This window comes from Micrasema longulum, unplaced genomic scaffold (assembly GCF_059751315.1).
Source record: "Micrasema longulum isolate JH-2025_06_02 unplaced genomic scaffold, ASM5975131v1 h1tg000058l, whole genome shotgun sequence".
Lineage (NCBI taxonomy): Eukaryota > Metazoa > Arthropoda > Insecta > Trichoptera > Brachycentridae > Micrasema > Micrasema longulum.
Window position 1 is genome coordinate 256551 of NW_028277265.1, and position 288358 is coordinate 544908.

General features: G+C 31.4%; 4 protein-coding genes and 2 long non-coding RNA genes across 8 annotated transcripts; 4 read left to right on the plus strand and 2 right to left on the minus strand.

Moving 5' to 3' along the window:
* The first annotated feature begins 39753 nt into the window (after positions 1–39753).
* On the plus strand, positions 39754–40928 carry Ubc7 (ubiquitin conjugating enzyme 7). Its single transcript, XM_088230025.1, has 2 exons — positions 39754–39847; positions 40112–40928. Exon 2 carries the CDS (start codon positions 40118–40120, stop codon positions 40622–40624), a length of 507 nt encoding a protein of 168 aa, XP_088086151.1. The 5' UTR covers positions 39754–39847; positions 40112–40117; the 3' UTR covers positions 40625–40928.
* Positions 40929–45151: 4223 nt separating this feature from the next.
* LOC148285121 (uncharacterized) lies at positions 45152–221277 on the minus strand. Of its 2 annotated transcripts, XM_088230013.1 has the most exons (8): positions 220899–221277; positions 146860–146921; positions 113441–113541; positions 73273–73314; positions 59688–59888; positions 58415–58678; positions 47497–58330; positions 45152–47283 (listed from the first exon to the last, which is right to left on the minus strand). In XM_088230013.1, exons 3-8 carry the CDS (start codon positions 113517–113519, stop codon positions 47181–47183), a joined length of 11523 nt encoding a protein of 3840 aa, XP_088086139.1. In that variant the 5' UTR covers positions 113520–113541; positions 146860–146921; positions 220899–221277; the 3' UTR covers positions 45152–47180. The 2 variants fall into 2 exon arrangements, with proteins under 2 accessions (XP_088086139.1, XP_088086130.1); XM_088230004.1 differs by lacking the exon at positions 146860–146921.
* LOC148285122 (uncharacterized) lies at positions 176834–180646 on the plus strand. Its single transcript, XR_015822883.1, has 2 exons — positions 176834–178395; positions 179526–180646. It is a non-coding gene; the product is annotated as an uncharacterized LOC148285122 (long non-coding RNA).
* LOC148285123 (uncharacterized) lies at positions 187755–191891 on the plus strand. The gene is made up of 2 exons (XR_015822884.1): positions 187755–189563; positions 190466–191891. It is a non-coding gene; the product is annotated as an uncharacterized LOC148285123 (long non-coding RNA).
* On the plus strand, positions 197068–201394 carry LOC148285124 (uncharacterized). 2 transcript variants are annotated; one of them, XM_088229970.1, is made up of 2 exons: positions 197068–197776; positions 198134–201394. In XM_088229970.1, the coding sequence occupies exons 1-2, from the start codon at positions 197594–197596 to the stop codon at positions 199622–199624; spliced, it is 1674 nt and encodes a 557-aa protein (XP_088086096.1). In that variant the 5' UTR covers positions 197068–197593; the 3' UTR covers positions 199625–201394. The 2 variants fall into 2 exon arrangements, with proteins under 2 accessions (XP_088086096.1, XP_088086106.1); XM_088229980.1 differs by having other exon boundaries at positions 197068–197755.
* LOC148285125 (uncharacterized) lies at positions 201493–204876 on the minus strand. The gene is made up of 2 exons (XM_088229993.1): positions 204405–204876; positions 201493–203674 (listed from the first exon to the last, which is right to left on the minus strand). Exons 1-2 carry the CDS (start codon positions 204533–204535, stop codon positions 202507–202509), a joined length of 1299 nt encoding a protein of 432 aa, XP_088086119.1. The 5' UTR covers positions 204536–204876; the 3' UTR covers positions 201493–202506.
* Positions 221278–288358: the final 67081 nt, after the last annotated feature.

A 288358-nucleotide genomic window follows, 5' to 3' on the forward strand; every position in this document is an offset into this window, starting at 1 on the left:
CTACCATCTTAGGAACGCTCAGACGCTAAAGTCTTTGTGGGCATTTTCTCCAATTTATGTTAAAGCTTAATTTTAAGATGTATTTTTGTAATTATATTTCTATGTCAATAATATATGTATGCAAAAATAAACAATTTTTTTTTTTTTTTAAGTACGGTATACAAATATGATAAATGATTTTTAAAAACAGTAAAGGTACTGACACAGAAAATATTATTAATATTAAGAAAATATTATTCTCATTTATTTTATTGATTAATTTAACATCTTATATACATATGCAGATAATATGCTCAATCGCGGGCACAGAGATTTTCAACTAGTGTGGTCAGTAAAAAAATATTACTTTTTTGAAAAATAACAATATTTTGAGTTTCTCCAAATTTTTGTAGACAAGGACTGGATTCAACTCCCTGGGGAGCTGTTTATATTAACATTTTTATTTTATACATATTTAGTTTATATTAACATATAGAATGGTGAATGTTACATAATGTGTAAAGTGGCCACTTAAACCAGCCATTGACAGGTCATAAGCCCTGTAGATGCCTAGACTTCTAAATTACCGTCCCTTAAATGTTCTTCATCTCTGTTGTAATATGTTAATATAATATATTCGTAAGTAATAAATCTTTCCAAACAGTTTCCTTCACTTGTCACATTAGTCTTTTGTCCATAATGGATAGCCAAGAAAACCTGCTGTTTCTTAAAATGGTTAAACACATATTTCCGTCACTATCACAAGTTTCACAGAACTCAATTTTATTATTTTATTAACAAAATAAACGTGGGCTATATTCTCGATTGTATGAAAGAAACCGATTTGAGGCTTTTGAGATTATTTATTTGAAATTCTATCTTTAACCGTATTTTATGAAATAATAATTGAAAAAAACGCTAGATGTCAGTAACATATTCATTTTTTCTTTCTTAAACAATGCACCAAAGTTTATGAAAAGCACTGCCGACAAAATTATCCATCCACGCGTTATTACAACGGAAAAAAAACCCACACGTACACGTTTTGTTCATGTAAACAACAGCTGCAATATGAACAAAATAGGCATTTGTAGTTTGTGCCTTAACCGATCCTGGCCAATGGTGGCGCGTCAATCGGTACGACACAGTACTTAACTGAATTATATCTGGCGCATTTTTCAAATATTACAAATGGTTAATCGCATATTTAATGTTATTTTTTGTTATTCTTTTAATGAAATTCTAGTAGGGTAGGCACTGTTTATGTGCCTACACGGAACGCACGCTACTCTGCAAATTACAAGCATATGCATCATGGCAGGCATATTGCCTTTAAGCAATTTCTTTCTATCTACACAATCCGTTTAATTTAAGACAATCAGTGGTATATGAACATATCGTAGGCATATTACAATATTTTCATTATGAAACAATACATTGATGTACTTTTTTTTAAGCAATAAAAAATGACTAATTATCAACACTATAATGTGTGGAGAGGCGGGGGTAAAGAGGGAAGGAAAGAGGGAGGAAAAAGAAATACTCAAATATTCAGGAAATGAAATTTCATACGTGATTTGAATGTAAATAAATAAGGGGCGTCTCTGACATTAATGGTTGGATTATTCCATAATCTTGCTACTACTGTGAAAGATGGGGCAGAAAAATAGTTTTGGTTTTAGGGTGCGGAAAACGGGACTACGAGACCTTGATTTTGGTGATATATAATCACAAAGTGCAGTTGTGTATTTCGCACAATATTGGGAATGCATCTGTGAGAAGGGGTCCGGATTCCGGGAGGTGAAGAACTTCTTGGCGGGCAGTTTATACTTCTTTTACCTGGTAGTTCAACAATGTTTGAGTATGTCCAAATGCTTGCAGACTGGCTGGATTTATAAAAATTGGAAAATTGTTTGCAGGCGTTACCTAATAGGTGATTTGGTTCAGCCGGATAAATCTCACCCTCTTGATAAAGGTTTCAGCTCTTTTACTTTACAAAAGTCAACAGATGAAAGAGTTGAGGAAATGTGGATGTTTAAACATGGGCAGAATGGTGAATGTTACACAATGTGTAAAGTGGCCACTTAAAACAGCCAATGACAGGTCGTAAGCCCTGTAAATGCCTAGACTTCTGTATTACCTTCTCAAAAATATTTTTCCTCTCTGTTGAAATAAATTTAAATATGAATAACTCCCTAGGGAGGAAATCCAGCCAGTCTGCAAGCATTTGGACATACTCAAACATTCTTGAAACATGTTAGCTTTAACATGATGGCATTTGACAGTTCGTAAGACGGTATAATCAATTAACTTTCCGAATATACTACCGACGTTTTACAAAGCCGACTCTGACGAGATCTCGACAACTCTGTGAGTGACAGAAAAACTAAGTTCAAATACCTTCTTCTCTGGCACCGTCTATCCTCTTTATATTTTGTTAAGTGAATTGTGCTGCTCATATTTTACGGAACGAGCGGTTATGGAATGTGAATTTGTAAGAATATTTGTGTATTTAAAAAAGGATTCTAATTTATTTCAAGCATTCTCTCTGTTCTAGTCCATCCTTAAGCAGTGATTCAGTATAAAAATCACCGTATCTATCTTTCCGCACCCTCGTGGAAAGGACAACATATCAGTGCACCAAATGTGATGTATCTCGTGTGTTCGTGGAGTATAGATGCTCAATACGTTTCTTTTTTGGATGATTGTATGTATGTTGCATTAGTTCCGATGTACCGGCTACAATTTCAGTAGCGATCTTCAGGAAAATCTGTGTGTTTTATATTAAAAAAATGTCTTCATGTACTATTAATTTGTACCGTGTCGCAATCATATATTCTTTGTATTGTGTAGTGCCGGGAACTACGTTGAGTTTAATTTCAGCCCGTCGCATCGTCTTTTTTTATGTTATTTGGGTGTTTGTGTATTTTAATGGCCTCTTTTATTAATCATACACTGTAATTTCTAGGTTTATGCGAAATCTTTGAAAAAAAAAAGTCCTGTGTCTATAAAGTGTACCGCTATTTTTGATTTTTCAGGGTGTCCTAGTTTACACTTTTATTACGATTTTATACTAAATCAAAAGCAAAGATTAACAAAATAAAAAAAAACAAAAAAATAACACTATACTATGAAGAAAGAAGAAGGGATAGGAAAAAAAGAAGAAGGATAAAGGAACAATGTAAATATTTAGATACTGACATTTCAATCTTGACATAAATGTTAATAAAGAAGGGCGTCTCTAATATTAGTGAATATATTATTTCACAATCTAGTAGCTACTACGGTGAAAAATATGGCAAGAAAATTAGAGCAATAAGGGGGTATTAAAGGGGTTCTCTCGTTACAAGAACGAAGAGATAGTCCGTCTTGTGATAGAGGTTGGAAGAGCTCTCTTAGATAAACAGGCGAAGTGGTATAATTTGAAATATTATAAAGAAGTAATAGAATGTGAATGTTTCTTTTATGCCTGATACTGAGCCAGAGTAGTTGCGTGCGATATTCGGTTATGTGGTCGAATTTGCAAAGATGAAAGATATAACGTATACAAACATTATGTAATCGATCCAACTTATCAAGTAATTCAGAGTTAGCAACTTGGTACATTCGCAAAGTCAAGGAGTAGAAGTAGTATGCCCAGGACATTAGTCCAAACATTAGTTTGCTTAACATTTATTGGCAAGAAATTCTGTAATCTTTTCAGTGAGTGCAAACTGCTATAAAGTTTACCACTAACTTCGGTAACCTGATCGTGCCACCCTAAATGCTTATGAATGATAATACCTTAGTTTTTGACGGAAGTCATGAATGAAATCTCTGTATCATCTATTTTGAAAAGAGGAAGTGTGGAAAAATTCTCTTATGAATACATTTTTTTACTACCAACAAGTACAACTTGGGTTTTTGTTGGATTTATGAGAAGTACATTTTTTTTTGTCCATGAAAAGATGCAAGATGCTTGAGTGCAAGTGACATTATGAAATGAGTCTACAAATGCAAATCATCGACATATAAATGGTACAAACTGGGAAGGTTTTTTTGTTATAAGATGGATAAAAAAGGCAAATAAAAGTGGAGAAAGTACCCCTCCTTGTGGCACACCGGCGGTAAGATAAATCCACCCTGAAAAGACATATGTTATTTAACGCATTGTCGACGGCCACGTTAATACTAATTAGGTTTGTAACAGCAGGTTTTTTAAAAGTTATTAGAACTTACGTACCTCAGGGCTTCAATGAGACGGTATACTTAACTACTGTACTATCTGTATCTTACCTTGGTATGTTCTACCTACTTGCCATATCGACATCATATGATCAAAACAAACCAATGAATGACCACAAAGTTAATCCGTGTTCCTTACTTCATTAATATTTAAAATAGTTCTAATTTATATTTCAAATAGGCTTCTGTGATAGAATGTGCCCACTTCAAAGCAATTATAAACTCCAATAAATTCAAATTCAAGCAAAAAAAGCTCGCTTGAACCTGATTTTTATATGACTTTTAACCATTTCTAAAACGATCGTCTGAAAAAATATAATAACTTTATTTATTTTTTACAGTGGTAACTTTATAATGCCTAGATACTCTTATATGTTAATAGAACTTAATCAAGCGACATTATTTTTTGCATCTAGACGTTCGTTTAACTTAACTGACAGTTATGTCGCAATTTAATTTGACTTCAAAATTTATTTATTTCTCTCTCATATTTTGAATAGGCTTTTAAGAGAAAAGTTGCTAACTTTGAAACGATTAAAAATTAAATAAATCGTAATTAAAGGAAAAATTGCTCGGTGGAACAACATTTTTGACACTTTTAATGCGTAGATAAACGTATCGAGGGGTTCTAGACCCGTCGGTATAAACCAACGTTCTTACATCAAAACTTGATGGTGGGGTGATCGGTAATATATCTTTGTAGTCTGTCGGGAGAGTTTTATCTTTAACTATGACGTCATTGGAGCTGTGTCATTTTAGAGCGTAGATATGTGTACCGTGACGTACGCTTCCTCTTGTTTCGTATCGATGTACCTACCCAAAACTTAAAAGGGGATGTCGGTAGTATATCTTTGTAATCGCTAGAGAACTTATCTTCAACTATACAGTCAAGGTAAACGTATGAAATCTTTATCTTCCCATCATAATCAAGGCCCAGATTTAGTTGAATTTATTTTATCTACATAAGATTCTGATATGCTTTGAAAGCTCTCATTCTACTTGTCAGATTATTTCCTGCTCTAAATAACCTCATTAGAAGCCTCATTAGCCGAGCTTTCACAAAAATTGTACAGTTCTGGGAACGATTTACGTTAAAAATGTTTTTACAGGAAATTAACGTTGAGGAACGCTATAAGGAAATAAATAAAAATAATATGCTAAATACATACGATATTTGAAATGAAAAAAATGGCTTTAAAATTGAATAACATATGAACGATCACTATAATAAAATATTTATTTAGACATTTTTATCCTACGAAATACCACAAAGAAGTGTGGATCTTCAAACGAAAAATGGTGAATCAAATTCTACGATTTTCACGGCCTTTCTGACAATGTTGTTTTTGTCGCAACAATCTACTATCTACTTTGCTACTGAACCCTAATACAATGAATGCAATTACCCACCTTGTACTGGGTTCTGGCACCTTTATTGTGTAGAACTTCTGTTGCGGTAACCATAATCATATCGGATCTTGCGGTCAGGAAGGAGGTGCACTTGACGATTACACGACGTAGTGGATTTAATGAATAATTGATCGCAAAAATAACTTATTCGCAATCGCGGTGAGAATATTAAAGCACATGCACACACGATCAGTTCAGTTATTATTATGGAATTGGGAAAATATCGGTACCTACGGTAGGCATTGTAACATCTTAAGCAGAGCCCAGTAGGTAGAAAATAAATTTGAACGCATCGTCTTAGTACTGGTGCTATGTATATATGTGTGTACACATACAGTAAATGTGGCGAAACCACAGTTCTTAAAAATGTTTTCCCCTTCTGTTAGAAAGTGAAGTCTAGCTTGTCTACAAACATTTGGACACACTATAAACATTTCTGACCAAAACAGGTATGAGAAGTATACAAATTGAAAAAGTGTTTTCACACGTTTTCTCGTACTTGATATAATTCATTAAGATAAACCTCACCAACGTCAATAAAGGTTTCTGCTCTTTTACTTCTCAAAAGTAAACAGATGGAAGAGTTGCGGAAATGTGGATGTTTAAACATAGGCAAACTGGTGAATGTACAGAGTGTATAGTGGCCATTTTAACCAGCCAATAACATGTCAGTAAATACCTTGATTACTATTTTTCCTTCTCAAAAGTGTTTCCCTCTCTGTTGTAAATAAATTAAGATGAAAATATTGTATTAATTTCAAAGGAAATTGATAAAGGGAAAAATATATTTTGCTGTCTGTATCAAAATTTCATCATCAGAGAATTTATTTAAATTAAAACTTAACCAATGTTTGCAAATGAATGTTGTTGAAGAGTCTTATAAAAATGAGAAAATATTTTCATTTCAAAAGATGAGATTTCGTATTATAAACTTCTAAATTGGAAGCGAAATTCGTTTTTACCCTCGTAAATCTTATAAATTTTAGGGAGCATTGACTTGATGAGAAAAACTTCTTTTATTTATGAAAAAGTAAATTAACTTGTATTATATTTTTCTACATTCTTTCGTTCCGATTGAGTTTAAGTCGTTTTTAATTAAAATTCTAAAGATTTGTTAAGGCTGATAAAAAGTATGGAAATCAAACGCTTTTTCCATTTTTGAAACTCCGTTCTTCCAAAATTGCGCTAGTAAAGAAATTAAATTAATTTAAATTAGATAAAAACAATCATTTTCTAATCATAAGACCATATTTTACTTTTATACTTTGTCTTAATATAAGTCCCAATTTATACATTTCAAGAGCCGTGATCCGCCTCCAATCCGAAAAGTAATTATATTATACTTGTGTAAAACTTTCAAACATATTTTTTATTAGAAATACGTTAAAAAGCTTTTGTTTTTAACTATAAATACTTCCAATTTTGTCAATTAAAATAATTATAAAACTCAAATGTAAACATGTATCTTTTTTAGGTCATTCCGTGTAAGTTAGATTCATTCGGATGTTTTGGCTACCATTGCAGGAGCCATCTTCAGGGTAAACTGTGTGAGGAAGTGTAGTGTGACAACTTGATCTCGCCAGCACAACAAAAAAGATAGTGTGTTTAACTAGAGTGTGGTCCCATCGCGCGAATATTGGAAACTTACAGAGAGCTCTTATGAGGGGGCAGAGACTACATCTTCTTGTACAGGAGCATATAGGACTGAATCGACGGTAGCATTTCCAGTCCTTGCGGAAGAACCCAGCCGATTTAGAAGTGATGAAGTCTATTGCGGTGAAAAAACTAAAAAAAGCTGAAGAAGTAGGTTATTTTAGCATAACCTTCCAGCTGCGTAAAAATAACCGACTGGCTTGCCGCTGTCAAGATGAAGACGCTTGAAATATAACAAATTAGATGGGACTCAGCGCCTGCAGAGAGGTGGAATTAAGAGAGTGCTATGAGAATTAGAACGAAGAGGTGAACTCTTATCACCATGAAGTGATAAGAGTTTAAATTTTTCACGCAGGTGTATAGGAGCGTTAGGACTATGAAGTACATTAAACAGAAGTGAGAGGGAGTGATAGTCTTTCCGCTGTCTAATTTTGAGCTATTTCAGTTGTCTACGATAATCAAAAATGTGGTCATATTTACCAAGACCAAAAATGTACCTTATGCATGTATTCTGAAGTCGTTCAAGTTTATTGATGTTTAAATGTTCCCTTTTATATAAAAAAAATGAATGGTCCGATTTGCATTTTAGCAGAATGGGTCGTGATAAGGAAAAACATACGTTTCGAAGCGTCGTTTGATGATTTTATAAACGAAAAGTAATATTGAAAAATCCAGTCACCCCTCAAATACACTAAGTAAAATTGTATATTGTAAATTTATGAAAAGCACTCATAATATGTATGTTTATATTTTTCTTTTTAGACTATTGCTTCCGCCTTCATAATATTCTATACAAGAGGTACGGATATTTTCATTCCAATCTCATTTTATATTCCCTTTATTTCCTTTTATCTGCCTTCTCCCACCCTTCTCTCACCATGCCGAACCGGCCCCCGCCGACTGGTTAACCACCCGACCGATATGAGAGATGGCGAGGAGAGAGGGGAGGGGATGAATTTCATATGTTGTAAAATGGCGTACCGCTAATGGGTGAAAGTAAAATTGTAGCAGTTAAAATTCTTGCCGTTGTCTATCCTGGACATCAATCCACTATAGTAATTCAGTTCTGTAAAACATACAAATAAAAAAAAAATAGATTTCGCAAGTTTTCTCCGTGCTTTAATTCTCCATTTTAAACCAACAGAACAGACCAATACAGAATAAAAAAATGCCGTATTATGTTGAAGTTAACTACAAAGATTGATTAATGTTACACAGTGTGTTTAGTGATCACATAATCCAGACGATGACAGATCAAAAACTCTGTGAATGTCTATAGTTCCACATTCTCAACAGCTTCATTTTTGTTTTAAAAAATGTTATATTTACCTCGTTAACATTAGTTGTTTATATATGTGTAAAGTATCAAATTCCATATCCACAGCGACAGGTGTAAAATTATTGGGCCTTATGCATCATCATATATCAGGATTTAAAATGTCGGTGACAGTGAGTCACATCTTGCTAGGGAGTGTACACGCTTAGTTGCATTCCACCGGCAACATTACGGACTAGTCCAACTCGTTGGCGTCCACGTCGTAAACCCTGGGCATTAGGATCATACTCACAAAAACGGTGATCACAGCAGATAATGAGAAGATGAACGGCGAGTTTCTGGCGTTTTCAAACCAGAACCCACCAGCTAAAGGTAGCCCTGACAGAAAAATCCATCAGCGAAGGGCAACGGGAAACCACTCTGGTATATTTTCCCAGGAATCACTACAGCAAATACATCAGTAAGCAGTCGTCTTGGCTGCGGAATATAAAAGTAGCACGGACTAGAAACGCATTCGCCGCAGTGATCGCCAACGTTAAGGGGACCCAACAAAGCACCGAAAGAAGATGCATCATCAGAAGTATCTATAAGTAGCACGAAAATATAAAACCAGCGGGCTGATAGGAGACATGCTATTAGAAGCTGACACCAAGATTAAGTTTCCTTTTTCGTAAAAGGAGAGAATTTAATCATGTGCGCACTCTTTGAATTCTTTACTTTACACATGTTTGAAGTCAATTAGGATTTGCATCTCCAACTTGAAGCTCTCAATACAAGAAATAGACGCTAACCGAATTGAATCCATGCAATCAAATGTATATCATACTGCAATTTTAGACGATCGACTCTGAAAACTGGTCCAGATGAATCTACAAGCTTACCGAAACTCCAAGCTCTCCAAACTCGCAGGAATATGGCTGACGCCATTTTTATGTATAAAATTTATAATAGCATTATAGATTGCCCTAAGATTATTAATAATTACTCACAGTAACGCAGACCAGAAACCAATCTCTATTTAAAATTTCTGAATGTTCCACTAAATCTCTTCAAAATTAATTTGTAAATAGAACCTGCAATGTATGCAATCATCAATTCAATTGTATTGATATTAATACCGTATCTTTAACTTCTTTTAAAAATTAAATTTACAAAAAAAATAAAGTTATGATGTTGCGCCTTGGATCCGCAGCCTATATTATGCAAGTTATGTGCAGTTCTGTTTGTAGGCACATAATAAGTGTACACTGTATGGTCAACTATAGTTGTAATATATATTATTATGTGCAACTGTGTGACCAATACTCAAAAGAAGATTATTTTTTTAATAATATGTATTACATTTACATTTTTAGTAACATTATAATTTGTGCATGATTAGTTACTTTATGTTATGTATAATGTTTATGTGAAAACATTTACAGTAACAATATTATGTGTTAGCCTCTAATTGGACTTTGTGATGTGTTTATTATATAATTGTGTCTTATAAATTCTTAAATGTCTGTTGGCTTACCAATCAAATAAAACGTGCACTAAATCAAATAAAAAAATCGTGGGAGTGTAATTAGCGTCTTGATAAAGAGACGAATACGTCTCTAAACACAAAACCGGTAGACAGAAAAGTCGTTCAATAATTACATTCAAATATTTGTATATAATATTAAAATCATTAAATTATTATTCGTAAACATTAATGGTATGCGCAGTTTGAATATTGAAAGTCCCTGGGAAACCAATTCAAATGCATTGAAATAGGAATATTATAATTTTTCTCTTTTCGTTTTATATTCTAGTTATTCAAACATACGCCGTTTTAGATGAATCCATGCATACTTTTAGTTATTATTGTCGTGACGTCACCGCATTATATACATTTTGTTTTACAACATTTCCATAACATCATCAATCATTATCAAACCATTATCCGCGCCTGATAGTGAAAATGCAACGTAACCCAATGATATTATAGTATGTTGGGTATTAAGATACAGTTTTTTTCTTCAAATGAAGAGAACAGAACAAAAAAATTGCAAAAAATTAAAGTATTCTTCTTCATTAGTTTACTTATTTATTTATTTATTTATTAACGGACATTGTCCATGTATACAATTTATAAGGTTTAAATATTACAATAAAAGAATAGTTTAAAACATAAAAAAAAGAAAGAAGCATTGACAAACATAAGGGACATCGAGACAAGATCTGGACTATTTATTTAGTGCTCGTTTAAATCGTAGTAAACTTAAACCAAAAAAGTCCAGATCTTGTCTTGAGTTAACAATACGACAAAGGCGGGTCATTGGAGAATTTAGGCCATAGTTTGTTCTATGCTGATCGATGAACAGTACTTCATTGTTTCTCAATCTACGAGTCGGAATATTGAATTTTACTTGTCCCAGTAATGATGGAACATCGATTATACCATTTAGTATGCCGAACATATATATGGAGTCAATATTAGTTCTACGTTTTTGTAGACTAGAAATATTTAACATTGACTCTATTTCAGCATAAGAATAATTATCTCTCTCTAGTCCGAGCATCCACGCTATTTTTCGAAGCAAGCGATGTTGGACTAATTCAATGTGATTTATGCTATTGACATAGAATGGAGACCAGACCACTGAGGCATATTCTAGAAGAGGGCGAACAGTTGAGCAATAAAGAGTTTTGATTGTACGGACATTAGTAAAATCAGAGGATATTCTGTTAATGAAGCAAATTTGCAAAAATTTCATTGGACCTTCACCGCAAATATCGCAAGCAGCTTTTTCCTTTGATTGAACGCGAACGAAAAGAGGAGTCTACAATTCTAACTTCATTTTCTTACTTTAAAAAAAAATAATTTCTTTTAACTGTTTTTATCTGTTCATTATTTTAATTTATTTTACATCAATTATTTTATACGTTTACAGTATTATATCTGTACTCTTTTTATTTGATTATTAATTAAAACTAATGTCTGAGCACCCGATGACAAACTATTATTGAATAGTTTATCGGGACAAAATATATTTTAAAACTTTGTTTTCTTTATAATGTATTAATATTGTAATAATGTGTATATTTTATTAAATAAAAACTATGAAAAGTATTATTTTTATTTTTAGTGGTGGGGGTCAGTGCTATGCAAGCTCCTGACGTCACTGCAACCTGTGAAGATCTATTGTGACGGGCAATTGGTAAAATAAACCAAAGTAGGGAACAAAATGCCGAACACTTTTCTAGTGGAACGGAAGGCCGGTTGACAACTGTCAACAGGCCGGCTTCTTCTGAAGAGTTTTAAGTGGTTTCCTCTCCACATGAGCAAATACTTAGAAGTACCTGATAAGCTCACATTAGAATATCCTTCCTGATTTTTTTTTTTTTTTTCATTTTATTTTTGCACCACAACAGGCCAGAAGACCTAATTACAGTGGTGAATTACATCACAGAGCTTCCAGACTTCAAAAAAATCACATTCAATTTTTTGTGTTCTCACCGGGAATTGAACCCGGAACCTTCCGTCTGTGAGTCAAGCGTCTTGACCACTACACCACGGAGGCCGCCAACAGTTAAGCTAAAATAGTGTAATATGATAGCAGAAAAATCCTCTTTTTGAAATATAAACCTTGTATATTATAAGCAAGATAAAAAATAATGTAACTCCTTTATAAAAAAAAAAAAAAAAAAAAGGTTTTCAATCTTACTCTTTAAGTAAAGCTTGTAAAATATTGCAGTGAAAGCAATCCTACATTCCGGACAACTGTTTTAAAGACCAAGTGTCAAAAATCGAGTTACTTTTTATTTTTATTTCAATTCCACAAACCGCAATTTAACTGAATTGAGACATTTTAATAAAGGGCCTCTCGGATACTTTCATTCATCCTCATAATAAAATTGTAATAAGGAAGTTCAGTGCAACGAGAAATTGGATATAAAAATGTTCTTCATTGCACCGCAAAAGTTTCTTGAAAATGTATGAAAAAAAAATGTACATATTTTATAAACGAACTTCTTTGAACGACGTCACTAAATCATATGAATCAATCAGTGATTGTAGAGATGTGAAAAATTTACGGCTAACGATAAGTCAACAGAACAATCGGCAGAACTGACCGAGAAGAAGCAGAAGAGAACTTGAGACGTCACACGTGGAGCAATTTCAGAAAAACATTTTTTTTTAATCATAGCGCTGATAACACAAAAAAGTGTTTTGGCTTTTTTCAATAGTCTATTGACAAATAAATGCAAAACGCCGTGAAAAGGTTGCTCTGTATGACCGAGGGGTGGCGACGGCTGCGGTTCGCCCTATTGGACTTGGTTCTCCCAGTCTGCTAACGAGCTAATGAACTTACACCTATCACCGTCAATATTGGGAAAATTAGATTGTCGGCGACAGACAAATTTACTACATAGACTGAGGTGCACTGATGGTGATGGTGCCTTATGGGCATTGAAAGCAGTGATTTTTTTATAAACAAGGATTTATATATTTGATAATATTCTTCTTTTTCAACAGTAATACAGCCCACATCGAGCCTTGGCCTCCATTTACTTTCTCGTCAATTTTCAGTTTCAATTTATTTTATTGAAAAAATAACTTGTACAATTGTACAGGGAGCGGCAAGAGGATATGACGGTTTTAAAGTAAAAATAACACAAACATGAAAAGTGATACAGAATGTTTTATAACTTATTACAGAAGGGTGTATATTTCAATTGATGAAAATAACATCATAACGCCGATTTCATCCATTTAAGATCAGAAGATAACCTTCTTTAAATTATGTATTTTTTAACCTAGCATTCTTCCAGTCTTGCACCGAAGCTGTAGAACGCCCTCTCCATCCCATTGGAGACAGGTTGTCGATTTCTTGACATATGGTTTATTTTAGTTCGTCCAGTGGGTTTTTTTTTTTGTAAACTCTCGCTTAAAGGAATAAGGAAGAATCACAGTTGCTCAGGTCTAGGGAGCGAACTGGCCATGCAATGTCCCCAAAACGCAAGACAACTCAGCGTCACCTCATTGGCTGTATGGGCAGTTGCCCCCTCCTGCTGAAACCACATCCTCCTGCGCACTAAACGATTTCTCTGAAGTTCAGGGATCAAGAAGTTTTTCATAATTGTGTTACGAATTGGGACTCTTTCCTCTTGGACCCACGTTACAACGTCTACAGAACTGCCGCTGCGAAGCAACGCAGGAATCGCCCCGTTTAAAAAACGCCTCGACAACAAACGCACGGTGCTTAGCCATCCACTGTTACATGGCTACTAAAAATCTCCATGCGTGGGCTCTGAAACGCGCCAATCTCCACCACCCCCTACCACTTACTCGCTTAATAGCACGACGGCGAAAACAGTCAGACCATTGTGGCGCTCTCTGTACATTACAAACTTAAATTGAAGGCGTACATATTATAAAAACTAAACATTAAAAATACTCTTTTCAAAGAAGTAGAAGAATCCTGCTCTGGAAAACCTCATCGGATATATATGACAGATCAACATTCAGAGCAATGTTGTTCGGAAAAGCAGTAGCCTTTCCAATGGGCATATTCATTGGCAGGCTGGTCATGTTTATTTTAATATGAAACAATATATGCTAATGCAGGAACATACTAACCAATGCTTATCATAATCTCAGGACTATCGACTATATCGCGCAATAATCGAGTGGTGCATTCTTTCGACGTGATCTCTCCTGAATCTTCTTGCTCCACTCCATCGTATTGCAAGCCGATCTAATTTCTTGATTCCGAATTCTATCCCTCGGGGTTTTCTCTGCTATTGCACTTAAGACTTTCATCTCTGACGTTCTGAGCAAGATTTTTGGTCTCACCGTATCTGCCCTCGTCTCTAATGCCATCATGATTGGTCTGACACACGTTCAGTATATACAGACCTTGCTTTTAATCCGCATGAGTTTATTGTGCAATACGATATTTCTACAGTATCCAGGTGTTGCCGGGGCTTTCTTAGTTTATTCCAATTTTTACCGGGTGTAAGAAAGCATTTTTTGTATTTCTCGTAGCTCTGAGCTACCTCACTGTAATATTCTGTATTGAAATATCCAGTTTAAAGATTCAATTGAATAAACGACCGACATAGTAACTCCGTGAGAGAGTATTGGTGGCTTATTCTGCCACAATTTCGTTTCGTTAGTTCGTTCATTGGTCACACGTTCATTCTCTTTCTTTATTTAATGCAATCAAAATCGTATTTCGCTTTTTTTCCCTCTCATGCGATACGAATGAATTCACAGAATAAGGCCATTGGAGAGATGTGTTTAACTCACGTCGGAACGACGGGGCGTGTTTAACTAGCTTCGGGGTTACCATTGTCGGAATTGTGGTTGCTGTTAAATGCGTATTTATTACATGGCTAATAAATGATGAATTGAATTATGTCGCGAGTGTAACGGCGATGAGGAGTTAAACTGACTGCACTTGAACTTCATGCTAGGATTGAGTTACTGCGTTGAGTTAAGTCTTCAGGCTGACTGGGCTGACTGGTGTTGACTGGGCGTTACCGCGCCCTGTGGTCTCTTTATCAGCCACGTTCCTTTGTTCATGTCTCTATGGCATGAATGTATTGTAGGACATCGCTCTTTTGTAATACAGAGTATAGTGTATTGTATTCGATCTAAAACAATAACTTTCTTTATTGGTCGTCGCACTATTTCAGGTGAAATCATTTAACACACGTGTGTGTGTGTCATCGATCATGAACTATAAACTCCACAACCCTAAACCACTATTTTAATTACTTGGCTTATAAAATATTAATATTTGATGATGGTGTTAGTGAATAATTTATGTTACAATTTGTCAAAGTATTTTAATGTCATGCTGAATTAAAAAAAATAAATAGGCTGTATTAAAAAGTATTTTTTCATACAAGGAAACCTTGTTTTTAGTACACATTTTTTTCACAGTACTTGCGTTGAACGTATCCCCGTGGAAAAAGAGGTTCCAGTGTACTTTGTAGCACATATTTATTAAGGGAAACACTTCACATAACCATTTATTATTTTACATAAAAAAGCTTGTAATTAAAAATAATTTACGGAGTAACAAGAATTAGTTTAGCTCGGAGAAATAATTATATGCTTCAGCTATCGCACTTTTATTTAAAGCACCCTTCGGCTTAATTAAAACAATTGATGAATATTCTAAGAAAAGGCGCTTATCCTAATTGGAGCAATTAAAAGGATTTAAGCGCTAAATTACAGAGGGAATTGGGTATCATCCACTCCTACACTCAACCCTATGCTTTCTAACCCTTGTAACATCACGGTATCCAAATTATCACACAAATTCTTTATATCGTGTCTGAAATAAATAAACAAACATGTGAAAATAAAAACCATTTTTTATTAGACGTAATAAAAAAAAAAATAGGTACATAATTTTATGTTCAATTTTTGAGTATGTCCAAACATTTATAGACAAGTTTGATTTTACTCCCATGACCTAGGGAGGTAAGTTTGATTTTTTAAAATACTTATTTTATTTTTATCTTAAATTAAGGCACACAAAAACGTATTCTTTTGCGTGCTCTATTAATTGAAAACCTCGTTTTATAAACCTCAAATGTCACAAATCAACAATTTTTAAGGAGAATCTTTAAACTAATTTCTTCGGTTTGACTAATTTTTAAGTCTTTTCATAAAATAAAATCACAGACATACTTTAAGTGCGCTGGGTGTATATTTGAATATTTAATTATTGTGACATTTTCTGATTTTAGACAATATTTGAACCTGTGTGATTTTTAGTGCAAATATAAATAAATAAATAAATGTATAGTGTAGCAGAGTAGAAGTAAAATGGATTGTCTCATGCGCCCAAACCAATATTGAATCAACTGCTCCACAAATGTATAGTTTGTTTGTGTTTTTGTTCTTTTATTGAGCATTTTTTAATATAAATTATATAGGTATAAATACGTAGTGTATAAAACTGTCCAAACATTTTGTTAACTATATCTGTATGTTAAATCTTCTTTGTGTATTCTCTCATGTAAAAATATTTTTAAAAAAATGTATATTGTTAAGTGTCCTCGGCACGAGTTACTCCATTATTTTTAATTTTAATGATTGTTTATTATGTGGAAAAAAATTAATAAAGGAAAAAAAACGAAAAAAAAATTTGAGTAATGGTTGAAATAAAAATTGCGTTTCTGAAAAAAAATTGTATAGTAGTTGAACTCTCCATATTTAGATTTTTTTATATAAAATAATATCCAGAACACCTTTGAACTGTCAAACAATGAATTATAGAGGCACTACATAGTGGTAGAGAGGTTAATTATAGGACATTTTAAAACTGTTTTCACAAAACCACCATATTTTTAACAGTGAATTTCAGGTACCTATATATTTTTTTTATCAAATATTTTGAAAGAAAGCCACACACGTCTATCCTAGCATACATTTTTAGCTTCTTCCATATTCATATATCTTGTCATACCAGACTAAAGATTTTGGTGTATCTGATCATGCCACGTCTTTCATGGTCGTCCTCGTGTGACGTTACCGTTCATTCTCGCCATATATATCTGTTTTACCATTCTTTCACCATTTATTACATGACCAAACCATCTCATAGACCCGTTCTAAATTATACCTTTCGCTTAATTTCACAATTCGCAACCCTGTCGTATATTGATTTCCCACATATTCGTCTAAGCGATCACATTTTTACCGCGTTCAATCTGCCTCTTTACTATGCCAGTTCACCTACAAACATAAGTGTTGGGAATAAAACTTTGTTGGGCACTGTCAATTTAGCTTCGATAAACTTTTGCTTTATTGCTTACAATGCTGCTCAAATATTATTTATAAACTTTTTTACACAACAATTTTTGATTATATCCAAATGCTTGCAGACTGGCTCGATTTCCTATTTCAAAAGAAAGGGAAAACATTTTTGAGAAGGGAAGGAAGGAAATCCAGTCAGTCTGCAAGCATTTGGACATAATCAAACATTGTTGAATTACTACCTGGTAAAAGAAGAAGTATAAAAATTGGAAAATTGTTTTCAGGCGTTGCCTAGTAGGTGATTTGGTTCAGCCGGATGAATCTCACCCACGTGATAAAGGTTTCAGCTCTTTTACTTCACAAAAGTCAACAGATGGAACAGTTGAGGAAATGTGGATTTTCAAACATGGGCAGAATGGTGAATGTTACACAGTGTGTAAAGTGGCCACTTAAACCAGCCAATGACAGGTCATAAGCCCTGTAAATGCCTAGACTTCCATATTCCCCTCTCAAAAATGTTTTCCATCTCTGTTGAAATAAATTTAAATGTTTTACACATTTTTATATATATTTTTTTCTTTATAAATGTTTTTTTTAAAAATCACAATATTTTTTTACTGCGTTATATAAAATCGAATTATGTGACTCGGTTTTCTCACTGAATTATTTCATTTGAATTGAGTTTACATTTTAATTTCTCTACACTGACTTCCCTAACTCATTTACAATAAATATTTATTCAATAATACATGAATGTTTATGTTATTTAATTCTAATTATTCTCGCCGTAATTAAACGCAAGCAGAGATATTAAGGCAAACACACACTGTTGAAAGTTTGACGACTTACATTATTTTCTTATTTTAAAATGAAACAGGGTTGGCAGAAAATACATTAAGGCGTATGTATAGCCTGTGAGCTCGCCAATACATGACAGATGACATTAACATAACCATAGAAAAACATGGCAGTTGAGCTCTCAGAAGTAAAGCAACGTGAATGCAGCAATGCTTGAACTACATGTCAATAATATTCTAATAATAAATAATATTATTTGGCCATACGGAACTTTAAAGCACACCTTGGTTTAATTACTAATAGTATTTTATCGGTTAGGTAGGTGTATTTAAAATAAATGCTGCGTACCTGAAAAAAGCACAAATAATTATGTTTTTGTAAATGATGTCAGTAGCGACACTCAGAGAGTGGCTTTGTGACGTTTTGTCATTTTTTATAAGAAATTCATGGCGTAGCCGAAATACTGTTATAAAAACGAGGATGTTTTTGTTGATTGACGTTAGCAGGCGCTACCCAGGGGCGACTTTGTGACGTGAGAAATTATTTAAAAAAAGAGATTCATGGCGTAGCCGAAATATTGTAATTAAAACGAGGATGTTTTTGTTGATTGACGTTAGCAGGCGCTACCCAGGGGCGACTTCATGACGTGATGAAATTATTAATTTAAATATTTTTTTTCATTTTACATAGCGTAGCCGAGATAAGAAATTGCGTGGTGTTTCGAAATTTAACCGTGTAGGTAGCCGCCTAGTTACAATATTATTTTTGTATTTGTATAACTCCTGTTTTATAATGTTTATGTATTTATCGCTATAAGAATTAAACTAAAGATAGTTTTTACTTTTAATCGCTATCCGTTTTTTAAATTATGTTTGTAACACTCAGTAATATTTATTTTTCAATTATTCAATGTTATTTTTGCATTTTAATTAATATTGTTAATATAAAGCGTATTTTTATTTATTCGAATTTACTAGACTGTTTTTATTACAAAAAATAAAAATGCATATTTCTCTATGTATTTTTCTGTTATAAACTAATCTATTAAAATAATACACATCAAATTTCCATTGTCTGTTGATTTTATTTGCAATCTTCTTTTTTTTCGATGGTTAAAACTCTAGGAAATTCAAAGACAATAAAATTATTACTGTCATATATTGGCGAGCTCACACGCTATACATAGCCCTACATTAATTTTTAATTTATGATATTTTCCCCATATCAACATTTTCACAAAAACCACTCAGATTTAGAGTTAAAATAACGGAGAAGTTTTTTTTTGTGCGTGCATGAGAAGATTTATGAATGTAGAGGAAGCGAGATATTTTTGCAAAGATAGAGTGATATGGCGTTCTGTTATTTCTGCCTACCCTTACGGGAAAACGGCGTGTTGGTTTGTTTGTTTGCTTTCTAGGATTTTGGAGTATAAAAAACAGTAAAAGATTTTTACACTAAGCAGGTTCGTTTATATTTACAAGTTTATTTATATGTCCATGAGGCTTGAAAACTTAAAAGCATTATATTTTTAAACTTTAGTTTTTTGGCATTCATCTATTATATACTGAACCCTTTACATATAACTAAGTGCCGGAATAAATAGCTTGCTCACTGCATAACGCACACCGCATATGATGACTAGTCTCATTGGCGGTGTCCACATACAAGAAAAATTGATAGTTGCCAAGCGAGAAAAGCTGCCCTTAGGAGCTTATTAAGAGCTCTTAAGAGCAAAACCAAATACCGCCTGTATAACGCCTGCATAACACTTATTCTCCTTTACGGGTGCGAATCATGGCACCTCACTAAGGCCCAAAACTGCAAAATTCAGAGTTTCGAGAATAGATGTCTCAGAAGAATCTTGGGTGTGCGGTGATTTATTTATTTATTTATATACGGCATTTCTGCCATTTACATATATGTGGTATAAAGAGTGCTTAGAAATAAAAATATTAAAAAATATAAAAAAATCGAGTGTGAAATATTAATATACTGTACTGTACACATTATTAATTACCTGAAATACATACATATTTTAAAGAAATTATACAATAACAAATTAACTTAATCAATCAAATTATAACTATTCCAACCCAATCTTCTGAAGATGATTTGCTCTTTTTGATAAAAATATGTTGGTCACTTTATTTTTTAAGTTAGGCAGAGATAAACTAAATATATCAAAATGTGATGCAAATTCATTCCCGGTATTCTGTAATCTAACAATAGGTGAGTTATATGGATTTGACTTTGTAAGGAATTAATTATTAAGATAACGGGCGCAGCCAACTCCGGTGACAACTGTCATCAAACGGAGGCGGAATCAAAGGAGAAAGCATGTTCTGCGGATGCCTCCTTAAAGCCTTAACCACACTTGCCTACCTTGCAAAGCATCAGGTTCCCGACGTCCTGAACGTCCACTGCCGACTTTTCGTCGGCAGTTCATGTCAGAACCACGAGACGCAAACCTGACTTAAGAGGATGCATGGGAGCTGGCAGCTGACAGAGATACCTGGAAGATCTTCGTGGACATCATATACTCCAACTAAGGAGCGGACATCGAATGATGATGATGAAAGAGCTCTGTGTAATCTGGTAGCTTATGCATCTTTGTGCTGAAAGAAGGAAATTAAGACGCACATAAACTTACTTCATTGGATTGAGGAAAAGAGGGATTTGAATTCTCCACTGATTAGGATTGATTAATTGGACATGATCAATTCGTGAAATAATTGCAAAGCTTTGGAATTATTTTTGGAAACCACGAGATCTGCAAATTTAACAGGACCTATAAAGGGCAACGGAAAGTAGACAAAACCTTATGGGGAGTTATGAAGATAAAATTAAATTGATTAGACCAACTGGTTTAAAAATAATTATGTATTCAAATTGTAGGTTAAATATTTCAGACAAATGAATCTCACCCACAAGAATAATGGTTTTAGCTCTGGTCTACTTATGTATCGTCAAAGCTCAAATAAGTTGTTTTTATTGTTTTGCAATATTAGTTATAGGAAGAAGAAATATATTTGAATCATTTCGGACAAGTCATAAAAAAAGAATGTTTAAAAATAATGCTGTGGTTAAACGGAATTCAAACCTAAAAACTTCGATTTGGGGTTCATGAATCTACTGCGGAACCAGAACCTAACTCTTATTTTGTAATTTATTATGTAAATTGCGTTTTCACATTGACATGTGTTGTTAAAAAATATTGATTTGAACACACAACTTGCGAAATTGTAAAACTACATTTTTTTTCGGCAACCCTATTAAATATACAATATACCCATTACAACTAACTAGCGTGCGGACGATTTTAGCCCTTATTGCTTAGAGGTTAAGGGACATAATAATGAAACTAGGTGAAGTGTTTTGGAGTATTTTGGCGTAACAAGGTTTAATTAATTAAGCAATCGCAGTGTTGTGTTTGACTTGAAGATTACAACCCTGGGGAACTGAGGAAGGGGTTGAAGGAGTAAGCTAAATGGTGGGGGACTCTGTATAATCATATGAAATATAAATAAATATTTTTGGTGTTAAAATATAAAATTAAGTGTTAACATAAATTATGTCCGTTTTTTTTTTTCAAATGAAGAGGAAACACAATTTCTTTTTTTTAATTAGCCAATTACGTATTCGACTTCATTATTTTACAACAAATAGTCAATAATTAAAAGTATCTTCAACGTTCACTGCGCAATTATTGCGAGCAGCTTTGGCAGGTTTATTTCCTCGATTGAACGCAAACAGAATGGGGTGTCGAAAATGCTCATTTTTGTCTACTTAACATACATTTCGAAAGCTTGTGATCAAATAAAATAATGTTTGTAACGTAAAAACAAATACAATACCTTATAAAGCAAAACAAATAATCTTTTGAATGACGTGTAACCTTAACCATTTGGTTTTACTTTGGGTGATCATTTTTAAATTTGGAAAAAAACGACGCAATGTTAACACCTAATACAACATAAATATATGGCGGTTTTGAAAAGGAGATAATGATGTGTAGGCATATACAGGTAATATGCTGCTTTTAAACATCGCATTATATTCCAAACTGAAAGTTTAAATATACCAATTTATTTTTCTCATTTTTTCAGTATCCTGTTGATTTCAATGTCCAGAAAACAAATTTGTGCGTAAAAAAATAGACCCCTGGACGAGTGTTTTCGACTCGATAGCTACTCTTGTTTGCCCACCATATTTGAGGTCCTGGGATGGATGCCTGGTACAGTGAATGTAAAATATGGGTTTTAACGGAGGTTCTACAGGCACTGCTATATTGCATTATTTATTAATTTACGTATTATGATTTTATTGGGTAAACAAACAGTATGTACTGAAATGTTAACAATTTCTTTGTAAATTCGTGTAGGACACTCATTCGACCAAAAAATTTTTGTACCCTTAAGGCAACAATTTAAATTATGTTAAATAACAAATAAAAAATAAAAAAAGTAAATGTGTAAAGGAATAAAATAAATAAATATCGGTTTTTCTTCATATTATCCCTGCTACATTCCATATAACAAAACTGATAAAAAATGTTGTAATAAAAACAAATTTAGATTTAAATATCTCCCTAGGGAGGAAATCCAGCCTGTCTTCAAACATTTGGACATACCTAAAACATTATTGATAAAATAATATGTTCAATACGTAATGACACAACAAATACCAGAGTTTTCCTAGACCCTAGGGCTGGCTGTTTTCTGCAAAATGCACATTTTAGGTTGTGTGGTCAGCCAGACTTTAAAAATCAGTAAAACTAATCAAACACATAATTAAATCCATTTTCGTATTATAAAAAAACGAATATACGCATTATTTATCATTTATCAAAGTAAAAAATATCGTGAAGATATGATTATTCACTCATTTCACAAAAGTTCCATTATCTCAGTTCCTCTTTTAACTACGTTCATATAATGTCATAAAAACTGTAATTGTACGTAAATAAAAATACATAAAAATGTCAACGAAATGCACCACCGGATGCAAAAGGGGGTTGATGATGATAAAACGTGCGTTTACTTGAAGGCGTTAATGTTGTATAATAGAAATTGAGATGGAAGGAAAGAAATGTGTGTATAGATTTAGTTCCTTGGGCGTATTCAAATTACATATAAAACAACGTATAATTTCACTTAAAACAAAATTACGTAAACATGTTTTATCTTTGTCAACACCATTTCAGAATCCTGAAAAAATGTAATGTGTTATTTCAGAGTATTTTCATGCGAAAATGAAATTCAATTTTTCACTGGTTCGTGTAAGCAATTCTAAAAGCATATCAGTGCCACGCATTGATGTAATGTGTTATTTATTTTCTATCAAAAATACTTTTATATGTATCTTTTCAAGTGAAAAGTATTATTTGAAGATTCTAACGATTTTTCGTATTCACGTAAATTGTAATGCTTTTAATTTTCCTGAAATTGCGTATTATTTGAATAAATATTTATTAATAATGTTTGAAGCTTTCAGACCTGAATTCATTTCTGTAAATTTGAAAAATACTGTATTTTCAGTGCGAGCTGAAGTAATTCATATTAGTATTTTTCGGGGTTTTTTTCAATTTTTCTTTTATGCTCAGGAAACTGATAACCATTTTGAATTATTTCAATATAATTAATAATTTATTGCGTACAAACTGTCAGTTGGGTCGCAGTGAGTCACATCTTGCTGAAGGGTGTGCTTCTACAAAATGCTGCGAACGCCCAGTTGCATTCCACCGGCAACACTATTGACTAGATTAACTCGTTAGCGTCCACGTCGCGAACCACACTTATGACGGTGTGATCACAACGAACAACGAGAGGATGAAGGGCGATTTTCTGGCGCTTCTAAACCCGAACCAACCAGCTAAGGGAAGGTAACCCCGACAGAAAAATCCACCAGAGAAGGCAACGGGAAACCACTCTGGTAATCTTTTCCCAGGAATCACTATGGCGAGTACATCCAATAAGCAGTTGACCTGGCTGCAAAATATAAAAGTAGCGCAGGACCGAGACGTTTTCACTGTAGTGGTCGCCAACGTCGCCGTCGGGGGACCTGACAAAACACCGCAATAAGAAGAAGAATAATATATTAAATTGAGTAAAATAATTATTCATAATCATCATTATATGTCTGCTCCCGAGTTTTATTTTTTATTTTATTTTATCTTATTTAGAAAACATACAGTCATACAAAATAAGTACTAAAAACAACAATTTTTTAACATAAAAAGACCAATTAAGTTTTCATAAATTGAAAAGATATAAACATTAAATGTGACAAAAAATAAAAAATAAATAAGAATTTTAAGTGAAAAAAGGATAATTGTTGACATTTGCGTTTTCCATGGAGGTAATAAATTAAAATAAATAAAAATGAGTTAGAGCATATGGTATCTACAAAGAACTTCAAGGCAACTCTATCGGCTGCCAGCTCCTGCGCGTCCTCCCAAGTCAGGTTCCCGTCCTATAGCTCTGACATAAACTGCCGACAAACAATCAGAAGCAGACGTCCAGGACGTAGAGAACCTGATACATTGTAAAGTAAGCAAGCGTGGTCAAGACTCAGGAGGCATCTGCAGTATATAAATATGGCCCAGCCAGCCGTATCACCTCCGCTTGATGACAGTTGTCCCCGAAGTTTGCTGCTTTTTACTCCTTTATTCCTTACAAAGTCTATTCTCAAAACTCAGTATTTTGTTGTTTTGGGCCCTAGCGATGTCATGATTCGCAACCGTAGAGGATAATAGGTGTTATGGAAGCGTTTTATAGGCGGCATTCGGTTTTTAGTGAGTAATTATCCGTCTCCAGATAGCCTTCACTTCACTCAGCCTTACTGTTGAATGTGGTGCCTGCTATTCCTAGCCGCAGCCCCAGCTCTTTTTGTATGCTACCATTTTCCGTAAGTTATTTTCCTAAGTATTTGAAACTCTCGAACTTTTTGACGACTTGGTTTGGCAGAACTAGGGAGTATTAGGCATAAATGTATTAAATATTACACAGTACTTGGGTATTGGCCATATTTTTATTTTTATTCTTTAATAGAAGTAAAAAAAAAAAATTTTTAAATTGTAGATACATGTTCCTTATTTTCCTATATCAATGCATTATTAAATAACTTATATTATATGTTTGATGTTTTATATGTTTTAATTGATGTATCTCATTATATTGATATTTCTATATATTTATATTTATTTATCAATATTCACGGCAAGTAGTACCTTTTACTTGACAAAAAATACATATTGTGTAGAAATAAACACTTCAAATAATATATATTTAGTAGATAAACGAGAAAAAAGTATAAAATGTTTATATGTACATATTATAACACAATGGTTTCATTCAATGAACACTAACATATTGTGTTAAAAATAAATCATTAAAAGGAATATAACAATTAAAAAGTACGAAAAATTATTTTTTTGATTAAATATTTGGTTAGTTTAAAAAGGACAGGTAGGTATATATTTAATCATAGGTACACTTAACAAAAAAAGAAAAAAAATACAAATTGTAAAGATTAAGAGAAAAAATGTTTTTTTAAAGTTGAAATGAAGAGTCCAAAAAACATAATATATATTCACAAAAATATCCAAAAACTATCAAAAAGTAAAGAGAAAGCAAATAGGTACAGCTTAACAAATGTAAGTTGCCGTTCACCATCTTTGAAATAATTAAAAAGAGTAGATTAATATAAACTATACTTTATGTTAAATATATCACCAACGTCAGAATAGTTATTGCCTGGTACATGAAGTCGATTCAGAATAGCATTATTCGAGTATACGGTTCGCGAATTGTTGCAACTAAACGGAGGTACTTGACAAGTCATTCTTCCAGGTACCTTGAAGTTAATGAGCGCTAATAGATTTAGGCAGTTCCATGTAAAATTGACAATCTTAAGTAATAATATAATATAAGAATCTCTACAACAAGGAACTTTTAATAGGACATGAACATTTATAATTGTACAATAATGGAATTGTATTTTAATAATTTTATTTAAAAAAACGAAAATACTACAAAACCGTTTACACGTGGGTAACACAATATCTTATAGTTCCAGGACTCGACAATTGTCCACGCATAAACAGCAATTAATTGGACTAAACATTGTCCCGAGACATTGCCACGGAGATGGACGGTCAGGCGATCTCCGCGGAACAACGATTATCCCGCCACCACGCGTGGCCGCATTGTCCTCGTGTGAACGCGTACGGACAGGACATTAGAACAATAGTGATTTGCTCGACGTGAACGTGTTGCTCCCGCACATTTTTTCCGCCAAAAATGGCGGCAGAAATTATTTTTTTAAATATTTAGCTCGCCCTTTAACAATTCCAATACATCATAATATAATATTAATTATATTTTTCGTGAACTCGCTTGTAATATAATAAACGCTGTCGTTTATTCATTTTTGCAGGGCTCACAGGTGAACTACGATAAAATGTTTGTATTGTCTCTGAGTTATGTTTTTATTTATTTACATACATTAGTCCATTGCACATTATTTGAGACATAAGTCCCAACTCCATGGGACTAAAATTCCTGTGCTGAGATGGGGCGAGCAATCAGTTGACACAGACACGTGAGTATATAACCACATATATAGGATCAGAAACACAAAAAAATATTTTAAATAATATATATATGGCTCATCAATATGGTTAACAGTAAACTCAAATATTCAAAAAATCATTAAAGAGTTTCCCGCTCAAATCCCTCCCACTAAGGAAAATCCAGTCCTTAACTCCTTTCTTGAAAATAGTTTATGTCCTTAAGAGCTTAATACGCTCTTCCGAAACATCGAATACCCTCGGTGCAATAAATGAGAGATGTTTCTGAGCAAAAGTCGTACGGGTTTTTAGTATGACGTAGTTCGTGCTCTGGGAAAACCTCGTACGGACATGTTCGACCAGAAGTGTGTAAGTGCTTCTTTTAGGTAGTGTTGTCTCATATCCAGCACCTTCAAGTATTGGAACAACTGCTCTGACGGGTATGTTGGAGGGCGCCGGAATATCATTCTCAATAATAATTTCTGTGAAATTATGAAAGGCTTTGAAATAGATGCGGCATACCGGCTATTTTATAGGTTGCAATTTTTATCATATCTTTTGTAATATTTTATTTATAAATTTATAGCAAAAAAATAATACGCATATTTAATAACAGGAAATCTATATAAAATCAATTAATGTAAAATGAAAACGGAGTGTTCTCTGTTTATGATAGTCTCCATCTAACATGGCACAGCCTGTTTTTAGATGGAGAGTTTTTATATTTAGAGCATAAGTAGTCCTGTTCTAATAAAACAATAACATAAAAAAGAAAAACTAAATCTTTTTAATTATAAATGCCCAGCTAATCAAATGTAAGAAATTTAAAATCGTTATTTTACAAATATAAAGTATATATGTGTGCCAAGAATACATGTTACTTAAACATAAATAATATAGTATAATATAGAATAAAAAAATATAAAGCAATGAAATACAAAAAAATATAAATAATATGTGTAACAATTATATAAAGCTCTACGTTTTTTGATTTACATATATATATTTTCCAAAAAAATCTCTCGCTACACTATTTATATGTGGAGTTATTTTTATTTTAAAATTTGTTTAACATTTTGAGTCTTTTATATCTGGCAATAAATCATTAAATATTTTTGGAGCAATTACATTGTATTGCTTTTTACTTAGATGTAGATATAAATGATGCTTTAAATTCTAACCAGCCTTAGCCAAGAGGTCTTGGGTATTATTAATAATAACAATCTATTTTGCCTATTTTCTTATTTCCTCATTATGCTTTATTTACTCTCCATTCCCACACCAACCGTACATATTCAATATTCAACGTTCATTCATATTACCTTACGTAACAGTATGCGGCTGTCACAAATAAATAAATTGGATAAAAAGAGATCTCGTTATGAAAATAAAATAAATCTACGTCCTCTGAAAAATTTCTGACGTTATACGAATAATAAAAGGGAAGAAATTATTTTTAAATTCATCACCGACTAAATAAACATTGCCTCTGTGGACGACCAAATATATGAAAAATTTAACAAAAAATATATAAATCCTTCATTTACAGCAATCCTTTCGGTTTTACTCTATTTTTCTCGTATCCTGACGAAATCAAGAACACTTTTGTAAAACGGTGTGAAAAAAAGTCAGAATCCTGGACGAGTGTTTTCGACTTTACGATTACTTTCAGGAAAAAAATCTTAAAAAAGTCCATGCCTCGGCAAGATGTGATTTTTAACATCAATATTTAAAAAAATCCCGTTTCTCAAAAAGCCGTCAAATTTGCTAACATAATTGTAAATTAGTCGAATAAATAAATACATGAGTAAGGTGGTCAAATCTCATATCTAAAAATTTAACACCGCCCCTTCATCAAGAGACCGCAACCCTTTTAGAACATTTATTTAGATTCTGTTCAGTAAATTGAATACCGTTTTATTGTGTTTCAATGTTTCATTTAATATTATAAAACTTTCCAATCCTCATAGCTACAAACTACTTGAATAAAATTACGTTTGGAACAAATCGAATTATCTCTCTCTCTTCTTCCATCGCCGCCCCTTAGAAACATTCCGCCCCTCATCTACTCTACCACCTCCCTTACTTTAGAATATTCTTCCTCTTTCAACCACCGACAAACTAACAAACTTCGTAATAATGAAATAGAAAACAATTGTTGTACATGCATAAATGTTTCTGAACTTAATTGGATTCAAACAATAGCAGTTTTTTACAATAATCAATAGATTTACATATCTAAAACTGTTACACTATTCTATTTATATATAGGAAATCTAGGCATTTACAGTGCTCATGACCTGCATATGGATGGTTTATGTGGGCACTTTATACACTGTAGATTTTACTGTGGTTTTTATTGTATTTTGTTTTATGCTGTTTATTGACAGTTCTTGATAGGATTTATTTATAATGAATAAGTTCAGGGTTTTTTTATATTTTTCATACATTATTAAACTAAGCCAATTTTTTTTTTTTTTTTAATTTTAGTTGCCGCTTTTGTTATTCGTGCACTGCAATTTCTAGGTTTATGCAAAATCTCTGGTTCGAAGGCGAAAAGATGTCCTGTGTTTATAAAGTGTTCTGTTATTGCAGATTTTTCAGGGTGCCCAAGTTTGCACGCTCTTTTATATTCGTCAATGAGAAAGTTCTGTGGTTTAAAAAAAATTATCTGTATTAGACTATTAAATTGATCAGTTTAAAAAAATATATTTATGAAAAGTATTATCAGCGCTATGATTTTATAAACAAATCAAAATGGAATTTTTATTCTTGAAAATAGACGCACTATAACTGAATTATGCAAAATAGCATATTAATAAATAAATATAAATAAACATAAATATATAAATTGTTAAATAATAAAGTAGACTCTTTTAACCTACTCTCCAAAATTAACCTTAATGTCCCCTTTCACATGACAAGAAATAAGTATTTATTCCATCTGCCAGTCTGTAGCACTAACTATGCACAACACTCTTTCCTCTATCGTTCTTGCTCAAACTATAATACCTTTTTTTCATCTATTAATATATTTGATATGCCCCTTAATTTATTGAAAAATAAATTAAGACTCATTCTTTCTAACTGCGATACGCTTCCACTTGCTATTTAATGATGCTCACGCTTACACACACCTAAACACTTACTCCTACGCAAATACACACAAACACACCTCTACAATTACTCTCATACAAATAAACACAAACCCTTTTGTTGTACCACAATTAAATATGTATGATTTTTATTTAGAAACTTCGCTAGTCTGTCTTTAAACCGTATCTATGTTATGGTATTATATCGTTGTCGACTGTTTGTTTCTGTAAAATAAATAAATAATAATAATAATAATGTTTTGTATTTCTGAAATTACTCCGCGTGATACGTCTTAAGTTTACTTCCGCTTCTTCTCTGTCAATTTTGCCGATTGGTCCGTTGATTTACTGTGAACCGGAAATCTTTCACAACTCTCGAAGTAACGTCGTTCAAGTAGTTCGTTTAGATTAAAATATTTTTTATGCATTTTCAAGAAACTTTCCTATACAATTTAAAGTTCTATTTTTTACCGCGTTTAAGAAAACATTTTTTGGATCAAATTTCCCGTTTATGGAAGAGTCAAAGTAATATAGATGTTCAAAAATGGGCAGAATGGTAAATGTCACACAGTGTGTAAAGTTGCCACTTAAACCAGCCAATGACAGGTCAGAAGCCCTGTGCCATGCCTTGACTTCTATATTCCTTTCTGTAAAATGTTCATCATGTCTGAAATATGTTAACAACACTTTATTTTTGGTTGATATAATAGAATTTGTGACATGGTTCAAAATACTTTATTTTCATTATTTTTTTCATGCATTTCCAAGAAACTTTACCGTACAATTAAATGGTTTAATTTTTGCGGCGTGTAGGAAAACATTTTTTTATCCAATTTCCATAGTGCTAAACTTCTACATTGGAAAGGAAAAACTCAAATCCCAAGTGTCTATGAGCTCTGTAGCTGCAAGACGTGTAGAGATGTTTACTGTAAATAAAACACTGTAGATTGAAGGTTACGCGAAGGCACCTTGCCTTGCTCAGTCTGTCATTTCAGATGCCAGTCCAAGGACAATTAAATATTCCCCTAAGTCTGGTAGGCGAACGCACTAACCAACTCACAAGGCAAACTGATCTCTACCCGTTTTTTTTTCAAGATTTTTATTTCAGAATAGCTATTGGGTCAAAAACTGTCGTCCAGGATTCCGGTTTAATTTCATAAGCAGAACTGTATTCTTCATCCGCCTGGACACGTGTACAATAATAATATTATAATGATAATATTTTTCCAAATGATTATTAAAAGGTACACAAATATTTTATTTTCTTCCAGTGAGCGTCAGCAACCTCGCTAAAAAAGCAATCTATTTTGAAAGGTCTATTAAATTAGACATCTTGAAAGCGATTTTAAAGAGAACCTTTTTATGAGTTCCAAAATACTCTACAGCATTCTGATTCTCGTCAATATAAAAATAAACACGATTTCCAAGCAAAGAAAATACGTCGAAACGGCATACAATTGCCGCACTAGAGTAAAAAGAGATAGTTAAGTACTGGCTCGTAAAAAATAATCCTGTCAAATGATCATCGCCTGTCAATAAAAACTGTTACTGAACTGTAGATTTGGAGATTGCATTCGTTGGTTTTGGTACCCACGGGGGTGGTAAATCACCCAATTTTTTTTATATTATCATTTCAATTTATTCTTACTTACAGATAGAAATTTTCTTTTTCTCCCTATCTCCTTCCCCATCCTACCCCTTTCCTCTTAGAGCTTTTATTCCCGGTTTTACCAAAGACCCTTTTAGTAGATTTTGTTTTATCCGCTTTATATTCAAATCAAATGTTTATTCAATATTTTTATAATTCCGCATAATAAAACTTTTTTGTTTTAATTATTTGGTAAGCCTAATGGAAAAGGGGATTTAAGACAATTATAATTCTTGTTAATAACCAGGATTAAAGCAATCGAGGGTAATAGTAAATTAGGTAAATATTTTTTAACAAACAATTATAATTTGAAAAAGCTGTTTGAGTTACAATGTATTTATATAGTTAGTTTGGTCATAGTGTGCCTTTCAATATTGGTTGCGAATTATATGGGTATGCAGTATGCATGGGTCAAGTATTGTCACAACTTCTACATTTTTTTTACCCGTAACTACTGTTCACCTCTCACCAGTATCCTTTGATCACCCGCCACATTAAGACCTCGTGTTGTACATCGTTTATTTTGTTGAACGTGTGTGCCACATTATAAAACTTTGTTTCCACTCACCATCAGCGTTGAGTTCCAGATCAGGGCCTGCCCTCGTGTTAGTGCAACTCGCAAGTGACGAGTCGAATCCGACATTTCCATCAAAAACGAAGATAAGGCTAGTGGCGTCCCTTCCTAATCCATCTTATTTGTTGGGGGTGTGACCGATTGACACTGTATACCGCATATCGAGGATACTCACTTATTTTCATCAAATATAATTACAGTCCACTTTGCTCAATAATATAGTAGAAACTCTAGTGCTTCGCCCCCACTATTTTGCGCCCTGCATCCGTGTGGAATTCGTTTTCCCACCAAATGTTGATTGAAATTTTTTTCCAGGTATAATTTTTCAATTAGTCAGGTAAGTCATTGTAGCGTTTAAGTCTAGGGTAAGTGACCCAAATACCTGCCCCCACTATTTATCTGACATAAAAGCCTCCTAGGTAGAAAAATTAAGCTGGAAACTTAATTAATGTCAGAAGGAATTATTCTTCTTTGGTTTTCAGAGATCAAATCGCTTCATAGCATGTACCAGTTTAAGAAAACTAACAAAATTTGATAAAACTCGAGAGAAAATTTTCCAAAGTAGGTTCCTAATATCGCCTACCCCTGTTCCAATAATTACCTACCAGCCAATTATAAGGAGCGCTTGTTAAAAACGAGTTGTGCTAACTCGTAAAGTGTATATATATAGTAAATATTCGATTTTGTGTGAATCTAAATTTGTTTAATTTATATTTTAAGAATTATTTCTGATTATCTTTTTTGATTATTTATACATTTGTCCATGCTTTTAAATGTGGTAATGTCGTCTGTTATTATATCAGTATTTTTGGTTCCTATTATCGTCATCGTCTTGCGTGTTTGCCACTTCAATTTTGTGCACAATTTTTATCCTAATGAATAATTTAACATATTTTAAAAATTGGATAGATTTTTCTCCAGAGATTGAAAACTTTATTAATAAGAAAATATGATCGGCACAAATATGATTACAGGGCTTTGTTTGGTCTAAGCGGCCATTTAACACACTGTGTCGTATTTACCACTCCGTCCAAGCTTAAACATAAAAAATCTTTGATTCTTTCGTCTGTTAATTAAAAATCGTTTTGGAGCTTAAACTATGTCAACCAATGTCAAGTCATAAGCTCAGTAAATGCGTTGACTTTAATATTACCTTTGCAAAACTATTCTTCATCTCTGTATAACTAGGATTATTTATATTTTTAAGTAGTGTAAATAATATGAGTAGACTATAATATTAATTAGATTTAGGTATTTCATGGTGCATAGGGCATTGCATTGGTATTCTAATTTGAAGTTGCACTTTGAAGATGATGTATACTTCATTAGTGAGAAGCCAGTTAGAGTATAACTCTACAATATGAACTCCTTGCTACAATTGTCACCAACTTTCTCTGGAAAGAGTCTAAAAGAAATTTTAAAGATACCTACATTAATTTTAAACCTAGAATTAGTCATGAATTTTTAGATTACGATTTAAAAAAAAAAAATTAAATTTGTTAAAACTTAAAGATAGAAGAACAATTATGGACTTGAAACACACATGAAAATTGTAAATTCAATATGCGATTGCCCAGAACTGCTACCTCTCATCAACTTCAGGGTGCCTGGAAGAATTCCTAGACAGGTACTACCGTTTTATAGCAACAATTCACGGACAGTGTATACTTGTCAAAAAATGTTTTCATCATCATCATCATCATCATCATCATCATCATCATCATCATCATCATCATCATCATCATCATCATCATCATCATCATCATCATCATCATCATCATCATCATCATCATCATCATCATCATCATCATCATCATCATCATCATCATCATCATCATCATCATCATCATCATCATCATCATCATCATCATCATCATCATCATCATCATCATCATCATCATCATCATCATCATCATCATCATCATCATCATCATCATCATCATCATCATCATCATCATCATCATCATCATCATCATCATCATCATCATCATCATCATCATCATCATCATCATCATCATCATCATCATCATCATCATCATCATCATCATCATCATCATCATCATCATCATCATCAAAAAAATGAAATGAAAAAATTATTATGATGATGATGATGACGATGATGATGTTGATAAAGATGATGATATTGATAATGATGATAGTGACGACGATGAAGAAGATGATGGTGATTGTGATTATGATGACGATGATGATGATAATGATGAAAATGATGATAATGATGAGGTGGATGATGATGATGGTGGTGAGGGTTATGACGATGATGATGATGAGGATGATGATGGTGATGAGGATGATCATAGTGTTTAAATACGATATATTTTTATGATCAACATGAATTATTACGTAGAAGCCAGAAGGTGCTGCTTGTTTTCGAATTTCTTATTACTCCAACACTCAGCGAGGTACATACCAATTTGAATTTAAAACTTTTTCGAATTATTCATAAGAGCGTTTACTTTTCGATAGAGAAAAGGATGTTTCTAGTCGTCCCGCTCTAACGTATGGCATTATCTTTTTCTAGCCTTTTATTGAGTACGGTGCACATCGGGACGTGTTAAATTATGGGCAGATTAAAAAATAAGAAACATTTCAACATTTTCCCCGTCGCGTATTAGCCGAGACACTTGCCTCAGACACGGATGGTTCCGGGTTCGATATCAGATGAGATCACTATAATTCAATGTAACTTTTCACATGCCTGGATGTTATGTGCTGTAATTCACTCCTATAATGAGGGAGTTTGGTTTTTTTTACATTTTTTAATGGACTATCAAACTAAGCAAAACAACATGTTTTTTTATGTTTTGTATTTTTTTTTTATTACTCCGCCCGTGACGTCACTAGTTGTGATCTATGGGTTGTCCTGACTGAGTTGGCTTCCCGTAAACCGAAAATCTATCCAACAACAGTGTTGATTGTTGTTTAATTAGTATGAAATCGTGACGCAGTTCAAACTAGTTAATTTTAATTACTAAATTTGAGTTTGTCGAAATGTTTGTAGACAAATAACTGGATTTCACCTCCTCGGGAGTCATTTTGATTAACAAATTACAACAGGGATGGAGAATACCTCAAATAAGGGAATATGGAAGTCAAGGCATTTACAGAGCTTATGACCTGTCATTGGCTTGTTTAAGTGGCCACTTTACAAACTGTGTAACGTTCACCATTTTGTCCATGTTTGAACATCCATACTTCTTTATTTTTTCTATCTGTTGATTTTAGTGAAGTTAAAGAGCTGAAATCTTTATTGTGGTGAAGAGATTAATTTGATCGAATTATTTCGCGTACTAGGCAACGCCTGAAAACAATTTTCGAATTTATAAACAGCTTTTTGGACCAGTTGGTTTTATTACAAAAAATATTGGTATTAATATTGTAATAATATGTGTAGTTTATTGAATAAAGACCCAATAAAAAAATTACTTCATTTTTGTGATAAAATATTTCTCTGGGTCCCAATTACAATGGAAAAAAGATTAACATAGTTACGTTTAATCATCGATAAAGTAAAATAGGCTTTTTTAGCGAATATGTAAATACATGTAGAAAAATTTGAAGTATGTTTGCCGGAAACATGTAATGTGGTTTAAACAAAAAATCATAAAAATAAACACATTTTCTTACAGAAAATTGAATTATCTCTGCTAACTTTCCGTTTAAATTGGGGCGCTGGATTGTGTGTAGTCTGCCTAACTAGGGGAAACTTATTTTAGGCAAAAAAAAAAATGCAATGAAAAATAATAATAAAACGTAACTACCTTCTAGATCAGCTACATCTCCGGCCAGAGAAAAGAATATTATACCTCTGTGCAACCGACGCACTAAATTCGGTGAACGCGCATTTGCGATCGCAGGCCGCAGAAGTGTAAAACTGTGAGAGTGAATTGATAATAATAATAATAATAATAAATAAAAGAGTTGAATCCAGTCCTTGTCTACAAAAATTTGGACAAACTCAAATAATGTTTGGATAATTTACAAAACGTCATTTTTGTGAACCTCAAAGGCGCTGTACAGTAAATAAATAGCCCAGCACGTCTTGCAGCTACAGAGCGCATGGACGGTTGGTATTCTAGTTCCTTGTCTCCAATTATGATATATAACAATTCTGATATACATGAGCTAGATAACAGCACGCCTTGCAGCTATAGAGCGCATGGACAATAAGAAATCTAGCCCCTATTTACATTTTTTTTTAAAAATATTTTTGACAATGAAGTTTAGAGTTTAGGTGATATTTAAAAAAACGAAATAAAAAGCAAATTTATAAAATTAGAAGTTAGATAGCAACAAGTCTTGCAGCTACTGAGCACATGGACGGTTGAAATTCTAGACCCCATTTACTAAATTTCGGAAAAACTTAAAACCAGGTGGTTTCCTTAGTCATTTGAATGAATCGGTGGCAAGTGATAACAATGTAAATTGTTTTCATTAAGTTATAGTTGAAATTGAAATAATATTATAGAAAAAAGGAGATTATTCGCTAAATTTGAAAGAGTACCAAGAAAAATGACAATAGGGAAAATCAGGGTTTTTTTACATTTTTAAAGTAATAAAGGTCTATGAAATGTGCCGTAAATTTTTATTTTTTTTCTAAATAGTAGCATAAATAATATTTTCAATTTGGAATTTGAAATTCCCGCTAAAACGGTCATTCTACTGGCCACGCCCCTAATACGTCACGATTCATGTTTATTTGTTCCTGCCGTTCAAAATTGTTTAGAATCACGAATATTAATGTCACAACCGTCAAGGCGAAACATGTTGCGTTTTTCTAGCTATTTTTATAAAGTCCTTTTTTTTAAATTATGTATGAATTTATATCCATATTGATTTTGAAAATACAATTAACTATTCTAAATCAATTTCATATATTTTTATCGGTAATCGTAGTACGTGATATTTACCTATTCTTGAATATTTTGTTTATCGTTATTTTATTGCAATTATTTGACTTTGCTACGGTGTTTTATTTTTTTGTTCAGTTTCTCGTACAAATATTTATTTATATATACTGTTGTAATTGGCTTAGGAAATTTATACAATAAGTAAATAAAAAAAGGGCCGCTGTTACATATTTATTATATTACAAAAATGGCGCTTGAATAGTTATCCATAATCATAATAATAGTGAATTTATTATTTTAGTTTAATTATTTTCCACACAATTATAATTAAAACTAAAACCACTTTTTTTTGTCACTTATTTTTAACTAAGTTTAAACATTGTGTAATGCAGGCTTTATGTCTTCCTGTCTCGTTCCCTTTCAACGTCGCGCCCTCTCCACCCACGGCCACCCGTTTCATTTCATTTTCATCCCATTTTAGTTTGCTTTTATCTTTTAAAGTAGACTTTTATCATTTCCTCTTTTTATTTATCTTTCTTGTCATTTATTTGGGGTTCTATCTGTCGACTCTTGGCAATTTCTCTATCCCCACCCCACTCCGTCAGCCACAATCACATCAAACGAAATAATCTGATTTCAAATCATATTTCCTTAACGATGTTAGAATATAACTTTCAACTTCGGATAAAAGAACATCGCAAAATAATGTCTGTCTAAACAAATGTAATTACGTATGTCACATTTTCCTTCCTAACATAAAAACACTTTCATTCCGGCTTTTTTGTTACGAATATTTGGTTATGGACATGCTTATGGAACTTGAGTTAGCAGATAAGTGCTAAGATTTTCACAGTCACTGTTATCAATATGTTTCTTTTATGGGTGATACCGTGTGTGTTGGATTTGTTCCGACGTTTCGGTTTTACTCAGTTTACCCTGAAGATGGCTCCTGCAATGGTAGCCGAAACGTCGGAACAAATCCAACACACACGGTATCACCCAAAAAATAAACATATTGACATGGTAGTTTTGCGAAACAATAAGTTTGTTGTATCGATATATTTTTTAACTGCCATATTTTATTGTTCCTTGAAGCGTAAGACTGATCACCCTTCGAATGTTTATGTAACAGATGATAATGAATCAGCCAATGATAGTGTTGTGATATATTTCCGGTTTTCGGGAATCCAACTCAGCAATCTTGTGCAAATTTGTGACGTCACAGGCGCAGTAATTTCAAAATCACAAAACTCTAAAAAAAAATAGCACTGATTTTACAATATATAAAAATAAAAACAGTGTTTTTCGGCTTAATTTGATAGTTTACTATCAAATAAAAAATATTTATAAAATAACACTGAAATTCCTCTTTTCTTTAAGGCAATAAATTTGTCCTTATCTTTACATATATAATTCCTCTGTACGTGTGATGTCACCGTACTCCTCCTAAACGGCTTAATCGATTTACGTTCGGTTTTCAGAGAAATATAGATCTTTGCGCTGTGCGTGTTCGTAGATATTAAAATCTTTAATCGAATATGTAAAAAAGAAGTTAGGAGCATAAATGTTTTATTCATCGATCTACCAGGGTCGCAATTTGAGGAGAATGCATTTGAAAAAAAATGGAAAGATGTTTTTTTGTGTATTAAAAAAGATTGTTTTTGAATGTTTACAAACATCATTTGTTTTTTGTAGATCTCAATCAGATTCTTTCCTTAAATTACTTATAATTTCTACCCATTTATTTCTTTTTTTGGTTTTTTGGTAACACTAAAATAATATTAATTTCAATACATTTTTAAAAATCGTATTCCGTTTGAAAAAAGAATGCTATAATTTAAAAAATATATATTTTATGTTTTGGAATTCAACCATAAACAAGTACCTACTTAAATATAATATTTGAATATTAACTAATTTTAGTTTTGGAATTTAATCACAAGCAAGTACCTAGGTACCTGCTTATCAATAAAAAGTATTTTCCCAAGGCAAGCCAACGTTCGGGCAGGACAACGTCTGTCGGGTCAGCTAGTATTATGTATATAAAGTGTATAAATAAATTAAACTTTTGTGTAGGGCGGAATTTTTTTTCGTGTTTATCATAAGTGTTTTCACATTGCAATATTTTACTGCTCCTGTAGCTCAATCACAAATAACTATCGACGCGCTTAAAAACATGCTAAGCATTTGAGCGATCACAATGAACAATAATGAACCAGCTTAAGTTATCGCAGTCATAAGTCAACGCGTGTGTAATCTTTAAGTCTACGCTCGGGTCGGTTTGTTTTTTGTTTTGCTCGTAAATAAATACAGTTCACGGGTGAAAAATCAGCGATTACTATAAAAAATAATACATTTGCAAAATAGTATGGAGTATCTCATCCAAAAAGGTGAAAATTAAATTACAATTACTATGGTGACTGCATTTGGCTTATCAACCGCCGGCTAAATGCAATGAATAGCATGATAAATAAAAAATGAAAATAGCAGTTTTCTATATTTACACAGGAAATTCAAATATGTGATTGCGCAGCAGGATTATACGTGGCGAAACGTAAATATTTTGACATTTAATATTGTCCAAAGTAGTTCGTTTTAATTCTCTTTTTTTTTTTATTTTGTACATTTTCAAGAAACTTTGCAGCGTATGCTCTAATGCCCTTATTTTTACCATGAGTAATATTTTTTTTTGTATTTTATTTCCCGTAGGCGTGGGGCAAAATTTCTTCATTTTATCTTTGACGATCTGAAATTATTTAGATTGTTTTTGAACAAATGAAAAACTTGTACAAGTGTGGACATCTTGCGAATAATAAAATAACTACAAAACGTTAAACTGTTGCTAAACGTAGGTTCCTGTAGTATAGTTTCTAAAAAACAACAGCAGGTGGCAGTGCAACACATTTCAGAATTGACAGATCCAGTTTTGTCAAACGTTGACGTCGAATTGTTTTTGTCTGTTTTTCAATCTAAACAATATTTTTTAGTTCAACTGATAAAACCCCAGGTAAATATTATTTTTCTGCATTAGTTTTACTACAGGAATGTGTTAAATTAATGTTTTACATTACATTCATTTATAATTATACAAAAAATATTTTTATATATTTTTCCTTTTATTTGAAGTTGTAATGTCATTCGTATTGCGAATATAACATGCTATTGATAAAAATTAACATCATATCAATAATATTTTTTGTTTCTATCGTCATTTGGTGCACGGTTTAAATATTTTGTTTTCAAGTTTGACAAATCTTTTTTAATCTTGCAGAAAAAAATGGCGGGATCAGCTTTACGCCGTCTGATGGCAGAATACAAACAACTTACTCTCAATCCTCCGGAAGGAATTCTCGCAGGTCCGACAAACGAAGAAAATTTCTTCGAATGGGAAGCATTGATAACAGGACCAGAAGATACATGTTTTGAAGGAGGTGTTTTTCCCGCTAAACTAGTTCTTCCTCCAGACTATCCGCTGAGTCCTCCTAAGATGCAGTTTTTGTGCGAGATGTTCCACCCGAATATCTACTCGGACGGAAGAGTTTGTATATCCATTTTGCACGCTCCCGGTGATGATCCCATGGGTTACGAAAGCAGTGAGGAAAGATGGTCGCCTGTACAAAGTATAGAAAAGATTCTTCTCTCCGTGGTGAGCATGCTCGCTGAACCTAATGACGAAAGCAGCGCCAATGTGGATGCCGCCAAGATGTGGAGGGAAGATCGCGACCAGTTTAACAGAAGAGCGCAGATGACCGTGAGGAAGACTCTCGGCTTGCCGTTGGATTAAAAGACCCCGTAATTTATTAAAAATATTCTTTACATTCAAATTCATTCATCATTCAAATCTGAACAATGTGTTTCTTAAAACAATGAAATATAAAATATATTCATTGACTTTAATGGCTGTATAATAAAGTTATATTTATTGGAAATTATTACTCTGAATCGTCCATATTTGTTTCATTATTATTATTAAATTCATTTGCAGTTCACTCACGATGTCACGATACATTATATTTTTTTTATAAATATGTTTTCATTTTATTTTCTGAGATTACCAAAATAAACATAACTGTGAGATTTTTACTTTTTATTAGTCTTGTTTTTAACTCGTCTTTTATAAATTTAGGTCAAAAAATGCTGACAACTAACATTTCAAAAATGGTTTACATTTTAAATATTTTGCAGAATATAAAATTCTTCATATTTTATCAATTCCAATTAATGATGTTAAGGCTCCATTTGAGGTCCTCAATTAATAATATTTGGTTTTGATTGTTATCTTAAATTGCTAAAAAGTAGACAATCAATATTCATATCTTATGCAAGCAGACCCTATTGATTATTTGATCTTTTGATTCTATTCTTTTATTGTGGTTGTGCAAATACATTCAAAACATTCCTTGCAGTACTATAAATTTCTTCAAGTACACTCGTCTATCCATGATTACGAACTTTTTAACATTAATTTATCTTAAAAGTATAAACTGTACTCCTGTCTTTAGTTTTCGATAACAGAGAGCTCCTTCCGACAGATTGAGTTTTTCTACTGATATTTCTGGGTGGAATTGCATTTCAATTATAGTAATATAAATACATATTTGGTATTCTATTTAACCGACATCGTCAGACTTGTCCATCCTTCAGACAGCTTTTCTCATTCGGCAACGAGCAACTTTTTCTTGTATGTGGGTACCGCAAGGGAGATTTATGTCCTTCAGATAAGGGATGTGGTGGGCAAACTGTCAGTAGTTTCATATTTTTCCATCGTTTACTTTATCAATAATGTTTTTGTAACCTCATTGTATATAAATTTCGTATATATTCACAGTATTTAAGATACTGGTGACATTTTTCTGGTTTGTTTTGCCATTTGCATTTTGAAATGTTCAAATTCTTTGAACAATATTTTTTATTCATTTTTATTTACATTCCATTACACATTCACTAACCTTTTATGCTGGGCCCATGTTAAGCCATAATAATAAACAATAAAAAAATAATGTAACATAAAATTAATAACAGGATACAATATTAAAATTAAAATAACAATCCCAATAAAAGAAATAATATTTAATATTTATAAAAATATATATATATATATATATTAGGTGAACAACTTTGCTTCCGCCATTTTCCTGTAGATGGTTTTAGCGTTAAGTAGTGGTTGAAATACATTTTCCATACACATAATGCAATAAACTTGGGCATCTGTCAACATAATCTCATATCGCAGCATATCTAGATCATTTTTGTTAGATGATCAGTCTTACGGTTCAGGTACCAGTCCAGGGACTATGAAATATTCTAGTGTGATAATACCCTTTTAAATAAATACTTCATATCAACCATGTCAGGAATCAAACCCGAGACCTCTTGCATGGCAGGTAAACGCTCTGACCACACCACGAGGCCGACATATGACACTCTTGCCCCAAATTAGGATCAAAGCCATTTTGGCTCCTTTTTCATTTGAATGATTGAAAGTACAGATTTCATGAGCGTTTACTCTAGTTATTTGTATTTTAAAAAATATCTATATTATTATATTAGGAGATATACTGCTATGATATTTATACCCAGGGTAACAGGACCCCAGCTGATGTCTCTGATTTGCAGTCATATCTCAACCATCTGGAGGATTACTGCGACTCCAACTGCTTGAACCTTAATCCTTCTAAGTGTTCAGTTATTACATTTAGTCACAAACTAAAATATTTACCTACTAACTATGTGCTTAAGGGTCAAAACCTCCAACCCTCATTAAGTGTAAAGGATTTAGGTGTCTACCATGATGGTAAATTACTTTTTGACACCCATGTTCACAGCATCATAAAAAAGACATCGCGTGCGCTTGGATTTGTTATGCGTAGCTCTACATTTTTCACTGTGGCAAAGACACTGAAATTCTTTTACTTTTACATTAGTACGAAGCAACTTGGATTATGCACAAATATGGAATCCTATGTACAATGTGCAATTGAAAATATTCTAAAGACATTCATCACTTACATGTATTTCCGGTTGAAACTTGAGTTGAAATCCGATCTATATATATACATATATAAAAAAAACATCTCCTCTGCAAAAACGTAGTGAAATTGCTGATATAATTTATTTATTGAAAATTGCCTCTGGTTCAATTGATTGTCGTGAACTACTATGCAAACTCCTTATTAATGTTACTTCCAAATTTACAAACCTTCTTCATATTACTCTTGTTTCATCTAATTATAGGCAAAATTCATATTTATGGGGAACTTTTAATAATTTTAATGGAATAATAAAATCATTTAACATAGATTTATTTGCCAATAATCATAATGACGTACGGCATTTGCTTTTGAAATAATTTGTGTTGTTTTTTTCTTTTCTTTTGGATTAACATTAGATTACTGTTAATTTTGTCTTCGAGAATATTATTTAACTTATTGTGATGCTACTTGTGAAAACCTGTCATTGGTTTATTTGTAATTTGTTTTGTTTTATGCATAGGAGAAATATAGCTGTTAGCTATCCAAAAAAATAATAAAAAAACAGGGCAAGAGGAACAGCTGTACAGATTTTTTGATTATAATGAATAACACTATGTCATTGTGTATTTTTGGTTTAAAAAAAAGTAGATTTACATAAAATAATAGTCAACAAACTTTCATTATCCAATTTTTTTTTTAAATTTACTAAAATTGTGGTCACGTAGAGCGTGTAATTTGAATCGACATAAAAGTATGACACTCTTACCCTAACTGACCCTATATATTTTTTTTTATTTATAAACATTTCACAACAAGTTTATTAAATAATGTGAATACTTCGGAGACATCTGGATAAGACAGTTTACCAAAGGCTGCCCATCCTAGACTTTGCCTTATTTCAATACCCACCTCTAGATTCTCTCTCCCGAGCTTTATTTCATGTCCCTGTTATACATGACTTAACTTTTTCTATTGCTTGTCCATTTATTTATTTATTTTATAAATTTATTGCATAATATAAGTATACATATTTAATAAGAACTAGTGAATTGAAAATTAAAACAGAGCGTTCTCTGTTTAGGATAGTCTCTATATAACATGGCTCAGCCTGTTCTAAGATCGAGATTTTTTATCTTTTAAAGTATATTTCTATACTATTATAACAATAAATTAAACCAAGATGTTACATGATTGGATTGCATTACTCATTACTTTAGTTTTTGAAACATTTATTTTCTTGCTTTTTTTCAGGGATGCTGTATTAACTTCATTTATCATGTTTTCAAACTTCTTCTCATATTTGGCAAATAGGACGTCTGCAAACCTGAGATTACTAATGACTTTGCCATTAATGTGAAAACCCTTGTCGTTCCAGTCAAGAGTTTTGAAGACATTTTCCACAGCTAGTGTAAATAGTTTGGGAGATGTTGTGTCATACTGTCTTACTCACGCGAAACTTTTTGGATGGTTCATAGAGCTGTTCGACGAAGGTGGCATTATTGTATGCGTTTTTTAGAAATTGTGAGTATCTGTGGTCTACTCTACAATTATCTAGACCTTTCATCACCGCCCATAGCTGCAGAGTCAAAAATCTTTTCATAATCAATAAAAGCTAGTGATAATGACATTATTATAATCACTGTATTTCCCTATGATATATCATATCAGTAATACAATATATAACCTTAAAACCCTTATTTTCAGCTTGGCATACTGGATAACATATATATTATTGTAATCTTTCTTTTTTACAATATGGGATAGTAGATCTTCTTTGTCTAGAAAGACAAGAAAATCCTACAGAACTAGTAACTCAGTGTAAATTGTTTAAATTACTCACCACTAGTTTAGTTTAAAGATAGAAGAGGAAAAAAAAAGATTATACAGAGAACCAAAATTGCTGATGTGATGAACCGTGGGACAAAACTAAATTAGCAATATGCCCATTTCTGCCGAACATAATGGCTAGACTAGAGGGACTCCGAATGGGCGCCACGAATATTGAAGTAGAAGCCCTGGCAAATAAAACGATTGTCTGAAGGCCACCAAAGAGATAGACCAACTACATTGTCCAGATAGTTGGTGGTGCCTAGATGCGGAGAAGTCAAGATAGAGACGAGTAGAAGGAGTTGGAGAAAGGGAGGAATAGTTTAAATTACTCAGCATAAGCTCATTTTTGGTTGATAACCCTGTGGACCGCCTCAGTGACCTTGGTGAATTATTTAGAGTTCATAAATGATTGCCTAGTTCAAGTGGATATTTTTATTTCTTATTCTTATTTCTTTTGAAAATTATTTTTACAGTCCACCTATCTGCAGGAAAATAAGTAAAAACACGGGTTTATTGTTTTCCATAAAAAGATGTTTATTTATCAGATGTATAAAAAAAGGACACTTCATGTGGATATCCTATCATGTATTTATTTTTACTAAGATATATTATATTTATATGTAATAACTCGTTTGCATGGCTTTTTTCTTTTCACTGGCTAACTCCTGACTGGCATTATAAAAAATTGACACTTATTATAGTACCTTTATTTTATTCTGTATCAAAAAAAATATTATTAACATAGTATTTGTAAAATAAGGAAATCAAGTGAATTTACTTATCTTTTTGTTTAAATAATAGAAATATCATTATTGATTTAAATACAAAAGGGACCAGTGTATGTTTATTTGTTAAATATAATATAAATACTACAAGTTCTAAATTATTTTACTTAAAGTAAAAACTAGATTCTTAAAACTAACTACATATTTAAATATTCTTCTCAGTAGGGGTCACACATCCTTGAATAGGGTTACTGATTTTAAATACTCAATGACTTAAAAATCTGACAAATCATCCAAATATTCAAGAAGCAGAAATCTAACAGAGGAGCACATTTAAAATTATACATTTCAAAACAAAAATGTTTTTAAATCTTTAGTGAAATACATTAGAAAAGTATATTTGAAATCATAATTATTAATTAGTAAAAAGATTTCTGCGAATCAAACAACTTGGACAATAATAGATGTGTGACAGAATAAACACTTAAAATGTATGTTTTTAAATTGGCAAATTCACATACCTAACAAGGTGTTTGGATGAAAAAAACTTACAGTGTAGAATTATAAATTTTGTTAATAGGTAATGTAATAACATAAACATTTTTTAATATTAAAATTTATTTGACTCTCAGTCAAAGAGAATATTTGCTCGATCAGCATTTCAAGATGTACAGAGTTACCTCCTGCAGTGCTATCAAGTACAGTTGTCTCAATTGGAAAAGATTGAATAGTATTGTAGTAAAGAAATAATAATGGTCCCTTGCAAATATGCAATGGTGCTAATACTTAAGTTTAGCATAGCAACTGAAGTACAACTGTGATATTACTCATCAACTCAGAGTCTGGCAGTTCATCACTTTCTAAAAACTAATGTCAAACTTAATTTGATTAATATCAAACTCGTGGACACAGTTTCTACTCGAATGCAACATACATAATAGGACATTCACAAGCTTCTCTTCCGCCATGTCACATGGTATCCCTTCAATATACTTCTTCGTGATACTCTAATTGAGAAGCAAACTTCTTAGATCAGTCAAACTTCTTTCGGGCAGTCACTCGTAACTAGATTATAATTTATTAATATTTATCGATAAAAACAATTTATAAAAAGGACTAAAGAGCACAAGTGGTCTCGTCGAAATAGACAAGAACTATCGGCGATATACACGAAGCGTTAGCTAAGGAAAGTCTCCCTTCTAACATATCAATTCGATATAAAAACAAAGTCTCCTCGCTTCCCTCCTCATTAAATTACAATACATAAAACAATTTTTTCAATGTTTGGCACCCATGTTTCAAAAATTATATAAATAAACAGTACCTGTTGCATATTACAGCAAAGAGATAATAATTATGTCTTCTTGTCAATGGATTATTCGTAAATAACTTAGAGAAAAGTCAATAAAATCTCAATATATCCCATTGCTTGAAAGTACAAATTCACATATCATCTGAAAAACAATTTGATTTTTCTTCCTATATACATATGGATACAAAATGCAGGTAAGTATAACTTATTGAATAAAAAAACATATAAAAGAATTACATTCGCAGATCCATTTAGTGTTAAAGAGTTATTTAATTCGTTTCAGATCCGTTTTACAGTTTTGCTCTTATTGAAAGTAAAATGTTCAGCTTTTTTTCTTTGATCTTCTGACAACACTTTAACAAATCACCATAACTCTTTAATTTTGTTACCCTCTTCGCTTGTGCACTTTATCATTAAACATTGTCATTTCTTTTGTCTTTTCAACACACAAAATCACAGTGACAAGATTCACAGTGGCTGACTGGCCTTATCTGGGTCAGCTCACCTTCTTCTTGATGTTGCTGCGACTGCGATCATCTGTCTCAGCATTGGTTCGGGTGTACAAACTTTAGGGTCACATTTCATTTGACCATCTCGACCACATCTAGAATTAAGAAATTTGAACATTATTACTTAAGAAGAATACTGACTCCAAAACCTGACAAATAAACCAGTTGAAATCATTGGCTATTTACTTGGGTAGGTTAAACATACAATACAAAGTAAATTGATCGAGAGAGTATCTTTTGAATTATGGATTTTCAGATCCAAAAATCTGAATAATTTAAGAAAGAAATCAATATTATGAATAACTTACATGCAATGCAAGCACGGTCCTGATGTTTGTTTGATTACTTCTCCGACCTGGTATACATGTCCCTTTATTTGACAACCTCTTCTTTGCGCTTGTCCCTTGTAAGCATGAGACAAGAAGTGAGGTGGTAATGTTGTTGTTGTAGTAGTTGTTGTTGTTGTAACATTCATAACAGTTCCCATTGATACAGGGCATTCATATCTTGGGCAACAGAATCCTTGGATGGGTTCCTCGTGACAGTGTTGGATGGGAGGTGGACAACTCTGTTGCAGGCATATAATATCACTTCTGAAACAGAAACAGAAGTCACATGGATCGTCTCTTGGTATTTGTTGAGCGGAAACATAAACCTTTCCGCCATATCTACACGTTCCAGGTCCGAATGATTGATCGTCTTCTTCATAATCGTGATCACTAGATCCAGGGGAACCGTATGATCCAGGGAAGCCAGGCATTTGTGGAACTTGGTGATCTTCATCTTCCTCTGGATTTGGAAGAGAAGAAATTTCAGCTTGTCCGAGATCTGGTTCGATTTCCGTATCGGGATATTTACTAGGTGATACTGAGTGTTGTTCTGGGTATGGAGTCTCGGTTGTAATCTCGGTAATAGGTGTTTTTGATGTGATGTAATCATGAACTGTTATTGTTGAGGTTTGAGGGTATTCTGAAGATTTGTTAGATGCTGTAAAGATATCTGATTGCGTTGTTATTTCTGGTGACTGTTCAGATGGTTCATTTTCATCATGACTAGTTTCAGGGTATTTTTCCGAAAGTTGTGGTTCACCATCTTCTGGGATAATTGGCTGTTCTGTGACTTCTGTACTAACTTCGTCAGAAGGTCTTGGAGAGTGAGTTTCTTTTTCCAGATTATGGGGTGACAATGTTTGGCTTGGTTTTTCAGTGAGTTGTACTGAATCTATATTTTTATCATCTTCATGTTCAATATCTGTGACAATAGGTGTAGTTATTTCAGTTTTAGGCAACTCCCCGTCAATCTCTCCAATTGTAGATAATATACCTTCAGTAGGCTGGTGTACTTTAACAATGTCAATATTTTCAGTTGTGTATGTATTAGGATCAGTAAATCTTTCAGGACTTGTAGTAGTATGTGTGGCTAATTCTTCAATGTCTTCAGTTGGTCTACTTATTTCAGGTTTTATTGTTGATTGCAAAATATCTGTTTTTTCGGTTGGTTTTTTGGTGTCATCTTTTTCTGAACTGGATAAATCAATACTACTCTTTGTCTGTTCATCAGGCCTCTCATATTCGTCACTTGTTGGTTCAATTGTTGTGTAAGAGATTTTATTTTCAGGTTCAATGGTTGGCTTTTTACTTTCATATTTATCTGTAGTGCCTATTATCACATCTACATCTGATCCTTCGGATGGTTTAATACCTTTATTGTCATCGGGATTTACAGTTATCTCAATGATTTCATCTGGTTTTTTATCATCACTTTCAGGACTTGCTGTTGTATGAGAGATTTCTGATTGTTCCGTGGGGCTCTCAGTTCTAGTATGTGTCTTTATGTCATCATCTTCTGGCAATCTTGTAAATTCAGTAACATCTTGTTCAGCATGTTCAGTTGGTATTCCACTTCCAAGGTATGTTGTAGTGCGTTTATTTTCTGGCTGTTCAGTTGATGATTTTACTTCGGGTTCTGGAGTTCTTGTAGTTGCAATAATATCATCCACTGTTTGATCATTTTCATCGATACCAGCATAACCAGTTGAATGTACTACCTCTTTTTCAGTTGGTCTTTGGACGTCAGCCATAGTTGTATAAGAAATATCTTCTGGCTGTTCAGTTGGTTTATCATATGATGTTTGAGTTTGACTAAAATCTATCTCTGGTTTTTCTGACGATTTCTCATTATCAGCATGAATAGTTGTTTGTCCCGCATGTTGCTCAATTTCTTGTTCAGTTGGTCTTTCATCGGCAATATGAGTAGTTGTAATCGCAAAATCTTTTTCTGGTTGTTTTGTTGGTTTTTCAGTATCAATTGAAATGGAAGTAGGTATATTTTTCTCAGGTTGTCCAGTTGGTTTTACAGTATCTTCGTGAATAGGTGAAGAAACTTCTTTTTCAGTCTGACTTGTTGAACTTTCATCAAATATGGTTGTAGGTAAAATACCTTTTTCAGGTTGTTCAGTTGGTCTTTCAATTTCAACATTAACAGTTGTATGAGTAATGTCTTTCTCGGGTTGTCTTGTTGACTTTTCAATATCATCATCAACTGTTGAATATACATCTTTTTCATCTTGTTCAGTTGGGTTTTCTACATCAGGTTTGATTGTTGTTTGTGAAATATCATCTTGAGGTTCTCCAGCCTGTTTCTGATCTTCATCTAATTGTTGACTGACGGATGTTGCGAATTTCTCTGTCTGAGTTTTTTCATGGAGAGAAGCACGGTTTGTTGTGGGTGAAATCTCATGGTCAAAATGTTCGGTTGTTATCTCAATTTCAGCAAGTGTTGTATGAAGAATATCCTTTTCGGGTTCAATGGCGTTAATTTCTGTGTGATCATCTGGTATTTTTTGTTCATCAAAGTGATCGCTAACGGCAGGTTCTGTTTGCTCTGTTGCTATTTTAAGTTCATCGTCAGTTTCTTCTGGGCTCTTTTCTGTTTCATTTTTGATTGTTGTGCTCATATTATTATTATTATCTTGATCATGTTCAGTTGGTTTTATTTCTTTTTCAGTGTCAAACCCTAAGGTGGTGTAAGTAATTTCTTTATGTGGCTGATCCGTTGGTTTAAGATCATCATGGTTTTCGTCACTTATACTATCAATGGGCTTGTTAGTGACATCACTTGGTTCTTTATCTTCACTTGTTTCAGAAGTTACAGTTGTAGAATATATTTCAGACTTATCGGTTGCTTTCTTAGTATCATATTGATCATTGGCCAATGTCGTAGATATTACGCTATCTTCGGGTTCTTGCGACGATGCATTAAATTCATTCGATGGATTTTTTGTAGTAAGAATAACATTATCTTCTTTGGGTATTGTTGATTTACTTTCATCTATACTGTTATACGCAATAGTTGTATGCACAACGTCTTCGAGAACGTTAGTAGTGTTTTTAATTTCCGAACTTGTTGTCGAAACGTCTTCTATTTTAGGTTCTTCAGATTTAGTTGTTTGGTGTAACTTATCATCTATTGGTGTTTCAACAAAATCGTTTCCAGGAATGACAGTTGTTTCAGTTGAATCTTTTTCCAACGGTTTGTATATGTCTTTAGTATCTAGATTTTCTGAAGAATCTTCTTCCCCAGATCCAAGATCTATCGATTGTTCAATGTCCTGTCCTTTATTTAATTCTATAGGAGTATATGTTGAATATTTAATTTTGTCTTCATTATCTGATGAAATAATATTTGTTGTAGAATCTTTTCCTGTGTCTTCTGTAGTTGTAGATTTATCACTTTCAATTTGCTGAGTCACAGATTCATGTTTTTCACTACTTAACGTTGTTGACGGGGTTCCTGTATTTTCATCTACTTTACTGGTGTCGGTCGAGTACTTAATGTCAGTTAAATCAGGTGAACCTGTTACAACTTCTTGATCGTCAATACCAGAGTCTACATATGCAGTGGTATGTGATAAGCCATCGTTTTTGGTTGACTCAGTAGATTTAATATGCAATTCAGTTGTAGCATCAGTACTACCAGGATCGGTCGTTAAAATTTGTTCACTGTCTTTTTCTGTTTTTTTGGTAACAGTTGGTGCATTATCTTCATGAGATAAATCGGTAGTGTTTGCAGTTTCAGAATCAAGCTGAGAGCTGTAATCTTTTTCGATAGTATTTATAATGGTAGTTGTTTTTAAGTCATCGTCAGATGGCGTGAACCGATCGTTTTTCGCAGGTAAATTACCATCGGAATCTAAAGTTGATTTAGAGTCAGATTCTTGCGTTGTATATTTAGATTCAGTTGGTTGATAAGTGGTAATTTCGGCTATATAATTCTTTTCTGTGTCATAAATTGGAGTCGAAGCAAATATTTTTTCACCCTTATCAATTTCATTAAATGAATCTAAATTACTGTCACCTTCTGTCGTGGTTGTATATAAAATGGTCTGGTCTGGTCGATGTGTATCTTCTAAGATATTTTTAGTGACTTTTTCATTGTGATCTGTTGAAGAAATCACAACATGAGTTGTTGATTCAACTTCAAATGATGGCAGAGTACTCTCATTGCCAATACCTTCTTCAGATTGAGGAACTGTAACTCTAGGAATAGTTGTTGGATTTTCTGTCTCATCTTTATCTGGTTCATTAATCTCACTTTGGTCAATTGGTTTAGATGTATCAGCGCTTTCAGGTGTTGAAGTTGATTTTTGACCATCGTATTTATTTTCGTATTTTTCTGTAAACGATTCCGGTTGCTCATCTGTTGTTATACTTTCCGTAGAATAAATATCTATCATTTGTGTAGTAATTTTGGTTACCTTATCAGATTCATATTCTGGAGATGTTTTTTTATCGTCTGATTTCAGAGGAAGTTCTGTATTAAACTCGGTGATTACTATTTCAGGTATACTTGTAATATCATTTACTTGAGTAATGTGCTCGGGTGATGTAAAGCTAGGTATAGCATGTGTACCAATTTCATATTTTTTGGTAGTGCTTTGTTGTTCTTTATCTGTGCTGTGCTGTAAATCTTGTTCAGATTCTGTGGGTGTTGTTTGCTCTGAATCTTCTGAATCTTTATCGATGACGTGTGATTGTGGTGCAAGTGTTTCTTTTGGTTCAAATGTATGTTCTGTACTCTGCAAAACACCAAAACTTTCCGTTGCAGTATCATCTGTGACAGTGATTTTGTCTGTTGAAGGCTTACCATCTGTGCTCAAATCACTGTGTGTTATCTTTCCAATATTTGTTTCAGTACTAGAATCGTCACTTTCCAGTATGGGAATTGTAGTTGAAAATTCGTCTCGTTCTTTGTATATGTCTGTGGAAGGTTTAATAGAACAATCATCACCAATGCATTTACTGGCATTGATTTCATGCTCTGGTAATAAAGATGGTGATTTAATTTCTGATGGCATTTCAGTTTGTACAAATAATGGTTTTTCTGAACCATCTAATTCTGGAAGGGTTGATGTTTGACTAGAGTGATCTTTGAAATCCGAACATCCTTGTCCTTGACAGTTTTCTGATACCGTTTCTGGAATAGAAGTTGTGTGAGAAATGTCTGCACATTCTTTTCCTACACAATCTTTTTGTGGTGAAATTAATTCAGGAACAGATGTCGTATGACTAGAATCCTTAACCTCAGAACAATCTTTTTCTCCACAATCATCAGAAATTGTTTCAGGAATGGTAGTTGTAAAGTCAGATTTCTCATTGAAATCACATCCATTCTCACCACAATCCTCATTTATAGTTTCTGGAAGAGAAGTTGTCTTAACAAGCTTCTCTTCATCTGTACATCCATGCTCTCCACATTCTTTAGCTGGAATAGAAAGATCATTGGGTTTCTTTGCATCAGAACATCCTTGTTCTCCACAGTCTTCTGAAATAATTTCTGGAACGACTGTACTTTGAACAGGTTCCTTTGTATCAGAGCATCCTTGTTGTCCACAGTCTTCTAAAATAATTTCTGGGACAACAGTAGTTTGAATAGGTTTCTTAGTACCAGAACATCCTTGTTCTCCACAATCTTCTAATATAATTTCTGGGACGGCAGTTGTTTGAGCAGGGTTCTTAGTATCAGAACATCCTTGTTCTCCACAGCCTTCCAAAATAATTTCTGGGACGATGGTAGTTTGAACAGGCTGTTTAATGTCAGGACATCCTTGTTCCCCGCAATCTTCTAATATTATTTCTGGGACGGCGGTTGTTTGATCAGATTTCTTAGTATCAGAACATCCTCGTTCTCCGCAGTCTTCTAAAATAACTTCTGGGACGACAGTGGTTTGAACTGGTTTTTTAGTATCAGAACATCCTTGTTCTCCACAGTCTTCTAAAATAATTTCTGGGACGACGGTAGTTTGAACTGGCTTCTTAATATCAGGACATCCTTGTTCCCCACATTCTTCTACTATAACTTCTGGGACGGCAGTTGTTTGATCAGATTTCTTAGTATCAGAACAGCCTTGTTCTTTACAGTCTTCTAAAATAATTTCTGGGTCGACAGTAGTTTGAACAGGTTTCTTAGTATCAGAACATCCTTGTTCTCCACAGTCTTCTAAAATAATTTCTGGGACGACAGTAGTTTGAACTGGTTTCTTAGTATCAGAACAACCCTGTGCTCCACAATCATTGTTGGTTGGGCTTTTATCTTCGTTACTAGAATCAACTATCTCATCTTTAGTTTTACAGAGTCCATCTGTACCCGAGCAATCTGTTTTAACGGCGGTTGAGGGGTGTTCCGTAGGTATCAAATATTGATCGGTAGCCTTTGAATCATCTGCAGAAATTTCTGTTGTAAACTTGGGGTATAATTCTGATTTCTGTGTAGTTGAAGAAGGTTTCGTTGATTGATCTCCACATCCATTAACACCACAAATAGGTTTATCATTATCGTCAGTTATAATGTTTTGGTTATCATCCTCACATCCATGTTCACCACAGTCAGGAGATTTGCTTGCTGGTGATGTTTGCAAGCAGTTTTGGCCTGTTATACAATCTTCAGTAGCTTGAGCCTCTGTTGTAGTTACATCAATAGGATGTCTAGTATATTCAGCTTCAACTTGACATTCGGTTTTTCCACAGCCTCCGAGAACTGGATATTCTGGCTTCTTAGGAGAAATATCATCAACAGAATCAGTAGGAAGTACTGACACTCCAATTTTGTTTACGTCATCTGATGAAATAGTTGTAAATTCTATGTTAGGTGAAATTGTTGAAAGCTCAACTATTGGAGTCTTGGTTTGTAACGTTGAGTCTGGGAATTTATCGGAAATATTTGGTTCCGTAGCATCTGAAACATTATCAAATTCAGTTGACGTGGTTGGTGATTTATTTTTGTTGTTGTCTAAGGGTACTTCGTTTTCATTTATTTTTTGTCCATCGTATACTGAATTGGGGATATCTGTCACTGCCTCTGGAACAATGGTTGTTGCTTGCTGAATATCAATTTCATCAGACTTAATTCCATCTTCGGGAAGATTTGGCAGCTGGGTCTCAGAACCCTCTTTAACACCAACCTTTGTAACTTCTTCAACTGTTGGATTTTGTTCAGTTATTATTTCTTCGCTTGCTACAGTTGTTATGCCCTGTCTTTCAGTTACAACAGGAACACTAGATAAGTCTTCCAGCTCCGTTACAGTTTCTTTTTCTGTAGCTATTTCATGTTGGTCAACTTCTGGTTTTATGGTTAAGTCTATTTTTGTTTCTTCGGGTCCTTCTAATGTAGTTTTTTCATGTTCTTCACTTGGCAGCTCCGATTTGGATTCATCGTCATCTTTTACAACATCTTTAGTAGGCTGAAGTGTAGTGAATTCACTCGACACATTATCGACTTCTGTTTTTTGGTCAATGTATTCATGATCGTATGGAAATTTGGTGGTATGCGATAACAAATCAGAGGCAATATTGTCTTCTTGTTTTTGGTGTAAATTGCACCCAGAAGTTCCACAGTCAGGTTTGTAAATAGATGGAACTATGGGTTCTTCAATTACAGGAGTTTTTGTAAGGTTTATATTATCATCTTTAACTGGTTTGACGGTTTCTTCATTTGGAATGTGCTCCGTAATGGCACCATCTTCTTTTATTGCTGCTTCTGTTACTATTATTGGATCCTTCTGTGATAATGTTGACATTTCGGACATTTGGTTGTCAGATTCTATTGTAACTGATTCATGTTCGCAAGTATACATTGGACAACACGTGTCCTTTCCGTGATAAACTGGTTGACAGTTGACCATATTTAAAGGCGGTGGTGAACAAACTACATGATCACATTTCAAAATACTGTTTGTGCATCTACAAGATGTTTGACATCTGTTTGTTGTTGGTACGAGAGCTTTGTTTTTATATGAGATTCCATCTAAAAGGCAGTCTCCTTCGCCAGGAACTCTAGATGGTTCCTCTTCTGTTAAAGGATGTTTATCGTGGTCTTCACTGATTTCATTATCTTCTTCATTGATTTCTGTTACCGAGGAATCTGTGGACATTGTTGCATATTTTTCAACAAAATCTGGTAAAGTGGTAGCAATGTGTTCCAGGTGCTCTGTTGTTTCAGAATTCTTTTCTGATGATTGACCAATAGTAGTAATATCGAGAGATTGAGGTTTTTTGCTACTATCAGTTATAGTTGGTTTTGAACTATCTTCTTTATACTCAGTAATTGATGGAGGTGTTGTAGATATAGTACTTTCAGTAAGATCATCACCTAATTTAGTTTTTCCATCTTGAGTGAACTTAGTATCAGAATGAGGTGATGTCAAATACTCATCAATTACTAGGGTTGTTGAATCGTGTATAATTTCAGTTACTTCTGGTACATCTGATCCAATTTCATGTTTAACAGAAGATTGTGTTGTGGTATTAATTTCAGTATTTTCCGTTTGTTTTTCTGGATTAAAACTGGTGAGTCCTTGATCATCATCTGTCGAAAGTATTGGTGTTTTGGTATTTTCGTGAACTGTTTCTTCGTACGAACTGGGAGTATTTATTTCATGATCATCAACTTCGTATAATTTTGTTTCTGAATCTGGTCCTGGAACATCTGTTACAATTTCATCTAGATTTTGTGGTGAGTATGGTGTTTTATCATCAATAATTTCATCTTGTGGTTCCTGTTTTAAACCACTTACTGTTGTAGGTTCATACATTATCTCATCTATGAGAGTTAAATTTTCTTGTTCAGTTGTTGCCCCGATATCTTCTTCCGCTGGTAAAGATGTTGTTAACTTAAGGTCTATAGATAATTCAGGTTCTTTTTCATTCTCAGTGAGAATTGGTTTTCGAGTTGCATCTGGTTTTTTCGTTAGCAAATCACCATTGGTGTCAATATTAATACTTTGAGCAGTACTTGTAACTGGATTCATGGTCGTTATATTTTTTTCTATGTTCAATTGATCTTCGTCACTTTCTTTGTTATCAGAGCCCTTGAGTAAATGTGTAGTTGTTTCAAAATCATCAAAACTTGCAGTCTCAGAAGTGGGTTTATCTGTTTTGAATTTAGAAACAGAATGTTGTGTGGTGAACATTGAATCAGTCGGTGTATTTGACTTTTTATCTTCATCATTCACTTGCGAAGAATCTGTAGTGTGGTAGTAATCTGGAACAGAATCTGAGGAATCATTTTTATTGGTAATATTTTCTTCGTCAATTATGGTCGTTGGTTTGTCTGTATGTTTTTCTAAAAGTTCTTCTTGATCAAAATCTTTTTTCGAATCTTCAACACCTTGAACGTTTTTCAGATACTCTGTTGTGATTTCATGATCGTAGTTAGGTGTAGATTTTTCAAAATCTCCATCACCACTACTTTCGGGCAAAGGTTTATCGGTGGAATGTTCGTCATACTCTTTTTTCGGTTTTGTTACCGATAAAGAAGGTGCATTAGTTTTATTAATGTTACTATTGTCCTCGTCAGTGTATCTTGTATTCAAACTGTCTGATAAAGTAGATTCACCTTTAGTTGTTGACGTTTCAAATACTTCGTCTAATTCATCTTTATTTATTTCAACCGTAATACTAGTTTGGTCTGGTGCATTTGTAAAGATATTCTGATCAGGAGATAATGTAGTATCAACATTAGAATCTTTTGTTGTTTGATAAATAGAAGGCAGTGGATAAGTCATTGTTGCATCTTTGGTTACACTTTCATCAGTGTGATCATCTGCTTTGTCTGCTGATACCGGGTAAAGGTGGGTTGGAGGTTCAAGTTTTTCTAATTCTTGCTTTTCGTGTTCTTGATTAGGATACTTTTCTTCTTCTTGATCATTTTTTACTGTGATTTTATCTTCAACATTTGTCGTAGGGGATTGAGAAGTAAAATGATCATCAGATGGTTTGGCTACTTCGGTTACGGAATCAAGACCAACGCTATCGAATGTTTTAGTTGTTGGTGTCTCTGTAAATACATTGTCGATTTGTGGTTTTTCAGTAGATTCACTTTTAACAATATTTGCTTCTGTTTGTTCATGTTCTAAATCAATATTTTTGTACGGTGTCGTAGATTCTAATTCACTGTCTCCAATGTGTTTTTTAGTAGTAGCCGTTGAACTACTGTCGTCTTTTGGTGTACTGGTGTTTTCAATTTCACTGGAAATATCATCCTGGGTTATATTCTCTTTAGGTATATTGTGTTCAGTGACATTTTCAGAATGTTCTTCATCGTCTCCTTTATTATCTCTTATATTCGTAAATTCATAATCTGCGACGGTTGTTTGTGGAATACTCTCGCCTGTCGTATGAGATACTTTTTCTTCGGTTGTTTGCTCGTGTTCACCTGATTTCAGGGTTGTTACATTATCTTTATGCGTAGGAGCTTCTGTATGCTGATCATCCTTTGCAGTATGGGTAGAACTATCTTTTTCACTTTCTGCAAGTGCAGTTGTAGAATCTTCATCGCCGTCACACACGTAGGTATCTGGACAGCATTGGCCTTCCCTCGGTGCATGCGCGGTGCAATTCTTTCCCTCGTTTTCCATTGGAGTTCCGCAGTCTTGAACAGCGCAAACAATATCTCCCTTCATACAATAACAGTGCTCGCATGCTTTATCTGTTGCGATCAATGCTCCGTCAGCATAAATTTCATCGTTATGCGTGCATTCCATCGTATATCCCGGAGTGAGTGTGGTAGTAAGAATAAATCCTGGAGTAGGTCGGACAGTTGTGGTCATATCATCGATCATCAAAGGTCCTTCATCTTCTGGGTGGTCTGAAAAAATAAAATTTATAAATTACGAACTTTCTCGAAATAATAATAAAATTAAGTCAGTTTTAATATATGTACACAGCTTACCGCACGAGTATCTTACAGGACAGCACAAGCCCCTGAGATAGACCGGAGTACATCCTTCGACGTGTAGCGTACATTCTTGCATGACGCAAGCTGTCATATTCCTGATGCAGTAGCAGAGTTCGCAAGGCTTGTTGGCGCTGGAAGGAACTTGAGCACCGTCTGAATAGAACTTGCCGTCTATCGAGCATCCGTAGTTGTCATGATGGCCAACTTCGGTCGAATCGACTGTGGACACGGTCGTGGAGTCCACGAGACCAACGTGAACTAGAAAATAAAATTATAACTATTCAAGTTATTTGTTATTTGACCATTTTTGATGGAATTACTTTGTAATTACATAATAACCTATATTTTAATACAAGTTATAAATTAAAAATACTTGGCACACTTCCATCTATTCATTTGACCAATGAGCGCTTTCACCCTCTAATGGGATCTTTAGGCTGGTAAATATTATGCAAAGGTTAATCATTAAATAAAACAAAATGGAAGAGATACAATAATACTTAAATGAAACATAATGGGAGAACGTTATTGGATGTACGCTTTGGCGGTGGACAGTAAGGAAGGATTCTATTCTATAAGAATATTTATTGTTTTATTGCAATCTACAGGCTCAAACCAAGGGGTCCGATAAAGGTGCGTTTTAAATTCTATCTGCTGATTTATTCAAATTTTATTGCTATTATTATTAATTTCACTAATTTATAAAATTTATATCGAACTTTGGACTTTTTTGTTCCGACTTGTAAAATTTTAATGTCTGATAATTTGATGGATTCTGTTTCACTGAAGTATTATTGTATCTCTTCTGACTGTTTTCTTTAAACGTTTAATCTATACTTAAGATAAATGTTAGTTTGGTAAAAATGATCTTTTCACTGTACCAGTCTGAAGATGCCTATTAGAGGGTGAAAGCTCTAATTGGTCAAATAAATAAGTGGAAGTATTTTTAATTTATGAATTGTATTAAAATATAAATTACTATGTAATTTATTTTGTTGAAATTTAACAACAGAAGCCTCATAAAAAATTAGCATCGAAATATGTTTTAACCATTAAACGGTTTTAACCTATATAATGCCTCACGCACGATAGGTTCCGGATTTGATTTTCGAAGAGACTACAATAATTTAATGTAATTTTTCTCAAGCCTGGATGTTTTTTGCTGTAATTCATTACTGCGATTGGGTCTCTTAGCCAGTTGTGAGGGCAAACTAATAAAAGTATGCAGAATAACCATTGATCTTGTAACCCTTAGAAGTCCACTTACCATCTGGACAGGTGATGATGGGACAGCATTGGTCTCCTCTCTTCTCCACGGTGCAGTCCTGGCCAATAGGTTTGGTGAATGGGCATACCCTGAGATAGCACATGAGCATCCTGTTGTGGCAGGTGCAGTTCAGGCAGGGTTCGTTCGTCATTATTCTGTCTCCTTCTCCGTAGTGCTGAAAGTTGTAGTAACATCCTGCTTCTGAAAACAAATTAGAAAAATGAATAAACAATATTGTTAATCGACTCGGCATTCTCTTCGTAACACTTGATTAAAAATTATTATGAAAATTAAACTTTGTTATAAGTGTTACACGATTTTATCATTTTACAAGAGCACTACTACAGTTTCGGGAGAGCACTCCTCCCATCGACGGCTGATATAAAACTAACATAGTACAAACGTAATATTGTTCACAGTGTCATTGTAGAATATATACAAAAACAAACAAACAAATAAATCAATGAATCAGTGATTCTACTATTCTAAAGTATTAGCATATATACGGTGTGTTTAGAAAATAATAGGAGTTTTTTCATTTCGCGGGTTTGGAGAGTCCGATTGTCATTTTTTTGTTATGTTGGTAAACATGCCCCCGAAATATGTTAAAATGTTCAGCTGTATTCATTGTTTACTTTGTCTGTGGCAGCCGCTAAAGTTAGACGTGTTCGGCGATTTCCGTCTTGGCGATCCAAAATGCCTCCACTGGGACAATTGAGCCTTAGTTTCGTCGTCATATCCGTAAACCCGTGTTTCATCACCTGTTATAACACGTTTCAGTAATTTTGCATCATCGTTGACTTTATTTAGTGACATCTGAGCAACTTCCATTTGCCGCTGTTTTTGTTCAAAATTCAACATTTTTTTAACATATTATGCTGCCACGCGTTTCATAGTCAAAATATTCGAATTTTTTTTATGACATGAGCTAATTGGTATGCCAACATCATCAGCGACTTCTCTGATTGTCATTTGGCGATCGCTCAAAACCATTTCATTTTCCATGTTTTTATCGGTTGTTGATGTGCTGAGGCGTCCGGGCCGTTCGTCATCTTCAACGTCTTCACGGCCATCTTAGAAACGCTTATACCACTCGTAATCTCTTTTACTCACCATAGACATTTGTTAACATTTCACACACTTTATTTGACAAGAATTCTTTGATCCATTTATTTTAAGAAATGAAAATCGCCGTGTTCATAAAAACACGTCTAACCTTAGCGACTACAACAGACAAAGTAAACAGTGAATACAGCTGGAAATTTTAAAATACTTCAGGGGCATGTATACCAACATAATAAAAACATGACAATAAGACTCTCCGAACCTACGAAATTAAAAAAATCCCTTTATTTTCTGAACACACTTCGTATGTGGATAGTTGTCTAAAGTACAGATACGGAAAAATGATCAATGAAGGAAAGAATGTGGAATTTTGTTCTTAAAATCTAGCCCATAAATGCTCTCTCTTTCAACTTTTTTCGCATTTTCTAGCTTAGTTATCTATAACTATGTTGATTAGAAATAAACACGAAATTGTACAATTTGGATAAATAATAAGATCGCAAATAGTTATTTCTATAAAAACAAACGAAGGTACAATTATTAAGGTGGATTGAGGAAGGAAAATTATCCATTCAAGTTTGTTGATAAATAATTGTAAGTTAGGATATAAAAAAATATAGATAAAGATCTCGACATAAAAGACGGATATACCTCTCAAGTCAGCCGAGTGCATCGGCACAGACTAACCACACTCATAAGTTGTACTATTGTTACAATCTGACAAGTTCAAGGATGTCGGATGATGTTCCAGTGTTGTGCTGTAACTTATCATCGGAAACTGATCTGATTTATTGCCGCTTTACGAGTACATCAATTATTTTAAACAGTATTTATTTTGTAACTAAACAATGAAGTCGGTATTTCCGATCGCACCCCTGTTTTTTAATCCCAGCTAATATAATACCTTACAGGTGATGAACTATGACACACGAGTCGCAAATCATTATTAATGACTAGAGAATTTAGTATTCCGCGTCTGTTAATTAACGTTTTTTACCCCTTGTCACCTCATGGTATGGTGTAAATTTTACTTTTTACTCAAACATTTGTTTCACTTTTTGAAAAGAATTGCATTAAATAACATAGCAACGTGGAACCGAGATGGATCGTATATACATTTTCAAAAAACTTAATGCTATAATTGATGTCTCATCTCTGTTGCGATTAATTTATTTTTATGTTCCAAAGTACACGTTTACACCACTAGAATTCGAAATTAGCTAAAATCTTCAGAGAGCATCTTTTGTTTTTATGCCTCAACGTCCAGAATGTGTAGACTAGTCAATTCGTTCCACAACTTAATTTTTTTGGGATAGATCTTTCCGTTTTTCGTAGATCTCTTCGCCATTGACACAGTGTGAGATGAAGACAGATTGGCATGGCTTATCTCAAAATTTTGTATGTTGATCATGTTCTTGATATATTTATTGTATAACATTATTTTATTGCCCATGTTTGTCTTTGCTACAAAGTTTTATGTTATTTTTGTTCAGTTTCTTGTACACATGTTTCTTCATATAAGTGCATTAATATTTTACATGCATTTTTTCAAATTAAACGGCTTTCGTCCCCCATTTTACCATACGTCCCCGTTTTAAGCCTTTTCCATTTACTACGTATATATTGCTTTATAATGATTATTGTTTTCTTTAATGTACATATTATTTATAATCCTCCTCGAAGTCAGCACATTTAACTATCATGCAACAGATCCTGAGTTCAATTCCCGGCATATTTGAAATGAAATATTTATTCAAAAAGGAGTTTTTAACTAGATTATTTGAAGGCCATGTTACTTTTATGAAACAAAAAAATGATCAAGATTCAATGGGGTTGGTGTACCAATGCCGTGCCCTATACACCATTAGATGCGGAAACGGAACAATGAATGAATTTATATATTATGTTACTCAGATTGCTCAATTTTTTCAAACCTCTCATTGCTCTAAGTCTTTCTAGATTTAAACAATCACAAAATTAAACTTGATGATCTTGTCTCGATATCGTATTTTCCTTGTCGTGGTTTTATTTTAGTTTACGTAATCTTTTTGTTTATGTATGAACATAGAAAAAAAAATGGTAACCGAATGAGTCCCTTTATATAAATAAATTAGTTCTGAGCCCATGCAATATATTTTGTCAAACTGTAAATAAAAATATAGAACTGCCGATTTTCAAAACAACTAACTTTTTGTTTTGAAAAGTTTTTGTTTATCTACTGTATTGTTTAATTTATTTCAGAGAATTTCAAAAATAAATTATTAATTATCATTGAGAGTGATAATGTCCGGTTTATACGTACGAAATTCAGATTAGTTTATTTTAAAAACCTTAAATCAGCTGTCAAAATATAATCGATTCGTAATTATTAGATCGCGCCATGTCCACTTCCACAAAAATAATAACTTTCCGGTTTCAATTAAAAAAAACTGTTAACAGTAACAGACTCGATGAAGCAACGTTGCTCTTAAACAGAGGTGTGATAATGTTGCAGAGAGCTTGTGAAACTATTAAGATCGAATTTTAGATATGCGAATGAAATATACATAAACTATTAGATACTTTACTTACGGGGTAGCATCCATCTTAAGAAAAATGTGTTTAAAATTTATAACTGTTAATTACTATTAAAAATGTTCTGTGTTATTATTTGGCCATTTATACAACCTCGATTTTTTAACTATACCTAAGCTAGTTTTGAAATTTATGTAGATTCTGACACTCCGGAGAGTAAATCCCAGTACCAGCCTTCAACGATTTCTGTATATACAACATATTAACGTATTAAAACAGAGTTAGAGAACATTAAACAAATATTTAAAACAGTTTAGGCATTTACAGAGCTTAAAGCCTACCATTGGCGGGTTTAAATGATGACTTTAAGCACTGTGTAACATTCACAATTCTGCATATGTTTTTCTACAATTCTTCGATCTGTTGATTTTTGTGAATTTAATGAGCTGAAACATTTATTTAATGCGAGAGATTTATCTAAAATAATTATTTAACTCAGATAAATTTGAAAGTTTTCCACAGTGTGTAAAGTGGCCACTTTAACCAACCAATGACAGGTCATAAGAACAGTACGTACTAGACGTCCATTTTTCTTTTGAAATGTGATCCAACTCTGTTGTAACATTATAATCTTAATAACTCTCTAGCTAATCATAAATCCATAAATCACAACTTATGACACCAAAACAATTATACGCTAAAACAATACTCACTTATAGATTCAAAAACTACTCTTACTCAAATGAAAGACATAACCCCCACAATACATCACATACAAATAATATAATCACTAGATCCTCAACACATAAACAACTTAAACAAATACCACTTTCGGACAAAGGGATTTTCAGTATTATTTTATTAAAATCTATAACATACTTCCACTATCTATTAAAGCAATTAGTAATGAGAAAATGTTTAAAAGGGCTATAAAAAAATGGATAGTGGAACTAGGTAGAAGTAAAATGGATTGTCTCATTCGCCCATACCAATGCTGAATCAACTGCTCCACAACTGTATGGCTTATGTTAGGTTTTTGTTGTTTTCATTGTGTGTTTTGTAATATAAATAATAAAGATGTACATAAATACCTTGTTTTTAAAACTGTCTGAATATTTGTTATTATGTTTGTTTTTTAATTTAGTCTTCTTTGTTTATTCTCAAATTTAATTTAAAAAAACTAAATTGTTAAGTGTCCTCGGTACGGGAAACCCCAGTGAGGTCACATTATTTTTATTATTAATTATAGTAAAGCGAAAAATATGAATAAATAAATAAATAAAATAGGGAACTCCAAGGGTGAAATTCAGTCTTTGTCTACATAATGATATATTTGAACACTTTTTCAGACATTGCTATGTAAGCTCCTGACGTCACTGCGACCTGTTAAGATCTATTGTGACGGGTCTCCGTGAATTACTACTACTAATGGCTACTGTGTGGAAGGCGAGAGTTCTTATTTTGCTAAATCTCCCCCTCCAAGCCCAGATCCATAAAGTATCGGGCTATTAAGTAGTGGGCGAGCACATTAACATCCTCATTTTTCAAAACAAAAAAAACAATCTATTTTTTTTAATTCTATGGGCATATGATAATAAAGTCATTGGTCCCTAACCTAGCTAAGTTATTCAAAAATATGTGAACGTATTTGCCAAAAAAATATTAAAATTAGTAATAATTATCAATATTTTGAGTATGTTCGCGCAGGAACTGGTAGAGAAGCATTCGCAAAGGTTTGCCTTCGACCTGATAAAGCTCAATCGAAATCATGTAAGGGTTATCACTAGAGCCCGCCCAAGGCACTGCAGATTGAACAAACACTTTGCTAGAACCTTTTCGAAACTTCTAGATGTAGGTTCTGCAGTGCATACGAGGAAACATCTATACAAATTCTATGTGAGTGTGATACTTTGCATCGTAAAAGGAGCCTCATCCTCGGGGGACCACTGGTTAAACCCGAGGATGTTAAAAAGCTCGCTCCCCGCCTAATAGCCCGATACTTTACGGATCTGGGCTTGGAGGGGGAGATTTATTTAGATTTTTTATTTTAATAAATGATACATGCTTTTTTCTATTACATTCTGCTTTTTTAATTTTTTAATGCTATAACCATAGAATTAAGAACAGTCCAGAAACCCCAAACGCGCATCAAACAGAAGGCGACAAAACTACTTTTAAAAGAGTAGTTTTACGTTTTTACCCATTAGTTTCTTTGCAGACTTCGCTCAGTTCACAACTCCCGATTCGAATTCAACTATACCGTGTTGTGTCGTTTTAAAGTATTGAAATACTGCCGGGATCTTAAAAAAACAGGATAGAATCACATTTCATGTGTAAGTAGCAAATAATTAATAATAATTTGAGATGTTTCCTATCGTAAAAGAAGCCGCATCCTCGGGGGACCACTGGTTAAACCTAAGGATGTTAAAGCGCTCGTCCCCTACCTAATTGCCCGATACTTTACGAATCTGAGCTTGGAGGGGGAGATTTAGCAAAATGTAAACTCTCGCCTTCCGCGCAGTAGCGAGGATCTTTATAGACCAGGGTTTGGAGGGCGAGAACTATTCACGGGGACCCGTAACAATAGATCTTCACAGGCCGCAGTGATGTCGGGAGCTTGCATATGACGGACCCCCACTTCTAAGAATAAGATTATCATTTGATTCTTGGATTAGTTACAAATGTGTCGTTTCTTTAAAACCTGGGAAATAAAGCCCTTTATAAAACCATTACAAGATCAAATATGAAAGAAAGTCAATGTTGCATTTTTCTCACTTCCGTCGTTGTTCTACGATCACGACGAATAGATTCATTTAGGCGATTTGCTCGTAAATAGACGTGTTAAAATGACGTATTAAAATGTTAGATACGTGAATGAAATACATTATGTACATAATCTATTATATAGTTAACGTTCGGGGTGGCATCCGTCTTAAGAAAAAGGTGTTTAAAAATTATAACGGTTAATTATTATTCAAACATGAAAGATTAATTTACAGAGCTCCATGTATCCAAACTATCAAGAGCGCTTTAAAAATAGATTTGCATATGATACAAAAAAGTAAGCTGAATAAAGATACAGATTTGATTTATGCATGCATAATAAAACAAATGACTGGTTTGTATAATTCCTATTGAAAAAATGTAGACACCAACCAAAAGAAACAGTTATTCAATTTTACGAGAGCATCTTTTTATCTATGTCCAAGTGAATGCAGAATACAGTACCTGTAATTTCAAAAAAATTCACCCAAGTGTATAAGCAGGTACTTATTTTTTTTTATTATAAAAAATTTTTTCGTTCTAATTATTTTTTATTTATATTTATTTAATAAATTAAATGTGTTTTTAGTTCTATTACATTCTACTTTTATAATTTTTAATGCTATAACTAACTTTGCAAAAAAAAACTATCTGTTGTGCTTGGAGAGTGACTTACACTGCCATATTTATTTAGTAATTTAAAGTTACATAATTTCGAATATAAATGAGAAAAAAATTAAATTACATATACTAAATAAAATAAAAACACAGAAAATAATAATAAAATAATACTTATTAAAATAGAATTAGGTACTAAAATATTTCAATTATAGGGCCATTTTCAACGAGTTGTAAATGAGTTACAATTAGAAAATAGGAGTCAAGTTGGGTTAGAGTGGGGTTTAAACCTCGAACCACTGATCCGTGAGTCTGCAACCCGATTGAGATCTTCATCATCATAAAAAATCCAGCGTATCTGGATTATTTGTTTTTTTTTTTGCACCACAACAGGCCAGAAGGCCCGATTACAGTGATGAATTACAACACAGAACACCCAGGCTTGAGAAAAATCACATTTAATTTTGTGTGATCTCTCCGGGAATCGAACCCGGAACCTTCTGTGTGTGAGTCAAGCATCTTGACCACTTCACCGCGGAGGCCGCCAATATGCTCCAAGTAGGGATGGACATGGAATGATGATGATGATGAATATGTATCTTTGTATAAATAAAAAATATCGACGCAACTGCATTTTACAAGTTATTCAAAAAGTTACCGTTTGGCAATTATTTGATAGCTTCTTAAAATATTATCCTGTAAACCTTGCAAAATAAAATTTCGATAATATACGTACGGACGTCGATCTGACAATATTGGTATTTTAAAGGGCTTTACTCAATATGCCAAATGTGTTTACGGTCCGTATGATAGTTCATTACTAATGAATTGTTTTTTTATTGGTCATTCGTCGTGGCGCTTTAATTACATTACGGAAGCGACGTAAACAAGCTCCTCGTAGACGTAAATAATAATAAATAATACAAATAGTTCTACTAACAACAATAATATGGTGAGCGAATCGTCTTCACTCGGTGACGTAATGGCCGAAGTCGTGACGCAGGAAGGTCGCAGCGACTCATCAAGACTGACAAAAAACGCGGCAAGGTCTTAGTCAATAATTATATCATCGAATAATACACAAGCAATATTCAAATGTGTACGTATTCATGAGTGTATTGGAAGTAGACAGTATTCTGGGACGTCAACACAAAATAACGCAAATCCTTAACCCGCCCGTTCCTGTGACGTAACAGGCGTTGCAAATTGCACTTAATAAATTAATATCTCTGCAACTATAATAAATATAACCTCGAAATTATTTGTAATCTTCAACATATCAGAAAAAAAACATATCACATATTTAGGTATACTAAGTAATTTTTAATTTAATATTTTGTCTATCAGGATCTCCGAAAAAGACTACATATCTTGTACCCCGAAACAAATATATAAGACATTAATTTGAGAGAAAGTTGTAATCTAATTAGATCACTAAGCAAGACACAAATAACTCGATGAAGATGAAAAGAGACGGTGATTATTAGGCGATAATTTCCTTACCTCAGGTTACCTAAAGTTAACCTGATCAGTTTACCACACAGTGACCCAAGAGAGTTTTTTCTCGCAGTATGTTAAAGGGTAATTCTCCAACCAAAATCTTATTTCTAAAATTTATCCATACCTGATTCTACATACACCAAGCCCTGTGTGGTTCGTTGTGAAAGACAAGATGATCAGTTTTGCTGTGTACTTGCCAGTCGGAGGACTACAGAATATCACAGTGCACAAAAAATGAGAGGATTGTTGTAAGAAAAACACCCTACCAAGAATAGAACCTTAAGAATAAATAAATGAATTGAATTGAATTGAAGAATGGTAGGAAAACGCGTCAACCACTTTACAACAAATCGAAGAATAATGTTGGACCAGTTGTTTTTATGCAAATTAATACATAATAAAATTGATTCCCCTAATCTACTCGAAAGACTTCATTCAAGACAAGACAAAATCTTCTGTTTTATACAAACAACGCGTCAAAAAACTATTTGAAACAATCTACAATACCTAGAATATGCGACCAACATAACAATAGATTCGCCGAGGCTATTTTTTTTCATGACAATATTTATAAATTTAAGTGAAAATTCATAGAAATATTGAGAGAAGCAGATATTTAATTAATTTTATTAATATATAAATATTTTTTATTTATTTATTTTTTATTTTTTTATATATATTTGGACCCCTGTATTTAGTAGCCTTACGTGTCATGTACAAGGCTAAGGTACTCGGAAAAAAAAGTTTTTGTTTGTCTTGGAAATGGGATGTTCGATCACTGATTTTGGTTTATTACCTTTATGAGTCCAATCACCATTGTTGCAAAGTTCAAGAACAATGGCGCATGATAACTACTTTTTACTACAGTGTGGATATCTGTTAAGGATATTCCATCTTTCCTGCATTCTGCTTCAAGATTATGGCGTTGCAAACTGAAAAATGGGCACTGAAATAACAGATGTTCTATACTCTGTGAAGAAATATCATCGCATGGACAATAGTCATCATTCCTTAATTTAAACCTATATAGATAACTTCTCATAGCTCCGTGTCCGGTAAAAATTTGGGTCGTTTCGAAAGTACTTTGGTGATGATGACGGAAGTTTGCTGCATCAGCCATTTTTTATTTATTATAATTTATATTTGTTATATTTAACATAATTTAAATTATTGTCTTAAGTGTAAACAATTTTTTTGGTGTGTGCATGAGTTTCCTACACTAATATACAAAGAAATTGTCAATATTTCTGTACATACTGTTTGTTTACCCGATAGAATAAATGAATTAATTGACAACGAATCGGACTCATCTCCACTCGGATTTGCTTATTCAGGAATTTTACCTGAGAGCAGCCATAGAGCCGAAAACATTCGTCCAGGATTCTGGTTCTATTTCACACATCCAACTGTATTCTTCATTCGCCCGTTCACAAAAAATAAATACTTTATATTCTTATAAAATTTTATTACTATGAACTACTTATAGTGAAAAAAATGGCAAATTTCATAAAAAATAGATTTTTACTCATGTCATGTATTCATACAAATATACTTATCTAACGGTTTTTAAGATAACTGTATCCCATATTTGAATATTATTTTGAGGTTAGAAGACATTTTAATGACTTTTCTTCTTGCAATTTTTTTTTTTTTACAACTAATTAGTTAATAATTCATGGCATTTTCACCATACACTGCGGAAATTTTGCGAGCATATTTCAAATAGAACTGGGAGTGCGGCTAGGAATAGTAGGCGCGACATTTAATAGTATGAAGGCTGTCTGAAGATCGGATATTTTCTCAGTGAAAACCAAATGCCACCTATATAACGCCTGCGTAACACCTATTCTCCTCTATAGATGCGAATCGTGGCACCTCACGAGGGCCAAAAACATCAAAATACTGAGATTTGAGAACAGGTGTCTCAGAAGACAAGGAATGAAGAAATATGAAGCAACAAACTCCGGTGACAACTGTCATCAAGCTGAGTCTTGATCACGCTGGCTTACTTCACAAGGCATCAGGTTCTCGACGTCCTGGACGTCCACTGCTGACTGTTCGTCGGTAGTTCACAGAACTACGGGGTGCGAACATGACTTAGGAGGATGCACAGAAGCTGGCAGCCGACAGAAATGCCTGGAGGATCTTCGTTGACACCATGTGCTCTAACTAGGGAACGGACATGGAATGATGATGATGATTCGGCAGCTTTATTTCCTCGATTGAAAGCGTACTGAACGTGGTGTCGAAAATGCTCATCTGCATAACGTTCCATTCTGAAGACTTGTAATAAAATAAAATAATATGTGTTACATAATTGCAAATACAATTTATCGTAAAGCAGAAAATCTTGTGTTATTTTTAGTGTTCGTTTTTAAACGTGGAAAAAATGGACACAACGCATATTAACACCCGATAAAAAAAGTTGGGACATAACGAGTTAAAAAAGGTAAGCAATGGTCAGCTTATAAAAATTAAAAAAAACCTTCTGATGAATACGATTGTTTAAATTTGGTTTTTGTTCAGTTTAATATCCTCAATTTGTTTGATATGTTGTGTTTAATAAACACCGCGATTAAATAATATAAAGGTATGCTTATCGATAAATCAGGTAATTATTGTAATCTCGGTGATTATCTCATGGTAAAATACGTGAGAACATATCTGTTTAAAATATTAAATGATGTAAATTAGACAGCGAATTGATAGACAAGATTTTTTCGCCAAATATGTAGATACAATACTAAATTGTACATCTTATCCATATATTTTTCAACAAATATTGAGAACTGTGTTTATTTTATTAAACTTAAAAAAAAAAAAAAATTTTACGTTGACGGGCTCTTTGACAAATGGCAATTTTCTCCACCCCTACTAGTAAAATAAAGGGTGTAATTAAAATATTTACGAGTTTTGAGAGTAAGTACTTGAGAATTTAGGCATAAGGTGGTTTTATTTTGTATCCAACATAGAAGTCTGAGAACGGACGCAGCAGCCTCCCATAACGAGCATCTTGAGGATGCGGCGGTGGACCTGGCTTGGACACGTGCTACGTATGCCTCAGAAAAATTTAAACCCACGTTTTTATTTATTTATTTTACTTCAATGGCGGGCATATTGCCTTAAGGCAATTTCTTCTTACCCACCCAAACCATTCAGCTTGAGAAAATTACAAGTACATGGACATATTCTAGAAAATTATACAGAATCTCAGAATTTTTAAATGTAAATGAAAAAGACGTCACTAACATTAGTGGGGAGATTATTCTACAATCGAGCAGCTACTACTGCGAAAGAGGAGGCGAGAAAACTGGAGCGGTAAAAGCGTATTAAAAGGGTTATCTCGTTACTCGAACGAAAAGATAGACCATGTTGTGATAGAGGATGGAAGAATTCTCTTAGATAAATAGGCGAAGTAGGATTATTCAAAATATTGCGAAGAAATGAATAAATGTGAATGTTTCTTTTATGTCTGATACTGAGCCAGTGTAGTTGCGTGCGGTATATGTAGTTGCTTGGGGTATTTGTAGTTGCATGTGATATTATCAAATAAAAACAAACAAGCAATAATTTTAAAAAGTCATTAAAGTAATTTTATAGTTGTTACATTTGATAACTTTTGCTTTATTTTTATTAAAATTATAATTTCTGCATATTTTTTAAGAGATAAATCTTTGTGTTTTTATGATTGACTCAAATTTTTCATTTGGGCCATTCGCTGTACGTCGCAAACAACCGTGTAAGAAAATGGGGAATAAGTTGTAGTAAGCGCGATTCGATTTTCGGACCTCCTGATCCGGAGTTCACGACACTACCACTGAACCACGAGCTATGTAATGTCTTCTCTCATCGGTCAAGAATTGTTATTTACGCAACAAATCGAGCTATAAAAATTTAAATGATAAGATGAAAACACAAATAGGCTGCCTGAATTATTAACCGTAATTGAACTTAGTTATGCAGAAAGCAGCCAAAAATTATATGTTGGTGTTATCGGGCGCCGTAAGGTTAATTTTACGTTCTGCTAATAACAGCCAAAGCCGTTTTCATACAAAAAAACTTTAATAAATTAAATTGTTCTGAAATTAGTGTTGATCACAAAGGCGGTATTTCTAAATTTGCAGAAAACACCCTCAGCGATAGGAAAATCTTACGGTAGAGATGCCGATAGGAAGGGTAATGCCTCAAAAAATCCAGTTCTCTTAAATAAATTGACGTGGATAAACACATCAGTATTTTTATTTTATAAATTCGTTTGTTTAAAAATACCCCTAAAAATTTTGTTTTAAGACAGAATGTCACCTCATACATTCAAAGTTTGAATAAAGTATCATTCAATTTTTGATCGGTCTGTTTTCTGCAAAATGCATATTTTAGCAATATTTTGAGTTTGTCCAAATTTTTGTAGACAAGGACTGGATTCAACTCCCCGGGGAGCTGTTCATATTAACATATTACAACGGAGATGAAGAACATTTAAGAGAAGGTAATTTAGAAGTCTAGGCATCTACAGGGCTTATGACCTGTCAATGGCTGGTTTAAGTGGCCACTTTACACACTGTGTAACATTCACCATTCTGCCCATATTTAAACATCCATATTCTTTCATCTGTTGATGTTTGTGAAGTTAAAGAGTTCTTCATATCTGTTGTAATATGTTAAAATGCATATTTTAGGTTGTATAGTCCAGCTAGACTATAAAAAATCACCAAAGTTCCTTTAACACATAATTAAATTATTTTGAAAGTTATCATAACAAATTAATTAAGTGATTCTTTACAATGAAGTACTCTTATGTATATATATGTTCAATTCATAATGACCCAACATACATCAGAGTTTAACTAGGGCTGGCTGTTTTCTGCAAAATGCACATCCCAGGTGTGGTCAGCCAGACTTCAAAAATCATAAAATTGGTGAAATACATGGTTAAATTATTTTTTATATGATAAAAAACGAATGAACGCATTGTTTACCATTTGTCAAAGTAAACATATTCCAACTGTAGTGTTGATTTGATTATTCACTCTTTTCACAAAAGTGCTATTATCTCAGTTTCAAATTTCTATAGCTGACTACTTTCTGCACTACAGCGATTAAATTAAATTTTGAGTAAGGTACTTACCCTCATCATACGTTTCCAATTCGGTTGAGTCACTCAAAGGAGCTAAAACAATAAAAAATAAACAAAATTAGTATGGATAATTAAATTGAAAACAAACAAATGTATGGAAATTTGTATTATATTGATTTATTTTGTATCTACTTTATTTAGTTCTATGATAAACATAATCAAATATAATATTTACAATACAATATTTAAATAAATACTCATTCTAACATAATTTATTACTATTGTACACTTACGAGTACTATCCCAATTTAAAATATTTTAAGCTGTTTCTTTCTCATCTTTTACATGTACACTTATATTAATTTATGTATATTCACTATTTATAATATAAACAACCAAATATTTTATTGAATTAAATAATAAATATTTACACTTATTTATGCTTATTGTCACTGATATTATAACACCGCGTGTCTAAAAAAAACAATTTTACTTGTATTATTTTCACATATTACAACATACATAGAAGAATATGGAAGTCGAGGCATCCACAGGGTTTATGACCTGTCATTGGCTGGTTTAAGTGGCCACTTTACACACTGTGCAACATTCACGATTCTGCCTATATATGAACATCTAAATTCTTTCGACGTTTTTGAAGTTGAAGATCTGAATTCTTTATTGAATTGCTGGAATTATTTCACCTACATACTTGGCAACGCGTAAAAATATTTTTCATTTTTTATAATAATTCTTGGACCAGGTGGATTCATCAACAATGCAACAATAAAGGTTTCAGCTCTTTAACTTCAAAAGCGTCGACAGATGGAAGAGTCGAGGTAATATAGATGTTCAAGTATAGGTAGAATGGTGAATGTTACACAGTGTGTTAAATGGCCACTTAAACCAGCCAATGACATGTCATAAGGCCTGTGGATGCCTGGACTTTTATTTTCCCTTCTATAAAATGTTCTTCATGTAATATGTGAATATTAACAGCTCCCTAGGGGGTTGAATCCAGTTTTTCTTGACAAAAATTTGGAAAAACTCAAAACATTGTTCATTATTATATTATTTGTTATTTCAGAATTTACTTTGTAGAAAAACGTTTTGAATTTATTTCAAATGAAACACTTTGTAATTTTTACCACATCAGAGTTTTGGGTTTTCTGAATTACCCATCATCACTGAAGATTAATGTTATCATATATTAAACTCTTATGTGGTAAAAATTAAAAAGTGTTTTATTTTAAATGAATTGTTTATTATAATTTTATCTTTGTTAAATTTTTTTTTTTCATAATTTACCTTTTTTTAAAGCTCTGCAACTACCTGTAAAATAGTTCAATTCGAAGGATTTTTTCCTTCTAAGAAGCTGTCTAAATTATTGGGATAAGCGGTGTTGTAAATCTATGCCGCCCAGTGATCATATGGTCAGCGTGTTTGACTACCACGTAAGAGGTTTTAGGTTCGATTTCTGGCACGGTTGACTTGAAATATTAATTAAAAAATGTGTCTTCACACTAAAATATTTCTGGACGGGCACCTTAAGCGTAAGACTTGTCATCACCTTTATGTTACAAAAAATATGACGATTCACTGCAGTTGGTGTAAAAATGCAATGCCGCATGCACTATTAAGTGAGTGAAAATGTAAAAAACCTATGCGACGATAGCGTGGATTTAAAAAAAAAAGAAATACGAATAAAGCTAAAAAAAATAATTGTTTTTTAATATTAAGAAAAAATTGAAGTGTAGTAACTTTTGTGTTAGTCACCTTAGTTTTAAAAAAAAAAGTAACTGTGTTTTTTTAATACACATATAATAAACGAAGAAACTAAGAATTGGAACAATACGCATAATTGTATGATAGATGTTTATTCTGTATTTCATTGTTGAACTTTAATGTCATAATACAGGTAATTTAAACATAGCAGGGGTTGTCTTATTATAGTTTATATTATGTTATTATGACGATGGTTCTTTACTTTTGTAACTGTATCAAAAACAAGGCCTAAGTGTGGGAAATATAAAAGTAATAACGCAAAATACACACATGGACAATCACACCACACTGCGTCTTTAGAAAAACAACAAATGAGTGGAATCATCCCGTTAAAAGTACTACAAAATTGATGGCGCAGTAAACATTTTGTTTGCGATATTAATGTTCACATGGCGTAGAAATCACATGATAGTTTTTTCTGTCGATGCGGTTATATTTTTATGTACCACGTTTGTGTTCTAGGTTATTATATCTTTATCGTGTTATGAAAAATAACAAGTAACGTGTAGTTAGAAGCTTTTTAGTTAAGATGAATTTTCCGGTCACTTGAGAAAACTTCCAAAGGAATCAAAATTATATTTTGGAAAACCAAGGTACCATTCTGTATACAGGCGGATGGAGATAACTTTTCTGATTTTAAAATAAAACCAAAATCCTGGATGAGTGTTTTCGAATCGATGGCTGATCTTCGGTAAAAGTCCTGAATAAGAAAATCGAGTGGAGATAGGTCCGCCTCGTTGTGTAGAGGTTGGCGTGTTTGCCCACCATTGTTGAGGTCCTGGATTCGATCCAAAGTGAAATATTTATTTTGAATGTAGTTCACTGCAATATTTAACTGCTCCTGTAGCTCAATCACAAATAACTATCGACGTGTTTAAAAACATGCTAAGCATTTGAGCGATCACAATGAACAATAACGAACATGCTTAAGTTATCGTGGTCATAAGTCAACGCGAGTGTAATCTCTAAGTCATCGCTCATGTCGGTTTGTTTTTTGTTTTCCTCGAAAATAAATAAAGTTCATTGGCGAAAAATTGGCGTTTACTATAAAAAAAATTCAATATATTGTATGTTCAAAATAGTAAGGAGTACCTAATCCAAAAAAGAGGAAATTAAATTACAATTACTATGGCGACTGCTTTTCTTGACATTTGGCTTGCTAACCGCCGGCTAAATGCAATGAATAGCATAATAAATAATAAATAAAAATAGGACTTTTGGAATGTTTTCCATATTTACACCGGTGAAATTCAAATATGTGATTACGCAGCAGGATTATACGTCGCGAAACTTAAATATTTTGACATTTAATATTAGGTGTTCACGGATGTTCCATTGTGATCGCGAATACTATAAATAACCATGGTGAAAAATTGTTATCACGTCGCTTATAAGTACGTCGATAGTTATTTGTGATTGAGCTACTGAGCTCCGATTACCAAGGGAAGTTAACATATATGTTCAATTCTATCCGCAATGTAAAATTAAGTTTTCTGTATGAAAAGCAGAAAACGCCTACATTTTTTTCTTCTAAACATGTTCAATTATAGGTTACCAACGAAGACACGTTAAATTTTAAATGTTCATACAAGTATACTCATTTTCGTACATAAATATCAGTTTTTCATTATGGACAGTCGAAGATAACTCTGTTAACTTCCAATTGTACTCGGGACTCCGAACTGGGACCTGAAGCGTGAGACTAATCACTTCATGTAACGTATGATCTAAATACGCTACGTTTGGTGCGCCTATACAGTGAACTATGCACCACTGGGTGCAAAAGGGGGCATGATGAAGATTACATTTTTAATCTACATATTAGTGATGGTTTACGATCTCTGAATCGTAACAAAATGTGTGACAAACATGAACTTCTATCGCTCACGCCATGCGCCAGTAGCCGATTAGGTGTTCTCAATTGTTAGGAGTTTTTCACATTGGAATCTCCAATAATTCCTACTTACTTTTCCCCGTTCATGCCACACGGGTTTTCTAGGGCATTATGCCTGAGACAATCAGACGATATAATAAGATATACAGGTTGACCGTTCTTGATTCTCATGATCGTGAACTATTATATAACGAATGCATTGGGTTCTGAGAACATTTCAGCTAACGTCTCACTTATTATTCAAATAACATTTTTATTCCAAACCCTCTTGAGAGAAATCAACAATGCAGATTTAGAAATATGTAGAACATCTTTTAAAAAAGAATATAGTTTTTTTAAAAATATTTATTTACTTAACTTTTTGTACAAAAATTTAATTGTATATTGACGGGCTTATTGCTAAATAGCAATTTCTTCCAACCAACCGATAAAATAAAAGTTTAATTTTTATAATTCAAGTTACAAAACATATTTCATAGAAAATAAAAATATAAGAGCCAAAGATATATAAAAATTGAAATAACATTATCAGAGCTTATGACATGTCATTGGCGGGTTAAGTGGCCATTCACCATTCTGCCGATGGTTGATTATCCATATTGCTTCAATTCTACCACCGTCTGATTTATTGTAAAGTTAATGAGTGATGGGAGTGTTCCTTTTGGGATTTGGTAGAATAATTTGCTTTTACAAACATTATTATTCTAAAAATATATAATCGCCTTACATCTTAGATCTCAAATTCGTCAAATAACTTGACGCTGGCGCTGGGGTGTACCTGAAGGGCTTTTCAAAAAATATTTTAATTATTGATTTTTGAGCAGATTCGAGAGGTTTAGTGTTGCCTACTAAATTCAATTAAAGTTAAGGCTTATTTTACCAAAAAAGTACACATTTTTCCCATAATGTTTCCATGAAAAAACTTTAACTAAAACGACACATTTTTATGGAAAAAAATATTGAATTAAGTTTGAATATGTTTTTTTCGGTTCAAATGTCAGAATAAGTGTGAATCTTTTAAATCGACATGCAAAAATAATATTTATTAGAGAAAGTTAAAAGAGGTTATGCGGGTACCTAATGATCTTATAAATCTTGGGAGTAAAAGTGGCACAACTCAAAATAACTCATTTTGACAGGATAGCAGTTACGCACACCCCCGCGCTATTGTTAATTAACATTTATTCGCAAAAACGACATCACAACTTAAAATTCACTCATTTGCGCCGTCTTGTATTTTTTTTCAGAAATAACAATGGCATAACGATCATTGTGTCACTATTATTACTTGTTGATTGAAAAAATAATATCGTAAAAGATTGTCATTAATGCTTTTAAGGCTACATAAATATTATGAAGAACAGTGCTGTTAATTTGTTCAATTAGAAAACATATTCTGTTACATAGAAATGTACCAAATTACCATTTAAAAATGCAGAAGTACTCTAAAATGACAATTTTGGACTTGTGCCATTATGATTGCTCAGGTGCGAATTGATTAAACTCCAGTACGAGTATCTATTATGTCGTTTTTTGCTAACGTTAACTAAAAAAAGTAATTTTATTAATATTTGTTCTTGTTTATAATTTATTCAAACTACCGTAATTATTTTTAATTTCATTTTATTGATTGACTTATAAACATTACATTTATACCTATATAATGTCAAGAAGCATAATAACGTATTTCTTTATAAAAAATCATTACACATACAGTTTAAATTTTAATCCTTAAAATTTAATAAGAGCTCAAATTAATCTGAATATACATAATTATTTTTTAAGTGCTTAAAAAAATTGCTTCAAAATTTACGAAAATAGTTTTTTACAATAAATATAATATTTAACGAATTACTATAACTTTGCGATAGTATCAAAAGATGTCGCCCAACTCTAGATTCACTAAAGTCACCTATTCCAGTATAATCCTCATATTCATGACAATTGTGTTTTATCGCCATCTTAACCCTTACCAGCAACCAATGGTGCATACGGCACTACATTGGAACTTAAATATATCGTAACATGATACATGATGGTAAAATAATCATTTTTAGCAGCGTCAAATCATATTTAAAACAAATATTTTACGTCGATCCTGCAAGAAATCAAAGCCAAATATGATAAGCGAATATGACAACCACTACACTACACACTTTTTTGGATAACAATATGTATTTATATAAGTATGTTTACTAACGACCTATATATAAAAGCGGAACCAAAATTATGATATATTTTTAATTAATTTTCTTTAAATGATTTTATTTTCTTTGAATCATTTAAAAAAGTTGACTTCAATACCAGGGCTTCGATTAAAATGGGAAGTTATCATTTATCCTCAATTTTATCTACAAAGTAAAATTACGTTTTCTGTATGAAAAGAAGAATATGAATACATTTTTTTCTTTTGAACGTGTTCAATTATAGGTGACCGATGAAGATACTTTAAATGTTTGTGTAAATACACTCATTTTCGTACACAAATATCGTTTTTTTCTTTATAGACAGTCGAAGATAACTCTGTTAACTTCCCATTGTAATCGGGGCCCAGAATTGGCACCTTCTTTCGGGTCTTTATATGAGAATCAATGCACAAAAATTTGATATTTTTTTTTAGAGGCGTATCTCTACCGGTCCTATAGTAATTAAATTTTAGTTATATAAAACTTTATCTTTTGTTTATTTACTGAAATTTAACATTCAAAATGTTTTTTTTATCGAATGCGTGCTCTATTAATTTTGATTAGTTTTAATAGTATGATTTTGGTAGGCTAAATCGTATTATTTTCTTACTTTATATATATATATATATATATATAGTTGAAAAGTTTATATTTGAAGCATTTGTTTATTTTATTATTAAAAAAAAATGATTTGAAAATATTGTTTTTTTTTTTCGTAAATCACTTGCTACATATTATAAAGACATTAGGAAGCATTGCTGAAATAATACAATTGTTATTAATGTATTGAGTTTTTCTACTGACATTTCTTGGTGGAACTGCATTTTAATTATAATAATAAAAATACTTTATAGTTTTATTCCAATTTTATTTTTATATATTTTTTTAAATATTTTTTTTTACCAGTGACCGGGTTTCGTCGTGACCAACATCACCGACTAGTCTGACGATGTCGGTTACGACGAAACAAAAAAAAAATATAAATAAAAGTGGAATAAAACTATAAAGTATTTTTATTATTAAAAACAATTGTTATTACCAAATTGGTTTTTATATTTCAAAAAATATTTCCAAGAAAAGGCAATAAACTAGAAGTAAAACCAATATTTTATTATTATTTTGACATAGTAGAATGACGCATCGGTCACCATTTTTTTTAAAGATTTAAGAATCAGTAATGATGTGTTTTAAAAAACATATTTATGTTCGTGAATTTCAAATCGTGTGAAAATTTCTATAATAAATAAAACGTATCCTGTTTTTTTTTCACAAATGTCCGGTTTTTATGAATATAATTATTTATGCTTGCGTGGGCGATATGGCCGAAACGATTTTATGACATGTCTTCTTATTTCGTTATTTTTCAATTTAAAAAAAATAAAATACAGACACTAATACTTCAAATAAATACACTCCGTTATTGAATTATATATATAAAAACATATTTAAACATATAAATATATTGTATATTACTTACAAAATGAATGCATTAAAATTTAAAATTTATATTTCAAGCGTTAGCTTTGTGGTTATTCATTATATAATTAAAACGAATATAAAGCACTTGTTTTTAGCCACATATTATTTATTTATTGCCAACCGGTTTCTTGGCATTTTATTATACATAAATAATTATTACAATAATACATATTTTTCGTGTCTTGCATTTTTCATGTGCAATATATTGATGTTCAAATCTGTAATTTGTGTCATTTTTAATGTGGGTTTTTTTTTATTCGTCATTAATTTTTTTAACGTAAAAGGCAATTATTGCCGTTGATGCAAACATAAATAGATAATTGAAAATTGAAACCAAAACACTTATAAAAATCGTGTTAATATAAATAATCTGTTCCTATTAAACTTATAAAATTACTTTGATCGACAATAGGCTTTGTGATACAAGTAAATACAGTTTTTGCTACCATTCGTGTTTGCAATATGGTCATTTAGTTGAATTACAATATATCTGACATATAATTTGCCAAACACGCACTGAAAGTAGTAGTGTTAAATTCTAAAAGAAAGAAGAACGTAGTAATAAAAACAAAACAAACGACACAAAACCCCAATATATATATGTAAATGCCAAGACTTTAATATTCCATTCTCAAAAATGTTTTCTCTCCCTGTGGCAACACATTTAGATCTTAATAACTCTCTTAGGTGGAAATCCAGCCTTTGCAAACATTTGGACTTACTAAAACATTTAAAATAAAATTACGTTGTTTGCAATGCATTAACTTATAAAAGCATTACTACGATTAAAAAATCATATGTATTCATATTTATTAGCCCATTTTCTCCTAGAACGCGGTGTAATATATTCATGAATTACATATTCGATACACAAAGATCAAACTAACTGTAATGCATGTTATGTTTATCCAATCAATGACTAATTTCGAACATTGCACGAATTCCTCTGTGTTATAACACGTCAATTATACACATTACTATTCCAGCCCACCAAGGCATACAAAGTGGACACATAGATAGGTTATAGATAGGTTCGGTGGAAATGTTACAAGGATCATGGTTTGAGAAGGATTTGCCTAGTAATTGACTGTTTCGTACCAAGTGTTTGGAATTGCGAAATTTTGGCGTTGATGGCACAAAATGTGTTGAAAATTTTTGTTGCTCACTGATAGACAACATGGATTGAATTCATAATGTATTATGGTGCTTGATACAACGAGTGTAATTAAGGTTAAAAATTCATATGAAGAATGTGTTTTTTGCAAGTATACAGACGTATTAAATAAGAATTTATTCAAATGTTTTTCTTGTTGTTTCCAGCTGTGTTTTTTTCATTTTTTAACATAGTTATGAGTCTTAAATAAATTGTAATATACGTAGGTATAGGGTCATTATGTTGTTAATTTTTAAAAATATGTACATTGTATTTTATTTGGACTCTTATTTGAATTATTCGGCTGATATAAATAATCATATTTTAAATATAGATACTGGGTTAAAGGTTCTACACGTTTTATCCATTTATTTATTTTATTCACAATATATTTATGTAACTTACATAGCACCATGTATATTATTCAGAACAAATATTATGCGTTGAAAATAAAACATAAAAATAAGGCAACTTAGAAATCTTAGAGATTAAAAAATGGATAAAAAATTTAAGTAATCAAATAAACAATACTTTCTACAGTCCAATCCAGTCTAATTTTAAACGTGCATATGATCGGATTTTAACTCCTTTGTCCATACCCTTAAAAACATAAAATACTACTACTGACTTGACTTTTTACCTTCATTATGTATTAGATTTATTATTTAGTATGCCCAGTTATAATTATAAATTAGTATAATGCTCATTACTAAATTATACCTTGTTAAATAAACTTTTGTAGCTTCAAAACCTTTTGGTAATTAAATAAATATTAAGTGCTTAAAAACAATGTTTTTATTTTTATTATATATTGAATAACTTCGATGTTAGTGCTTCAAATGCAATTTTTAGATATAAATCGCTTCATAATCCATTAGAAATTAACTCAATTCTAAAATTATACAATGAGGCACCATTGTACTTCTTTGTAGAGGGATTACGCTCTATTTGCAGTTATTTTGTCTGAGATTAAAAATGGTTTCCATGATTTATAAAAAGGTAACAAAACTTTGCTTTTGAACAATAGAATCCGATACGTTTTTTTCCTGTATTAGTGAAATTCTCAGGCGAATAATTTGATGACTGAAATAACAAAAATATAAAAAAATAATTCTGCATCTATAAGTGATATTCAACACTTCTCTTGGTATATTATAATAGCTGTGCCCAGTCATTATGTCGGTGCGATTAACAACCTTTCATTCTACACTCTATGCGTTTCTCATCACGTCTCCGATATTTTTTGGCGCATTACGAGTCTACTGGCTCGCGTCAGGAATGGATAATTACTCTATCGGGAACATGGGAACCGGGAATGTAGAGAATAGAAGATATTTGAATAGTTTAGATCGCTGGATAGCGTATCAATTGGCTCGATCAACCTAACTGCGAGTGGCAGGTGGCCGTCAAATAAATCTGATCATCGCGACCTGCCGAATGTGTGTAGGCTGCAATAACCTCTAATTGTTAGTTAAACACTTAGAAAAAACTCTCACAAATGATAATTACACATAACGGTAGATTAGTTCCGACACGGTAGAATGTGGTGAAATTGATTTGGGAGTTAGTATAGTACGATAGGACAGCGAAAATTCGTGATTTGCACTAGAATTTGCGTTCAACGCTTTAGAGAGCAAATGGGCGGTGAAAAAATGTCAATCAAGATTTGATTTGATCTGTTGTAGGTGATATTATTGCTATGATTTTTTTTAAATTTTGTGTAAATTGATGTTGTTTTTCATAGTAAAAAATGTTTTTTAAAAAATCAGAGGAATAGCGAGCTTTTCCGTTTATTACGCGCTCTTTCTGTCCTTTTAATTAAAATCGCTTCTTGAAAAAATATAAAAATAAAATAAAATTAAAAAAGCAAAATAGTTTAAATAGCGTGGCTGACAGAGAGTCTCCAAAGGAAATGGAGAATGATCGAATTCGACAAATATGACGCTTAAAATACCCATATTGTATGTTTACAATCGGAAACATACAATAAGCGTATTCTCTTGAACCGGGTTGTGGTCCCGTGGCTAGTGTCGCGGACTCACGGATCAGAGGTCCAATGTTCGCACCCCGCTCTACCACAACTTGGTTCCCATTTTCTAATGGTGATTTGTTTACAACTCGTTGAAAATGGCCCCAAAATTGAAATATTTGGGTTAATCATAAGAACGCAAAATACATATATTTTTCTATAAAAAAAAATCCCCGTGTGAAGAAGAAGAAGATGCACGAATCAAGAGGAAAGAAGAATAGAGATATGGCGTTCTGTCCTTTTTTGCCTAATGCTCGGAAAAGAGGCGTGATTATCTGTTATATTTGATTGAAGAAAATATTTTTGGTTGAATTATTGAACTTGCCGTATTTTTTCGCAACGTATTTTTTATATTCATATCGAAAAAATACAATAACTTATGTATGCAAGTATAATACTACTATTAGAAAATGAATTCGTGAAATTTTCAGTTACAGAATTATATATCAACTTGTAATAATGAATTTAGTTCATATCTGATGATTGTAAACATGATGAGTCATTCGCAACACCCAAATGTAGAGGCGTAACGTCGTATTAACAATTGCTGATTATACCTGTGTTCTTGTCGCGTGATAATTGAGACTTTAAATCGGCGAGTCATTAAATTTGACGACTCAATAATCACACCTCAAGTATCAATATAATCGGATTGTTACATATTGAACTGGGTTCCGTCTGAATAATCTAAGCACAGAGACACAAATTTGCATTTTATACTGTAGAGATAGATAATACTATAATGGCTGAGATTTTATTATTATAATTTGATATCTTTTATATACCGAATAGCTATTAAATTTTTACATTTGTTGAATAGATTATTAATTCGTAAACTTTCTTTGCTTTGCGAAGCTTACGTTTAAAAATATTAGCTTACTTATGAGAGACCCGTTAATTTTGACATCACCTTTGTTAAAAATTACAGCTATTTCCTTCTTCATCTAGAAAGTATTATAAAAAAATTCAGTCATCGGTGTGCTTAAGATGTCCTATAAATCTTGGTCATCAAAACGTAATCCAGCCAGAAAATTTTCCCATGCAGATGCTATCATCAAAATATTGTTAATTCCTACACAGTTGTACATATACGCGAAATATTATTTTTACCGTTAAACTGAATACGCTGATCCGTGCGACAATACGTTTATTTAATTTGGGCAAATTCACGGTCGATTCTATTAGAAACTGAAACCAGTTTCTTCGGTCACTGCTCCAATAGCCTTTGGTGACGTAATTTGCACCATGTCTGGAGGAAATACGAGTATATAATATGTATATCCTTCTGCCGCGCGGGCTATAATTATCGCTAGAAAACACTTGTCAAATTAGCAAACCGGTCCTTACTTTTTCTCAACGACTGTTTGATTAGACATAGTGATTAAATTATTATCTGCTTAGGTGAATCTAATCAACGGTGAATTACTAAAACTGTAGACGGGGATTAAATATTGCCGCACTTTGAAGTTAAATCGATTAAATCTGCTTTTGCTCCACAGCTTTGTATTTATTTTCCCGAGTCCAATCATTACAACGTGAATAGATTTCGAGATGTACCTCAGTTCAAGGTAAATGTTTTTGCATATACGTGATATGAGCAGAAATTATTATTAGTTAAACGAAGCATGGATAAATGATATATATGAAAAATGATGATTATTGTTAAGTTTATGAGAATCTCGTCGAATCAACGAGCCATCATTTTGTTAAAAATTTGACTCTGATTTATAATACGAGTAAAAAAAAATATTACCACCCTCGTTTTTGTCTTATTTTAGCATATTTTGGAGGCCATTTAATCGTATTTTTGAATGTGAAGAATGCAGAAAACGATGTAAAAAGAATCATTAGTAAGACAATGTGCAGAGCAAGAAACGTATTCTCATATGTTAATTCTGAACTAAAGTATGATTGCAAGATTACTGCGTAACATTCTCGGAGTCTGCAACGGAAGACCGTTTCTCGAATATTATGTAAAGCTTGAATCTTGGCTTTCAGATAACTCCCCCATGGCTTAATATACCAGTTTGTAGATAGATAACGGATTGCAAGAGCTAATATTGGCTCAAACAAGATCCATTGACCAGAAGCTGTTAATAAAAATGAGCACGTCATTAATTCCTCCCGGTTTGAAGAAACGTACCTTTGGTGCAGAGCGAAAAATTTTGCACAATGTATGCGAACAAGATCACCTGGTTAAACCAGTTCAGGAAAAAATCTTGCGCAAGAGTAAGGTCATAATGATCACCTCAACAGGATGTACTCGCATGCACTTCTAGTCATTATATTCTTGTTCTGTACAAATTATAAGTATCATATTTAAATTTCCAAGAAGCATAGTTAGCTTACGCAGATGAATCCGTTGCAGTGCAACGTAATAGATTTGTATTTAACGTCGGTACTCTCGAGGGATCTTTTTTATGGGCAGTAAGGAATATTTATGACATGATTCAGTTTAACGACAAAGAAATCCACATGAACAACCCATGCTCCTTGATCCCAGCCATAACGCGTCGCTTTATCTGAAGAACAAATCGCCCATCACTGCAAGAAACATATTGCAAAAGCTTCGACGTTTTTCTTTATATCCGTCGTTACAGAATCGCAAACTTACAACAGCTCTGGAGTTAAAAATTCGACATGTGAAGATAGATAAGTGCAGACACGTTATTTAATTCTGAGATAGTATCAAACTCCGTTAGGATAACTTGTCTCTAGCTGAACATACTTCGATCCTGATAAGGAGAATATTTATGATCCAGGCTGGGAAACTGGATTCTTCGTGGTATTGCTGAATTCCCGTGAGAATATATTGATTAGCAGACACGTTGCGTCTACATCATCGTGAAAAAATAAAATATGATCTCAAAGTATACATTACATAAACTTCTAGGATACACAATGTACACACACAATACATAATACTCCAAGTCTCATTACTAATAATACTCGCGGTGCTGTAGTGTAAACGATGGAAAGAAGGAGGTTTTTTATACCAATCATAAAAACGCAATAGAACACTTAAGTTTTAGAACAAGCTATGTAGAACATTAAATAAATTGACCTAATGAACCAATATTACATCCCACGGAGATCCATTTTGCTCTATCATATTTGATCAAAACCGCAGTCTAAGCATTTTTACGAGCTCCGTTATATCTCACAGGCGTATCACATATTTATACAACCACAACAAATAGCCTCGAAGGACACCAGTGGTCATTCTACCTGTCTAGTGTTAACTGTTAAAAATCTTGTATGAGGAATGTTGATTGCCCACGTGTCTTGTCCGCGGTCACTTGGCATACATCTTATGCTAATTGTTTCGGGAGTCAAACTTGACGTGACGCTAAGATGACATTGCATAGGATAATCTTGATGAAGTTCAAGGTGCAAGTAAATATAATCACATACTTCAACATCAATGACTTGCATATTATTATTAATCCAACTCACTAATTCTACATGATGTGAATGCTAAAATGATTCAATTGACGCAGGTGTAATCGATTTATTTCACGAGTGTGTCGAAACCCTCGATTCTCTGAAAGACAGTTCAATGATTAAACTACCTGGGAACTACTGTTATCCGAGAAATATCGGTTAGTTATGATTCGAGAATAAAATGAATAGCTACATTGTCCGAAACAAACAGTTTACGGTTGCCGATTTCATTACTTGGTAAAATATCTCTCAATATATCGGCATATGGGATCCCACAATGGAGCAATAAATACACGCGTAGCTTGTTTTCTTAGAGAGATCATATTTTATGGTCCTTATCTGCACAGAACCGGGATATTGATACTTTGTACGAGAGGAAAATACGTGAACATCTTCCTTCACCTCTTGCATGGTTTCGTTGTCCTATTCTATCATTCTATACAACAACGCAGCGAATAGTCTTTAACAGTTACTTGTAAACTATAGTTTATTTTAATGTCTTCATTCATCACGTAGTTTCGAGATGAAAACCCGTTAAATATTTGACCAGTATTTATAGTCTAAATAACTTTCTTCTTTAATCTACTCTTAGCCGCATTGTCAGCAGTTGGGGTTTATTTACAAGGAATTCGAAACACAGTGATCTGACGCTTGCAATAAGATGAGGTAGTCTGACTGCAATTCAGTAGGTAAGTATTTCAATGAAAATTTTACCTCCCAGGATTTGTTTGGCGGCGGTATCTAACTTCGCTTACCCCACTAATAAACTTCAAGTCGGAGGGAGGGGGTCCAATTATTTCTGAATCATAGACGTCTGGATTTCCCCCGAATCCCAAAATATCCCTCGAGTCTCTGCGAGATGAGAATAATTGGATTTTATATCCATTTATAAGACTATTCCACTAATGGAAGCGCGAGTGTTTGCCGAATGGAAGAATTATACGAGAAGAATGGAAATCGGCAAAGTGAGGGATTATAGACAATTTCTCTTACTAGACGCGGGTATAGAAAATGAATTGAAGTCATTATTTGATTTAGATTAGTTAATATCTGTACTGTGGTAACCGAGTTCTCTTTGTTTCATTGGGTTTTATACCTTATTTCAATCAATTTACCTATTTATATTTCTGTATCTATTTAAGGGTCAAAAAGCAAAGAAGCGACGTTTGATATACCACACTTATATAGTGCCTTTATAGAATTCGCTTCGGCAACAGATTAATGTATCAACTATGGGTGCATTGTTGCCAATAGCGATACCATTTTTCATTTAAATCATGGTAAGTTTCTAAATCAGTAAGGGTTTTCTATCTGTGGGCGTGCATTAACAGGAACATAATCTTCTTCCTTATATGACGTTCGTGTATAATAGGCGAGCTGTATGTATTCTAGCAGAGTTCAGAGTTAGGTTAGATGGGCGATAACTGTTGCCTTCGCAAACAAGATGCATCTTGATGCAAGAGGGCTGTATTAGAGATGCCGGCGACGTAGTAGGAGTTACCTAGAATCCTTAATTAATGTTCTGGTATTGTGGTACTATGTACGCAGACGTTGTTACAGGTTCTTACTGTGGTTAAGCGGTTCTTACTGTGGTTAAGCTCTTCCGCTAATTTAAATGCGAAAAACGGGTTTTGGAAATGAAAAACGAAAATTTGTGTTTTCAAAAAAAAAACGGTAAATACAAAAACATGTTTTTCACTTTCCATTTTTTTTTTTTTTTAAATCTACAAGAACTTTCATTGTTACATGACCATTTTTATTATATGATGTAAATATTTAATTTTATCCAAACATTGTATTTTTTCTCCAAAAATTAATTGGCTCTAGATTCAAAACCTAACTATTTAAACTTTTGGTCTTACTAACTGAAAAATAAATGTTCTAACCATTAGGAATTGACACTGTCACTATGATTGCATCGTCCGCGTAGCAAGTGATGTTTACGACCTTATTTCCCTTAGTTTTAAAGATGTTTAAACTTCCTTTGTTTCTTTTTTGTTCTAAATAAGTGATTTTAAAAATAAATGTAAATATTATTTAAGTCCACAATTGAGTCATTGTAACTTCTGGGAATGTAATTCATAAATATTACACTTCATAAAATAGTTTTCTATTTAGCGATTAACAAATAAAAAAATAATTTAAAACAATGATTTTCTTTTAAGCTTAAATAAATCTTTTTAGCAAAAAAATTTCTTCGTTGGCAGCAAGTTATTTTTTAGCAATATGCCGTCAGTGTTTTCTAAATATTGGCATTTAGTTTTAAAATTAATTGCGTAATCAAAAACAGAGGTTTCTCATAAACTGTTTTTCAAAATTTGAACCGTAAATGTATCACCTTGCTTTAAAAGTAAAGCAGAACAGACAAACCTGCATTAATTTAATAAAGATCCCCTGATCTAAACGTAACGCTTAAAAAGCAAATTGTAATTTAGAGTTTTATTGAATTAGTCTCCTTTTCCTTTATCCGAACCCAATGGAGCAAAGGATATCTTGATTATACATACATTAAATTGAGGATACATAGATGCAAACACACTTAAAGTCTTGACCCTTTCTGGAATTCTTAATATTTTTTTTTTTAAACATAAATTTCCTTATACCCAAGATTTAAAAAAAAAATTACCTAAAAATCATACAAGATTTATATTTAAAAAATTAACCTAAAAATTATACAGCATATTCAGCAGTAGAAATTTTGAATAATTCAAGAATAAATGTAAAAAACAAAATTAAATAATAAAACATTCTACAGTAATACAACGAGAAAATCACAAGTACTGTTTCATACAGCTGGGCAAAGTGAACAAAAAACTGTACATATTATGAAATGCATGAATAAATAAATATAATTACCATTCACCATCTTCGAAAAAGTTCAAAAGGTTTGTTCTATAGGAACAATACCCTACACTAAATATATCAGATACGTGGGAATAACTATTGCAGAGTTCATGAAGTCTGTTTAATACAGCTTTACAAGTATACACTGTCCGTGAATTGTTGCTAAAAAACGGTGGCACCTATCTAGTCATTCTTCCAGGCACCCTGAAGTTGATAATAGTTCAGGGCAATAAATTTAAAAGGTCTAAAATTTTTCTTCTATCGTTAAGTTTTAACAAATTTAATGTTTTTAGTAAAAAATCGTGATTTAAAAGTTCATGACTGATTCAAGGTTTAAAATGTGTACAGCTTAAGATTTTTTTTTTGGACTCTTTCAAGAGAATTTTGGTGACAGTTGTAGTAAGGAGCTTATTGCTACATATTTCAGAATTTACTGTAGAATATGACCCAGAAAGCTTCTGAAAGCTCAGGATACTAAATAATTCACTGCTAAACTGTTGTTGAAAGAATTGTAAGAGGATTAGAGCTAAATAATAGTGAGCTGGGCGCATTTGTGGCAGAGGGGCAAAGCTTCCTAGGTAAGTACGTCTGTAAGCTTACATAAAGCTCTCCCATACATAATGCATTAAACGTGTTCAGGACAAAGGGAACTGGGCCGACCTGTATTTAATCCTAAACCACCCCCAACAATGATTTATCTAACTAATAAGTTATTCGTTTAGTTATCCCTCCAGTCATACACAAATTATTAATTTACAATAGTAACTGAATGTAATGGGATATTGATGGCAATATGGGAAAAGCCTGTTAATTTATACCTACATATCAAATACGTCAATTTGTTGGACTAATGCACATGATAAATTTACTTAGAAAATGGGAAAAATAAGTTTGTTTCCTATGTGTCCAAGGGTGAATCCCGGACACAAAATAATCAAAATTATAAATAAAATATGAACATAGTAGAAATACTATAAAACTCTTAGTGACAATTTCCTTTAATATTAGAAGTGAAAATAAGAAGGAAAATAAATTGAAAACATATTTCTTTTAACAACAGTTTCTTGAAGATCTTAGGAAAACAAAAAATTTAATAGCTTGTTTCTATGATAAAACATATAATTTTTTGCTGTCTCGTGATTTAATGTTTTCATTTCACAGTGAACTAGAAAAGGGAATCTGGCCGTATCAAGAATTCTGATTTAATTTTTACACCCTACGCGGTGTGATAACTCCCTTATACGGCAAAACAGCATGTCGCAGAAAAAAAAACCATCTAGAATCGTCAACTGTGATTTTTAAAATTAATTCCAATTTAAGAAAGTTTATGCTTCTTGTATCTTTGAAATATGTACATCGCCTATAAAAAGACTCGATAAATCAAGTAATTAAATATATATATATAAATACATGGTCATACAGTACTAAAAATTTGACTTCCAAACTATTAGTAGTTAATTTTTTGTTGTCCCATGAGGGGTCGCTCAGTACTAAATTCACAAGCCCGCGCACGCGCAAATTGAGATCTTAGAAGCTCTGTGGAAGCGGTTCTAACAAACCTATCCATGTTTATTTAGCATATGTTGTGAATGTCATTACTTCGTTTACCGACAGGCTTTAACACACTAACATAAGATTATTTAACATTCGAACAGGCTGTACAAACGTATCATTTATACATTTTACCATTATTTCCAATTTTAATCATTTATTGTCAAATAAAGTGATTTATTTTTATTATTATTATTATGAATAACTTATATAGCTCCATATTCGTAATATAATACCTCAAGTGCGCTTTTCAAAGTGATTCTACATACAATGAAAATTTAATTAAAGCTTTTAAATTTGTAATTTATTAAAACAATTTTTTTTTATTACATGCTACGGATTATTTCGAACGATTTAGAGAACAAGTGAGTTTAAAGTTTTTTCCGAAACATCACTTCGCTCTCACAGCCTCGCACCTCTGCTGAGAGAGCATTCCATGCCATAGGGCCTGTGACCGCAAATGCGCGTTCACCGAATTTAGTGCGCTGTTTGCGTGGAGGTATAATAACTTTTTCTCTCGCCGTAGACGTAGCTGATCTAAGCGTAAGACGCCTGTCAGTTAGTTCATCTGGAATGCATAGTTCCCTTAGATATTCTGGAGCAGTGTTGTACAGTAATCTATACATAAGCCAACAGAGTTTGTATGTTTTTAACCTCGGTGGAAAACGTAGCCCGTGTACCTAATTTCCGAAGTAGTGGAGTGATATAACTGAACTTAGAGATTATGATATATATTATTATGTTATTTTATATTAATTTATTATATAGTTCACCAAACCGTTATTCTCACATGATGGGGCATATGGCACTGAATTTAGAAACCAAATGTACAGTATTATGATAATATGATAGAAGAAGGTATGGTGTTCTGTCTTTTGCTTCAGGTGCCAACGTAAAAACAATGAAATATTGCAGTTTAAACAACCTATAAGAACAAATATTCCACGTCTACCCTACCAGGAATCGAACCCAGGATCTCATCAATTGTAGACGGACGCGTCAACCACTATTCAATGAGGCGTACTTATCTCTACTCGATTTCGTTGATCAGGATTTTTAATTGAGAACTGTAATCAAATCGAAAACACTCATCCAGTTTTCTGATTCTTTTCATCGTCAGCATCATCCGTACCTAATGGTGCATAGAGCATTGCATTGGTACACCAATTTCAGTGTATCTAGATCATTTTTGTTACACAAAGGTAAGATGATCAGTTTAACGCTTCAGACCAGTCCAGGGACAATGAAGTATTCTTGTATAAAAACACCCTTTAAATAAGTATTTTATTTTAACCACGTCAGGAATCGAACCCGAGACCTCTTTCATGGAAGGCAAACGCGCTGACCATTACACCTCAAGGTCGACTAAAATCTTTGATTCTATTATACATTCAGATTTGTATTCTTCTACCACGGAATAAGAATAATATGTAAATATCAACCAATTTAAATAAACTCCCTAGGAGGCTAAATCTAGTACTTGTCAATAAAAAGTTGGACATACTTACTTAATATATGTTTTTAAATAAATTAATTAGAAACTTGTTACAAATTAGATAATAATTGTAACGTGTAATTAAAATAACTCTCACTAAAGCCGTTAAATCAAAATATTCTAATTGCAACACAGTTTTTGTGGGTTAACATAACGTATATTCGTATTATGTAAATTGATAGCTTAGTTTAACATACATTTTTTAAACACCAGTGGTCATACAACCTATAAATGTGACATTAATACGGTGTTGAAATTAATTGCATTAAAACTAGTAACTATATTGAAGTAATAAAATAAGAAAGTACTTAATATTTGTAATTAATCGAACCGGTTTCGGATATAATAAGACAAACGAGACACCAATGAGCTACCGTTAGCAACTAACCTGAAGTATGCCCATATCATACTATATTAGAACAGAGACGGAGAACACTTTTGAGGAGTAAATATGGAAGTCTAGATATTCAAAGGGTTTGTGGCATGTTATTTGCTGGTTTAAGAGATCATCACTGAGTGATATTTGCCTTTCTACAAATCTTTCTGTTTTACAAATATTTTTAAAATATTTTTACTCAATTATTTTGAAACGGGCAGCTAGAAACGTGATCAAACAATAAGTTTATTTTATTTTATTGGATTTAATAATTTTATCTACATAAAAAACTATGTCAGCTGTTTAAACGTTCATTGTAATGTACCACATAAGTATATTACTAGAATAAAACAGAATCCTAAAATTACATTATGTATAAAAGTTTTAAAATGTATGAAGAGATGCCTGAATGTATGAAGAATAAAAAGAGATTGAATGAATTAAAAAATAAATGGTATGTTTACTGAAAAATGGTATAAATGTAAATGTAATTAAAGTAAGCGTTAATATTAGTTTTTATACTAATTGTAATATTAGCTAACAAAACGGATTCACGGACCAAAGGTCCCAGGTTCCAGTCCCACTCTACCACATCTCGATTTCCGTTTTCCAGCACAAGTTTAGGAAATAGTCTGTAGATTTAAATATTTTAGTAAATAATAGAAACTCAAGTATTTCTCTCTTTTAAAAAAAAATCGTTCGCTAGAATGTCTGACCAGTGCGAATTGGCGAAATGATAGTTCTAGTACTAACATTTTGTTCAAAGACCAACTATCACATGCACTCGCCTATCCCTTGGCTCCACAGATATGATAATCAGTATGAGGATAAGTCTGATATATTTGGTTCTGGACTTGATAGTTATAAAACGAGTCTGATTTCATTTTTTTCTCTCGCAATTTATGTTTGAAAATGTTTTTCTTTCTTGCTTTTTCATATTTATGTACATATTTCGTTAATATTTTTGGTTGCCTTTGTGTACTATTGTCATAGTTGTGCAAGTTTATCATTTTTTGTAATGTATTTTTATAAGTAGGTACATGAGTATTTTTTTCTTCATATTTATATTCAATATTTCGTCGTTGCACATCAAATATAGGCCATGTGACTCAGAGCACATTCTGAGAAAATCACTAAAATGCGACTTTTTGGCATAAAGTAATTAATATTTCAAAAAAATATATTTATTTATTGAAAAACACTGTATTTTCCCTACTTCGTCCATCTAAAAAAGTCTCTTTTTTAAATAGTTTTTATCGATATTCTCAGAATGTGCTCCGAGTCACATGGCCCATATTTGATGCACAACGACGATATGCTAAAGGCAATTTATGCCGTTTATGTAAATAATAAAATTTAAAAAATATAAGCAGAATTGCTACGCCAGCGCCCTTACTGCTTCGCCAACTAACATTGGACGATTGACAAAAAAAATCGGATACAATCTAAAATGCTGTAAATTTTAATACAGTTTCTTACGAATTTCTCTGCGCGCTAATGACATGTGGGCTTTGCAAATGTTCACACTATCATATGAAATGTCATCTCTGTACATCCGTATAAAACAAAATACTAATTACAACACGCTACCTCTTTTCATACCGCAGGTAATGTAATATGTACCCAATAATGCATAATACATTAAACTTGAATTTACGTAGGGTAAGTAATGAGTAATGAGCGCAGGTATGCAAGTATTATGTGACTCGCGCATGCGCCTATCTGCTATCTCCACTAACGTTATGCGCTAACCAGTTTGCTTGCACTTGAACTTGAGTGCAAGTACACAGCGGAGTGGCCACTCGCCTCTGATGTAACTGCGCAAACATAACCGCGAGCGAGTGGAGATGGAGAGCTTGCACGCCGTACTTGCGCAAGTCGCTTAACACGCTAACCCCCAGACACCATTTAATCGGGAAAAAAAATGCCGTCATTTTATTTTCCGGGGTCTCAATGATTTAAAACTATGAATTTAAAATAAAAAAATAACGTTTTTGATAAATTTTCAAGCCTGAAATCGCACTCTTTCCAAAATGTGTCAAATTAAGAAAAACTACTTTACTTTCAAATTTCACAATTTTTTACACTCAATATAATTTAACTGTAATAATGATACATTCCCAACATGGTTGACTTGAAATACTTATTTTAAAGGGTGTCTTTACACTAGAATATTTTATAGTCCCTGGGCTGGTACCTGAAGCGTAAGACTGATCATTTTACCTTTATGTAAGAAAAAAAATCGCAGTGATTGGTGCACTAATGGAGTGCCCTATGCATCATAAGGTGCGGAAAGGGAATGATGATGTTGATTATGATTATGAATGATACAATAAATAACAATAATTATTTACCAAAAAAAAAATTATGAGGAAGCTGAGTGGTTTTTTTATTAAACTATCTTACAAAGCCAAATTTAGGAATAAATGTATTTTATGTATCGTATTATCAGCGTAATGACTTTTTAAAGTTTTAAAATTACTCCTCCTGTAACGTCACAAATTCTCTACGAAGACGGTTTCTGATTCGTGAATCTATAACAATACTTGGTCGATTCATTACAATTTGTAACGTCAGTGAAAGTGGTTCCTTTTTGCCAAAACCATTTTTATTCATCTTTACCTTCATTTTCGTGAAACTACGCAGAACAATTAAATTCTCTAATTTTTACCGAGTGCAAGAAAACATTTTTATAACCATTTCCCGTAGCATTGAACTTCCTCATTGTTAGTTTTGACAGTTAATAAATATTTAAGACCGCTACATTTCATTTTATGTCAGTTTTAACGAATCATAAAGAATTATAGATAAATATCATGTCAGAGTGCCACCATGCGCCCCCGTATGCGTATTATAATGAACTTTTTACCAACCAATTTTATAAAATGCTTCACTTAAATAAAAATACCATTAATTTACTTATAGCGCCCTTAACGAGGGGGGGAGATTAAGGTATTTGGTATAGTTTTAAAAAAGTAACTTCATCCACTTAATAATTCAATGTGTGGATGACTAAGTTTTTGCAAAAGCATAATTTGTTCGTTTTTTTGTAGGCCTTTGAATAAATATATGGCATTAAAATGATGATGATGATGACAATGCTGATATTCTGTCTCTGTCCCGTATAAATGTACGTTAAATGTTATTAATAATAAAAATAATTCAATTTAATTTAGACCTCCGAACGCGCATTACTCGATGTTACGTCTTCTCGGTACTTTTTTACGGCGTCGAAGCGTGGACACTCACCCAAAACACTTCAAAAAAGATCGAAGCCTTTGAAATGTGGTGCTACAGGAGGATATTAATTATCTCCTGGGTGGATAGAGTCCGAAACGATGATGTTCTCCGACGGATGGAAAAAGATAAAGAGGTACTGAAGACTATAAAGAAAAGAAAACTTGAGTACTTTGGGCATGTGATGAGAGGCGAAAAATATAAAATTTCACAAGTCATTCTACAGGGAAAGATTGAAGGGAGACGCAGTGCAGGTAGAAGGCGCATCTTTTGGCTTAAAAACTTGCGCGACTGGTTCCATTGCAGCACTCGGTCCTTGTTCAAGGCAGCTGCCAATAAAGTAAGAATCGCAATGATGATTTCCAACCTCCATCGGGGAGAGGAACCATAAGAAGAAGAAGAATAATTAAATATTCATTATTTTAAAAACTACATATTACATACATATTATTACATTACATTACATTAGATATTTTGTTTGTACGAAATATTCATAATCAGCAAAAGTGCTTGTATGTGGGGATACAATATATTATGACACAATAGTTTTAGTAAAAAGTCGATAAAATAACATCACATCACGCGTCACACGGGCTGTAAGAACTGTTTTTTTTTTCAGTTGTATTTTAAGTACGTTTATGTTTTAAGTCATTAGAAAGTGAATTGTGAATACACAAAACTGTTTTTTTTTCTGTTAGTCCTGAGTATAGATATTATATTCCGTTTTTATTGCTCTATTGTAGACGAAGGGGCTTAAACGTGTTAATGATGAGAGTAACACATTCAGTTTGCTCAATAAATTATTTCACGGAATATTGGAAGACATATGTGTGTCCGGCGGACGATTCCGCCCACCAAAAAGATACTGCATTAGAATTCTCGGTCCGTTATAGGCATAAATAAATATTGACCATAAACAATCCGTGTACATACATTGCCTATATTACCTTTGTTGCTCAGAATGCAATAGTGACGTACCCACGCCGCGCCGTTGGCACTTTCGTAATGTGTGCTTAACAATGCATAAGGTACAGCACACCGGATGTGTGAATATATCGAAAATAGGCATAACTCGGAGTAAGACGTTATTTAAATCTTAACAATTTAATCAAGTACAATTTATTTATACACCTTAATTTCCTTGAAATAATTGACTCATTAATTTTGTACCAAGAGCACCTGTAGCTCAATCACAAATAGCCAGAATTTCACTCGTCCATGCACTTTGTAGCTGCCAGACGATTAGTAATCTAGCTTCAATAGGTAAATGTTATCAACAATCAAATATACAAATTTAGTTAATGAGGTCTAGAATTTCAACCGTCCATGCGCTCGGTAGCTGCAAGGCTTGTTGTTATCTAACTTCAATGTTTATAAATTTGTTTGTAATATATTTTTTTTAAATATCACTAAATCTCTTAACTTGTAAATAGGGGCTAGATTTCTTATTATCTATGCGCTCTGTAGCTGCAAGACGTGCTGTAATCTAGCTCCTGTATATCATAATTGGAGACGAGGAACAAGAATCCCAACCGTCCATGCGCTCTGTAGCTGCAAGACGTGGTGGGATATTTATTTACTGTACGGCGCCCTTGAGGTGATTTTCACAAAAACGGCGCTATATAAATTATCCAAATATATATATATATATAACTGTCGACGTGCGCATTTAGGCTATCACAATGAACATTAATGAACTTGCTTAAGTTATCGAAGTCATAAGTCAACGCGTATGTAATTTAAGTCGATTGTGCCTGTTTGTTTTTTGTCTTCCTCGTAATTAAATACAGTTCATTGGCGAAAAATCGGCGTTTATAGCTATAATTTGATTGATTAAAGTATTTTGTTAAAATATTTATGTATTTCAAGTAATTTATGATGTGTATAGTACGAGTATTTTAATACATCATACTCGATTTTTTTATATTTATTTTCAAGCACTCTTTAAACTACATTTATGTAAATGGCAGAAACGCCGTATATAAATATTAAAAAAATTGCAAAATGGTAAGGAGTATCTAATATAAAAAAGTGAAAATTAAATGCCAATTACTATGGCGACTTCTTTTTTTGACAAAATAAATAAAGATAACCGTTTGGAGCGAATAACGATGGAAATAATGAATTCTATTGACTGTATGGGAAAAAAAATATCTAAAACATTTCAATTTAAATTAATTTCGTAAATTAAAAAATAAAATCATTACAAATTTTTAATAAGTTTACAATCTTAAAGTCAAAAACTTACCATTTATTACAATATTTTGAGTTTAAAATACTGGAATTTACCCTATAGAGATACAGTGTGTAAAAAGGCCACTTAAATCAGCCAATGACAGGTCATCAGCTCTTTAAATACCTAGACCTCCATATTCCCTTCTCGAAAATGACCTCCATCCCAGTTGTAATTTGTTATTTTTGAAGTCTCCCTAAGGGGTGAAATCCAGTATTTTGTCTACAAACATTGGGATAACTCAAAATATTGTAATAAAACCGACTGGTCCGAGGAGAATTTTAAAAATTGGAAAGTTGTTTTCAGGCATTGCCTAGTATGTAAAATAATTCGATCAGATGAACCGCTTTAGAAGAATAAAAGTTTCAGTTTTTTAACTTCACTAAAACAAACACATGGAAGAATTGAAGAAATATGTTACACAGTGTGCAAAGTGGCCACTTAAACCAGCCAATGAGCTCTGTAAATGCTTAGACTTCCATATTTCCTTCTCTATAATGTTCTACAATCCCTTTGTTATTTGTTAAACTACCATTTATAATTTATAAATAGATATCGATTTCATATGTACGCAATTTAAGCGTAAGAAATTTAATTAAATGATATGCTAAGAAATTGCCCGTTTTTTTGTACCTTTCCAATTATTTGAATTGTCCTCCTATTAACATCTTAGCATTAAAAAACGTTATATTTCAAATTGTATCCGCCTTGAACTGGTTATCAATATATTGTAGTATAATATTACGAAGACCTTTTCTTACTGATCACCATTAACACTAACAGACATGTAAATTCTAGTGATTTTATTTCTTGATATTATTTTCAACTTGCCCAGAGGCAGTGAGATCGCTTGGTCGGATTTAATAAATCACTCTCAGGGATTACGAAGAAATATTGAAAGAACCAGTAAAATAATGTTGAAAATTCAACGTTCTGTGTAGTTATAATAGAATCTAAAATAAGAATGCATTTTAGATATGGTGCCCAAAATAATCTTGTAGAGTTAATTTAAATTTTAATTCGATTCAAAATTCTCGACTCGTTCACATTATAAGGACACAAGACTAAAGTATTGTGTCGAGATGAGACGGATAGTGTACCAGCGCAGAAAAACATCATTAAAAAACAAATACAATAGTTACAACATCATACACAAAACATGTCAATATGGAAAAAACAAAAAAAGACTAATATTAAAAATCTCCAAGAAGATTCTAACTCAAATCCGTCTATTTAAAAAAGTCCAGCACTGAAACGTTCGATAAAATGTTAAGTGTTGTTGATTTTAGTATGAAAATAAATAATTATTCACTTTGAAAATATATTTTGCCAACGAGAAAAACGACTAGCTTTATATGTGAAAAGGATGATTTCAATTAAAAAATAATTCATATTTAAATAAACGATCATCTTGTTACTATGATATATTGGACAAATATTGTCATAAATATTTTGTATGCGTATATGTTTTATTTTTAGGAGTACAATTTTCATTGTTGAGAGCATAAATTTAGTTTGGAAGATTATAAACATTTTCTGAGAGGAAATTTAAAATCTATAATTCTCACAATATTTGAGTTTTTTAAAAAGGCGTAAAAACTCATTTATGCTGGTTATAAGTTCAAATTTAATTGAAAAGGGTTTGCGTATCTTCAAAAAAATATTTTTAATAACGCCTGTTTGATTTTGAGGGCTTCGGTATAAATTTACCGAGTTTTTTTATTTTTAACCTAACAATCGACAAATTTGTATTGTATTTTTATGAATACAAATATATTTGTAAGTGATTATAATAAATGAATCGAAATAATTTTAACGTGGATATATTTCATTGAATATTTAATTATCCTTTTTAAAACCGAGGGTAGGCGATTTTATAAAGGCATTGTTAGTAAAATTAAAATGAAACCCAAAATACTGATTCAAATAAAACGTTTTGTCAAAAATATTTAAAAATAAACTTCAGTAAATTCTGAGCAACCACCCACATCTCCTTTTTATAAAAAGAGCTAAAAATATATTGAAAACCAATTACCCTAATGTAAAAACTCATTATTATTTTGTTTTTCTATTTCTGTTTTTTCTTATCAAAGGGAAAAATATGTAGTAACTTGTCATTTGGGCTTGTTGAGAAAAAATCTTAATGTTTCAAACGAGAGGTGCACAAATTGAAAAAAAACTTATGCCAAAACGCGGACAGAGTGTAATATGATTTGATTCCGACAATCAAAATATCAAATCCCCATTTAATCTTTACTCGATTTATTCCCAATAAAATAAAACACTTTTTCCTTCAAGAAAATACGTTATAGGTATAAAATATAATAAATTTTATGTTTTGTACAAATACACAACACAAATTTCCGGAACGATACAAAATATCTATATTGTGTTCCATTAAAACGCAATTATTTTTTTGAATAACAAGGTATCCCCGTTTCATCTTCTTACAATGATTTCAGCAATCAATTTGAAATACTTCGTTACCATTCCGTTGTTATGTAATCTTCTGAAGAAATTATTGAGGAATCTTCTTTTCAATGCAAAGAGTTCAAAGATATTACTTTAACATGAAGAGTTCACGAAGAGAGCATCATTATGGCTGCATTACAGCAAGAGTCACGAATACCACTTATGTTTGTGCATTAAACAACCATATTCCTGTAAACCACTTTTAAAACAATCTGCTTTTTACCTGAGAGTACCTTTAATACCCAATTAGATTATAATAATTGAAGAAAAACGCTAGAACTTGACATGATCTGCTAACAGTTAGTGGTAACCGCATTCAAAAAAATATGTTTTTCTTATATAATTTAATTGGAAAACAAAAGGAAAATTCACTGTGGACATTTTTGTGGGAAGAAATAAATGAAATAGTCCAAACCAAATTTCAAGGAAAGATTTAAACAAAAAGGCAATGCCAGAGGAAGACGTATTTCCCGGCTTAAACCTTTTTTTGATACAAACTCTATAAGTAATGTACTAAAATTATAAAAATATATTATCATCCGATCTGATATTAATATTTCTTTGATTCATTTAAAACGAACTTATTTTCGATAATTCTTTAGTTTAAAGAACGGTTATTTTCCAAAATAAACAATTTCAGATATGGACATAAAAAAATAATATTGAGTAAATTTAGTGTTTTCTTAAGTATTTTTTATTTGTTAATAGACTATCAAATAAACCAAAAATATTTTTTTGTGTATTGTATTACCATCGCTATGATTTTCCGAAGTTTAAAAATTACTCCGTCCGTGACTTCACTAGTTTTCTTCGACGAGTTGTCCTGATTGGTGGGTTGGCTTCCCGGAAACACCAAATCTATCACAACATTCCTTAACTCACTGATTTAAAAGAACTTGTGACGTTATTTAAAGTAGTTAATTTTTATTAAAATCGTTCGTATGAATTTATTTATACATTTTAGAAAAGCTTAACCGTACAATTAAATACTCTAATTAAACATCAAAAACAACAGTTTTTGTCTCCGATTTCTCGGAGCACAAAACTTCCTTCTTAACAATATAATATTTGAATAAAATGTAAGTTTTTTCCAACATTTTTTTGTGTTTGGCGGACCAGCCTAATTTTTCAGCAAATAAATTTCTTAACTTATACACGTCTTATTTATATTTTATATATCGTCTTATTTATCTTGTTTCTTTATATATTGTCTTATTTATCGTTTAACGTCAAACAGTGTACAGTAAAAATTTCAACTCCTGAAAAAGTTAGAATTGGTAAATAGTCAGTTTTGGGAAAGAACCCTCTTATTAATATTACAAATAAAACAAATATATTGCTTATCTGTTAGAAGTCATCAATCTTTTAATTTTGTCACTTGTTTACGCTTCCCATTGTAACAAAATTTAAAAAATTCAATATAAATATTATTGGTTCATAAATTTTAAACAGTTTTTACCTCGAGAAAATATATACTATAATTGTATCTTAAATACGAATATATGAATTAACTTAAAATTTGTGATATAAAAATAATATCTAATCTCTGTTCCCGAGAATTCTCTCTCTGGAATACACAGATGACTAAAAAATAGATGCATTTGATATAACTTTATCAAACTTCAAAAACCAATTATTCTTAAAATTGATTAATAATTGAGTTTCTAGTATTTCAGTTTTAATCTTCCTTTTTAAATTTCAAATTGTGTTTTTATACTCTGAATATATAAATGTCCTTCGGGCGTTAATAAATAAATTATGAAAACCAAAAAAATATTTTTGATTTACGAATTATATTTTTGTTCCTTTCAATTTAATCAGTTTCAGATTCAACTTAGTCCTTTATTTATCCCGTGTAGAAAAAACAACAATTTTAAAAACATCAATTTCTTGAATTGACTTGACAGTATTCTCAGGAGAAGGTGAAATAAGTAATGTACAATTTTGTACTGACCGCTTTTCGTATAACTTTTACGTAATGAGTGCATTGATTCGTGTACGTAAGTGAAGCATCGCGTCGTGTCTTGAATGAAAAGTGTTTAAGTTTATTTTCTTCTTGGCTAATGCGTTGCCCAAGGCTGGCAAAGGATACATTAACCTGATATTCTGTGTTTTTTCATCTTCTTTTATACACATAATACGATACGCAGCCAGGAATATAAAATATCAAACAAATGGAATATTTAGTAAATAATTGTAAAAAACCACGTATCAAATTTTATATTTATACCTTTTTCAAGATGTACACGTCTCTTCGCCAGGACACTAATTACACTTACATTTAAATAATCCCACTATTCACCTTCGCGTTAGTATTAGCTATTACGTCACGAACTGTCAGCAAGTTTTATATTTTTTTTCAACTACTATGGTTAAGGTGTATTGTGGAATTTGTATATTAGTGTTCTGACGAAGAGACGGGTATTTTTAATTATTTGCTAAATCTCTCTTATCGACGCACAAGTTCCCTAACGAAGTTTTCTTTGTTTTTTAAACATACTTTTCTATCTCACAAGTTACGATTTTTTACAAATGAAATACATGGTGAGGCGAAAGTAGGCATGAAGAAAACTAAAGTAATACCACATCAAAGAATAGGAAATATCTTGTGCTTGGTGTAGAATCAAAATATTGATAGCTAAAATACAATATATATTATCTCTGGCCACCTTCAAAAAAACGTCTGAAACATTACTATATTATATCCTTAGATCCCTAACTTTAATTTATTTTTTATTTGATTTTTTTTTTCTTGGTTCCTTTTTCTCTCTCCTTTCAAACTCATTACCTGATTGCACTCTCACCTTTTCATATGTATGACATAATGTACTTTGATTTAAATTAATATATGCAATACTTATTTCATCATTAAAAAACACCTCTTCTTTTTAATTAATTCGCTCTATTATGAATATATATTTTCGACTCTTCTTTTGACCAGTATGTTTTTGGTTTGGCTGGAAGATATTGCGTTTAGCAATCGTCTGCCAAAGTACTTATTTTTTGTATTTGAAAATTTGAATAAATAACATAAGCAATGATTTGAGTTTGTAGTAATTTTGGTAGACAAGGACTGGATTTAACCCCCTAGGGAGCTGTTTGTACTAACATATTACGACAGAGGTGAAGAAAATTTTAGAGCCAACAATTTAAGCCAGCCAATAAGTCATTAGCCTTTTGAATGCCTAGGCTTCAGTATTCACTTCTTTAAAATGTTCTTCATCTATGATGTAATATGTTGATATAAACAGCGGGTTGTAGGGGGTTGAATGCAGTTCTTGTCTAATACATTTGGACAAATTCAAAACATTGTTTACAAATCTACCTGGTTCAAAAAGAAGTATAATAATTGAAAAATATTTTCAGGGGTTGTCTAGTACGCAGGTGAAATAATTTAATCAGATAAATCTCGAAATGAAATTAAATCTATAAAAGTTTCAGCTCTCTAACTTCACAAACGTTAACAGATGGAGGAATTGAAAAAACATTATTGTTCGAATATAGGCAGAATGGTGAAAGACAATGACAGGTCATAAACCCTGTGGGTGGATAATAAATGTGGATTGCTTAAATAAAATCCTGTTTTTATAAAACGTGCATAAATTAATGGAAACTGTTTATTTTCGACTGGATGCATTCGTATGCAAAATAAGGATATCACGATTCAAGAATGCAGTTCGATTTAATAGCCCTGAAACCGGTGATTTTTGCATCCAGTATGAGCACTAGTGCAATAAATGAAGATAAATACAGCAACGTAGTTCATATACCCGAGGACGGTGGTCGGATATTTTTTTATTTTTTTATTTTGAAACGGCCATCGCTTCGTCTCATAACGCACCAAGGATAGGATGCTTATTCAGACCATTGAACTCGTGACGAAACAGTGTACAATTCAATACATTCGTATTACCCACAAGCAAGCGTAATTCTTGCAAAATGAGTTTTTCTGGGTTATGGCATGAGTCGTTCGCACTCATTTTTGACGTTTCGGATCACATTACAGTATCTGATCATCAGGATTTAGGTTATTTGTTTTGAATAGGCGTATAAAATCATTTTGGTACCTAGTAATAAAAAAAAATAACATACAAGCAGTGACTTTGACACAGACATGGTATAAACCCTATTTCGGTTTTTAAAAAAAATCACGATTGACACTGTGTCAATCTTTTTTAATTCAAAATTTGTTGTCATCATTATTATTCAATTTATAATTAATCACTTAGGTTCCTTGTTATAATTTAACAGGAAGTATTTTGATTAATCGTTTGTTTTGCGTAGCTTCCCCTGAATTACACAAGGGTAGAATATTAATTATGTCGATATAAAAAAACCTGCTTACTCGAAAAAAACTTTTAGCCCGAAAGGCGGTTTCGGGATTATTAGTATGTTAACTTACGTTTTATAATTTATGTTCAATACGTTTTATTTTACATTGTAATAAAAATATTTAGTTTAAAGTGAATAAATAATGATTTTTATTTCTTTAATATTTTTTTTTTTCTTTCGTTTTTTTTAATATCCTTTACTTGTTTACGTGGGCAGAATAGTGAATATTACACAGTGTGTAAAATGGCCACTTAAACCAGCTAATGACAGGTCATAAGCCCTGTAAATGCCTAGACTTATATATTCCCTTCTCAAAATTGTTTTCCCTCTCTGTTGAAATAGATTTAAATATTAATAACTCCCTAGGGAGGAAATCCAGCCAGTCTGCAAGGATTTGGACATACTCAAACATTGTAGGTTTAAAGAAAATTATAAAAAAATATTTGTTAAATGTCATAATAACACAAAGAGAAAAATGTTTTTGATATTTAAAAATTATAAAATATTTTACTCAATATATTTTGTTTTTTAATATTATATTTATTTATTTACTTATTTATTTATTCACACACATGAGTTTGTTGTACAATTTTTGAGACAATAAGTCCCAACTCCATGGGACTAAAAGTTTTGTACTGAGATGGGACGAGCAATTATATGACACAGACACATGAGTATATCATCACAAATATAGGATCAGAAACATAAAAAAAAAATGTAAAAAATATTTTTTTTAAACATATATATGGCACATCAATATGGTAAACAGTAAACTCAAACATTCAGAAAATCATCAAAGAGTTTCCTACTCAAATTCCTCCCACTAAGGAAAATCTGTTGTTATTGTTAATATTAAATCTATTGTTATTTTTATTCCATAAGTAATGTATGGAATTCTCATGTTTTTCGTGACTGTGGTTGGAAATCGTGTACAATGTTTCAGATTATTAGGTCCAGATATAGAGGAGCTGACCATTCACTATCGTCGCCCTGAATACATGATGAGAAGGAACTGATGTATCAGAACACTCAAGTGCAAGGAACTGCATTCCACTATACTTCTACAATATATTTAAAAGTCAAAAAGTGCAATCTTTTACTTCTCGTGCAATACTCGTTATATATAAAAAATAATTTAATCGAATCAGATTGGTTTTGTAAAATGTTACGGCAATTTAATATTATGTATTTTATGAAATAGCATAATACAATAACTTTGAAGAAATAAAACCAGAACCCTGGAGGAGTGTTTCCGACTTGGCTTCTATCAAATGAAAATCCTGAAGAGGAAATCGAAAAACGTTTTACCTACCGTTCGATTCGTAGTTTAGATTTAAAATATTGGTGTCAGAGGTGGTTCTATGCGGTAATATTTTATTGTTTCTGGACTGATAGAAAAATGACTTTCCAATTGGATTACAAATGTAGTACTCTATGCACCACTTAGTGGGCTTAGCAAACTGATGGTGAAAGATTAGCTATAACTTTCTTTTGTCATGAAATTTTCTTTTAAAAATGGGGTAGTCTTTTATATTTTTTTAAAAATAAATATTTAGGTTCTTATTTACCCTAATATTATAATTTCGGGAGGCATTTTAAATGTGTTGTAATTAACTCAGTATTACAAAACAGGAATCAAACAGCAGCAGAAAGGGATTCAAATCTCGGATTTCTGATCCATTTTTTTTTATTATATTATTTATTCATGTTTATTATAAACGTTTCACTTAATAAGTGTTATTTTGGTTGAATGCAAGAAAACGCTGAGAAATCAAATTTAACTTTTATTAACTATTTCCCAAATAAAGTTTCAACTTCTATAAAATGCAGGGTAACTTGCAAAAATTAAACATAGTAGATCATTTTGACTAGCTAAATGATATGTCTCAAACCTTGAAAAAGTTTATACATCTCTGTTAATACGTATTAAAAGTCGTTATTATCAAATTATCTTGATTCGTTCTTATATTTATGTATTGTATCATTGATGATTGTAATTATGAACAATGCCGCCCAATCAAATAGATTGCATTTCATCTCATCATATTCAAATGAAAAACAGTACAAAGGATTAGTGTTGGATGAGTTAATAATCGTTTTGTTAGGTACAGTTAGATATCTTACCAATTTTATATTTTATTTTGGTTACCGTTTTGTGGTTACTGTCAAATTTAAAAAAAACTATTTTTATTGTTTTGTGTGATACGGCAAATAAATCACCTCAAGTCTAGTGTAATCTGCACTTCTGTGGAGTTTTATCACAAAAAAAATAATGACGATTGATAACATTTAAATTTGTATAATTAGTAAGGAATAATTGTTTACAAATCCTCATTTTAAGGTTAATGTAAAATTAAATATAAATAACTTTGACTTTTCAATAATTTATGAAGCTAAAGGTTTAACACTAATTTTAATTCAAATTATGTAAATTCAATATAGACGTACGTGTAAAACTAATTTAGATCACTCATAATATATTATATAAGATACTGCTTTCTAGGACGGACAAAATGCTTTATTTTACTGTTATGAACGGTAATTTCAGAACGTCCATGATAAACATATTAATAAATATGAAAGGTAAAACGGAAAAAGCTTTAAATAATTAAACGAAGACAAGCAAAAAGCAGCTAGCCACAGAAAAGTGAAACTGAGATAATAGCACTCTTGTGAAAAGAGTGAATTATCAAATTTACACAACAGTCCGAATGTTTTTTACTTTGACAAATGGTAAAAAAGCAAACATAAATTTTTTTTATAACACAAAAAAAATATCTGTTCGACCAGTTTTATTGATTAAAAAGCCAGACTTTAAAAATTATTGAAGCTGGTCAAATACATTTTTTCAGTCTGGTTATCGTCCTCAGCTTACTTCTCCCACTCCTTGATTATGCAGATGTCTGTTACCCAGATGCTAATTCTGAACTGCTTGATAAGTTGGAACGATTGGAGAATGTTTGTTTACGTATGAATACGTATTCAGAGCTTACTTCTTCCACTTCTTGACTATGCGGATGTGTGTTGTCCAGATGCTAACTCTAAATTACTTGATAAGTTAGAACGATTGCAGAATATTTGTATTCGTTATATCTTTGATCTTCGCAAATTTGACCACATAACCGAGTATCGCACGCAACTACACTGGCTCAGTATCATCCATAGAAGAAACATTCACATTCTATCACTTCTTCACAATATTTTAAATAATCCCACTTCACCTGTTTATCTGAGAGAGCTCATCCAACCTCTTTCACAACACGGACTATCTCTTCGTTCTAGTAACGTAGAACCCTTTTAATACCCTGTCATTGCTCTAATTTTCTTGTCTCCTCTTTCACAGTAGTGGCTGCTCGATTGTGGAATAATCTACCCACTAATGTTAGAGACGCCCCTTCTTTATTTATATTTAAGTCAAGATTGAAATGTCAACATCATAATATTTAAATTGTTCCTTTATCTTTATTCTTTCCATCCCATCCCCTATCCTCTCTTCATAGTATAGTGTAAATTTTTTCATATTTTTTTATTTCATTTTGTTAATCTTTATTTTTGTATAAAACTGTAAGATTCAATATGTCCATGCATTTATAATTTTCTCAAACTGAACGGTTTGGGTAGGTAGGAAGATATTGCCTTAAGGCAATATGCGCGCCCTTATATGTATATATATTGTATATGTATATAAAGTGTCAAATAAATAAATATACGTAGAAGCTGCTCGATTGTGGACTTATCTACCCACTAATGTTAGAGACGCTTTATTTACATTAAAATCAAGATTGAAATGTCACCATCTAAATATTTGAGTTGTCCATTTCTCTCTTTTCTTTCTTTAGTATCACCTCTTCCCTCCTCTCTTCATATTAATGTTTCTTGTTGAGTTAAAAAAAAAATGATGTTAAATCTACATAATAGCCTAGAATGTGTCAATGTACTTGTAATTTTCTCAAACTGATCAATTTGGGTAGGTAGAATGAAATTGTCTTAAGGCAATATGCCCGCCCTTTTTTGTACATAAATTGTACATGGGTATAAAGTGTTTAATAAATTAAATAAATAAACACGTAATTAAAAAAAAAATGCATTATAATAAAAACAAATGCATGCATTATTTATCATCTATCAAAGTAAAAATTATTCTTACTATTGCGTAGATTAGATTACTCCCCCTTTTCACAAAAGTACTAGTACCTCAGTTTAATTTTTTTATGGCTAGATGCTTTCTGCACAACTGCGTTCAATTGTACATGGCAGACAAATTTTCCGTTATTATCTTTGTAGAAAGTAAGTAGTACGTGGGTGCAGGAAAGATTAATATTGTACCGTGTTACCTTTTATGATCTGTCAAAATTTCATGTTTATAAAAATTGTAAATACGTGTGGATGTGCCGTGCCTACTAACGGAATTTCTCATGTCTAGTTTGTACTGAACCTCTGGATATTGGTAAATAATTACACCGCGCAGTGGTCACGCTGATCTGCCAGTTGGTACACACCTGTACTGGGTGTATAATCTTGTATCAGGTGTAATTTAAAAATACTTGCGCGACTTTGTAAGGTTCATCTCACGGTTTGGATCAGCATCCGATATCCATCATCACTGAACTAAACGCGATTTGATATCAATAAACTGGTGTTGAAATGATGATGCGCTGATCCTCGATCAGCACAGCATAAACTTACATAAGCTCACATACACCGATGTCCAGATAATCGTAATGTAAACTTGAGACAGAATCTGAACTTTGGTGTCAGTCTTTCTACCTTTAAACAATCTCCAAAATATTTTAATCTTATTTCGAAGTCGTTTTTTTGTTCAGCTTAAATTTTTTTTATTTGTTTTTTTATAAAAGAGTATGTATACTTAAAAAAATCAATGTATTTTATGTAAGTAAAAATCAACTCCAGTACTTCACGGGTAAATATTTAAAACGGGAAGTATTCAATAGTTTTACGCATTAAATTGCTTGTTTAAACGTAAAAATGCTCTGTTTTTATATGGTTATTGAAATATTTTGTTTTTAGTTTTTGAGTTGTAATTTGCTAATCCCAAGTACTCGTTTGGTAAATCTTATAAATGTGAAAATTTCACAAATAGTCAATTTAATTTTATAGACAGGTATTGCTTTATCATTTTTCTCCTTACATATAGTAGACATATAATATCCGTCTAGCTGTCCATACTATAACTATCATTATAATGTCCTTATTCTTAATTCTAGAAACTTTCTATAATAATTATCTATTTACGCCCTTCGGGCTTTCAAATTTATTTATATATGTTATTTATTCATTTTTATCCATTATAGACAAAGATTAATAATAAAAGCAATGTGACCTCATTGGGGAACCCGTGCCGAGAACACTTAACAATATTCTTTTTTTAAATTATTTTTACATGTGACAAAAAACAAAAAAGACTTAATATACAGAGGTAATTAAAAAAATATTTAGACAGTTTTAAACACTACGTATATAAGTGAATATTCAATTTATGTACACCTATATTATTTATATTATAAAACGTAAAATAAAAAAACAAAAACATAACATCAAATTTACATTTGTGGAGCAGTTTATTTCATATTGGTTTGGGCGAATGAGACAATCCATTTTACTTCTACCCAGTTCCACTATTAATGCACATATTATTTTAAATTATAAAAGAAAATAATTATATTACAATGGACATGAGGAATATTTTACATAAGGGAATTTTTAAGTCTAAGCATTTACAGGGCTTATGGTCTGTCATTGACTGGTTTAAGTAGCCATTTTACACACTGCGTACTATTCACCATTCTTTCTGTATTTATATTCCTTTCATTCTTCCATCTGAAGATCTTTGTGTAGTTGCGACACTTTTCGTTGGACACAAGATATTGCTAACTGTTGTGTATGCGGACCGCCTAAAGGTTCACAGAGCCTATCTCTTTGTGTAATCTAAACGCTATGAAATGAGTATGAATAATTTAACACTGTCTGTAACATTGTTTGGACAAGTATTGTGATTTATACGCTGGAGAAATGCAATCAAAACCACGTATAAAGGGCGTTTTTTCTTGGATAAGTATCTCCCATAAACGGACGATCAATCAAGTGCCAGTAATAAGAGGTTGGGGAAAAAATCGAAAGCGATCGAGATAAATTATATAATTGTTGGTAATGGTCTATCATCCAAATTAATAAGAATTACGTAAAAGGAAATGTACAAATACATTGAAAAAAACGAATTTGTCTATACTAAATGTTATTTATTCATTGTTTTACCACACATTTACCTGAGGAATCGCATTTCGACACCATTTAACCTACGTTCGTCATTATTTTTCCAATTCTATACTTTGCTCCCATACATTAGAGTTGGCACTAGAACTCCAATGTGGACTGCTAGTTTTGCCTCCTGCGATAAACATTTGTTTGCCAAAGTAGATTTCAGTACACCGTTAACCCTGTTTCCGGCACTCACTCTACTTTCAATATCTTTCTCAGTCTTTCCATCCCTAGTAAACATACTTCCCAGATACACAAATACTTCTACCTGATTCAGAATATACAGCTTTTTAAATAAAAGTTTTTATGCATTTTTTACTCCTTGCTAAAATATTCTGTCAACATTTTATTTATTTCATTTTTTAAATTGTTAATTTTATTTCATTCAAGAAAAATATTCTCTAGTACGCAATAGTAGTAGTAGTATAAAAGTTGATTGTTTTATACTTTCATTGTATGTTGGTCGCAAGAGGCAAAATAAGCAGTTCACGATGAAGTCCTAGTCCCGACCCTGATATATGGGAGCGAAGTATTGACTTGGAAAAACAGAGATGAAAGTAGGCTGAATGCTGTCGAAAAGTGATCTCTCAGACGAATGTGTGGTAAAACTATGTACGATAGATGCACGAATGTAGAGATCCTGAGGCTAAGGTAGCACTATCGACAATATCAAGAAAGGAGCTCTGCGCTGGTTTGGACATGAAAAGCAAATGGACAGCGAAAAAACGGCCAAGAATATTTACAATGCGAATGTTAATGGATGCAGAAATAGAGGAAGACCAAGAAAGACATGGCATGACCGAATCCAATAAATACTTGAAGATGGACATGTCAAAAGACAGAACGATGTGGCGTTCTATCCTTTCTGCCTAGCCTTACGGGGAAACGGTGTGATGGTTTGTTGTTGTCATTGCATTTTTTTGTTTAAAAATGTGCGTTATCGCTCTTAGTTGTTAAAGGTAAAACTTGTGGTTCCAAAACCTGTATTATATAATAATATGTATATATATTTAGATTTAATAATTTTACAACCTGATGAGAAGGTTCATTTAAAAAAAATAAAAATATTATCGTTCTTATAATTTACCTAAATATTTCAATTTTGGTGACCATTTTCAACGAGTTGTAAATAACTCACTATTAGAAAATGGAAATCAATGTGGAGTGGGGTTCGAACCTCAGACCTCTGATCCGTAAATCCGCAACACTTGCACGGGACCACAACCCGATTATTTTTATTTTTTTATGGTAACAGTATTTTTACAGGCATTTTTTGTACCAGTAGGTATTATATATGTATTTCATTTTAAATAAATTGTTATCATTATATAGTTTATTTTCCGTAAAATTCTTTTTTATTTTTTATATGTGACATCAGCGTTTGTCAAACGGTGGAGCAATTGCGATTTTTAATAGTTAGTTACAAAACTTACCGGCTGTGGCGAATGGCGCTAATATCGCCACGAGTAGCGTAAGCGCGAGAGCACCGCGCCACGCATCCTCCACACTCATTCTTCTGTCGTTGCCCAACAATCTGTAAAAAAATAAACAAAAATACATTATTTTCGTGTTCAATCGATATTATTTTTCAATTAAGCCTTACTTTTAATAGAAAGAGACATTTAATTGACTTCTGACAATAATTGTTCTAGCTTTATAACTTACGAGCTAAACCCGGCAATATCATTTAACGTATACGTTGTACTTGAGTTCTTGTGTATGATTGAATTCCGGAACTTAAAATAATTCATTTTCAAATATTGAATTTGTCTAGGTACCTAGGTACTTTTTTCGGTTTGAATTCCAAAATATAAAATAATGAATTTTCAGATACAGAATTCTTTTAGCAAATGTCAAACTCTGATCTTCCAACCAACGGGGGTGCATTGTATGTAGGTGGGAATGCGATTTCTTAAAATGTATAATTTGTCAGATAACATTAATATATCGTGACTGAAAATTCACTAAACAGATATAAATAGGTAAAATTTTAAGGAATTTAAGAAAATAATCTGATTGGGATCCATAAAAAAAGAATGTTGTTTGTAAACATTCAAAAACAAACTTTTTTGTACGCTAAAAAATAACATTTTACCATTTTTTTATTATATGCATTCTCATCAAATGCAACCCTGGTGATGGAAACAAAAAATATTTAAGCTCCTAACTTTGGTCTACTTAATTAATTGTAGATTTTCATAACTATCCACAGATAAGATCTACATTTCTCTAAAAACCGCACGTAAATCGGTACGGTAGTAATTCAGTCCATCAAGGACTCACATACGAACATTGCCTTTTATATATATAAATACATTTTTAAGGAAAAGAAGATTTTTAAAAAAAATAAAAAATAATTTAAACATCTTGCAGAACACCGTCCTCGTACAGCGGGGGTTTAAATTTTGCTACTCGATTGAGCGCCGATAAACTTTCATTTATTATTAGTTTGGCGTGATCTAGATTGTGTTTACTTTTGTACATTATTTTGAATATACAACAAAAAAAAAACAAAAAAAGTGTAAAAAAGGGAAAAAAAAAGGTTAAACTATATACTACCTGCGTAACAAAAGCCTATCATTAAACTTAGTGTAAATTAACATCGACCCTGCCAGAAATCGTATTGAATAGTTTTTTATACAGAACTAAACATATTTATTTTATTAATGTTTTTTAAATCACATTATCAGCATCATGTCCTTTCTACACCTAATAATGCATAAGGCACTGCATTGGTACATACACAAATATTTTTTGTAACATGATAGTAAAATGATCAGTCTTACGTTTCAGGTGCTAGTCCAGGGAATATGAAATATTCTAGTGTGAACTTTTTAAGTAAATATTTAATTTCATGACCTTTTACATAATGGACAAATGCGTGAACCACTACACACTAAATAACATGCTTTAATCAAAACTTATTAGTTATGAGTATAATTATTGATTAAAAGTTTTATGTAATTTCACATATTCTGATTTACTATGGTTGCATACATAACATGTGATGTTAACGACCATATCTCCCTTAGTCCTAAATTTGCCATTGTCTCCAGTCTTGAAAGCGTTGTTATTTATTTATTTTGGTTGGGTAAGAAACTGTTCATGCTTTCCAGTTTATGTTTTGTTGTGATAATTTAATTTTGATGATGTCAAACTTGCTTTGTTTCTTTGTTGTTTTGAATACATCGTACTTTTTTTAATGTTTGTATTATTTTACTCCCTAATTTAGTTTTAATAATTTTTGGAAATATAATTCATTTGTATTATGTTTTTAAATGTACTTTGTATTAAATGATTAATTAAAAAATCCTGTATACTAACGCGATTCACATCAAATTTAATCATATATTTAAAGGTAAGTTAGTAAATTAATACACATATTTTGAGATGCGACGGTTGAATGAATCCAAGGTCTTTTTTATTTGCCATATTCTCTTCTACAACAGAAAGAAAATTGCTTTGCCCAGTAAAAAAACAAATGAAAACGTATTTATGGAGGACGGAAATGGCGGGAAATGAGAAGATAGCAAAATAATACAAAAATAATAAGAAATTCATTTTATTTACAAACTTTATCTCTGCATTTCTAGATGAAAGATATGTAAAAATATGGTGCCTTTGTTTGTTTTCGTAATAAGAAACACCGAAGCAATTTTGTATTATTAATATTTAAAGCATCAACATTGTGGTCAAACGTTTTACTAAATCTAATCAAAGATTTTTGCATGTTAGTTTAATGGATGTCCTGATGAAGAGATTGATACGTCTCGAAGCCGGTAGACACAGAATAATCATTAAGTAGTTATATACGAATATTTTAATACCTTTAGTAATTTCGTATTATTAATGTTTTGAAACGTTTAGTTTTTATTTATTTATTTTATTAAACGTGAAAGATATTTCATCTTTAACTGTTACAAAAAAAACACTGACTTGAACTCGTGGCGTAACGGGCTGTGAAATTTTGATGTTTTGGTGGGGGTTTTAAAAATTACAAAACTTTAAAAAATCATAGATTTGAGAATACTATACTAAACATAATTTTTTTTTGGGCTCAGTTTGAAAGTCTCTCAACGAATAAAAGAATGTAAAAAAACACTGAACTTCTTCACTACCACCGTAAGTCTCTTTGACCATTTTTTTGTCATCCATTTGTTTCACATTACCAACTATTTTAGTGATCGTTCCTTAGTCATTTTACTAGCACCTGTTATTATACTACCGTTCTTTGATGCGGACATTTTATTTACTCTGTAATAGGATCGATCATATTAATCACAGGACCACCCAAATCCTGATATTAGACTTATTGAACATACATGAAGATTTAAGAAAGGAAGGATAAGACCAGCAAGTATGTAAATTTAATATTAATAATTCTTAAAGGTAAACATTTTAATTTAGGGTGTGGGTTTGTTGAAACGTATAAGATTTATGGTCAAATTATTTGTGGCTGAATTATGAGTAGGTATTTTTTTCATGTTTCATTTTTTTAATTTCGGATTTTAGTTTTATTGATAAAAAAAATTCAAATTTCACTATTTTATTAAACACAAATTATTATTTTTATTTATTTTGCATGCGTTTTTGTGTTTGTAATTTATTATTTTAATATTTATGTTGCCTGTGTTCATGCAACATCGTCATCATCATTCCCATTCCGCGCCTAATGGTGCATAGGGCACTGGATTGGTACACCAATTGCTTGAAATCTTGATTGTTTTGTTACATGAAGGTAAGGTGATCAGTCTTACGCGTCAGGCCCCAGTCCAGGGACCATGAAATACTCGAGTGTGAAAACACCCCTTTAAATCAATATTTCATATCAAACATTTTGGGAATCGAACCCGAGACCTCTTGCATTTTTAAGTGGTTTCAGATCTGTATTTTTTAAAGTCAAGCATGTTATATTTTGTCGGCCACGTGGTATAATGGCCAGCGCGTTTGCCTACCATGCAAGAGGTCTCGGGTTCGATTTTAGACATTGTTCACATGAAAAATTTATTTAAAAAGGTGTTTTTACACAATAATATTTTGGACTGGCACTTAGCATTTATTTACATAAATTTTCAAAACGACATAAGAATCTAAAGTTTATATTTGAAGCACTAACTTTGTGGTATTCATTTTATAAAAATAAATAAAACAACTTTGTTTTTGACCACTAATTTAATAATTACGTAAACCTTGACGAAAAAGCTTGTTTGCATTGAAACCGGTCGGTGGAAAAAAAAAATTGTGGTTAAAAACAAAGTTGTTTTATTTATTTTATGACATAAGAATCTCTTAAACTTTTAACATATGCGCCGTTGTTATAGCTACAAGTACCTTATTAAATTTGATGTATTTTTCAGCGGCAGCTTTAAATTATCGCCTTTAGAGGAAAACTTTATACAAACTCCACTTTTAAGTTTTCCCCAGAAGCTATAATCCCGCCTTCACGAAAACATTCCCCGGTACAAATATTTTTTGTTTGTAGCTACTTCAGAAAAGGTGCTTTTTCACAGAAGTAAAAATTCAGAGAAGTAATTTAAAGTTGAAATTGATATGTCAAAGCTTTGAGGGTTTATAAAAAGTTCAAACGAGTTTATTTTTTGTATGTTAATGTTTTCCGATGGCTTCGAGAAAATTAAAAATGTTTCAAAGTGTTTATTAAAATATAATCCGCAATTTAATTCAATTATAGAGAGCGATATTCTAATTTTGTATAAAATTGTGTAGATAAGTGCATTTGATCTGAAAATTGCATTTAAGTCATTTCATGTCAATACAATTTTGTTTTCGCACCTATTGGAGCATGGGGCACTAAATTGTTAAACCAAACAAACCAAGCCCATCTTAAAAAGTAAGGTCATCAGTCATATGCTTCAGGTGTCAGTCCAGGAATAATGGAATATTGCAATTCAAAAAATCTTTATATTTATTTATTTTAATATTATTTATTTATTTAATTTTAATATTTTTAAAAAGACCCGAAGAATTTTTTCTCAATTTGCCTCGAAAAAGTTTGCAAATTTGAAATAAATTATCAAAATAAAAATCTTCAGCACCTAAAACTGTGAACGTATTTCATGAGATAAACCGAGTCTCTAACTTTGCAAAACTAAAAAGATGTTGATATATCGTATATTTCTTCGAACTTATTTCCCACGGGAGCAACTATGTAGATTTATACGGTGAAGTTAGCCTTTCCGGTGCTGGGAGGGTGGGTGAGGAGAGGCTGTAGTCGGCATCCGGTCCGCGTTTATCTCAGTCATAAACTTACCTAATTTTAATCCTGGGTCGATTCAGAGAGGCTTATGCGAATTATTTATCGAGTATCTTTGAATAATTTTTAAATTACCATAAAAATTGAATTATGTCTTTTAAAAAAAGAAAAAAAAAATTACACAGCGTGGATTCCCATATAAAATATTCCCGTGTGATATTTCACAATATATGTATTTGCGTTCTGCTGGGTGAAACCTGAACATACAAAGTGGCTACTTAAACCAGCTAATGATAGGTCATTAGCCCTGTAAATGCCTAGACATGCATATTCCCTTCTCAAAATGTTTTTCCTCTCTGTTGCAACACATTTGGATCTAAAAAACTCGCAAGTGAGGAAATACAACTTGTCTGCAAACATTTGGACACACTTCAAACATTGTTAATTAAAATTAACTTATTCAAATACACACTTTGATTTGTCAAAATAATAGGAGTTAAATCCGTTAGGGCAAAAAGAATAACGCCTGTTTGTCGCTTGTTAACGACTCAATAAAATTAGCGAAAGCAATTAACGATTTCCTTAGAATTATGGTAAAAACTTAAGTCGAAGGGAAGCTTATTACAAAACTGGTTTTTCAAAGTTCTTCATGCCTCTTTTATTGCCATTTCTTCCTGTTTGCTCTACCCACATGTGTAATATTCTCAACAATTCCTCGTTTGAACGTTATTCCTGTCATCTGAATTCCACTTTACAATTTCAAAGTTCTGGGAACATCTCGCTACGCAAATTCGCGAGATTCCTTAAAATGTATTAGTTGAAGTTTCTTAGGAAATGGGACATAAAATTAATAAAAGTTACTTTTCAAATAATAAATGTAAAAAATACCATATCTTTTACTTTAAAGAGCGACCTTACGTGTGCGGATTTCATAATACATAAAGTTTGAAGAAAAAAAATAATTACAGTAATCGAGAGAAATGTATAAACAATTTTTTTTGCTATGTTATAAATAGAATTATAAATAACATTATGGGTAGGTATCTATCCAAAACATGGTTGGGAAAAGCTCACCCTCTCTACGTAAAAGTGCCTACTCCATTAAAGACTAATCAAAATGGGGTTTGAATGACATATTTCTAAACGCATTTTAAGGGCTGAATCATTTAAAAAAAACAATTATTAAAATTTTCATAAATAAAACAACTTTCTTTTAAAACAATTTTTTTTACCGACCGGTTTCAAAGCAAACAAGCTTTTTGGCTTTGAAACCAGTCGGTGAAAAACAAAAAAAAAATTAGTGGTTAAAAACAAAGTTGTTTAATTTATTTTATTATAAGAAATAAGCATAAAGTTAGTGCTTCAAATATTGAATTTAAATAAAAAATTTCATTCAATATTTAAATAACAAACGAAAAGAAGAACACTGTCTTAGTTTGATGATTGATGTGTGTTTGTGGATGTTGTTTTGAGTAGTATTTTATATGTGATATCTTCAATTCACTTTTTTTATTTGACATTTTTATAAATAGTAAATAACATCATGATCAAATATTTTAAGAATCAGTAATTTAAAATACCTTTTGACTCAATTGTAAAATCTTTGTTACAATATGGTATTGTTGGATGCCAATATATTAAACCCTCTTAAAATAGTACAAAGATCTCATCATCAGAGTAATTTTACAAAAACTCTTTTAATTCAATTAGAAAATTTTGAATACATTATTTAAAGTTCATACAATAGACACTATTGACAAAATAAATTATAATAAACAAATTGACGAAGAAGATAAAATAAACGAATTTGAGATGGATAAGTCACTTAAGTACCAAAATAATATCCAAGTTCCTAAATTTGACACACGTCGTGGTCAAAATAATTTTCTTTTCTATAGAATAAAAAATTATAATAATCTCCCTTCATGAACTAAAAACTATTAAAAGTAATATATCACTAAATAAATTCAAAGAATGTTTTTAAAAATAATTGCACCTAAGTAAAAACAGCATTTTATTTTAATTAGTATTACTGTTTTATTATTTTTTGTTTCCTTTTAATTTCATCTCATATAATATTTTCAAAATTATTAAACGTTAAATTACCTCATAACTATGATCGTGTAATTTACTCTCCAAGCCCGAGAGCTAGTCTTTTTTTTGAAAAGTTACAGTTACAAAATTAACTAAATATTCATGATATACAAACTAATTTTAAAAAAACACGTATCATTTATGTAATTATATCAATTAATGAAAATATAAAACGTGTTATTTTAAACGTTTAAATTCGATAAACAAATTTGTAAACATATTCATTAATATTTCCTCAAACATTTTTCATACTTCATTATTGATAGGTATACTGCTATTCTGGTTTTATAATTTATATGTCGTGTTTTTGTTGACAGAGAGATACAAATAACACTTATGATTCTATACACCGTCACTAGTTAAATAATATTGAAAACATTGTTAGTATGCAAATATGCGATATTTATATAAGACGCTGTACCACGTTAACCTGTGAACTTAGCACGATTATCTATATTTTATTTATTAATACATTATTTTATGGAACTAACTCTAAAAGTAAGATTCATTTATGATTTATCTCTGTAAATTTAATTATAAAAAAGTGATATTATATTATAATTTTAAAAACAGATTATTTAATGTTAAGGGCCTGCTTACTTTTTGCATGTTATTTAATGAGAGAAACAATAAAAACAATGAAAAAAATGGACTGATTTTGTGGAAGCTTTTGACTAGAGAAACTTGTTATCTTACGTCAAATGTGTGTATTATGCTTCTCATTCTAGCTGCGTTTTTTTTATCCATATTTTCATTTCTTTCTAACCATTTTTTCCTAAATAAAATAGTTCAAATATTTTAAAGTTCTGAGCTAAATGAAATGAAAGTTTGAGACGTGTTTCATCTGATGATTTGTTTTATTTTTTAAGTTCAAAGTTCATTAATTAAATTACTCTTATTAAATGACCCTTTGCTTATCTACTCTGCGGTGTCAATCAGTGTTCCCGCGTGTACAATAAAATTTGAGATATAATAATTTTAAATTTGTTTTATGATTATATTTTCCGCGATCTGGCAACATTACGCGGCGACTTCACGCATGCGCGCGACGAAAGTGTAGCAAAATAGGGGGATTTTTGGACACAGTCCGATGTATTCAAATATGATTCTACGCTCTTTCTGGACTATTCTTAATTCTCTGCTTATAGCTAACATTATTTCTTAAATGTATTGTCTTTACATATGTGTGTTGAACAAATATAATCAAACATATTTTTAATCTGAATATTTTACACACATTTATTTATAAATTAATTAATTTATTAAAGCACCATCAATAATATTTAAAGCATTATGTTTATTTAATGACATTCAAACAATACTGAGTTAGATACAGGAGTGCGACGTTTGCTCAAATTATGGTTATTAGAAAAAAGTTTTTTGTATTAGTGATAATTTTTAATTTTTCATAAGGTAATCTGTAATTGTTTTTCAAGTAAAATTATTGTTAATGTAGGTTAAGTGTAAATAATCGATGTAATTTATAAGAACCTGCTGACGAGTTGTATGTATGCAACTCAGCAGGACTTTAATTTAAGACTATTTTGTAAATATTTTTGAAAAATAAATTAAAAAAAAAATATTTTTTTAAAAAAGTTATTTATTTACAAGTCTAAATATTATCATTCGTTTGAACATCTTCTTAATTAGTAACATATTGCCCTGTTTATATTACAAACTTTTCATTATTATACAAGGATAATAATGTTCTACAATCTGTAAACATTCACATCCTGTTAGAGACATTATCTTCATATTAATAAACGTCGTAAGGAAACGACACTTACAACTAATGCAATGTACATTATGAACTTATGAAGTTTTGGAGTATATCTGACAATGCTAATTCATTAAGTCTTTTTAATTAGTTTGAATAAATCAAATATATAACAGACGTCTTAGGTGAGCGTCAATGCGTTCTATCATACGGATAGAGTTTAATTTATTTCACAATGTGACAATAAACGCAGTGTGTGTAAAAGCCCATGCAGTGTATCTTAATTATGTGTTACAGAAAGGTGATCATTCTTACGTTTAGGCGCCAGTCCAGGAACAATGAAATATTACAGTTAAAAAAATATTGTCGCCGAGAGAACTCTTTTCCAAACCGTAGAACCTTCTTTCTCACATTAGTAGCTGCTCAACTGTGAAATAATCTACCCACTAATGTCAGAGAAGCCTTTTTGTTTTTTAATTTTAAATCAAGGTTTAAATGCAACTATCCGAATATATTAGTTTTTTCTTTCTCGTTCTTATTTCTTTCCCATTTCCCTCCTCTCTTCAAAGTATAGTGTAAATTTTTAGTTTATTCTTGTTTTTAATTTTGTATTAGATTAGATGATTATGTTTTAATATAAACACCTGTAATATTTCTATAGCTTTTTATTTTCTCAAACTAAACGGTTTAGGCAGGTAGGAAAATTTTTACTTAAAGCAATATGCCTGACTATGAATATGTACAAATAATACATGTATATTCTAAGCGTAAAATAAATAAAAGAACCTTAAAAATCAATATTTTATGTCCACCCTGCCAGGAATCGAATCCAGAACCTTAGGAATGGTAAACGAATGCAAAAACCACTTTATTACGAGGCAGACTTATCTCTACTCGATTTTCTTATTCAGAATTTTTGCCTAAGAGTAGCTACCGAGTTGAAAACAGTTGTCGAGGGTTATGGTTCTATTTCACAGACAGGACTGTATTTTTCATTCTCTAGACACAAAATAAGCCAACATTCAAAAAGCCTCGAAAATCGGTAAGTTTCTTGACCAACTTACACCAAAATGTTAGTATGAGAAATAAGTCTGAAGTAAATACATAGTAATTGAGAACCCTTAAACATACACCCCCTCGCATAAGCACAAGGTCACTCTGTTAATTAAATCAACAGATGGAAGAATTAAAGAAATATTATATAGTTTAAATATAACAATCTGTAAAGCAATCGCTGATCATGCAAATCGGGAAATGGCAGGCCATAAGCCCTTTAAATACCTATACCACACTTCGCAATTAATAATACAAGTAATATAATTACTTTAAGAGTATAATGTCAATGACCCTAAAGATTTCCGTAAAATTCTAATTGCTGAGAAAGCTCCACGACGAAATTTTCCCATGGCGTGCAATTCCCATAAATCCAGGATTCAGGTGGTAATAAACAGGACCCTGTGGAGAGCGGAATATTCCGCAGGATGCTTCCAGGATATTTATGCGTCTGGAAACTTCTGGATTCAGATTATATATCTTCGGAAACAGCGGCTGACTCGAGGCGAATTCGGAAATCGGGAACACATTTTACAAGAGACAGCTTGGAAAAACAAAGTTTATTTAAAGAAAAAGATGTGTAATTTGTTATTTTTATTTCCAAAAGGTAAAGAATCTAATTTTGACGGATGCCTCTTCGATAATATTTTTCTTTATGTGCACGCTATTATGCAAGTGAGATATGAAATAGTACCTATGCATATTTTTTAATTAATATATTTATTGCTTCTTTATTGAATACAAAAAAAATAACTAAGTAAGAGATCAAGGTTTTTCTTTTTTTTCTTAATATTGTTAATATTATCAAACAAAGTCGAATTAAAAAATATGTATTTTTGTCTATTGTTTTATTTTGTTGTGAGAGTTGTTTCGCCTTGTTGGGGCATTTACAAACGAATGTGAGGATCAAATGGATTGAAGGTCCTTATATAGCTATATAATTCTAGGTACTTAAGTAAACAAAATAATCCTATAACAAAAAACAAAAGTTAGGAGAAGGTTTAGTGTTTAATAGGTAATAGGGGATTTAGGTACTTATATTTGTTTTTCGGAAAAATTTATTATAAAGTAAGCAACTAACTCACCTAACAAGGCGAAACAATTGTCATATTATTTTTTGTTTTTGCTTTGTAAAAATAAAATAAAGTTTTCAGAAGACTCAAATCAGTGATTAATTTTTAAATCAAATGTATAAAAATGGAGTTCTACAAAATAGACGCCAAATCAAAAAAAATATGGGTTTTATAATATTTACAGTCATTTTAAAAATAATGTGTAAAGTGTGTAAAAAACAGTGTGTGAAGTGGCCACTTAAACCAGCCAATCACAGATCATAAGCCCAGTAAATGCCTAGATTTCCATATTTCCTTCTCAAAAATGTTTGCCCTCTCTGTTGTAACAAATTGAAATTTTAAAAATACTTCAAGACAACATCACCAATAGTTAAAGTTGTAAATTAAACTTCCATTTTTAAAAAATTATTATGCGTATTGATTTTTATAAATTCCCCTTGTATTCTGAATTTTTTAAACTTCCTTGAAAAATATTTTTCATTTGATAATTTAAAAAAAATTAAAGTCAAGTATTGTCTGAATTTTTCAACAATAATACGTAAAAACAATTTAGAACACCAGCCAACAAAAACCAGGGATATGATTTGTAATTGAGATGAAATTCGCAAATATACAGATTAAAATGACGTTTTGCTTTGTGACGTTTTTTATTAAAACCGAATATTTCTCCAAAACAGATGTCAATTCAATAAATTAATTACGTTTTAATTAAACAAGATTAGATGTCTAATTAGACCCTTAAGTCTTTATTGAAATGATAAATTTGGACGTTTGTTTTGATGTTTAGGGATTAATTTATTGAAATTTGATGCAAAACACAAGCATTAATTTGATTTAAAATACACATCAACCTGTATTGATCCCGAGAGTTTCCCACGACATGTTTCCATGGCCAGTCAATATTAGCTGTATTTAGTACTAAGCTCTGAAGTTTCTGGGTTACGTCAACTGGGAGTAACAATATTAAAATACAACATATTTACTCAGAAGAATACGTTTTTATTTTGTGAACTCATGTATCGTCGCCGCATGTACATATTTATATGCAATATAAATATTCCACAATTATTTCACTTGAGTTAAAAAATAATTCCTACAAAAAAGTATGCAGTTCTCACATGGTAAAAACATATTTTCTAAGATCTCAATTTCAACTTTAGAATAAAGAACTGACAAAATGATAACTTCATTTCTTTACCTTTATTGGTACGATTTAAATGTGTATATTTTGCACTCTAACGCTAATACGAGCGTACCTTACCATGCATTTGTTACATTATTATATATTATATTTTAGTTTTAGTTTAAGATAACATGGAAACGAGATGTTATAATAAAATAACGCCTGCAATAAAAATAAGATAATTTCCTTCATCCATGCATTCCTATCTCGATAATTCGGAATATTGTCATTTTTAGACATGTTTTTTTGTCGGCCTCGTGGTGTAATAATCAGGACGTTAGCCTGCCATGCAAGAGGTCTAGGGTTCGATTCTCGACATAGTTGATTTAAAATATTTATTTAAAAGGGTGTTTTCACACTATAATATTTCATAGTCCCTGGACTGGTACCTAAAGCGTAAGACTAATCACGTCACCCTCATATAAGAAAAAAAATCAAGTAACGCTACGTTGGGTGTACCAACGCAGTGCCCTATGCACCTTAAGGTGTAGAAAGGGAATGATACATATTTTTACATGAAATTCGTTTCAAGTGTTAAAAAAATAAGAAGTAATTTATTTTGGGCCTTTTTTCTGCATCCTTAAGTTTTAAGAGAGAAACGTAACCACAGAATCAAAGAAATCGTATCTATAATGCTTTTTTGCTCTATGCACGGATCTGGACAGCTATGCAACTGTCCACATCCAGTAAATTTCATTTCGGTTGCATTTAATCTCTTTTGATATTTGTCTTACCAATTATATACGTCATTTTTATACTATTTATCAGTTTCCGAATTAACTCTTGTGTGGCTGGCTGTGATGTCACACTAGTCGACATAGGACACAACACTTGAAATTTCTCTCTTATTTCTTAAAATGATGAATTCGTTTTTTTCGTGATCTTCAAATGGACATTTTTACACCCGATTTGGAAAGTAAAATTCATATTATGCTAAATGTTAATACAAAAAATATTTATCCTTGCCACGCGAAGAATGAATGTCCGCTAATTCAGCAACACATCTATACAGATACTTTGTACAAGAGAGAATACGAAGATAGAAGCCATTACAAGGAAAACAGAGACGCTGTTTTGCGGCGAGTGTTGTCTAAAATAGATGAGTCTTCAGTCAGTTGATGACAGTGATGGGTAACGCACGCGCGTAACATAAGCGGCGTTTTTATGATTTAAAATTAATTTTGCTACAACACTGTTAAATTTTTTTTTTTTTTTCAATGTTTGAACTTTAGAATATTCTTTTACTAGAGGTAACACGAGTCCACAGTCTTTTAAGAGTGAAATTTTTACGTAACAAAAAATTAAAACACACTCGAAATAAATTTGTCATTTTTGCTTCAGCTTTTATTTGCCAAAATCCTTTATATCATATATTATTATCGAGATGTTTTATTTCATATTTTTTTAAATATTTATGTATTCCCCTCTTATTTCACCCTTACGAAATGTGTTTGTATTAAGCCGCCGAAGGTAACAACGATGCCCATATTATTTGTTTACCTCACTCAAACAAGTTTTGTTCTGATCCCTTGAGGTACAAAGGGAGAAACATTTTCGGTCATGTATCACGAAACTCCACAAATACCTAAAAACTCGATTTTTTGTACTGCACGAAAGGCAAATTGAATAATGATATTTTATTTTATTGAATTTCAACAAATAATCGACTTGCACTTAACCCTTCAAATACAATAAGAAAAAAATACCGTATTTAAATTGATAGTTCATTTATATATATACTAATTTATTTACCGAGAAAGTATTAAAAAATACCCGTCTTGATCCTTTATTGTTATTTTTTTTATACGAGAAATGAAAAGGATCAAATTGGTATTTCTATTTATTAGTTTCTAATAGTAAGTATGTTCATTTGTTAAATATTTTGCACATGTATTTAATGCCAATTTCAATTCATTTCATAGAGTAAGCAACGTTCATATATTCCTGACGCATATTTTATGTACTTTTATTATTTAAAACATTATTTAAAATAACAAGTTTCCAGAACATGATCTAAAATTTAGAGATTAATATTTTTAAATTTCAATTTGTTTTGCGGAAAAAAAAATTTTTCTATACGGTAATCATAAGGTTTAAAATATTTTTTTAAAGTAGGAAAATAAAGATAAATAATACAATTGAACTTAAAAAATAGCCATTTACTTGAATACATTTTAAGCATCAGAAATATACATATACATATTATATATAAACTAAATAAGAGTATTTTGAAAATTTTGATTCTTGGCCATAGAAAAAATAAATCATTTAAAAAAATAAAATTAAAAGTACCTATTAAAATTAAAATGTGAAATGTGTTTAAAAAAAAACTGTTTGACATATCATATTTTGCCACCCATAACAAAGACGGCATAACAAACAAACAAACCATCACGCCGTTTCCCCGTAAGGGTAGGCAGAGAGGATAAAACGCCACAACACTCTATCTTTGCATACAGATCTCGCTTCCTCTACATTCATACATCTTCTCATGGACGCGCGCCGATTATTCCAACTTTTGACATGTCCATCTTTAAGTATTTGTTGGATTTGGTCATGCCATGTCTTTCTCGGTCTTCCTCTATTTCTGCATCCATCAACATTCGCATTGTAAATATTCTTAGCCCTTCTCTCGCTGTCCATTCGTTCTACATGTCCAAACCCGCGCAGAGCTCCTTTCTTGATTTTGTCGATAATGCTTGTCTCAGCCTTACATAATGTACGGATCTCAACGTTTGTGCATCTATCGTACATAGTTTTACCACACATTCGCCTGAGAGATCGCATTTCGACAGCATTCAGCCTACTTTCATCCCTGTTTTTCCAAGTCCATACTTCGCTCCCATACATCAGGGGTTGGGACCAGGACTCCGTTATGAACTGCCAATTTTGCCTCTTGTGACAAGCATTTATTTGCCAAGGTCGATTTCAGTGCACCGTTCACTCTGTTCCCGGCACTCACCCTCCTTTCAATATCTTTCTCAGTCATTCCATCCCTAGTGAACATACTTCCCAGATACACAAATTCCTTTACTTGTTTTAGTATAACTCCATACACAGTGATTTCACATTTAGTCATGCATTCATTTCTTTCAAAAACCATTACATTCGATTTATCGACATTCATCAGCAAATCGCTTCTCTTGCATACATCGTAGACCTTTGTTACCAAGAATTGCAGTTCCTCTTTGTTAATCAAAGTATTTTGAAAATTTAAATTCTTAGCCGTAGAAAAAAATAAATCATTTAAAAAATTAAAATTAAAAGTACCTATTAAAATTAAAATGTGAAATGTGTTAAAAAAAAGAATGTTTGACATATTATATTTTGCCACCCATGACAAAGACGGCATAACAAGATGTGTAAATTGTGATGATGACTATAAACTGTCAACCATTACTCCATATATATAGATGGTACGTTGAAATATGGCCGAATATAATGTGCCGGTTTTCAAGGGTTATTTAATAAAAAAATAAAAACATTATCTCATTTTACCATATTTGGAAATAGAAAAATTGATATATTATATAGTGACACAGCTAATTTTCTCTAACCCTATTAAAAGAAGACATACCACAGTATTGCAGATTGTTGATCGCATCCAAACAAATCCGGTGATATACAGGGTGTTCTTTAAACCCTGTCACATCCGAAACCACAATGATCAGTGTGAGCGAGAAGACATATTAGCACATTAAAAAAATATTGAGGACAAAGAAATCTTTTAAAAATAAAATATTTAAAAAACAAATGGTTGCTTACTTCTGCAGGGGAGAAGTGAGGGAGGGCGGTGCTGTATCAGACTCCCTCCTCCCCCACCTCGTTTCTGCCCTGCAGAAGTAAGCAACCATTTGCTTTTTTTTATTTTAAATTTTATTCGTTCGAAAAAAATATTTTAATTTGCCAATATGTCTTCTTGCTCATACTGATCATCGTGGTTTCGGATGTGACAGGGTTTAATGAACACGCTGTATAACTCGATATGCCTTTCGAAAATGCCATATCATATATAGCCGTCTTTCTACTGACATACTTGCTATACAAAAAATAAATAAAATCAAAATAAGTACTAATTTTAAATTTCAAGGAACTATTAATAGAAACTTCACCAGGTACAAAAATACTTGTTCTGACGGGTTTAAGATTTAATAATGTATTATGTAATAATGAAAATAGCTAAAATCAAAAAAAAACTAAATATATATATATTTATTCTGTATGTAAAATTTCCATACGAAGAAATATTTAAGTTTTTTTTTTACATGAGAGCGGTCGATTAGAAACCCAAAAGTACAGTGGTTGATATAAATACACATACATTCCTCTTATAAAAGATATTTGTAAAATCATACGCTCGCAATTAATTGAGTATCATTTTTAGGTTGTATTTAGTAGTTTACCAACCGAGTATAATATTCTTCCTCGTTAAGCCGAAGATATTCTTTCAAATACAGTAACCCGCGAATTGCAAAACTACACCAAATATAAATCATTTGTTTTAATTATTTGGTCAATTTAAAGTAAATTTGAGTCGGAGGTACTTCGGGAGACGACCCGACGCTAATGAGAGTGGCAAAATGAATTCTTGATTAACACTACTCGTTAATTAGAATATAATGAATTTCTTATAACGGTGCTTGTTTTAACACCTTCGGGATTCTCACGGTCCACGAGTTTATTTCACGATTTGTATTAAATGTTATTCAGAAAGGGTACTTGATTTCTTTACTTCGAATCCGCCATTTTATTTCTTGTGTGGCTGTGATGTCGCACTAGTCTACATACGATACGTAACATGATGTATCTCTCTTATTTATTCAAATGATGAAGATATATTTTTAGCAATCTTCAAATGGGCATTTCGGTACTGGATTGGAAAGTAAAATTTGTATAACTATGGTGATTTTTTTTACAAAAAATATTTATCCTTCGTACGCGAAGAATAAATGTCCGCAAATACAGTACACCGCCGCCAATATAAAAATAATTAAATCTATATAAGAGAGAGCACGAAGCTAGAACTCATAACAATGAATTTAAAGGCGCTGTTTTGTGTCTGGTGTTTGTGTGCAAGAGATTCAGTCGATTATTGACGGTGATGGGGGACGCACGCATGTAAGATGACCGGCGTATTTATGATTTTAAATAAATTTTTAGTAAAAAGGCTCAATGATATGTTAATTATCATAAATTATGAAAAATGAGTTATTAAAGAGTAAGTGTCCATGTTTTTTTAATAAATGTTTAAACTTTAGAATATTCCTTATTTTGCTTGTGATATTCCTTATGTTGCATCACCGCGTCCTAAGGTATTATTTACCACAGTATATTTGGAGTTAATTTTATGTGTATGATATGATAATGAATAAACAAAATAAAAAAGTGTATAAAGTAATAAACCGTTCATTTAAGCTAAAAAAATATAAATAAAGCGGATACGGGTAATTTGATGTACCTTTTAATATCGGTTTTTGTGAAGTTAAATAACTGAAAATATTTTCCCATTTTTGTATTCTATGGATTAGGAAGTTTAATTAACGATATTTTGATTTTGTCCATTTTTTTGTAAACATGAACTGGATTTAACGCGTTTCTTTCAATGGTGGATCGCCAAACGTATAAAAATAAATACTCTTTATTGGTTCATTTCTATAATAGAAAATCTAATTTGTAAAAAAAAAAATCGCCATTTTAATTTCGCCATGATTAACCCTTAAAATGCCTCATTTGAGCAATTCGGTAATAGTTTTTTTCGAAACCTTTTATTTAACCATATATTTCTGGATATTTCTCTTTTTATGCGGTAAATGACTTGCATATTTTTTACGCATCAGGTATTACAGATACGCTGAAAGATATCAAAATTATAAATTCCTTCATAATCTTGTTTATTTGTGGTTACCATAAAATTAACGCTTTTTACCGTTACGTTTTTATCTATTGAATTAAACATGTAATGACTAAATTACATTACACCATATTAATTAGGTACTAATGCACTTCTTAAACAGTTTAAATTATAAATATATTATTTTAGATACTCGTTAGTGCAAATCCAAACTTTGGTTATTTCATTTATTTGTAAATGCTATCAAAAACAACAAATTGTTAAAAAAAAAATATGACAAATATACATGACTATTTATTACTTTCGCACTGCTCTGCAGAGGTGAAACAATTTTTTTACTTTCGTGAATGCTAGAAATATTAAGCTGCAAAAACTGTATTTTAATAAATAAATCTTTTGATTTCAGAAACAAACGTGCCAACAACAATGCCACGAAATGGACCAAATCTATCAAAGTTTGCGTAACTCATTTTACATAAAAAATAAAAACTCTTTTTCTGGTCCTATGCCTTATCACAAGATTTTACCACAATTAGTTAAATACAAACAAAAACGAACGAACGATCATGCCGTTTCCCCGTAATCATGAGGATAAAACACCATATCATTCTGAATTTGCTTCCTCTACATTGATACAATTTTTCATGAACGCCCGCCGATTACTCCGATTTTTGACATGTATATCCACAAGTATCTATTGGATCCATCAACATTAGCATTGTAAATCTTTTTAGCCGTTCTTTCGCTGTCCATTCGCTCAACATGTCCAAACCAACGAAGGACCCGTTGCTTGATTTTGTCCAGCACCAGGACTCCGTTGGGAGCTGCTAATTGTTTAATTATTTATGATTTTTTTACCCACACTTAATGTTGCACGGGGCACTACATTGATACTACAATCACGGTGAGCAATCATGAATACAAAGTCTTTCGCTTCGTAAAGGTAAAATTATTCAAACTCCATAAATATGGAAGTGGACCAAAAAAACGTCAAAATTGACACATTTTTAATGTTCTCATTTTTAAATCCCACAAGTTGATAAATGGGTGTCTAAAAAAATATTTCATTATATCCCAAGGGCGTCGCTTTTTCCGCTCCAACGGATTCCTCCATGCACTAGTGCTTACCTATACCCAGCGTCTACCGGTGCATTTAACTATTTATTATGATTAAATTATGACGAAACAAACTTCTCTACGCCATATTACAGTTTATTGCCATTAACAAATACTCTTACAGAGAATCAGAAACAATTCGGCATGGGAAAATGTTCCCAGAAGATCTGAACCTCAAAACAATCTAATAATATTCTTGTCCTATTTTGTTTAAATAAAAAACAGTTAAGTTTATTACTATAAAATTTTAATTTGAAGCACTTACTTTGTAGATATTCGTATCATAAAATGAATATAAAACATGTTTGTTTTTAACCACTTATTTTTTTTCAAAGCTACACAAGCTTCTTTATAAAGGTTTACTTAACTGATGAACTCAAATTTAAATTTATTGCAACAGAGAAAAAAATACATTTTTGAGAAGGGAATATGGAAGTCTAGGCATTTACAGGGCTTATGACCTGTCATTGGCTGGTTCAAGTGGCCACTTTACACACTGTGAAACATTCACCATTTTTCTCATGTTTAAACATCCACATTTTCTCAACTCTTCCATATTCCCTTCTCAAAAATGGTTTCCCTCTCTGTTGCAATAAATTTAAATATGAATAACTTCCTAGGGAAGAAATCCAGCTAGTCTGCGAGCCTTTGGACATACTCAAACATTGTTATGAATTCAATTCTATTTTTATTTAGATTGATAACTAAATCAACAATATTTTGAGTTTGTCCAAATTTTTGTAGGCTTCTATATTACCTTTTCATAAATGTTCTTCATCTCTGTTGTAATATGTTAATGATAACTAAATGTTACATTATTGATACATATTATGGGGCTTAAAAATGTCTGTATCAAAATTATGATTATTTTTATCAGATGGTTTGTGTATATGGTAAAAATAAAGGGTAGAATTCATAAGTTAAGTAAACCTTGATAAATAAGCTTGTGTAGCTTTGAAACCGGTCAGTAGAAAATTAATTAAATTAAGAACCTAAAAACAAAGTTGTTTTATATATATTTTGAAGGGCTCGAACCGTCAGTAGGGTCACAGAGAGTCACATCTTGCTGGAGGGTGTGATTCTATTAAATGCTGCGAACGCCCAGTTGCATTCCACCGGTAACACTATTGACTAGTCCAACTTGTTGGCGTTCACGTCACGAACCCCGGGCAATGGGATCACACTCATAACGGTGTGATCACAGCACATAACGAGACAATGAAAGGCGAGTTTCAGGCGCCTCCGAACCAAAACCAACCAGCTAAGGGAAGGTAACCCCGACAGAAAAATCCACCAGAAAAGACAACAAGAAACAACTGGTCATCTTTATGCAAGAAACACTATGGCGAGTACATCCAAATAAGCAGTTGTCTTGGCCTCGGAGTAGCGCAGGACCGAGATGCTTTCGCTGTAGCGATCGCCAACGTCGGGGGTCCTGAAAAGGCACCGCAAGAAGAAGGAATATTTGCATTCAACCACTTACCGGCTTTTTATGACAACTAAATACGTCTCAAAACCGGTAGACATAAAGAGTCGGTAAGTGGTTCAATACAAATATTTACTAATATTAATAAAAAACAAAGTTATTTGATATTTATTTTATTTTAAGTTTATTACTATTTAAAGCATTAACTTTGTTGTCAACATTTTATTGAATTAAATTAGTAAAATAGTTTTATAGAAGCACTTACCGACTTTCTCCGTCTATCGGTTTCGAGTCATCTGCGTCTCTTCGTCAGGACGCGTACGTCTCTATCTTTCTGTTTTCCGCAGTGCTAAACTGCCTCTTTCTATCACTGTTATGTTTTTGTTACAATCGAGGTCATGAATAAAATGTTTATTCGCATGTATGAGTGTAAATACGACTTATTTTCTCACTGCTAACACTAACCTATTTGTATATAAGTTTCCTGTCCGAACGGGACACGTTTTCTATATCAAACTTAAAGCTTAACGGCACTCAATTCACCGTGACAGAAAATCGTTTAATTGTAATTCAAGTGGTTTGATCAATCGACTGTGCTAAGATCTACTTCCATCATTTTATTACTCACTAGAGCTAACCATTTGACGATTTTCTTGTTACAATTTGTAATGTTTTTATTCGGGTATTAAAATATTTACAACTAGTAATTGCTTCATCAATAAGAGAACGGATGCAGCAAACTCTGCTGACGTGAATACTGTCATCAAGCGAAGGTGATACGGTTGGCTGGGTCATATACTGCGGATACCTCCTGAGAGCCTTAACCACGCTTGCCTACTTTACAAGGCATCGGGTTCTCGACATCCCGGACGTCCGCTGCTGATCGTTCGGCGGCAGTTTATGTCAGAACTACGGGACGCAAACCTGACTTGGGAGGACGCGCAGGAAGTGGCAGCTGATTGAGATGCATGGAGGCTCTCTGTGGACACCATATGCTCCAACTAGGGAGCGAACGTGGAATGATGATGATGAATCTCTCAATTAATACATGTTTTAATAAACTAATGTTTATTTGTTTATTACGGGCTGTTTAACCCATCAGGTAATGCAGACTGAAAATATAAGTTAGAAGTTCATAAATATAAATCAGATAGCTGCTTAACTGCCGATATGTACAGAAACATAGATCTAAATTATCTGCAGAAGTCGTATTAGGTAAACAAATTGCCCGATTAATGATAAATGCTGGATTGCATTTTCACGGCTTCTAGGCGCGTAAGATGAGGATGAGATTTAGCTCTAGTATAATTATTAGGAACATACAAACTGATCTCTTTCAGTATTTGGATTATATATACTTCCAGAAATCAGCTTATAGAAAAAAAAACGTATTTTTTTTAGGACTAAGTTGATTTCATTAAATACATAGAAAACAAATAAAATGTATTTTTTATAAATGTGCAAGGGTTGCTCTGTATGAGCTGTTGGAGGGGTGGCTACGGGTCAGATTCGGCCGATCGGACTCGGGTCTCCCGGTTTACTATCAAGCTAGTAAAGCAATTACTGCCATGAAGTTATTACTCTGTAAAACGTTCCTGTGGATAAAAATGCTTCTAATTTATTATTATTATTCAGTTTTAAGAGAAAATCTTACTAAAGAGACAGAAAATTCTGAAAATGGTGAAAAAGTTTATGTAAGCCGAATTTCTTTGCACGAACAAGAGCATTTGTACCTATTGGTAATCCAAATAAACATACAATTTTTGCTGGTATAAATACGCACACTTAAATGTTTTATATTAAAACTTTATGAAAATAAAAAAAAGATTCTTTGTTTATTTATATGCCGAGATATTTCCAAAACACACTTGTCATCGCAGATTTTCAAGACTCAAAAAAAATAAATTAGTAATTTAATTAAATATTACGGTCGTTTTCAGTTGTTATTTATTTGGAAAAAACCGTGTTAGAAAAAGGAAAGTAAGTTGTAAAATGGGGTTCGAACTTTGGATTTCTGATCCGGAACATTCCACACTTGGCCTAACCTATCAATAATTATTCGTATTTTGTTACTAGTGCACTGAACTATGATGTCAAATAATATTTCAGCATTTAAAACAAAATTTAAAAAAAAAAAAAAACTGTTCTTCGTCAAAAGCAATGTTTAATTTTTGAGTTAGTATTTTATTTCTGACATTTCGGGTTAATTACCGAAACTTACTAAATTAGGTACATAATGTTTTTAATTACCGAGAATTTATTTTTAATCACTAATAATCTTTCAAACTACATTTCTCGTATTATAAAAAAAACAAATCTGCTCTTTTTGATTGCAAAAATAATTATAAATGTTATTAATACATATACTATCAAATCAATGTTTGCAGGTACAATATCATCGTAGTAATATAATCTGTAACTATTTTCACTACATCTTGTTCTTGTTATAAATTTGTACTGTACATTGTGTTGTGTACGTAATAGGTGCTATAAAGTTTATATTTTTTGTAACATTTTCTTGTATATTGATAGCTATGTAGATATATAAATAAATAAAATATTGGTAGGAATGAATAGTAATGTACTCTATGCAATTTTATTGTTATTACATTTTTACAATGACCAGTTATTACGTCGCGCTGAGAACCAAGCTGTTCCCTCTGCACTCGATCGAGTCGAGTCGAGAGACGTGTGTTCCATTTCCGCGATGGTACCCCCGGAGATAGAACGCCAAACTAACGGTTCTAGCGGTCATTGTAACAGACAATATGTCTGGATACTGACACGAAACCAATCAGATCTAATAAGATTTTTTCCCATCCACAGCCGAGTAATTACATCCACATTGGCGAAGTAGTTACGATTCGGCGATTGAATTTTGTAAGAGTAATGTTGGATGTTTTATTTGCCTAGAAATGTATTATTATATCATTTTTTTCACAACATCAATGTCTAAAAACATTTGGACGTCCTCAAAACATATTTTTCCATTTATCGACAAGTATTCATCTATTTATTTATTATTTATTTATTTATGTATTAACGGACATTGTCCATGTATACAATTTATAAGGTTTAAATATTACAATAAAAGAGTAGTTTAAAACATTTAAAGAAAAAAGAAAGAAGCATTGACAAACATAAGGGACATCGAGACAAGATCTGGACTATTTATTTAGTGCTCGTTTAAATCGTTGTAAACTTAAACCAAAAAAGTCCAGATCCTGTCTTGAGTTAACAATACGACAAAGGCGGGTCATTGGAGAATTTAGGCCATAGTTTGTTCTATGCTGATCGATGAACAGTACTTCATTGTTTCTCAATCTACGAGTCGGAATATTGAATTTTACTTGTCCCAGTAATGATGGAACATCGATTATACCATTTAGTATGCCGAACATATATATGTAGTCAATATTAGTTCTACGTTTTTGTAGACTAGAAATATTTAACATATTGTATTGCTTTTGACTTATTTTTTTAATGTACCTACCCTCAATATATTATTTAGCACTGTATAACATTTATCAGTCTGAAATAAGAGGGTGAAAGCGCTAATTTTTCAAATAAATAAGTAAAAGTATACCAAGTATTTTTAATGTATAACTTTTATTTAAATATCTGTATCGTTTATTCTACAGTTGGATTCGTTAAAAACTTCAAGTTAAAAAAATCATTAGTATGTGTTTTTATTGCATAAAAAACTAGTTTCAGATAATATGTGTCACCGAAAAAAGTCATTTCGCGAGTAACTGTGAAAATAAACATATCAAAATGGGCCGGTCGAACGATTTTTTTGTAACTGCTGATGTTGTTCTGGGAATGCGCCGATCTCCAAATATGTAGGAACAATTTCTCCGAAGTGATATTTAATAACTTCCTTTGAAGTGATGAGAAACGATTTTGTGTCCGACAAAACAGTTATTTCCTAATTGTTGTTTGATTTGACAAAACGTTAAATTCGGTCTGCGAACGCGCGTATAAAATATTTGTGTCACACGCAAAGATGTGTACTTATCATTACTTTGAAAAATGACAAATAATCGTCGGTGAAAATACAAAAAAAACTGGTTTTGCTTCGTTTTGTTTAATTTAGATTTAACAAGGGATACAGTTAATGTTAGATACGGTATATGTGATAATATTAACTATTAACCTACATAGGTTAGTGCGTTCTTATGAGAATCGCAAAGATGTACATTACGTTCCACTTTATTGACTAAGAACTCCATACATCATCGTGTGTACAGAAAATTTTGAGTTATACGCGGTTAAATTTGAATTTATTTGGTCACTGAATATCAGAGCAAATTTGTGTTTACTTGACAGGTTTGTTTGAGTTTTTTGTTATTTAATTGTGATGTTATTTTAGTACATCTTGGTTTTAAGGATTAACAGCTTCTTGCTAATTAATAAAGATAGATGTGACATACTATTTTTCATGAGCGAATCAAAACAAATACATTTGGGTCACTTTTTATTAAATGAAGTACCGATGAGTTTATTTAATGGTAAAAAAGAATTTCTTAATGTGTTTGGTTTACCTATTGGGAATACAACTGATTAAAATTTAGATACCTTGATAATAATGCTAAAATAAGGAAGTTCAGCCCTACGGGAAATCAGATAGAAAAAAATATTCTTAGGCACGGTAAAAATTAAAGCATTAAATTGAAAATTTCTTAAAAATGTATGAAATATTTTTTTTTTAATAAGCACGAACTACCTACTTTGCGTGACGCGTGACGTCACTAGTTCTTTCGAATCAATCATAGATAAGAGCGTTGTGATAGGTTTCCGGTTAACGGTAAGTCAACTGACGCATCAGCAAAACTTATCGAGGAGAGGGGAAAGAGAACTTGAGACGTCACACGCAAAGTCATTTTATAAAAATAAATTTTAAAATAATAAAATAATAGCTTGGTTTTATAGTCTATTTAGGACCACTGATCTTCCTCGTTGAATAAAGGTTATCCATTTCAAGAAATAACGGATTTTTTAAATACTTATTTGTTAGTTTCATATAGATACTATAACGAATGAACTGTAGATATACAAAGTTAAAAAAATGTTATTATTAATCCAATGTATTATGTACTGTTCATTATACGTTAACTAGAATAAATAAAATAAAATGAAATGTTGAATTGAATGGTAGACCTATTGTATGGTAGATCTATTGTATGGTAGACAAACGCCTTAACCACTATACCACGAGACGGATATAAATATTATAATAATAAAAATACTTTATAGTTTTATTCCACTTTTATTTAATTTTATAATTTTTTTACCAGTGACCGGGTTTCGTCGTGACCGACATCGTCAGACTGGATATATATATATTTTAAAAATTTGTTAGCGATACATTTAATATTTGTGCATTAAATAAAACAAATACGAATCACAACATGCTTTTTAAAGTAGGAACCTACGACATTAACTTCACATAGATAAGTATTATATCACATCTCGTTGAACTATTAACTTTTTTATTAATGTGCATTTCAATACCTCTTTCAAAATATTTTAAATTGAAAATTATTTTTGAATAAAAAACCGGATGCGTTAATGACCTCAGGTCAAAGGCCGCCATTTTAGCAGCATTTAAACGAATTAGCGTCTAGACTAGAAAAAAACAAGGGTACATTTCATTGAATGCAACTTGATATTGGCGTAAATCGGTTAGGGTCCGTGTATAACATATTTATTTGACGAATGCGAAATATGTTTTTAAAATTGAAAGGGAGTGTTGGAAACAGCCGCGGCTCGCCCAAAAGAGCGGTAACTTTTGGTAATTCGACCCCAAAAATATTTGACTCGAACCGTATGTGTAGGTACCGAAATTTACCCGGCTAAATTTTTTCATGAACAATGGCGCCTAACGCTAATGAACACGTGTTATTTTTTTTCAAATTTTCGCGGCATTCGTGTTTGAAGACTTTGGAACAATGTTTGACATATTTCTGCACGCTAATGTAAACTGCGCTTAATTTCTTCAATGCTCTCTTCTTTAATTCTTTGTCAAAAGACACTGAGGTCTAATTAAATAGAGATGATGCTTCATAAAACGATAGGTTCAAATTATGTTCTAAGAATGAGCGTTGTCACGTCATGCCGCATCAATATTGCCGTGAAAAACGCATAGTAGAGTAAATAGGCTGTCTATGCCAGTTTACTGTGAATTCAAAGCTGCATGTCCCTCCTTTCTACGCTGTTTCACATTTGCTGACCGCTGCGCATATAACACTATTTCCTACCAAATAAAACGAAAATTCCGAAGCCTCTGTTGAGTGCATTGAGATATAATATATACATATGACACTCCATACAAATCCGAGCTAAAAAGTCGTTCCTTAAGGAAAGAGAATGGCCACCGGGGGATGAGAGTGTCATCACGTCATATCATTTTGACTTTGGCAAGCAAAACACGTAGTACAGTAAAAAGTACCGACTATTTATTTCTCTCTACTGTGAGTTTTATTCAGTATGTCGCTCCCTTCCGCATACACGTAACATTTGTTTATCGTTTTACTACATATACGGAAAAAATGCACTTGTGGACGAAAGAGAAGGGTAACTGGCAAAATCATTAGGGCATTTAGTACTGGTAACATATTAATGAAACGTTTTTTTAACATTAAAATAGCTATTTTAAACAAATATTGATTAAGATAAAAACATTAATTACCGGTGAATGGTTAAATCTTTGATTTTTTTATATTTTCCAAAACGATTTGTTTAGTGTCTAAGCGGAAACGTAGGCATTGTAGTGATTGCGAGGAGACCCAAATTTTCAAAAAGATTTCAATAAAAAAAGGTTGTAACTAAAATATTTAATTAACTATTTTTTTTTAAGTATTACCAAAGGCATAATTTTACGTAGAAATAAAGAAAAATGTTACAATTTTTTTGTGATTCAAAATGCTTGTATTTCTTTTCAAAAACAAAAAAATAAGATTTTGGTTCCCCTGTTTATCTTTAAATAATTTGTAAATTTTTCAGTTCATTACTAGTTTTTATATGAGTATCGTGGCCTTAAAGTTTAGTTTAAATTTGAAATGGCGTAATCTTCCGGTCGAAAAGTAATTATATTTTAGTTATGTAAAACTTTCAAGTAGATTTTACATTTATTTTTATTTTTTTCTAATTTATGTACCTATGTATTTTTTATTATTGCGCTGTTTTAAAAAAAAAATCATTTTAAAATGGCAAAATCGTATGATTTCCTCATTTTTCATGCGTTTTACCGGACCACAGCCAAAATATACACAAAATCATTATGTTATTACTATAATTATTATTTTATATAGCACCATTATAGTAGAATGCCTTTAGAGCACTATACTACGAGTGGATAACCGTAGTATAGTTTTGTAAAGTTGATTACCTACATTTTGACTAATTTATTATGTCTAACCTCAAATTTACAGCTCCAAATATAGACAGATTTTAATTGCCGAAATTAAAGCATCGACTTGTCGAAAAGGTGTTATAAAAAGATGTAAGAATGTGTTTTTTGTTACCAAATGAGTTTATCTTCAGTAGATGTATAGGCTCATAAACTGATGTGAATATTTAGGTCGAAGATTATTATTTAAACATCCGTTATATAGTACATAGAAAGGCAGAAAGATGAATGTAAAATGAGTATATGAAAATTACATCTCACAATTATTACTACGCCATAAATACCAATCAAGGTCGAACCGCTTAATGGAACGGTAAATGCCTAGAAATAATTAGAATTCTTCGAATATAAAGTTTGACGAATGAGGAACTTCAGCCCTACGGGAAATCGGATATAAAAAATGTATTCTTGGGCGAGGTAAAAATTGGAGCATCAATTGTTCGGCGAAGTTTTTTGAAAATGCATGAAAAAAATAATAAAAAATATTTTAATGAAAACGCACTACTTTGCATGATGCCACTGGTTCTTCCGAATCAACCAACGATTAGAGAGTTGTGATTGATTTCCGGTTTACGGTAGGTCAACTGACGAATCAGCAGAACTCATCGAGAAGAAGCGGAAGAGAACTTGATTTGTCACACGCGAAGTAATTTAAAAAATAAACAACTTTGAAAAATCATAACGCCGATAACACGATACGCAATTTTGTTTAATTGTCAAATAAATCATTTTAAAAAACGACTGAACTTCCTCATTGTTTGAATATTAAATGTAGAGCTCACGAAAACTATTATTTATTTTATACCAAGATGTTTTGGAATTGTTAAAAAACTAAATAAATAATGAAAAATATTTTTCACCCTCCACCTTCGGCAAAAAAATACGCGAGCGCTACGCGCATGTCGAGCAAATCGCTATTGTAATAAGGTCCTGTCCGTGTGCGTTCACACGAGGACGTCTCCGTGACAATGTCTCGGAACAATGTTTTTTCGTACAAATTGCTGTATACTCGTGGACAGTGGTCGAGTCCGGAGGCAAAACAATAATGTATAGTTCACGTGATAACGGCCTTTAATTATGCGCCAAAAACCTGTTTTTAAGATGCTTAGATTTTAATCAATTAGATACAAACAAAATTATATACACCCCAATAAATTCAAATTTATATAAACAACGGTCATTATAGTATGGCGTATGTATATCAAAGCGGTATCACATTACGGTTAAGTATTATAATTTGCAACAATTTGCATAATCCTAATCTGTAAGAGACATAGCGAAATGGAGTGATTACAATTTAAATAGGTAATTCGAGTAATATACCTTAATACAAAACAAGTCATAGCGCGTCTTATAATAAATTACATAGCCTATTTTTAATAAAAACTGGTTTATTAATTAAATCTTGAATAACGCACTTTGTCTAAGAAGCCTGATTTGTATTTTTAGATTTCAGGTTATAGATCTTATTAAAGTTCGATATGTTAATGAATGAAATTGGTTAAGAATTAAAATTCAACAAATATCACTGTACTTTTTATCACGAAAAACACCTGATTTTAAATTCTTTCCAGGTGAATTTATCTGCCGATTTTTGAAGGAATCGAGATTACCAATAGGTTCAAATATTGGTGATTGAACTTTTAATGATGAAATAAATTTAAATTTACTGAAGCATGAAAATACTCGTAAATTTTTTTTTTGATTTTAAAGGAAATAAAAAAAGGGGGGGAACTGAATTAACTAGCGATAAATAATTCAGCAGAAAAAGTATGTATTTCATATAAACAGTGTCAAATCAATTCTAGACACATTTATATAAGAGAATGAAAACGTGCTATTTTAATTTCTTTATTTTTATTTGAATTGTCAAATATCTCCTTGTTTGTTTTTTTTTATATTTGTACATATTTTTTCTTTTGTGTATTGTTATTTTATTTTTTTTTATATTACTCTTAGTATCTACATAAATGTTTCAATTTTAATTTTTAAATAAAATATTTTCTGATTTATATTTATGATTAAATTTTTATTATTATCCGTATGTTCACTAAATCATATTTATATTTATATTTCATTTCTTAATTATTAATGGTATGTTCTCTAATTTATATTTGTTTTTCATTTTATGTTGTTATTATTATTCTTTGAATTGTTTAAGCGAAATTCAATGATAAAAACACTTGTAAAAAAGAAGATTCTGCGTAATACTGAAATTTTCTAGCTAGTCGGGTCCAGAAACAAAGAACCTCTGTACATTTTAAAACTGCGAAGTAAATTAATACTGAACCTGTTAAAGTTTAATTTTTATGCAATAAATACCCTTAATCTGTTTTTTTGTTTCAGTTTCTATAAGAGATTAAGCATGATCATAACAGCCTTGTCGTTTATCAAGTTGAGATTAAATATTTTTTGCAAATGTATAAGCGGATGTTTTCAAATTATAAAAATAGACCATAAAGTTTAACAGTAAGATTTTTATAAGACGCATCTGTCGGATAACGATTAAATTGTTAATCTGACATTGGTTGGAATGTGTGGTTATAAAACTCAACTTAGCTTTTCTCAACTACACCTGTCGTCTCATTGTCTAATACCTCTTGAACAGAAAAGAACGAGATGACCAGAAGTCTGCAGCACCAAGCAGATAACTCAATACTTAATACCGTTGGTTCAGAACTTAACTCTGGTGTATTTGACCATACATCGGTGAACGAGTTCATTTCAATATGGCTTCCCGTAACTGAGCAATATACTGTCGTAATAAACTAATAAATTTATTTAAAACTGTTAACCACCTGTTTTATTGGGCGAATTCTTAACTTGGACTGCTTTTAACAAGGCCAAAAGGACATATTACCTATTTCAAACTTGCCTAGGTTCAATATGGTTGATAAATTCAGTAATATAAACAAAGTCACAAACAAAACTTATTTGATCATTCTTCTTCTGCAAATCTAAAGTCATACGTTTGTCACGATTTACAAACGTGATTTAGAAAGGTTTGTTTTTAATTAACTCAAAAATGTTAAAACTAAGGTTTAACAAACCATTGCTGATGGATAAAAATTGATTATAATATGTACATTAATGTAATTCACAATTTGTGACGATAACAATATGCGACTGAAGTTAAAAACAAAGATTTTATTTAAAATTGTGCTCGATAAATACCTCCGTTAAGATACTCGTGAAAAACAAGGATATAAATACCCCGAATCTCCGAGAACGGTCTGGAATCTATCAGATAAATAATATTTTATAAATGTTTTGTTACACTTTTTTATGTTATCCAATCGGATGACTCGGTGAAAATCGATTATAAATATGATAAAGAGTACAGACGTGGTGCCCAGAGCGGTGTTGCCTTTTGCAGCCGTGTCCAAAGGAAGAGCAGTTACGTTGGAAGATCGAATTTCTGATTGACAGCGGCGGAAAGTCAGCGAAAATGGCGGTCAAGCACCCGCCTCTCCCGCCAAAAGTATTTCTTAATTAATCTTCAATTTTTTCCCAGCGAAAAAAGTGTTGCCAGACCGGCCATAGAATCGGAGCAAAAAACTAATGGGATTGACATACAGCTACACAGCAATTTTCTCGCTCTTTGTAGACGACAAATTAAGTTTCGTTACGTTTTAGCGTGACAATGGGATGCTATGCCATTGTGCGTATTGGAGGCTTACAACTACTAGGAGCTGGTGCCCGCGCAGATTACAGTAAGCACTATTTCCTCATACTTTAACCCCTATGATTCCTCGCGTCACTATAGCAGTGCAAAAAGCCTTGCATCATGATACTCCAAAAGTATCACAGCTGATTCAAATTAAAAGTTTGAATGTTACTATAAATCTGAACAGAATAACTGTTTCATTTTTGAACAATGTCATCTTATTTCTGGTATTTGTTTCCAAATGTTAAATCAAAAGCGTTCGGTTTTTTATGCGGATTAGAGAATAAAGAGAAAATTTGGCGATTAGATTTAATAACATAAGTCAAAAGTATTATATTGGCGTTTTTGCAGATAATAAAATGAAACATTTTTATCAAATCTAGTAAAACAAAGGGGCAATTTTTACGATCATCGCAATACTTCAAAAGTTAATTGTCCATTTTTTTGTAGATAAGGTTATAAACCATGTTAATGCCTAGACTTCCATATTCCCTTCTATAAAATGTTTACCATTTCTGTTGTAATACGTTTATCTAAAAATTTCTTGATGGTATTTGCATTAGGTTTTTTGTGTCTTAATATTCAGTTTGTTAGTGAATTAGTACCTACTGTATTTACATATCTTAATATTATTTTGCTAAAGACCACAGCACTTCTAAAATATTATCAAAAAGCAAATGAGATGAAACATTAATCAGCAGTCTATAGCGAAATAAATATGTATAATATCTATTTTAAAGTCGATCAATATTTACGAGTACAATACTTCTTAACATTTTTGTAGTTCTTATTTATCTAACTATTTATTAATTCATATTTAATGCAATTAATTAAATATTAATATTAAAGGCCGCAGTTATGCAGAAAGCAGCCAGTCTACAATTTTGAAAAAATGAGATAAGGATATTATCGGGTGCAGTAAAGTCAATTTTTTGTTCTTCTAAAAACAGCCAGGCCGCTTTGAAACACAAAACTTAAATCATCACCTTTTAAAAATAGTATTGATCTCAAAAACTGCATTTCTCAATTTTCAAAAAACAACCACAGCTCTAGAAAAATCTTACGCTTCTTCGAAACTATTACTTAAACTGGTCAAATTCATAGTTAGATCCTTGTTTTAAATATTAAAAAACTCATGTATTAATTGTTTATGTCAAAGTCAAAAAAATACCAACTATTGTGTAGATTTGTTAAGTCACTGTTTTCACAAACGTGCTTTTGTCTATTTCGCTTTTCTATAACTAGCTGCTTTCTGCATAACTACATTCAATTTTATTGGGTAGATAAATACTGTTTTGTTTGAAAATTCGTTCAATACGACCGTAACATCGATCATTTAACTAGGATCTTCTTGTGAGTCGATGCAAGTACATGGGATTGGGCCGTTTTGAGTGTCAGCTCATCTCATATTGAAAATCATCCACTAAAGTTCATTTCTCGTTGATGAAAAAAAGTTTTTTTGTAGAAACGTTGATGCTTTTTTTCTATCTGAGGGTCCTTTGAAAATAGGTCATATCATGGGACACACGAGCACATGTTTTATTTGAGTGCTGCGCACTCAAGCAAAAATATAAAAAATAATTGGATTTTGTGATTTTTACCCTCCTTGAAAAAACTCGTAATTTGAGAGTTTCTTCAACACAAAAGTAAAAGAAAAATTCGAAATAAATATTGAGGTTTGCAAAAAAATATGTTCATTCCCAAAACAATTGTCAATACACCGAGTCAGTTTTTGCTTAGTAAAAGTTGAATGGATATTTGTTGAAATTTATTTAGTTCCAGGTTCATTGCGTCAATATAAGCTCAAGTTTGTTAATAAATTATTAGCTTCTTCAAACAAGTGTTTGAAACACTTGTAATACGGAAATTATAATGTATAAATATTAAATGGGCTTATAAAATTAAAATTAATTATTTATTACTATTGATAAAGAGGTACAATAATATTTAGAATGCTTTCAAGAAATCCTCAGAATAAAATTCTTGGCATATCTGATTTTAAATAGATTAATCATATTTTATTTGTTAAATGCAAATAATGAACACTTACCCACAAATTTCTTGAATCCGATAATTACGCTTATGCTAAACAACAGGATATGTTTTGGTTGCCTACCTGAAAAAAAATTATCATAAGTATCTTGTGAGCAGATTTAGAAGTAGTTTATGTAAACAGAATTAAAATATTTCTCGAGAAGTTGTTATAAGTTTGAGTTGTGTACGAGAAGAATTCAAAGATATAATCAAGGTCGTTGTTAAATTTCTTGTTAGCACTGCGTAAAAAACTTCGATGGATGTGTAAAATCTGATCAGACGATTCGTGACGATGAGTCGTCCGAGATCTTCTTCTTCGACAGATAGATTATAATCGATAAAAAATATTGATTAAGTTTATCTTATAAAAAATGTTCTTCGCCAAATATTACTTTGTAGATTTTTTTTCATGCGCACGAGAAATACAACAAAACACCTAGCCTAATTCATTAGTTATTTTAAACATGTTTTACTATTCGGATCCATCTTTGATCCCATTATACGCTACAGTAATAAGTTTCTTGGATAATTTCAGTCGATGCGTGGTTACAAATCAATCTTGTTTCTATCCTTAGCTACAGTTAACTTCCTTATAAGGGATCTCCGTTAGATATAAAGAAAAACTAAATTACGAACGAAGTATCATTTGCAATAATTGCTGTTGAGCTCATGATACAAAAGAAAAAAGGTGCAATTTGTCTTCGGAACATGCAGCCTTGAGGAACGAACTGTGAGAGCAAGGATAAAGAATGGATGTTTTTGTTACTCTCCCACTGAAACGGAAGAAGATCACCATTAGGAAATCAGCAAACCAGTTACTCCAAGTTCAGGGAACCCTTTGAACTCTGAATTAATAGTTCATTATGCATTCAGCTCATATCGTTAGCCGCGTTCCGGTCCTCGCTTCGACTCCTACTTTTACTTCCACAGATTTCAAGAGGGAAAAGCAGAAGAATTCCAACAATAACAACATTACAGCGGCGCCAGCGTAGCGTAAATAATTATTATCGTAACACCCATTGCGGATTGCGCATGCGTGGGAAGTTCGGTGTTACATCACCTGACAAGTTCACGGTAAGATGGCGAAATGAGATGGGACGAGTAACAAGTCATAATATAATTAAACCACGTTAGTGAAGTCATTACTTTTAATTGTTCAGTAAACTCGCGTTTTGGTAAAGATTATGCTGATCGGCTACTGTCAATAACCCACGTAGAGCGAGTATAATAATCGTACACTAAGCTTACAGAATGATTCATAAATTATTTGCGAAAACTTATCTAACCGAACACATTCATCAAAGGTCTGATCTCCTTCGGTAAAAGTATCTCCAGTCAAAAGTCTCATCAATATATAAATGGGGTTTTGAATATAATTTTCATAGGGTTTTAAATTTTAAGGGAAACTCAAATTAGTAATTACAAACATTAAAATTGTGATTGTAAAATTGAGATTTTGAGTTTGGAGGTACAAAACATGTGTGCAATTTGATAAAGGTCACTTACTCTATCAATTACTACTGTATAATATATGTGTATATCCTAATTTACGCATAAATACAGAATTTACTTTGATAGACGGTATTTTGTGGGATAAATGTATGGGTTTGTATTAATTATACCGTGAATAAGCAAGTTCATTCATACTTTCTATGCGTTGGCGTATATCAAGAATACATCTGGTTGAATCACATGGCAGAAATTCCTTTTACGCTTTACGAAGATTAATGTTGAAATAACGAAAGGTGTGTGGTATAAAACACCCTAAGGCCAATAAACAATCTTCTCTCGTGTCCACCATCAGAATAACCTACTTCGTCACTGTTACTAGCATGCGCAAAATTGCTTGAGACCAACAACCTTTACGGTCATTGTATATCCTTTGTCTTGTTCCGGATTTTGTTTCCTCTCTCATTGAAACTCTCAACAGGAAGGATCTTATAAATTAAAATTTCAACATGCGATCTAGCTCATCTGACCGTGAAGCCTAAAATGGGTACCGGGGGAATTCATTCGAGATTCGTGATGATTCTTCTGAATCAATACCAATTTGAACTTTTGTCCGATGATTGATCCTAAACTTGAACATCATTGACCCTAGGGCTCGTAAGCTCTAACGACGTACTATTTACATTTTTTTATGATCACGACCAGAGTACTTATTTATTTTGTTGGATGGTTGTGGTTTGAGATTATGATAATTTGAGTGCTAAATAAATCGATACGTAATAACTACTTGTATGTGTTAACACGAGATTAAAAAAATATTATTTTTAGAGCTCAGCCCAAAATTGTTTTATAATTTTGAAACATTATTTCAGTAATCATTTTGAGCAATACCGAATTGGGAAAAAGACGTTCGACTGTTGCTAAAATCCCTAATCATCAAAAATGAACTAAATCCAATAAAAACTTAGCTTCTTCATGAGTTTTCATATTCATTATTTTTTTGTAATGTTTCGTGCATTCAAATTAGCTAAATAAGCTAATGAACACTTACACTTCATTTTTAAAAGATGAAATCCTTTTTAGCGATCTTCGTAAAGTCACTTAAAACAATAATCTTTTGCAATACTTAAAATAATTTGATCAGGAGCTCGAACATGGAATGATTTCACTTTCTTTCGGTAGATGGCAGCTCTTTATTACCATACAATCGAAATACTCGGTGTATGGAATGATCGGCTGCTACACGCACAAAGCCGCCAGTAAACTAGACGTGTGGACAGGAGACATTGTCTTGTCACTTCTATTGCGACAAACCCATAAACTTTATAGCTGACATCAAAACAGACATCTAATACTTCCGTAGATAGAACCTTGTTGAAATTGGATAAATCATTTGTTTATTTGCGTTTCCGTTCTATTGAAGATCCATTTCAATGACTTGCGACACTAATTTATACGATCCATTGCGAAAGATTTTATTATACTTATGTATTCGGCTTTCTTATGATAGTTTTATTGACACATAAAATGTGTCAGTATCAATATTTATATATCAATATAGTCTTAATGGAATTGTAACAACAATTTTTAACATACTAATACCTAATATATCGGAAGAGACCTAGAGGAGGTAGTAGAATTTCTTCAAGTTTTCTATATTATGTCAACTCATTAATTCATTAAATTCAATAATTTATTGTATTTTTATTTGTTTTTATTATAAAAAGGAAATATTTGCGTTCTTATTATTCACCCAAATCTTTCGATTTTGGGGCCACTTTCAACGAGTTGTAAATAACTCACTATTAGAAAATGGAAATCAAGTTGGGGTAGAGTGGGTTTCGAACCTCGGACCTCTGATCCGTGAGTCTGCAACACTAGCCACGGGACCACAACCCGATCTTAATTGCTTCCTTCTTTATTTCGTTTTTTTATATTTTGTTTTATTGTTGAGTATCGTATAAACTTTCGTTACTTTATTGATCCTTTAATTTGAAATTCATAGTTTATAATATCTTAATTATTATTGAAATTATTTGTCTCATTTTTTCTTAATTTTAATATTATGCTGTTATTATTTTATATTTGACTACGTATGTAACTATGTATAATTTATTTTATAATATTTTGATAAATTTATTGTTTTCTTCTACCAATTTGAATTTGCTATTTTGTTTTCTAGATTTATGTTGGTGACGATGAATAAATAAATTTTATTTTTATTTATTTAATTTTTTGGGTTCATTATTCTCAACATTCATATTGTACCTATAATATACAATTATTTATATTAATTTACTCCATTTTCCCTGTGTTAATTATTCAAGCTTAACACGTGCACAGCCCAAAAAACCATAAAAGTAAGTGAACAAGTAAACTGTAAATTAATTCAAAATCATTGTTCTGAATCTCTAAAAAAATATGTTAACAATAACTTTAATCTAATTTTTGTCTTCAAAAATTTGGACAAACTCAAAACATTGTTGATAAATCCACCTGATGCAAGAGGAATAATAAAAATTAAAAAATATGTTTAGGCGTTGCCTAGTATGCAGGTAAATTAATTCAATCATATAAATCTCAAGGTTTTCAGCTCTTTAGCTTCACAAACATCAACAGATTAAAGAATTGAAGGAATAGAGATGTTCGAAAATAGGCAGAATGGTGAATGTTACAGTGAGTAAAGTGGCCACTTAACCTAGCCAATGACAGGTCATAAGCCCTGACTCCTATATTCCCTTCTTTAAGGTGTTCTCCATATCTTTTGTAATATGTTAATATAATTATATCGATTAATATTATCATAAACGCATATGTATTTATGGTAAACATAGACCAATTAGTGTTTGGAAACAAGCTTCAGATATATAAAACTACGTTTAATTATTGATGTTGATATGCCTTTATTTTATCCTAAATATCATTTATGCATTTCTGAATTTTTTAGATACTAAGTCAAATTAAAATCAACTTTGAATTTCGCAGTGTTTTTTGTAAATTATCTTAATCTTATCGAGGATCGTTGGTTCGGAGATACACATATCTAATTGTTTTAAAGTTTTTTAATTACTAACCATTGAAATTTATTAGCCATGTCTAGTAGAATTTATAAATCCGTTTCGTATTATGTATACAATAGACTCGGTGTGTACCGTTAGTTCGCAAGGTATTTTGAGAGGTATGTACCTACAAGTAGATTACCTGTTCAAAGGTAGGTAATAAAATACAGTTTATTCCTAAGGATATATAAATTATTCCTCTTTTGTGGTGAATAATTTAGATCTCAGCATACGTAAAACGGATTGGAGATAAAACAATATTCAAGATTTCTTAATGTAATGAAATATTTGTATATAACCACCAACCGACTTTTCTATGTCTACCAGTTTCGAGACGTACCCGTTTCTTAATCACGACACCATTTAAACCAACATGCAAAACCCACAGTACACCTTCACCATAGTAGTTGCACAAAAATATAAAACCAGTACGACATGCATTTTAATAAGCAACCCTCACATGCACTGGTTATGAAAATATTTTATGTTTTGGGAAAAATAGTTTAAACAAATATAAAAATAGAGTTTAAAAAAATGATGAAGGTGTTTAGTGCATCTGACTTTTTTAGAGTTGATTAAGTGAATCTTTTCTGAAATGACGATTTTTCATCGAACTTAAATTTCGCGTAAAATAAAATTATCAATAAAAAATAATTCGGTGTTCCCGCAAGTAACTGTTCTTATTCACGAAACGTGATTCAATATAATATTTCAATATTAACATTCAGACCATTTATTTGCCATATCACTTGTTTCTTTGCAAAACAAACTTGGCATTTGGGATGTTATGGCATTCCGAACACGTTTTCGTGCATTGTTCATGTTTCTCACTCAAATTTCGCGAATATGTTCCTAGAATGTTTGAGTCTGCATCCTAAATAAACATTGGCCCTCACAAAATATAAGGGATTATTTTGTTATTCCCTAAATAAAAATTAGGTTAAATATTTTACGAGTACTAAAAAATACTGCCAGGTTGACATCGGTCAAATTTCTATGTTTATCAATATTTTTTTCGTCAATATACGAGTCTCTTTTTAAAATGACAACCTCATCAACCGTGACTTGAATCAAATTTAGCTGTACTGCTTTCATTGCCCATTTTACGGTGAGGTTGGCCAATTGAATAAAAAGGCTTGTCAGATATTGTTATTCTCCTTCATGACCATATTACAAATAAACGAATAGTTGCAAAAAGTATGTTTAGTTGTATTTAATTCAGTTACAAAAATCCATTTCCATTATAATTTATATATTTATGTTATTATTATCATAACTTTGAAAAAAATACTTAACTCCGACGCCCTTTACGCAAGTCCCCAAAATATTAATTCCAGAATCATGCAATTAACTCTGTATGTCTCAATATTATTAAATACCCCAATTTAATCATGTCACAGTGAAAGGATTGTTAGTACTATATTTGACAATTATAGTAACACCAAGGGTTAGAAAGGCAATACACATCCCTTTGATGGGAAAGGACAGAAGAAAAAAACAATCATATTAAATATATTATATATTTATACAAACTGTATTGTCCCATTTGTATCAACCGCCTTTGGTAAAAAGCAATACAGTGCAATTGCTCCAAAAATATCTAATGATTTATTGCCAAATATAAAAGACTCAAAATGTAAAACAAGTTTTAAAATAAAAATAACTGCACATATAAATAGTGTAGCGAGAGATTTTTTCGAAAAATATATGTAAATAAAAAAACGTAGGTACTTTATATAATTGGAACACATAATATTTTATTTTTATGTATTTCATTGCTTTATATTTGTTTTATTAAACATTATACTATATAATTTAAGTTTAAGTAACATGTATTCCTGGCACATATATGTACTTTATATTTGTATAATAACGATATTTAATTTCTTACATTTGATTAGCTAGGCATTTATAATTTAGTGGTTTTGGTTTTTCTTTATTATGTTATTGTTTTATTAGTATAGGACTAATAATGCTCTAAAGATAGAAACTCTCCATCTTAGAACAGGCTGTGTGCCATATTAGATGGAGACTATCATAAACAGAGAACATTCCATTTTCATTTTACATTAATTGATTTTATATAGATTCCCTGTTATTAAGTATGTTTATTATTTTTTTGCAATAAATTTATAAATAAATAATTATAATAAATATTTCACCATTGTGATCTCTCCGTGAACCGAACACTAAACCACCTTTCTCAACGAATGTCAATAGTAAGTACTCTCACTATAAAATTGCTATTAAGACATGGCTAATGGAGGTGAGTTGCTCACGAATTAATAAATATATCAATATGTGTTTAGGGCATGTTTCAAAATAATGTGATTTCTTTTTTCTTTCCATGTATTCTTATACTTATTATTTCCGCTTTATATATTTTGTAGTTTCGTTTTATTTTTTAATATCATTTTAACCGTTATCTAAGTGCATTATTGATGACTTTAAATTATTCTCTATTTTTTATTTTTTTATTATTTACATACATTTTAGTTATTTTTAAAACATTTTTAAACTTTTTCGTTTTTTACAGGACTCACCAAGCCAATGAAATATGGCTTGTCGGTAAAGATCCTTTACAATTTATAATATGATAGTCCTAGATAGCTTTATAATAATATTTACTACTAACTTAAATATAAGTATATTTGCATACCATTTTAAAATTATTTTGTTTTTTTACCACATTCTTTTAATTTTATTATTATGATTTTTTACAATGGTTTATGTTCGTAACTTCATATGTTTGATTTATGAGTATATTTTATTAATTAAGTTTTTAATACTATTTCATATATTTGGATTATTATTTTAATTTTATTGTTTTTTTTTTTAATATTGTATCATTTCATGTAATTATTATTGAAAGTGTTAAGTGTAATTTTTTGTATTAAGATAATTCTTTTTTAATTTTTATATTGTATCATATATAATTATTATTTTTTTGGCTTTAAATTTTGTTGTTGATTATTATGGTTTAACAAGGGTACAATCTAAAAATCCATAACACGTTCGTTAACATACAAACAAATTTAATTTGAAATGAATATATGAATTAATGAAAAATGTTTCTCGGGGGGAATATTATCTTTAATTTAAAAAAAATATACGCAGAAATTGTGAAATAACATATAAATAAAAAACATCGCTAAGGCCAACAATTAAACTTAATATTTTTTATCAAACTATTGTTAGCATAAATAATTAAAAATAAATAGAGTATAATGTAAACACGACGTCGAAACGCAGTGAAGGCGAAACAAAAGCTGAATCCGTCTGCTCTTTTTAACATAAACAGGAATCACAGATGATTTGGAATGATGAAAAACTAAACGATTTCAGATTCCCGTGAAATTCGTAGACTCCGCCATAAAATTCGGACATAACAAAAAAATGGACGGTGAGTCAACGCCTGTGTTGAAAAGTAGCGTAGAAATAAAAGTCAACAATAAAATCATCCGACAGAATACCATTGACATCACTCGAACTCCTGTCATAAAAACGTTAATCTGTCGGTAACGTCCCATCATCTTCGCATTTTTTTACACCTGTAGATTTGAACAAGGTCGATGACGCAATACCTGAAAAGCTATTAGATGGATCGGTACACGGCTTTTCAATATTGTTTTATAAGACACTGATATGATTGAGCGGTATCTGATAAACATTTGCAGAACAATTCAATTCGATTCCTTTGTCCGCGAATTCGAGATGTATCAATTTAATCAACGCAGCGTAGGGCAATAATCAAATTCTTTGATATCGTTTACACTGTGAGATGAGTATAAAATTTAGAGTAAAAAATGGTTGCACCGCTTTTTATATTTTAGCACAAAAGACGCGTCGCATTGTTTAAAAAAATCCTATTGAATGATTTTTTCAAAAAATGTAGATTTTCTATTAAGTAATAGAGTAGAATAGTCGTAAAAGTTAAATAATAAATACGATTTTCTTCGTTTGATTAAAAATTCAAAATTGAAACGGAAAATCAATTTAATTTAAAAAATTACAAAGTGAAATACATTCAGGATTAAATTAATATAAATTTGAGGACTTTTTGCACCTAAAAACGCTAGGTTAAAATAGTTAAACAATTGTTGCGATTTCGCAGAAATGGGCGAACTGAGATGTTGCTCTTACATTTTTAATATTACCCTTTTAGTCTAATTAGATAAAAACGCAACAATTATAGAAATCAACTCAATTTTTTAAAATTAATTTTCTATTGTGCAACTGGCCATCAATTCGTAAAAATGTTTTTTTTTAGAAACGATTTTTTAAAAATACACTTTTCAACAGAGAAAAATTAAATATTGTTCAGTTTAATTGACACCGGTGTAGAAAAGTATCTCAAGTATAGAACAGAATAAAAAAAACGTTTTAAAAATGTTATCGAATGTATTGTAATTCATATCAATTATGCTAAAAAACTGATCAGGAGATTTATTCTAGTTTCATGGAGCTTTACCACCACCCGAAGAGAAAATAATTAAGTAATAGTATCTAAGTAAAAAAAAATATCCTGAAAGTTCAATGACATAAATCTGTTACTGCTTCCTGTGCAAAAGTACTAGCTGAATTACATTGTTTTTGTTTAATTTTCACTTTTTTTATATTTTCATTACACGTGTAATAACCAAATTAAATCAGTGTTTAAAATATTACAACTACATAAAACAAACTTAACATTTAAACATATCGTTGATTGAACATCAAATTTGTAATTTATGCGCTTAAACAATTTTCATTCGATATTACCGAAGACTATTATTTTCAATTAACATTTTGGAACAATTTGCGAGCGTGCACTGTTATTTTTTTATGAAAAAGTAATCAATCGAAATAAATGTATCGAGTCTCTGAGGCTGCCTAGGGTGTAGTCGCTGGCGGCCCGCGTGACCTAATGTCAGACCCCTGTTGACCTGGGGATGCTGGTTGCTAGGAGACATTTGCCGGTTACCGGTTGCCATCCGCTGCCAGGAGGATGCTCTTCCCAAGGCCTTCCAGCGCACGACTACCAAACATGGCGGAGTGGAAGCATCTAGATACTTAGACGGTTCACGACCAAAGTTGTATCAGTAGAATTGTCACGCATTATGACAAAGAGATTCATAATTCTTTATAAAACCGATCGCTTAAATGTTATTAAATTACTTGTGATTCGATTAATTTGACTACTGTAAAAGTTGTCGAAAAGGGCGTTTTGATAAATATCTTAAAACAAAAGAACGCCTTCGATGTTTGAAAAACTTGTTTATTTATAATAATTAATAACTCAATCTTCACTGTGTAATACGTAAAACGTGTGCCTCACGCACTTTATGAATTTCTGGTTCAATTTGAGATTTATCGTTGAATCATGTTATATTTCTCAAGTCTGTATTTCAGCATTGCATTAGAGGATTTTGGTATATTGTTGTGGATACCAAATAATTCAGAGAAATAACCAGATGCAGAGGCACGGTCTGGGTGACGTCGGCGTCATCCAGGACAGATGGACTTACAGCCTGAGGACGACGAGAGCTGTCCCCGACGGTCTATGCAGAACATGAGTTGGGATGGAGTCAGGGAGAAGATCGGTTCTGTTTAAAATACGAATATCTTTTAAATTGAATAAAGTTGGCAGAACTACATAATTAAAAAGTAAAAATCAAAATCAAACTCAACCTTAAAAAAGCCAATTCGTCCTTATAAACTTACATAATTATTTTCGTTCTTTAAACTAAAAAAATAATCAATTTTAAACTAGAGTAAAACTGCTTTTCAATCAAATTAAACTTTTTGGTTTTACTTGAGATGAGCCTTATCCATATTTATTGCAAAAAAAATGAATTTAGAGTAATACTCACATAATATCGTCGTTTACAACAAAGTAAGTTGGTGTGGGCGACAGACAGTCATAAATACATATTACTGAAGCCTAGATGCGTTTTGAATTACAGAAAATCCACTGGCAAAACAACATTAAGTTTGTCTAAGTAACATAAATCTCTTTTTTTGTATCATTGTGAGTCATTTGAAGACCGTTTTCTATCAATTTCTAAAAAAAAAACCACTATGATGTCATTAGATTGACACGAGTCGCAGTTGATAAAAAACCTTTTTGAAACATTAAATTGCTGTTATTTTTTATCAATATAATCAGTGAGACGTGATGGAATTATAGAATCAATCAATTATTTCGTTAAATATAATTATTTTATTGCCTTACTACAGGGTTTTTCAACCTTTTTGAAGACGCGATCTCTTTGCTACTAAAAATAAATTTGACGACCCCCGGGACCTTAATAATTGATTTTAACGATGGAATATTTAGTTTTCTTTCTATTGAGACTATATTTTTAAAAACAAGGTAGTTGCAGCAGCACGGTCTATAAGGTTCACACAACACCCTTAAAATGCAATTTTATTTGCATAAGATTGACGTTTTCTGGAAGAAAAAATATAAATAATCAGAGCTGGCATAGGAAGCTTAGAAATAATTAACGCCATTCGCCACATCCAACCTATGTGAACAAACGATCTCTTAAATAGTGCCATGAAAACCAAAAAGAAAAATAAACTTCAAGTAGAAATTAAGTTTACTATTATATTATATTTTAATTATTAGGTATGGTATTACCAGTTGGGGCCTTTCTTGTAAAACCAACATTAAAAAAATTCAATCTTTACAAAACTTGGCTCTTAAATTAATTAACAAGTCAGCTGGAATTGATAAGGAAGAGGTACCCGAACTTTTTAAAAGCAAGGATAGGGTGCCAGTCCGTAAATGCTATTCTATGGCTCAAATTTGTTACTAGATATCGATTTGATAGTAACCACCAGAAAAAGTATATACATAATCCAAGGCTAGCACAACTTGAAAGCTTGCCAGTACCGAGGTTTGTAAACAAGTATGGTAAAATAACATTTCATTATACAATTACTAAAATTTTCAATAATATTTATAAGCAGATCTTATAAGAAAATATTGACAAAACTTTAAAAATATATATAATTAAATAGTTTATATGTAACAAGGCTTTATATTGATTATTATTTTATGTTAACAGTCATCTAATTAAATTTTTAAAATAAATTTTGAGTAAAAAATATATATGCTTTTAGTAATTGATAATGTTTATTTGCTGGAGAGACCACATCACTAATGACGAGGCTCTCAATAGAATCGAATAAGGAAGGCACCTAATCAAAACCATCTCAGAGAGGCGAGCCCGATGGATCGGCCACATTATGCGCCATGAGGGTCTCCTGCACGACATCATAGAGGGAATGGCTGAGGGGACAAATTATAGAGGGCGCCCCCAACGGGAATATTTAGAGCAAGTGTGCGAAGATTTTAACTGCGCCTCTCATGTCGAGCTGAAGAGGGCTGCAGAAAATAGAAACCAATGGAGGACGAGATGCAGGACTTTGCTGCAAACCAATCCCCAAGATTGAGACTGCAAAGAAGAAGAATGTTTATATTACTTTTTAAATTTATATGATATCTATAACTTTTTTTTTGAAGGAAAAAAAAAACGTCAGTTTTGCGGTTAAGTGGGTTGTATTATTTTTTTTAAAATATATTATCTTCATTTTTACCTTCTTAAATAAAAATTCATACAAAAAAAAGATAAACAATTTGACTGATTGTTAAAAAATTAACAGGCACACTCCTCTCACTGGAGTTATGGTATTTTCACTCTTGCCTTGCTTGTGACCGCGACCCCCTAAGAAAGGCTGTGCGACCCCCTGGGGGTCGCGACCCACAGGTTGAAAAATACTGCCTTGCTAGATGGATCAACAGATATACTCAAGGACATGAGATGATTTGTTATCCAAAATTACGTAACCTGTACATCGAATTACCTGAAGATGAGTTGTATAACTACATATTTGTTTCGTACCCTAAAAAATACAACCCGACAATGACCAATGCCCCAAAATTGATAATTACTACATATTCATACCTTGTTATACTTTCAGAGTATCATCAGTAATAATTTGTAGCATAATTTAATATAAATACCTTTGCTAGGATATAATTGGATATCAATTTCGCTTTGAAAACATCTTATGTTAAACCTTTTGTCCGCTTCGTAGTCAAAAGGTCAGCGCGTTTCCCTACCATGCTAGAGGTCTCGAATTTGATTCCTGACACGATCCGAATTGAATATTTATTTGAAAATATGTATTTACACTCGACTCCCGAACTGGCACCTGAAGCGTAAAACAGATCATCTAAAACTTTCATGTAACAAACATGATCAAGATACATTCCGGTCGGTGTACCAATGCGATGCCTTATGCACCATCGTATTAATTACTATTTTATATTAATTTTAAATAATATTTTTATACACAATATGGGATACTGTCAAGGTTGATGTGAAAAATTGATTAGAGGACTATACTTCATCGTTTTACCCATTCAAGAGAAATTTGCAAAGAAAAAGATGTAAAACTATTTATGAAAATCAGTGTGAAAAAATGTTGACTAAAGCAACTGTTTTTTAAAAATTATTTTGGAGAATATTTGTAAAAAAAATTATATATACACATTTGATTGTTTTATATATTTTTTTAAAAATATGTAGTAATTACTTGTTTGACTAATATTAAGTAACATTAGTTAAAATGTTTGCCCGCAAAATTAATGCTTTGAACACAATTTAAAAAAAAAATATTTTATTTAAAAACAAATCATTTTTTTTTTTAAATACGGTTAGTGGTCAAATATTGACATCAGTCAAAATGTTGGACCTCAAAGTATATGCTTCAAACATTAATAATATTTTATCGGCAAGTACTGGCTTAAAAACAAATAATAATAAAAAAAGGTAAGTGGTTATATATTGATATTTTTTTTATTTTTTTTTATTTAAATCTTAAAATAGGGCACACATATCATACATATTGTTATGTGTGTTCTAATAATAACATTACAAATATATTTAATTTATAAATTGTTTATCACATATGTCTTGACCAGTATTTTAAATTTTGATATGTTTTTTTCTTCATAAATATTTTTTTTCATTTCGTAATACTTTTTAATTGCTTTAAATAAAATTGAATTTTGTGACTTTGCCTTTTTCCTAAATGGAAGTCTAATTTTGTTCTTTTCTCTAGTATTGTGATTGTGTTCATGCTGGTTCCGATCAATTTTTTTCCAAAATTCTGTTTTTTTATTAGAGTTTATAATTTATTATTATTTACGAACATTATTCAAATTTTCCACCACAAAGTTGATACTTTGAACGTAAATAATAATATTTTTTATCTTTATACTGGCTGAAGGCGTAAAACTTATTGAATTACCTTTATTTAATTAAATTTGTGAGTTGCCCTACAATTCGCAGTTTAAATGCACTTCCTTTAGAAATTTTAGAAGGTTTTAGAGGATACTGTTTATAACAATAAGTATAAAATAATTAAAATATTGCTTTTTCAAGAAACTAAGACAACAGCAGACTAGTTTGAGAAAATCGATGAAGCTCAAGACCTGAACTTTAAAAGGTTACTAGAATTGTAAAAGCCTCACACCCCTATAAATTGTACAAACGTGTAATAAAAATCATAAGATATAAAATAAAACACCTTTACAAAAACAAAAAACAAGACGTTCAATGTCGTTAATTTGAATTGAAAATCCACAGGTGGCAGTAATTTTACATTCGCAAAGTGATATGAATTTAATAATTTTAATATTATTATCCGTAAAATCAAGGCTACTACTTGGATTAAAACCTACAAGTAGTTAAATCATTTTCTCCAGGTCGGTACTTACTACTATAAGAGTAAATACATTGTTGGCTGATACTTTTCACTATACCAGTACTATTAATTTATTTATTAAAAAAAAAAAATCACAAGGCTAGTCAATCGCGTGCAGAAAGTATTTGCAGGTAGTTTTTTTGAAAAATATGTTTAATTGTTACTGTGTAGTGTAATAAAGCAGCGTGAAATAAATTAAACGCCACCCATAGCAATGCATATAAGCTATTGTAAGGACTGCCTAGGTACTGCACTGCTTCCGAAATGTTTTCAGCTGGACGGGTAAACTCTTTCGCTGTCCTACTTCGCCAAAGAGCCTGGAGACTATGGAAACGCCTAAAAATCTCAAACAATACGATTATCGAAGCCACAGCAACGTGGATTCACTCACTTCCGTTCGCTCGAGCGGTGGCTGCAAATGCTGAGACCGCATAATGTAATATAATTAATTTAATTTTATCTTCTTTATATTAAAAATCATGAATTCTTTTTTTTCTCTCCCTACAAGTTAATTCTTTTTATTCATTTTTGTTTTTTTTTTTAGTTTTAATTTTTTAGGAAGTTTATGGTTTCAAAATTTTCATTTATATTTATGCAAGTTATTTTTACATCATTCTATGAAAATGAAATACGTTTTTTTTTGTTTTATATACTAAAATTGGCGCTGCACTATTAGTCATTTTAATGGATTTTTTCATTTTATTTAATAGAATTAAAATTAAATAACTTTGTTTTTTTTATGTACTACTTTAAAAAATAATTTATTAACCAACTGGTTTCGGCGAAACACTACGCCTTCTTAAATGTTAATTACAAATAAATATTTGCCTTTTATGATTTATCCAAATATTTCAATTTTAGTGCTTTTTTCTTTTAGTCGTAAACAACCAGGTTAGAAAATGGGAAACAAGCTGTAGCAGGTTGGGATTCGAATCACAGTCTTCCTGCTCTGGAATTCGAGACACTACCCTTGAGACCACAACCCGTCTCGTGAATACGGCAGAATAAAGGCTGATTCGTAAGAAATTGCCTAACCCACAGAAAAGGGCGCGACGCTGATAGCAGTACAACCAAATGTGTATATGGTATCTCGTTTCAATGTAATATCCTTATAATGTAATAAATGTAGCCTTTTTATTTACTTCCTGTGCATTTTCTCACGTTTTCTTGAATACAAATAAGCGGACCGTATGACATATGCGGCCGATCTAAAAGAAAATGTTAAATAAATTCATCTACTCGCATAATATAAATTAATGCGTAAAGACCACAATTAATCTTGAGGCATACCTTATTTGCCTTGTTAAAAATAAAATGCACGTACCTAGTTAGTGTATTTTATAAATTACGACGGCAAAAATAATTATGCATTGTAAAGTTTGAGAAAGAAAAGAAAAAATTATGTTAGTTCTCAAAATTATATTTACGAATATTTTTCTTTTTTATTTTCAATCACTAACTTGTAGCGAAAAAAAAGAGTTTTTTGGGCCCTAGTGAAGGACGTGACCGAACACTTGGAAACATTAAACCCAAGTTTGTTTCGCCTTCCCCATTCAGATATATTAGATATATCCGCTTGGAGAAGACGAAAATCGTCAGAAGTTATCACCTTTAAGAACAGTTTTAAGTCATCCACAAACAACAGAAAACGCGAGTTCAAAATTACATTTTTAATATTATTAATGAAAATTGAGAACAACAATGGACCCAGGTTAGAGCCTTGCGGGACTCCCGAGAAAGTATGGAAACACTCTGACGCGAATAGACCGTAGGAGACATATTGGTTTCTGTTTTGGAGGTAGCTCACCATTAATTTTAACATACCATTCGAGAAACCGATCTCATACAGCTTATTTAATAAGACATCATGGTCACATAATGTAGAAGTCTAGGCATCTACAGGGCTTATGAACTGTCAATGGCTGGTTTGAGTGGCCACTTTACACACTGTGTAACATTCACCATTCTGCCCATTTTCAAACATCAATACTCCTTTTTCTTTCATCTGTTGATGTTTGTGAAGTTAAAGAGCTGAAACCTTTATTTATCATCATCAACAGATGAAAGAAAAAGAAGGAATATAGATGTTCGAATATGAGCGGAATGGTGAATGTTACACAGTGTGTAAAGTGGCCACTTAAACCAGCCATTGCCAAGTCATAAGCCCTGTAGATGCCTAGACTTCTATATTACTTTCTCTTAAATGTTCTTTATCTCTGTTGTAATATGTTAATATAAACAGCTCCCCAGGGAGTCGAATCCAGTCCTTGTCTACAAAAATTTGGACAAACTCAAAATATTATATCAATATACTATTGGTATTTTAAAATACAAAATAGAAGTCTGTGTTATCAAAATTCACCCAAATATTTCAATTCCGGGACTATTTTCTTTTCGGCGTATGTAAATAACCGTGTTAGAAAATGGAAAACTAGTTCTCGTACAGCAGGGCTCGAACTCCGGACTTTCTGATTCGGAGTTCGTGGCACTACTTCCGCCTCCAGGACATCCACTAAACTGATCTATCTTTATAACATATGTTTTATATTTCAGTAGACAACTCAATTCGTACAGTTAATTCATTTTTGATTCCCGCCAGTCGCAAGAAAAAAATTCAAGAAAGATATTTTCTCAGTTGCTCCGGATGTTGAGGAGTATTTTTCGTAACCTCCTTCTACATCCCCTATTTTCCGATCTACTGACAAGCCTCTAAATAAAGGGTAAGCGGGTTATTATTGTATTGTTAACACTTATCTATTAATGTTAGTTAACTCCATTTAATCTGGTACTAAATACAAATGTTTTATCTCTTCAATTTTTCTATTTAATTTTATTAAAACATAAATTCACAATACTTGACACCAATAAATAAAATAATACAACCGCGTCTTAATCAGTTGAAAATCACTTTATTAATATATTGATTAGACACGTGTTTTTAATCATAATCATATTCCATTATACACATATAAAAGTGTTTACCGCCGCAAGATAAAAGCTCACATCACTTAGGTGATGGCAATTTTAATGCTCGTTAAATACAGTCATCTTTCATTGAAAATAGTTTATAAATAGATGACTGTGATAATAATTGCTTAAAGAAAATATAAATCATAAATATAATGTAGGTATTTGATACAAAGTAGATATTCAATCCCAAGTAACGAGAACATTTGTAAAATGTGAGGTTAACAAGATAATTATAATTTTAATCAATTCATGCCTGATGTATGATATAAACTTAGAGTATTGCAGAAAAATGTATTACATACAATTATCAACTAACTTAACTAATTTTAATTAGATGCATTTATTAATCTGACTCATGTTTAAGATTTGGGAAAAATATTAAATTATTTAATTTACAACAACAATAATGTAATTAAGAGTACAAATAACATCAATAGCGAAAAACGCCATTATTGTGATAATATTTACATATCCACTCATAGAATTAAGAATAGTCCAGAAGGAGCGTAGAATCATATTTGAATAAATAATTTAATATTAAGTTCACAGATTGTTTGAATGTTTTTATTTTCTTCTTTAATATTAAGTTCACAGATTGTTTAAATGTTTTCTTTCCTTTTTTAATAATAAGTTCATAGATTGTTAAAATTTGTTAAAAATTTTATTGTTTAATTGTATACTATGTATTGTTACAAGAAATGTGCTATTTTTTTTATGTACCGTCCCAAATGAGTTTTCTCGTACAACTCCTGGGAATATAATATCATGATATTCATGTCTTATATGTTTTATTAATAAATAAAAAAAAATTAAAAAAATCGGAATGTGTCCAAAAATGCCTCCAGTATGCTCCACTTTTATGATATCGCCACGTAATGTTGCACGATAGGAAAAAATAAAATCATAACACAAATGTAAGGTAAAAAAAGCAATAGAGTAGATTAGTAAAGGATCATTTATAAAAGTAATTGAATTTATGAAATTTGAACTTAAAATATAAAACAAATTATATTTTACATAAAACGGATACTTTTATATCATGTTAAATAATATTTGACGTTTTTTTTAACTTTAGATAGTCTTTAGATAGAAATTGAGATTATCTTTAGATAATGTCGGTCAAATGTCCACTACAGAGTTGTTTAATCCAAGGTCCAATTTTCATTATTTATCTTATTAGATGAGCAAAGTAGGGTAAACAAATACTACCCTGGCAACCATTTTAATTTCTTCGACAATCTGACAGATGGAAAAATAGTTAAATTTTTAAGTTATGTGTTTGCTACTTACACATTCATTTGCTAATTACACATGAAATGTGATCCCGTCCTGTTTCTTTAAGATCCTAGCAGTATTCTACACTCTTAAAGGACACAACACGGCATAGTTGAATTCAAATCAGGTGTCGCGTACTGAGCGACGTCTACAAAGAAACTAATGGGTCCAAACGTAAAACTACTCATTTATGAGTAGTTAAGTAGCCTTTTGTTTGATGCTCGTATGCGGTTTCTGGACTTTTTTTAATTATCTGTATCCACTCTACAAATAAAGCATTAATACGAATTAACATTACCTACGAACACAAAAAATCAGAGTAATCTAATTTAAATCCAACTCTTTTATTTTTAAGAAAAAAAATTATAGGTCACTCTGGGTGCAACATAATATTTAGTTATAAGGCTTAAAAGTTTTTGTAGGATAATATGATACAAATTATGGTTTAGTTTATAACAATTAAAATTCACTAAATTTGTAACGAACTGTACTTATATTTCTACCCCTTACCATTACGCCAATTCCGGTAGGCAGAAGATAGGAAGACACATGCGTTTGTTATCAATTCTAGTATATTTCATTTTTAAAAAACATTTAGAGAGAGGAACATATCATTTGATTTCACTTTTAATAAATTTTATTTCCATTTATTCATTTAGGCGTGCAAAAATTTACTATAGGAATGTTTTATGAATACACATGAATGAATTTGCATGGCTGAAACATCTAGTTGAGTCCCGTTTTGCGTTTGTATGGATTTAATAATGGAACATTCTCCTGTCAACAAAAGAGCAGTAACGGTCATTGTTTTACGGCTTTTCCTGGAATTCCAAACAATATGCAATTTTGCATGTAATAAAGATTTTTACCATTCAAAAATACGTTCTATTTAGAGTGTAAATCACCAATTTGCTTTATGTATATGTACGAATAAATATTGAGAGCACAGCAAAGAAAAGGATTGACGAACATAAAATAGTGTAAACTTGGGCATCCTGACAAATCCGCAACAGCGGAACACTTTATAGACACCGGACATTTTTTCGCATTTGAATAGAAAATTTTGCATAAACCCAGTAATAACAGTGCACGAATAATAAAAGAGCCAATAGAAATACACAGGCACCCAAATAACATAAACAAAGACGACGGGCTTAAATTAAACTCAACATGGTTCCCAGCACTACATACTACAAAAATAAATAGAAATGTGCCTACTGCCGACTGTGACACGGTACAAATTACTAGTACTTAAACACATACTTTTTTTCTACAAAACACTTTGTTTACCCTACAAATGGCTCCTGCAATGGTAGCCGAAACGTCGGAACAAATCCAACACACACGGTATCACCCAAAAAAGAAACATATTGATAACAGTGACCGTGAAAACCTTCGCACCTACTTAAAATATGAACATAATATGAAGGTAAACAATTTTAACTAAGCATTAATTAAATACATATAATAATACAAAATGTGTCCTTTGCACTAAAATATCGTGGGTATATTGGCAAAAAACGTTAACTCGAAAATATGCGGATTTAACTTCATGGTGCAGTTTTCTAAAGTTTTTAACGCTCTACAAACTGGCAAAATAAACCAAGTCATATTAAATTTCGTATATCTAGTTTTATAAATAAATTTAAAGTTAAGTCGTATACCGGGTGTTTTATTGAGGCTTAAAGCTTTAAATAACTTATCATTTACTTAATATAAGATTAAGAAACGGAAAAATTAAATCAAGTTCTTAAATGAGCACTTAACATCTTACTATATTTAAATAACATATAAAAAAGGAAAATTGTAACACTTAAATACTAGAATTCTCATCTCAAAACAGGGATTTGAGAGTTAAAGTTTCTTGCCAATATACCCACGATATATTGCTTTGTTTTTTTTTTTATGAATTGCGCAATTTATCCAAAACTAAACTATTTTTGAAGAAGTAAAAAAAAAATATATAAGCCTTTGACAGCTAGCCCACCACAAATCGCACACTACATCTAACGACCTAAATCTTCTTTTCTGGCAATTAATTTTGCTTAAAAATTTAAAAGAATCTTCTTTGACCGCGCGTTGAAATTTTCAGCAAAATATTTAATACAGTTAGAATTATTTGAAAAAAAAATGTAAAACAATAATTCGAATTGCATATGTTAGCCAGATTAATTTATTTGTCTCCTCCGTCTCATTCCCCCATGCCTTGCAAAGCCGATAATATTTGCTAGAACTTGAAGGAATGTATTGGGAGCACATACGAGCAAGGAGGTTAGGAAACCCGACTTGGTCATAATACCACTATGAACCGTTGCTTGGCATGGGCAAGTATCGGTATGTGGAACCGAACTAAGATCTCCCGCTTACCAGGGACGCAGAGTTATGGAGAGTAAGTGCAATAAAATAGAATGCATGCAGAAAGTAGATGATGATATTTGAATAAGCAATCCATACGAGCACATTCAAACGCAGTTATATTTTTACATAGACGATTTTAAAGCGGAAACCACAATGGGAATCAAATTATTTCACAGTTAGAGTACCTACCGAAGTATAAACATGATTTATCGCCTAAAAAAAGATGAGTTTTAAAAACAGCAGATTTAAAAAAAAAATAGAACTGCCAATAAAAAGGTAATGATTATTTTTTTAATTTAAAAAAAACGTATGACAGTATAATGTCCCAAATTCATACAAAATGATCATTAGCAAAATACAAAACACTTGTATAATATAATATAAACATAAAATAAAAAATATACATAATTCAAATGAGCCATTTATAAATATAAAAAAAGTAAAAAAGAAGTGAAGTAATAAAATTACTTCTGAATGACGATAATATCAAACACATTTTTTTAATGAATGAAATCAATATATCTACCTATAGATTAAAACTTTTTAAATTATGTATTTAATGCAATGTTTGATGATGAGACGTAATGCAAAACGTAGCTGTTAGTTTAATATGGGGGCGAAGGCTAATCTCCGTGGTCCCCTCCGCCCTCGCACTTAGAATAAATTGTAAATTGTGGTTTGTGAATCGTTTTCTGAGATGAGATCTTTCAATTAACCTGTCCGTATGCGAGATTGCTTTGTGAATTGTAATGGAGAAGAATGTATGCACACGTGATCGTAGTAAGCGGAACTGCGTTCTTCAAATATTCATAAACTCTAATGGTTTGTGGAACCTACTGAATTTATATTCAATTAAAATATGCTAGTGAGGTTAGGTTGCAAGATATTCAACATATTTTATTTTATTTTATTAACATAATCGGCAAATCTGCATTTTACAAACATTTATAATACTAACATATTTGGCTTAATATTTTTTTTTGAGTGGTCGGGCCAAGGTAATTAATCCTTCCCGCTGATCGCATCTGTATATTTTTCTGAAATATTTGTAATTCTTTATCTTGTACATTTTGTCTGTATATTTGGAAATTGTTGTTGTTACGCAATATATTACGTATATTCTCAGTAACTTGTCATCCTAGTTAAGTATCAGTAAATATTTTGTTCAATTGATGTTCTTGTTTTTCGAAACAAGATCGTTCTAATAGATACGTTAAAAAAAATCGCTATAAAAAGTGTCATTCTCAAATAACTAAAACTTTAGGGTCAAAGTTTTAAATTCCACTAAATAATGAGAGCGAATGTATTAAACATTACATACAAGTCTTGGTGTGGCACTTAAGTGCTAACGCAACAATGTGCTGAGAAAACAATTAAATCCCATAGCCGTGCTATAGCACCTAGGTGTTAAAAGCAGAAAATACTACCATTGATTCATTGTCACCTTTTTAGGAACAAATGCAACTGAGACCCTAGTTTGGATACAGATAATCCCTAGAACTTGTATATTGCGAATGGATGAATCTGTCGTGTATAGCAATCACACTTATTTTCCTAAAAATTTTCTGCGGTGCGTCTTCAGTTAGGTACTTTGTAGAGTTTTATGATTTTATTTATATCATTTTTTTCAATGAAAGAAAATAAACAATACGCTTTAATTTTTCGTGAAGCTAAAATGAAAATTAAATCAAATATTTTAGGTACATGGCAAATAATACGGTAACCAGTTTACAAACTGGAGTCAAACGATTCAATGAATTGCTCCCTCGTGAAGATCAAACAGCCCCATTCAATGCAAGTATAGTGCAGTACTTGATTGAAATTTACATATTGGATCATGCAAAAAGAGTTATGTACACGATTTTTAGGGCCAGACCGCGAAGCTTCAAAAAGAACATTCCCGTGGTAAGCTTTAAAAAAATCTTCATAATTTTTTTCCAAGAAGTCATTAAAAATTTTTTTTTAAATAATTTCATGATTTCAAAATGTAGGAAATCCTTAATTTCTCAGACAAGCAGTTCCTTCACAAACCCTTACTCCTCTCCTACCCAGTCGCTTTACTTCTCCGCGTCTCGCGCGTATCGTTTTGTTGGTCAAATACGGTTTTATCTAAAAAAAATGTTTAGGGGGGATAGGGGTTTGTAGAAGGAATGCTCGTCCAAGAAATTAAAGATTTACTCCATTTTGATTGAACATAAATTTTTTTTGATGAATTTTTTAAAGATAACTGTGAGGAATGTTCTTCTGAAGTTTCGCGGTCTGGCCCTGAAAAACCGTGAATAAAATATTTAAATGTTACAACGTAAAAGTATGCACATATTTCATTTTTCATTATCCTTTAAGAAAAACCATTTAACCTGAAGAACATTCCGATTTAAGCATCAGTTTGAGGTTATTGTTATTAAAGCTTGCACAAGCTTGATTAGCTAGACCACCACTGAAGAAGTTGGCTCTTGCTGCACCCATTCAATATTTTCTTCATACTCTGCAGAATATTGTTACTGGTGTAAATATCAACCGAAGGATTCAATTACTATTTAAATGGCTATCGACCGAACTTAACAAGGTATTACCGTCAGCAAAAGCATTCGTTTTTAATAGATGGAATATTAAAGTGTGTATTGTATAGATTATTAAGAAAATTTTTCCCTGTAAAGAAAGGGCAAGCCACAAAATATCAAATCTCTTACAACAGTATTGGCACTATTGTTGTTAATAATTAAAACCTCGCCACCCAATTTCCAATTAATACTAAAGTACAAATTTTCAAAGGTATAAACAATGACGTATAATTAAATGGATTACAGACTCGTAATAGATAGCATTTAAATTTGTAGGTTGCCGTAGTTGCCTTCTTACGAGTCTTTTTAATTTTTAAGGGCAGCGTAATCTAAGAGTATAATATTGTTGCTAAAACTGAGATGCATCTAGTTAGAAAAATAACTTGTCTATTTATTATACGTTTTTACCTATATAGTACGTACTGAAATAACTTACCGAAGTAACAATTTATATTATTTAACATTTTCCATTAATATCGTATATGTTAAAGTGTAAAAATCTATCGTTATTTGAAAATATGATTGAAATACCAAAATGAAATCAATAGCATTGACATAAAAAAATGTAAGATTTCATTTTTGCTTAGTAAGTTCTTACCTTAAATTCTTTTGTCATTAAGACAGACAAGCGCCGTGGCGCAGTTGATTAGACGGCCTACTGTGAAACTGACGTCACGGGTTCAATTCCCGTCAGTGATTAAGTGGGTTATTCCTTTTTTCTAATTACCTCAGACAAAAAATAAATATGAACTTTGTAGGGACATAATTAATTATACTAAAAAAATTAACGTATTCTTAAGTTTGATTCAAAATTAGGGTATTTCTTAGCCATAGAAATTGAAGTTTATAAAACTTTCTAAGTTGTTTTTTGAAAAAAAAAAGCGTAAGCTTAGCCATAAGCCTGTTTTTTTTAATATATATACGGGTCGGCAACCTTTTGTTGTAAAAGGGCCAACTATATTATTTTCGGATTTGTGCGGATCACACTTCTGCCATATGTCATAACGCTAATACGTATTTTTACTACATTCACTACAGTTGAAAAAATTAATAAGATTTTTTGAACACAATTGACTTACAAGTTTTTTTCAAATTTAAGCTTGCATCTTTGAAATATAGACGCATAATTTTGTATCTAAATGTGAATCTGATATTTGAGAACAGTGTTCGTCTTTTCGGTAACTCAGAATGGAAATAGTTTACAAACATGTTTACTACCAAACATGGTTATTATTTGCTGAGCAAACCTTTTTAACTCCTTGTAGTTTTCAGAAAGCAAACTTCCATAGAAATCCACCAAATTAACATTATCGATATCAACTGCAAAGGGACTCTCCAAAACCTAGGTGAGATCTTTTTAAAATCAACAAACTTGTTTTTTTAACTGCGTTAAATGTTGTATGTGCACTTTTTATTCAAGAACTTTGACAAACAAAAATTTTCCCAGCTTCTTCGTCTGCTTTTCTGCAATTTAGAAATTATCGTTTTTTATCCATAGGTTGGCAACTTAGTTGTGTATCCGTCACGTACATTGAGGCAAAAACCTTGCGGACCGCGCCAAGATACCTCGAAGGCCGCATGCAACCCCTCGGGCAGCGAGTTGCCGACTGCTGCTTTGGACTGACCCCATTGACAAGCAGATGCATATAGTTGACACCATAATAATTCTAAATCTAAAATGTACGGTGATTTTAAACGCTTTTAGTTTCTGAACGACGAGTGTGGAAATTAATTTAGTGCTTTCATCTTGAAATGCTACATAATCAAGACGCTTGACTCACACACGGAAGGTTCCGGGTTTGATTCCCGGTGAGAACACAAAAGTTAAATGTGATTTTTCTTAAGCTTGGGTGTTCTGTGATGTAATTCACAACTGTAATTGGGCCTCCTGGCCTGTTGTGGTGCACAAAAAATAAAATAATAATTATAATATTTTTTATCATTTCCTAAGCCTTAATTAATTTGACTATTTTACCATGTGATTGTGTGATCTATTTTTGCATAGTGGTATGTGTAACAGGTGATCTGTTAAACAAATGAAACTGTACAATCAACCGGATCTTTCGACAATGCGCTTGGCATATATTCCGTTTCTGTTTTACTAATTTTTACCTTTGCATAAAAGACTACTCGCACGTTTCTCGAGAAACAATATTGCGAAATAATCTTTAACGACAGCTTGGAATTCCGTACTGTTAAAATGTCTTTAACACCAAAACAGCCAACAACTAACGAAGCACAAACGGAAACAATAACAGAAATAGAAAGATATTTTAACTCGGTGCCTTTTAGGTTCTGCTCCATGGTGTTTGCACAAGATCAAATGCTTGTGGCTACGGGGGAAATGGAAGTAATAGAAAGTATTCAGTGAGTTTGTGTATTGTTGTTTGTTAAGCAAATAATCCAAAGATCTTTTTGCTAAGTTCCTGGGTGCTTTTGCATAACTAGCATAGCGAGGTCAAACCCTATATAAAAATTCATCCCACGCGAACGATTACCGGTCATTGTACAGTTGCATGCATATTGCACTTGTAGTCGTTTGATGGTATTTGTTCTCAGGCTGTCTAATATAATAATTGCTCATTTTATTAATTGAGTATTTTTTATTAGGTTCTCTTAATTTTACACGAATTCACACCACGGATCAACTAAATTCATCAAAGTATATTTTCATCAATTAAATTTTAAATATTTGAATGGTTGTTTACGTACGAGTAATAATGATTTCGTGTGTTATTTTGCTTTAACAAAGAACTTCGTTTTGATAGAATTATTTTTAAATGATTTTATTTATGTACTATATGTATATTTTTTTTAAATTTATTAATAATAAATAAAAATACAATATTACAACTAAATACAATTTTTTACATAAATCAAAAACATACATTTACATAAACTTTTCCCATTACGTAAAATAAATAAACAATTCTTGTGTACATAATGGAGAATGACGTTTTACAATAGTTTATTTTATTTTAATTAATTATATTTTTAGGATAACATATATTAATTACAAAAAAGATATAAACGATGTTTTTAATCAGTGTTACATAAAGAAGAATTATAGATGTAACTTTTCACATCTTTCCTAAATATATTGTATTCCTGACTGTACTTTTTATTATCTTTGTTCATTTCATTAAAGGAAAAAAAATCTCTGTAAGTATAATATTAATATATATATATATATATATTCCTAATATATATATATATATTCCTAATATAAATATATTATTTACTACTACTACTACTACTACCATCACGTTATTTCCCCGTAGGGGTAGGCAGAGAGAATGGACCACCACACACGTCTATCCTGGCATACAATCCTAGCCTCTTCCACATTCATACATCTTGTCATACATGCCCTTCGGTTCTGTCTGCTTTAGACATGACCAGACTTAAGATTTTGGTTTATCTGATCATGCCACGTCTTCCTTGGTCGTCCTCGTCTATCGTTGCCGTTCATTTTCACCATATATACTTGTTTTACCATTCGTTCTACGTGACCAAACCATCTCAGAGACCCTTTCTCAATCTTATCAATTATACTTGTCTCAGATTTACACTCTCGCCTGATTTCATCATTTGTAACCCATATATTAATGTATATATATTACTGATTATCAAAAACGCAAAAACATTACGTAATTATTTCGTGGGTGTACGCTGTGTATTATTTATCAATATGAGGTCTGATTCCCAAATAGACTTCAAAATAATAAATTATTTATGTTTCTACTAAAATACGTATCAAGATTGCTAAATTCTGAATGATTTATGGAATCCGAAGTAAGAATAACATTTGAACTGTTGATAGTTTTCTCCGTTATTCCTTGTACATTATTGAGGTTAGAATACTTATTGGTTCTGAAGACTTACCCATTGAAGTACACAATGTAGAAATACGTAAATACTAAAGTTGATTTAGAAGAGCCACTAGAATAAGAATAGCTAACTAATAAAATAAAAGTAATAAAAGGGTATGGTTATTTCAATGTAACTCATTAATAATACAAAATTGATGACAGTTTTAGATACTGTTTAACTATAAAAACATTAAAGGACATCCGATTAAAGATGTTTTAAAATTAGGGACCGATATCTCAATAGAAATGAAGAGGAAAGAACTTTAGTTTTGCACCACAGAAAGCCAAGATACCCAATTAAAATGGTGAATTACTCTACAGAACACCCAGGCTTGAGATATATCATATTTAATCTTTGTGTTCTCACCGGGAATCGAACCTGGAACATTCCGTGTGTGAGTTAAGCATCTTGACAACTGCGCCGCGGAGGCCGCCATACAAGACGAAAGAATTATTGGGGAATGTGGAAATCAAGTTGAACGTATATAGTCAAAGCATGAATACTTAAACATTATTTGATATTTCCTCATAGGCCTCATTTGTTGACTTTTTAGTAAGTTTTAAAAAAAATATCAGTGATCTCCCTTGAGACCTCTTGTATTGGAGATAAACGCGCAAAATATTTGACAACGAGACGGTATGGTTCTAAAAAGTACTATGTACAGTTTGTGAAAAAAAATTGATGGTCGGAATACGATTTTTCTCTCTCAAGTCTAGGACTTCCATACTGCTTTTATTTACTTAAATTAGGGTGATTCTTTTTTAGAAAATATACAAAACGTAATCGTTATTGATGCTCAAATGACCATTTTATCCTTCCTAATATATTTTTTGTTAAAACTCTGTTTCATATACAGAGTTCTCGAGTAAAGTAAAAATGATGAAAACGCAATAAAACATTTACCTAATATAGTGTACACAAAATAAATTTGTGTTATTTAGTATTGTACTAATAAAAACACCTACTATAATTACTTGCACTCAGATCATAGCGTATGGCGTGATTTATTTTTGTGTATCTTTTAACACTTAAATTAAAACCTATCCGTCTACGTGTCGTGTGGGTGGCGTAAAACCAACTCATGAAAGCCCTTAGTGTTTAACTTGTTAATTATAGATTCCCTTGGAATACCAGAATTTAATTAACAACTGGAAAGAATTAGATAAGAGAATGTAATGCTACATTAAATCCTGGAAGAGAAAATGTCTTTCACAGGAAATAGTTGATTTGTTTCATGTCATCTCGTTACATACGAGCCCGTGGCCCTGGCACAGAATGTCATAGAAGTTTTTGCTAGAAAAGAATGCGTATGGAACCGAAGACAACCGCAAGTTCTAATATTAAGTGCATGCGTTCGTTTTGTAAAGGTAAAAATGTTTATTGTGTTTCGTACAATAACATACAAAAAATCATGATTGATTTGAGATTCAACTAAAATTTAACCTAATTAATGTTGGTAAATATGAGTATTTTATAACTTACCTACTTTTTGTGTCTATCGGTTTCGAAGTGTATCCGTCTTTTCATCAGGACACTCACCACACCAGCATGCAAATAATAAAATACACTTTTACCTTTGCCTTTTAGTATTTACGAATTTATGTATTTTTTCGTAAATATAATGTATACTACGGTGACGGTAAAGGTTAAAGCGTATTTTAGTATTTGCATCTTGGTCTAGTGAGTGTCCTGATGAAGAGACGCGTACCCCTTGAAACCAACCGGTAGACATAAAAAGACGGTAAGCGGTTAAATACTTATATTTACAAACATTAATGAAAATGTTTGACCACAAAGTTAATGCTTTGAACATAACAATTACTTTGTTTGTTTACTAGAATCTTTAATAAATGATAAATTAAAGTAACGTTTTGTTTGGCTAAATAAAATAAGAACCCAAACAATGCATGTTGTAACGAATACGATCTTCGCTAACGATCGCAAACACCTTCGTTCGGTTACATTCGTGCGTAGTAGTCTCCCAGAAGTCCTTCGAGAGTTGTAAGCTATTTAAAGAATCCATTTCTATTTGATGCACCATTTAATGCAGGGATGTTGATGCATTAAAGTGAATGTTTCTCTTTCTTCCATAATACGAAAATAGCTCAAGCCATGAACCAAGTTATCTACGCTATAAAATTTGAAGTGTATCAATTTTGACCACGCGTGTTTCATTAATTCCTACCTACATTATAACGATCGCTTTTAGTCATCTAAAAATATTAAAACGTTAGAGAAAGTTTCCGTTTTTTCGGAAAATTGTAAAAAAACTAACATGTATTTTATTGTCGAATCGGGTTGTGGTTCTGTGGCTAGTGTCTCGGACTCACGGACCAAAGGTCTGTAGTTCGAATCCCACTCTACCCCAACTTGATTCCCATTTGAATAGTGAGTTATTTACAGCTTGTTGAAAATTCCCCTTAAATCGAATATTTGGGTAAATCATAAGAACGCAATTTTTTTCAAATTATAAAATAAAAAAAAAAATATAAATACATTTTTGCTAAACCTACAAAATATTTGCATTTCAAAAGCGTATGAATAGTGGAAGTCACTCTAGGGGCTATGAAACATTTAAGTGATTCTACTTCAAATTGATTCCTATTTCCGATAAGTGAGTTATTTACAACTTCTATAAAATGGCCTCAAAATCGAAATATTTGGTTTAATCATAAGAACGCAATTTTTTTTTTTTTTTTTTAATAAAAAGGTGTAAATTCACATTTTTAAACAAATGTTTCTTGTCAACTTAGTTGGCAATCGAACCCGAGACCTATTACATGGTTGACAATTATTACACCACTAGATGGACTGAAAATATAGATAGATTAATATGGGGTCCCAAATTGAGTTGCGGTAACTCCTTGAAATGTAATTCGTATGTATTATACTTAGTCAAATACTTTATATTACATGATTTATAAATAAATTAAAAAAACTAAATTTCTGTACAGATCTAATACCACCGCGAATTTCTAGCATTAAATCGCGGTCGCATCGAGTGAATAATTATTTGTTGAAACAATGGTCCGGCAGTCCAGTCAACTTTATTTTCTCGTAATAACGAGCCTTGCTCACCACCCACTCGACGGCTCGACTCATTCCATTGCGCCCTGCGGCGTTCTATTATTCAACAATTCCCTCTTATTCAACGATTTACTCTTGAACTTGGTTCAACCGGCTGCTTATATAACAGTCAACCTACTTCGCGGCTCGAGGCGAATTTTCAATGCTGAATACATTACGGAAGAATCGAGCGACAGCCGTCCGTGAAAATGCAGATATAACCTTGTGGATTTTTCAAGAGCAAATCGATTATATTGGCGTGTTGACGGAAAATATTACTATATCAGATGTACGCGTTCTAATAAAATACTATTCAGCGCGTAACAAGATACTAAATTTACAACCTTTAAAGTCCTTAATTAATTCCTCTGAATATAAAAAAAAAATTTGTTCCGTTCGTACTAAGGAATTTTTTGAATCTTTTAAAATTTTATGAATTATTAACCAATCGGATAAATTTCAACCTCCTACTCCTTCTTCTTCTCAACTTCTTACCGATACCTCAATATACCACTTAATATTATTAACCTAATTTTTTAGTGCATGTTTGGACGCGGTGGTGTTTACATCCCTATAAACTCTTATGTATTTTTGTAAATACTATTTTTACTGCGGTAATGGTAAAGGGGAAAGTGAATTTTAGTATTTGCATGTTAGAAAAGCGAGTGTCCTGACGAAGAGTGGTAACTCAAAATAATGAAATCAAATTAATATAATATCGGTTATTATTATACAATATGATATTGTATATTTATTCAAAATTGTTTATTTTTGTTGGTATATATTTTGAACTGTGTACATTCTAAAATAGCAAACCTGTCAGAAGCCAGCTATCAAATTAACAAACAAACTTTTCTGGGTATTGCTGACTACCAACAGAAGCAGAAAAAATGAAGACATACTTAGGGGTACCGTTAACTTAAAAATAAACTCGGCGGTTTTTTATTTGAATATTTTTTATATTTGAATGAACACCCGGTCTAAACGGGACAATTTTTTATACGAGATACGCCCATTTCATAATTATCATACACATCCACCCGACACGGTAAAATAAGGGTGGATTGACATTTATTTATCATATTTACAATAATATATTTAGAGGCAACTCTTAGGTAAAAATCTTGCAAAATGGAATCAAGTGAAGAATAGTCAGCCTCGTGGTATATTGGTAATTGCGTTTGCCTGGCATTCAATAAATATTAGTAAGTTTTTTAAATATATTAAATATCGATCCACCCTTTGTTATTTTATCGTGCCGTGTGGATTTTTACCATGGTGTGGAATGAATCATACACACAGAACAAGAACATGCAAAACCTTTCGTTGCTTTCATAACTCAATAATGCATATTTTATAATTTAGTACTTGCATAGGAGCTTGTAATAATTTTTTACAATTTTTTGACCGCATGGGTGAATATTAAGTACTTTAATTAAAGCATTTTTTTCATTCTTAATATGCTTTTGTCTGAAATTCAAAAATTTCATTTAATATCTTATTATATGAAACAGTTCGTTCGAATATTTAATTAGTGCCTACCAGTGAACCGAGTAAACATTTAATTTTTGCTTGTGTAAGCACGTACATTTTATTGGTTTGTTTGAAAACTTTTTTTTACGCACACATAAACAAAGTTTATGGAAGATTATAATGTACTGTACAGTGCGTTTGAATGTTTAACAGCCTGTACATATTTATGCGTTTATCCCTGTCATTGAACCAAGTAAACACACAAATTTCGTTTGTGTTAGTACGAACACTAGAATATTTTATTTGAAAACTTTATGACGCATACTTAAACAAATGCTATTAAAGATTTGACTTCACTGTACTTAGCGTATGTGGCTACAATGCATAAGATTTTGGGCATGACTTCTGGCAAGGTTTCCTCGCGAGGTGTTATTTATTAGGAAAAGCGTAATCATTCGCCATAAACAAATGCTAAAAAAAATGTTTTCATGCATCACAATTTACCAATGATAGATTTTTGGTTTCAAACTCATAATTTGTGATTAAAATAGATACATTTTAGAGTAATTTGTACGTTCTTTTTTATAGTTTGGTTTTCGGTATTCAGCCGAATAGTATTATAATAACAATAATAATAATATAATAATAATATTATTAAAAAAGGGGGCCGAATACCGAATAGTAGCCGAACATTTGTGGTATTTCTAACAATGATAGTCTTAATTATTAATCTTAGAAATAGTCTTAGAAATAATAGTTATCTTATTGCGATTTTTTTTAAATTTGTATTAGCATTTGTCATGTAATATTTAAGAAAAATTAAGTAAAATAAATAGTACTAAATGTTTTTTTTTTAAATCCCAATTTTAATTTTTAGACAAGAAAGTTTATCTTGCATTGTTATTTTTTAATATACTTATTTTACACGGTACCGTGTGGAACACATCTGCCGTGTAAAAATAGGTTCCAGTTTATTTTAATTTTTAAAATTGCTTAGAAATTCAGCTTTTTTGAATTATGACTATTTTATCGGATGAGTGACAGACACGAGGATATCGAGATATATTTGAGATATTAACTGTAATGTGGCATTTTTCCTGTTTTACATCAGAAAAACCAGTATTATATCTATACATAAATCTTAACTTAATAAAATAAATTGCATTTTACGTCTAGAATAATGAATGGACTTAAGTATGACGAGGTTAGGAAACGAATTTGCATAACAGCTTTACAAAAAGATTTCATTCACAAAAGAGTAGGTGAATTTTACTTAAAATTTGCAAGGTTTTTATATTATTAAATAATGTAGTTCCCATCATTTTTTAATTGAATTTTGCTAGCAATTTTCATGTCTGTGATTTTGTTCAATATGTGCATTCAACAAATAAAAATCCACTCCGTAATAATAATTAAAATTTATGTTCAACGATGCATTGAATAACGTACTGTTGAAATGACGAATTCGCGTGGCGTTGATTTGAGTTATTTTTTTCATCATCCTACATAATGTTATCGTCAATTCAATTCTGAACTATCCTAAACGTCAAAACATAAAATGTGCAGAAGAGGATATTTTGGGCTTCACAAAAGTATTTTACATAGTATTGTAAACGCCAAGTTATTATAAATTTGCTAAAAAGAACAAATTCTGTGAAGAATTCAAAGTATAATTGCCTTTCAATAGTATTTTAGGGATTTAGGATATTTGAGAGTAAGTTTGGATAATTGATCTTAAATATTTTGCTTTCTGAATAAACGGAAATTATTAAATAACTCAAAAAGTATTGCATTTTTGTAATTTCAAATTATACAGAAAGGAAGAGAATTTTTTAAGAAATCATATTCTTAACAAAAAAGTATTTTTTTAAATTGTCGTTTCAGATAGTTCAGAATTGAATAAACGATGTGTAAAAGATAAAATTATATGCAAACTTAATTTAAGAGTCTTACTTACTAGGATATCCAATTTATTTATTCATTTATTTACATACATAAGTTTATTGTACATTATTTGAGACATAAGTTCCAACTCCATGGAACTAAAAGTCCGGTGTTGAGATGGGACTAGCAATTAGTTGACACAGACACATGAGTATATCACTACAAATATAGGATCAGAAACATAAAAAATATTTTTTATTTATAATACATATATATATGGCACATCAATATGGTAAACAGTAAACTCAAACATTCGGAAAATCATCGAGGAGTTTCCCACTCAAATTCCTCCCACTAAAGAAAATCCTGTCCTTAACTACTTTCTTAAAAATAGTTTTTGTGAGCTTAATACGCTCTTCCAAAATATTGAACACTATCGGTGCGATAAATGAGAAATGTCTCTGAGCAAAAGTTGTACGGGTTTGGGGATATGACATTATGGGTACAATTTTTATGTATTATTTATTACTTTAATTATTTAGTGAAGCATATTAAAATAATAAACGTACCACTATTTTATTGTAAAGAAAGTTTTTTTTTTAAATTGGAAAATTATGTAATCGTTCTCAAGCTATAAATAATATAAATCAAAAATAAACAATTCAATTCAATTTTTCATTAAATTAAATCAAATGAGACCCTGGGTTAATTTTCGTCACTAATTTTCAAAATTGTGAATTTTAAGTTATCATTTAAATGTTAGTATATAATTGTGAATTACGATTTACTGACTTTTCTATATCTACGGGTTTCGTCAGGACACTAATTACACTTATATGCAAAACTCATTAAGGGTGTACCTTTAAAAATGTAAAACCAGCCTGCTGATAGAACCCATGTTGTTGAAATCCAACACACATACACGATGCACTTTGGTGATTATGGTGTATATTTTTATGCTACAACTATGATGAAGATATATCAGTGTCCTGGCAAAGAGATGGGTATGCTGAAAACCGTTTTTTTTTGTTTTTTTTCTACATTATTTACGTTCATGCGATCCTTAAATGATATTTTTAGTGTATTGACAATGTAAGTAAAAATTTACGTGGATTTTTTTCGATAATTTTGAGTTTTTTTTTTGTAAAATATCAATAAATATAAATACAAGGGCTTAAAAAAAATCATAAATAATTATGATAAAACAGTCACGATTATGATTTAATTTAGCGAAAATACTTCGTTATTTTATGTAAATATAAATACGTAATTTAAAACACAGAACATTTATCAATTAGTAGTGTATTTAACGGTAATTGGTTATTCATTTTCATTTAAAATAACAAAAAATAAACTTATTACCTTAAAACGTTTTTCAGCAAAACAATGATTTTTTGCGGAGATTCGCTTCGGATTTGAAGAGGTGTCATAAAAAACGACTTACCTGAAAAAAATAAGAGAAAAAACGTGTTATAAATAAATATCACTTGTGATGTCACGCATACATGATTCTTGGGTTTTATTGCGTATAGTAAAATTATTATTAAATAACACTTTAAATCATCTAGTGAGTTACTCAACTAAACCACTTAGCAACTTCAACATACTTACGCTTTTATAGACGATAAATTAATATGTAAACAATCCTAATCCCTTTTAATTTGTCATAAAACAGTCTTTAAAACTCGCAGATGAAACTTCTCTTGCCACCTTCAAGAAACGCCTGAAACATTATTGTATATCCCCAGAATCCAGAACTTCTTCAGTTTTTACTGTTTTTTTTTTCCTCAAATGTATTTTTTTATCCCTTTTTTTTTCCTTGGTTCCTCTTTCTTCCAAACTCATTATCTAATCCCATATTTCTTATCATTCAATACGTATAACACAATGAAGTTTTTAAAAATTTTACTAATGTAACTATCCCCAAGCTTTATCTCACAATTAAAAAACAGCTGTTATTTTTAATTTATTAGGTTTTTTTTTGTTTTATTTATTTAACATTTGTATGTATTTTATTACAGAAAAAAGGGCGAATGATATTTAATCCACAGATATGGAATTTCTAGTTACCGGTTTCATCGCTTTCGCGACGTCTTCGAGACTGGTTTCGAAGATATATTCCAAATTTGTGGATTAAATATCACTCGTATTTTATTTCTTTAATAAATTACAATGAACTTCCATCAATAATTTTCACGTATAAACTTAAATTTTTTAGATTTGTTTGTATCTTATGATATATATTTATGTTGTTTTAGAACAGGATTTTTACCAATCTCTTCTTTTGACCAGTCTGTTTTTTGGTTGGCTGGAAGATATTGCTTTTAACAATAAGTCCGCCAAAGCACTTTTTTTTAATACTTGAAGTTTTAAATAAATAAATACTTTTACTGATATACGTGAGAAAGATAAGTATGAGAATAAACCTAAGTATAGGGTTTTATTAATTGGTATTTTTATTGTACAACTCCATGGTAAAATCTTAATAAGAACAGAAATGTAGAACCGTGGCTAGTATTGCGGACCCACGGATCAGAGGTCCGAGGTTCGAACTCTACTATACCCCGCTTGATTCCCATGTTCTAATTATAACTAATTGTTAAAATGGCACCAAAATTGAAATATTTAAATAAATCATAACAACGCAAATATTTATTTTTACAAAAAAAATATTTGCCTGGACACTGAATAGTTTCATAAAAACCACTTTTGTTTAACTTTTTTTTTTTTGATTCGTGGTCTGTGAATAGTGACGAAGTTTTTTACCACAAGCATGGGTGTTTCGGGTTCTATTCCAAACGAGATAACAATAATAAAACATGTTTTCTCTCAAGTCTGGGTGTGCTGTGCTATAATTTTGCCTTCTCCTGTTGCTGTGCAAAAAAAAATCTTCTGAGAAAAATAAGAAGCGGTTATTGTTTAGTATCGATTCACACGATACTGTCCAATCAATCACTTCTTTAGCGAGTAAGCTCACGTACTTAGTTCGTTCCTCAGAATTCCAATGTCATGACTATATGCGGCTCTATCTTCTGTAAATGTTCTATTTGTGTCAACCGTGTAAGTCATTATTTGCTAGGCACAAACGCATTTGCTGACATTCTGCATTGTTCGAACGGCCATAATATTCTTGTCGCGAATAAATTGTCAATAATTTTCCAATACTATGCACAGAGTTTGAAAATTTCTCCACAGGATTGTAAAAGTCTAGGCCTTTTTTTTCTTTTTGCAAATGGATAAAGAATACATATAATTGTCAGTGTCATTAATTTTGAAGATGTTTTTTAAATTGACCTAAATTTATCGTTTTATATTTCACTTAAAGATTCTTCTCTTCGCTTCTTTGAATCCCTTACAATAAATATGTGTATATTTATGTTTTTCCTTTTTTAAAAAAATGTTATTACTATTTTATTTTATTTTTACATGTGAGCATGTTTTTCATTCTTTATTTCCATTTTTTATTTTTTATTACTCTTACAAATTTTCTTCATTTTTAATATTATTTCCATTTGTAAATACTCACTACAAACTACAAACTTTAAAATATCTTTTTTCCCCTTAAATTTTAATTTTTAAACAACTTTCATTTATGTTTTTCTTTTTCCTTCTCTTTTTTTTACTTTCATAATTATTAACCTTACATATAATTGCTTTTTAATATGGAAACTTCACTGGTCTATTGGAATTAAGTCTAATTGTGTAAAATATTAAACTTTGTAACTGTACTGTATGTTTCCTGAATAAAAGAAAATAAAAAAAAAATATTAAAAAAAAAACTTGCCACTGATTTGGTGTGGTATTTATTTTTATTATTTTTATTGATAAAACATAAAATACAAAACATTTTTGTGACAATATGTCATATCATACATAGTTAATATATCCGAAATAGTAAAAAAACATAATATATGAAACATAAAACGCAGTACTTTACACCATCTTAATAAATTCATTAACAACTATCCCTATCAAAAAAAATTAAGTAATATTTTTTTAGTAAATTCGGAATGACCAATATTTTTCAGAAGTATTTCCCTTTAGCCGAACTTCATTCAGCAAAACTTAGATACATGAGGATTCCCTGAGTTACGCGTGTGTAGTTGTGAATATCACGACCAAGTGTGTATTTAATTTGTGTGAGCAGAAAAGTTTATGACATTCAAAATAGTATTCGTCATGTCATGTTATGTTCCGTTTTTTGTTTTTGTAATTTTGCTTTTTTATGTATTTTTGTTTGTAAAAATTATGTCACTTTATACTGTATTAAATAAAAAATTAAAAAATAAATGAATAATATAAAAAAAAAAAAAAAAACATTTTTTTTTCGTAGAGTTTCGTTCAGTTTATTATGTTATGCTTATTTTTTTTTTTTAATTAAAAAATAAGCCCGATTTAATTTTACAGCACATTTGAATGTTTAATAACCCTATGTTAATGTGTTATTGCCTTTCAGTGAACCAGGTAAACACACACATTTAATTTGTATTTGAAAATGCGCTGTCACTAACACATTACATAAATATAAATATTTAACATTCAAATGCACTAAACATTTGTATGTCAAAAATATCGTACTAAATAAAGCAAATTAAAATTTAAAACAAGGAATTATTTCTACATTTTATAATTAAAATAATAATCATAATTATTCATTGTGTGACAAAAGCGGGATTTAACATAAAATAAAGCAAAGTAAATCACTTATAATTCCATGGTAAACTGAATGATTGTAATCCCATCGGTGCAACCGGCTGATATAGCATAAGTATGTAATGTTCTCAGAAGCTTATGTAAATACATGGTGTTAGCGCTCTGAACGTGGAGGTTGGTCGGAGTGCGCTGATAATCTGGAATGCCAGATTTGCCTTTTCCAGAATATGGACTGGACAGGATGACTGCATCCGATATCAGCATAACCACGACCAGATCTGTACTTGTAACATGCTTTTACATCAACTCGACGCTATTCCGGGGCAATTGTTCGCAAGTTTAACAACTGAACTGAAACGCAATAAAGATGTACAAACATTCCAGAAACACAAAAATACACGAGATTTTTTAATTTCTTGAAGAAAATACTTTTTTTAGAAGGGAACAATAAGGGAAATAATTAAGCACGATGAATCTCTTCATCATCTCTGGATAAATCTCGTCTTAATCGAATAATGCCATACGTGAATATAAAATTCAGCGGACAAGATAGTAAATCTTAAACTGTGTGTAAACTGATCAATTGACCTAGGCGATAACAAATCATAAGCTCTGCAAATCCTTAGACTTTTATATTTCATATTTTGAAATGTTCTCTATCTCTGTTGTTATTTGTCATAGTGAAAGTAATATTTGGTGGATTTATTTAGGGCCATTTTAGGGAAAAATCACCACACAGGCGCTTTACAAATGTATACTTAAACTTACATTCTCACTAAGCTAAAGTGACATATTATATTTTCTGATTTAATATTGAGGGTATGAAAAACTAAAGAAGTGAGATTTTAGTTGGGATCTGAACCGACTGGAACTGTCAAAAATTCGTAAGTTTGAAGGCAATTAATTTCAAGCAGAGGGGCCGGCAACGGCAAAACACGATCTTCAAATCTAGTGTTGGGGGAGCGCCGGATTTCGACAAGTTTTCTTCTGCCTGAATCAAATGTTGACCTAAGAATAGATTATCCTCGACATGTATTTTCCCTAATACAAAGGTCCGATAGATATTTTGGATACATTTCAGGAAGGGTCAAAGTTTAGCTCGTATTTTATTCTATCTGGGCTTTTTAAACAGTGCAAATCTCGAAGATGTGATATGTGAGAATATTTTTTTACTCCCGTAATAAGCCTTGCTGCTGCATGAAAACAATTAATATTATTTACTTCCTAGGAGGTGAAATCCGCTAATTTTGTATACAAACATTCTCAGATTTGAGAAAGAGTACAAATTTTAAAAATTGTTTTTATGCGTTGCCTAGTATCTGAAAGAATTTAATTAATAAAGGTTAGCTTTTCCACTTCACTAAAATCAACATATGGAAGAATTGAAGAAATTTGGATTTTCAAACATTGGCAAAATGGTGAATGTTACACAGTGAGTAAAATGGCCATTTTAACTATCCAATGCTAAGTTATAGGCCCTGTAAATGCCTAAACATCTATGTTTCCTTCTCCGAAATGTTCTCTATCTGCTAAGTAATGTGTCGATGAATACGGATTATCAAATACGAAAATATTTTAGACGAGTATTTATTTTATTTAATTTTAAATTTTTAAATAGGGCACACATAAACGTATTCTTGTGTGCTGTTATAATAACAATGTACATATAGTTAATAAGTTAAGATCATTAATAATGCAAACTCAATTAGAGGATGACGTCTCAAAAACATAATTCAAGAGATAATTAAATGTACAGTATTTTAAATCTAAAACTCCTGATGAAATTCACATAACCTTTTAAAACCCACCTTTTAATGAAATTCAATTAAGGTCAGGTAATTTCAAAATAGCTATTGAAAACGGAAAATTGCGGAAAAGTGCCGGGTATTTTGCAATTATTTTTGAATAAATATGTTATGTGTGTTAACGATGATTTTGATTGATTATATTATGCGCTTTGAATGAATATTATTAATCATCATTTTAATTATTTAATAAATACATTTAGGAATCTTATTTGATAAAATACGTAAGTTTTTTTGAATGTTAAAAGTTTCCGATAGTCATTTAAAAAAGTTTTAATATCATTAACCATTTAATACAATAACAATTTAATTGCATTTAAATTTGTTGCAACAGAGAGGTAAAACATTTTTGAGAAGAGAATGTGAAAGTCTAGGCATTTACAGGGCTTATGACCTGTCATTGGCTGGTTTAAGTGGCCACTTCACACACTGTGTAACATTCACAATTCTGTCTATGTCGGAACATCCACATTCCCTCAACTCTTCCACCTGTTTACTTTTGTGAAGTAAAAGAGCTGAAACCTTCATGGTGATGACCAAATCTTCTTCTTGAAAAAATGTTTTCCCTCTCTGTTGCAACAAATTTAAATGTAAATAAAAACATAGGGAGGAAATTCAGCCAGTCTACAAGCATTTGGACATTCTCAAAACATTGTTGTACTATTTTTTGTTTATTTTTTTATTGTTTACTACCATAAGAAAATGTTAAAAGTAATTCTTATATTTATTTTATTTTTTTTATTTTTTTTTTATTCATAATTTACTCTTACAAACTATAAACAATAATAAAAATAATGTGACCTCACTGGGGTTACCCATGTCGAGGACACTTAACAATATACTTTTTTAAATGTTTTCACATTTGAGAATAAACAAAGAAGACTTACTTAATAAAAAGAGATAATTAACACAATATTCAGACTGTTTAAAAACTGGGTATATATGTACATTTATATTACAAAACGCACAATGAAAATAACAAAAACCTAACATAAGCTGTACGCTTGTGGAGCAGTTGATTCAATATTGGTTTGGGTAAATGAGGCAATCCATTTTACTTCTACTTAGATCCACTATCCATTTCTTTATAGCCTTTTTAAAAATTTTCTCGTTATTAATTGTTTTAATAGATAGTGGAAGTAGGTTATTGATTTTAATTGAATAACACTCAAAATCCTTATGTCCAAAAATGGTATTAGTTTGTATTTGTTTAAGTTGTCTTTGTGTTGAGGATCTAGTGATTATATTATTCGCATGTGACGTATTGTAGGGGTTTTGTTTTTTATTTGAGTAAGAGTAGTTTGACGTACTTTACATGTCTTTTAAATATACTTTTTTTATTGAGTAAGAGATCCTTGTGTCTCGGGGAATTAATTATTAAATGCAATATGTTAAATTGAACCAAAGACATGGTCGTGTGTTTTTGGCCTGGTTTTTTGACCTGCTATCGGGTAAAAGTCCGGAATGAGAAAATCGAGTGTAAATAAGTCGTGAAGTGTTTGGTATATTTGACTATCATTCTAGGGGTCCTGTACGCTGTATATGAAATATTGATTTTAAAGGTTGTTTTAAATGGGGTATTCCACCTGAAGCCCATAATATTATAAAAGCAATGCGATGCATTTGGTTAACCGATCAGTGTCCTATGCACCACTGGATTCGGAAGAGATAGAGATGATAATGAGCATGAGAAAATTCCTCACTGATAATGAACCAAAGGAAATATTTATTATGAATTTATAACCTAAAGTGTTTTCAGCTTTATTTTCTTCTAAATACACAGATAAATCATTCAAAAAATTATCTTATGGTCTACGACCGATTGTAGATTGGAGAGAAGCAAAAAAAATCGTACATAATATATCTATCTGTCTTTAATGTCAAATGATTATTTTTTTAGAATCGTGATACTCAGCTTTTTTAAAGCTTCTTAGTCATTATCATTTCCTCCATTAGCATTTACTAAAATATTTTATGAAAAATCATAAATGAGATGATTCCATCAAAACACTGCTAAATCCGGGATCAAATTGCGGAAAATATATAACAATGCAATCTTTTTATTAGATTCACACGTTCCAAATTCATTTCCGTTTCAATTTTTTTCTGCCACGTAAACCTGAACTATTTTTAAATTCTTTAACAACATTTGTACACAAAATTCAAATTCCTCATAATATAAAGGGCTACATTACTCAGTACCTTATTTTTTCTTGGAAGTAAAATTATTAATAATATTGTAACTACGTTTTTTTTTTTCATTTTAAAGCTTGAATATGTTAATAAAATATTGGTACCTGCTAACGAGTAAGCACAGTGTTTAGAAACAAGTTCGAGAACCTTTTTTGTTTGCCTTAAACATTGGAATTTAGAGAATTTTTTCCTATTATTGTTAATTCAAAATTATTTCACTAAAAAAAGAAAAAAATAATAACAATTTGGTTGATAGACACTGGAAGTAAGGAATCTGAGAATTTAGAGGATAGTAATTTAAATATTATGCCATCCCATTAAAGCATTTATAAATTTATTGTATTTTTGAATGTGCATATGTATTATGTATGTATGTATGTATATATGTATGTATGTGTATATGTATGCATTTGTATGTATGTGTGTATGTATATATATTTATATATTTTATTTTATTTTTACATTTAACGTAAACTGTACTATCTTTTTTTTCCTTCTCTTTTGGGTTTTTTATTTTTATTTTATTTTATTTTATTTAGAAAACATACAGTCATACAAAATCAGTATTAAAAACAACAATTTTTTAACATAAAAAGACCAATTAAGTTTTCATAAATTAAAAAGATATAAACATTAAATGTGACAAAAAATAAAAAATAAATAAGAATTTTAAGTGAAAAAAAGATAATTGTTGACATTTGCGTTTTCCATGGAGGTAATAAATTAAAATAAATAAAAATACCGAATGTACACTCCGAGCCATCCACGCACACACATGAACGCACATATAAAACATACACAAACATATACATTACATGCGGCACATCTGCATAGCATAAACCACTCAAGATGTACATTCAGCAACTATCCCAAATAATAATCGGGTTATAACTGTTTTTCTATTTCTTCAATATTATTTTTATTTATAGGAAACATATTCGAAAACCAGATTTGCCGCAACAAATTCGTTTCTTATAACAGGCATTTGCCCATATAGGAACCGATTGCAACATTAGGCATACTATATTTCTGGCTTGCCGACCCTTCAAATACATTTTTTTTTTTGCACCACAACAGGCCAGAAGGCCTAATTACAGTGGTGAATTACATCACAGAGCACCCAGGCTTGAGATAAATCACATTTTTAATTTTTGTGTTCTCACCGGGAATCGAACCCGGAACCTTCCGTGCGTGAGTCAAGCGTCTTGACCACTACACCACGGAGGCCGCCGAGTACTGAGCCTACTCCTAGTACAAGCAGAATTTGCCAGTGTTTTTGTGCCATTTTGTAAAGATGTATGTACAAACTAATGAATGAATAAATAAATATGCAGATCCTTAGTTGAAATCGTTCAATCTGTATAATATGTGTGTTGTTTCATAAGGGTTTACCATTATTTTGGTTTTACTCATGTTAGACCAAACAATATAATTTTGTATGTATTTTTAATATTGATATAGTATACATACAACGTTAGTAATACAGTTTTTATTAGCATCATCTTCGTCTACTTATTTACAATGTTCGATTTTTTTTTCTTTAGATTATTTTACACGGCTGTTTGATTTTGTTGAATATTGAGCACTTTTGAAATAGAAGGTACCTACTTTTGATAGAGAAAATATTGTAAACGGTAAAATTAAATTTAAATCTAAAAAAGATTAAATAAATCTTTGAAACGTTTGAAAGATATTTCCTGAATCAAAACGGGCTATTAATTATCCGCATGTAGTTAAAACTATAAATAATTTTAATTACATTCGTATCGAGATCTTTTACAACCGCTACGCCCGGTTTCGGTACCAAGGATCAAAGACCTGCGTAATGAACCCTAAAATCAAAAATAGAAGTCCTGCATGTCGGTAATAAAAAATGCAGGCAACTAGTGTCGGTATGTCCAATAAAACAAATTATTTAACACCCGCCCGGCCGCAATTAACCCCTTCGTACGGCCCATTGTCCTGTCACTCCGGGGTCTAACGGGCAGCGGGCCCATTGTGACCGGCCGAGAAATATTACATATTACTCGCATATGTAAATTATTTCTAACATACTGACCACTGACATATGCTTTTTATTTCAATTGATGATCTTGATAGCCAACCCTGTCTTTTTTTCAGCCAGATTCATAAGTAAACAAAATCAATGCTTACCCTTCTTTATCCGTTAGATTTAACTTTGTTGATTGTGTACAAGTTTTGTGGCTTGTTAGAAGAGATTTTTCAATAAAACCGAAATAATACTAATAGATCGGTACAACTTTGACAATTAAATATTTGCAGCAAGAGGCGAAATTTGCCCTTTACAAAGGAGTCCTGCTGCCGACCTTCATCTTTCTGAATGGAAGCGAAAAACAAGGATGAACGTAGGCTGAATGCTGTCAAAATGCGATCTCTGAATATGTGGTAAAACTATATACGACGGGTGCCCAAAATGCCGAGATCATGCATTATGTAAGGCTGAGAGTTCAGAGTTGGTCATGTATGTAGAGGAAATGGACGACACAGAATGGCTAAACAGATTTATTAATGTTGATGGATGCCGAAAACAAGGAAGATCGAGAAAGACAAAGTTTTTTTTTTTTAGATAAAAAAAATACTTCAAATTTAATTATGTGTACTGACATTATTTGAAAGTTATCTGGCGTTGTCTTTGGTTACGCGAGATAAAAAACTTTTAATATGAAGGTACATGTAGCATTTTTGTAACTTTATAAAATATATTATTTAATGTTTCCATAATAGATTGAATATTTCTACAGACATTTCTTGGTGGAAGTGCATTTGAATTACAATAATAAAAATACAAAACTATATACGTATTTAAACTATTATAAGTTCACAAAATACATTATAAAACAAATTTCAAAATAAATGTTATTATTTATAAATTTATATGGGTATACCAACCAAAATATAACGAAATCGAAAAACATGTCTTTTGGGTTTGGTAAAAACAGCTCTCTTGTGCGAGAGAATTTTAAAAGACGCAAACACGCCAAAACGGAAAACATTGAGTTGCCAGAGAAGATTAACTAAATCTATTTATCCTAAAAAAAACACGAGAGAACCGGGTAGTGGTCCAGTGCCAGTGTTGCGGACTCACGGATCAGATCTCCAAGGTTTGAACTCCTCTCTACCCCAGTTTCATTCCTATTTTTTTAGTGAGTTAAATACAACTTGTTGAAAATGGCCTCGAAAATTTAAATATTTGGCTAAATCACAAAAACGCAAATATTTATAAAAATAAATAAAATTGGGTCATTTCTTAAATTGCAAATGATTTTCAATGATTGTGTTGTTTTAAAACCACTCTGCTTGTCAAAGGAAAAATGTCATTTTTAAAGCTATGTATTCTAAAAGTCAAAACCCTATTACATAAATGTTTATTAAATCTTGTTTTTTTATAAACATATTTCGTAGTCAAACATACGACACAAACGCGTTTTGTTTCTGTCAGCAATGTCTGGTGGGTGTTTATTATTACGAAAATGTAGAAGTCCAAGCTTTTGTTAGGTGGACAGACAGGTAATTTATATGTCCAAACAACTACTAATCCCACATATTTGTATATATTAGATGCATTTCACACGCGGTGGACAATCTCCAAAATGCGTTTAATGTTCTTTTACCGAACGACAATTATTTACAAAATTTATTTAATTTCATTAATTAAACTAATATTTATTAATGAACTTCCTTGAATATTATGTATCTTTTTTGGGTAATACCGTGTATGTTGGATTTGATCCGACGTTTCGGCTACCATTGCAGGAGCCATCTTCAGGGTTTTTCCCTGAAGATGGCTCCTGCAATGGTAGCCGAAACGTCGGATCAAATCCAACATACACGGTATTACCCAAAAAAGATACATAATTTTGATAACAGTGACTGTGAAAACCTTCGCACCTATTGAACTTCCTTGAGTTTTTAATTTCATTTTTTTATTCATCCTTAAAACAAAACAGATTAATTCACTCTAAATTTGTTGCAACAGAGACTGTTATTTTTTAAACAGTGACTAAAGCAGTCACTTAAACCACTCAATAACAGATCAAAAGCCCTGTAAATGTCTAGACTTTGATATTCCCTTTTCAAAAATGTTTTTCCTATTTTAAACTACCTAGGAAGGAAGTCCCGTCACTCATACTCAAAATATTGCAGATGAATTCAATAAAAAAAAAGTCATAAAAATATATTTAAAAAAAAAAAAACTAATTTAATATTTAAATCGATTGCCGATTGGAGTTTTTTAAAACGGTTTATTTTATTTTTTAAACACGAAAATGAAAAATTGAACAAAGGGCACGCTTTTTAATTATTTTAAAAATGAATGTAAAGAATAAATAAATATTTTTTTTTTAAATACATTTTAGTAACCGGTTTCGAAACAGATTGCTTTCTTACCAATGTATACTTTAATTGATAAGGAAGCTTGTATAGCTTCGAAGCTGGTGAGTAAAAAAATAAAATAATTAGTTTTTAAAAACAAAGTCATTTATTGAGGGAAAACATTTTCGAAGCCGGAATATGCAAAAATAGGCTTTAACACGGCTTATGACCTGTCATTGGCTGGTAAAAGTGGCCACAAAGCCAATGACAGGTCATAAGTCCTGTAAATGTTTAGAGTCCACATTCCCTTCTCGAAAATGTTTTCACTCTCTGTTGCAATAAATTCCAATCTAAAAAAACTCCCTAAAGAGTGATATCCAGCCTTGTTGACTAACATTTAGAAACATTTAAAATATTCTACATACGAGCATTAACTGCTAGGTGTAGTATCTACCAACATCATAACTTGAATCAGACTCCTACAAATGCTGGTATAAAATCTTATTTTATGGCCATTTTATATGATCTAAGTATATCACAAATCAAATAAATGTGCTTTATCAAACGATTTGATTTTTTATCGCGTCGTAGTAAAATAAACATTCGAAGTCAAATAAATTACTTTGATATTCAAATGGCAACCTGATTCGATATGTCGTTTTGCCATCGAAACAACCTTAATCCATTGTCAAAATGTCTAAAGTCATTGGTAAATGTCATTGGAAAGTTTAGCACATGCATTGATTTGTCAATTTGATGATTGACAGTGAATGAAACGTTAAAACATGTGATGTCAGAAGGCCTAACCATTCAACCCTCATAAATAATAATAAAATAATTATATTTTAACACAGCAAATGAAATTTAGTACTTAAAGGAAATTATTATCAATAGTATCTATTGTATTTTTTACAAAAATTTTTAAAAAAATTAAATAAACTTCTTATCAAAAAAAAATTACTAGTAAAATTTAAAAAAGTAAAAAAATAATTAGTTTTTAAAGTTTAAAAAATATACCGAAGGCTTTCTAAAAATATTTTTTTAAAAGTTTAAACAAAACATTTATTAATGAGTCATTATTAGATTTAAAAAAAAAAACAAACAAAAGCACTTTGTTAAATAAGACAATGGCATTATTTTCATTAGGTCAGATGAGGTCACCAAACACATGTTTTTATTTATTCATGAAATGACACGTAAATAAATCACTAAGATTATCGATAATTTAAATTATAAAATTATATTTACTTAAATAAGTCTCTTATATTATCGTTAAGTCGGAACGAAACAATCACAAAGCTAAATTAGTCGTTTTAATATTTTTTTAAACTAAGTAAACATGTTATTTGTATCGGAATAAAATAGACTCAACTAGCTTTTGGTCACTATATGTTTGTCTGTGTTGCGTCCTTCACACAACAATGTAAACACAACACTAATTTCATCGTTTCCGCACTTATACGGAATCTAAACTTCTGTGTAATAAAGATAGATTTTGTCCTATTCCCACCCGAATGTTGCGTTTTTTTTATGCAAAATGATAGGTAATGTTTATCGAAGAAGTGAAGAAAAAGTTTTAACTTATTTAAAGCTTTTTTTAGTTTAGTCATTTTCGTCCTAAAGAGTTTATCAACTCTTTTTGCATAATCATTACTCCAAGTTTCATTTTATAATAATGAATTTATGTCTTGCTGAAAAATCGCATTAGTTTTATATAGTAGTACTTCTTTTGATATTAAAATTTGAATGAATATTGTTGATATTAGCACGTGCGTGAAACGTGTCCACATGTGCGAAATCGCCTCATTTTAAAGTGGCACAACTCCACGGACATTTTTTTATGTCATGACGGTAATGTCATTACCATGGGTTATTGTCTGCGACCATAGCTCCATAGAGGCAGACAAAGCCCCCAAACTGTACAAAGGCCACTCAAACGACAGGGAAAGTGCGGCTACCGTCTGACAATTTGACAACCATATTTGTATTTGTATGGAACTAATGATTGAGCTGTCAAAAACGGTTTTTTGTGCTTCGAGATCGGCTAATAGATAAGATGAGGAAGAATAAACAAATACAATATTTAAGAATTTTAACAATAATATCTTGTAAAAAAAGTAAGCAAGCGTAGATTCATAATCTCGTTTTTCATAACTATAAAAAAACACAATCAAAGGTCTAGTTTAATACGCTTATTCATTTGATTTCATCAACATTATTGATTTTCGTTATGCAGTGGAATTTATCAGTAATATTATCGAACTAATACTTTTCAGGAACAAGATATTTTTTTTTCTTGCTTTTTTTATTTCATTTTGTTTTCTTACGAGCGGTAAAAATAAGAGCATTTTAATGTACGGCGAAATTTCTCTAAATGGTTTTTAAAAATAAAAATATAAAAAGCCGTCACTAGTTCTCTAATTACTTCATAATTTAAATTTTTTAAATTTCACTTAATTATTTTTTTAATTATTTTTTTTACTAAATATTTAATCAATTTTTAGTATAACCGCAATTGCTGGCACAAAAATTTATTAATTATTAAAAAACTACTAAATACAAATTTCTTTAATTTTTAAAATTATTTCCTAATAAACTAATGATACGAGTAGTTTGGCAATGTATTCAAAATAAAACACGTTTATATGATTTTTCTTACAACTTACTTTTAATATACAAGAGCGTATATTGTGACGCGTTTCGTCTTGTTAGGATACTCGTATTTTCAAACTCTGAACTCTGTTTGACAAAAAATATTGAATGTTTAAAAATAAATAAATTTAAAAAAAAAACAAACTGGTATAAGAAGTATACAAATTGAAAATTTGTTTTCAGGCGTTGCCTAGTAGGTAAAATGGTTCAGCCGGAAGAATCTCACCCATATGATAAAGGCTTTTACTCTTTTACTTCACAAAAGTCAACAGAAGTAAGAGTTGAGGAAATGTGCATGTTTAAACATAATAAAACTGGTGAATGTTACACAGTGCGCAAAGTGGCCACTCAAAACAGCCAATGACAGGTCATAAGCCCTGCGAATGCCTAGACTCTCATATTCTTTTCTAAAAATGTTTTCTCTCTCTGTTGCAACAAATTAAGATCTAAATTAATGAGTTTTATTCTATTGGTAACACGGTAGTCATATAATATGCTAATTATTTTATCTAGACGGTACGTGAAGAAGTTTGTTGCACATTTGTCCTACGACTGCTTATATTAGTCCATTTTGGTATGCATCTATGTCACAAGTCGTTAAGTATGAGAATAAAGGCGAGTCAAATCCGCTTAACATTTCAGACACATACCGAACTGCTGAATGTTTTTAATACGTTAAATAAATCTCAATTGCAGAAACGGCTGAATTTTACTGAAAATATTGCATGAAATGGTTTAGGTTAGGTACATCAGGAATCACTACAATATCTTTTTTTTCAGATACAAAAACTCAAAATCATCATTATCATGCTCTTTCCGCATCTAATTATTTTTTATAGGTTTAAAAAATCTCAATGAGGAAGTTCAGTCGTTTTTTTTTAATTTTTTTTTTGTTAGTAGATTATTAAACTAAGCTAAAAATATTTTTTTTTTTTTTTTTAGTATCCTAATACCATCGCTGTGATTTTTTAAAGTTTTGTAATTTTGAAAATTCCCACAAAAACTTCTAAATTACTCCGCGTGTGACGTCACAGGTTCTAGTCGGCAAGTGATCAAAACACACATCTGAACGAAGAACGTAACTGACAAGAAGCAAAGAAAATACGGGTTTAAGTGACATTTACTTTTCGAACCGCCGTTTGCATGAGTTTAACGACATTGTTTGACATGATCGGACAAGTTTGTTGGAACGACATACAGTTTGTTTTTATTGCTGAAGTTTAAAAGGTAGACCCCGTAGAATTTATTATAATCACAAAGTAAACAATCTAAACATATTAAATACTGTCATAATTGATTCGCTCTTTGTTGAGTTGACTGCTTAGTGAATTTCGATTTTTCGATTAGATTTTATTCTGTGTCCTTATTTGTGATTGTATTTAAATATGCCTTCGAAAGCATGTGCAGTTTTAAAGTGCAGAAACACGTCAAAAAATACGAAACTATTTTTTATGTGTCCGCGTGACAGTGACAGAAGAAGGAAATGGTTTAGCGCTATAAAGTTTCACGGAAAATACAAAAAAGAAGAAACTAAGTCCGTTATTTATGTATGTGGAGACCACTTTAATGTAAGTTTGATTATATTTTAAGTACCTATACCATAACATGAACGTTCTTTTGAAGTTTTTTATAGTTTAAAAAATAATTATTACCTCACCTTTATTATTTTTGTTATGAAAACGTAATAATTTGTTTTAACCTTTTTAAATATCGTTAGGAATGCGAATGCTTTATTTACAAGTTTATAATTCATCTATTCAATTAGTTTGAGAAGAAACATAACCTCTAAACTTAGAAACTTTTTAAAACAATGCAAAACAAACTATGAAGAAGATATTTAACATATTTTGACTATTATAATCTTAATTATTTTAATGATTTTTCACAAAGATAATGCCAATATAAAAAGTGTTTTTTTTTTTCAGCTTGATGAAGATGTAGAGAATTTAATTTCGCATAAGATAACTGGAAATAAAATGCGACTCAAGAAAGAGGTTGTTCCACATGTATTTAAATGGCAGCATAAAAAAGCTGGAATATTACAAAATACGCCTCCAGAATCAACTTGTATCAATTTATTTGCAGAATCCGCTCCTTTTAACGTTGATGATATTTTACTGCCTTCAACTAGTTCACGTTCAAAAATAGATATATCCCCGCACATACTTGGAAGTCAGCGCTCGGCTATCGTTACACACACGGAAACCCCTCAGCATCAGCATACCTCCGCTGATAATATGCAACGGATCTATGAACTGCATACACTAGACCACCCGCCAAACTCTACTGTCAGTTCTGTATGTGACAAAGCGGTGCAAGCAAATATCAAAGTGCGTTGCCAAAGCTTGGGAACTAATACAGTTTCCAAACTAACGTCACTTTTATGTTCTCCGACTAAAGTTAGAAGCGAGAATATAATGTATTCACCGAAAAAACCGCAAGACCTTCTCCTGCAATCTTCTGGCAGTGATGTTTCATTAGAAGAAAAAGAGTTTTCAGTATATACATCTGACACAGATTATTTAGCGTCAGAAATAGATGTAGAAGAATATAAAGCCACTATGTTAACGGGAATTTTAATGTCTGTTCTGAGGGAACCAAAACTATGTTTAGGTATACCGAAAAAATCTTACTATCTTATTTCTGTTCTGCAAGAAACTGTTCCTTTATCTTATAGAAATATTTTGATAACTCTAAAGAAGCTGCGCTTAAATGATTCATACGCAATTTTAGGCATGCATTTTGGCTTATCTTCATCTAGTATTTGTAGTATTTTTAATGATTGTTTATATCCATTATCGGCTTGTTTAAAGCAACTTATTGTGTGGCCTGAAAAACATACTTTAAAGCATTTTATACCAGAAGCTTTTAGATATAGATATTCCGACATCACATGCATAATAGACTGTTTGGAAATAGAAATTGAAAAACCAACTGATTCTTTGAATCAGTCTTTAACATGGTCAGAATACAAAGGCTGTAATACTATGAAGTATCTAATCTCGTGTACAGCCGATGGATTAGTCAACTATGTTTCAACTGGTTACGGAGGGCGGGCCTCTGATAGTTTAATCATTCAAGATTGTGGTTACTTAGATTTATTGTCACCGGGAATGAAAATTATGGCTGACAGAGGGTTTAAAAATATTTCTGGGGCCTTGTATGCCAAGGGTTGCGAGCTTGTGAGGCCTCCCAGTGTTGTAACCAGCACAAAACCCACCGCCGAAGAAGTTATGGAAAGCAAGAGAATAGCTGCATTAAGAATTCACGTAGAACGAGTGATAGGAAGGCTACGAGAGTTCAAAATGTTGTTACCTCATGCTAGAATTGACAATCACCAAATACACACAATAGATAATCTAATTCTTATTGCTTCTGGCATCATTAACATTCATGATGCACTCATCAAAATGTAATATTTTTTATATTTACATATGTTTGAAGGCCTAAACTTGTAGTTTTGCATTTTTATTCTGATTATTTTTCTTATAATTTTTCCATTGTGTACTGTTTATTTTTTCTGACCCTGGTATCAGGGTACTTATAACCTGTATGTCATTATGTTTCTACACATGTTTTCAATCAAATCCGTTTCAAACCTTTTTTCATTCTAGACTTATAATCTGATATGTTATTGTATAGTTATTTTCTTTCTGTAAATGTACCTGTAAATACAAAGTACGTTATTTTCTCTCAAACTTGTTTTCATACTAGATGATTGTTATGTTGCCTGATATGTTATTGCATACTTATTATCTTTCTTTACATGTGCCTGTATATACAAAGTACATTCTTTTCTCTCAAACCAGTTTTCATACTAGATGTGTAAACTGATATGTTATTGCATAATTATTATCTTTCTTTACATGTACCTGTATATACAAAGTACGTTATTTTCTATCAAACCTGTTTTCATACTAAATGTGTAACCTGATATTGCATACTTATTATCTTTCTTTACACGTGCCTGTATATACAAAGTACATTCTTTTCTCTCAAACCTGTTTTTATACTAGATGTGTAAACTGATATGTTATTGCATATTTATTATCTTTCTTTACATGTGCCTGTATATACAAAGTACGTTATTTTCTATCAAACCTGTTTTCATACTAAATGTGTAACCTGATATTGCATACTTATTATCTTTCTTTACACGTATACAAAGTACATTCTTTTCTCTCAAACCTGTTTTTATACTAGATGTGTAACCTGATATGTTATTGCATAGTTATTATCTTTCTCTACACGTGCCTGTATATACAAGTACATTCTCTTCTCTCAAACCAGTTTTCATACTAGATGTGTAAACTGATATGTTATTGCATACTTATTATCTTTTTTTACATGTGCCTGTATATACAAAGTACGTTATTTTCTATCAAACCTGTTTTCATACTAAATGTGTAACCTTATATTGCATACTTATTATCTTTCTTTACACGTGCCTGTATATACAAAGTACATTCTTTTCTCTCAAACCTGTTTTTATACTAGATGTGTAACCTGATATGTTATTGCATAGTTATTATCTTTCTCTACACGTGCCTGTATATACAAAGTACATTCTCTTCTCTCAAACCAGTTTTCATACTAGATGTGTAAACTGATATGTTATTGCATACTTATTATCTTTCTTTACATGTGCCTGTATATACAAAGTACGTTATTTTCTATCAAACCTGTTTTCATACTAAATGTGTAACCTGATATTGCATACTTATTATCTTTCTTTACACGTATACAAAGTACATTCTTTTCTCTCAAACCTGTTTTTATACTAGATGTGTAACCTGATATGTTATTGCATAGTTATTATCTTTATTTACATGTGCTTGTATATACAAAGTACATTATCTTATCTCAAACCTGTTTTCATAGTAGACGTGTAACCTGATATGTTATTGCAAAGTTATTATTTTTCTTTACATGTATGTGTATTTACAAAGTATATTCTTTTCTCTCAAACCAATTTTCATACTATAATAGACTTGTAACCTAATAGGTCATCACATAGTTGTTCTCTTTGTCTATGTACATATTACCCATTACATAATAATAAAAAAAAGCATCTTTTCAAATACACCTTCATGAAAAATGTGTTCTATAATAATTTCTAGTGACCAAAAACATGTACTCATATTTAATGATACGTTTTATTTTAATAAATATATTCGTTTTTTAAAGCGCATTTTGTTATATTCCAACAATATTTTTTTAAAAACTATTTATTGAAACCATGGATTAGTTATTAAATATAAAAAATTAAGTGTCTATTTTAAATTATTATGAAAATAAAACTTTGTTATTAGTGTTACACAATTTTTATTCTTTTACAAGAACACTACTACAGTTTCGGGAGAGCACTCCTCCCATCGACGGGTGATATAAAACTAATATAGTAAACACAGAATATTGTTCACAATGTCATAGAATTTAAACAAAAATAAACAAATTAATCAGCGAAACTTGGAGCAGGGGGTTTTTTTCCCCTTATCTAAGGTGTTAGCAATCCAAGTTGTTCGAGCACTTTTTAGTGCTCTCATTGATGACACACCATTGAGTTTAATTTTAACGTTAACATATTTCGGAACTAAGCTATGTTTGAGGCACTGTTGGTTAAAAAATAAATCTAAACAAATAGTTCTGTATCTACACATTAAGTTTTTATACATCATTGCCTGGTTTGCCGTACTGGCCAACATTTTTAATATTATGTATATGTATGCAAGTAGGTAAAACATATTTTAAGATAATATTCAACAGTAAAAAAAAAAATACAAAACATATGCACTACTTTTTATTCTTCAAATATATACATAATTTTCCCGAGTTTTTTAATTACTCATTTTTCAACAGTGTCAAATGTATACAAAATAACAAATGTGTGTAGTAAAAAGTAAATAAGACAAACGGGGTAAAAAGTAACTAAAACAACACTTAGTAAATTATACAAATAAAACAAGAAACAGGACAATTTTTTTTTATTAAAGCACGGTAAAGAATTAAGTAACGTTAAATAGGAAAGTTAAATAAATTAAAACATCCATAAATACAGTAAGAAGCAAAATATAAGTAATTTATATTATTATTTAGCAGGAAACAAAAATGAGAAAAACAAAATAGAATTTAGAGTCTACATCTATGCCAGTCGGATATTCTTATGATTCAGGAACCACAGCCAGGAAGTTCGCTGGATCACAGGGGTAGTGTCTTGCTGGGAAGTCCTCAACAATATGAATAATAAGTGATTATAATGCGGGAAAAGATTTTTGTTAAAAACAGTACATGTACATATTTATTTTATTTTGGGGTAAATGGCGTTAAACCAAAATGTATTGCATTTTTTTATCAAATCCTCACAAAATATTTTGTCATACTCTACAGTCAATGTAGTGATGTTTTTAGTTTTCTCAAAGTCAGGATGAGCTATACAAAATATTCCGGAAGTTTTCTCGGCAAAATGCATCTGTAGTTGTATCTGCGCTAAGTATTTGTTAGCTGGCTTCTGACCTCTAGTATATGTTTTAAAAGTATCCTCGTTGATTGGGCACTTCACCTCCACAACAAAATCATCCGCTATTGCATCTGGAGATGCACCGAGTAGCGGACACTCTCCGTTTAGCAAAATGCCAATTTTCTTCATTCGTTTATTTAGCATTTTACTTAAAACGCCGATGACCTCAGCTTCCAGGTCTCTGCCTCTTTTCATTGCCTTGGTATCTTTAATCGATATGCCACCGAGGATTCTTTCAACAAGGGTACCGTCGAATGTGTGGCAATGTGCAGCTTCGTTTGCCTTGGATGCCGTTATCCTTCCATACCGAAGCTCAGACCAGAGGCCACTATTTGCTTGCTCTTTTGTGGCTTCTGCGGCTTCTTGGCATTGTGTTGAGCTCATCTTAGAACGGAAAAAATTGAGAACTCCGGGAATTCCGATTCCCTCTTCTCGGGACTTCAAAGTTAAATGCCAGAGCGACAGTAGCCTAGTAGGACTTATGTCACTATAGTATTTAGTGAGTTGGGTGTCAGTAACACCTAACTCTGCAGATTTTTTAAAAAAAGCATTTAAAAACTTTCCAACGGGAATGGTTTTTGATGATTGACTGGGTACATTTTTTGTAAAATCTTTGGCCTTTACGAATTTTATTGTTGTTCCAATTTTCGATAAAACTGACTTGGTCCAGTAGCACTTTGTGGATGTAGTTGCCGGCTCCTCACTTCGCCGGTGCATCCATGTGAGAAAGGCAATAGCGTGTTTACAACCACCTTGGCTTGCAGCACAGCCTTCACACTTGACGGATTCTATTTTTCCATCATTTTCATTGCAGACCAATGTAACTCCATAGCCTTGGCTGCGCACTTTATGTTCTGGAGTTATTTTTGCTTTTACACTGCAAACACCTCCTGAACGCCTCAGCTGGACATAACCAACAGCATTATCACCGTAGCTCTCTCTTGTTGATCTGAAAAATAAATACACACATTACTATCATTTATGTGTGAAATATTAAAGATATTATTTTACTTTTTTCAATGTTAAACAGCTTTGAAAAAAAAAATCATCATCATCATCCCCCTTCCGCACCTTATGGTGCATAGGTCACTGCATTGATCGCAACGTATTTTGATCATTTTTGTTACATGAAGGTAAGATGATCAGTATTACGCCTCAGGTACCAGTCCAGAGACTATGAAATATTCTAGTGTGAAAACGCCCTTTTAAATAAATATTTCATATCAACCATGTCAGGAATTGAACCCGAGACCTCTTGCATGGTAGGCAAACGCGTTGACCATTTCACCACGAGGCCGACATTTTTAAAGAAAATTATTAAAATAAAAAAAAATTAAAGGAATTAATATTTTCATAAAAACTTTCAATAGTAATTTGAAGATTAACATTGAAAAAAATAAAAAGCAACAATCGATTTTGAACTATTTATGAATCTAAAACACCAATAAAAATATTTAATTTAAGGTTAAGTTGAAGTCTTCATGAAAACATATCTGCTTTCCATTATATTCCTTAGACAAATAAAAGAACTTTGAACTATTTATTACTTTGGAAATAAATCATTATTAAATAATGTGAGTAAACATTTGGAAGTTTATTGAATATTAACTTACAAAATAGATGAAACTACATCGACGTGATAAAATATATTACGGGAAAAAGTAATTAAACAAACAAACCTTGCTGCTTTAACTCCTTTAATTTCTGCACTTATAAAATCCTTATTGTTACAAAAATACTCGGCCATCATTATCGAATCAATTTTTGGCAGGTTATCGGATCTCGCCTCGACAAATCCACTTTCCGTCATTTTAAAAAAATGGTTATGGAAATTATATTATATATGTATGTTTAGAATACGTAATTCTAATTTTTAAACCGTTTTTCGTTTAAAACGTTGAAAGCACAATGAAAAAATAACAAACACAAACACGGCAGGCGAATCAAGACCGAAAACATCAGATGTCAACAAAGTTATGTCAAAGCACCGGCTGTCAAGTCAAAACAAAAACACGCTAACGTTGGTAGTTTTGAAAAAATGGCTACGCCGGAAACCGGAAATCTCTCGCCGGTCGCCATAACTACATTATAACGTTATGATTTATTGGCTATTATAAGCACGTGATCATGAGAACCAGTGACGTATTAAAGTAGTGCATTTTATTAAAATCATTTTTAATAATTTTTTCGTATATTTTCCAGAACTTTCATCATACAATTAAATGTTTTAATTCTTATCACGAGTAAGAAAACATTTTTTATATTCATTTTCCCGTAGGGCTGAAGTTCCTCATTGCGAAAACGGCTGAATTTTGTTGAAAATATTGCATGAAAAGCTTTAGGTAAGGTGGATTACGAATCACGACCATTTCTTTTTTTTTCAGATACAAAAACTCATCATCATTATCATTCCCTTTCCGCACCTAATGGTGCATAGGGCACTGCATTGGTATACCAATCTCGGCAAACTAAGTGTATCTTGATCATTTTATTTTTTTGTTAAGACAAGGTAAGATGATCAGTCTTGCGCTTCGTGTACCAGTCCAGGGACTACGTAAATATTTTTGTGTAAAAACACCTTTTTAAATCAATATTCCATGTCAACCACGTCGGATATGAAACTCGCTGACCACTACATCACGAGATAGACAAATACAAAAACTACTCGATCAAATAAATTATTGACACATTTAAAAAAAAGTTTTTTTGATTTGGTGTGATAAGATACTAAATGTATCTTTCATTTATCTTCCTTTCTATTTATTTAATTATTTAGTCGTATATAGGAATTCAACCAATAACGCGTGTAAAAAAAATGGTAAAAAAAGGGTCATGGAAAGAGATGTGCTTGGATACTTCAGCTAAATTGCTAGTTAACTAAGTTTCTTTTTTCCTAATAGAAATATGTATACTATGGGTTTTTTTAATATGTATTAATGTGGCATATGTGTGTATGCAAATATATATGTATGTTTAAATTTGTCAATAATATCGTTTGTTACCTACTGATTAAATCAGTATACCAACGCACAGGCTATGTTAGATATTTTTCGGCTATATTTCTTTGATCCTGTTTTTCCACATGCTGTGTTCTGTCAATCTACGGACTTTTACAGCAATTTTAAACAGAATCGGGACAGAGTATATAACCTTGAAAAAATAGTTTGTGGTGCCGTATGTTCAATTTTATATGTTATTGTGAAACAGCCTCATTAGATGTCGCATATAAGGACGGCGTCACAATAACCTTTTGAATTTGCATGCTACGTGTGGGATTTGAGGAAAATAATTACTATAAAGGCGTTCCTACTGCTCGCTATTGCGAATTTGGTTTAAATCGCACATTACGGAAGCGTCTTAACCCTTTCAATCTACATTTTAAGCCTGGAAGACTAAATTTGAACGATAAATAAGTGCAGTTTAAACAACCTTTCAAATCAGTATTTTTATACCATTCTACCAGGGATTGAACCCAGGACTTCGGGAATGGTAGGCGAACGCGCCATTTACTACATAGTGTTAAAAACTATGTGAAATTATACAAAGGTTGAAAAAGGCGAACTCTGCAATGGAGTGGTTAAAACGGTTGATTCACGCACGGAAGGTTCTAGGTTCGATTCCCGATAAGAAAAAAAGCGATTTTATAAAATTAATAATGTCCTACAAGACGAAACGCGTCACATAATACACTATTGTAAATTTAAGAAATTAAAGTAAAATTAAATCTTATAAAAGTATTTTATTTTAAACTTTACAATTCATTTCATATTATTATGTTATTTTTAATTATTATGGCAATATTTTATTTTTTACAATGTAGAACGAATGGACAGCGAGAGAACGGCTAGAGAATATTTACAATGCGAATGTTGATGGATGCAGAAATAGAGGAAGACCAAGAAAGACAGGGCATGACCAAATCCAACAAATACTTAAAGATGGACATGTCAAAAGTCGGAATAATCGGCGCGCGTGCATGAGAAGATGTATGAATGTAGAGGAAGCGAGATCTGTATGCAAAGATAGAGTGTTGTGGCGTTCTATCCTCTCTGCCTACCCTTACGGGGAAACGGCGTGATGGTTTGTTTGTTTGTTTGACAAGTGGAATTATACGAGTGGCTTTTTACAAGTAGCTTTTTCTATAATATTTTTTTTCATTGTATTTACTTTGAAAATTATAATTGGCATATAATTTTGGTTAATTTGAAAGTATTGTATTTTTTGTTACAATGGCGGTTATATCCCTTTAATAAATCAAATAAAAAAAATATAATTACATATGTATATAAGTAAGCACGCACACATTTAAGAATGTATCATAATTTAACACGTATGATTATTATTTAGAAACTTCGATGGTCCGTCTTTGAACCTTATCTTCGTTACATAATTCAATCATCGTTGACTGTATGTTCCAATAAAATAAATAAATATTTTCGGGCGCCTAAGGTGTTAGCATGTTTTGTTGAGTCACGAAACCTGGGCATCCTTAAGTGGCTATCCTTTGTGGTTTTTCAAAATAAAATTTCCCGCGATTGGATATTCATTACACGAATCTACTTAATCACAGCAAACACTCGGCGGCTGAACAACTGGTCACTTACTTAACTTAAACTTAAAGTGACACTTACATAGATCGTTAGTCACCGCTAGTGCCATAAACATAAAAAATGGGGTAGTTTACAACCATAAATAAGTAATAAAACTATTTTGAACTCATTTTGTGTTTAATAAATTTATTATTTTAATGGTAGAAAAGTTACATACTTTTATTTATGAAATGTAACAGAATGCGTATACTTTTTTGTTATGGTTATTTTTTATTTTTTATTTAAATTATAAACAAACTATACATAATTACATATAATATTCATAATATCGAGTTCTCCAACGAGTTAATGTGAGTGTCGAGTTCCCCGGACTTACTGCCACTCGATTGGCAGTCAGTCCGTCTCATAGTGTAGTGGTTGGCGTATTCGTCTACGATGCTTTCTGTTCCGACATCAACATTGGTGAGATCGACGTGAAATATGTTTTACTGCTACTACTACTACTATTACCATCACGCCATTTCCCCGTAAGGGTAGGCAGAGAGAATGGACTACCACACACGTCTATCTTGACATACATTCCTAGCTTCTTCCACATTCATACATCTTGTCACACATGCCTTCAGTTCTGTCTGCTTTTGACATGACCATACTTAAGATTTTGGTTTATCTGATCATGCCACGTCTTCCTTGGTCGTCTCGTCTCGCGTTACCGCTATGTTTTCGGCAAATATACTTGTTTTACCATTCTTTCGTCGTCCATTTGTTCTACGTGACCAACCCATCTCTAAGACACTTTCTTAATCTTATCAATTATACTTGACTCAGATATATATATATATATTTAAATATGTTTTAAGGTGGTTTAAGGCTACGTACTGTCTTTGGACTGGCACTTGATCACCTTACTATCATATAACAGTGTATTTATTGTGCCTTTTCTATATTTATTGAAGGTATCCTATCTACTTCTAGAAATATTCCAACAGACGTAACTGACGCTCTAATAAATGCTTACGTCGTTTCACGTCTAGATTACTGTAATGGAATATACGTACGCAAATCGCCAAAAATATAAAACTACGAAAATTCAATCTGTTATTAATGCAACAGCAAGGTTTATTACGGGGGTTAAAAAATATTCTCACATTCAAATCTTCGAGATTTGCTCTGGTTAAAAAGCTCAGAGATAATAAAATATAAGCTTTGCATGACAGTATTCAAATCGTTCCATGAAATGGCTCCAAGACAAATCGGACCTCAGTATTGGGAAAAATACAAGTCGAAGAAAATCTACTCTTAGGTCAGCATTTGATTCAGACAGGGAAAAAGTTGCCAGCTACTCTGACTGGAACCAGCTGCCTTCACACTTGCGAATCATCGACAGCCCCAGTCAGTTCAGATCTCAACTAAAATCTCACATCTTTCGTTTATCGTTCCCTCACAGTTTTAAAATCTGTAAATATAATATGTAATGTTTGCTTAGTTAGAACGTAAGTTTATGTCTAAAATTGTTAAGCGGTCTTCTGGTGATTTTTCTCGAAAATAACGCCATGTAAGTCGGCAAAATATTATTATTATATTATTACATATTATTTATTATTACCATATGCATATCTAACATCAGACATTTTATTGCTTTTTTATGCTGACGCGTCGCCCATATCTTGGTCTTCATTCCCAGGTCCCTCTGGTGTCAATAAAGGAATAATATACCATTTATTTATCCTCTTTCACTTGCCCGTATCAAGTAACCAAACCTAACCTGACCTCACCGTCCCCCGCCATGTCTCACCTAACCTAACCGCAAACTTCTGCACCCAAGGTTCAACGTTCCTCACATACTTGCGCTTCACTTTATTTTTCTAAATATATTCACTTGCATTGCATCGCAGAAATCTTATTTTCATTATTTTAAAATAACATAAGCTACATATGTATAGTATTAGACTCGAAATGAACTATGAATGCGAACTTTGAGCACGTTTTAAAAAATATCTAAAAAATATTATTTCTTGGTAGATTGAGAAATAAATTAAATAGAACTACTGCAGAACTCATAGATAAAACTATAAGAATTCCACATATAGATTACTGCACAACAGTATTATTTTTAGCCAATGACGGAAATTTAAAAATGAGTACCAAAAGTTTAAAAAAATAAAAATTGTACGTCATTCGAAAGATAATTTTCTGTTATATAAGATATTTTATTTACTTTTACGTTGAATAAATTATTTTAGTTTAATACAAGCCCTCAAAATGGAGTGTCAAGTAGACGAAAGTAAGCATTTTTGACATCTCTTTTCTGCTCGCGTTATTAACGTGGGTGGCCTCCGTGGTGTAGTGGTCAAGACGCTTGACTCACGCACGGAAGGTTCCGGGTTCGATTCCCGGTGAGAACACAAAAATTAAAATTTGATTTTTCTCAAGCCTGGTTGTTCTGTAATATAATTCACCACTGCAATTGGGCCTCAGGTTCTGGTGCAAAAAACGAAATGAAAAAAAAAAATGAAAACAATAACAATATACAAATAAATATCTTTACTCAATTTAATATTGCTGATAATAATGCGACAGTCAACTTGGTTTAAAATAGGAAGAAATCATCGTAAATCATCATTTAACTACAATCATTTGTATGGGAAAAGTCAGCGCCATGTTTACAAAAACATTTCGCATATATTCGCCAAAGTTCCTAAGCAGACAAAACTCGATTATCGACAAGTTAATAAAATATCAGCCATCGCGTCGTAACACCGCGGGTGATAATTCAAAAAGCAAACAAAACATTCGTATATTTGTAATATCCACCTGCATATAACTTCTACCTAGTCATGTACATATTAACTACCTGTGTGTTTGTAGCTTGTTCAATTTTGACACTTGATGATTCCGGAGCAGCGGCGTCAATGACCTCGATATAATTTTGGTGGTTATTTAACAAATCTGATGATACGATGAACGGTTTGTACCTCACAATCATTTCCATCAGCTGCCTAAGCAAACGTGCTGACCATTATACCACGAGGCCAAAGAAACATAAGAACTGATACATAATTAAAACAAAATGTTTCGTACGTAAAAAAAAAGTCTTATACTATGCATATTTAATTATGTGTGAATCTTAATTTGTATAATTTATATTTTGATATTTATATCCGATTATTTTTTTTTCATTGTAGTCTTTTAAATTTTATTATTTATACCTTGTTTTTGTATTGTTAATTTATTGCATCAAATGTTTTTTTATAATTCAGTCTAATTAATTTTACCACGTATTTTTTATTGTCAATTATTATTGCTTGACACGAATACAGCCTAAAAAGCCTTAACAAATTCTATTATATTTAAACGAGTGAAATTTTGAATGAATAAATAAATAAATATAATGTTATTGTTTATTGACTTGTATCTGTATTCTAAATTATTATTTTTCTAACTCCTTCTAATTTTCAGGTTCTTTTACAATAACTAACAAAAAAATGCACTTCTGTTCTCTCCACTACAATAAATGTATAAATTATCATGTATATTCATACATGTATTACTAATAAGTAAATACGATTCTTTTTTTCTTTTTTTCTTACTCTTTTTTACTCATTTTTTCCTACTTTTGTGTAAAATACATGTCTGTCTTAATATTTAAAAATGCATTTCTGTTCTCTCCACTGCAATGTTTGCACTATATGAATCGTATACCCATATATTTTATACTAATATGTAAATATGATTTTTCTTTATATTTTTTATTTTTATTATTCTTCATAAAATATTTTTTTTATTTTTTGCTACTTTTGTTTAAAATACATATCTGTCTTTATATAATAGGTAAAACAGTATCTTAAACATTTAGAAGCCTATAAACCATTTAAATAAATGAATAAAATTAAGTAAATAATATAATAAAGTCAAAATGTCAATATGTATAGAACCAATTTTACCGAGAAAAGTTAAAGTGTAAAGGGTTTTTTTTATTTTTAATATTCATAAGTTAATTATTTGCTTATGATGGCAGTATAGTTCATAATCACATAGATCCATTCGGGATTTTACTCTTGAAATAATCTTTATTATACCTGGTTTAAGACCCGGTAGTTTTTGTCGGTCTAAATTAACGGCCATTCTTAGTTTATTGACATCTGAGATGGTATTTATCAAGCGCTACACGGAGACCACAAACTCGCAAACTGCACGTTCGTTAATATTGTCAGTCTACTAAAGTTTAAATTCGTAAGCCGAATATTAATGAGTACGACTTATTGATGCTTTTGCAAATATTTAATTAGCAAAGTTGTTCTTGGATTTTTTTTCTCTTTCTAAGTGTTTTTTTTTTACTTGTCTCGTTGCCTCGCATTTATCGAGAATAGGTGTCTTTACTTCGGCAATGTGTCTTTGTGAAAATGACGATGAGACATTAGATCATCTGTTTTTTGACTGTCCCCTCTTCGAAAGAAGTGAATTCCTTCAAAATATATGTGAAGAATATAATACGTTCCCTCTTAACGTAAAATTTTTACTAGCCCAGAATGATTTGGATACTTATTTACTTCTGACTAAATTCCTAAGGACAAATAATAAAAATATTTGAATTTGTTAAATATTATTTGCATAATTTAATTAATAAGTCTAATTGAATGTCCCTCTTTACTTTTGGCCCGAAATTTCATTTTATGTTTACGTTACTTTATACAGTAATAATATTTTATTGTCACATAACTCTTTCATACTGATTTTAACTACTCACATTATATTATATTTTTTCGTGGGTATGGGTTTTTTTTGTCGTTCACTGAAGCGTATATTCTATAAATTTCTTATTCTTGTTTCTAAGAGCCAAAATCACTCGCAAACGAGTGGAGGCGTATAAAAAAAAAAAAAAAAAAAAGTGTTTTTTACCCGAAATGACCATAGATTTCAACAAATATACTACTACATACACTCATTTATATTAATAGTTTTTTGAATTACTATTTATTTTATGACTAACAAAAATTACCTGTCGTTAGCGAGAAAAGATATGTTTAGTTTTAAGTATCTACTGAATGTCATAATCAATAAAATCATATGTAAAAAATTATAGTAAAAAAATTGAGATTTTTAAAATAAGCTGTCACAAAATGACTTCATTTTTACGTTCCGGATTCAGTAAAATAATTTCCTGCAACAGAGATGGATTTATTTAGTCGGCCTCGTGGTGTAACGGTCAGCGCGTTTGCCTACCACGCGAGAGGTCTCGGGTTCGATTCCCGACATGGTTGATATGAAATATTTATCAAAATAAAAGGGTGTTTTCACACCAGAATATTTTTTAGTCCCTGGACTGGTACCTGAAGCGTAAGACTGTTTGTCTTACCTTCATGTTACAAAAATAATCAAGATTGGTGTACCAATGCAGCGCCTTATGAATCGGAAAAGGAAAGGAAATAATGAGAGGGAAAATATTTTAGAGAAGATAATATGGAAGTCTAGGCATTTTTAGGGCTTACGACCTATCATTGGCTGGTTTAATTGGCCACATTACACATCGTGTACCATTCACAATTCTGCATATGTTTAAATATGTACATTTCCTCAACTGGCTAATGATAGGTCATAAGACCTGTTAATGCCTAGACTTCCATATTCCCTTCTCAAAAATATTTTCCCTTAATTTGCGACAAGTTAAGATCTTAATAACTCCCAAGGAATAAAATCCAAGCAGTCTACAAATATTTGGACAAACTCAAAACATCGTTAATTAAAGTATTTCTATTTTTCGTTGAAATTATTGTAACCAACGATAAATTTCCCCCATCACCATTATTTCATTTTCCGCACCAAATGATGCATAGGGCATAATAACTGTATCAGTAATCCAAATGCAGCGTATTAGGATGGTTAATTTTATGGCATGGAAGGTAAGGTGATCAGTCTTACGCTTCAGGTGCCAGTCCAGGGTCAATGAAACACTGCGGTGTGCAACCTCTTTTTAAACTAATATTTCACATCCCCTGCCAGGAATTGAACCTGGGACTTCAAACATGGTTGGCGAACGCGACTTGAACGAGGCGGACTTATCTCCACTCGGTTTCCTTCTTTTACGATTCTTACCTGAGAGTAGCTATCGAGTCGAAAACACTCGTCCGGAGTACTGGTTCTTTTTCACACACAAAATCGTATTCTTCATCCACTCGGACACAATAATAAAAAACAATAATACGAAAAAACAACAATCTAACAATACATAAAAAAGCAATTAACTCTTATCATACCATTGATATTTGGGCACACCAAAAGTTGGAATATGCGCGCATTCTTAAGACGATGTGTGAATGTAGAAAAAGCGACATTTGCATGCGAAGACAAAGTTGTATGGCGTTCTTTCATCTATGCCTACCCCTAAGGGGAAATGACAGGATGTTTATTTGTTTTGCAATTGAATAAAATGTCCAAAAAAAAACTTGCCAAGTGATGATTTCGAACCTAATGTAATTTCGTCAATAAATATTATGTGTTAACATAAGTTGTGTCCGTTTTTTTCAATTTATAAATGAGCACACATAGTTAACAAAAAGGTCAATGTTATAAGTACGTCATTCGAAAAAAAATCATCTCTACAACACTATGGGCCTTACTTAAAAACCTGGTATAAAGTTACGCCTAGGCATAGTAGGATAATACGGATGGGGGATACCATCCTCATTATAGTGGTAGAATAAGGATGGTATTCCTATCACTATTCTGTAACTTTATACCAGGTTTATAATTAATGCCCATTATGTTTGCTTTTACGTTACATGTATTATTTTATTTGATTATAAGCTTTCACAATAGAATGTCTCTCCTCTCTTCATAGTATAGTGTAATTTTTTTTTACTTTTTTTATTTTGTTAATCTTTGTTTTTAATTTTTGTATAAAATTTTAAGATTCAATGTGTCCATGTATTTATAATTTTCTCAAACTGAACGGTTTGGGTAGGTAGGAAGAAATTACCTTAAGGCAATTTGCCCGCCCTTATATGTGTTTATATTGAATATGTATATAAAGTGTCAAATAAATAATAAACAATAATAATAATGTGAAATAGACGAAAGTGAGCATTTTTGACACCTCTTTCTGTTCGCGTTCAATCGAAAAAAAAAATGCTGCCAAAACTGCTTACTATATTTGCGCAGTGTACGGTAAAGATGCTATGAATTATTTACTAATTTGTTGTATAATAATACAGGATTGAAAAATATTTTGTTTTTTTATTGTTGTCTCCTCTGTTTGTTTTTTTTTTGTTCAACTAATTAAGTGTAATTATTCAACGTATTAACGTAGCAATAATACCTGTATATGTGTACTCAGATACTCGTATTACGGAGACTTTTTATAGTAATTTTAATGTAATTTGATGTTTGAATGCAGAAGTAAAAAGTATTCAAATTGGATTTGAGATCCACCCAACACGAGGCATCAAATATCCGTCCACAAAAAATCACTCAACACGAGTTACACAATTGCGCAATGCATTCTGTGATTGAATTCACAATAGTTAGGTAGTCAGTACCTTGAAATCAAGAGTTACGATTTGATATAATTAGGCAAACAGAAAGGAACTCGTCTCGGAATCTATCATTGATGGCATCCAGCGACTCCAATGCACCAGTCGTTAATCATCCGACAGATCAAAGTTAGAGAAATAACGAACGGAAAGATCTCGAATATTTCAAGTGGTATTGTTAGCCGGAACAGACTCACTTTCTGTAGATATTTGTTATTTTTTATTGTATTTTACCTCCGTGTGGGGTGCTGTGCCTTAGATGTTGAAATCGACGTATAATAGAACTAAATTGAAGAGTATTGTATGATTTAAAGAACTTTATTGAAGTATAATACGTTTGCCAATACGTTTCTTTACGCCCGTTTCCCTTGATGCTTGAAACTGAATTCCTTTTACTTCCGAACTTCTTGACGAAATTAATTATTTGGAAAACGATGTAGGTACGTAAGGTCACAGATAACTAACGTTAATCAATTATCGCATTATGTAGCTATTTTATGTTATATTTTATATAATATACTATAGCGGTTATTATATATTCTTCTTCTTCTTCAGCTTTCTGTTCTCCACCGCTGGATATAGGCCTCTTCCATATTCTTTCATTTTTCTCGGTCGGTTGCTCCTTGCAGCCAATTTTTACCCCCTACAGCAGCTATGTCGTCGGACCATCTTATTCTTAGGAGAGGCCTCGCTTATTCTCCTAAGGTCTTCATTTGAAACTTTTAGTTATCTATCTTGTGGGGTCTTGTCTCACAACATGTCCTGCCCATTGCCACTTTAGTCCTGCTACGCGATCCACAATATCGGTTATTCTAGCTCTTTTAAATATTACGTATGTAAATAAATACTTTAAAAAATTACCGAGGATTTTCGATAGATAGTTAATTAAAATTTTAAAAAAGAACTTATATGCCAATGAAATTTAGTCTTTGATTATGACTTTATTTTAAAATGTTAAATCTGTTTTGACTACACTGAAAAACATCTTTGCATTTTCTGACATATAGAAGCGTTATTCCTTTACTAATAACATCTTAGATATAACAAATATTGCGTCATCCTCAAAGTTTTTTTAAAAATAACAAAAAACTATGAAAAAAATGCTAATATTTATGAAATAAATTTATGCAAAGAAGGCAACTACTTACGAATTGATATGCCATCTATTAGGCGCTTGTAATGTGTCTTTTTAATTAGACGCCGTTAATAACATATTTTACCATTGAAAACAATTTCAAAATGGAGAAAAAATATCATATAATTCAATACATTGATTATGTTTTCTGCTTTTGTTTTGTTTTATTTTTGTCACTGTTTTTATGTGTATAAGAAATAAAAGTACCGAATCGGTAACTTGTAACATATTTTATAGAATTCATAAGTCCATAAATTGTTTTAAAGTTATAATGTACACATGTTTTTAACTTTACATTATTAAAATTTGTTTTAATTTCTTAACTTACTTTTTCAGTCGAGTTTTTTTTCACATATATATATTTTTAAGTTTTATTTTTAGAGTATTTATAAATTGTTGTTCAACTTTTATTACATTTTTTTATTAAATATACAAATTACTTACTCTATTTACTTGTACATGTACATGCATATAATATTTTATATAATTCATTTTTCTCTTTACATGTAAAAGGCACAAAGTGGCGTTTTTGATTTTTAAAATAAAAATAACCATGACTTGTTTTAAAATGTATGCTATCTAGATCACTCGATTATTTTGTACTGAAAAAATATTAACGTTTAAATAAAGATGTATCAAAACACGATATAAATATATTCGATCATAAAAAAGTGGTTACTAGATAATTTAATACTAATGGTATGTTGTTTTCTTATTTATTAGGCGTGTTTTTGATTCATGGTGTAACATTTATGTTTAAAATTATCAAATAATTATTATCAGGTTCTCTTCGTAGTTTAAATTCAAACTTTAGCATAAACCATAATTTGGACTTAATTAGATAAATGATTATTTTGTTGATATTTTAATCTTAAAAAAGTCTAAACTTGTATCATGTGGATTCAATGTATGTATTTATTACTATTTTATAAATAGTTGAAAACATCGTATTATGTTTTAACGTAAAGTTCAAATTTTGATTTAGAGTTTTTTTTTTATTTCCATTTCGTAATAATTTATTGCTGCCTAGTGCAATTTGGTGATTTTGCCTTCTTGCTAAACGGGATTATAATATTTTTTTTTTCCTGGTATTATGATATTATTATGTTAAAGTTGTTCATTTAGTTTGTTCTTTAAATTAGAAATTTTATTCACCAACATCATGGTACCTAAGACAAAATATTATTTGCCTCTATGTTAGTATTTGTAATTCATTTTACTTTCAAAATAATGATTAAGGTTTTGTTTTGTTATAAAGTTAACATGTTAAAATAATTTGGTTTGATAATAACGTAGGTAAATGGTGGAAGCAGCAAATAATTTAAGGAGAATACCAGTAAATTTTATCAACCGAGGGTTTTTTCTTTTATTTTATTAACATATGTTAACCGTATATACGGCAAAAATGCCTACAAAAATTATAATCTAAACATATTTGCTTTTATTGGTTTTAGAGAGTTGAATCCAGTCCTTGTATACAAAAATTTGGACAGACTCAAAATATTGTTAATAAATCCACCTGGTGCATGAAGAAGTAAAGAAATTGAAAAAAATAATAATGTTTAGGCCTTGCCTAGTATGTGGGTGAAATATTTCCGTTAGATGAATCTCACCCGCATAAATAAAGGTTTCAGCTCTTTAACTTCACTAACATCATCAGATGAAAGAATTGAAGGAATATAGATGTTCAAATATGGGCAGAATGGTGAATGTTACACAGCGTGTAAAGTAGTATCTTAAACCAGCCAATAACAGGTCATAATCCCTGTAGATGCCTAGACTTCTATATTACCTTCCCTAAAATGTTCTTCATCTCTGTTATAATGTGTTGATATTTGGTTTTATTAACGCATACAATACTTTTATTTGTATTCTTGAAATATACACAAAAACAATTATTTTTTATATCTTTTTATATTTAAATTAAAAAAACTGCATCATACAAATTTCGTCGTAAATAAAAAAGTCGTAAATAACTATCCTGGAATATTTGTGGTAGGATAAGAAGTAAATCTTAGAATTTTGTTCCATAGTCTACGATTTAAGCACGAAACGCAACCTGGCTTATTTTTAATTCTTTTTTTAGTGTATTTTTATATTTTTTAGTGTCTTGGCAAATTCATTCATGTAAAAGAGTAAGTCTTTTGTCAATCCTTTTACCAAATGATTCATGTACGTATGTAGATGTAACAATCGTATAAAATATCACAAGACCCCGAACCCACACGTTTCTGCTAGAGTCATTGATATAAATATGTATCCTAGAATGCACTGACATCCATTTCATGAAGCTATGAATTGAATAACATTTTGTTTTTTCCCACCAACTATTTAACATTGAACCTTTTCTTATTTTATACTTAAAAACTTATCATTGTTTTAAGTTTATTTAATGTTTAAAAACAAACTAAAATTACGTTACGTTTTTTTTTTAATCACTTGACTTGTAAGTTTGATAATTATCGATACATTTGTTTTTTTTATAATTTATTTCACCTCTTTTTCAAAATTATTTAATCATTTTAACGAAAATTGTTAAACATGTTTTTTTTAATAATGCAAACCTCTTTATTTAATTTAATAAATAATTAATTTCGATTGATGTAAGAAAAATGCGAAAAAAAGATATTATTTAATGAATATTTTTTTTTTCAATTCTAGTGTAGATTGGATTGTCAAGCTTTATAAATTTGTCATGAAAAATTAAGCTTGCAAAATTACCAGAACTATTTTCAATTTCATATTCTTACTAAAATTGTAAGTCAAATATAAATAAATCATTTTTCATATTCTTTGAAATAGGTTTTAGCAATAAGAAAAATGAAAAAACTTCAAAACGTGTACAACATTGTTTTTTTAATTTTATTTTTTAATAAAGACTATAAAAAAGTTTGGGCATGATTTTAGTAATAAAAATTACCCTTAGATCAAACTAACAAGAAATCAATGATTTTGATAAATATTCGTATGCGTTTTTGAAAACACCAAATGTTTGCATTGAAATAACTCCATCGATGTTACCCTAAATAAACTAAAATCAATACATCTTATTGATTATTGATTACTGTCAAATTCACCACCAGTTTAGGAAAGGGAGAGCAAAATAGAACCATAATTTTTACCATTAACCGACCCCATTAGTTTGGATTGCAATTTTACCCCAACTTGGCAAAATTTCTCCCCAAATACTCCATCCATACGTGTATATGTAATATAATAAAATTGACTTTATTCACCCTTGGAACAATGTTAGAGAACAATGGTATTTATTGTATATACATTTAAGGTCGAGATCGCTGCCACTCCCCCTTCTAAGGGCTGTATGGAACTATCCATCATAGATCGTGATCTCATGGTGCGAATGTTTTTAACTTCTTAAAGTTCAACGAAGACTTGTGGTCGTGTTAAACGCCCACGAAATATGATTTTATTTTGTTGATTTCCTTATTGAGAACGTGAATTGAAATTCGGCTGAAGGGAATCGACAAATTTTAACACAGGATTTTTTTTACTAACATGAAAATATTTTAGATTATAATTTTAAATACACGACATTAAAAAAAAATGCGTGGTTAACGAAAAACAAATAGTAAATATAAATTTAAATTATGTATGCATATTAATTATTTAATAGTTCGCACACATATTCGAGAATTATTTTTAACAATTATATTTTTTTTAGTATTAAATACAATTTTTCTCAGGATGAATAATTTTTAAACATGACATTCACTTAAAATTAAATATTCTTCGAATTTCAATAGTATTAATATAAATGTATTGTATTTTTTCACACTGTTTTATTTTTATTTTGGGTTTTTTTTAATAAAAGGATTTACTAAATAAATATAATAAAATCTAGAAAAGGTAAATATTGTTTTGAATAAAAGTTTTTAAATATGTAAAAATAAATTTAAGCTAAAAACATTGTTTTATAGATTGATTTTTTAGTAAAGAATAAATTCTTCGTTTATTAGAAAATCACTTAAAATCGAGTTAGATTCCTATGTGATTATTTATATTTTTTTCTGTTCATCTGAAAATCAAGCAAATTTTCAAAGTGATCATTTTTACAATAATAAATTTTTTTATAGATATTTCTTCATAAAATTTCAAAATTTTGATTTTAAAAAAAATGTTTAGTTTTATTTTGACCAATGAGCGCTTTTGTCTAAGTATGATGATTTAACTCAGTGATTTTTAATAATTATTTAAGGACCCATTTATTTCAAAAATTTAAAGTAACCAAAAAATTAAGGCTTTTTTTCAATCCGTTGTCTAAATATTTTAAGATAATTTTGTTTGTTCTCATAAAAACATGAGAAAATTATTTTTAAGTAATTTGAGATATAAATTTATTTGCTATAGCTTTTTGCTTTAAAACCTCTCAAATACTTGTGTATTTTTATTTTTTTAAATTCATAAATTATCAAAGATTTTTCACATTTTTATTCCTCACATTAACTTGCATTCTGTATTGATAGAAAAGGTATTAATAAATAATGTATGTGTATTAATTTTTTTTTGTATACTTACAGTTATAATTACTTAAATAAAATATAAACGTGTGTCCTATCGATTATAAGAAAAGTGGTGAACTTTGTTTGCCTATATTAAACCAATAAAACAGTCACGCACTCAGAATGCGTACCTCCTTTCTGCATATAAATTGTTTCACGAGAACAAATAGTATGCGGGATAATTCACCACGAACTCTTCGACATACGTTACTCTACACATTAGCACGTAGAAAAAATCTATGGGAACGAAAGCAGCCTGAACTATTTGCCAGACGAATAATTATGACTACCGGAACTTTTCACTTAGGACAAAAAAAGTGTAAATTTTTCTTTTGTAACAAAAAATTGCACATTTTTTTCCAAAATTAAAAAATCGTGTTTGTTTTTTTTCACATTTTTGGAAAAAAAATTAAGAATGGAATAAGTGAAGTTCACTTACCGTTATTTGAAAAAGTCGGAAAATTCCTCGTTGTCCAATCGCGTCGTTCGTTTCTATGTTCTCCTCCACTGAGCGTCCAATCTTCTCAGCGTTCGGGGCACGACTGCCCAGCCTCCGAACCACTCAACCAATCACCACCCGACCGAAGCGAACAACCCGAACTATCCCGATCGCGAGATTATCAGAAGACGAATTTCCCCCAAATGTCCTTATCACTCAAACTTGCTCGGCGGGTCAGAGCCGCTGCATGGCACGAAGGCGATCGGAAGAAATTTCCTTTTGCCGAATTAATACGACGCGCACACCATATCGTGCGTGCGTTTTTTTCTCGGTATTTCTCGTGTGCGAAACGCTTGAAGATTCGTCCGCGAATGAACTCTTCGCTGGCGATGCACTCTGACTTTAAATACTCCGGGGGGAGGGTGGAGCGGAAGGCGGGAGGGCCACGGCCGGGGGGGGCCGTAGCGCCTTCGCCTCGGGGGTTAGAAGCGCCGAAAGTACGCGATACTGGATACAACCTTCCGCGATTACAAAACACGAAGCCGAGTAGAACAAAAATACTCCTCCAAGCTCATATAGTGAAAAAAATCGTCTCTTTTTCCTTGTTGCCTCATACTCGTTTTAATTCTTGCCGAGTGCATTCGGGTCCTACTGTAAATTCTGCTTGATCTGCGCTTGTGGCCCGTCCATACAGTATGTACACAGAGGGTCTCCCTCGCCTGTGTGCGTGTACTGAGGGAAGCTTCGGAGGTTTTGCGCGACCGCTGATCATTCCGTTCCGAGATGCGCTCGGAAGAAGTTGGCTTCTCTCCGCACGGCCCGCGACGAAAAATAATCCGACGCTCTCAATCTTTGCAAAAATTTGATCGAAAATTAAATGGATGTTTATTTTCAGATGAGTATTATAATTACATAAATATAGACTAAATTAAAAACTAATATTGATGTTTTTTGGTGGCAAATATTTTTTAAGCGCACTTATATGTTTTTAAAAAAGACATTTAAATTATTCATTTTTACAATTATTTATAAAGCGACATTTTTGTAAAAATCGCTTGAAGGGCGCTGTACAATAAATACTACCAACACGTCTTGCAGCTACAGAGCGCATGAGCGGTTGGGTTCTAGTTCCTCGTTTCTAATTAAAATATAATTAATTATTAGATAGGAGCTACATTACATAACGTCTTGCAGCTACAGATCACATGAACGCGAACAGTACATCTTCCATTTACATATTTTAGTTGACTTATTAGTTTTTTTTTTATCTTTCATTCAAATAACAGCTAGATTACACACGTCCTGTAGCTACAGAGCACATGGGCTCAGCGATAGGAATTCTTACCATTTACAGTTAATTACATATTACCGTTTGATTACCGAAAGTCTTGCAGCTACAAAGCTCATAGCAAATGAAATTCTAGCATTAATGTTAGTAAATATTAGTATTTAGCTTCTTATCGACTTTTTATGTCTACCGGATTTGAGACGAACCCGTCTCTTCGTCAGGACACTCACTACACCAACAATGTAATTGCTAAAATACACTTTCACCTTTACCCTCACCTCTGTACATAGTATTTACGAAAAATATTATATAAATTACATGCAGAGTTAAAGGGGATGCAAACATCACCAGGTCCGAACATGCACTAAAATTAGGTTATTAATATTTGTATCGAAACCGGTAGATATGAAAAGTCGGTAATTAGTTAAATACTAATATTTACTAACATTTACTAAAATATTTTACCACAAATAAGAAGCTTTAACTAAAATAAAGAAGGGATTCTAGCAACTTAAAAATGATTTCAATAAAAAAAAAATTGAGCTGAGTAGTATTTTTTAAGCGTCTGTAATTTAAAAAAAAATGCAACTAGTTTCTCTCCGGCAGTATTTTATTGTTCCTGGGCTGGCACCTGCAGAGTTGTACTGATCACCTTTCCTTCCATATCATAAAAATATTTAAGCATCCTGCTTTTGGAGTATTAATGCAGTGCCCCATGCACCACATATGCATGTTTTAATTTTGTCAAATCAAAATAAAGGAGATTATACGTAGATATTTAAGAATATGTTATTACTAATTAATTATGGGTAATTAAACATTCCGTAAAATAATAATGATAACTGAGTTATAAAATGAAGTCACGCTTTCCTAGAACCACTGATGGTTTCGTATGAAAACGCATCGATGAATAATTTTCCCAAAGAATCAATTTCAAGGTTCAAAGTTGACCCTAGGTGATGTGTGAATACACCTTTAATTCTTCTTAATAAAACATATATTGCGTACAAATACGTCATATTACAAACACATTAACATATATCACATAAATATGTACATACACTAACTAAGAAATGCCTCATTACTGGTTCTTCCTGAAATAAATTCTAAGTTGAAGTAAAAGAGTGGCTCCTCAGAATCGGAAAAAGTCAGCTGGATGGGGTCTTAAAAATAAAAATTTAAGCTGCCTTCAATAAAATCAATGCTTATTTTTCATAAATTTATTTTGAAAAATATTTTTATAATGTGCAATTTTCTTTACTTGGTTTTTGGAATTAAGACTTAGTTTTTAAAATTTAGACTTAAAATTGCTTGTTGAATTATTTATTAATTTTTCTTTTATTTTATTTATTTGTTTTTTTGTATATTTTTTTAATCTTTGTTTTTAATTTTTCAACTGTTTCATAATTGTTTTCAGTACTTCTTTTTAAATTTCTTCATTTTTAACATATTACAACAGAGATGAAGAACATTAAAGAGAATGTAATATAGAAGTCTTGGCATCTACAAGGCTTATGACCGAAAGTAGTAGCCTTAAATTAAATTAAAATCACTATTTATGGAATCAAAATTTTTTAGAGATTAAGTCGTTTATTAACAAAAAAAAACATTGCACTTATGCGAGTAAACTAATGGGAAGACTCGGGGTCTTTTAAACGGTTTCGGGTATGTGGAGGAATGTATTTTTACTGTAGATTTTTGAGAAGTTATTTATTTGTTGTACAATATTTATATGGGGAATATGAAATGATTGTTTAACGCCTAGACCCATCGCCTCATAAATATTTACAATCTTTAAATATATACCTTATAATATATGCAAACAATTCAATCTCAGATGCTTCTGCGAAAAAAGGACTTTCCTGCTAAGGATAGAATTACTTAAAAAGTAACCCTTCGTATTTTTTTTATTTATTCTTAATTGGAAAATCTGTTTAGATTTATATGTTTTTAAAAAAACATTGTAAATAGGTTTATGTGATTTCAGAAAGGCTTCTTACCGTTTGGAATGCTTCTTAAGGAAGGCTTCTTACTGTTTGGAATGTTTCTTACTCGCAAAAGCGTATTGATAAAATTATCACACTATGCGATTTGAATGGTCTTCTAAAAAAAATATTGTAATTATACAATAAAATCTATTGTAAAAATAAATTAAGACCCAAAGATGAAATATAAAATGGAGAAACCTTGTATGGGTGATGAAAAAGCATGTCGGTATTTTTTTTTTTAAAAGGGACATGAAAAACCCTGAATAATCATTTAAATAAAAAATACAGTAATGTAAATTAAAATTAAAATTTAATCTTTAGAACCAGATAAAACTAGACGTTTTTAAGGGGTTTTTGGATTCTCACTAGAAACAATTTATCAAAAAAGCAAATAGTAAATATTTATACTGTACAAAAAATCACCGCTCTAGTGCCATAATCCAAGAAGAAAATACGCTAATACGTTTGTATGCCGAAAAGTCAGACCACCTTTCCTCTTAAACATTCTGAACTGAATCATGAACTGAAGACGTAGGTACATTTTTCCACTTGGCTTTGGTGCAGAAATTGAAATAAACAAAAATTTTTGCACCTAAGGGAAAACATTTCTGAATTGAAAGTATTTAGGTATTAACAGGGCTTATATGCCTGTCATTGGTTGGTTCAAGTGGCCACTTTACACAAAGTATAACATTCACCATTCTGCTTATTTTTAAACATCCATATCTCCTCAACGCTTCCATCTGTTGGCTTTAGTGAAGTAGTTATTAATTAAGTAATTTTAATATATCTAAAAATAAATTTTGACTCATTCTCTCTGGCTGCGATACACTCCCACTTGTTATTTAATGATGCACACCCTTACACACACCTGAAAATTTCCTCTCACGCAAATACACAAAAACACACCCTTTTACAAATACCCTTTTACATACACACACCCTTTTACATATACGCAGGCACACATTTAAAAATGTACCACGTTTTAATATATATGATTTTTATTGAAAACTTTCTTAGTCTGTCTTTCAACCTTATTTTAAATTTGCTTAATCATTGTTGACTGTATTTTTATGTGAAATAAATTAATAAAAGAGCTGAAACTATAATAACTCTCTAGGGAGGATATTCAAGCTGTCTACAAACATTGGTGAATTGGTGAATGAAAATTCTCACTATTTTTTTTTTGTGAAAAAAAATAGGCATTCTTATAATGTACAAAAATATTTCAATTAAAGTGGCCAATTTCAACAAATTGTAAATAACTCACTATTAGAAAATGAAAATCAAGTTGGGGTTCGAACCACGGACCTCTCTGATCCGTGAGTCCGCAACACTAGCCACGGGACCATAACCCGATACGATTTTATTTGCATTATCTTTGCACTATCCTTATTTTATTTGCGTTCCGTCGCACTCAAGTGTAATTATATTATCAACCAGAACATGGCCAAAGTCACGTAAGGCAAATTTCGTTCACCCAATTATCTTGCACTTCTCCGAAAGATAATTCCTACATTTATTTTAATGTAATCGTGTGGTTTTTGCTAACATCCTTCCCGAAATTAAATATAAAAGGATTTCTGGCAGAATTCACTACTAAGAAACGAATCGGCTTTAAATAATAGGTCAAATACGATATAAAATTACTTACATCAAGTTGATATCAATGTCAATGATGTATCATATGCATTTGGAATTTATTTGTTTTAAACCTCTTAAGGCTGAAGAAAAATAATAAAATCATCCGATTTAGCCATTGTAAAATTATGTTTTTTTGTATCGCGCAATCATTTTTTTAATAGACACGCATTTCTTCAAAAATATAATTTTTTAAGGTATTTCTGTTCAAAAATATACTTAAAAGTTTTGCATAACTAAAATGTTATAACTTTTTGACCGACAGATTAAATAAATTAAAATCCTCTTTCATTAATTTCAAACTGTATTTCTTTTTTTTCTTTTTTATTAATAAACCATGTCATACATTAAGTACATATTATACTCCCAGCAGTTTAAAAAAAACTCATTTAGAACCGTACATATAAAGAAAACATTTTTGTGATATTAAATAATATCATACATAGTTAATATATCCGAAATAGTAAGAAAACATTATATAAAAAACATAAAACACGGTACTTTACACCATCTATATAAATTACATTAATAACTATCACTACCAAAACGATTTAAGTAATATTTTTAAATTGCGACACTTGGATTTTCTATTCGACTTTTTGTGTTTTAGCTCATCGGGCAGTTTATTAAATTCGGAATGGCCAATGATTTCCAGAGACCTTCTGCCGAACTTCGTTGAGCGAAACTTAGAAACATGAAAATTCCCTAAGTAACGCGTATTGTAATTGTGAATATCATGACCAAATGCGTATTTTAAATCTGTGTGAGCAGAAAAGTTTATGATATTCAAAATAGTGTGGATTATGTCATGCAGTGGCATCACTTTGAAAGGAAGTATTTTTGTATGTCTGTAGATATCCTTGACATGGGAAGTCCATTTCAGTCCAAGAATATTTTTCAGTCCAGAACAAATTAACTACATGTCTTTGTTATTTTTTTTAAATACATCTTAAGGATTTAAGGACAATAACTGACCTTATATTATTATATAAAATCTTTCATTCTAAATTCGATTGTTGCAAACTCCTGGATTTAATAAATATTAATATACTAACATGAAGAACTAGACAAAATATTTTTTATAATTGTCACCCTTCTCAAACCAACTACGAGTATCTTTGTCACTCAACTATACCGCGTATACACAGACTAGGAACGAATGTACCTTTCATATCGACATTTTTAACTTGAGTCTCTGTGGATTCAAATCATCTCTCTATAAATATTTTATGATGTTCTATAGTAACGATTAACGAATTATTTGCAAAACCTATTTATGCTAACGATCTGGTATTAACTCATTTTATATTCATATATACCGATTTTTTAATATAATTTGTATGCTGACATACATACATGTTTAAATATATATTTTTATTATTTTTCTTTTTATACCCATGTTTAAGTTTTGTTTTTGATTCTTTTACTGTCTAACTAAATTACTGTATTGTTATATTTTATATTGTAAAAGGAACTTGTGCCGTATAATAAATAAATTATAACCTCTTAAAATTTAGACCAAATTTGGTAAATTGATTTTCATGTAAAAACTTGGTGTTAAAGTAAATTTCGTTTTAATAATTTAAAGATAATAAATTGAAAAAAAGTACCGTGGATGCAAAATCTAAAAATTTCGTTCGTAAAAAAATAATTTTATAGAATATTGGTCAAAATGAATTCCATCCTAAAATAGGCTTTTTGTACTTTAATGCAACATCGATTTCCAATTAGCGATGTGTGGTTATGGTAATGTATTGTTATGCGGAAAAAACACAAAAGCAGATAAACAATAATAGGGCTGTGATTGGTTTTTGACACTACTGGCAGAATGGTCAAACAAGCGACCAATCCCAACACAATGGAAAATAAATCTGTTTAAAAGTATTGAGTTAGCGGTTTCTGTTAGAAATTCTTCCAGTGAAGTCCGCAATAAAGCGTTTTGAAATAATCATAAATAGAGAATCCTACAAAACAAATTCGTATTTAAAATATAATTATGTTTATTTACCAAAATCTTTAAATGTTTTTTCTAATTTTGAATTTGCATAATTTTGTGTAAATGCGGTCAAAATAAGTAAACACATGTTTGCTGCAGGAGGCAAAATGAGGAAGTTCAGTGCTACTGAAAATTGGATTCAAAATGTTTTCTTACACACGGTAGTTGTGGAATTTTATTTTATAATAATTATAATGAATAAAAAAAAATACGAAGTAATTATTTAAAAATACAGAATTTTCAGTCTATTCTAAGTATAACACTTTCGGTGGTTAAAACATTTTACACTGTCTGAAAAACACTTAAATATATCTACGTCGTAGGTCCTGTAAATGCTCCCTATCAGTCACATTTATTATCTTTTCAAAAAGTTGTCTATCTCTGTTGATGTCAGTTTAATCTTTTGTACCTATCGTAAATACTCACCAATCAGTGTTTCATTTTTTTGATTATTTTTATTTTGTGAAAAAATCTACAACTATATTACACATTTAGTAATATTTAAAATCTGGTTAATTTAATTACTTTACACTTTTTATTGTTTCAGCATTTGCTTTGTGGAATAACATTTTAAATATATTTTAAATAAAAAAACTTTGTATGGAGACATAATGTATGACAAAACCTGAAGTAATAGTATTTGTTTTCCAAAATTCTTCACCCTGCTTTCAATATTTCCAATAAATAGAAAAACCTTCAATGCTTTACCCCCTAACCCCTAAACTAACCTAACCTAACACAAGCCACCCTGCCTTACCGCCTCAACCCCACTATGCCCAATCCCCTCCAACCAACTCTATCAGGACCTTATTACTATTCTGTATTCTGTACTTTGGTTAAGTTAATTGTTACACCTGACGATGGGTTATCGGAATTCCTGAAACTAGTTGTATTATAAAAGTGTGTGGTCTTTATATAAAAAGTGTTTTTTTTGTAATATGGCTGATTGTAAATTTCTCTTATTTTTATTGTCAGTTTGTGTGTTTTAAAAAATAAAATAAAAAAGTTAAAAAATCAGTTACTAACAAATATAAATAAAAAATGTTTGTTCAGACGTCAAAATGTTGGTGAGAGTGTGTTAGCAAGGATATGTGTATGTGTATGAAAAGCAATGGGTTTCTGAAGAATCTCCCTTATTCAGTAATTTCGTATTTTTTTAGAATATATTTTATTTAAGTTAGATATATGGAAAGTTAAAACACTATTTACAATTACGTTAATAATTCTACACAAAGTTTTGTAAAAAAATAAGTACTTAGTTTAATGCTTGTTTTAATAAATTGTTGATTCACAATCAAAATATATGCAAAGTTATAATTATCAATTATATAACAAATATATAAACAGCCAATAACTTCTACCATCACGCCATTAAAGTAGATGAATTGCCACACACATATATCCTGACATACATTTTTAGCTTTTTCTTCATTCATACATCTCGTTATGTCTTGAATGCCTTTGGTTGTGTCTGTTTTTTTATGTTAAAAGCCAACTTAAGATTGTGGTTTATCTGATCATGCCAAATCTTCCTTGGTCATCTCTGTCCTACGTTACCGTTTATTCTAGCCATATATACCTGTTTTACCATTCTTTCAGCATCCATTATTTCTACGTAGCCCAATCATCTCAGTGACTCTTTCTTAATCTTATTCATTATTCCTGTCTCAGATATACACTCTCGCCTGGTTCCATCATTTGTAACCCTGTCGTACAATAATTTTCCCACACATTCGTACCAATTACAAGTCGCAAGCCCTGTAAATGCAAAATCTTGTGTATCCTTTTTTAAAATAGTTCTATTTATTTTTTAATTAAATCTGTCTTCTTATTATTTATTTTTTTATTGATCGACAGGTTTATTAAATTAACTCATATGGATTGGTATATAAATAGTAGTTCATTAATAAGATTAAAAAATATGTTCAAAAGAACATTAAACTATAAACATCATAATTGATATAACTATAAATAAAAAATATTGATTATGAATGAGGTATTTTTTACAGCATTTTTCATAAAAGTAACATATTTATAAGGTGCTCTGAAATATTGGAAAAGCTTTCAGCTCCAGCGAAGCTCATACCGGATATAGAGCCCCTAATCATTTATTCAATAGTGTCAACCTGATTTGTGGACCCGCCATTAAACGGAAGATCAATATGTCTGGCTTCATTCATAGTACCGGGCTAATGTAGATTCTGTATCCTACGTAAATCCTTTATATATTATACTGATAGTTTCTACTTTATAATACAGTGTGGACAAAAACTAAATGAAATTTCATGGTTTAGTTATTTTTCAACACCTGCCTTCTTGATGTTTAGATAATTTTTGATGACAGGTTAATCAAATTGTTTGAACATCCGATTTTCCTCAACTCTTCCATCCGTTGACCTTTGTGAAGTAAAAGTTGTAGGTTATTTTTATCCGGCTGAATCATGTCCCCGATTAGACTACGCCTGAAATTACTAATTATTAATTAAATTATTATGATAAATCCTCCTGGTCCATGAAGAAGTATAGAAATTGAAAAAATAACATTTTCAGGCATTGCCTAGTATCTAGTATGTAGGTGAAATAATTCAATTATATGAATCTATTACCTTCTCTTAAATGTTCTTCATCTCCGTTGTAGTATGTTAAAATAAACAGCTCCCCAGGGAGTTGAATCCAGTCCTTGTCCACAAAAATTTGGACAAACTCAAAATATTGTTGATATATATTTATATTTATTAAAAAAATACGAGGTTACATCAATTGTAAATAGTGAATATAAGTGTACATTTAAAAAAAAACTGTTTAAATATTATATTGTAAATTAGAACAATGAAATAAATTATGTTAGAATAATTACAAATGTAAATATTGTATTAGATTAGGTTAATCACGGAACTAAATAAAAAATTGTTAGGATATAATTTAGTAAAATTTTATAATCATAAGGTTTATTTTTATTTTTGCGTATTCTGTACCTTTTTAAACAACTAAGAATAAGACGATATGCAGAAGGTACATTTAAATATTTATTCTGTAAAATGGAGAAAAGTGCAAACTTGTGTTCAGATTTTAGTTAAGTACTCATAGATTTCTTTAGATACTGGAATAAATTACAGCAGGAGGAATATTGGATATGAACCTGAATTGATTTTTGATAAATCTTAACCTTTAATCAGAAGACGAATTCAGAGATTCACTGTAAGTAGTCATGTTTTGTTTATTTTGATACACACTTAAAAATGTCGGCCTTGAAACAGGTTGTACCTAGCATGGCAGGCTACACAAATTATTATTTATTTATTTATTTTACAGAAACAAACAGTCGACAATGATATAACAACATAAAGAAGGTACGGTTTAAAGACAGGCTAGCGAAGTTTCTAAATAAAAAGTAAACATATAAAATGGTGGTACAATAAAGGGGTGAATTTATGTGTATTTGTATGTTAGCAAGTGTAAAGGTGTGTCTGTATGTATTTGTGTGGGATTATATATAAATGATTGTATAGTGATATTAGATATTAGGTTATAAGGTGTGAAATAATTGTACAAAAAAAGACAATGGAAATAAGAGTACAAAGAGAGAACTTTGACATATAGTCAGTGCAACATTTCATTAAGGTCTGAATCTGCTTTCATTAGAATAGGCGGGGATGTATCATTTTTTCGTACATAAATACGGAAATCTTTGAATCATACGTATTTATGATCTTTCGCTTTAGCAAGTTCCCTTGTTTTTTTATTGAGATCTTTATTTCGTTTAGTTAAATGATGGTTAAGATAAACGATAATTAAAAGTTAAGATAATTAAAGTTGAATAATTTATATAGCGCCATTTTTGTGAACATCACCTCAAAGGCGCTGTACAATAAATAAATATCCCAGCACGTCTTGCAGCTACAGAATTGGGATTCTAGTTCCTTATTTCCAATTATAATCTATTTCGATCATCATAGATGGGAGCTTGATTACAGTAAGTCTTGCAGCTGCAAAGCGCATGGACAGCAAGAAATCTAGCCCCCATTTAAATACATTACATTTTAATTTGACAGTGAAGTTTGGTGTTTGAATGATATTGAAAAAAATAAAACAGGAGTTAGATTAAAAAAGATAAAAAAATAAAATAAGAGTTAAACAGGTCTTGCAGCTACTGAGCGCATAAATGGTTGAAATTCTAGACCTCAATTACAAAATAAAGGTATTTGATAGTTGATAACATTTATATATTGAAGCTTGATTACCAATCGTCTTGCAGCTACGAATTCCATGGACGAGTAGAATTCAAGCAACTTAAAATTATATCAATAAATTCACAAAAAAATAAGAATTCGGCAGAGCAGATAATTTTTCTTACAAGTAAACAATTAAAATAAAACACGGTTTCAATATTATGGTTAACAAAATAATGGCCTCACTCTACGACTTTACTCTAACCTGATTCCCATTTTCTAATGGTAAGTTATTTACAACTCGTTGAAAATGACCTCGAAATCGAAATATTTGGGTTAGTTAATAAGTTAAGTTAAGTTAATAAAAACGCAAAACTTAACTTTTTTATTTTTTTAAATTACGCAAAACATCCAAAGATATCTTTTACCATAAAAAAAATAGTAGATAAAGATATTGTTATTTGGTTAATAGACTATTATTATCATCATTATTATTTTTGACACAAGAAAAGAAAGGAATGAATGACTAATCTTCATTCGATTACCTTTTTAGGACTTTTACTAGTATCGATCAAATCAAAATTAAAAAAAATTTATAACCAGAATCTGAACGTAACTGTAAGTAATAAAATTGATCAAGAAACATGTATGTTAAAGGCCGTTTACACGTGGACAATACTATAAAACTTTTGTCCCAAGACTAGGCCATTATCCACGTGCAAAGAGAAATTTGTCGGACAGAAAATTGTTGTTGCGACGGCCAGGCTATCCCCGCGCAACAGTGATTACCCCGACCACCGCGCGCAGCCGCATTGTCCTCGTGTGAACGCGTACGGACAGAACCTTATGACAATAGCGCATTTTTCATTTGAAAATGGCGGCAGAAAAAAGCACTTTTATTATTTATTTCGTACTAAAGCAATTCTAATACATCTTGGTATAAAATTAATAATATTTATCGTGAACTAGCTCGTAATTAACTCCGTCGTTTAATCGTTTTCGCGGTGCTCAAGTTTGAACTGCGGCCAAATTTTCGTATCGCCCCAATGTTATGTCTTACGCGATCGAGTCGGTTCACGGGGGGCAAGAATATATTTTCTTATCTATTGTATTATCCACATGAAAAGGGCACTGTACATCATAAAAACACAGTTGTGCGTATGCGCGGCACCCTATTTTTCACGCAGCCGGACATTACATTTTGTTTAACAACGATAAATACATATTTTTAAAAATAATGCAGTTATCGTGAAACGTGGTGTTTGTTGTTTTGTGGTCCTTTAAATCTGCATGAAATTCATGTGTTTTTTTGTAAATACTATGTTTTCTTCAGTGAAGGTAAAAGTTGGACGAATAAACACCTTCGCTGCCCTACTTTGCCAAAGAGCCTGGAGCCTATGGGAACGCCTGAAAAGCTCCGACAACGCGCTTCTCCAAGCCACTGCAGGGTGGATCCATTCACCCCTCTTTGAGCGATGGCGGGATATGCTGAGACCACCATATGGATATAAAATAAGATAATTAAGTGTTTTAAATATAAAATTTATAATAAAAAAATGTTTTACATGGTAGAATTGGCTTTGCACTATGTAGCCATTTTACTGGAATAAAAAGAAACAATAATAATTTTTAAAAAGTGAAAGTGTATTTTCGTAATTGCATGTTAGTGATGTGAGTGTCCTGACGAAAAGACGGGTAAGTCTCGAAACTGGTAGACATAAAAAGTCTGTAAGTGGTTAAATGCTAATAATCACTAACATTAATTCAAATGTTTTACCACAAAGTTAATGCTTGAAACATAAATAATAAATACAGTTTTTTTTAATCTGCACAAAACATTGGTACCTAATCGTAAATTATACTTAAATATACGCCTATAAAGCTAAAACAAGTTGCGAAAATGATGAAACTTGTTACTGGTTATTCAAAATTTCTTGATTCACACATATATTTATTTATACATTTTTTGTAATAATAACTTGTATTTTTTCTTTTATTTAAAAATATAACATAAATTTACGAAAAAAAAATCCCTTTGATTTAAGTGTGCAACAATAGTGCAGCACAAAATTACAATTCGTTTTTAGGAAAAACTCATTTTAAACTATAACCTATAGAATTAAAAAGTACTGAAAATATACAATTATTCTGATACAAATTGAAGAATCTCATTATACCCACTCCATACTAAATTCCATTTTGTATTGATTGATTTTTGTAATTAAATCTACTTGTATCAATATTTTTTTTTATATGTAATGAATGTTATTTATTTATTTATTTATTTTTATTTTCTTTTATTCAGGAAACCTACAGTACAGTTACAAAGTTTAATATTTTACACAATAAGACTTAATTCTAACGGACCAGTGAAGTTTCCATATTATAAAGCAATTATATGTAAGGTTAATTATGAAAGTAAAAAAAAGAGAAGGAAAAAGATAAACATAAATGAAAGTTGTTTAAAAATTAAAATTTAAGTGAAAAAAAGATATTTTAAAGTTTATAGTTTGTAGTGAGTATTTACAAATGGAAATAATATTAAAAATGAAAAAAAATTGTAATAGTAATTAAAAATTAAGAATTGAAATAAAGAATGAAAAATATGCTCAGATGTAAAAATAAAATAAAATAGTAATAACATTTTTTAAAAAAAAAGGAAAAACATAAATATACACATATTTATTTTAAGGGATTCAAAGAAACGATGAGAAGAATCTTTAAGTAAAAATATAAGACAAAAAATTTCGGTCAATTTAAAAACATTTTCAAAATTAATGACACATTGTAGTAAGAGCAGCAATATATTGATTTTATTTACATATACAATAACAGTAATTAAAAGTAGTTTAAAAGTATAAAAACATGCCAATGCAGCAGAGAAAAATAAAAAAGTTATGTACCTAAATCAATTTAAAACGAACTTCTTCTCTAAACACGAAGGTTTTATTTATTTATTTAAACGCCTTTTAGGCTTTTACATGTTTTACATACATATATACAAATAAAGACAGACATGTAATTTACAAAGAAGTAGCAAAAAAATATACAAATGATTTTTATAAGAAAAAGAAAAATATCAAAAATATCATCTTTACATATTAGTATAAAAGTGGAAAGAACAGAAGTGCATTTTTAAATATGTAGACAGAAATGCATTTTACACAAAGAAAGGAGCAAAAATAATAATGAATTAAGAAGAGAAAGAAAAAAAAAAATTAAAAAAATTAAATAGAAATCGTTACATATCAGTAGAAAATATATGAGGATACATAATAATACGTACATCTATTGTAGTGGAGAACAGGAGTACATTTTTGCGTATTAGTTGTATTACAATAATCTTAAACTTAGAAGAAGTTAGAAAAATACTTATTTAGAAACATATATAAGTCAATAAACGGTAAATAATTAAAATCAACATAGTATTATTTGGGTATTACAATTTGAAGATAGTAAATTGATACACTGCGTTGTAAAATTCAAAAGTGTTATATTAAATATATCTACGTCATTTGCGTACTTATTTGCAAATGTATGAATTCTCCTTATTGGCGAGTGTGGACTGTAGTTTGTTGTAGATACATTTACATAGAATAGTTTATTAAATCGGGTAAGCCGGCCCGGAACTCGCAAGTTAATTAGTTGTAATAGTTCGGAACGATCAAATATTGAATTTAATATTTTAAATAAAAATAACAAATCATTCAGTTTTCTTTTATTTTCTAATGTTTGTACATTTAAATATTTATTTAAGTATGAGTCATTTATATTTTCAAATAAAATACCTAATTTAAAATAAGCGAAACGTAAAAATTTATGTTGAACTCTTTCAATATTATTTATTTGTACTTTATAAAATGGTGACCATATAACCGAGTTGTATTCAAGTTGGCTACGTACTAAAGCAATATATAAAATTTTCATTACATAAACAGAGTCAAAATCTCTGATCGTTCGCAACAGAAATCCCAGAGTTTTCATGCTTTTATTTGTTTTGCTCCATTAGAGAGGTAAAAACATTATATATATAATATATTATGAAATCAACAATATTTTGAGTTTGTTCAAATTTTTGTAGACAAGGACTGGATTCGACTCCCTGGGGAGCTGTTTATATTAACATAATACAACAGAGATAAAGAACATTTAAGAGAAGGTAATATAGAAGTCGAAGCATCTACAGGGCTTATGACCTGTCCATGGTTGGTTTACGTGGCCACTTTACACACTGTGTAACATTCACCATTCTGCCTATATTTGAACATCTATTTTCCTTCTATTCTTTCATCTGTTGATGTTTGTGAAGTTAAGGAGCTGAAACCTTTATTTATGCGGGTGAGATTCATCTATTTGAATTATTTCACCTACATACTATGCAACGCCTGAAAATGTTATTTTTTCAATTTCTATCCTTCTTCATGGACCAGGTGGGTTAATCAACAATATTTTTAGTTTATGCAAATATAGGCAGAATGGTGAATGTTACAGTGTTTAAAATGGCCACTTAAACCAGCCATTGACAGGTCATAAACCCTGTAGATGCCTAGACTTGTATATAACCTTCTCTTAAATGTTCTTCATCTCTATTGTAATATGTTTAGATTATGAAATTGTTTTTTTTTGTTGGAACTTTTTCGATTTAATAAAAAAAAATATCCAAACAAAAAAGTTGAAATATTTGTTGAATTTTGAATAAAAATCTTTGATACACGAATATATTTTGGGGAATCCGGATTGAATTTTCGCAGAACCTTCTCTGTATTTCCTTATAACGCTTAATATTCAGGAAGCGTCCCACAGGAAGAACCCGAATAACCTGTATTGGCCACTTTTTAATAAAGATACGGGGGTAATTTGAGATAAAAGCGGCATATTGGAAACTCAATTTTATTGAACGCAGCGCTTTGATTTTAATGGAATATTTTTGCATGCATTATCAAAACAAAAAGGCCGAGGCAGGCGAAAGTTTTTCAATGCATTTATTATGCTCCCCTTCAAAGGTGCACTTCTTTTGAAGATATAAATCGATATTCATTCCAGTCTCAAAATAAAGCTTTCATTTTCGTCTGAGTGCAAGTATGATTAAATTGTGATCTCAATGCGTTAGGATCTAAAATTGAATTTCACAGAAAAAATCAAATTTTGACTGAAATGGAATTTTGTTTTTGACATGTCCCTAATAATTTTTAAATGTTACAAACGAAATATGAAAATGTAAAATAAATAGGTATGGCACTTGTTATAGGTATTATAATTCTTGCTCTAATTGAGCATAACCATTTAAATACTTTATATTATATACTTTTACTTACTTTACTTTACTTTTTATTAATATACTAGCTGACCCGGCAGACGTTGTCCTGCCCTAACGAAAAAAACTTATTATTGATAAGTAGGTACCTAGGTACTTGTTTGTGTTTTTTGAAATTCTAATACTAAAAATTGTTAATATTCAAATATTAAATTTAAGTAGGTACTTGTTTACGGTTGAATTCCAAAACATAAAATAAGTATTTTTTAAAACATAAAAACTTTTTGCAAACGTCAAACTCCGATCTTCTTACCAACATAGGGGTGTACTTGTGTGGCAATACGATTTTTGAAAATGTATTTAAGTATATTACCAAAAATCCAGTAAAAAGAAATAAATGGAAAGAAATTATAAGGAATTTAAGAAAAAAATCTGATTGAGATCCACAAAAAACAAATGTTGTTTGTAAACATTCAAAAACAAACTTTTTTTAGACACAAAAAAACCAAATCTTTACATTTTTTTGTCAATGCATTCTCCTCGAATGCAACCCTGGTAGATCGATGAATTGAACATGTATGCTCTTTACTTATTTTTCACACATTAGATTGGAGATTTTAATATCTACGAACACGCACAGCGTAAAGATCTATATTTCTCTGAAAACCACACGTAAATCGGTTAAGCCGTTTAGAAGTTCTGTGACATCACACGTACAAAGGAATTATATATAAATAATGATTGCATTTATTCATTGTAATATGCAAGTTAACATTATAAAACACTAATATATGATAGTTAATAACTTTTACATATTGAAGCTAGATTACCAATTGTCTTGCAGCTACAAAGCACATGAACGAGTGGAGTTCTAGCAACTTCAAATTAAATCAATAAATTTACAAAAAATAAACGTTGAGCAGAGCAGTTGATTTGTCAAGAATCATGATAAAAAGTAAACCTCATATTTAAAAAAAAAAAACACTGTTTCAACATAATAGTAAAGAAAATAAAGCTAAATAAGAAATTTATTTCCATAAAAAATGTACTAAATAAAGATATTGTAATTTTGTTATTAAGCTATTATTATTGTTATTATTATTGACACGAGAAGAGGAAGGAATAAACTTTCTCCGACAATTTTATGTCTTTTTTAAAATAGGGACTCAAGGTTTGGTAGGCTTACTCCAAGAGTGGACGAATATATATTTTATAAACTTTAAGGAACAAATCGTGGGTGATCTTATCTTATCTTAGTTTCACTTTTCTATGGGTGGCTGCTTTCTGCATAGCTACGTTCAATTACAGTATAGAACACCCAAACTTGAGAAAAATCACATTTTATTTTTATGTTCTCGTCAGGAATCGAACCCGGAGCCTTCTGAGTATAAGTCAACCGTCATAGCCATTACACCACAGAGGCCGCTAAGACTTTATAGGCAGTCTATGTATTTACAGGGCGTATGATCTGTTATTAACTGGTTTAAGTTATCATTTTACACACCGTGTAATCTTCACCATTCTGCTTCTGTCGCAAGGGTCGTCAAGGGTGCCGTTAGTAAAAAAAAACTGTATTGTGAGTTAAGTACAAAATTTAATAGAATATAAAAGAAGTACACTCCGTTTAACTGCCATAACTTTAAAATGCATTATAACCACACACGAAATGCATAAAAGCACTCCAACGTGATGTTTATCTAAGAGTATAACAAATTTATTAAGGTTTAAAATTAACAATAAAATTTATTTTTTAATAAATAGTTAATATCTTTGAATGTATACTACTGTATAATTTTATTGAGTATCAGCATTGTTTTATATTGATCTGTGGTAAAAAATTGCGAATGTCAAAAACCTCAAAGCCGTTTGACCCATTTAGATTTGTGGCACCACAGACGGGAAGGTGCGAATGTGTGTTTGTCAATAGTACCTTCTTAAATACTTCCATCTGTTAATTTTGTTAAAGTTTAAGAACTGAAACGTTATTTCAACGTTTTACTCTGTCAAATGTTTTTTTTAATCAATAAAACAAGCATAAATGTATTTTGTTTGGTAAAAACAGTTTTGCAGCAATATATTTATTGTTGTAAGCGCTTCCCGGGTACCAAAACCATTTTTGAACCCAAATTGAGTGTCGTTTAAATCTTTCTCGGACCTTAGTCTTATTCTGGCATGTTTTACTTAAATAAATACTTTTAATATATGGCTCAAAAGACTTATAAAGCGATAATCATAATATTTTTTTGGGTGTTTTGATTGATTTTAACTAATCTTGGGGGATAATTCCTGTGTCGTATATGTTATTAAACAGTCCGCGCGTAAGAATTTATTTTTTATACAATTTCCCGTTGCACTGAACTTCTTCGTTACAGAAATTCCGTTTGCATAAAATATGCCTGTAATTTAATAAGCAACATTGCTGAGAGCATCAAAGTGCACGGTATATTTAAATTAGCTTTATGGTTATAGAGAAGCCCAAAGATAGTTTTATAGCCACTATATAACGTAGTCCATTATTTTATATTGGAATCCCATAAATAAACTAATGAGATTGATATGAAAACATAATTATTTTTTCCATCTGCATCTTAAAACTGGCGATAAGAATTTTATAGACATGCGTCTGTGATGCATTACATGTGCACTTAAATAGACTTAATTATTATAAATTTCAAGACGATTTTAATGAAACAAAACTAGTTGGAGACTACTCTTTGAGATCTTTTTTCTTTACGAGGCGGGATCTGGAGCGTGCGGCCGCAGTCTCAATTTGGAACTAACACTGTACTCCTTCACTGTCATACTGGGAAATTTGAAAAAGGTGATTGTGCTGAGTGAGCATGTGTATTTGATTGATCACAAATTGACAATACTGCAGTGAGGGGTACAATGAAAGCTTTTAAAGTTTCTTTGTTTTGTTATTTCTGCGGTTTAATTGTAAAGAAATATTACATTTTCGCTTAGTTAGTTTAAAAAAAATTGATATTGATATGCAAAACGAAAGAAAGACTCAAGTCTTTATGAACAGTTTCGAGAAAAGGGTGGGTTCATAGTACTCGTTGAGATTAATTATTGAAGACCCAGGGATCAAAATATTTTTTTTTGAAAAAGTGCTTCATATTTTTTTTCGGAGATTACGAATCTATACTAATATTATAACTCTGAAAGTGTGAATGTTAATTTGTTTGTGTGTCTTTTACATCTCAATCGAGCGATCAATTGATTTGATTTTTTGCACAGGAATAACCGGAGAGATAGAAAGCGTTGCAAAATTAAAGAAATGACTATTCAAACACAGGCAGAATTATAAATGTTAAATAGTGTGTAAATTTGCCACTTAAACCTCAATGTAATAAATTGTTAGACCTTCTTTAAAAATACACAAAATGGGGTGTTGGAAAGCTCGTACAATCATCATCACTATCATCAAACCCATATTTACACCCTACGGTGCATAGGGCATTGCATAGTTAAATCAAATGCGGCGTATCTTGATCATCTGTTCCAAGAAGGTAAAGTAACTTGCCCAAAACATACCGCACACCGCATCTGAGGACATAAGTCTCTTTGGCGGTGTCCACATACAGGGAAAATTTGCTCATTGCCAAACATGAAAAGCTGCCCGAAGGAGCTCTCTGTAATCTGGTAGATTAGCATTTTTGTGCTGAAAGAAAGTAGCCCAGAAGTGCATAATATGTACTTCGTCGGATTGAGAAAAGCGGGAAAAGAATTCTCCTCTGACTGGGACTAAAAAAGAAGGTAATATATTCTTCAGATGCCAGTCCAGGGAAAGTGAAATAGTTCAGTGTAATTCTATCTTTAAAAACTAATATTTCGTTTTGACCTTCTCAGAATTGAACCCAGTACCTCAAGTTTGGCAGGTAAACACACAAACCACTACACTACAGACGGAAGTTTCTCTACTCGATTCCTTTTTTAGGATATTTACCTTAGAGCAGCCAGCGAGTCAAAAGCACTCCTCCATGATTTTTTTCTATAGTTAACACACAGAACTGAATTCTCCATCCACCCGGACACATTCAAAAGTTCTGTTCATACAAAGTAAACAAATTTAATTGAGCGTTATTTTCTGTTAACCCTTGAAGCTCTAAGTTCAAGTCAGGTGAGTAAATCTTTGTGAGAACTGAATGAACGCGGAAGAGATTAACAACAACCGAGTCTTGACCTGTGCGTAACATGAATGTGGATAAACTTTTGAGCGAGTTAGCGTTTCGTTGAAGGGGAAAGCATTTCGCGAAACCGGCGCATTCCACGGCGCCCTTTGTGAGGGGGTTGAGGCGGTAATTTGAGTGAGATTTTTCGCCACAGTCCGCTCCGCACAATGCGACTCATGCGCAGTTTATCGCGTAAACGTGACACTTACACTCCTTGACTAGGTTACCGGGAATTTCCTCATCGTCGACTATTGAATTTGCTATTCTGGAATGCCGGCGTCGCGTCATGCGAGGAGTAAATGTACGTACATTTTACATATGTGGATATGTTTCTTCAGAATACATCCAATGGGCATGAATAAATGTCATATAAAGACTATTTTCTATATTTTTACCGTTATTCATTTGTTATATATTCGGCCTAAGCCAATTACAACACTTACATGAAAAAAAATAAATACAAGACTGAACAAAAAAAAAAAACTATGTTTAAATATTACAACAGAGATGAAGAACATTTAAGAGAAGGCAATATAGAAGTCTAGTCTAGTCTACAAAAATTTGGACGAACTCAAAATATTGTTGATAAATCCACCTGGTCGTATCGTACCAATCATAAGCTGAATGGTGAATGTTACACAGTTTGTTAAGAGGCCGCTTAAACCAACCAATGACAAGCTCTGCAAATTCGTAAAGTTCCAAATACATCCCAAAAAAATGTTTTCCGTCTCTGTTGCAAAAAATATGTGCCTTAAAGGTGTTAAAATGACAGGTCATAAGTCATAAGACCTGTAAATGCTTTGGCTTCCGTATTCCCTTCTCAAAAAGTTTTCTCTCTCTGTTGCAACAAATTGAGATCTAAATACCTCTTAAGGGAGGAAACCCAGCCTGTCTACAAACATTTAAACATACTCAAAAAATGGTTGATTAAAAAGAATAGCTATTAACATATTACAACAGAGATGAAGAACACTTCAGAGAAGATAATATAGAAGTCTAGGCATCTACAGGGCTTATGACCTGTCAATGGCTGGTTAAGGTGGCCACTTTACACTCTGTGTAACATTCACCATTCTGCCCATATTTGAACATCCTTCAATCCTTTCATCTTTTGATGTTTGTGAAGTTAAAGAGCTGAAACCTTTGTTTATGCGGGTGAGATTTATCTAATTGAATTATTACACCTACATACTAGGCAACGCCTGAAAATGTTATTTTTTCAATTTCTATACTTCTTCATGGACCAGGTGGATTTATCAACAATATTTTGAGTTTAACCAGCCAATGACAGGTCAATAGCCCTGTAGATGCTTCGACTTCTATATTACCTTCTCTGAAATGTTCTTTATCTCTGTTTTAATATGTACATATTAACAACTCCCCAGGGAGTTGAATCCAGTCCTTGTCTACAAAAATTTTGACAAAAGCAAAATATTGTTGAATAGCTATCTATTATTACAAATTTTAAAAAGTATAAATATGGGTAGCGCTATTTTGTATTAACAAATCTAGATCCTATTCTTGCATTTACTAGCCTATTCAGAGTGCATAAATTTGGCATTAAAAAATTGGTCGGAGTTATGCGAAAATGTGTCAAGCCCCAATTCTTTTTAAAAATTCCGTTTTTGTCAGAATCACCATCCAAAACATGATATTTTTACTTTAAAAATTCTTCGATAAATTCAATCGTACAAATTCTCTGTAAAACGTTTAAGTGTTGATTAAAAACCATGCAACTGGACTTAAAACAATGTAACATTGATTTAATCCATTAGTGGCTTAAATCAATGTTACGTTTAGACGTATTTTTGCAAAAAACGATATTGCAAAAATGTGTTAACCCAGCAAAAGACGCTTTCTTTGCCAAAATTGCCGACAAGTTTTGTTTATTACAAATGGCAGGTTACTATTTGTAATTTAGGAATTCATATTGATAAAAAATCCGAAGCAGGAAGTTTTAATTTAAATTTTATAATTTTTTTACTTAGTTTTTACTTTATATACATTTCACGCCCATAAGGCTTTTACAATACAAATTTGCTTATATAAAACATAATACATAATCAAGTTTATAAACAAAAATAGGAAACAGTTATACAAGTACAGAGGTTAAAAAAATAAGTTGATAAAAACATGTTTAGTAAGTTATGGTAGAAGTAATTAAAAAATTCGTAATAAACTTGTTATAATGTGTGATTCAATATATCTGAAAGAATAGAAAAGTTATTTCATTACTATAATAATTTAATAGCAAAGGAGTGTCTAATTTAAACATTAATTTAACTGGTATCTTATTACATTGTACTTAACATAATTTTTGATTGAATTAAAGCAGGCGAAGTATTAAATATATCGAAAAGATATATTTTAAAAAAATGTTTTTAAAAAATATTTTTTTTCCTTTACAATAAAGTTTATTGGGTTGATAATTTTACATTTGGATAAATATAAAAATAACACATTTTTTGGAAGTAACATTGTTCAAAACATATTTGAATTAGTGTTATAACCTTAGAGTATAGATATGTATATACCCAAAGGTTATAACAAAGGTAATTGTTTTTTAAATGTTCTTTAAAAATGTGTTATAAAACTTATTTGTTAAATTTTTAATAAAAAAATGATACAATTTTGATCACTTTTTTTGTTGTTCGATTATGTACTATGCATACATTAAACTTAGCAGCCAAGCTTAATTATCAATCTTATTTTTGCAAAAAATGCCTGGGCCCCGATTACAATGGGAAAGAAACATTTATCTTCAATTTTATCTACAAAGTAACATTTAGTTTTCTGTATAAAAAGCAGAATATGCATACCTTTTTTTTTATTTTAAACATGTACAATTAAAGGTTAACGACGAAGATACATTAAATGTTCATGCAAATATACTTATTTTCAAACACAAATATCGCTTTGTCTTTATAGGCAGTTGAAGATAACTCTGTTAACTTCCCACAGTAATTGGGGCCCTGATGTTAAACATCCATCATCTCAGTTTGAGGTTGGTATGTATATATTAACACATTTTTTAATAACACCGTCCAATTTAGTTATATTGATATCTTTTGAAAGAAATGCTCACTAACGGTAGAATAATTTAATGAGTCATTTAGTTCCAATACTGTTTTTTTTTTGTTTTATTTGGATATATTTTTTCCCGTTTGTATCAGTTTATTTTCTGTTGTTTTTGTTTTTTTATCACTTCCCGGTTAATTAATTCAAAAAATATTAAAACTTGCATGACCGTTTAAAATATACGTATAAAGTTTACGTTCAAACTAGGAAATAGTTTATGTTTTACATATTATGTCTGCATAAATGACGTTACAACAGGGTAAAAACAATATTAAATATACTGTCGGTGTTGAAAAACTAAATCCGATTAAACTTCACAATAATTATTTATTTATTATAAAGGAAATCAAACAGTCTTTATGAAATACATAATAAATACAAGGTACAAAAGAACAATTGAAAAAAGTAAGTTCAATTACAGATTTCACACTAATTTATTATGAATGCAGGAGGAGAGGGGAAAAATAATTGAATTCTAAATAAGTAAAAATATAAATATTAAATAAAATGTACATAAAAGGAAGAAAAAATTGTAAAGCTCCAACTCTACTTTCCTTCCTTTCTCTCTGCTTCCATGAACATTTATATTTCTATGTAAAAAATCACAAACAACAATAATTAATTAGATGCAGATAGCTAAATACATTCAAATATTGGTCTCGTTTTAATTTCGTGGCATAATAATAACTAAAACGACCTTTAACAACATTATTTTTAATTAATTTTTTTTATTAATAAATTTCATAAAAGGTACATGTTTTTTAAAAAACTTTTTTAGGTATTTGTTTTATTAAAAGTTATAAATCGCACAATAATTAATTAATTATATGAATCAATGGATTTTCCGCTCTTTTAATAATGTTTAGCGCGTTTAGCTTCCAACATAAGATCCCAGGATCGATACTCGACAATTGGAATATATATTCAGGTGAGTATATTTGTTTTTATTTTATGTTCATGTTTATTATATAATACACAAACATTTTAAATAACAAAATTTTATAATTATCATTATCTTTCTTTGAGCTTTCCACTCCCAGCCGTACAAATAGCACTGAATTAGCATTACAATAATTCAGCGTATTTCGATAATCTGTTTCATAAAGTTAAGGTGATCAGTCTTACGCTTTTATTTATTGTTTTTTATTTATTGACACTTTATATACATATACAATAAATATACATATAAGGGCGGGCATATTGCCTTAAGGCAATTTCTTCCTACCTACCCAAACCGTTCAGTTTGAGAAAATTATAAATACATGGACATATTGAATCTTACAATTTTATACAAAAATTAAAAGCAAAGATTAACAAAAATAAATATATGTATAAAAAAAAAATAACACTTTACTATGAAGAGAGGAGAGGGGATGGGAAGGAAAGAAGAAGGATAAAGGAACAATTCAAATATTTAGATAGTGACATTTCAATCTCGACTTAAATGTAAATAAAGAAGGGGCGTCTCTAACATTAGTTGGTAGATTATTCCACAATCGAGCGGCTACTACTGTGAAAGAGGAGGCAAAAAAATTAGAGCGATGACAGGGTATTAAAAGGGTTCTCTCGTTACTAGAACGAAGAGATAGTCCGTGTTGTGAAAGAGGTTGGATGAGCTCTCTCAGATAAACAGGCGAAGTGGGATTATTTAAAATATTGTGAAGAAGTGATAGAATGTGAATGTTTCTTCTATGCCTGATACTGAGCCAGTGTAGTTGCGTGCGATACTCGGTTATGTGGTCAAATTTGCGAAGATTAAAGATATAACGAATACAAATATTCTGCAATCGTTCTAACTTATCAACCAATTCAGAGTTAGCATCTGGATAACATACATCCGCGTAGTCAAGGAGTGGAAGAAGTAAGCTCTGGACTAATGTTTGCTTAACATTAATTGGCAAGAAATTCTGTAATCTTTTAAGTGAGTGCAAACTGCTATAAAGTTTACGACTAACTTCGTTAACCTGATCGTGCCACTCTAAATGCTTATGAATGATAATACCTAAGTTTTTGACTGAAGTCATGAATGGAATTTCTGTACCATCTATTTTGAAAAGAGGAAGTGCGGAAAAATTCACTTTTGAATACATTTGTTTACTACCAACAAGTACAATTTGGGTTTTTGTTGGATTTATGAGAAGTCCATGTTTTTTTGTCCATGAAGTGATATGGTCGAGTGCAAGTGACATTACTCTATGTGTTTCAACAATGTCGACGGGCTCGAAATGAATATACAATTGCAAATCATCGGCATATAAATGGTACAAACAGGGGAGGTTTTTTGTTATTGGATTGATAAAAAGGGAAAATAAAAGTGGAGAAAGTACCCCCCCTTGTGGCACACCGGCGGTAAGATCAATCCAATCTGAAAAGACATCTGCCATTTTAACGCATTGACGACGGCCACGTAAATATGTTGAAAACCAATTTATCACGGATGAAGATAGATTTAAGGACTTAAGTCTAGCGAGAAGCAGGTCAAAATCAACAGAATTAAAAGCACTACTAAAATCAAGTAGGACCAAAAGCGTTAGACGTTTATCATTCATTGCTTGTCTAATGTCGTCAGTTATTTTAACTAAGACGGTAGTAGTGCTGTGTCCAGCCCGAAAACCAGATTGCAGAGGATCAAGTTGATTATGAAGTGTCAGATAACAGTTAATTTGTTTGTAAGCTATTCGTTCAATAACTTTGGAAAAGATAGGCAAAATGGAGATGGGTCTATAATCTTTTTTGGATGCTGGGGAGCCATTTTTAGGAAGTGGAATAACGAAAGCCGATTTCCATTGGGTTGGAAAGTAACCAGATGTAAGGGAAAAATTAATAATATGAGTAATAATAGATAAAGTAAAAGGCAAAGTCATATGAATTATCGACAAACTCAATTCATCGCTGCCGAAGGATTTAGTTTTGATAGAAAGCAGAATGCGCGATACTTCTGATTCATTGACGACGGAGAAACGAAATTGAGGGACATTAGAATTTTGTGTATTGTTCATATCATGTAACAAAGAGCGTTTTAAAGCTTCGTCAATCACCACCGGAGGGGTAGAAAAATGCAAGTTTAGTTCGTTAAGGTTCAGCGAACTACCTTTATCAACAGTGGAAATAGCTTTGCCCACCCCGAGTGAATGGAGGAAGTTCCAAGAACGTGCGGAAGAAAGATTATTAAGTGAATCTTTAATATGTCTTCTTTTAGCATTCCGACATAGTTGGTTACAACGATTTCTGAGTGTTCGGAACTTTTCCCAGCCAAGGACAGAATCGATTAATTTTAGTACGCTTTAGATGCTAGTCAAAGGATAGTGAAATACTGGAGTGAATCATCATCATCTGTTGATCCTTTCAGGAATCGAACCTGGGACTAAAAACAGGGTTGGCTCGTTCACCAACCACTGCACTACAAGGCGGACGTATCGCCTCTCCGTTTTTCATTATTGTAATGCGTGCGTTACTCTTCAGACTACCGGAGCGGACGCGGACGGAGGCGGGTCCTAAAGTCCTTCCACCATGTAAACGTGACCACGACTGCTCCAAGAACAAATTACTAATTAAATGAAGTCAACAAAGCCTCTAAAGTGTCAGGATGTCTCAAAGAGATAATATGGAAAAATGAAAACGTGCGAATTGGCAGAAAAGTTAAAATATATAAAACATGTGTGAGATCAATCTTAACACATTCCGTAGAAACACGAGTGGACACCACGAGAACGAAGAACTAGGAATATCAGAGATGAGGAACCTCAAATCGATTACCGGAAACACTCTGCGCAGTTGGGTCTGAAATGACATTATACGGGTAACGTGAGAAATCGAAGATATTTTAGCAGATCCAATTCAAGAGTAACCAAATAAACAAAATGAACAGCGTTAAACTGGTATATATAGCAGACAAAAAATTGTTTTCCAGACAGCGCCCACCTGGAAGACACCCGAAGCGATAGGAGGATAGTTGGGTCTCATTACGGGAGACTGAGCAGTCTAAGTAGAACAGAAGAAAAAGAAGAATATAAAGAAGAAGATAATTATAAACTTATTTAAAAAAAATACGGTTAAAAGATGCACCAATGAATTTTAAAGATAAATGCAAACATGTGGAGGTTACGAATTCACTTGATGCTCACTCCATCACATCAAGGATGCGTTTTTTATCTGCGTCTATTTTAAATACAATAGATATTTATTTCCTAAAGACATCTCATCACTCCACGAGTAGTTTATTAGCCAAGGTAATAACATATAGTTTGTTTTCAACATCGTCTTGAACGTGGAACAACGTCGCATGTGGTTTTCTTCAACTTTACATGGGAGCGGTTTAAATTTCTTTTGTCACTTTGTGTCACAACTCGATAAGTACAAAAGTATAACCCTTTGATACTTGGATTAGTTATACATGATTTTTCACAATCAGACCGCGAAACTTCAGAGGAACATTTCTCACGGTTAGCTTAAAAAAAATCCTAATAAATTTTTTCCGAAAATTCATTTTTTTTAAAAAATTATCCCAAAATGGAGTAAATCTTTCTCCCTGACAAAAAAAATCCAATAAAAACGTATTTGACTAACGAAGCAATACGCATCAGATGCGGACAAGGGAAGCGGCTGGGTAAGAGAGGGGTATGGGCTTGTGGAGGGACTGCTTGTCCGAGAAATTAAAGATTTACTACATTTTGAGATTGAGATGATTGAGATGAGAACCATGTTTTTATTTTTTTCAAACCAAGATATAGCCTTTATAATACCTTTTCAAGATCAAATATAAACAAAAGTCGCATTTTTCGCACATCCGTCGTTGTTCTACGATCACGACGATATTTGGTCTTACTTATTTGATATATTTTCAACGGAGATGAGTATGTTGAGAACATGGAAGTCTTGACATTTACAGAGCTTATGATACGAGTATGTCATCAGTTGGTTAAGTGGTGATTTTGCAGACGGCGTAATATTCACCATTTATTAATGGCATTGCTGGAATTTTTCGATTTTCTACATATGCTTGGTTTAAATATTACATTCCCGTGCATGTTGGCTCACTATAGAGAATGAAAGGAGGGATAAATTAGTGATATCTTTTGTTGAAAAGGGATATGTTTTTACTATCTTTTATGAACTTTACTTATTTAAACTAAATTACTTTTTCTTCTTCTTCGATGGCGCTACAGCCAAAATCGAGCCTTGGCCTCCTTTAACTTTTGCCTCCAACTCCGCCTGTCCTCAGCAGCCATTATCCAATTTGCAACTTTTAGAAGCTGTGCTGCATCTTTTTTCACATATGTTTAAATTACCGTTTAAACGTTCACAACTTTTACGTGTTCCATTATTATAATTTTTTTATGGTGGATAAGTTAAATGGCACCATTTTTTTAAAGCACCATCTCGAGGGTTCTAAACATTCTATACAATAGTTGCTCGTTCCCAATTATGATATATTTTAATAATAACTATCTGTTTCCAATGCTATCAGTGGCAAACGGTACCTATTTAGATTAGTAAGCTGTAAAAAATTTCATAAATTGTCCACAGCGGTAGACTAGATAGACAGACTAGGTAGATTCACTAGAATATCCTTAAAAAAGTAGCCCTTATGAAGAAGTGTTGAAAAACTCAATTGCATTTTGGATATCCGCAAGATCAAACGGTAATCAAAAGAGTGATTTTAGTTTATGAAATCTGAAATATGGGGTTCGTTGATGTAATCAAATCAATATTTTAACTAACCGCACAAGCTTGTGTAATCTGGTAATACGATGAATGGCCATAAAATTGCCAAAGCTTATTGCGATATTTGCGCAGAGTACGGTGAAGATTCTATACATTATTGACTTTTTTGTTGTATTCTTTTTTAGGTCCTTTTATTTTTTTAATTCTGATGTTATACCAATACAAGAATATTTTTTAGAAATATGTTAATAATCCAAATATTTCTGATGACACTCGGGATACCGGTTTGGATGCTGGTTTTTATCGAAAATCATCGACATCCCACGAAACGAGTTATACAATGTAGTGCCCTTTACTGCAGTATTGGGTGCGAATAGGAGTGTATGATGATGACGATAATAACTTTTTTTTTGTTATTTTTTCAATTAAAAATAAATCCAATTATAAAGAAATACTCGTTTAAAAAATCACTGATTTTGGAGTACAGATTATGTTTTTTAGAATTATTATGCCGTGTGCACGTTTTTAGTTCATAATTTTTTCCAATATTTTATCTGATTGTGGCCGTTAAAGACAACTTCATACACGTCACAGAAAAAAACCATCAGTCTGACTGTTTTGACTTCGTCTGACAAAACACATCACGTTTTACTTTCCAAGATGATGGGCCTCTCAAGTTGACGGATTTTTCAAACGAATTAACCATACATAATATTCAGAAGCCAGAACAAATTGCTTTAAATATTCGTATCGAATCTTGCTCATCTAACATGCCACTTTGGGGTTTAGGAGAAAAATGGACCAACTCGCTGATACAAGTTGTTTTCAAACTGTTTTTTTACTAAATATTTACCATTCCTTTTCTTTCCGGTTCCTCTTCCTGTCTCCTTCCAAACCCATTACCTGATCCCACATTCGTCATAATTTTAATGTTTTTTTTGTGACTGCAAGATATTGTTTTAAGCAATAAGTCAAATTAAAAATATTTTTAAAAAATATATAAATTATATTGTTCGCCGAGGATCGGCGCGGGTGACTCCAGTGAGGAAACATTATTTAGAATTTTTGGTATGTATTTATTTATTTAAAACTTCAAGTACAAAGAAAAAGTACTTTGGCGGACTTATTGCTAAAGCAATATCTTCCAGCCAACAATTTTTTTTCTAAATATAAACCAAAAGATACTTACTTACCTACATTAAATAAAACAAATATACCTTATTTATTAAAAATAACAGTTGTTCTATAATTGGGAGATAAGGCTTGCACATATCATCTTTAAGAAAATAAAAAAAGGACATTATGTTATACACGTTTAATGATGAAAAATGTGGGATCAGAAAATGTGTTTGGAGGGAGAGAGGAAGAGGGAACCGAGGAATAAAAAAAGGGGATGAAATTACATATTTAAGAGAAAGAAAAAAAAAACTGTAAAATTCAGGAAGTTCAGAATTCTTGGAATATATAATCATGTTTCAGGCGTTTCCTGAAAGTGGCTAGAGAAGGTGCATTTTTTATATAAGAAGGTAGCTTATTCCAAAGTCTAGCGGCTTAGACGGAAAAAGAATGGCTGAAAAATGATGTGCTATGTCGAGGAATGGAAAGTGTTCTCTCCTGAGAAGAGCGAAGCAAAATACCATGATCAGAAAGGTAAATGAAATTCTCCGCAAGATATTTTGGAGCGTAAGGATTGTGAAAAATATTATAAAGAAGTGAGAGAGATTGAAGGCTTATGCGCTAATAAAAAAAAACCACTTAAGTTGGGAAAGAAAGGTCATACTTTTTGAGATTGAAAATAAAGCGGATGCATTGATTTTGCAAACGCTACAGACGATTCATGAGTTCTATATTGGTGTCAAGATAGCAAATATTGGCATAAAATAGAGAAAACGATAGAATAGATTGGGACAATTTTTCTTTGGTTGTGGTTGGACGAAAATTCTGCAGTCTATTCGGTGAATGAAGGGTGCGATAAAACTTCTTGCGAACATCAATCAGTTCTTGCCACGTTAAGTGTTGGTTCATAATAACGCTAAGATTTTCAATTGTTATTGTGAAAAGAATCCCATTTTGGTCGATCACTAACGTAGGAAAATTTAAGAATTTTTGCTTAAATGAAAATTTGTATATAATACAAAAAAAAAAAAAATGCGGCGTATTTAGATTCAGACATTATTTGCAAAGATTTAATCTTGAAAGGGTAAGTCTAACGCGTTTGTAAATACAACTGGTTGTTTAACTAAAGCTGGCGCGTTCGCAAAACTCACACAAACGCATTTAAAATCTACAGGTGTTGATTTTAAAAAAAGGGTCTATAAAATTTAAAGCAAATGTGCTATCTTCATTGTCTAATAATATAATTTATACTGGGCATTTTAATAACACTATATTAATTATTATTATAATGGACACAAAATATTAAATAAAAAACTCGCTTGTTTAAAAATAAATAATTATATGACATTTTCTTAAGTGGTTGTTTTTTTTATAGTTCTAACCCAAAAAAGATTTTCTAAAACATTTGATACAATATCAAGGTTTTAAAATCAATATTCTGTAAATTAAAAATATTTATGCTTTTTACCAGCACTAGGTAATCGACCTATACATGATTTGATTAAATGAAAAAACATATACATTTATAAACCGGTGTTTTTAATCCATAGCTTAATATAATCCATATATAATATACATCGAATACAATTAATCATATTTTTACTATTAAGAATCGCAGCGAAATTCAGATGAACGCAGAAACATCCTTTGTATGTTTTATTACCATATCATTAGCAACAAAGAAAGCAATAGTTATCTATGTCACGATCATAAGCGTGTCTGAGCGCGAGAGAGACGGAGATTATTTTCATAATGCGAATGCCGTGCGAAGTCATACCATGAGCTTATTCACAAATACTTCACAATGCGTTTGTGTGAGTATTGCGAACGCGCCAGCTTTAAAAAATTCACCAGTATCTCCTTTATTGTTATTTTTTATTTTTTTATTTTATTAATTTTATTAATTTTTCACGCCCATAAGGCTTTTATATACATGGAAGTTACATAAAAAATGAGTACCTATATAAACAACATAAAATTTAAAAAATCCAATATAAAGCAATAAAAGGTAGAACAGTGTTTTTTTAATTTATTTTTTTATTTTATTTATTTATTCACACTCTTTATCAAAATACAATTCCATGTTCACTTTGCCCAGCTAACAAGGGTACCCCGTTCCAAGCTAGGCAATTACATTTTAATACATTATAAAAGTTAACAAATTATTGTTTAGAAGTAAATTTGGTATAAAAAAAATGAGTATATAAAAAAAATGTATATAAACAACAAAAAAATTAAAAAAATACAACTTAAATAAATTAAAGATAGGATAAGTGTTAAGAAGTATAGTTAGTATAAAAATAAAAAGATGAGCGTATAAACAACATATATTCAAAAAAATAAAATGTAAAGAAATAAAATCTAGAGCTGTGTTTAGAAATTTAGTTGGTTTTTAAAAATAATAATATATATATTTTTTTAAACTAAATAAATGCAGTTAAAGGTTTAAAGCAGCTAGGTTATTGAAACTATCATAAATTAGTCATTTTCACTATCATAAAATCGGAACACCGGAAAGTAATATTAATAGCCTGATCGTCGTAAGCTCTGAACTAATATGTCAAGCTGTTAATTGACTTGTTCCACTGCAGCAGTGAGCGTTACATTTATTGCACGTCGCCGAAATAGGTTTGTGTGCACCTATTCCAATTTATTATCGATTTATTCAAATTGGATGTCGACATTCCTACGGACGACGTACCTTCGGGGGAGGCGGGGCGGCCGGCGGAGGAGGAAGGGCGGAGGGCCCCAGAGGTGACCGGATTCTCACCTGGCGCTGGCGATGGCGGTTACACTATGCACTCACAGGGCCGAACTGGAAATAATAGACAAATCAATATCAATTCCAGTGCTGACACAATTGGCGTATATTTTAATCGACTACGCTTGCTTCCCACAATATGTAATACAAATAACAAGGCAAAAAAACAAATTTCCAAATCGCACTACTGGTACTAAAACTTTATTTGCTTTGGGGAAACATAGGGCCATCACTGACTTCTCATTATTTATTTTTAATTTAAAATACAATAATGTACAAAACATAATTATGTTCCCATGAGTTAGCAAACTCATTCTGGGATAGATACAATTAACGATTATCAGATAAAAATACATTTAGTTGAACATAATTAAAACAAAAATGGTCAAATCACGGAAATTTTTTGAAAAACAAATTATAATTTATTTACTAACATAAACTTACACAGGTCAAGGGTTATCGAGAAATAATTTAAGGAAATAATTTAATTTTCTTCATTATATTTCAATCATGTTTTAAAATTAAAATGAACAGCAACCTATTATAATATTATTGATATTTTTTTAAAAACAATTATCTAAAGTTATAAAACTATAAAGCTTTATTGATTATCTCACAATACATACTTGTAGGTCAATAAATACTTTCTTTGTTATATTTTTCCCAAAATTCAAATATAATTACCTAAATTCTTAAACACTTAGCCTCGACCTTAACTATTGGTTTTTTCCTCGATTATGATTAATGTACATGCTATAGTTCATAGGATTATTTTTGTTTTCTTCTTAAGTACATTGAACTATAAAAGGACATTCAATCCATCTTATCTTCATATTCGTTTAAAAATGTCCCAACAAGGCGAAACAATTGTCACGAAATTTTTGTTTTTATGTTTTTTATGTGTGTAAAAATAAAATAAAGTGTTCAGTAGACTCAAATCAGTGTTTGATTTCTAATATTATCAGTGTAAATATGGAGTTCTACAAAAGCAACACCAAATCAATCAAAACATTAAATTTTAAACACTATTTAGTCCTCCTAGAACAGGTTTTGCTAGTGAGCAGTCCTCGGAAAATAATTAAGCGCATATATTTTTATTAACATGTTAATGTGGTATTTGTCCCGACAGATACAGGTACTGGTACGGAAGTAACATTTGCTTTTTTTTTCAAATCTTTCGAAGCCATTTAAATGTGGTTTATCCCTAGTCCTGCCCTGGCCTTCCACTTTCTTCATCGCACAGTAAGATAAGATAACGGTGACCAATATAATGACAGACCTTCCGGACCAAAAAAATCGCCGTAATACATCAAATTACAAACTGAGTATGTACAATAACTCAACCGCATCAAGATTATTTGACACTTGGGCACAGGGTAGTCAAAAACCATTTCATCTTCGGCAAAAAAACTTTATTAAGAAACCAATAAAATCTTCGTATTGAAAAAATGAGTGTATTAGAATATATAATCGGAGTGGAAAAAATTAAAAGTAGTCTCCATCATAATCAGTGGCGCTACAGCCCATTATGAGCCCTGGTTTTCTCCAAAATCTGTCCTCATCCCTCTGAGCACCCTGCGGCTCTTCTCCAGTTCGTCAGGCCAATTGCTCTCATGTCACTTTCAAGATCACCCTGCCATCTCAATTTTGGTTTGCCGTCTGTCTTCGTCTGCCTTCCGGAGTGGTATTATTAATTCTCCATTCATGAAATAAATTATTTTTAAAACAACTTTTTTTTTCAATGTTTTTTACATATACGAGTACATATGTCCGTATGATCGATAGAAGGAAGCAATATTTTGATTTGTATGTATCTATGTAAATGATACTATTGTTCTTAACTAAATTAACAAAATAAAAAAAACAAGTAATTTATAAGTGTAATTAATGCTTTAGTTAGCATTTAATCCCATCTCAAGCACAAGAGGTTTTTATTTTAAGTTTAGTGTTCCGTTTCATTTATTTTTATTAGTACTTTTTGCTTTATGTACATTATTTGATTATTTTTTTAATGTGTCTGTTTACGAAAAAAAATATCGAATAAAAAAAATTGCCAAAGGTATTTTTAATTAAAAAATCTCGAGAGCTGGATTATTTACATGTGTACATTTTTTTAATTTTTAAATTACACTTTACTGATTTTCCACCTATGTTTGCATTCTTTGCGTCCAGTTGGAATAATAATATGGTTCTGTCTTTAAAAAAGAACCGAAACCTTGGACCAGTGTTTTCAACTCAAAGTTTGCTATCAGGTAAAAAGCCAATAGTTTTTAAAAAATCGTTAATTTTTGGGATTAAAGAAACAAAGTTTTTTTTAGATTATTTATTTTTTAGATTTATTTAATTTACTGAAATCAATTTTTTTATATTATTTTTAAATAATTAAAAAATATTTACACACATGTATTTATAAATAATTCAATCGACAAGAGATCTGTCCGCACCGTTGCGTGGTCGCTTTCGCCTACCATTCTTGGGGTCCTGATTTCGATTTATTTATGTGCAATTTTTTAGTTAACATTTGTTACATTTTTTATTGCATAAAATGTCACTTTATTTAGAAAAACAAAAAATCCCATAGAGGCATAGCTTGTGCGTAGGAATACTAAATCTAGAATACATTGCGAAATTTATTGTGTAGATACATTTTTAAATACATAAAAAACAAACGTAGAAAATGCAAATTGAAATTTACATTCTGGTTGATTCCTGGCAAGGTAGAGTTAAAAGCTTTTTTTTATTGAGATATTTTATTGTTCCTTGAGTGTAAATCAACCGTCCATGCGCTCAGTAGCTGCAAGACTTGTTGTTACCTAAATTCTAATTTTATAAATCTGCTTTGCATTTCGTTTTTAAAATATCACTTAAACTCTAAACTTCATTGTCAAATCAAAAATTTAAAAATAAAAATGTAAATAGGGGCTAGATTTCTTATTGTCCATGCGCTCTGTAGCTGCAAAACGTTCTGTTATCTAGCTCATATATATCATAATTGGAGACGAGGAACTAGAATCCCAACCGTCCATGCGCTGTGTAGCTGCAAGACGTGTTGGGATATTTATTTATTCTTTGGATTTTCACAAAAATGGAGCTATATAAATTATCCAAACATTTTTATTATTTTTATTCCTTCATGTAACAGATGCTTGAACTTTTCTGCATCCATTTTTTTTTAAATTGCGTTCGCTTCTTTTTTATTTTTTTTTTTTAAAATTATTTAGTTCTATGTATTACATAGTCTCATATATATTTACAAACAATATTTACATCTATACTTATTCTAACATTATTTATCACTATTATACACTTAATATCCTAATTTATAATATTAACTGTTTCATATGTACATTTTCATTAATTATATTCACTATTTACTACCTAATATTTTTCACATACATACTTTTTACATTTAATTTTAAATATATTTACATTCATTTCATTTTTTATGCTTTCTGGCATTTCTTCAAATAGTTTTATTCGCTTGTACATAAGGCAGTTCTGGGACATTGCTTTTGATTTCTTTTCCAGTCTTATATTTTTAGATCCTCTTGTTGCATAGTTATGAAAGAACTCATTATTTTTTAGTTTATTTTGAAAATATCTCGGAACTATTCCTTTAATAATTTTGTTTATTTCATTGGCAACATTGAATTTGATTCTTTGATTAATTGTCATGAAATCTAGAAGTTGAATCATTTTCTTAACATTTGTTCGTCTCCCACATCTTAATATTATCCTCATCGCTTTGTTTTGTATTATTTGGAGTCTTTTTAGATCTCCTTCATTACTTAAATATAAAATAATGGAGCAATAATCAATGTGGGGAACGATAATACTTTTAAATATCAGCAGAGAGGTTTCTTTGCAACCACCGTGTAATCTATTTCTAACAAACTTGTCACTATTTCGTCATAATAAGTATTAAGTTTCCAAATTACTGAGCGGATGGCTTGTATGCTCTTAATAATCCCTTTTTACATACTGATACAGTCATTTCGTGTGATTTATTACTACGAGTCACATAATATGCCAAATGCCCCTAAATTACATATCTGGGAGAATATTATGTTGTTCTTACGAAATTGTTTCAGTACTTTGTTCGAGTCAATGCTTCATTGATGAGCTTATGCTGAGGAAATAGTGGCGGATAAAAAAAACTTACGATGTTTGATTTAATTACTTGCAACAGATCTGTATATTTTTATTCGTATTTGTTCATTCATAAAAACATTGGTTTATTTGTATACATGTGGCACATTGTACTGAGGATCCGGAACCTATCTTGTGGCGGGAAATAGGGTTTTTTGCTCAGGGGTCAGTAAATGTGAAGCGGCGTAAAAGGGCGCGACGTACAGCTTTGAATTCACAGGAAACTGACATAAACAGTTAGTCTTTTTTACTCTACTACGCGTTTTGCACGGCAACGTTGATGCCGTAAGACGCGACATCGCTCATTTTTAGAAGATAATTTGAACCTATCGTTCTATGAAGCATCAATTATATTTAATTATTTATTTATTCAAACGCCTTATAAGATTTTACATGTATAAATATAACGAAAAGACGTGTATTTTACACAAAAATAGCAAAACATATAAATGAATTTATTAAAATAAGAAAATAAAAAAGTCATCTTACACGTTAGTAAAAAATATATGAGTATACACAAAGTACATTTAGAGCGAATGGACAACGAAAGAACGGCTAAAAGTAAAAATATAAAAAATTTATGATTTTAATATTCAAACTATTTAAACAAAACAAAGAAAGAAATATCAAAAATTTCAATTATTAAAGGAATTATTATTATGAAAGAAAAATTACTATATTATTAAAGGAATTGTTAAACGAAAACAAAACTTGACCCTTTAAGGACCCAAACAAAAATCACAAATATAAGAATCTGGACTATCGTTGCCAGAACATTATTTATGGGCCCACCTTCCGCAAATTCTGCATCGGTACGACAGCTCCCATTACCCGCTGACTACCATCATTTAAAGTTTTTACTTTTAATGATGGTAGGTGCTTTTGCACCTATATTTTATTCGACTTTTAATCACAATTTGATGAATGGCACCTGAAAGAAGATGAATCTATGTATATTATTTATTTATTTATTTTTATTTATAAATTTATAGCAAAAAAATAATATACATACTTAATAACAGGGAATCTATATAAAACCAATTGATGTAAAATGAAAACGGAGTGTTCTCTGTTTATGATAGTCTCCATCTAACATGGCACAGTCTGTTCTAAGATGGAGATTTTTTATCTTTAGAGCATAAGTAGTCCTATACTAATAAAACAATAACATAAAAAAAACTAAAATTACTTAATTATAAATGCCTAGCTTATCAAATGTAAGAAATTAAAATCATTATTATACAAATATAAAGTATATATATGTGCCATGAATACATGTTACTTAAACATAAATAATATATTATAATATATAATAAAACAAATATAAAGCAATGAAATACATAAAAATATAAATAATATGTGTACCAATTATATAAAGTACTACGTTTATTGATTTACATACATATATTTTTCAAAAAAATCTCTCGCTACACTATTTATATGTGCAGTTATTTTTATTTTAAAATTCGCTTTACATTTTGAGTCTTTTATATTTGGCAATAAATCATTAAATATTTTTGGAACAATTACATTGTATTGCTTTTTACCAAAGGCGGTTGATACAAATGAGACAATACAGTTAATATAATAAGCATAAACATAATACAATAGAAATATATCTTTACCCTAACCTGGACGCCGGCAATTGGCAGTTATTTTATAAATTCGGACCGAAGAGCTAACAACCGTCTCTCGTGACTCAACGCAGAGCCCTAACGGCTCATGCGGATGAGGCAAACTTTTCCGATGATTGACATAAACGGCCGAGTGCTTAAGGTCACCCGAATGTGCATAGATTTCGTACAATCGCCATCGCTCCGATTACCCGCCCGCTCTCATTACCCCGCGCTCCCCTGCCCAACGCGCGTTTAGTCGTTTTTTAAACCGTCAGACGTAAACTTGACGTTAGGAATCAAAACGGAAATGCCTGTTTGTGTTGTGAAAGCGCGTAAAAACCATTCGGGAAAACATTGTCAAAAAGATGGTGTAATTGGCAGGAATTTGATTATAAATGATTGTCAAAGCTTAAAATAATCCATTTTAAATTATTAATACGTGTAAGTGTCAAACTACCTGGCGGCACAATCGCGAAGCTCTTCTTACCACCAGGGTTGAACTTGTAGGAACATATTTTTCAAAAATATCGTTAATCTTTTTAAATCCTAAAGAAATTTAAGGAATGAATTGGAATTGGAATCCATGGAAAACGCTTTTTTGTGAAGATTTAAAATACAACATTTATTCTTACCAAAAATGGGAGGATACTCATATATTCTCTTAAAATGCAGCCCTGGTGTAAATAAACAAACTCGGTTACCGTAGGTACGTTTTCGTGTTAACACCTTTTTTCAAATTTTTTATTTACTATACCGCAGAAGTGCCTTTTACAATATAAAATAAACAAAATAATGAGTTAGTTCGATATTAAAAAAAAAAAAAACAATATTAAAACATGGGTAAAAAAGAAAAAGAAAAATAACAAGAAATATATATATATTTACATGTATGTGGGTCAGCATACAAAAGATATAAAAAATATAAAATGAATAAACACCAGATCATTAGCATAAGAGCTTTTGCAAATCATTCGTTAATCGTTACTATACATCGTAAAATATTTATAAAGGGATGATTTGAATTCATAGAGACTCGAGTTAAAAATGTCGATATGAGAGGTACATTCGTTACCTAGTCTGTTTATACGCGATATTAGTGAGTGACAAAGATAGTTGGTTTGAAAAGGGTGACAATAATGTAGACTATTTTGTCTAGTTTTACGTATTGGTATATTAATTTTTATTTAATCCAGGAGTAGTAAATATTATACTCGTTTATGTTTATTGTCTATGATCAAAACGTTTCATTTTGGAACAAACGCCGTTTTCAACTTGATTCGAACGGAAGAATTTTTAAATATTTTTTATGTAGTAAAATCTTTGCGTTCCGATGATTTCATCATCATTATCATTCCATTTTCTCACCCAATAGTGCATAAGGCACTGTATTGGTACACCAATCGCACCATATCTTGTTTATTTTTGTTACATTAATATAGGATGATCAGTCATTCGGTTCATGTGCCAGTCCCGGGTCTATGATTTACCCAAATATTTAAATGTTGGTGGCCATTCTCAAAAAGTTGTAAATAACTCACTATTATGTAATGGAACTCAATTTGTAGTAGAGAGAGGTGCGAACCTCGGGTTTTTTATTCATGATTCCACGTCACTAGCCACGCGACCACAACCCGATTCTGTTTTAGCGTCTGCCAATACGATTAATTATTCTCACAGAGAACTGACATATAAAGAAATTAAAAAATACTGACACAGTTAACCACAATCTGATAAAAAGTAATTGGTGACAAAAATGTTGATTATTTGTGTAAAAATCAAGTTTTGCCAAATTCATAATCATTAAGGTTGAAAGTTCCGTTACATCTCAAAGAGGTTTCTCGTTATCTGGCACAGTAAAGAAAACTTGAAGATAAAATGATAACAGTCTCCCGACAGTAGAATATATTATTTTTGTATTTTCATATTAAATCCATTGAACATAAAAACACGCTTGCTGCTTTTTTTTTGTAAGATTTATGATTATTTTTGGTGGAAAACAATTCAAACAAGCCACATCCTTTGTTTCGTGATAAAACAAACATTAGTGATTAATTATAACTGTTTCATTATATCCGTAGAACCTACCGACAAGATAACACCGTTATTTTTTTTCCTGCGTAAATGTTTTTATTTTGGACGTGAAAAAAAAAACTCTTTACCTGTTTGATTCGATTTTTTTAACTCTTAGATGATCATTTTTTTCTTACGGTTTACAATAAACGATACATTTGTAACCGACCGAAGTTTGAGATGTGTCGGATTACGTTCCGCAGTACTCGGGTATAATTAGAGATATTGGATTAATGTCCATTCAAATAATTAGTTATTGTTTGCCATTGTTTAACATAAAAAAAAATCGAGGCTGATTTTGTGGTTTGATGACTATATTTATAATCCTTAAAATGTAACATGATTAGAATGACAGTTGTCAGAAAAAGTGACGACATAACTTTGTAATAACGTCAAAGGAGTTATTTATATTGACACACAAAAAAAACATCTGTATCTGGCGTGTTAATTTATTTTTTTAATACAATTCTTTAAACATAAATCAACATTAATATATAAAATCAGCTTTAAAACTAAAATAAACCTAATTATTAACGACGTTCTTACAAGGTTACATCATTTTGCAAAAACGTTAGAGATGGGACAAATGGATCAATGTAATTTTATCGAATAAAAAAATAATTAATTTGATGTTGTTCATGAAAAAAGTATAAATGTCTCATTTTTTGGTGAATAATTGTGTTAAACACACTATTAGGCTTGTTCTTGCGTTTTTTCCAATCAATTTTCGGAAAGAGAGTTTCATGATTGCATGAAATAAGTGATAAAATCGATTTGACCTGTGATCAGTAGTTTCCCATCACCAATGAAATTAGTTTGACAGCTGTCATTCTCTAATCAAGCTATATTTTAAGGACTATAGAAGTTCCAAGATCTTTCATGTTTAATTCTTTTTTATTCTTTTATAGCACAAAAGTCATTAATAAGAACCCTTCTCAAATAGCCTTACATATATCAGAGTGATTCTTTATTTAATGAGTTTGCAGTGCTTGATGTTAGACAGTAATATTTACTGAGGGCAGAGGTGGTCACTTACTCTAACAGAGATATGCATCCATCAGTTTCCTATCATTATGAAACTCGGAGTCCCAGTAGCGATCTGATTTCCCGGTAAATGGTTAGAACAACTTAAGCACAGAGCCAATACTCCTTCGTAGGACACAAGCTATATAATATAACACCAAAACCATGGAAATGTAACAAGAACCACAAGCTAAAGAGGTCACTGACTACTTTCCTCGGCGAAATTGGTAGCAGGTAGTCTGGGGGGTTGATGGTGGCTGTTAAATGGCCAACACATGTTTTAATTTGAATTGTTAATACGTATTTTTGTTTTTATATTGATTGAATTTTTTAAGATCTTCACGGCTTTTTATTCTGATTTTACTATGTTTTTCTATTTTTACTATGTTTTTATTTTTATAATTAAATGTGTTTGTCGGCCTCGTGGTGTCATGGTCAGCGCGTTTGCCTACCATGCGAGAGGTCTCGGATTCGATTCCCGACAAGGTTGGTATGAAATATTTATTTAAAAGGGTGTTTCACACCAGAATATTTCAAAGTCCCTGGACTGGTATCTGAAGCATAAGACTGATCATCTTACTTTCATGTAACAAAAATGATCAAGTTGCGCTGCGATCGGTGTACCAATGCAGTGTCCCATGCACCATTGGGTGCGGAAAGGGAATGACGATGATTATGTTTTTTACAGTGTATTTTATTTTTACAAGGTATTTTACTGGGTTTTTAAATATGTTTTTTACTGTGAAGTTACTATGTTTTTTACTGTGAAGTTTACTATGTTTCTTACCATGTATTTTGTTGTTACTACGTATTTTACTAAGTTTTTCGCTTTGTCCGCTGCCTTTATTATTGTTTTTTATATTTTTTTTTTGACTGTTTTAATTCGGGAAAAATAACATTAGTTAAACAGGAAATGCAACTTCGTTTGAATAAAAATATTGTTTTTATAATATGATAATAAATTAATAAATATAATAAATTAAAGTTAGTATAACATAATACGATTTATTTGCCGTACCTTTTACAAAATACTGGTTTTATTGTCCTCTTCGCTATACCAGATTAAATTCCCCTTTTTATTTATTTAATTTATTTATTTAACTTTTTGTACATAATATTATTTGTACATTGGCGGGCTTATTGCCAAATGGCAATTTCTTCCAACCAACCAATAAAATAAAAGTTTTATTTTTATAATTCAAGTTACAGAACATATTCAATAGAAAAAAAAAAGATTAAAAAGTTAAAAATATATAAAAATAGAAATAAACGTATTTGTTTATAAATTACCTTAAATCAAAACTATTACTCAATGGGAAAAGGGAAAAAAGATGAAAGAGGAAAAAGGAAAGGAGGAGAGATTAAGGAAGAGAAAGGAGATGTTTCTTCAGACGTGATTTAAACAGAGATAATGTAGTAATACCAATAAGTAAAAACAATTATACTTCAAATTCATTTATAAGACGAACCTGTAAAAATTATAATGAACTCAGTATTAATGTAGAAATGTTTAACTGCACGTTGCATTTATACAGAAAATTTCTTCATGGAGTTAATTATTCAGTGGATTACAATATGTATTTGTACCACATGTAATGTATTTTTTTGTGTATGTGTATTTTATATATGCATGTAGATGTGCATGTATGTATATGTATGCGTATGTGTGAATGGATGGCTCAGAATGTGCATTGGGCATTATTATTTATTACCTCTATAGAAAACGAAAATGTTAACTATGTATTATTCATTCCTCACTCAAGTTTTTTATTTATTTATTTTTTGTCACTTTAATGTTTACATCTCCGCTTTAATACTTATCATGTATGGCTGTATGTTTTTTTAACAAAATAAAAAAAATAACATTAAAGCAAAAAACGTTAGTAATTATCAAATTTATTCATGCAATTGAAAGTATTTCATTGCGTATTTTTGGAACACATATTTTAAAGAACTACTTTAAGAATAAAAACACCTAATTTTGGGCGTTTTGAAGTCACATTTAACTTATTTAAATAAGTTTTGATTTCGATTTAGGCCGAAACTAGAAGGGAAGCCGAAATTCAGTTTTTGTTTCGGCTAAAAATCTTGTTTCGGCCACTGACTACAATACATGCAGCATTGGCATTAGAAGCACAATTTGTTATGTTTAGATATTTTATTGTTTTTTTTAGAGGGCTCACGACCCGAAATCCAGCCTGTCTACAAACATCGTTGATTAAACTAACTAGTATAAGATGAATGAAAATTGAAAAGTTGTTTTCAGGCCTAGCCTAGTAGGTGAATTGGTTCAGCCGGATGAATCTCACCCACATGATAAAGGTTTCAGCTCTTTTACTTCATCAAAGTCAACAGATGGAAGAGTTGAGGAACTGTGAATGTTTAAACATAAACAGAATGGTGAATGTTACACGGTGTGTAAAGTGGCCACATAAAGCAGCCAATAACAGCTCATAAGCCTTGGAAATGCCTTGACTTCCATATTCCCTTCTCAAAAATGTTTTTCCACTCTGTTGCAACAAATTTAAATATTATGAAGTTATCTTCTTATGAAAAATGTTTTTTTTACAATTTTACTTAATTAGCATAAGGCACTATTTGATTTTATAAATTCAGTGATAGTTAACCCATACAAGATAAGAAAATTTTAATATTTATTTTATTAACAACAATGTTATGTGTAATTCGTCCCTCATTCCCATATTCCCCTCTCTAAAATATTCTCTCGTTTATAAATTGTTGGTAAATTACCCATATAAGACGTCTCCAAAAATTTTCAGAAACCTTTTTAATAGTGTTATTAGCTTTTCAGAAATTAAGAATTGAAATTTCTAAAGACTTTCGGCTCTATAAAAATCATAAATTCATTGAACAATTCTTATTTTAGATTGTACTTCGTGGAAGCACATCTTTTAGTTAATTAATAACTGTCTATAAAACTTTATGCATCCTAAAAATTAAGTAATTTGATGAAAATTTCCATAATATCGATAGCAAAATATAATCATTAAAATAAGCTCCTGTGGATCGATGTGATAAGATCCAGCCAATAAAAATTATTTTACTGAAAATATCCTTTTAAGACATAAATTTTTAACTTTATTTTGTTTATAAGACGTGCAAGTTTTCATAATGCTAATACAAATATTTTTATTAAATGATCATTTTTAAATTTGCCTTTGCCATTCGTACCTAAGACTTCTGTTCCCCTATTTAGTTTACTTTATCTAATGATCTCGTGATATTTATTTGATAGAATTAAGAATAGTCCAGAAGGAGCATAGACCCATATTTGAATACATCGGACTGTGTGCAAAAAACCCCCCCACTTTACCACACTTTCGCCGCGCGCATGTGTAAAGACGCCGCGTTATGTTGCCAGATCGCGAAAAATATAATCATAACACAAATGTAAGATAATTATATTCTAAAACAAATAATTTAATAATTTCTCTAAAATTTTATTTTACAAGCGGAAACATTGATAAACACAACAGAATGGATAATTAAAGGGTCATTTAATAAGAGTAATTTAATTAATGAACTTAAAAAATAAAATAAATTTTATTTGACGTGAAAACGGATATTTTTATGTAATATTAAATAAAATTTTATGTTTTAAAGATAATGGCAGTCAAACGTCCACCGCGGCGTTGTTTAATCCGAGAGGTCCAATTTTTATTCGTTTTCTCATTAGATGAGCAAAGTGGGTGAAAAATTTAATTTCCTGGCAACACTAACAAAATATACATTTTATTTTCTTTGACTATCTGAAAGATAATTCAATTTTGAAGTCATGCATTTGCTACTTTCACATTAAATGTGATCCCATTCTGTTTCTTTAAGATCCCAGTAGTATTTTTACACTTTAAAACGACACAACACGACATTGTTTAATTCAAATCAGGAGCGGCGTACTGAGCGACAACTACAAAGAAACTAATGGGTGAAAACGCAAAACTACTCCTATAAGAGTAGTTTAGCCGCCTTCTGTTTGATGCCGTATGCGGTTTCTGGACTATTCTTAACTCAATGATAAAATCATTGAAAAAACTAAAATAAAAATGATTTTTTTAATTTAAATATAATATTTCTAAAAACATTCTAAATATATAAAAAAAATCTCTATCAATAAAAAATAAAAATTTGGATTATTACGATTATTAGTAATTTTTTGCAAATTAAAAAAATTTGTGTATCAAAATTTATTGTAAAAGAGGAGGGAAACATTTCAGAGTAGGAGATATGGAAATTTAAGCCTTTACAAGGCGTATGACCTATCATTGGCTGGTTTAAGTGACCACTTCACATTTATACTCAAAATATTATTAATTATATTCGTAGATACCTGTTTAAAGTTAATTTGTTTTTTTGCACCACAATAGACCAAAAGGTTTTATTACAGTGTCAGTTCTGAATTAAAATAAACAAATCAGCACAAAACACCCAAACTTAAGAAATACACATTTAATTTTTATGATCTCATCGGGAATTGAACTAAGAACCATCCGTGTATGAAGCTAGTGTTTAAACCACTACACCAAGGAGCTAAAATTAACAAAGGCAAAAAAAAAATATTTTTTTTCCTTTCAATCTTTCAGAACGACGTTTATTCAGTTCAGTATTTAGTAACATAGTTTAGTTACCCACAAAGTCTAGAGGCTTGTCGGTGTGAAACGTTTTTTTAAAACAGGTTTTTTTTGCACATATAATGCTTAAAATACATTTATTATTCACAATTTTTAAATAACTATAATTATTTTTTTTATTACTTACCTAATTATACTTTTTCCGTACATTTCAAATTAACCTACATTTATGCCTAGTGAAATGTATCAGGCCGGAGAATAATTTTACTATTAGCGATATCACCAGTCAGCAGTCACCTGTCAGCATTCACCAGTCACCATGACATTACCGTGTGCTGTATAACATCAAGTGCAATAACAGCTCGTGTACGTAACTCTAGGTAACAACTTCCTTCACTTTTTCTGCAAGAACCAATAGCCATTTCACATTCACCTGACAATACTATCATTTGAATATAAACGTAAATCACAAAAAATAAGGCATAATTCATTATGGAAACGGATATATAAAATATGACTTACATGATAATATAAATAGTATGTCTTCAAATCTATTTTGACTATTTACATGGATTTCTGAGGCGTTACCTATTTGATTTTAAACACAACTGGATTCGACACTTACGATATATATTTATTTTTTAGTATAATATATTGAACTTCCATGGTCTTCATACTATGTCTATAAATATACAGTAGATAGGCTCCGTGGCGCAGTTGGTTAGACAGACAACTGTGAAACTGGCATCACGGGTTCGATTTCCACCAGTTGCAAGAAAAAAATCCAAGAAAGATTTTTTTCTCAATTGGTCTAGGTGTTGTGGTGTATTTTTCATTAGCTCTTTCCATATCCCTTCCATATTACTTGCTGACAAGCCCAAAAATTGAGGCTTAGTGGGTTTTTCCTTAAAATAAAAATAAAGTACTTATCACTAACATTTTTTTTATAAACAGTAGCTTAATCAATAAACTTCATATTTATTTTTAGAAATTCTGAAACTAACACAAGTTGTTGAAATGTGTTTATTTTTTAATGCATTTCTATAAGAAATGGTCCATTGGTGTTTTTAATCACTTATCAAAATATGTTATTTTTATTAAAAGTAGTTTGCTTTCTTTTTTATGGATTTTACTCCGACAGTATATAAATAATTCTTGTGTTTTAAAATACATGTAGTGTCCATGCATTATATGTTAACTTAAGCACAAATATGGTAATATGTATGAATAAGATAATTGACAATACACAAATAATTGACAAGTACAATTCATATTAATTATTTAATTAGCGAAAAAGAAACGTTATCGAGTCTTTTTTTTTAAATCATAAACTTTGTTCCAAAAACAAAAAAATTAAATAAATGCATAAAGCCTATGTGGAACTAGAAACTAAAATAACATAACAGATTACAAAGATAGCAAAACAAAATAATTAAGTTAGTATTTGACCTCCTTTTGCGAAGAGCAACCAAAAAGCTCTTTAATTAAATTAAACAATTAAATGTAACTGAAGCTTTTATTACTTACCGTAAGTGTTAATTACCTTTAGTGAGTAAAATTAGGACCCAGGCCAAGAATTTCACAATTTCAAATACTAAGATTATCAATACGCAATATAATACATGTGTATTAAAAATAAAGAGAATTGTTACAAATCATAAATAAAATCTACGATTGGTTCTACAACATGTAATAATTTATTCTACTTTTGTATATTACAAAATTATATAAAACGCACTGCATTGGTACTCCTATTAAAATACTGATAAATAATTTATTTTTGGTAGTTTTTTACACGAAAGTTAATTTGAACAGTCAGATTTATTTTATGATTAGTCAAATATATTATTTTTTCAAACGAGATGTGAGTTTTCTTATCATAATTTTTGCGAATAAAATGTCAAACTCAGGGTAATTTAAAACAAAAATTAAAATCTAAAGTGTTTAAATTTAATAAAATAAATAAAACAACTTTGTTTTTAACCACTAATTTTTATTTTACACCGACCGGTTTCAAAGCAAACAAGCTTCTTCAAGCAAAAAATTAGTGGTTAAAAACAAAGTTGTTTGATTTATATTATTATAACGAATAACCACAAAGTTAGTGCTTCAAATATAAACTTTATGTTTTAAATTTATTCAAATATTTTCTAATTTTTTCATGGCTGATGGTCCGGCATTGAGAAACCCCCAAGACCTAGACTTCGCCATTACGTAACTCGCGACATGGCATTGGCTTTGGCTTCACGGGAGCGAGCAAGAAGGTCCGCCGCGAGACGTACAGCCTCGTAAAGCGCCGTCCCCCTCGCACGCAGGGGCTTTGACTCCGCTCCGGAGAAAGCCGAACACCTTCCGGAACAGATCGGAACTTGAACTTGGCCCCGAATTGGCGCGACGGCAGAAGAAACGACGTGGAAAGCCGAGATTTAAATTTCAAATTATAATTAGGTTCTTCCCTTTTGTTTCAGGGGGTTCCAATCCCCTGATGCATTTCGAATTATGTTTTTTTTTAATCTTTGAAAGGGGAAATTAAAAATTTATTTCCTGGACTTGTTTCAATTACAATTTATTTTTCAATTTATTTATTCAATGCACTTATTTACAAAATAAAATACATCGCACTCCTGGAAGTACGCTGTGGTATATATAAATTTGAAATTTTGCAAAGAGAGCCAAAACAAACTTTTTAAAATTACCTTCCATGTAACAAATGATGTCAACGTGATTTTTTTTTTTTGCAAGGCAGTTTAGAATTGCAATATTTTACTGTCCCGTGATTGGTACCTGAGACGTCATGCTGATTATCATACCTATCACATAATCGAGATACAATGCATCGAAATCAGTATGTGTCTATCAATCTGCAGTTTTTGACACCTCCTCGGGAATGCCCCAAGGATCTTACTTCGGACCGACGTTGTTTACAATGTTCATAAATGACATTAGCAATTAAATCAAATTTATTATTTGCTGTAGACTTGAAAATTTTCTGTAAAATACGAACATCTTTAAACTGTTTGAATTTTCAGTATGACATTCAAAATATTATGCAATGGAGTAAATGAAACAAATTGTTCTTCAATGTCTCTAAATGTTTTGTCGTATGCACAAGAGCGTCCGAATCAATTTATTTTCGTTATATCATGGAAGAAGTAAAACTTGGACGAGCGTCGACGTTCCGGAAACTCGGGGTGCTGTTCGACACTGAGTTATCATTTAATCTATATTTTTATTTATTTTACAGAAACAAACTGTCAATAATGATTAAATGAAATTATAAATGTAATGTGAAAACGTAAACTACCGATGTTTCAAAATAAAAAGCATGCATATTCTATTATTTATTTCATTCACATGAATGCCCGGAGGGCTTTTACAAGTATGGTGCATAGATAAAATATATAAAAAAATAAATAATATTAAGTATTAAGCACATTCAAATACATATTCCTATATATAACTACTAATAAAACATCATTTAAAAACACATACATACATATACGAGTATATTTATTATGATGATATGATACACATCAATATTGTAAAATATTTAAATAAATCAATATACCCAGTGAAAAAAACTTTTTTTTAAATATTCGCAAATAAAAAATAAAAATTCTTTGTGTTGCTTTAAATACACAATTGTAAGGTGGTAGAAAAGAAAATTATAAACAGATTATTAACATGTTTAAAATGCCTAAAAGTATACATCTGTAAAAAAAAAACTAAGCAAAACTTATATATGTAAATATATACATATATATATATGTGGATTTTTGTATCTATAAGAAATAATTAACAAAAGCAAAAAATATTTTACTTGAAACACATAAAAAAAACAGCAAAAGATAAAATATTGTATATAAATAAAAATACGTATCACATACTTTTGTAAAAAATAAGGTTGAAGAAAAGACTTAGTGTTAGATGAAAGATTATATAACATACCCATATATTGTACAATATTTAAATAAAGCACATTTAAAATAAATAAGAAAATATAAAAGATTTAAGTATGAATACAGAGTAGTATGAGAGAAGAGTAAATAATAACACTTTAGAATTTATCAACCAACCTTGCTGCCAGAAATTTATTACATAAGGCAAACTTGTACAAGTTGAAAGAATTCGACAAAATATCTGCAGTCTCGCAATAAGTGTTTCTAAGATTGTGTGTTCTTGGTAAAGTTGAATATTTGTGATACTTGAATGACGTAGTAGGGATATGAAAAAGATTTGTGCATCTTGTGTTTTTTAAGTGTACTCTAAAATTTATAAGATATAGAAGGTCAGGAGAGTCATATTACATAGAGTTATGTAATTATGGCACAATAAAAGGGTGTGCTTGTGTGTATTTGTGTGGAAGTAGGTGTTCAGGTGTGTGTAAACGTGAGTACTGGTACCTGAAGCGTAAGACTGTTAATCTCACCTTCATGTAACAAAAATGATCAAAATACGCTGCGATTGGTGTACCAATGCAGTGTCCTATGCACTATTAGGTGCGGAAAGGGAATAATAATAATGTTTTTTTATTCTATTAAACCAATCTGTTATTATATATTTTGTAATGTATTGACAATGAATTGGATACTCTGTAATTTTCTCAATGTAAACAAAAAAATAATTAATTGATTAATGTACTTTACCAAGTGCCCAACATATTATCAGGTGTATATTGGGGTTTGGTGATAAAGATAACATATTAAATATATTAATCATCTTCTTAACAGTTATTTTAACTATCCGTTTATGGACTGGAGTTTAAAAATCATCGTTAATATTTTTTCTTACCGATATTTCCATATAGAAATTATAGTGTCTCTGTCCGTTTTTTGTTTTTGCCCTTGGCATCAGAAATACTGTTTTTTTTTCTAAGTCAAGTGTCAAATTATATTTAAAATGTACAAAAGAACCCCATTTATCCAATCTCCTGTCATCCAGTTCGCTAAATATCCGGATCGTTATCAAAAAATAATACCTTGAAATAAAGACCTCGCTGCTTTTTGACGAGTTTCTTCGCCAAACCAATTAATGATGTTGGACATGTTTAGCTCTCCCTTCTCAGTGTTGCGTAGTTGGTACATATTGTATCTTATAACTTTAATATCTCTATAAATGTAATCAATTCTGGATGTTATAGAGTCCTGGGGGATTCTCTGTCAGCTGCGCATAGAGGAAAGTTATTATAAATATTCTTAAGGAATACAAACTCTATGCAGATTAGGGAGGGGGAGGAGGACGTATGGACAGAGACCAACACGTCGTCCCCACCCCCCAGGATCCCCTCAATGCCTCTGTTTTTTTTATTCAAAAAATGTGTATACAATTTACATAAATAAACGTATCCAAATGTGCAAAAACAATTTTTTAAAACTATAGTAACACAATAAACATAACTTACACAAAAACAAAAATCACTTATACAATAAAAAGTTTATGTATGTGTCACATATCACGGCGTATAACGTAAAAGAGAACCGAATATAAAATTATCTCACACACTCTATACGCCACTTAGTAGCTTTCCGAATGTCATCGGGGGTGTTTCTTTCGTTCGCGTTGCGAGTATGAGCTGATGGTTTTCTAATGTTTTTAGAAATTAGATTAAAAATATTATAACTTTTGAAAAATCTCTCATTTTTACATGTGTTTTTGCACAGAAAAGGAAGGATTAAGTTAGTTTTTAAAATTATGAAGAAAAAAAAGATATCTTGGAGTTAATGTTGCGTTGTCTTTTAAGACATTGCCGTAATTTAATGGCTATCCAATAAGGTATCCTAATTTCTGCAAATCTGTATGGCGCCTGGCACTTAATTTAAGTTTTACTGTGTATGCATTTTTAGAATATTTAAATAAAAAAATAAAACCTTACCGGGAATCGCACCTCAGGAATAATAATAAACCCTCTTACACGGGTAACAGTTAACAATAACCACGAAGCATGTAAACATACATACTGTTTTGAATTTATATAAAAATTATCAGTCTTATATAATTCATTTGAAATTATCAGACTGTGCGAAATTATGCAAACTGAAACAGACTGCGAATTGTTTACTTTCTCGCCACCATTTGTACTTTCAAAACAAGTGGAAAAGATCATCTAATTCACTTTCATCTCAGGTGAGATAATAATATCTCTTACACTATTCAATCAGATTTATCAGAGCATTTCTTGTATATTTAACAAGCAAATTATTTTTCTTAGTAAAATTGCGGATAATTTTTTTATTTTATTTTTGCACCACAACAGGCCAGGAGGCCTAATTACAATGGTGAATAACATCAAAAAACACTTAGGCTTGAAAAAAATCACTTTGAATTTTTGTGTTCTCACCGGAAATCGAACCCGGAACCTTCCGTGAGTGAGTCAAGCGTCTTTACCACCACACCACGGAGGCTGCCATGTTCATTAAAAATATTAGTTAAATACGACATATTTAACTAATATTTTATATATATATATATTATATTTATTAAAATGTACGATACAGCACTACTACCAGTTATAATGTACATATATTTTATTAAATTACAAAAACATGGATTATAGAAACTTCATTTTTATAAAACATGTTTTCGTAATATTTTATTAAAAATTATTAGTATTAACACATAACAACAGAGATGAGGAACATTTTAGACAAGATCGTATAAAAGTCTAGGCAACTACAAGACTTATGACCTGTCATTGGCTGGATTAAGTGGTGACTTTACACACTGTGTAACATTTACCATTCTACCCATATTTGAACATCTTTATTCCTTAAATTCTTTCATTTGTTGATGTTTGTGAAGTTAAACAGCTGAAATCTTTATTTATGCGGGTGAGATTCATATAATTGAATCATTTCACCTACTAGGCAATGCCTGAATTTTTTTTTCTCAATTTCTTCACTTCTTCATGGATCAGAAGAATTTATCAACAATATTTTGAGTTTGCCCAAATTTTTGTAAACATAAAATCTACATAAATAAGGATTTTAGCTCTTTAACTTCACAAACTTCAACAGATGAAAGAATTGAAGGAATATAGATGTTCAAATATGGGTAGAATGGTGAATGTTACAGTGTGTGAAGTAGCCACTTAAACCAGCCAATGGCAGGCTTTAAGCCCTGTCGATACTTGGACTTTTGTATAATATAATTTTATGCGCTGGCAAAGGAGGGATGAAAACAGAGTGTAGGCTATATATATAATATATAAATACTAGTGGACCTGACAGACGTTGTCCTGCCCGAACATTGGCTTGTCTGCTAGTACCTTGGAGAAAGACTGGTAAGTAGGTACCCAGCATGAGCGTGCAGGGAGGTTCTCGATTAGGGAACCAGTCACTTAGTACTAGGTGCATAGGTAAAATATTCTAACACAGTTTTTCCAATGAAGAATTTTGAAATAAACTGAAAAGTAGTTTTATGCCATAATTTCAGCATGCAATAATTATATTTCAAAGTTAAATATTAAACTACTATCATGTCTAGCGATTTGAGTGCAAAGTATTCTCTAAAACAGTCAAAATATATGAAAATAAACATGGATTAGTTTGTTAGAATTGCTTCAACAGAGCTACTAAATATCTCTATTTGCGCATGCACGAACTTGTGAATTCAGTAATGGGCTACCGCTTTATAAGAACTAACAGACCTACGTAGTTCCTTATTTCAGAATTAGACGGAGCGCAGTGAATTTTATTTCAGTCTATGCATAACCGCGCTGGCGAAAGGTTGTGCTACGTTATAAATGAATAAACATCGAACCCATCTCTGATCGCTGCGATTAAAAACAAACTAATTAAAAAAATATTTGTTGTAGGTAGTTCCTAAAAAGATCAAATAACTTATGGTTGATTTTATTATTCAAAAAAATAGGTACCTACCGATTGTGGAGAAGTCATATTATAAGGGAAGCGTTGAATCCATCTAATCTATTGATGGACCGCGCATGGTACCTAGGTACTTGTTTATGATTAAATTCCATAACTTAAAATTATGTGTATTAAAATATTTCATTGAAGTAGGTACCTAGGTACTTGTTTATGGTTGAATTCCAAAACATATTCAATTCGTTTTTAAATAAAGAATGCTTTTTGCAAATGTCAAACTCGGCTCTTTTTACTAACAGGGGTGCACTTTATTCATGAATGCGATTTTCAAAAATGTATTTAATGTCAGTTAATATTATTTTGTCGGCCTCGTAGTGTAATGGTCAGTACGTTTGTCTACCATGCAAAAGGTCTCGGGTTCGATTGCCGACATGGTTGATTTGAAATATTTATTTGAAAGGGCGTTTTTACGCTAGAATATTTCATAGTCCCTGGACTGGTACCTGAGGCATAAGACTGATCATCTTGCCTTTATGTAACAAAATTGATCAAGATACGCTGCAGTGAAAAAGAAAATGATGATGATGAATAATATTTTAGTATTACCAAAAATCCAGTATAAAGACATAAATGGGAAGAAATTATAAGGAATGTAAGGAAAGAATCTGATTGGAATCCATAAAAAGCTAATGTTGTTTGTAAATATTCAAAAACTAACTTTTTTTAAACACTAAAAACAAAATTTTTCCTTTTTTGTGTTGCATTCTTGTCGAATGCAAACCTGGCAGGTCGATGAAAAAAAGATTTTTGTTGCAGATTCGATTGAAATTTTTAATATCTACGAACACGCGCAGCGCAAAGATCTACATTCCGATAAAAACTGCACGTAAATCGATTAAGCAGTTTAGGAGAAGTTCAGTGACATAACACGTATATAAAAATTACATATAAAAATATGTAAAGTAAAAACAAACACAATGTCGTGAGACAGAAAATTTCCTTTCGAATAACGTACAACGCTTACATTTTTTCTAACTTTCGGTGCTAATTTTTCAATTTGGAAAAAAATTACCACAACCTATGTTAATACCTAGTAATAAAGGGTTTCAATAATGGGATAGCGAGAATTTAGAAGATGGAGAAAAAAGTTATTCAGTATTTTAGTTTAAAGTTTTGTATTATTTCTAACACATTGCGGAATGCAGAAAAATCTGTTGGGTTCACAAACGGAAAAATAACTTCGCAGGTACTAGCATTAGCCACTAACAACATTTCACAAAGGAAACGTCACAATGTTCCGCCATTACTCTGAGCCAATGTTACTACAATACACGGTATTCGTCCTGTTTTTATTTTGTCTGACGTGCATTTTCCATTGAACCGGAAACGAATTTTACTGCGGGGAAATAAAATACACAGCCTGCAACTTCGCTGGATTTTTGTTTGTTTGCTTTTCAGGAAGTCGACACGGCGTGTTCATTATAAAACATACAAACATCGCGGAAAATATGAGAATTTCCAGTGAAAATATAATGTTTACAGATATTTAAAGGAAAATAATAATAGTTTTTTGCACCGCAACAGGCCAAAAGTCCCAATTTCAGTGGTTACTGCAGCACAGAACACCCAAATTTGCGAAAACATTATTAAAACAATAATAACGATTTATTAACACAACAATTCCGATAATCTACTAACATTTTTATGGTAACAGATTTCTCCAGATAGTCTCTAGTCAGCCTAGCTGGATACAACCTGTTTTAAGGCAGACATTTTCATCATCGTATGTAGTGCAAAATAATAATAAAACATTACTTTTTACTACTTGTAGTGTATTTATTCTACACGTTTAAATATGTTTACCTTGGATTATTGTCATCTGTCCAGTAATCAAGTCTGTAACTCTCTATGCGTAATGCAATTATTTTAGCCATTACCTAATTTATTTATTTATAAAATTAGTTTAACGATTACTTATTCAATTAATAACAAAAAATTTAAATAAACTTTAAAAATTTTTGTACCTTGCCGTATTTTTACGTTTTTTAAATATTTATACAGTTGAAAAAGTAATACATAAAAAATAAAATCACAATATTTTTTAAATTCATTTATTTACCTACGTATATGAAGTTTGTAAAACTGAGTAAATATATTTTTAAGCAAGTACCTACTGGATTTTTATTCCATAGTTTTTAAAAGGTTACAACAGAGGTGCGGATCATTCATATACTTTTGATTTTTAATAAATCAATAGTAAATTTACTTTTGAAAATAACAATTCATTACATGCACGGTTTTCTTTTAATATTCATTAATGTTACTTAAAATTCTTCATCAATTTAAAATTTATTGTTGAAAATTTATACAATTAATTAAATTTGAAAAATATAACACGTTTATTGGATTTTCATTCTAGTTTATTTTTTAAAATATACAAGAGGGTATATTGTGACGCTTTTCATCTTGTTAGGACATTTTCAAACTAACTTAAATATTTACAAATTTTACTTTAATACTAAAAATAATTGCTGTTTAAATGATTAAGGATTTCTATACAAGACATAATATGTAACGTAATTAAAAATCAATTAGGGTATACTGAGTATGTTTTTAGGTACATTGTGAGTAAATTGAGGAAAACCTTCCTTTATTCAAAAATGTTTTTAAGAATAATTTAGATTGACAAATTACAACAGGGATAGAAAATACCTTAAACTGAAATCAGTAATAACATTAAATTATTATATCAATTTTTAAGTCATACCATTACATTTTTTTAAAAATAATAGGAGGCTTTGCCCAACATACCCATAATGTACCTAAAAATATATTCAGTATACTTTAATTGATTTTTAATTACTTTACTTATCATGGCTTGTATAGAAATACTAAATTATTGAACAGCAAATATTTTTAATATATGAGGAAACTTTGAAAATTTTAAAGTTAGTTTGTAAATGTCCTAACAAGGCAATATGCGTCACAATATACCCTCTTGTGTATTAAAAAAAAATCAGTAGAATAAAATCTAATAAGCGTATTTTATTTTGAATACATTAATAAATTTAATACGGAATTCTTCTAATTATCTGCATACACAATAAACAATGTATTAATTTAATTAAATTAAATATGGAAGTTTAAGCATCACTTCAGAGAGGTTGCTTTTTTTGTTCACAAAAACAAAAAGATAGCAGAATGGGGAAAATATGGATTTTTAAATACAGGCAGAATTATGTGTAAAATCACTTCGATCAAATGAGTTCTGTACCTGCAATCGTTTTACATACAGTGTAACTTTCATTCTTCTTCTTGATTGGATGGTTGTGAAAAAAATGCCATTTCTATATAAGCCCGCCAATGTACAATGTCATGTAAGAAAAATTAAATAAATTTTAAAAAACAATGTTTGTAATCGCTGCATCGCTACAATTTTCGGAAGATTTGTTTTTTTTTCAGAAATATTTTAGGTCTTATAATTTACCCAAATATTTCAATTTTGGTGGCCGTTTTCAACGAGCTGTAAATAATTTAACTTTAGATAATGGAAACCAAATTGGGGTCGAGTGTGGTTCGAACCTCGGATTCTGATCCGTTAGTCTGCAATGCTAACCACGGGACCACAACCTCGTGTAAATATTTATTTGTGGACTGTAATTTTGTATTTTTCAAACAGTTACAAACACAAAAAAAAATCTACTTTAAACAACACATTCAATGAAATCGTTAAATTTTCTCCTAAAATCTTCTCAAATCTTCACTCGACTTAACTCACACATTTTACACCCTTTAAAGATCATATTATAGGGAATTGCCAGCCGGCGCGGCGCGACGTCGAATAGAAAAAGCTAAAAAGAATTTCCTGAAGGGAATTTCATGGCATTTCACGTTTCCTGATTTTATTTCTGGTTTTCAGGCGTGCCTGCTACAGAAAAAGGATCAAATTACACATCCGCTCCCGAATAAATTGCACGACTTTCCAAACTATATTAAATGGTGATGAACTCATACTTTAGAAATATCGTTTCCGATATATCTCATTGCTACTTAAATTGATTTAAAACATAACTTGTAAAGGAATTTAATACTTTTTTTTTAAAGATTAAATATAAACCGTTTTATGCGACGACGGATTATAGATTTTAAGTTTAAATCCTATATTATCATTATCTCACTCTAATTATCAGAACAATTTTTACCGATAAAAATATAGAATGTCGAACTCACGGATCGAAGGTCCAAAGTTTGAACACCATTTTCTACCGCAACTTAATTCCATTGTTCTAATAGTGAATTATTTACACATTGAAAATGGCCCCAAAATTAAAGCTGAGGTCAATCATAAGAATAGCGAAGAAATTAGGTTTTCTGGGATTTTCACCCTTTTTTAATGTTTCAAATAGTGTCACAGCATTAATTATCAAATTGATTTAGTGTGAGCTTTTATGTAACAATATTTAGTTAAGATGTGTACCGGGTCGCAGTTGTTGCTATATGCATCTAGGTGTAATTTCGTTTTTACAATCACAGATAATGTTAATTAGCTTGGCGACTCTAGTAAATAATAATCTTAACTTTTGTTCATATTGTATGTATTTAAATAAAAAATTAAATTTAAAAATGATTGTCTTTAAAATACTTTAATATTTAACTAATATTAATAAATATTAGTATATAACCACTTACCGACTTTTTTGGTCTACCGGTTTCGAGACGTACCCGTTTCTTCGTCAGAACACTCACTACACCAACATGCAAATACTAAAATACACCTCCACCTTCGCAGCCACCGTAGTATATATATAGTATTTCCAAAAATACATTAATCACATGCAGATTTATAGAGATTCAAACACCACCTTGTCAAAGCATGCACTAAGCTTAATCAAAAAATATTTAATCGTGTATTGAAGAATTGGTGGAAACTTAAGTATTTGAGTTTAGAGTTAAGTATTTGCATGTTAGTAGTTATATACTAATATTTACTTACATTTGTTAAAATGTTTGACCACAAAGTTAATGCTTTAAACATAAGTAATACTTTATTTTACTTTGATTAGTTTCGATACAATTCAAATACATTTCAAAAACAAAAAAATGTACACGTTATCTGTCAAAGCAATGATTTTTTAATAACAAAAATTTTATAAAGTTAAGAAAGCGTTCAGAAAATATTTTTTTTTTCTTTTTGGTTATTTTTGAAGTAGGAAGTTCGAAATTCAGGCTGCCAGACAGCCTTGACTTGTTTTTCTATTTCAAGGAAACTTCAGTGTAGCTTTTAAAGCTGTCACTTGCAAACAAAGCTAGCAACTCAAAAAGTTACTTCGTAGAAGAAAAATATTACAGAGTTTATAAAAAAAGCTCTGAAAGCTATTAATATTTTCATTTTTGGCTCACACTTTGTCTTAATATAACTTGATTACACTTGAAATAAAGTAGTTCAATTCAATTCATTGAATTTGCACTTTTAAAATTTAGCAAAATATTGAAAACAAATATTAAGTTTTATTACCAACTCTTGAATGGAAGTGAAACATGGATCTGGCAAAGAAGGGATGAAAACAGAGCGAACGCGGCCATAATCTGATCTCTTGTGACGAATGTGTGGGAAATAAACATATGCCTGGCTTTCGAATGATGAAAGATATCAATGAGTAATATCTGTTGAAAATTTCAGCACGTTGGTTATATGTGTTTGTTTAACTACTACAGTTAATCTATATCTCTGTGTACGGGCAAATGAACAATTCAGTTTAGCGTGTGAAATTAAACCTGACCCAAAGACGTGTGTTTTCGACTTGAAGGCTGCTCTCAGGTAAAAATCCTAAAGAAATAAATCGAGGGGAGATATATCTGCCTCACACATTACAATTTCTGGCAGGGTGGACGCAAAATATTGATTTTAAAAGTTGTAACTGCAATATTTCATTGTTTGTAAACACCACCCAAAGCGTAAGACTTATAGGGTTCATAGTCACACACAAGTGCTAAAACGTTTCACCTGAAATAGTGCGATGACCGAAAAAAGCAATTTCATCATTTTCTATACAATCCAATATAACATGTAATCCAACTCTATCCGTATTGCACGTGAAATCGGGAGCATCGTTCTGCAGTACATTCATATCGTCCTTACCATGAAGAAATTAACTACAAATCAACGTCGCCTATAAAGCGACTACAAGACGCGGTATCACTATTCAGTCAGCCCAACAAGTTCAGTTCAGTCAGTTAGACCAACTCGACGACGTCACTCAGTTCCAGCATGTAGTTCAAGTGCAGTCTCCTCAACTCATCATCGACGTATCACTCGTTCGACTTAATTCATTATTTATTCGCTATGTAATAAATAACTATCAAACAGCAACCTCGTGTCTTCTCTGATAACCTGCAACAGGGGTAGGAGCTCCAACTCTCAGCAACCCTAATCCTACAGACTGATATCCTTCCTTTTATACAAAAGATGATCAAAATACGCTGTATTTGGTACCAATTGTAGTGCCATGTGCACCACTGGATGGAAAAAATGGGAATGATAATGATAATTCATATTTTAACAGAAGTGTTTGTACTTATAAAAATGGGTGAGAGTTATTAAAAATAATATTTAATTTGAATATAATAAATCAGCCGTACAACTCAATGTATACTTACCATTCATATATTATTATGTAATACAGTTTACCACCCTCTCTTCTGATGTCAGTACCCTTTCTTCTATTACAGGTTTCGATTCCTCCCCCTGCTCGCGGTGTCTCACGTTGAGAGAGATTTACCCTCGTAACAGCTAAATATAGAAACACACCCTCTTGCAAGACACTACACTGAAACATGAAGGGTGTTATTTTATCCAGGTTACAAGTTTATCTTATTCTACACCTGTTCTACCTGAAATAATATCTACAGCCACTATTTTACAAATACATTTACCGAATTCAAAGTTTAGTTTAGTTTATTATGCATTTGATTCATATCTGCCGGTCGCGCAACATAGTACAAAATTTGTAAAATTGGTTGTTTTTGAATTTTTTAAAAGTTTGACTGTTTATCACAATTTATTATGCACTTATTATGCATTTGATTCATATCTGCCGGTCGCGCAACATAGTACAAAATTTGTAAAATTTGTAAAATTGGTTGTTTTTGAATTTTTTAAAAGTTTGACTGTTTATCACAATTTAATCATACGACTTTTAGAGATGCTATAGTTTATTTATATTACAATAATATATTTTAAATACAAGCATAAATGAGAGATCGCATTTCGACAGCATTAAGCCTGTTTTCATCCTTTCATGATCCCTTTATATCCACAATTCCTTATTTTTTAGTCATAATATCACGATTCAATATTTGATAAAGAAAAAATATAACTTACTTCAAATACAGGAACATTTATTCAGGACGCTATTGAGTGAAATAATTACGAAACGAAAAATATTATTTTAACAATATTATTACGTAATAAAAAAGCCTTATTATAACGAAAACGCTGAAAGCTTAGAACAATAACTTCTCATATTGGGGTTGTTTCTAAAGTTGGTAATGGGGTGAGATGAAAATAATTGTCTGGCACTTGAATTAAGGGTTGGTGGCTGTTTTGTGGGGTAGAAACATAATTTGAAATGATTCGGGTAGTTGCTAGGCCTTCATTGTAAAATAGTTATTTGTAAAGATTTTTTGTAAATTTCTCTTGAAACAATTGAAACTTATTTATGTTTATTTGAATATTTCAAATTTACACACTTCTAATTTCAGAGGAAATTTCATTATTTATGATCGCGTGCCAGATATATGGATGCTCGAATATTGCGTTTTGCTGGTTCGCGGGATGTTGGCATTGCTTTGTGTTATCTTCAGTTACTTTACCAAAGAATCTTAATACAAATGAATGCAATTACCTACCTGATACTGGGATTCTTGGCACCTTATTTTACAAACTTCTCTCACGGAAGACTCTCTCTGATCCTGTGGCTAACCACGATCTAAATTGGTACTTGTCGGTTTCTTACGATATTAATTCACACCATAACACGACGCGGTGGATTGTAATGACTTATTGATAACTCAATTAAATTTTTAGCGATTGTCCTGGAAACATTAAATCGCTTGTTCCATTCACTGATGGTTTAGTTGTTATTACACCGGAGAAAAAAAGATTGTACCCACAGTAGGATAATTGCAACATTTTTACTAGGGCTCAGTATATAGCAATAAATTCAACACAGCAACCTACATAGTTTGTAATACACAATAAAATAGTACATATGGCGCAACTAATTTATATTTATAATTTTGTTAGAGTTTTGACAGTTATAAATAATATTTTGTCATGTCCGAATGTCAAAGATTTAACTGAATTGGAAAAAAGTAGAAATAGACAGATATTTAAATAGAGACTAAAGAATTATCAAATTACTTTTCTTTGACAGATGATCGAGATACTCTAAATTAAAAAATAACAGTTATAAACCACACTCTGTTGTTTATTTTAACATTTTTAAATTTTTTTGCAAATATTCTTTGATTTAGTTTTATCTGGTGTTTTATTGTATAATTTCAGTACCCGGTATATTAATCTCGACTGTCCTTGTCTCGTTTTAGAATATTGTATGTGATATTGTTCTGATATTCTCGTATTGTGTCCATGTTTACTACAATTTGTTTCAAGTTTTGAATTACTCATTTGAAAATTGTAAACAAACAAAAAAAAATCTTTTTATTAATATCTAAAGCATTAACTTTGTGGTCGAACATTTTACTGGATGTTGTTAAATATTTCAGAGGATGAAGTATGTCTCGAAACCGGTAGACATAAAAAATCGGTAATATTTAATAAATTTTAAAATTAAAATATTACAACAAAGATAAAGAACAGTCTAGGTATTTACAGGGCTTATGACCAGTTATTGGCTGGTTAAAGTGGCCACTTTACACACTGTAACATTCACCATTCCGCCCATATTTATATTATATTCCTTCAACCCTTTCATCTGTTGATGTTTCTGAAGTTATAGAGCTGAAATCTTTATTTATGCGGGTGAGATTCATCTAATTAAAATATTTCACCTACATACTAGGCAACGCCTGAAAATTTTAAAATTTCTATACTTCTTCATGGACCAGGTGGATTTATCAGCAATATTTAGAGTTAATAACATTCACTACAAAAATATCTATAAAGCCTGTCATTTGATACTCTATTTTTATTCATATTTTTGTTTATTAGAAGGGTAATTACACATTAGTTTTTTTATTTAATAAAACTCTTTCATTTTAATTTTATACCTGTCATAGATGGCTCTGGGCGTATATAGATAATGAATGAAATACAAAATCACGACACTGCTTATAAACATGTTTCATTAGTATTGGAGTATCAGACATAAACGATGTCAAATAATCAAATCGAATTTCGCATCGGAATACAAACCACCCTCCCCCTTACTCCCACGCTGGCGAGAGTGCTCGTTCCACCCCTGGCCAGGAAATATTCTGATTCTATCTCGAATTAATCGAGTTTGCAAGCATCGAACTCCAATCCTGGTAACTCTATTAGGACGCAATGCTAATTAACGCTTACCTCCCGTTTCTCTAAATGCACCTTTAGAAGCGTCAGATCAAGGTTATTAAAATGCGCTTTTTTATTTCGTTTTGTTATGAACATTGTCTGATAAAATGTTTAGATTTAAAAAAAAAAATTATATCGGAGTTGCTTTATTATTTACCTTGCTTATAATATACAAGGTTTATATTTTAAAAAGTGGATTTTTCTGCAATTCAATTTCTTTAAATTTAACTAAACTGCCGGGATCAGGAGGAATATACTTATGTGGGCCAATCAGGAACTTCTCAGCATTTGCTCATGTAAAGAGGCAATCACTTAAAACTCTTCAGGAGAAGTCAGTCTGTTGGCAGTAGTCAACAGGCCTTCCGTTCCGCTAGAGGAGTGTTCGGCATTTTGTTCCCTACTTTGTTTTATTTTACCAATCGCCTGCAATATATTGACCATGGTCACATGTATGATACTACCGCTCGTATGAGTTCTTTATTACGTATCACCGATGGGATGTCGCATAGATCTTCACCCAGGCTTCTGCATCGCGCCTCCAGCTGTTGTCTTTGAAAGCTAAAAAAAGGACAATGCATTAACAGGTGAGGGACATCTTGAGGAGAACATCAGTAAGGATATTTAATTTTATTGAGCTCTGTAGTTCAGGCGCATCAAAGAGTGGGTTGAGAATTTCAAATAGGAATAGATGGTCAGATTTATTTCAACGGTCTTGAAAAGAAGACATATTTAAGCTAATTTCTAACTCATTTACGTACATTGGTCTCTAGATAAGCCTATCTCTATTAAAAATCGATGTTCAACTGATTCAATAGTTTTGATGTGAACATCATAATATGGAGATCAGATAACAGGAATACTCTAGGTGCGGGTGAACTAGGGAACAGAAGCGAGTTTTAAGTGTATTAGTAATAAATCCAAGGAGTTTTAAGGATTTTCTGATAACATGTTCAATATGAATTGTAAAAAAAGTTTAGTGTCAAGTATTATACCTAAATCTCGTATACTAGACACAGATGATAATATTTCATCGTTTAGTGAGTGGTCGTATATGTTTGGATTTTCAAAGTTAAACGAAATTAGCTGCTTAATTTATTTGATTATATTGGATAACAGTAAAATAAATCGGTAAGCCTTTGTAAAAGTTACAATTAAAAAAATAAAAAAAACAAGAAATCTAACAATACAATCGATCTATTCAAAACAAAAAATGGCAAAAGTATAGTAAAGTATTGTTGTGTAGCTGAAACAAATAAGTAAATGTCAGAACAATAATAATATTTAGTTGCGATAATAAATATTAAAAAATGTTGCTCTAAAAATAACGCAAAAAATATAATTCTGGCATTCCAGCCCTGGTGTAGGTGTTTCTAATGTTTCCTTGCAGGAAAAGTAGGTAGCTCAACCAGAACATTTCCAGATATTCCCCACTTTACACTTCTATTTCCTTCCTTCACTTCCTCTTTCACTTCACCCCATCGTGGTTCCACTTCATGATCAATTTCCCCGCCGTGTTTCAATGGACTCTCGCCAGCCTTCACTTAGGGCGCGGGCGGAGGGAAGTTACACGTTACTCAAGGAGTTGCATAAGCCATTTTGAAAGCTAATTTAGTCCTGAAGCTTTTATCGATATTTTTATCTACGTTTATGCATGCAACTAAATAAATTGTCATTTTTGGTTTTTAATTTTTAAAAAATGATGCGAAAATAATCATCATAATTTCACATGGTAATTTTAGAATCCCGGGCCGCGATCATAAACGCTATTTTTATCGGTACATATCGAGAGGATATAAAGTAAAGTCGATATTTATGCACGAAAATGTGTATATTTGTATGAAAATTTAAAATACTTTCACCGGTAACCTGTAATTGAACATGTTTAGAAAAAAAAATCTATACATACTCTAATTTTCATACAGAAAACTAAATGTCCCTGTGAGATTGCTTCCGACTTAGTTGTTACTGTCAAGTAAAAATCTTAAATAAGACAAATCCACCACGTAGTGTAGTGGTTGCTGCATTTGCTTTCCATTTTTGAGGTTCCAGGTTTTATTCTTAGGAAGGTTAACATGAAATATTGTTTAGAATAGTGATTTTACACAGCAATATTTAGTGTTCCTGGACTGGCATCTGAATCCAAAAGCTAATCATCTTACGTTCATGTATCATTCATGCTGATTCATTCGAATTTTAGAGAAGGTAATATAATATAGGTCTAGGCATATACAGGGCTAATGACCTGTCGTTGGCTGGTTTAAGTGGCCACTTTACACTCTGTGTAACATTCAAACAAAGTTCTAACAGGTTTCAAACAAGGTTTCAGCTCGTTAACTTCACAAACATCAACAGATGAAAGAATTGAAGGAATATTGATGTTCAAATATGGGCAGAATGGTGAATGTTACGCAGTGTGTAAAGTGGTTACTTAGACTAGCCAATGATAGGTCATAAGCCCTGTAGATGCCTAGACTTCTATATTACCTTCTCTAAAATGTTCTTCATCTCTGTTGTAGCGTGTTGATGTTAGCAGCTCCCCAGGGAGTTGAATCCAGTCCTTGTATATAAAAATTTGGACAAACTCAAAATATTGTTGTTAAATAATGTATTTGGAATAACAGAAAAACAAACAGAAACTATATAATAAAAAGGGGGGAATTTTAATGCTGGATTCCTGAGGCGTTCCGAGGATGACAGTTTATACAGCCTCCAGTTCGGGAAATCGAATGGCCAGAACGTTTGCGAGGAAACGTCCTGTCTGTTGTAAGTCTAGGGGTGTGAGTGAAGAAGGGGATAGGACAAGAGCGGTGGAGGTGCCGACAGACAAGAGCTGGTCCCTGGGGAGGGAGGAGGGAAAAAACAGAGGGGAGAAAGCAAAATACACTGATATTTATTTTATAGACGTCAAATTACTATCGTACAGGTTTTTCGTGAGAATAAGGCCCTAAAATGAATCTTAAGAAAATGTTACTTGAATTATATTTGATCCTATCGTCATTCCCTTTTTTACACCTGATGGTACATAGGGCACCTCATTAGAACATCAGTTGCAGCGTTTTTCGATCATCTGTTGCATGAAGGTAAAATTGTCAGTATGACGTTTCATGTGCGAGTCCACGGACAGTGAAATACTGCATTGTCAAATCACCTTTAAAACAAGTGTTTCACTTTGACCCAACCAGAAATCGAGCCTGGGACCTCAAGCTGTGTAGATATATGCTTTAACCACTACACTACATGGCTGACCTATCTCCATTCGATTTCGTTCTTCAGGATTTTTACCTGAGAGAAACCATCGAGTCGAAAACTTTTGTCTAAACACTGTATTCTTCATAGACAATTCTTCATCCCCCTTGTGATATTTGAGACATTCGCATCGTTAGTCCTTTTAGCCATATTTTTTTCGTCCATTCGCTCTTCTTACGTCTAAACCAACACAACACTCCTTTCTTGATTTTGTCGATAAAACTTGTCTCAGCCCTAAAA

What these genes read in the sequence shown, in the direction of transcription:
- Ubc7 (XM_088230025.1), top strand. Translation starts at nt 40,118, where the DNA reads ATGGCGGGATCAGCTTTACGCCGTCTGATGGCAGAATACAAACAACTT.
- LOC148285121 (XM_088230004.1), bottom strand. Translation starts at nt 113,519, where the DNA reads ATGAGTGTGGAGGATGCGTGGCGCGGTGCTCTCGCGCTTACGCTACTC. An exon ending in ATTGGAAACGTATGATGAGG is followed by an intron (nt 59,889 to 73,272) that starts GTAAGTACCTTA and finishes ATTTGTTTTCAG; the next exon opens with AAGCAGGATGTTACTACAAC. An exon ending in CATCATCACCTGTCCAGATG is followed by an intron (nt 58,679 to 59,687) that starts GTAAGTGGACTT and finishes TTTATTTTCTAG; the next exon opens with TTCACGTTGGTCTCGTGGAC.
- LOC148285124 (XM_088229970.1), top strand. Translation starts at nt 197,594, where the DNA reads ATGCCTTCGAAAGCATGTGCAGTTTTAAAGTGCAGAAACACGTCAAAA. An exon ending in TATGTGGAGACCACTTTAAT is followed by an intron (nt 197,777 to 198,133) that starts GTAAGTTTGATT and finishes TTTTTTTTTCAG; the next exon opens with CTTGATGAAGATGTAGAGAA.
- LOC148285125 (XM_088229993.1), bottom strand. Translation starts at nt 204,535, where the DNA reads ATGACGGAAAGTGGATTTGTCGAGGCGAGATCCGATAACCTGCCAAAA. An exon ending in AAAGGAGTTAAAGCAGCAAG is followed by an intron (nt 203,675 to 204,404) that starts GTTTGTTTGTTT and finishes TTTATTTTTCAG; the next exon opens with ATCAACAAGAGAGAGCTACG.